General features: G+C 53.6%; 5 protein-coding genes and 4 long non-coding RNA genes across 26 annotated transcripts; 5 read left to right on the forward strand and 4 right to left on the reverse strand.

The window, feature by feature from the left end:
* The first annotated feature begins 8,262 nt into the window (after window positions 1-8,262).
* On the forward strand, window positions 8,263-13,449 carry LOC145529396 (uncharacterized). Its single transcript, XR_014071186.1, has 3 exons — window positions 8,263-10,600; window positions 12,110-12,274; window positions 13,230-13,449. It is a non-coding gene; the product is annotated as an uncharacterized LOC145529396 (long non-coding RNA).
* Window positions 13,450-14,403: 954 nt separating this feature from the next.
* On the forward strand, window positions 14,404-59,547 carry BEGAIN (brain enriched guanylate kinase associated). Of its 3 annotated transcripts, XM_081549707.1 has the most exons (8): window positions 14,404-14,524; window positions 32,328-32,356; window positions 47,668-47,757; window positions 51,527-51,688; window positions 53,525-53,591; window positions 54,045-54,152; window positions 56,456-56,539; window positions 57,437-59,547. In XM_081549707.1, the coding sequence occupies exons 1-8, from the start codon at window positions 14,483-14,485 to the stop codon at window positions 58,808-58,810; spliced, it is 1,956 nt and encodes a 651-aa protein (XP_081405833.1). In that variant the 5' UTR covers window positions 14,404-14,482; the 3' UTR covers window positions 58,811-59,547. The 3 variants fall into 3 exon arrangements, with proteins under 3 accessions (XP_081405833.1, XP_081405834.1, XP_081405835.1); XM_081549708.1 differs by lacking the exon at window positions 47,668-47,757; XM_081549709.1 differs by lacking the exons at window positions 14,404-14,524; window positions 32,328-32,356; window positions 47,668-47,757 and adding an exon at window positions 50,256-50,575.
* A 5,868-nt stretch (window positions 59,548-65,415) lies between these two features.
* On the reverse strand, window positions 65,416-203,227 carry WDR25 (WD repeat domain 25). Of its 11 annotated transcripts, XM_081549720.1 has the most exons (10): window positions 203,158-203,185; window positions 202,176-202,247; window positions 201,913-201,995; window positions 199,122-199,948; window positions 149,308-149,549; window positions 121,036-121,183; window positions 108,844-108,974; window positions 70,220-70,390; window positions 66,386-66,526; window positions 65,416-65,879 (listed from the first exon to the last, which is right to left on the reverse strand). In XM_081549720.1, the coding sequence occupies exons 5-10, from the start codon at window positions 149,365-149,367 to the stop codon at window positions 65,658-65,660; spliced, it is 873 nt and encodes a 290-aa protein (XP_081405846.1). In that variant the 5' UTR covers window positions 149,368-149,549; window positions 199,122-199,948; window positions 201,913-201,995; window positions 202,176-202,247; window positions 203,158-203,185; the 3' UTR covers window positions 65,416-65,657. The 11 variants fall into 11 exon arrangements, with proteins under 11 accessions (XP_081405846.1, XP_081405844.1, XP_081405840.1 ...); XM_081549718.1 differs by lacking the exon at window positions 149,308-149,549; XM_081549714.1 differs by lacking the exon at window positions 149,308-149,549 and having other exon boundaries at window positions 202,843-203,185.
* On the reverse strand, window positions 77,208-83,052 carry LOC145529405 (uncharacterized). Its single transcript, XR_014071189.1, has 2 exons — window positions 78,894-83,052; window positions 77,208-78,849 (listed from the first exon to the last, which is right to left on the reverse strand). It is a non-coding gene; the product is annotated as an uncharacterized LOC145529405 (long non-coding RNA).
* LOC145529403 (uncharacterized) lies at window positions 156,128-160,602 on the reverse strand. Its single transcript, XR_014071187.1, has 2 exons — window positions 156,966-160,602; window positions 156,128-156,883 (listed from the first exon to the last, which is right to left on the reverse strand). It is a non-coding gene; the product is annotated as an uncharacterized LOC145529403 (long non-coding RNA).
* LOC145529404 (uncharacterized) lies at window positions 181,029-183,098 on the forward strand. The gene is made up of 2 exons (XR_014071188.1): window positions 181,029-181,364; window positions 182,142-183,098. It is a non-coding gene; the product is annotated as an uncharacterized LOC145529404 (long non-coding RNA).
* Window positions 203,228-203,360: 133 nt separating the features above from the next.
* WARS1 (tryptophanyl-tRNA synthetase 1) lies at window positions 203,361-230,946 on the forward strand. 4 transcript variants are annotated; one of them, XM_081549725.1, is made up of 12 exons: window positions 203,361-203,500; window positions 204,425-204,539; window positions 209,273-209,447; window positions 214,821-215,034; window positions 215,487-215,595; window positions 221,609-221,728; window positions 222,584-222,766; window positions 223,563-223,663; window positions 225,529-225,641; window positions 225,808-225,981; window positions 228,466-228,606; window positions 229,695-230,946. In XM_081549725.1, the coding sequence occupies exons 3-12, from the start codon at window positions 209,334-209,336 to the stop codon at window positions 229,854-229,856; spliced, it is 1,431 nt and encodes a 476-aa protein (XP_081405851.1). In that variant the 5' UTR covers window positions 203,361-203,500; window positions 204,425-204,539; window positions 209,273-209,333; the 3' UTR covers window positions 229,857-230,946. The 4 variants fall into 4 exon arrangements, with proteins under 4 accessions (XP_081405851.1, XP_081405850.1, XP_081405848.1 ...); XM_081549724.1 differs by having other exon boundaries at window positions 203,361-203,409; XM_081549722.1 differs by lacking the exon at window positions 204,425-204,539 and having other exon boundaries at window positions 203,361-203,409; window positions 215,487-215,627; window positions 221,572-221,728.
* A 3,819-nt stretch (window positions 230,947-234,765) lies between these two features.
* Window positions 234,766-254,369, reverse strand: SLC25A47 (solute carrier family 25 member 47). 2 transcript variants are annotated; one of them, XM_081549730.1, is made up of 8 exons: window positions 253,874-254,369; window positions 242,966-243,096; window positions 241,297-241,431; window positions 239,006-239,049; window positions 238,617-238,688; window positions 237,778-237,960; window positions 235,920-236,253; window positions 234,766-235,583 (listed from the first exon to the last, which is right to left on the reverse strand). In XM_081549730.1, exons 3-8 carry the CDS (start codon window positions 241,322-241,324, stop codon window positions 235,303-235,305), a joined length of 942 nt encoding a protein of 313 aa, XP_081405856.1. In that variant the 5' UTR covers window positions 241,325-241,431; window positions 242,966-243,096; window positions 253,874-254,369; the 3' UTR covers window positions 234,766-235,302. The 2 variants fall into 2 exon arrangements, with proteins under 2 accessions (XP_081405856.1, XP_081405855.1); XM_081549729.1 differs by lacking the exon at window positions 253,874-254,369 and adding an exon at window positions 253,179-253,283.
* SLC25A29 (solute carrier family 25 member 29) lies at window positions 253,467-266,705 on the forward strand. Of its 2 annotated transcripts, XM_081549728.1 has the most exons (4): window positions 253,467-253,779; window positions 259,127-259,170; window positions 264,156-264,239; window positions 264,843-266,705. In XM_081549728.1, exons 1-4 carry the CDS (start codon window positions 253,746-253,748, stop codon window positions 265,575-265,577), a joined length of 897 nt encoding a protein of 298 aa, XP_081405854.1. In that variant the 5' UTR covers window positions 253,467-253,745; the 3' UTR covers window positions 265,578-266,705. The 2 variants fall into 2 exon arrangements, with proteins under 2 accessions (XP_081405854.1, XP_081405853.1); XM_081549727.1 differs by lacking the exons at window positions 253,467-253,779; window positions 259,127-259,170 and having other exon boundaries at window positions 262,867-264,239.
* The last annotated feature ends 8,070 nt before the right edge of the window (window positions 266,706-274,775 follow it).

Raw genomic sequence — 274,775 nt, forward strand, 5'->3', positions numbered from 1 at the left:
CCATGGTGTCGCATGCAGGACCATGGATCAAACCCTTGCTCACTGCCGTGGAGTTGCCGAGTCTTAAATACTGTACCACCAGGGAAGTCCCAGAAAAGAACTTCCTTAACCTGATAAAATGTATCTAAGAAAAACCTAATGGCTTAACACCAAGTTACATTTAATAGTGAAGAATTCAATGTTTGCCCGCAATACAGAGAACAAGGTAAGGGTGTTCACTCTTACCACTTCTATCCAGCACTGTAATGGAGGTCCTAGCTAGTATAGTAAGGCAAGAAAACAAAACAAGAATCGCACTGATTGTAAAGAAAGAAGTAAAACTATCTTTACACGCAGATGGCATAGTCACCTATGTAAAAATTTACAGGGAATTTATACACAAAAAAGATATTAGAACTAATCTGTGAGATTAGCAAGATGGCCAGATACAAAGCCAATTGTATATCTACATACAACAAACAACTGACTGGGAAAGATTTTTTAACCACAATAAATGTACATTATTTTTAAAAATTGATAATGTGAACTTTATCAAATATGAAAACATTACTCTTCAAAAGACAGTTTGAAGAAAGTTAAAAGCCAAGCAAAAGCCTGGTAAGGGGTATTTGTAAAAAGCCTGGTAAAGAGTATTTGTAAAACAGATCTCTGACAATGAACTCATGTTCAGAACATATAGAGAACACTTAGAACTGAATAATAATAACCCAAACAATCCAACTAAGAAATAAACAACTGAGCAGACACTTCACTAAAGTTGATTCTTAACATCATCAGTCATTGAAAAAATGAGAATTAAAAGCACAAACAACTCCTGCAGCTCAATATCAAAAAAACAACACAATTAAAAAATGGGCAGGAGACCTAAATAAAAAAGGTTTATCCAAAGAAGACATACAGATGGCCAACAAACACAAGAAAAGAACCTCAACATCGCTAATTATTGTTGCTGTTGTTCAGTCGCTAAGTTGTGTCTGACTCTTTGAGACCCCAGGAACTGCAGCATACCAGGCTTCCCTGTCCTCCGCCATCTTCTGGAGTTTCTTCAGACTCATGCCCATTGAGTTGGCGATGCCATTAACCATCTCATCCTCTGTTGTCCCCTTCTCCCCCTGCCCTCAATCTTTCCCCAAATCAGGTCTTTTCCAATGAATTGGCTCTTCACATTAGGTGGCCGAAGTATTGGAGCTTCAGCTTTACCACCAGTCCTTCCGATGAATATTCAGGACTGATTTCCCTTAGGATTGACTGATTTTAACTCCTTGCTGTCCAAGGGACTCTCAAAAGTCTTCTCCAACACCACAATTTGAAAGAATTAATTCTTCAGCACTCAGCCTTCTTTATGGTCCAACTCTCACATCTGTAGGTGACTACTGGAAAAACCATAGGCTTAATTACATGAAACTTTGTTGACAAAGTGATGTCTCTACTTTTTAATACACTGTCTAGGTTTATCATAACTTTTCCTCCAAGTAGCAGGCATCTTTTAAATCCATGGCTACAGTCACCATCTGCAGTGATTTTGGAGCCCAAGAAAATCTGTCACTGCTTTCACTTTTCCCCATCTATTTGCCATGAAGTGATGGGATCAGATGCCACGATCTTAGTTTTTTGAATGTTGAGTTTTAAGCCAGCTTTTTCACTCTCCTCTTTCACCTTTATCAAGAGGCTCTTTAGTTCCTCTTTGCTTTCTGCCATTAGGATGGTATCTGCATATCTGAGGTTGTTGATATTTCTCCTTGCAATCTTGATTCCAGCTTGTGCTTCATCCAGCCTGACATATTGCATGATGTACTCTGCATATAAGTTAAATAAGCAGGGTGACAATATACAGCCTTGACGTACTCCTTTCCCAATTTGCAACCAGTCCATTGTGCCATGTCTGGTTCTAACTGTTGCTTCTTGACCTGCAAACAGGTTTCTCAGGAGACAGGTAAGGTGGTCTGGTATTCCCATCTCCTTAAGAATTTTCCAGTTTGTTGTGATCCACACAGTCAAAGGCTTTCACATAGTAAATAAAGCAGAAGTAGATGTTTTTCTGGAATTCTCTTATTTTTCTATGTTCCAATGGATGTTGGCAATTGCTCTCTGGTTCCTCTGCCTTTTCTAAATCCAACTTGTACATCTGTAAGTTCTTGGTTCACTGTTGAAACCGAGCTTGAAGAATTTTGAGCGTTACCCTGCTAGAGTGTGAAACGAACACAACTGTACGCCAGTTTGAACATTCTTTGGCATCGCCCTTCTTTGGGATTGGAATGAAAACTGACCTTTTCTGGCCTTGTGGCCGCTGCTGAGTTTTCCATAGTTGCTGGCATATTGAGTACAGTGCTCTAACAGCATCATTTTTTAGGATTTGAAATAGTTCAGCTGGAATTCCATCACCTCCACTAGCTTCGTTCATAGTAGTGCTTCCAAAGGCGAGCTTGACTTCACACTCCAGGATGTCTGACTCTAGGTGAGTGACCGCACCATTGTGGCTATCTGGGTCATTAAGACCATTTTTTCATAGTTCTTTTGTGTATTCTTCCCACTTCTTCTTAGCCTCTTCTGTTAGGTCTTTGCCATTTCTGTTCTTTATTGTGCCCATCTTTGCATGAAATTCTTCCTTGGTATCTCCAGTTTTCTTGAAGAGATCTTTAGTCTTCCCCATCCTATTATTTTCCTCTATTTCTTTACATTGTTCTTCTGTGTATTCTTGCCACCTCTTCTTAATATCTTCTGCTTCTGTCAGGTCTTTGCTATTTCTGTCCTTTATTGTGCCCATCTGAAGAGATCGCTGGTCTTTCCCATTCTATTGTTTTCCTCTGTTTCTTTACATTGTTCACTTATGAAGGCTTTCTTATCTCTACCATGCTATTTTTTGAAACTCTGTATTCGTATAGGTATATCTTTCCCTTTCTTCTTTGCCTTTTGCTTCTCTTCTTTTCTCAGCTATTTGTAAGGTCTACCCAGACAACCTCTTTGCATTCTTGCACTTATCTTGGCGGGGGGGTGGGGGGATGGTTTTGGCCACTGCCTCCTCTACAATGTTGTGAACCTCCATCCATAGTTCTTCAGGCATCCTGTCTACAGACCTAATCACTTGAATCTATTCATCACTTCCACTGTATAATCATAAGGGATTTGGTTTAGGTCATACCTGAATGATCTAGTGGTTTTCCCTTTCTTCAATTTAAGCCTGAATTTTGCAATAAGGAGTTCATGATCTGAGTCACAGTCAGCTCCAGGTTTTTTTTTGCCTATTGTATAAAGCGTCTCCTTCTTTGGCTGCAAAGGATATAATCAATCTGATTTCGGTTTTGATCATCTGGTGATGTTCATGTGTAGAGTCATCTCTTGTGTTGTTGGAAGAGGGTGTTTGCTATGACCAGTTTGTTTTCTTGGTTAGCCTTTGCCCTGCTTCATTTTGTACTCCAAGGCCAAACTTGCCTGTTACTCCAGTATCTCTTGACTTTCTACTTTTGCATTCCATCCCCTATCATGAAAAGAGCATTCTTTTTTTGGTGTTAGTTCTAGAAGGTCTTGTAGGTCTGCATAGACCCAGTCAACTTCAGCTTCTTTGGCATTAGTGATTGGGGCATAGACTTGGATTACTGTGATGTTGAATGGTTTGCCTTAGAGATGAACCAAGGTCATTCTGTCATCTTTGAGAGTGCATCTGAGTACTGCATTTAGGCCTCTTGGTGACTTTGAGGGCTACTCCATTTCTTCTAAGGGATTCTTGCCCACAGCAGTAGATATAACGGTCATTTGAATTAAATTTGCCCATTACCATCCATTTTAATTCACTGATTCCTAAAATACCGATTTTCACTCTTGCCATCTCCTGCCTGACCATGTCTAATTTACCTTGATTCATGGACCTAACTTTCCAGGTTCCTATGCAATATTGTTCTTTATAGCATCAGACTTTACTCTCACCCCCAGACACATCCACAACTGGGCATCGTTTTCGCTTTGGCCCAGCCTCTTCCTTCTTTCTGGAGCTATTTCTCCGCTCTTCCCTGATAGCATATTGGACAGCTACCACCCTGGGGGGAGCACATCTTCCAGTATCATATCTTTTTGCCTTTTCATACTGTTCACGGGGTTCTCAAGACAAGAATACAGAAGTGGCTTGCCCTTCCCTTCTCCAGTGGACCACATTTTGTCAGAACTTTCCACCGTGACCCGTGCGGCTTGGGTGGTCCTGCACATCATGGCTCATTGCTTCCTTAAGTTACACAAAGCTGTCATCCATGTGATCACTTTGGTTAGCTTTCTGAGATGGCGGTTTTTGTTCTGGGGGCTGTGGGATGATAGTTCTCGCTTCTTCTGTCCGCCCTCTGATGGACGCGGATAAGAGGCTCGTGCGAGTTTCTCTTTTAGAGAAATGTACATTAAAACTACAGTGAGGTGTCACTTCACAAAAAAATCACCAAGAAATCTACAAACAATAGATGCTGGAGAGACTGTGGAGAAAAGGGCATCTTCTTGCACCGTTGGTGGGAATGTAAACTGATTCAGCCACGACGGAGAACAGCACGGAGGTTCCTTGAAAAATTAAAAATAGAGCTACCACTCATGGTTGCTGAGCCACTTCAGTCATGTCCAGCTCTTTGCAACCCTACGGACTGGGGCTCTCCAGGCTCCTCTGTCCATGGGATTCTCCAGGCAAGAATACTGGAGTGGGTTGCCATGCCCTCCTCCAGCGGATCTTCCTGACCCAGGGATTGAACCCACATCTCTTATGTGTCCTTCATTGGCAGACAGGTTCTTTACCACTAGCACCATCTGGGAAGCCCCTATATACCCAGATAAGGCCATAATTTCAAAAGCTACAGGCACCTCAACGTTTATTGCAGCACTATGTAGAATAGCCAGGACATGCAAGCAACCTAAATGTTCATTGACAGAGGAATGTATTAACAAAAAAAGATGTAGTACATATACAATGGAATATCACTCAGCCATAAAAAGGAACAAAATTGTGCCCTTTGCAGAGATGTGGATGGACCTAGAGAATGGCACATAGAGTGAAGTAAGTCAGAGGAAAACAAACATTGTTTATTAATGCATAAAGTGGAATCTAGAAAAATGGTACAGATGAACCTATTTGCAAAGCAGATATACAGACACAGATGTAGAGAACAAACATACGGACATCCAAGGGTGAATGAGTGGGGGATGAATTTGGAGACTGATATTGACATATATACACTACAATGTATAAAACAGATAACTGATGTGTACCTACTATGTAGCACAGGGAACTCTACTCAGAGCTCTGTAGTGACCTAACTGTTTTCAAAGTGGCTGCACGATTTTACATCCCCAGCAGCCGAAGGAAGGAAATCCAAAAAAGAGGGGATATCCTTGGAAGAAAAGCTATGACAAACCTAGACAGCATATAGAAAGCAGAGACATTACTCTGCTGACAAAGGTCCGTGTAGTCGAAGCTATGGCTTTTCCAGTAGTCATGTATGGATGTAAGAGTTGGACCATAAAGAAAGAGCGCAGAAGAATTGATGCTTTTGAACTGTGGTGTTGGAGAAGACTCTTGAGAGTCCCTTGGACTGCAAGGAGATCCAACCAGTCCATCCTAAAGGAGATCAGTCCGAGTGTTCATTGGAAGGACTGATGCTGAAGCTAAAACTCCAATACGTTGGCCACCTGATGCGAAGAGCTGACTCATTGGAGAAGACGCTGATGCTGGGAAAGATTGAAGGCAGGAGGAGAAGGGGATGACAGAGGATGAGATGGTTGGATGGCATCACCGACTCAATGGCCATGAGTTTGAGCAAGCTCCAGGAGTTGGTGATGGACAGGAAAGCCTGGAGTGCTGCAGCCCATGGGGTTGTAAAGACTCGGACACGACTGAACAACTGAACTGAACTGATAGCTGATTCACTCTGCTGTACAGCAGAAACTAACATAACATTGTAAAGCAATGATACTCCAACAAAAAAATTAAAAAAAAAAAAAAGCACAGTGAGATACCAGCACACACCCATTATGAATGGCTGAAATTTAAAAGACTGGCCTTACCCAACACTAGCAGGAATGTGGAGCAGCTGGATCTTTCCTATTCGTCTGCTGGGAATGTAAAATCATGCAGCCACTTTGAAAACAGTTTGGCAGCTTCTTAACAAGTTAGAGATACACCTACCATATGATCAAGCCATTCCACTCCGAGGTATTTGCCCAAGAGAAATTAAAGCAATATGTCCACACACACAAACTTGGACCCAAATATTCCTAGCAGCTTTGCTTTCATAGCCAAAAAGTAGAAAAACCCAAATGTCCATTAATTGGGAAATGGATAAACAAATGATAGCATATTCGTACAGTGGAATACAAATCAACAATAAAAAGAAATGAACTATTGATATACTCAACAGCATGGATGAATCTCAGAATCATTATGCTAAGTGGAAGGAGCCAGAATTGCCCCAGCCAGGAAAAAAGGGAAAGAAAGAGAATACGTACTGTAGGATTCTACTTATATAAAACTCCAGAAAGTGCAAGCTAATCTATAATGGTACAGAGCAGATCAGGGGTTGCATGGGGACAGGGGTGAAGTGATGGATGGCTTACAAAGAGGCAAGAGGAAATGCTTGCAGCTGATGGAAATGTTCACTATCGTGACTGTGGTGATGGCTTCCTGACATACATGTTGAAACTTACCAAATTGTGCTGTTTAAATGGGAGCAGATTATTGCAAGTCAACTGTACCTCAGTGAAGCTATAAGAAAACAACAACAAAATCCCTTTTAACAACTTCTTCCACTCAATTCCCCACACAATTCACCTGCCCATTCCAGCTCGAGGATGGCTGGAACATGCTGTCCTTCAACTGGGCCTGGACCGCCAATCCCTGGAGAAAGTTCTGTTCAGGGGTGGGGGGGGGTGGGGAGGGAGTCACGTGGTGGGAGGTACTGGCTGCAAGTACAGTCTCGAAATGAACACCCCCTGGGGACTGCGAACTGGGTCCCAGAGGCTGACCAGGGGCTGGGAACTGCCATCCAGTCCCTGCCATCTTGCTCAGCAATCCATCTTGCTCGGCAGTCTTCCATTTGTCTAAGCTCCTTGCTCCCGGACCTAATGTCCTGGGGAAGCTAAGCTCCCGCGGAGCCCCCTGGGCATCCCAGGGCCCTTCCCAGGGCATCCACAGACCTTGTTCCAAATCTGCCATCTTCGCAGCATCTTTGCAGAGAAGGGAACCCCCTTCCAGATGCAGAAACAAAAGCTAGAGCCACAAATGGCCTCTCCCAGGGTAAGACAAGGCCAAGCTGAGATCTGAACGAAGCCTGGCTGACTCCAGAGCCTGCACCCCCTCTGCCCTTGGGGGGTGGTGGTGCTCGTTTTGGCCAGAGAGACACTAGCAACGATGGGGTGGATATCCAGATGGTCTGAAAGCCGGACCTCATGTCTCAGGGGGAGGTTGCCCTGAGGAACAGCGGGATCCAAGACTGGGTCCCAGAAGAGCAGCTCCCCCAGGAGGAGCCCCCCAAATCCCTCAGGAGTGTGCTCAGCTCCTGGTAGAACCTCGAAACAGGCAAACCCGACCTCCCTCCTAGCCAGCAATGCTTCCTCAGTAAACCGCGGCCCCCTCCACTAAATTCCCTCTAGTCCCTAAGCCCCCACTACCTCCCAGTCTAAGTTTGGACTTGAACCATCCAAAGTTCTTTATCTGCCTGGGGAGATCAACTGATCCTGGTTGGCCCAGGATTGTCCCATTCTAGACTCGAAAGCCTGCTCAGCCCTGTACCAGATGGATCAGTCCCCATAGGCGTGTCCCAGTCTGCTCCAGTCACTGGCCGCTCTGGCCGGGGAGGAGCATGCTGGGCTCCTGGACCTCAGCTGTGGCCCCTCAGCCCCTGCCCTGACCCCTCAGATGGGAGGCATTGGTAGTGTCCTCCAGAAGTCTGAGCACCTGGACATGCACTCTCAGCCTGGCCCCTTGGAAACAGGGGCAGGCTCCATTGCTTTACCTCCTTCTGCTTGGCTGGTCCCATCTGGGGACAAGCGAGGCCACTGGCTAAGGCCATGCTAGGATGTTGTGGCAGTGGAACCCCAGTCCCTCACGTCCCCTGAGCACGCCTGCCCGATCCTCTGAGCCTCAGTTTCCCCTCTAAGCTGGGCTGACCCTCGCTTCCTTACAGGTCTGCCGGGGGCTCAGCGATCACGTGCGGCGGACGCACGTGGCCGCCCCACCGCGCTTTCCTTTGGGGCCCTCCTCTGTGATGTCAGTAGCCCCAAGAGAATCCACCGCCCGGAGAGGAGGTGGGGGGCATAGGGGCAGAGCCCAGAGAAAGACTAGAGAGGTTCAAGAAAGAAAGCTGGAGATGCTCAAGGGCCCGGAAGGGCTCCGGCCGCTGTGGGCGGGCTGCCTCCCTCCGCCTCCGGTCTCAGCCGGAGCGGCGGTCCCTGCCGCTGCCTGACTTTGAGGTTCGCGGCAGCCACTGTTCCGAGCAGCGTCTGGATCTCTTGCAGGCACAGAACCAGCTGGAACACAGAGGAATCAGAAGAAATAATTTTCCTGCCCAGTGGAGTGGGGAAAATTGGCGTCCGCCTCTGCCGCCCACTTTCACCAAGGGCAGCCCGCGCACGTTCCAGCACCCCGGCCTGCACGGCCTCCTCGCCGTCTGTGGGGCTCCGCGCCTGGCACAGAGGGATGTGCCCCACGATTGGGTGTTCCAGGCCTTTGACCCCAGGGCTGAGACTGCAAACTCCTCTGTCCCAGGACTCATGGGCACGGTTCCCATCCTCTAGGCGAGGAAATCTCAGAGAAGAGAATGTCTCCCAGTTAATCCCAGGCAGACAGGACCAGACCCACAATCTCTCGGTACCCAGGTTGGAGGTCTAAGCAGGAGACTTAGAGGTCACCCATACCTTGGCATCTGGACAGAGCTGGCCCCATGCAGACCCGGCCCAAAGCCGTGGCCCTACCCTCACCATCCCAGGGGTCAGAAGCACAAGGACCTTTATTTTATTGGAGTGGTAGCTTAGATGGTAAAGAATCCGCCTGCAGTGCAGGAGACCCAAGTTCGATCCCTGGGGTGGGAAGATCCCCTTGAGAAGGGAATGGCAACCCATTGCAGTATTCTTGCCTGGAGAACTCCACAGACAGAGGAGCCTGGTGGTCTACAGCCCACAGTGTCACAAAGAGTCGGAGACGACTGAGCGACTAACACTTTCACTTTTCACTTTTGCTTTTCTCCTGTTCTGAGCTGGGACCAGAGGAGAAGGAGCTGAGTGGGCATGGGGGTAGAAGGGGGCAGGGGGCCGTCTAGAAGGGACAGGAGGGAGCAGAAGAGCCTGCTGCATCTGTCAAGAGTGTAAGTCCCACTGGAGACTCCTTGGAAGGAAAGTTATGGCCAACCTAGACAGCATATTAAAAAGCAGAGACATTACTTTGCCAACAAAGGTCTGTCTAGTCAAGGCTATGGTTTTTCCAGTAGTCACGTATGGATGTTGAGAGTTGGACTATAAAAAAAGCTGAGCACCGAAGAATTGATGCTTTTGAATTGTGGTGTTGAAGAAGGCTCTTGAGAGTCCCTTGGACTGCAAGGGGATCCAACCAGTCCATCCTAAAGGAGATCAGTCGGAGTGTTCATTGGAAGGACTAATGTTGAAGCTGAAACTCCAATACTTTGGCCACCTGATGCGAAGAGCTGACTCATTTGAAAAGACCCTGATTCTGGGAAAGACTGAGGGCAGGAGGAGAAGGGGATGACAGAGGATGAGATGGTTGGATAGCATCACTGATTCAATGGACATGAGTTTGGGTAAACTCTGGGAGTTGGTGATGGACAGGAAGGCCTGGTGTGTTGCAGTCCATGCAGTGGCAAAGAGTCAGACACGACTGAGTGACTGAACTGAACTGAACTGAACTGGAGACTCAGGGAAGCCCACAGAAGGCCTTGAGTGGCAGATGGGACATGTTGGGCAGTAGGGAGCCATTGAAGCTTCTTGAACAATAGAGGAGCAGGGTGAGAAAGGAGTGGGGAAGCTATAGGGACTCTGTGGAAGGAGACGGGGGCTTCTGGGCTGGGAAGGGTGGGCGTGGGCATCGCCACAGATGCCTGCTCCAGGCATCTTCAGCGTCCACACTTTTGGGCCAGCACACCAACTCGGCACTGCCCTGCCCTCCCCATCAGCCATGCCATTCAGCGCAGTGCCAGACACGCACACCGGGAGTTGGCGCTCAGCCTGCAGGCAGCCAGGCCGGTGGCCGTCCCCGACCTCAGTCTCAGCTTCTTGGTCTGTTTCCACTTCCTAAGCCTCCACTTCCTCGCCCCAGCACCCAGGCGCCCATAGGACCCTCCGACGACAACCTGCTCAGTGAGCCCCAGGCTGCCGCTCTTTGGAAACCACACGTACCTCTGGGGGGGGTCACACCTCCTTCTGAGAGGAGGCAACTGCGGGAGCTAAGAGGGAGGGGTTTCCAGCGGGGCACGCCAGGGAGAGGCATCCCAGGAGAGGACGTCAGGTGTAAAGGCCCAGAAGCAGGAGGGTGTGGACGTTGACAGGGGGGCTTCAGCACAGGCCGGAGGACGTGGCAGGAGCGCGGGAACAACCCACCCCAGGAACCCAGGCCGGGCCCAGGACCAAGCAGGTGGGCTGCTAGCGAAGCCTGGGTCTCCAGGTGGGACCTGACCACAGCCGCCCCCGTGGGCAGGTGAGTCTGTCCTCACCAGCGCTGCACACCGAGGGGCCATTTCGTCCCAACGAGGCCACCTCAGCGCCATCCCCTGCCCTGTGATCCTCACCACGCCCAGGCCGGAGGATGGAGGGCCCAGAGACAGGCTCCCTGGCCTCCTGCAGGGCAGCCTGGGGCAGGAAACTGGGCACTGCCCTTCCCCAGGCGCTACACCTCGTCCAGAAGAAGGGGGAGCCAAGCGCCGACTAGCCAGAGCTGTCCCGGGGGGAAGAAATGACCCCGGTCCTCTGGTGCCTTGGAAGCCCCTTCTTCCAGTGAGGCGGCTCTCATTTCTTTTCTCGGCCTGACCTGACTTGTCTATTTAGGTGTGAGAAGTACGTGTCCAGTTTTGTTTTGATAAGGATTAGGTAGAAATGGTTTCCCCCCACCCTTACAGTTTTTGAGCCCACATCACGGCGCCCAGCCCCACGTGGTAGAAGAGGCTGCTGCCACCTCCCACAGAGATGGCCCAGGAACGGCCGCAGCCAGGAGAGAGGGGCAGAGCCAGAGGGAGTCCGGCCCGGGTGCTGGGGCCTGACCTGTGGGCCTGTGAGCTCCATGAGCCAGGACCACGGAGGAGGGTGGGCGTCAGGGTTCCCCCTGGAGTCTTTACTACATGGCGTTGACACCCCTATTTTTTTTAATGAATTGAGGAACATTTTGTTCTTTGGTTGCCCAGAAGTCTTGGGTTACCCCCCGAAGCAGATGCTGAATCCTTGACTCCCAGGAGAAACAAGTGAGGGATGGTGGGGGCAATGGAATAGGGAAGTGGTGACTTGGGGGGGAAAGGGGAGGGGTGGGGTGGGGGAGGGGGAGAGGGTGCTGGCTCTGCAGAGGGCAGCTCCACGGGATCCTGCAGGGCAGCCTGGAGGAGGCTACTTCACACACCTGTAGGGGCCTGGAGCAAACAAGCCTCTCGCAAGGTCCAGAGCTCGCATTCCTAGAACCTTCTCCATCCTAGCCTGAGTGGGGGAAGACAGGAAACACAGAAGGCTGGAATCGGACTGACCAGTGGTGGAGAGGGGCTGGACCTCCAGACCTGGGTGTCTACAGGACCCTCGCCCTCAATGACCCCTGACCCGCTGCCCTCCCCCGCCCACTCAGCCACCGCAACCAGAAGCCAGGCTTCACACCAGCCTCCTCCAACTCCCCCTCCCTCTATCCATCCTCCTTCATTTGCTCATTCTCCTCCCCACCCCCCCGCCCTCATCTCACCCCAGCTGGGACAATCAAGAGACGAGTCAATCAGGTAACAGCAGATACTCGCAAGAGCCATGAAGAAAATAAAACCAGGGCACGAGATTGAGAGATGGAGGGTGAGGACTGTGGTCAGGGTGGTCAACAGACACCCAAATGAGGGCAGGAGGCCAGGGGACCAGGGACCGACACAGCCCTGCCACTTTTATCTCTTCTTCCCATCTTCAGCTGAAACCTCACCTCCTCCAGGAAGTCTGCCTGAATGCCACTGAAGTTCCAGACTCTAGCTATGCCAGCTGAAGAGGCCTTTCCAGGCCAGCCCATTCTGTAAGCATCTTCAAGTTTGCACCATCTTGACCTTCTCAGCAGAGACGCTGAGAGACAGGTCCTAAGGTGAGACCTGGACAGGGAGGAACATCTGAGCAGAAGGACTAGGGTACTAAATCCCAGCTTAGCCCCTATTTGCTGAGTGGCCTTAGGTGAGGGACTTTGCCTCTCTGAGCCTCAGTTTTCCCATCTGCCAAAGAGGGCTAGCGCCACCTCCCTCACAAGGTCATTATGGGGGTCAGCTGAGACCACCACCCTGCCCCCACCCCAGCATGCTGGCTTTCTCCCTCCTTCCATCAGGAGAGGGGAGAAGAGAAGGCTTGCTGGGTGGGGAGTAGGTGCGCAGTGTGGGAGAAGGGCTCTCCCGGGGCCTTCCCAAGCAGGCCCCCAGCTCGTGTGCAAGCGGCCTGGGCCAGGCACGGGCACCCCCGCCCCCGCCCCCCCAGCCATCTGCAGCGTTGGCAGCAGCAGAGCCGGGGCTGACGGCAAATGTTCTTGCACCATCTGAGCAGGACCAGTGTCTGGGCAGGAACTGCGGGCAGAGCCCTACATGTACCCTCCACCCACCTTCCACCGTTACTGTTGCCCCCCTGGGACCTGGGGAGGGCAGGGACATTAGGGCTGGCAGGCGGGAGGTCGGCCCCCACTGAGGCTTGTGGGCTGCCCCCATCCCTCCGTGCGTGGCCTGAATGGGGTCAGAATCCTCAAGGGCAGGAGCAGAGGTCACAGAGCCTCCCAGCTCCGGAAGGAAAACCCAGGGCCCAGGTGAGCCAAAAACAGCCCTCCAGGGGCGATTTAAAGAGCCCACGCCCTCGGCAGCCGCTTCTCATTTTGTCCCCGTCGTCGTAGGCCCTGTAGGCTTGTCGCACTTCCTTTTCTCCATTTGTTCCTCAACAAGGTCCCCAGGGCCTAAGGCACGGGAGAGAGAGGACTTTGCCTCCACGCTAAATGGCTCGAATCAGTGGCTGGCTTAGTTTTGCTGTCTCTTCTTCATTGTTTTTCTCCCTTGCCTTGCCATCAGTGTCTCTTCACAGCTCTGTCCTGTAGCCTGAATGTAGAAACCTACTCCCCCAATTAAGTGAGTGAATAGAAACCGCAAAATTCACACACATGAAAGACAAGACGGATGGTGGTGGTGGCTGCACAGCAAAGTGGAAGTACTTAATGCCACCGAACTGTACACTTCAAAACAGCTGAAATGGTCAGTTTTGTGTTATATGTATTTTACAACGATTTTAAAAGTCTCTCTCTCTCTATATATATATATGAAGTATTCATAGGCAGCATCTTGCAATCTGCCATGTGCTTGGAAATTATATAAAGGTGGTGAACCAGGAGCCCATAGGTCTCAAGGGAGGGCAGGAGTCAAGTGCATGAGCTTTGGGACCTCTCTCTGCACCAGCCAGAATCCTTCTGGCCCCCTTGTGTTTTTTCTCCAGGGTTCCAGTGCTGGCTGCTGCAGGGCCGGCAGGGCTGGCAGACTTGTCCAGGTGCCGTGTGTAAGGCCCTCAGAACTGAGTCTGGTTTTTGAAGGGGCCCCAGCCTGGCCTGGACCATAGGGATGACCTTGCACCAATGCTTCAAGGGGGATGGGCCATGGTTCACTCTGTACCCTTTTTCAGGACTATGACAGGGCCAGTCTGGGGCTCTGGGGGGGCAGGGAGAAGGGTGCTCCAGCTGGAAGTTCCTGGGGTAACCCTGACCCCTCCAGAGGCCACCTCCTCTTCCAGATTGCTGGGGAAGGGGGTGACCCTCCGCCACCGCCTGGCTACCTTGGCACAGGTGTGCAGGGTCAAGCAGCACCATCCATTCTTTCCCTCAACGCTCTTCCTCATTCATTCGTTCCCCCGGCTCGCACCGCACTCCTTCATTCACCGGGCTCCACCATTCATGCTCCCGCGGGGCTCATTCATTCCCCGGCCGGCCGCCATCCCCTCCCCGGCTCCCGACTGCACGTGGCGCCCCGTGCCCCCAGGCCTGCCCCAGCGTCCCCCCCAGTGCGCCCCGCCTGGGCGCTGCGGGGGGAGCCGCGGAATCAGCCGCGGCTGCGCGCGGGGCCGGGGCTGGCGGGGAGCCGGGCTGGGGGCGGGGGGCGGGCGCTCCCTGCGGGAAGCCGGGCGGGGTTGGGGGGAGTCCCGGCCGCGCCGCGGCTCCGGGCGCGCTCGGCCTCGGAAGGGAGGGCGCGGGCCGGGGGCGGCGGCGGCGGCGGCGGCGGCGGGACCCGAGCGCGGCGGCGGCAGCGGCGCAAGCGAGCCGCGCGGCTGCCCCGGGGCCATGTGGACGGGCGGCAGGCGGCCGGGCCGGCTCCGCCGGGCGGTGAGTACCCGCGAGCCCGGAGGGCAGGGCGCGGGCGCGGGCGCGGAGGCGGGGCGGGCGCCACCCACGCGGCAGCGCGGTCTCGGCGGCGCCGCCGGCGGCCCGCGTGCCCCCTCCCGCGATGGGGGCGACTGTCCAGCCTCTGCTCCCCCGCCCGTGGCGCCCCCTCCGGTGCCGGTGCTCGGGGTGGGAGCGGGGGGCGGGGGGCCCGGCCGTGAACGCTTCGCCGGCCGCGGGGGGCACTCGCAGGGCGGGGCGGGGACTCGGCCTCGGCGCGCCGCCCTGCCCCCCGCGAGGCCGGCCCGAGCACCTGAGACCGAGTTGCGGGGGTCCTCGCCCCCCTAACACGTGCATCCCTGCGGTGGGAGGGAGGCTGGGGCGCCAGGGGGAGGGGAGCAGGGCGGGGCCTAGGCGATCTGGGACCTGCCGCTGTCCCGGGCTGGTGGCCGGCGTGCAGGCAGGCCCCCTCTTGCCGAGGGTTGGGGCTCAGTGAGCACCGCCCCCCCGACCCCGGGAAAGGTCGAGGAGCCAGAAGGAGGCTGGACCAGGGGCTAGTTCATTGAGCGATCGCAGTGCGTGGGCTTGCGCCGGCCTCGGACCCCCTAGGTCTCACTCTGCGCCTGCAGGGCAAGGGGCTCCCATTCCCCACAGTTAGAAGGGAGGAAACTGAGGCTCCGGAAGGGGAAGGCGCGCCCCGGGGCCGCTCCACCGAAGCGTCCACCCTCCCTGAACCCCAGCACTGTGGATGGGAATTGCTGCCCTAGCGTTTCCGCTTCCTGCCTGGTGTCGAGGTGTTTCCTTCTCGTCCTCAGTGTGGTTCCTTTGGGGCAGGAACAGCGTGGGCGACATCCTGGAGTCTCCTGGACCAGCCGGATGGGAGCAGAGTAGGGACCCAGGAGTGGGCCTGTGGTGGCTGAGTGCGCTGTGCCTGCAGAGGTGGAGCCCTGATGCCCAAGGTTAGCCACAGACCTGGGCTGTTTGCAGACTGGAAACTGACCAGGGGTCAAGGCCTCGGGGCTCCGGGCCAGCGGGACAGGGTCTCCATGTGCTTGGCTCCTGTGGAGGTCCCAGCGCCCTAGAGCTCTGAGGGGCCGTGGACAGGTCCTTGCCCTTCACTAGGCCCCTGTTCCCCTGCCCACTGCCTGCAGCGGAGTCCCTTCCACCCCCAGGGCCGGCGAGGACCGGGGAAGAAAGTCCGTCATACGCTGCTGTGCCATCCCGCCCAGTCCCGGTGGCATTGCCGGCTGGAGCAAGTGGCCGATAAGGGGCGGCTCCGCCTGGCATATGTGATGCACAGGGCTGCGAGGCAACAGCCTGGGCCCTGGCAGCATCCCCGAAAACCCTTGATTTTCCCGACTCTCTATACTATAATCAGGGCGGCACAGAAAAGCAGGCGCAGTGGCAGATGCGGTTGCCGAGCGCCGGCGCCGGGGCGAGAGGAGGCTGCCTGCGCTTTCGGAAGGATCCTGCCGAACTATTGTCTCATATTTATAGATTCCTGCGCTCCGTGTTCCTCTTATCCTCAGAATCTGGAGCTGTTGGCACCTGGGATGCTGGGTGGGCAGGGCAGGGGCTGCCTGGAGCCTCAGTGCTGTGGCTCTGGCTTTCCACTGGGCCAGGCGTGGAGAGTGGGTCATTTCCGGGTCAGAGAGTGGAAGCCAGGGAGAGCAGTCTGGCAGGAGATCTAGCCGCTCTCAGAGACCCTTGGGCACAGACTCTGGCCCCAAAGAGCTGCCATTTATCGAGCAGCTACTATGCGCCAGCCCTGATATAAGCACTTTCATGTCTCCATGGCAATGCTTTGAAGTAGCCCCCCATTCCCATGGGCACTTAAGGATGTTAAGAATGAATGAATGAGAGGAGAAAAGCCGTCCATGGGTGATTGAGGGCTTGGTTGGAGACCATCAGTGCATGCATGCATGCTCAGTCGCGTCCTACTCTCTGCGACCCCATGGACTGTAGCCCGCCAGCCTCCTCTGTCTATGGGATTCTCCAGTCAAGAATACTGGAGTGGGTTCCCATTTCCTTCACTAGGGGATCTTCCTGACCCAGGGATCAAACCCGGGCCTCCTGCATTGCAAGCAGATTCTTTACCGTCTGAGCCACCAGGGAAGCCCCTGGAGACCGTCCACATTTCTCAAGTCCTCAGAGGCTTGTGAAGCCCAGGGGCTGGGTGGGAGTTGAACAGGGGAGGGTGGAGAGGCATGAGAGGTGAAGGCCTGGAGGTGAGAGTGATCCCGGGTCTATAGCAGCCTGAAGCGCGGCTTCAGCCCCTGGCCAGAGATTGAGATCAGACTATGGCGGTGAGAGCAGTGAATCCTGACCACTAGACCAGTGGTCAGTGACAAAGCCCTTCGGCTTTGCAGAATAAAGAATTCCCACCAAGATGGAGAGTAGTGAAACAAGTAAAGTGCTTATTAGAAAAAAAGTACAGGACGTGTGGATAGACACAGGGGCAGACTCAGACCGTCTCAGAGTTGCACCCTCCTGGAAGTTTGACTTACTTTTATGGGGCATTTCGTCCAGTATCCCTCTGACCAGTCATTCTGATTTGCCCGATGCAGAGTCCATATTTGACGTGCCTCAGGATCCTCCCGTGTGTGCGCACTCATCTCTCAGCCAAGATGCATTCCACCACAAAGGCCTATGGGTAGTTGTCCTCAGTTAGCATCACTCCCCTTTTGACCTCCAAGCAGCCTTTCCGCGCATGTATGCTTGGGGAGGTCTCTTGACTTTGCGAATGAGAAATACATGGTCTGGGCAAGGCCTAGCTTCCCCTCTCAATTGTCCTGCTGTTGATATTTTAGAGTTTCGGTCCACAGAGAATGAATCTCCAGTCACCTTACCCTGTGGGCTGCGGTCCATCTACCTCCTGCCTCAAGAGGGGAGAGTGCAAGGATCAGAGGAGGCCCGGTCCAGCCGAAGTGTGGGGGTCAAGTGTGTGTGTCGGGGGAGGGTCTTCCCCTCATAGCAGGTAGAGGTCTCTGGGGACAAATCCAGGGGTGACCCCAGGCTCACCGGGTTGGCCTAGAATTGCCCCCAGGACCCCCCTCCTGGTTCCCCCTCCTGCCCCAGAGCAGGTCACTAGCCTGCTAGGAGGAGAGGCCTAGATGGGAGTCTGGAGTCTTGGGTTCTAGTTCCTCCTCTGCTGTGTTACCTTGAGCAAGACCCTGCCCTCTTTGGGGCTCAGTTTCTGAGGCACAACGCCTCTCTCAGTCAGAGGAGTGGCTTCCATGGCCCGAGAACAAGCCCTTGGTGATAGCCAGTGGCAGAAAGAGCTGACCAGAGCTGTCTCTGCTGGTTCAGTACCGCAGGAATGAAGGAGCAAGTAAGTGGATGAATTTTCCTTCCCCCTTCGCATACTCTCTCCATGTCCCCCACTCCGCCCCGTTCACTGGGACCACTTAGGTGAATCTGATACAAACCTCACCCTTCAAGATCTCACAGTCTGCCAGGAGACACAGACCTTGACTAGCATGATGGTGTTAGGAGGGTGATGGTGGCTTTCACGGACACCCAGCCAGGAAAGGGACCAAGCAGTGGCTCCAACCCCAACAGGCCGTGGATCTGGAAGCTCCCACTGCAGCCCCTGGGGGCTTCTTGGGGGTGGGCATCAGCTAGTGCCTAGCTCTGAGCCAAGCCACGGGACTGCAGCCATCTTTTCAACTAGCAGCCTTGAACCGAGTCAGGGATGGGGGTGGGCCAGACCTGGTCCTGCCTGGGGAAGACAGACACCAAAAGCTCCAGTCATGGTTCTGGTGGTCCATGCTGGGATTCCAGTGCATCCAGGTGGAGAAGCAACATGGGGTGGATTGCAGAGGCTGGGGGTGGATTGTAGGCGAATGGACATGGTGGGAGGCGTGTGGCAGAGCAGACCAGTGGATGGATGGATAGAAAGCTAGAGGGATAGATGCCTAGGAGGAGAGATTGATGGATCTAAGTGTTAAGAAAGGGATGGATGAGTAGATGAATGAATGAATTGATAAGGACGGGACTGGATGGATAGAAGATATCCATGGATGGATATAAGGGTAGATTGATAGAAGGATGGATTTCTCATTCATATGACAAGACTGATACATGTGTGAATGGAAGGCTCTAAAATGGATGGATAGATGTCAATGGACAAATGGGTAAAGAGCTGGATGGATACAGGAGTCCACGTCAGAATGGATGGATACAGGCATGAGAAAATGGATGGATGCTTAATGGGTTCAGTCAATGCATGGATGCCAGGGTGGATGGATGGGGACTTGAATAATGTCAATAAAATGATGGATGTAAGAACAGAGGAGTGGATGGATGGATACAGGAAGAGTGCATGGATAAGTGCTTGAGGACATATTAGTGATGCATGGATACAGGCATCGAAGGGTGGATCACTGCAGAAATGGACACATGTCGGCAGGTGGCTGCATCTGTGGATGGACGGATGGATGTGTGGATACAAGACACAAATGACAAGGATGGATGCATGGATGAATGGGTGGCGGGTGGCAGGTGCAGGCACGGAAGGACGCTCTGGTGTGCAAATGAGTGGGTACCTGCTAGCAGATGAGTGGTTACTGAGATGGGTGGGTGGAGCATTCAGGCTCTCGTTCCATGATCCCATAGGAGGGAGGCTGCAGGGCTGGAAGGAGGGCAGGTGGCCAGGAGGCCTCTCCTGTTAGGCTAGAAGACAGGTTCAGGGAGCCAGGAGACCGCGGTGTGGCCTCTCGTAAAGACAGGCAAGCAAGCAGGGACTCTTACAGGGAGCTCTGTGTCCCGGGAGACTTCCTGGAAGGTCTGGATGGCTCGAGTGCGTGCCCCTGAACTCTGAACTCGGCCCCAGTCCTTCTTCCTCATGGATGTGTGGATGCAAGGATGGATACATGGATGAATGGCTGGCAGTCGGCAGGTGCAGGCATGGAAGCTCACACTGGTGTGTGAAGATTGGTACATGCTAGCAGATGAAAGGTGTGAATGCACGCCCCAGGGCACGAATGCTGGGGCTGTGGCCACCCTCGAGGGTTCTCAGGCCAGCACAGAAACAGCCAGAAGCAGAAGCAGCATGGTGAAAAGCATGAGAATCCTCAGACCTGGAATGTCCTGTCTGTAAAGGAGGGGGCTGTAATAGAAACTTCCGCACTGGAATGAGGGAGGCTTGGAAGGCAACTGCACTCCTGTGGGTGTTGGCTACGGTTTCTGGCATGTGGCGGGCCATGGCTGTTTACCAGTCAGCCCGTGTCCTGCTCCAAGAGACGGTGTGGCACGTCCTGGCTTGGGGGTGGGGGTTGCCATGAGAGTTAGCAAGGTGATCTTTGGAGCCCTTAGTGAATGCTCAACCTGCCTCTCCCCACCCCCCACCCCCGCAGGGTCCCACCAGCGCCCTGGGGCCAGGTCTCACCGTTCCAGCTCAAGGAGGCAACCCGAATTTGGGTCCCTCCTCCCTCGGAGCTCACAGACCTTGGCCAGCTTCCCATCCTTGTGGGCAAGGTGGGGTTGGGTGGTGGAGGAGGGGCTGCGGGGGTCCCGGAGTGAAACAGGGTCTGAGGCCCCACCTCTGGGTCTGCCACGTCCGAGCCCCGTGACCTCAGAGAAGTCGCTCAGCCCCCGCAAGAGCCTGCTCCTTTAAACATGAGACTGAGTTTGCAGCCGTCCCACCTTGCTGGGTGAGGATTTGGGTGACGAGGTGGAGCTTGGCACACAGCAGGGGCTCAGGAAAGGGGGTGGGGCGGAGCAGATGAGTCAAAAGGCAGGGGTTGGAAGCCCTCTCAGGAGAGGCAGCCCAGGCCGCTGAGAGGTGAGCAGGCCTCGGCTGCAAGCCGCCGACAGCATCCTCTGGGGCCTCGGGCCCAGGCGGCTGAGAGCCAGTGGGTTGTTATGACAACAGGAACTTGTCTGATGCAGCCCGGCAACTCTAGGAGAGGCTCGGAGGACCGGCCGGCCAGGCCCCCGGAACATTCCTGCGACAGCATATAGCAGGGGGGTGGCCACCTGAGAGCCCCCGGGCTGAGGGGTCCTGGGGTCCCACGACATGCCAGGCTCCATGCCGAAGGCTCCCAGTAGGCCCTGCACACTCTCCTGCATCACTGATCAGGGCTGGGTGCTGCTCTGTCGGCATCTGGCGATCGGGAGAGGACGTGACTTGCCCAAGGTCAGCTGGGGTGTTGGAGGTGAACTTGACCTTGGATCTGCCAGCCTCCAAGTTTAGTTCACACTGGTCGTGGAGCAGGGCTGGATGACTGCTGCTGGGAGGGGGCTGTCCAAGTGTAAAGAGGTGGGCTTCAGAGGATAGCAGGAGTGAATGGGGACACTGTGGACTTCCCGAGAGCCTGAGGCCCCTGACTCCCATGTTCTTCTGCCCAGTGCCCAGCCAGAGGAAGTTCACACCAGGCCACAGATGCTTATGAACAGACAGTCTGAACCTGGGGTGGTGGTGGTGGTTGTTCAGTCGCTAAGTCCTGCCTGGACTCCATGCAACCCCATGGACGGCAGCACGCCAAGCTTCCCCTGTCCTTCGTTGTCTCCCAGAGTTTGCTGCGATTCATGTCCTTTGAGTCAGTGATGCTATCCAGCCATCTCATCCTCTGCCTCCCCACTCTCCTTTTGCCTTCAATCTTTCCCAGCATCAGGGTCTATTCCAGTGAGTCAGCTCTTCTCATCAAGTGGCCAGTGGATTGGAGCTTCAGCATCAGCAAAGGGGTGCATTCACTTATTCATTCATTTGAGAACTACTTGTTGAGTGCCTCCAGTGTGCTGGGCCCTGTGCGGAGAGCTGGGGTACAGTGGAGCTCGCCTTCTAGGGGGACACGTGATAAGCAGATTCTTGTGAACGTGTCAGTTACAGTTAGGGGTCATGATACGAGGCTGCTGTAGGGGTACCTGATCTGATCTGCAGGGTGGAAGGAGTAAGGTAGATGGGACCCTGAAAGGTAGATGGGAGTTAGGTGATGCCAAGGAGGCGGAGGGAGAGTGCTCCTGGCAGTGGGACCAGCAAGTGCAAAGGCCCTGAGACCAGCGAGGGCTTGGTACGTTCAGGAAGTAGATGGAAGTTCCTGGGGTGTTCTGTGGGTGAGGGTAGAGAAGACCCTGAGCCATCAGGGCCTTGCAGGGTGTATGAATGTGTGGCAATGTCTGGTTATCTGGTCTGTGAATTTCAAAGTTCACACTGGCTTGTTTGTGGAGTGGACCAAGCTGAGGTCAGTGGCCCCAGGGAGAGGTGATTGTAGGTGTCCAGATGAGACATGGTGGCACCTGGGACTGGCTAGGTGATGGTGAGGATGGAGGGAGGCAGCCAGGTCTGAGAGAGGCTGAACCGTCAGGGCCTGGTGGTTAGGGGTATGGTGCGGGGAAGGGGAGAGGGAGGGTGCAGGCAGCTTCCATCCCTGACCTGGGCAGCTGAGCTCATGAAGTTTTTCAGACATTCAGTCACAGGTGCTAGGAGACATTCAGAGAGGTGTCCAGCTGAACTCAGAAACGAAGGGGTCCCCAGCACTTGATGTGAGGCATCCAGTCTTTGCCAGGTGGGCAGAGGCCCCAGCTACACAGCCGCAGGCAGGCAGCACTAAAGACAGCCTAGGCCATCCTCCAAGCGGCACCAGAGACCAGGGCTGGGGATCATGGCCAAAGGCCTGGGACTGCCACCCGCTGGTGAGCCATCCTTTGACTCACGCAGCTGCATCCCAGGAAGGAGTCCTGCCTGGACCCCTGGCTTCCTGAGATGCATCAGTGAGTCTCCCTTCATACAAAAGAGCAAGTGCCCGGGACTGGCTCTGGCCCTTCTCTGGGGTAACCTCCCCCTTCCCACTCCCCATCTAACTACACTCTGGGCCCCCATCTGCCAAAAGCTCTTGCTCATAGCATTGTCAACCGTGATTCCTAACCTTATCCCCTGTGTATCAGTGAAGAATTGCAAACAGCTGCTAGTAACAGAGATTGGAAATAACTATGGCTTAAATAAGACAGGGATTATTTCTGACAAGTTAAAGAAGTGCCAGTGCCAGAGGCAGGTGGTCCAAGGCTGGTATGATGACTCAGTGGTCATCAGGAACCCAGGTTCTTCTGTCTTTCTGCTCCTCTAGCCTTTATATGTGGCTTCTGCCTCAAATTTGCCTCGTGGTGCAAAATAGCTGCAGTAGCTCCAACCATCACTTGCATGTTCCATATAAGAAGTAGAAGTGTTTGGGAGTGGGAGCAAAAAGGGCACAGGCAAGCTATCTGATCCCTTTTAAGGAGTAGTCATGCCCAGTAATTTCTGTTTATATCTCATTGGCTACCCCGGCTACAAAGGAGCCTGGGAAATCTTGTGTCCCAGAATAAAAGGAGGACTCTTAACTAATGAGAAGAGTGGGATAACAGTAGGGAGCCCGCAGTTTCTACCACACCCTCCTATTATGCCAGATGGAGGCAGTTCTAATTTCCCCTCCTTCAGGCCCCATGTTCACCCATGTCCCTGAGCCCAGCTCACACCTGGCAGAGATGAGGAGATATGGTGAGTGGCATGTGTAAGGCTTGCCCTCCGACACACAACGGGTGTTCATTCAGCGCAGGCTACCTCCCCAGGCAGACACAGAGCTCAGGACATGACCTTTGCTTCTCTAGCACTTTCTAAGCCCTGAAGCCCGGCTCCCATTTAGTAAGAATCAATTCAGGGGGCGGGAGGCCCCCTGCCACGTGCTGTCTGAATCGATGGGGGCGGGTGCTCAGCTGATCACTCTGGCCAGTGAGGGACCAGTGACCCTGCACGCCCCCCCCACCCCGCCCCACAGAGGGTGTAGGGCCCCCAGCCACGTGGGAAGAGGGAAGTGGGAGTCAGCGAGGTACTTGGAGAGGCTTGACCTTGGACTGACAGAGGAGGATGCTCTCGGGGGCCGGCTCCCAGGCACAGGGCCCAGACCCCGGGAGCCCCAGGCAGGATGGCCACAGCTCCCTCATGGAGCCCAGGGCCGAGGCCCCCAGGACGGAGGCCTGCAGAGAGGAACTTAGAAGCTGCAAACCGAGCCCCACCTCAGGTCGGAACTCCAAGGGCCCACCATCTCACCCCAGCTGGGCAGCACAGCCCAGCCAGGAGGCCACAAATGCCTCACCCGGCCCCCTGTCCACCACCGAGCCCCCGGGCATGGGCAGCAGGCCGGCCCCCGGCCCCCTGGCTTGGCTGGGCCGCCGACGGGAGGCCAGACTGCCCTTCTCCAGGTTCCTGGATGAGGTCGCCGTGCGGGTGCTAGACCCTGGGACGCTGGAGGCCTTTCGGGGGCCCAGGGGCCGCAGCCCGGAGCCCTCCCCTGGTGAGCAAGACCCAGGCCCAGCCCAGGAGCCCCTCGCAGGAGCTGCCGCCCCAGAGAAGATCGTGGCCCTAAGCCCCCAGCTCTCCTTGGAGAGCGCCCCGGAGGCTGCAAGCAGGGCCGGGCCGGGCCGGGCCATGGAGACCACTGGGCTTCGCGTGGGCAGCAGCAAGCGTGGAGGCCAGGCCGCCTCCCCCCGGAGGCCTCCAGGCCGGGTGAGTCTCAGCCCTCGCCCATCCCCCAGTGGGCAGCAGTGGGCAGCGGACAGAGGTCTGCTGGGCCCCTGCTCTGCTCTCTTCAGGGGCCATTTCCCCACAAGCTCTGGCTGACCCTTCTGAGTTCCCTCCTCACCCCCTTTCATAGTCACTGGAATGGCAAAGGCCCTAAGAACCCAAAGAATGGACCTCTAGGATGAAACCTCTGGCTTAAGGGCAGGAGGCTATTTCTGGAGTATGCATGAGCAGCCAACAAAGATATTCGTAGCAATAATATCACTCCCCTACTGACAGAGACCTTGCTGTTTTACCACAGGACTTCCTGTGATGTTTCCTTTGAGGTTTTGAACGTCAGTCGTGTCCATGTGAGGTAGGATGTCACGGCCCTGTCAGGCAGACAGGTGGGCCCAGGTCCTTCACAGCTGCCCATTTGGTGGAGTTGGAAACTGAGGTCCTGAGTTGCCCTAGGACCTCCTGGGGAGTCTGGACTTGGACTGAGGTGTTTGTATTTAAATAGCACATCAGCACGCTGTCCAGACACACACACACACACACACACTCTGGCTTCAGACAGATGGGCAGGAAGACTTGGTAAGACCTGCCCAGCTGTCCTGGGGGGGTTGGGTTGTGTGGTGCGTCAGGGTGGCAGGACCCCCACCTTGGGACTGACCTTCATCTCCCAAACCATCTGTGTCCCCTGGGACTGGGGCAGGTCCTATGGGCTGTTGAGGACATTGTCCCCCCCTGACAACTCCGGGCACAGGACCAAGCAGACCCGCCTGCTCCGGGCCTCAGTTTCCCCGGCCAAGGAAGGGCAGTAGTGGTCATGAGCTTTCTTTTGCCTTGTCCCTGGAAAGCATCCAGCAATCACCCAGGAAGCCTGGTGTCCCCAGCCTCCTCCACAAGGGCCTGGCGATCCAGGACACCCCTCTGCTCTAGGCTCTGCAGGGCTCTGCACACCCTGCCCCCTCACTCTGGGGACCACTAGGTCCCAGGGGAGCCCCATGATGCCCAGGCCTCTGGAAGATTCCATCTCAAGGCTCCTCGCATATGCCTCCCGGGGCTGCCAGGCCACATGGGGCCTTCGGGACCTGTCGGGACCCCGCAACAGGTGCTGGGCAGGCAGGGCTCTGTCCCGGGGCCCAGCCAGAATGTCCTTCCCAAGGAGCTGGTGTTGGTGCCTTGAAGAGGGAGGTGGGCGTCAGCCCCCCACCCCACCCCACCCTCATGTGTGGTCACCTGCAGCCTTGCATCACGTACTCCAAAGAGGCCAGTGAGAGAAATGCTAGGATCGGGCCCATTGCACAGACCAGGAGCTGAGGCTCAGTGGGCAGAGCTCGGCAGAGTCCTGGCTGGGCTGTGCACCGGCTCAGGGAGCCCGGACAAGCCGTGTTTCCCGGTGTCTCCAGGCTGTGTGTGTGGCGGGGATGGGAGGTGATGGGTGAAGGTGCCTGCACACAGCAGGAATCCCATCACCGGGATGATGAGAGCCATGCAGGTGATATGACGGCCCCTCCACCTGGCCTGGACAGGCTTGTGTCCCCGGAACAGTCCCCAGGGTGAAGCTGGAGCTTCGGGGAAGCAGGGCAGACCCTTGGCTTCCTGGCATGGGTCTGAAAGCCGTTTCTCAAGGTCATTGCCTGGAGTGACACCATAAACTCCTTTGGGGAGGAAGCAGCAAACCAGGCCAGGGTTGGGGGGAAGGGGCTTGGAGGTGGGGTGGACTCTAGTCCTGCCTCTGTCCAGTCTCACTGAAGAGTCATGGGGGACTCTGGTCTGACCCCTCACTGTCCAGCCTACGAGACACTACGGTAGAAGGTCTCCGGGACCCTGAACTGTCACCATCACAGACCTGGTACCGAGGCTCACTCGTACTAGAGTGTGAATGACTTGAGCCAGGGGTTTCCTGAGAACACAAGGGGCAGAAAAGAGCAGGAGGCACCGGCCAGTGGCCAGGAAGGAGAGGAGGGCTGGGGGCTCTGCAGCAGCCTTCGGGGCAGGATGGGGGCGGTGGTGACAAGACCCCAGAGGCCGGGCCTGGGAGTCTCCGGAGCTTCGTTTGGATCCTGTCTGAGAGGCTTCCCCCCATGGGACCTCAGGCAAGCCCCTCCACCCACTGGGCCCCAGGCTCCAGGTCGGTGCGGCCAGCCTAAGGTGTGATAGTGCTGCTCCCGGTAGAGGGGGGACCCCCAAGGTGCCTCTGGAGAGGGCACCTGCTTGCTTCCCTGCTCCTCAACTGCTGCCACGTGGGAATGTGGGCCGGAGTTGTCAGATCTTCCAAAATTTCAGTAGGAGCCAAAAATACGGATTTTAAAATGTAAACGCTCCCAATTTTTAAATGTTGGCTCAAATGTTTAAAAAAAAAAAATTAAAACCCTCTCGCAGGCCAAATACAACATGCTGGCAGGCCAGATTTAGCTCAGGAGGCCAGTTTGCAGCCACGGGCCTAGTCCATCTGCACTGGCGCATGGCTGGGAACCCAAGGCCTGCCCCGGCCACGCGGAGAAGCATGGGGTGTGGCCACGGGGGTGGGGGGGACAGGGCATGTCTCGGCCCTCAGCGAGCTCCTCCCGAATCGCCAAGGGGAAGGACGTTCTTGGCCTCACGTGGGGACAGCCCCAGGCCAAGGTTTGGGGTCAGGCCCCCAACCTGCTGAGGGACCTTGGGCCAGCACTCGCCCCTCCCCGTCCATCAGCGCTCAGCTTGGTGTTCCGACTAAGGTATCCGCTGTGTGCCCAGCACAGCGGGCCTCTCGACCTCCCTGGCCGCCCCTTCTCAGTCTCTTGGGCTGGCTCCTCCGCTCCCTGAACCCCCACCCGGCAGAGTCCCTCCTGTTCCCCATCTGGGCTGGCTCCCTGGGTGGTCTCATCCAGTGTCAGGGCTCAGGTGCTGTCTCTATGCGGACGACGTGCAGATTCACATCTCCTGGACCTCCTCTGAGCTCCAAACCCCTGTCTCCCACCCTCTCGCCCGTGTCCCCGCTGGGATGTCCGAACCTCCGCCCTGGGCCCCGTTCACCTGGACTGTGTGGGTGCCTCCAGCTAGACTCCCCGGGCAACGCACTCAAGCCTCAGGGCATCCTCCACGCCGCAGCCCGAGGGGCACTCCGCTGTTCAGCAGGGTGGGGGGTTTCCCACCCTCTCAGGATAGAAGCCAGAGTTCTGACGATGGCTCACGAGGCCCCCGACTCAATCTCTGCTCCCTGCTGGTGAATGGATGCGCCCCGAAGTCTGGGCAGGAGGGGCATGGCACAGTGCCCTGGGCAGCCTGCCTCCCATGGTGGGCATATCAGCGCCGTGAGGGCAGAGATGCTCCTCTGGTTTAGTTTGTTCTCAGCTGAGCCCCCTAGAACAGGGCCCAGAGGGAATGTTTGTTGAGTGAATGCAAGTGGACAAGGAGTGATGTAAAACCTTGTAGAAGAGGGTCCACCCTGAGTGATGGCATTAAAAGGCTGGCTCGGGAGCGGTGACAGCCCTTCGCCAGCCCTGCCCCCAAGACGGTCCCGTGCACTCACAGTGTCCTCTGAAGACTGTCCAGCCTCCCGAGATGAGGCATTGAGCTCAGAGAGGCTGAGGGTTTTTGCCCAAGGTCACATAGCTGCATGTGAGGCTCAAGACTCCATCAGCGGGAGGCGGGTGGCCGCTGGCTTGACCACAACTGGAATCTGGTCCTCCCCGCCATCTCTGCCCTCTGTAGTTTTGGGCTTGTTTCCTTCCCTTGAAGAAGGATGAGGGAGCAGGATACAGAAGAAACCAAGGGAGCTGGGGCTCAAAGTAGATCTCAGGAGGGCCCAGGGGACTGAGCACAGGCTGCATGGGTGGGCAGGGACTCGGCCAGGGCCACGGGGCAAGTCGGAGCGGAGACCCGAGCACCCAGCAGGCCCCTCCCTAACCTGGGACTCGCTTTCCTCGTCGCTGCAGTTTCAGGTATTACAGGACTAGGGGGTGGGGGGGGCAGTAATAGGACAGGGCCAGATGGTCCAGCAAGGAGTCACACATCCGCTCGTGGGGGCCGGGGCAGGACTGACCCCCCTCGGCAGAGGGCTTCCTTGGGCAGGGCTCTGTGTGGGTGCGTATATGTCGGGTCCCACGTGGGCTCAGGTACCCCCAGCGTGATGGTGAGCTTTAGGGGGGTCGGTGGGGGGCATGGGCCGGCATGGGAGTGAGACCGCGAGGGACCTTGAGAGCAGACCAGAGGCTGCTGGAGGCGGAGAGCAGATGCCACTGGCTGGGGATAAAGAGCAACTGCATTCATTCGGGCATCACCGCCATTCGGGCATCACCGCTTGCTCACTGGAGGCTGCTGTGCCGGCCCTTAGAGACAGAGATGCTGTGGCTGAACCAGAGGTGCCCCTGCTGTCAGGGGTGTTGCTTGGAGTTCAGGGCCAGGGGCAGGGCAAAGGGCCAAAGGAGTCCAAAGGGACAGGGTGTGATAAGAAACCCTTCGGTGGAGAGAGGAGCTCCTCTGGGTGGGTGGTCAGAGATCCAGGAGGGAAGAAGTGCAAAGGCCCTGAGGCAGGAGTGAGCTGGGTGAGTGTGGGGCCAGCATGGTGGCCAGTGTGTGCCAAGTGAAGGGCAGGGTGGGGGGAGGGTGTGGGCAGAGGGTTAAGGGGGGCCAGGTCTGTGTTTCCCAACCCCGGCTGAGGCCTGACTTGTGATCCCGAATTGCCGCCCTCTGTGGCCCTTTGGCTGTGCTGGCCACAGAGCGGGTAGCTCAAGGGTGGAAGGGGCTGTATCTGGCCCTCTGGAAGCTCAGAGTCTTGGGGAACACAGAAAGAAGGGAGGTGACGGGACCGTGGTGGTCAGCGAGTGGTCAGAATAGGGCTCAGGGTGTGGGAAGGCGAGCATGGGCAGAGACACGGGAGGAAGAGGTGGCAGGTGGACTGAGGCAGAGATGCGTGGTACTGTCCAGTTTAGCCAGCAAGGAGGGCGTGTGTGATGCTGGGAAATAAAGATGATGGCCACCGGGCTGGACCACCAGGAGGATGGGACCACCCAGAGGGGCTGGACCACCCAGAGGGACAAGAGGCTAGTTCAGGGTAGACAGTGATAACATCATAGGTCTGCTGCAGCAATAGGCACGGGGCTGTGAGTTTGAGGTGAGCCGGAGGGACGGCACCCGGGGCAGGGATGGACTGTCCCTCTGAGAGACCCAGAGTGCCCACCTGGGTTCCCACCTGTATCAGGAGACCACTGGGGGCCTCCCTTGCCTGTGGGTCCCTGGAGGGGCCCGATGGAGCCTTGAGGCTGTTTCCTGCCACCTCGGTTCACGCTGGGGACCATGGACAGCTCACAGCCCCTTCAGAGCCATGGTCCCCAGCACCCTGCCCCCTCCTGTAACAGAGGCACTGCTTCCAGCCTGAGACCCGGGCAGTGCCCCTTGGGTCTCCTCTGCCCAGCCCATCCGCAGCCCTCAGCTAACCACAGGGGACTCAGAGCCGGCCATTCGTGGTCCTGCTGGGGTTCCTCATCTCAGGAATACCCCCCAAGCCTCCTGGATATGAACTACCGAGTTAAGACTCGAACGCGGGGCTCTGGCCTCAACACCAAGACCACTGCCAAAGGCACAGTGCCTCCCCATGGGGCCAGCCGCACACAGCTATAACTGCTCTTGGTTCATCCTCCCAGAGCTTCGCACACAACTCCCGCCCCCTGGGTGAGGTGCTGGCTGGACACAGCCAGGACACAGCTGGCTGGGAAAGACATAGACCCTGCCCCAGGGAGCACACACCTGCTGTGGAGGCCAAACCCAACAACTCGGCTGGGTCTCCTCCATGGAGGGCTGCCTGGAGGAGGTGGTTTTTCAGGATGAGGACAGCAGTGACCACAAGGGCACTGGGTCTGGGGAGAAGGTGAGACTTGGTGGTAGGATCAGAGCGAGGCTTCAGGGTCTGGATCATTGGCGTGAAGGGAGAGGCTGCTAAGGTGTTGGGGCTGGACCCCCACCCTCCTTCCCTGTCAGCCTCTGCCCCACCCCCACCACCCACCCCCTGCCACCAGGGCAACTCAGCGTCCTCTCCTAGAGCCCCTTTGTGGGGGAGAAAATCCCAGACAGGTCTTTTAGACGAGCTGATACATTCAATATGAATAATAAATGCTAGATTTTTATAATTAAATTTTAATACATGCTTATTAATTTTAGACAAACTCGCTGGCAGGTCATTCACTGTGAGTGATTGAGGCATCCGGAGACATTTGAGGAGCGTCTCCAGCCTCTGGGTGGGAAAGGTCCCTGAGGCTTGGGGGCCAGTCCCGGCCGGGCTGAGCCTCTGGGCTCCGCTCTCCTCCTCTGTAAAATGGGAGAGACTACTTCCCAGAGGAAGAGCTGGCCAGCGCGATGATGAACACAGGGCTGCTGGGTGGTGGTGTCCTTGTGACCTCAGCCCTTCTGCTGTGGGTGGACTCCTGGGACGAGAGCCACGGTTTCATTTCTCAACCATTAGCCCCTGGAGGGCAGGGCTCACCTCATTTGCTGCCGCCTCCGAACCCCAAGAACCGAGTCCCGAGCTAATGAATGAGCGAGGCACCCGTGGGTGGATGATGGAACACTTGGACTTTTGGGGTTGGGGCTGACCCTGGCAACGCAGGGCTCCTCCCACCCTGCGTTGGCGGGGTGGAGGCCAGGCCTGCTGGGTGCTGGGGGTGCCCTGGTGAAGGGACAGGACTCCTGCCTGGAACTCAGAGCCAGAAGGGAAGAGGCAGGGAAAGACACGCCGCAGAGGAGTAGGATTCAAGCATGCCTCGTCCGTGTTTATTGAGCGCCTTCTGTATGCTGGGATCAAGTGTGCTGAGCGCGCTGATGGGAACCCGGGAAAGGTGGGCCTGGGTACATAGGGGGCGTCGGGGAGGTGTTGGCCAATCGGCCAGCTCCTTGTCTTGGGGGAGGAGGGTATATAGAGGGGTCTGGGCTCGTGGGCTCCGACAACTTTTAGAGCGTCGGGGACTGTGTCTGGCTGCCAATCCAGACGCCTCGGGGATCTTTTCGTCTGAAATCCCTTCCCGCACCCCAGCCCCTCCGCAGTCTGCGATGCAGAAGGGCAACAGAGCGCCTCGTCCTGCTCCCCCCGCCCCCAAACCTAGCTCGCAGGTGAGGAAACTGAGGCCAGGGGCATCTCGGGAGGGCCCGAGCGAGCACCCGGGGAATTGGTGACGGAGCCTGGCGGAGGGCCCCCGGCCGGGCCTTCCAGCTCGGCGCTGGCGGCCCGGACTGCGCCCTCGCCCTGCGGGGCGGTGGGGGAGGCGGCGTGGGGCCCGGACCGGAGCGGAGCGCGCTCCCGGCGGACGCGGCGGCGGCGCCCGGCGCGAGGGGCCGGGATGGGCAGTCATCAGTCTTCCCAGGTGTGTCGCGTGGTCCCTGGGCGCAGCCCCCCCGTCCCCCTTGAATCCCAGGCATGGTACAGGAAGACGGGGGAAAGCTCCCGGGAGCGGCCTCTCCCGGGCGACGGAGAGCCCTCCCCGCGCCCCCCGCTCCGCGCAGGAAGTGCGATCCTGCCCGGGCCGCTCGCGGTCCCAGTCTTTCGCTGGCGCCCGCAGGGTTAACAGCAGAGGGTGGGCCCCCCGCCCGGCCCGCAGAGGGGCTGTCCGGCGGCAAGGGGCTGGGCGGGGAGGGTCTCCAAGCCGCGCGCGGGCGGGTCTGCGCAAGCCCGGCAGGGAGCCCCGCTGGCGAACCTAGTGCGCAGGGGTTAATCCCTTGGGCCCTCGAGGGGCGAACCAGGCTCGGACCCCAGAAGCTGAGGGCAGAAGGGTCCCCGATTGAGAAGCCTGAGGTCCCGACTGCTAGCACCCTCGGTCCGCGAGCGTGTCAGGTTCTCCACTCCTGTACGGACCCCAACTGCCCGGTCTGAACATTCTCCGACTCGGAGATTCTGCAATTCCGGGCTTGGCTTCCTCCGGGAGGGAGCGTGGGGCTGTAAGGGTTAACGGGCGGGGTGGGGCGGGGTGGGGGTGTGTGCAGCGGGGGCCGCAGCCGCCGGAGAGTTAACGCAGTCGGGCCGGGTCCCTTCTTTTTCGGGCGGGCAAGACTGGGATCGCCTCCGGCAGTGCGGTCCCGAGTCCCCGGGCCAGCCCCTTCCTCTCCCCGGGGGGCGTAACTCGGTGCGCGGCGGCCCGGGCGGGCTCACCTGTTACTCGGCCGAGGACCCGCGCACCCCTTGAGTCCCCGGGACCGCGGCTGGTGAGTGTGGGCTGGGGGCGCGCGGGCCGGACTTCCCAACCACCAGGCGCGCCCGGGTGCCCCGCCGCTGTGCCCGCGGTGCCCAGCCCCGCCCGGCGCGGCCGCGGAGCGCACGACTCCTGCCTGCTGACCCTCTCGTTTGGTTTCTCACAGGCCTCTGCCGCAGACATGGAGAAACTCAGGTGAGTGGAGCGTCCTCCGTGCCGGGGCTCCCGGGGCCGGGGTCGGGGATGGGGGCGCTGGGGAGGGCGAGAGGAGAGGACTGTTGTGCCCGAGCGCATCTATGGCCCGCGGCCGCCCAGCGCGGCTGGCCCGGGCCGGTGTGCCTGAGTGTGGTGCGTGTGTGCGCGCGCGACTAGACAGCGGGGAGCCCCGCGCGGGGGTCCTCGGCGGGGCTGGGACCACTGCGGCTGTGGGTGGGGGCGCGCCACCAAGGGCCGGGCTGGCGCGCGCGCGCGCGAGCCTCCGCGATCCCCCAGGCCCTGCCCTGGACTCTGGATTGTCCCCCGGGACCCTTGGGGTCTCTGCTCTGCTGTTACGCACCCAGGCCCCTGCGCCGCCCCCCCCCCCTTCTCCCAGCTGACAGTTGCTTGGTTCTGAGCTTTTTAAGTTTACGCCTCATTGGGGCTGGGGGGTTGGGGGATGGAGTCCTCCTGGCTGGCCAGGCCGTCGCGTCTTGGAGCCATTTTGGGGGAATCCCGCGACGGCGTCTGGGGAGTGCTCCCCTCGGCCTCCCTCCAGGTGCTAAACTTTGAGCCTCGGTGGACTCCAACTGGGCGCCCTTCGAGGCAGGCCGAGGATCCGTCGATTTGAATATTCATAACTTCCCTCGAGCCCCCTGACCCCCACTTTGGGAATACCCCGAGTACCCCTGCGATCCCCCCACCTCCTGTTTTCCTTCCGAAGGCTGAGCCTAGACTTTGTGTGGGCAGGAGGCCCAGCTCTGGCTTCTGGGATTCAGGACAGTTTCCTGGGCTTGGGGGGTCTCTTGGCCTCCCCCCATCTCCTCTTCCCCTCTCCCAAGACCAGGATCAGCATCCTTGGGGAGGATGCTGGGTATCAGGTGCACCCATTTCCCAAGGGGCAGGGATCCCGCAGAGCCCAGCTTGTTCCAGGACAGGTCCCTGAGTCTCGGGGAGGGTCCTAGGACCTTCCCAAGTGACCCTCACTGCCATGGATGGGTCACTGGGGCATGCCCAGGTGGGAGCCTGGGGACAGGTGGGCTCACGTGTACTGGCCGCAGGCTGGACATGAGAGCAGGGCCATCTTCTGGCCACTGGGCTGGAGTGCAGCCCTCCCCTGTGGGTCCCCGAGGACCAGAACCCATCTGTCTGGGGCTGGAATGAGGGGTCCAGGCTCTTAGAGCTTAGGAGCTCAGATCCAAATGTCCCAAATGTCCATCAGCCAGGCCCGCCTTGTCATGGTCAAGGTCCAGGGGGAGCTGATGAGACCCAGAGAGAGGCAGCCCTGCCTCTGGCCATGTAGATGAGTTCAGATCTGAGCCCCCCAAGACCCTCCCTGATACTCCCATTGGCTATATCTCACCAGAACCCCCACTGGACTGGGCTCTCTGTGGAGGAGGGGTCCCTACTTAGCTGGGACTTGGGAAAGAGGGCACCATTCTTGGGGCACCTTGAGACCAGGGTTGGGGGGCCCTCTAAGGCCCTCTGTCTCGTTTCCTCTTTCTCCATGCCCAGCCAAGACTCTGGAGCACCTGTGCTCTGGGCAGTAGGGGCAGAGACATGGCCCCGCCTAGCTAGGAACACAGGCGGACAGGTCAGCCGGTGGGCAGACCCAGTGCCCCAGATGCTGAGGGCACAGAGCATCTCTTTGCTGGGTGGGCTGAGCGCTTCCCTGAGCCAAATCCAGAAGACTGGTGGCAGTGGCCAGGGCCCAGGCTTGTGCGCTGCACTCAGGCAGCGGAAGCAGAGCCCGGAAACTGGTGAGATTGGGGGGGGGGTCCCATGTGTTCAGGACCCAGTGTAGCCTCCCAGAATTGGGAGTCCTCCTGCCCTCTTCTCCCTCTCACCCCATGAGTGGTCTCAGAGCTCCCTCAAGGGCTTTTCCAGACTATTTCTTCCCAGCCAGAGCTGGGGCTGCCCCTGGAGTTTCTGCCCCACAATTAGTGTCAGGAGTCCGGGACCAAGAAGCCCCAAGGGATGTAGGGGAAGTTGGTCAGCATGGCCTCCTACGGTGTAGGTCACAGGCTGTGGAGTCCTCTGGCAAAGTCCTGACCCTCTCTGGGGCTCAGTTTCCTCATCTGTAAAGTGGGTATCCTAGCCACCCTACAAGGTGGGGTAGGGCAGTTGGGAGGATGACCCGAGCTATTGTGGGTGACAGACCCCACCTGGGAGCTGGCTCACAGCAGCGATCCAGGTAAATGTTCACTGTGGCACATCTGAGCTGTACAACTATGGGTTCCCAGGCAGGAGAAGATTCATGTATGGTCCAAGGGAACGGGTCCTGTGTGTCCAGAGTGATGACCCTGGGCTGGGATCCTTCCTCTTGTTCCTAGGCGCACATTACAGGCTGGGCCTAGGAATCTGAATTGAGCTCCAAGAGGGCAAGTCCTTCACCTCATCCAATGTTTGTCACACAACCACACGTACCCCAGGCCCCAGAACCACAGGGCTCATTGTCATCCTCAGGTACCCAGCTGGGGTGCCCCTGCACTCGCCCCTCTGCCTGAGTTCTCCTCCCCAGCACCCACCCCATACTGCACCCCCACTTCTGGGTCCCGAATGAGTTATCACCTTCATGCCTCTCTGCCTTTGCCCATGCTGTTCCCTCTGCTCAGAATGCCCTTCCACCCACCTTCTTGTCCATGTGGCAAACTAGTTACCCTCCTTGTCATCTTTTCTCAGTGGCTTTTGTGACTCTCTACTCCCTCACCCCCCAGGTGGGTTCACTCCCCTCTCTGTGATCCAGCTCCTGCCCTGGCCCTGAGACGGGCCAGCCCTCCAGAACAGGGACCCAAACCCATCCGCACATGCTCCCAGGGATCCCAGGTTGGAGACACTGGCTGGGAGAATCTGAGAGGACTTCCTGGAAGCAGGGACGCTGGAGCCAAGGCTTTAAAGAATGAATAGAAGTTTGCAAGGAGGACAGATAGGACGAACCTTCTAAGACGTGCGGGGTCATGGGGGCCTGAGGAAGCGAGGCTGTGTTCAGGGAGATCGGCGAAGTGTGGGGAGCGGAGGTCGGGAGGAGCAGGGTGTCCTCTGTCCTCCTCACCCCAGATAGAAGCCCCTGGAAGTCCGTTTGTCCAGCCCCAGGTCCAGCACCTCTGCTCTGGCCCGATGCATGCCCCCTGCCTGTCGCTCACTCAGCTATCCTGCTTCTGCTTGAAAAACTCTTCCGGTGACACTCAAATATTTGCAGATATTAGCAAGTGCCGACTGGCTCTCTGCATGCGAGCCGCTGCTGGGCTAATCCCCAAGTTAATCCCCTCCTCTGCCTTCCTCTGCACCGGTCAGCCCGCCTTGGCTCCTGCCACGGCCACTTTGCTGCGTGCCCTTTGGCAAGCCACTTCGTTTGCGTGAACCTCAGTCCCTTCTTATGTCACAGAGCGAAGTGGGTCCGTCGCCCCGCAAGGCACGCGGGACACAGAAGGGGCCCCGGAAACCCAACCGCAAACCTGTTCGAGTCTGCACCTCCCCCCCCCCACAACATAATTTTTCAAAGTTGTCAACTGTGATAGGCACCTAGAAAAAGTAATCATTCCCTGTGCAGGTTAGAGGTTAACTTTAAGACGACCACCACCCAGGTCAAGAAGTTGAGTGCCACCAGCCTCCCAGGGACCCCTCCCCCAACTTCCCGCAAGACCCTTCCCCCATCACAGCCCCCTCCACCTCCCCCGGAGGTCTCCAGGATCCTGGCTTTTGTGAGAAGCGGTTGCTTGGGGTTTTGTTGTTGCTGGGTTGTTTTTTTTCCCGATCTGGCCGCCCATGAGCATCCCTAACTGACTTGGTTTTTTTGTCTTGTCTGGTCTAGAACTTCACATACATGCTGTCTTTTAGCCTGTGCTTTTCAGGCTGGCTTTTTTTTTTTTTTTTTTAAACCCCCACCAAAACAACGATGTTTTGGAGAGGCGTCCTTAGCTGTGCCTGGAGCTGCCGATGGCCGGCTGTCTCGGGGAAAGGCGCGGCGGCGGCTTTGAGTGAAGTTGCTGCAATCTGTTTATTAGCTGATGGCTGTCCGGGCGCTTCCAGCCTGGACCGTAGCGAATGAAGCTGCTGTGACCGTGCCTGTCCGGGTTTGGGGGGTGTTTGGGGGCGCAGGCGTGCAGCCTCCCCCCAGAGGACCCGGGAGCCGCACTCCTGGGGCGCAGGAGGCGGTGCTGGGGTGAGGGGCGGCTCGCGCACGGCCAGCTTTCGGCGGGGAGGCCACACCCTCCCCGCGGCCCCGGGACTTCCTGCATCTCCGCATCCTCAGCGCACCGGGCACCCGGGTACCAGCCCCGGCTCACAGGCCGCAGGCGGAGCGACTGCTCCGGGCGCGGTAATTGCGCGGCCCTGGATGACAGCCGGCTGGGGCTTCCTCGTTGGTGACTTCTGCGTGTTTTTCCATCAAGTTGCCGTATTGATTTGGAGCTCTTCAAGAGAGCCCTCGCCGGTCACATGTGTGGCAGAGGCACCTCCCGCCGGCTGCTGGATTCTGGCTCTTTCAGTGGTCCTCTGATGAACAGAAGTTCTTAATTTTAATTCTGTTGAATTTCTCTCGAATCTTTTAGGCTTTTTACTTTCTGATGGAAGCTTTTTGTGCCTTGTTTAAGCAACCCTTTTGATGTCATGAACCTATTGAAAGTGGTTTTTGTGCATGGTTTTGAGGTGGGGCTCCTTTCTGTCGTTGACCGCCACTTCACCACCACCCCCCACCCTTGGTGTGTTTGGTTTTGTGTGTGTGTGTGTGTGTGTGTGTTTGCTTTTTCGTGTTTTGGGGGGTTTTGTGGGGTTTTTTGTTTCTTTGTTTTGTCATTAGGGGATTTGGGGGGAGTTGTGCTTTTTGTTTTGGAGGTTTTAAATTTTGAGTTTTTTTATTTTCTCGTTTTTTGGGTTTTAAATTTTTTTGGTTGGGGGTGTTTTGGGGTTCAAAAATTTTTTTTTCCTTTTTGGATTGTTTCCTGAGTTTTGTGGTTTTAAATTGGGGGGTTGGGTTTGTGGGGTTTCTTGTTTGTTTGTTTGGAGAATTTTTTGGTTTTTGGATTTTTGTTTAGGGGTTTAAATTTTGGGGGTTTGGGGATTTTGGCTTGTTTTTTTTTCTGAGTTTTACGGTTTTGTGGGTTTAAAATTTTCATTTTGAGGGTTTTTTTGGTTTTTGAGTTAAAAATTTTTTTGTTTTTTTAGCTTATGGCTTTTTTATTTTCTGGGTTTTGAGGGGTTTGTGTTTTTAATTTATTTTTTAGTTTTATGAGTTTTGTGTTTTGTGAGGCGGTTGCTTAGTTTTTAATTTTTTTTTTTGAGTGATTTCTTGTTCGGGTGGTTTTGTGCTTTTTTAAAATTTTTGTGGGAGTTTTTTGTTTGGGTTTTTTGTGTTTTGGGGGTTTGTTAATTTTTTGTTTTTTTCTTGTTGGGGGTTTTGTGGAGGTTTTTTTGGCTTGGGCTTTTTGTTTTGTTGTTTGATTTTGTGTGGGTTTGTTTTCTCTTTTTGCTTTTGTGGGGCTTGGTTTTTTGTTGTGTTTTGTTTTTTGACTTTTTTGTTTGGGGGGTTTGGTGTTTTTGTGTGGTCTTCTCTCACACCCAAATGTTCAGGCCCATACTCTTGATTCACTCGTATCACCAATATGTGTTGCAGCGCTGCCTCAGACGCCGCTCTCCATGCTGGAGACACTGTGCCAGGTGCCAGGCTGACGTCCTAGAGGTAGAGACAGACGGTTTTCAGGTCGCCTCACAGATGTCAGATCACACTGACCTCATCTCCAGAGACTCTCGCAGCCCACTCCCCCCTAGACAACAGGCCTCCCTGCTGCGCTTCAACTCCATCAGACAGACACCTGCCCCGGGGCCTTTGCACGTGCCTTTCCTTCTGGAATGTTCTTTCCCAGATATCCATGTGACTCCCTGCCTGCCCTCCTTTCACATCTTGCTCAAAAGTCATTCATGGTCAGGGGTCATGGTTGGGGGGGCTCCTGACCACTCGCTCCATTTACAGTTAGATCCCCTCCCCCGTCCTCCCTCTCCTTGCCTTCATTTCCATCTCCCTGGTCCCCACCTGACTCTCAATTTCTTTTACTTATTTATCTTGTCTATCATCTGTCTTTCCCTGAGAACAGCAGCTCACTGCTGATCCGCAGCACTTAGAGCTGTCACGTAGTAGGTGCTAAGTAATTTCTCTGAAATGAGACCCAAGGGTGGTGCACAGTGAGGAAGAGGGGTGGGGAACAGCTCCTCCCCACGCTTCATGATGCCCATGATGGGGGCTCTCCACTCTGCCCCCCAAAAAGGGAAGGGTTGGGGGACACTCGTGCCTCCCACCCTACTCCCAGGGGGGGTTTAATTATATTTTTAAAATATCACCCTGTGAGAGGTCCCCAGAGGTGTGAGAGCCTCCAGTGGAGGGGATTCGGCTTGGATGGAGGGAGATGCTTGGGTGGAGATGAGGAGGTGTGGGGGAGGGTGTTCCCGGCAGGGGTTCTGACCTGGGCAAAGGCCCACTGCAGGAGGGAACGCTCTTCCTCACGTGGCAGCTGAGTTCTGCCTTTCTCAGGCCCTCAGCATTCTGCCCCCTGCATCCTCCTCCAAGCCAAGAGGGAATATGGAGCTGAAGGGGTTTGGAGAAACGGAGGCCAGAAGCGGAAAGGGGCTTTTCCAGGCATCTGGGCCTCCAGAAACAGCTGGTCACTGCCCAGTGGAAGGCTTCTCGTGTTTGGGCCAAAACTTACAGCCCCCTGGCCATCCTCCATCGTCCCCTCCTGAGGGCCACGCAATCGCCTTCCTGAAGTCCGGAGCTGCGGATGCACCTCCAAGAACTCCAGGCCCCCATTAAACCCTCGGAAAACCAAAGCTCTTGTGTAGCACCCAGTGCCCTCTTCTGTGGCCACCTGACCCATCATGTGGCCCAGCTGCTCCTCCTGGCTCTGCCTCACTTCTAAACTTAACTCTGGGGGAGGAAGTCTTAGGGGCTAATTCTCACTAAACTGTGAATGACTACCTTGCTTCAGTTTCTGCCTCTGGGAGTCAGGGCATTATAAAGGGACCCACCACATGGACGGGGCTTCCCTGATAGCTCAGTTGGTAAAGAATCCTCCTGCAGTGCAAGAGGCGCTGGTTCGATTTCTGGGTTGGGAAGATCCCCTGGAGAAGAAAAAGGCTACTCACTTCAGTATTCTGCCCTGGAGAATTCCATGGACCGTACAGTCCATGGGGTCGCAAAGAGTCGGACATGACAGTGACTTTCATTTTCACTTTTCCACGTACTCTATTCTATCTTACCTTCTTCTGCTCTGCCCTTCAAAGTCTCCTGTCCCTACAGCCCATCTGAGTCTCCACTCCTCTGCAAAAGCTCCCTGATGAAGTATGTGGGTTAGTAAGAAGGTGAACTTACCTGGATTTGAATCCCATACCTGCCACTTACTGGTTGGGTAGACTTGGGCCAGTTTCTAAACACCTCTGCTTCTCAGTTTCTGCATCTATAAAACGTAGATCATAATAACAACACCTAACTTAGAAGGCTGTTTTGAGAATGAACTCGTGAACGTGGAGCCAGGCACATGGCTGGTACTATGTGGGCTGCTTCTGCCTGTTAACCTCCTGTCCCCTGCCCACCTCACATGGTCTCCTTTGTTCCCAGGCCCTGTTTCCCCAACCATCAGGCAGATGACAGTACTCCTATCATGAAAGAGAGGACCCGGCGAAATGGGGTGTCAGGGTGTGACCTGTAGACCTAGACGGAGTTAAGACTGCCAGAGCCTCTCAGAGTGGGGGCAGGGGGCCGGCTCTGCTGCGCTCCAGGAGGTACTTCCCCTGCACATCACCGGCCCCCGACGGTGACTGGATGTTTCAGAGTAAGGATGTGTCGTGGGCCTGTTTCCCAGCCTCTGCCTCACCACCCCCCACCCTGTTAACCACGGGCAGAAGACCAGCCCTGGCTGGCTGAGATCTCTGGGCCCCTCCGGCACTTTCTTACTGGATATTCCCAACAGCCTGAGAGCTGCCACACAGCCCACATCCCTGGCCAGGCCCTCTGAGTGTCTGGAGGCATTTCCATCAGGCGCCGGTGACGGGGGCAAGGCCTGGGGGGTCTCTCTTGAGCGATGGAGCTGAAGGTTCTGGAAACATCTGCCTGAGATCACTCAGTCACTCCCCCTATTCAATCATTCAGTCACCCAGTGAGACCTACTGCATGCCTTTGACGCTGAGTCCTCACCCATGGTTCTGGAAGGGACGGCAGGGGAGGCTGCCCATTGCACAGACGAAGGAATGGTGGCCTGGAAGGCCTTTCTCAAGGGCACCTGGTTAAAGAGCCTGGGAGCCAGGATAGAACACCCCCAGGGCAGCCCCTCCGAGTATCACCACTAGTCGCCCAGCGCTGGCCCTCTGGCCAGGACACAGCACCCCATCCCGCAGAGTGCCCTGTGATGAGGGCTGAGGGTCCCAGGACACCTGTTCCCACCCCACAAGCATCTCGTCCGTTCCCACCTGCCCGGTCTCCATCCTCCGCGTGTCAGGTGACCAAAGGATTGAGTAGGGGGTGATCTCAGGGGGGATGCTTCCAGAAGAAAGCGATGGTCACAAGTGTCCTTTTGGGTTTTGGTCACCAATGGGGAAACTGAGGCCCAGAAAAGCAGCCTCCTTCCTCAGCCTCCATGCCTTGCACCCACCTGCTGCTGCTGCGAACATCTTCCATCGTAACGCCAGTTCTTTTCTTCCAGACTGGGGTTTGGCCCCCAGGACTGTCTCCCGTGGGTGTGGAAAGGTGCGGGGTAGGTGGGGAGGTAAGAGCAGAGGGACCAGGGACCAAGGGCATCCCTGAGGGGCCTGGGGCCACGCAGGGGGCGCTGGGTGGGGGCAGGCTACCTTACACCCTGCGCTCTAGGGTCATCAGTGAGCCTCCCGCAGTCCTGATTACTTTTATGATCCCCAGAATTCCAGAAAACAGGCCCTCCTGCCGATCCAATTAATGCATGCCTGTGTCTGTTTGCAGGGGTGAGCCAGCTGGTGGGGTGGTCAAATTGGTGGAGCCAGCGTGGGTTCCGTGGGGCGCAGTAATGAACATGATCATCAAAGTGCCGAACGGCAGCCCCTTCTCACCTGGACTCCAGGGCCGCGTGGCAGGTGCTGGGAGGTTCATCTGGGAGCCCTGTGGGGAGCTGCTCACCCAACATGGGGTAGCCCACCCACCCATCCTCCCCACGGACACCCCCTGACACCAGCTCTGGGCAGAGAGCAGGTGTGGCCTTGGGGCAGGGGAGGGGCCCAGGGCCAAAGTGTGCACAGCCCCACCCTCTGGGCCCCCAGCCCACAGTCCCAAGAGAGTAGACGGTGCTGGGCTGGGTGCTGGGCAAGAGGGGCCAGGCAGGGGAGGGGGCCCCCCTCTCCTGAGGCAGCCTCCTTAGGACTCCCTGTTCCAGTCCATCTGCCAGAGGGACAGCCCCAGTCCGGGCCTGCCTCCCGTCCGTCCTTCTCCCCTGGGGCTCCCAGTGCCCCGAACGGTCAGGGAGCGGGGGTGGGATGCTTGGCCTGCGCTCAGAGCCAGGCGCTCGGGGCCTCCTGGCCGGCGGACCCAGGCCTGGGCTCAAGCCACACTCTCCTCCGGACACACCCTGGCCCTGCCAGGATCTCCTCACCCCTCGGCCTTTGCCCCACGCTGAGTCTCCCGAACAGATGGCCAGCCTGCTTCGTGATGGGGGCATGGATGACTTCTCCTGCCAGGGCTGGAGGCCTGCCTCCACAGGATCACCTCTGCCTTCGTCCTGGGGCTGCCGGATGAAGTACAGGATGCCCAATGAATTAAATCCATCTAAATACATTTCACTGGGCATCCTCTGCTTTATTGGGCTGCCCAATCTCAACAAACAGCTGGATGCTTGTTTAGCATAAGTATGTCCATGCCCTGTTCGGCACATTCTTAACACTAAATACTATTGTTGGCCCGAAATTCAGATTTGACCCTCTCACGATCATTTCGGGGGCGGCGGGGCGGGGGGATCAGCCCTTATGGAAATCAGAGAGCAACTCCTTTTGGCTGAGCCCGACAAAACCAAGCCAGACCCTTACAGCCCCAGACCTCAGAGGCGAGGAAAAGGCCAGAGCACTGGACACTGCCCAGGGGCATCTGGGTTGATCGGCAGGAAGCCTGCAGGCTGTGGACCCGGGGTGGGCGCCATCTCCCTTGGCCCCTCTGCAGGCTCATCTGTAAAACGCGTTCACTGTGTTTTCCATTCATTCAGTGAATGCTTATTGGGCCCTTCTGGTTGCCAGGCTCTGCTGCAGGGTCCGAGGACACAGCAGGGAATGAGGTGGACAGAAAGCCCTGTCCTGGCGGGGTGAGGCCATAGATGGACACAGGCCCAGCAGGAAAAGGGGGAGAGAGGGTGCAGCGAAATTCAGGAAAGTTGCATCTGAATGTTGAAGAAAGAGAGGAGCGGTCATGGGGCAGAGGGATCCAGGCAGAAGAACAGCAGGTGCAAAGGCCCCGGGGCAAGGCTGTGCTGCCTGTGGCTGGAAGGTGAGGTCCAGGGGGCGATAGGAAGGCCACCTGCCATCAGGTGACCAGAGTGAACACTTCAGGCTTGAGCCTAGTGATGTAGGGGCCGTGGAGGCAGGTTTTGAGCAGAGGGAGGGGGTGGATCCGACTTAGCCTTCCTCGGGGCCCCTCTGGCAAAGCAGGTGAGGACAGAAAGCCAGTTAGCAGGCTGTGCAGTAATCCCGTGAGAGAAGCTGGACCCAGGGTGGTGGGTGGGGCTGGAAGAGCCGGAGGATGTGTTTCGGAGGCAGGGCCGCAGGGGTTGCAGCTGGCCTGGGAGGACGGGAGAGAGACAGGATGCCTCCAGGTTTGGGGAGGGGCACTGGCCTAGCTGTGGAGGTGGGGAGAGAAAGCAGAGTCGGAAACAGAGAGCCCTGCAGGTCTGTGCCGCCTGCGAGCTACCCAAGCAGAGATGGAGGCCGCAGAGGGTATGCACGCCTAGAATCAGGGGGGAACAAAAATTTGGAGAGGGTCCTGCATGGAGTGATGGTATCTGTGGCAGGGGTCACTATGGGGGGAGTGTACCCAGAGAAGGAGGCAGGACCCCTGGGCCCTGCTGGCGTTAGGATGTCAGGGAGACGAGGACCGCCTGCAGAGGAGGCTGAGGAGGGCGGCCAGGTGAGGGTGGGGTTTGCAGGAGGAGAGCGGGGTCCACTGTGCCCGTGGGCACCAAGGGTTCAGGCCACGTGAGGACTGAGAAGGGATGGGCAGGAGCCGGTTCGGTGGCGTGGAGGGGATGAGAGCCAGGTCAGGCCCTGGTCCTAGTAGGCCAGGAGTGAGGACATACGACGTTTCTTGGAGCAGAGGATGAGGGCAGTACTGGAGGGTCAGCGGAGGGTTGTTCGCAATATGGAAGCGTACCTGCATGTCTGTGTGCCAGAGAAAACGAGCCAGAAGAGAGGGAGAAATGGGCGGTTTGGGAGCAAGGGGAGACGGGCTGGAGCTGTGCCTGGAGTGGGCGGAGGGGCTGCCTGGCGGGGTGTCTGTAGTAACAGGCAGGCAGATGCTGGGGGCGGGGGGGCCCTGGCGGCGGCATCTGCGGAAGTTCCCTTCTGCGGCTTCTCCGGTGTGGGGACGTTTCCTAGGCAGGTGAGGGAGGGAACCCAACAGAGGATGTGGTGGCTTGCCCAGCCCCATCTGGCGGCTCGGCCCCGGGGGACGTCTTGTGAATATGCGGGCACCCCTCACCCGGGCACTCCAGCTAGGGAGAGGCGGCCCCAACCAGAGTGAGATTAGGGAGGTCAGGGAGGGCTTCCTGGAGGAGGTAAATAGAATGAACCGAAGAGCAAGAAAAGGGGGTGTTCTGAGCAGGAGGGACAGCGTGTGCAAAGGCCCGGGGGTGACTCTGCAGCTGCTCTGTCCACCTGCCCAGGGGTGACACTGCTTGGCCTGGCCCCGAGCACCGCTGGGTCTGCCCGCCCACGGAGGGCTCCCAGGCCGGCCGCCTGATAAGATGCAGCGGAGGCGAGGTAAAAGGTCTCCCGCAGCGTCTCCGGGCAGGAGAGCAGTCATGTCACCGGCCCTGAGGACAGAAGCGGGAGGGTGCCCCTGGGTGAGGTAAAAGGTCTCCCGCGGCGTCTCCGGGCAGGAGAGCAGTCATGTCACCGGCCCTGAGGACAGAAGCGGGAGGGTGCCCCTGGGTGACCTCGGTTAGCGAAGCAGGAGAGGGTGGGGCCTGGGCAAGCGTAGAGTCCCTGCCCCCGTCCGCTCCTCCTGGATTGACCAGGGGGACCCCTCCTGTCTGGGGGCCCCAGGCCAGCTCTGTGACAGTCCCCTCCCCCTGCACGCACACAGACACACACACACACACACACGCACACACTCACATGTGCACACACACACACACGCAGGCTCCTATAGGACCAGGCGCCTTGGTGGCCGGATCCAGAGACCCCATCCCTGTGCCCGTGGCGTTGCTGGTGAGGTTGTGGCAGAGTCAGCCAAAGGGCTGCCCAGCGGGGGACGGGCGTGCCTGAGACACGGAGAGCTGCCAGCCAGTCCCTGTGCCTGTCAGCCTGAGTTACAGAGGGTCTGCTCCCAGGGGACCGTGAGACGCTGGGTGGGAGAGGGAGCCAGGTGGTCCTCACCAGCCCCGTGGGGGAGGAGAGAGGACTTGGGAGGCTTTTCCACGCCCCCCACCATTTACCCAGTCCCACTGTAGGCTCTGGGGATATACACGCCCCGGATTTTGCAGCCCCAGAGACGAGACTGGCGTCTCTCCTGCCGCTGTCTGCACAGCCTTTCAACAACAGGCACTGCCCGTCCGCGGCTCTGCCGAGACACAGCGCCGGGCACTGGGGCGAGGAGGTGTGGGAAGGACGCGGTCCCACGGGAGGGCGGGCCGGTCCCTGGGGCATCGTCCCCGCGGGAATGAGACCCAGTGGAGGAAAGCAGCCTGTCCCGGGAGCCAGGGCCTGAGTGGGGAGCCCAGAAACAGCCCAGTGGGAAGGTCCCTGACCCAGCAGACGGCAAGAACAGAGGCCCCAGGGTGGGAAGGAAGGGACCCAGGGGCACCCGGGCAAGGCACCCGGGGGTGGGGGCAATGCGGATCTGAGTGATGGACGGGACTGGGCGGCGGAATCTTGCCCGGAGGTGGGCGTGGTCTGGCTGGGTTTTGTGACCTGCCCTCCAGCCGATGGGGAAGACTGGCCTCGGGGCTGGCATGGAGCAGGACACCGATCACTGGGAGCTCAGCCCCATGACGCTCCCTGGGGGTCCGGCCAGGCTGGCAGGGGTGCCAGGGTACCCCCCCTGCCAGGCCCTGGGTGGGGAGGGGTTAACCTGGACTGAGGGAGCCAGTGCCATTCTGGCAGAGGGGCCGTGGGGACAAAGTCACCAAGATGAGAAGCCGCCTGCAGCCTGTGAAGAACGACAAGCAATTTGGTATCACTGGACCTTGACTGGGGGGGCCTTTGGGGGCACCTGGCTCCGTGTACCCACCAGCCAGCCAGCAAGCGGACATTCGTTCAGCCCCACCCTGCCCCATTCACCGCCCACCAGGGGCCCCCACGGCGCCTGTGTCCTTCCCGCCCTGTGCCCGGCACAAGCATCATGGGCATCGGAGTGGGGGGAATCTCATCCTCGCCCCGGACTTGCTGTGTGATCTGGGGAAACTTGCTTAACCTCTCTGAGCACCAGTCTTCTCATCTCTAGCAAGAGGTGCACCCGCATGGCAGAGGCTAGAGATGATGAGAATCGGGGTCAGAATGAGAGCAGTTGTCAGGGACATAGATGCCCTGTGTGTGGCCAGAGGCGAGGTCTGGCTGAGGTCACAGCCACACACACCCCATTCCCTGTGCTTCCAGGCAAGCCCCCCGCCCTCCTCCCCTGGGCCCCAGTCTCCCAGTCTCCCTTCTACTCCCCTGAGACCTCACTTGCCAGGGGTCTCTCTGCGGAAGGGCCTTCTGGGGTGGGGACTGGCAGGCGAGGGCTGGGCCGGAGACTCCCCCAGGAATCGCTGACCTCGGTCAAGCCACCGAGGGGAGACTGGGTCTCTGGCTGCTCCCACGGGAGCAGAACCGGCCCGTCCTGCCCCCACTGCCTGTTCACTCGACAGCTCTGGGGTCATTGCCCGAGAGTGGACCCCGGGCCTGGAATCCCAGAGTCCAGTTTTCAACTGGAGAGCAAGTACCTGCCCGCCCCCCAGCCCGCAGGAAAATCAGGGCCAAGGGCAGCCTGTTTCACAGAGGGTCACAGAAGCAGAGATAGAGCCCAGAGCTTCCCCAGCACCCCCACCCACCCCAGTCAGATCAACACTGGAAATCTTTTTGAGGGGGAGGGGCCAAATGTGATCCTTCATAAACTTTTTAAAACGTGTTCATCCTCACTGTAGGAAATACGATAAATCCAGCAAAGGATAAAGGGAAATGTTACACCCGCCCAGGATCCCACCACCTGGCCCAAGCGACATCGACATCCTTCCCTTGTCACCTTGTGTGGCTGTCTGTGTGCAGCTATTTTGTAAATGGGGTTCCGCGGCTCTTTCACACACACACTTGCCCACGTCTCCAAGCCTTGTTTGGACGCCCGACGTCCGGGGCAGCATCTTCCCATCAGAGTTCCACTCAGGCTCGGGGGGCCAGCACGGCCTCCCTGGAGAGACCGTGGCAAGGGCATGACCCAGTGGACTCGGGCCCAAGGCATCCCGTTGGCCCCCAGCAGGGCTGTGCCATGGAGCTGGGCTGGGTCGTCCTCCACCCTGCATCCCACCCACCCGCCTGGCCCAGACAGGCCACGGGCAGGGTTGGTGAGAAGGGGTCCCAGGAGGGCCCTGTCTTGAACCCTTAACATCCACTGGGTCCCACGGCCTCCAGAATACCCCGCTGATGTCCACACAGATGAGCCCATCACCACCTCCCAGCAGGTCGGGGGTCACCCTCCCTCCATCCTCCTCGCTTCTCAGGGTCTCTGACCAACGGGTACCACTAGGAAGAAGCAACAGCTGGACAGGAATCTGGAGCTGGTGGGAGCCTGCCCCCTGGGACTGCCCTCAGAGGATGAGATGGGGGTGCAGGCCTGGGGGTGGGGACCCCGCTGCTGGTGGATGCAGGGCCAGCGATGCATTCAGGCAACCGAGGCTGGCAGGCACCTACACCCTGGCGCGTGCACAAGCACCCTGCTGCTGTGTTGGTGACGAGGAGCTCTCCTGCCGGCGGGGGGCCGACCCCCCACATCTCTGTGACTGCGTGCCCACGGTGGGCCAGCGGACCCCCCAGTGCTGGTTCTGAGCAGCTCTGTGACTGCGTGCCCCTGGCGGGCCGACGGGCCCCCCGGTCCCCATTCTGAGCAGCTCTGTCCTCTTCGCCCACAGGCTGCGCAGCGCCTGGGTGCCCTCGTGCCTCGGGCAGTCCCGCAACCTGCAGGGCCGACGGGCCAGGTCCTCGCCCTCGCTCTGGGACAGGTAATACACCTGTTGTCTCCCCGCTTCCTCAGCCTCTGTCCCCAGACGTCCATCCGGCATCGGTATCAGCTCCCCCACCGAGAAGAGGCCCAGCCCCCTCAGCCCTGCTTCCCAGCCATCCTGTCTCGGAGGCCAGGCCCCGGTGCCCCCACAGCCCAGCCCAGGGCTCGGTCCGTGGGCTCCGGCCTCTGCTGAGTGGCCGGAGGGGCTCCTGGTGGGAGGCCGGCCGGGTTCCTCCAGGCCCCGCTCTGTGCCAAGCAGCTCATCTTTCTCCCCTGGGAGCTGGAAAAGCCTTTCAGGGACTTCTCATGGGCGAGGAGGGCAACCTGAAGCACCCACCCACCCACTCACACACACCAGATCGTGGTTTGAGTAGGGCTTCCCGAGCCCCCCCGAGTCGGGAGGGTGCCCCTGATTTGAGGGCGGGCACAAGGGGTTTCCATGCCCTCCCTTTGCATCTGTTAATGGGCCATTTCTAGACTCCAAGGCCCCCCGAGCCAACTCCATGCCCGGGGGAGGCAGAGGCCACGGTTCCTGCCCCCGGCATCGTCTCCCGGTGGTTCTGATCACGGGGGTGCAGGGACCACGGTGACAGCCCTGCTCCCCGAGAGTGGGCGCTCCAGGGTGCAGGTGCACACGTCCCCATTTTACAGACGCAGAGACTGAGACTGAGGTCAGGCAAGGCTCGGGCAAATGCCCCGGGATGGTGGTACCACCCAGATGACCGAAGACCCCCGGGTGCCCAGCCCAGGTGCTCCCTGGACCAGGAGGGGAGGGGACGTGTCCAAACCTCGAGTAGTTGATTGCCAGGACTTGGGGAGGGGGTGTGGAGGGTGACCACAGGCAAGAGGGGTCACCATGGCCTCTCGGGGTCTGACTGGAGACTGATGGGCAGCACAGGAGGCAGAGAGGGGTCAGCGTCGAGCGTGCTGGGTGAGGGGTGCCTGTGGGCCTTCTGGGAGGAGAGGCTGGTGGGCGGCCGGACTCGGGGTGAGTGTGGAACCCTAGAGAGAGGCGGGGCCTCCAGACGGAGGCCTGGGAGGGGTTCGTGTGGGGCTGGACACGGAGGACGTGTGGCCTGAGATGTGCAGGGAGGGGTGAGGGACAAACCAGGGCCCTGAGAACCAGCCTGGGCAGTGGAGCTGGAGGAAGGTGGCAGGCAGCTGAGGGGCCAGGGAGGCGCGTTCGGGGCTGGGGGGCAGGCATCTGCACCAGGAGGGGGTAGGGGCCAGGGGCTGGGGGCGCTGCCCGCCCAGGGTCAGATGGGCTCAGGGGTGGGTGGGTGTGAGGGGCTCAGGGAGGGTGGGAGCAGCGTTTGAGGGGTGGTGGGGACACAGCCGCCCGGCACACCTGGAGGAGCGTCCGGTGGCCACGGGTGGATGGAGGTGGAGGTGGGCTGCTCAATGGAGCCGGTTGCCTTGCGAGCAGCAGGTCACGCTGCCCCAGGGTGGGTCCTGGCTCCACGTGGAGCCCACCCCACTGCCCCATTGGGGCTTCTTCCTCCACTCGCCTTCTTGGGGAGCCCGGCCCCTTGCTCATTGTCTGTCTCCCCTCGAGACAATACGCTCTGAGGGCCAAGGACTGTGTTTACCACAGCCGTGAGGTGCAGGGTAAACGGGGGGCCACAGAGCAGGTGAGGAAAGAAGGAGGGGGCTCGGTGGACGTGTCGTAGGGGGACACGGCAGGGTCACATCAGGAGTGAACAGTCCTGGGACGGCAGGGCCCCAGCTGTGGCTGCGGGCGGGTGGCCAGGGCCGAGGAGGGAAGGGTGCTGGCTGAGAGGTGGAGGGTGGGTGCTCTCACTTCTTTCCGGGGGGTGTGGACCCCCTGTGACCGAGGGCTGCACCTGCAATCCTGCAGGCTGGCTGATTGCAGGGGCTGCTTCCCTGACCCCATGTGCTGCAGGGACCCTTGGGGTGGATGTAGGAGAGCCCTCAGGAAGTCCGGCAGCCCACTGGAGAGACAGGCCTGGGCCAAGGGGGAGCCTGGGATTGATAGCTGCAGGAAGCTCACAGTGAATCAGTCAGGTGTGCTGCCTGGAGGAGGCGGCAGGACCTGTGTGGGCAGCCATGGGCACTCTGCCACCGGGCTCCCTGCTTGCTTGTCACTTGGCATCTTCCTTGGGGACCAACTCTTGGGAGGACTCGGCCCCGCCCTTCTCTGAGGTTCTCAAAACATAGGCAACTCTTTATTTTTACTTATTTTGAAAAAATGTAGACCTGGGCAGGGGTCCAGGAATGCTTAAGGGAGGTTTGCTGGGTGTGTGCCTGTGGTCGCACGTGTGGTTTGTGTGATCAGGCTGGAGGCTGATGATCACTCTGCCCCAGGTGCTGGAGGAAGCCTCCTGCCCACCGGCAGCAAACCCACCAGAAGTTACCATCCAAGGGGCCTTGGCTCCAGATGGTCCCCTGAGAGGGGCTGTGCTTCTTCCAGCAAACCATGGGCATTTGGGCCCCTCCTCCCACCTGGGCGCCCCTCTGGAGCCAGGCCTTTGTGTCAGGGCAAGAGGGGGACAGTCACGAGTGCATGGGGAGGGGTGTGCAGGACTGGCAGGGACTGGCAGCCAGGTCTGTGTGACAGCAGGACCCCCGCCCACCCCATGACGCCATGGAGCTCTGGGCTTCGTTGTGACTGTAGCGCAGGGGCTGACGGGGCGCAGTTCAGGGGGTGACTGAACAAAGCGCACACCCCGGGCACCGAACGGCAGCTTGAATCTCAGCCCCACTCGTGGCTAACAGCCAGCAGAACTCCCCTGGTGCCCCCACCCACCGCGCAGCTGTCCCTTCCCTACAGAAACGAGCCCTCCCGGCTGCTGAAGGTGAGTCCGCCCCCCGTGGCCCGCTCTGCGCGCTCAGCCAGCCCAGGGAAGGGTGCCTCAGAGGGTCAGCACATGGTCAGCCGTGGTTAGGTGCTTTCTGGGGGCTGGGTGGCGGCCGACAGGAGGGTGTGGCCAGTAACACCTGCCCCTCCTGCCTCATGCCCCAGGGTAGCTCACGTGAATGGATGGCATGTGGCTCGGGGGGAGCCACCCTGTCTGTTTTTTCCTGAGCAAGGGGACTCAGTGGCCGGGGTCCCAGAGGAGCCCTCAGTCTGTGGGGGGAAATAGAGCCTAAGAGCCAGGCTTGCCTCGGAAGGCTTCCTGGAGGAAGGGAGACATGAGCAGGCCCGGGATTTTCTGAGTTTCTGAGGCTCCTTGCAGCTAGCTGGCCACTGTGGTGGATGCTGCCTGGGCACGGGGCCTCACACGGGGCCCCTCCTCTCCCTGGCCCAGAGGGCACGCAGCCTGCTGGGGCCACACAACCCGCTTGAGGAAGAGAGGCCTGCTCTAGGATGTAGCACTACTGCCTCTGGGCCTCACCGCCCGGGCCCCTTCTGTAAAGAAGCAAAACGGGGGCCCCTGTAAGTGGTGCGGGGTGAAGCTCGGCTCCCAGACCGAGGCAGGGTGCTGCTGCTGGGCGATCTTTAAACCAGGGTCCTTTCAGCCGCCCCCAAACACTCGCCCCAGTGCCAGACTGGCTCAGTGTCAGGGACTGTGACCCCCTCAGGGAGGGGCTGGGGAGGTGTGCGCGCTTGTGGGGTGTGTGTGTGTGTGTGTGCGCGTGTATGTGCCTATGGGGTGTGGTGTGTGTGTGTGCCTGCGCACGTGCAGTGTTTGTGTGCGGTGCGTGTGCGCGTGCACTGGTGCGGCCGGGCGCGCCCGGGGCGCACCCACGCGCGGCTCGAGCTCAGTGCCCGCGGCCTGGCCCGCCGCCGCCGCCTGTCGTTGCAGCTCGCTGCAGGAGCAGAAAGGCGAGCTGCGCAAGCGGCTGTCCTACACCACGCACCGGCTGGAGAAGCTGGAGAACGAGTTCGACTCCACCCGCCACTTCCTGGAGATCGAGCTGCGCCGCGCGCAGGAGGAGCTGGAGAAAGTCACCGAGAAGCTGCGCAGGTGAGGGGGCGGGGCCTGGACGGGGCGGAGGCCAGGAGGGGGCGGGGTCGAGGCGGGGCGGGGCCTTACGGGGCGGAGCTCTGGGGCGGGGCCTGGATTGGACGGGGCGGGGCCGGGGCCTCTCGGGCGGGCGGATAACCCCATTTGCACGCAAGGTCCGGAAGGCCAAGTGGCTCTTCCAGAGTCACATCTTGTACCAAGAGCTGCCAAACCAGGATCTGAACGTGCGTCTGGCCCCTGCGAGGTACAGGCGCTTCCCTGATACCTCTCGGTCCCCTGCTCATTCTTTCTGTCCTCTTTACGTGGTGGGGAGGCATGGTGACACAGAGCAGCCATCTCCAGACCCAGACTGGCCCACCAGGGCCCCAGCCACTGTCGCCTGGGTCTCTGATAGGAAAACGATGTCTAGCCCCGGACATGAACCAGCATTTAGAGACCGTTCCCTTCAGCGGCCTGGTGTGTGGGACCCTGAGCGATGACTCCCTTAAAAACAAAACTTCTGAAAACATTGTTCTGAACAGAACCCAACTGCCAATGCAAGAGACGTAAGAGACGTGGGTATGATCCCTTGGTCAGGAAGATCCCTGGAGAAGGGAATGGCAACCCACTGCAGTATTCTTGCCTGGAGAGTCTCATGGACAGAGGAGCCTGGCAGGCTGCAATACAAATGGTCGCACAGAGTCGGACACGACTGAAGTGACTTAGCACACAGCACACACATTTAATATGGATTTTTTCTTAAAAAATATTATACACTTTACAGCCTTCCTTTAGAAAGAATGTTTTTTATAAAACATGCAAACTTTGCTGTTGGCTTCAGTTCAGTTCAGTCGCTCAGTCGTGTCTGACTCTGCGACCCCATGGACTGCAACACGCCAGGCCTCCCTGTCCATCACCAACTCTTGGAGTTTACTCAACTCATGTCCATTGAGTCGGTGATGCCATCCAACCATCTCATCCTCTGTCATCCCCTTCTCCTCCCGCCTTCAATCTTTCCCAGCATCAGGGTCTTTTCAAATGAGTCAGTTCTTCGCATCAGGTGGCCAAAGGATTGGAGTTTCAGCTTGCTATTGGCTTGGTTTGTTTTAAACATTTATCAAGGATTTTGTGCTCAGTCATGTCTGACTCTTTGTGACCCTATAGACTGTAGCCCACCAGGCTCTTCTGTCCATGGGATTTTCCAGGCAAGAATACTGGAGTGGGTTGCCATTTCCTTCTCCAGGGGATCTTCCCGACCCAGGGATCTAACCCAAGATTCTATAGAACGCTGAATTTGCAGGGGAGCTCTTTGTCCCTTACTACTTAAGCATCTCTAGCCTCAGTTTCTCTATTGGTAAGACACAAGCACTAACACTACACACAGGCTGTCGAGAGGGTGGGCACTGCCCCTTCCACCATCACACCTCAGGGTGGCCATCGATTCCCACCCCTCACTTGCCTCCCCACCTCAGTCTCTTCCAGGAAAAACCATATCTTATTCACCATGTGTCTCCAGCAATCACCCCAGGGCTCGTGGCATAGTCTTAAGTCTGTTCCCTGCTAACCTGCTGTTGAACTGGGAACCCCTTAGGCAGACTTGTAAGAACTGTGTGTAAAATGTGAGTTAATTGGCTCTGAGCGAGTTCCCGAGAATCCTTTCTGAATTAGAAACTTTCCCTTCTCAGCAGTAGGGGTCCTGGGCCCTGGCAACCAGTTTGTTTAAATGAGATGTTTTCTAGCACAGGAACAATTAGACCAGAGGGGGACCTATGTTCATCCATCAGCTGGCCGTATGGCTGCAGGGGCCGTGGGAGGGTTAGGCCTGGCACGGCAGTGACCTCACGGCCTCTATTGCAGGATTCAGAGCAACTACATGGCGCTGCAAAGGATCAACCAGGAGCTGGAGGACAAGCTATTCCGCATGGTGAGGCCACGACCCCTGCCCCCATCCCAGCACGCCCAGCCCGGGGCCCCCAGCTCTGGAACCCTGGTAAAGATCAAGGGCCAGGCTGCCATGCCCTTGCCCATGGAGCTGGCCCAAAGGCCTCGTTTCCACCCTGCCCTCTCCTCGAGGGGCTGGGCCAGTCCCACTCATTTCCGCCCCGAATGGGAGGGTGCTGTCAAGTCCTCAGCTGTCACTGTCCCCACGTTACAGATGAGAAAGCGGAGGCTCAGGGAGGCAGTGACTTGCCCAGGGCCATTTGGCTCCTCACTGGCAGATCGGGATTGGAACCTGGGTCGCTCTGTGCTCTGACCCTTGCATTCCTTGGACTCCAAACTCCTCCTCACTTTCCGGGGAGGCCAGGAGGAAAACGGGGCTTGAGGCCCAGGCCTTGGCTGACCGCTGACCACCCCCTTGTCTGTCCCCCAACCTCAGGGCCAGCACTATGAGGAAGAGAAACGAGCTCTCAGCCATGAGATTGTCGCCCTCAACAGCCACCTGCTGGAGGCTAAGGTGACCATCGACAAGCTGTCGGAGGACAATGTGAGTGTAGGGCCGATCTGACCCCGCGCGGCAGCCCTAAGGGGCTGGCACAGGGCTCGGTGGAGAGATGAGTGGGGCAGGACCTCAACAAGCACGTGGGCGGTCAGGGAACAACAGGGGCTGCCTCTCACACCACGTCTGTGAGACCCTCCACTGGAAGGAGACAGGACTCAAGGTGGGGAACGTGAGGCCACCTTGGCCCAGTCAAAGCAGGGCTTCCCCGACCCCAAGGTTAGTGTGGGGCCACTCAGGACTCCTGCCTTTGGCCACTCCAACTGGGCATCAGAGCCCTGGGGCTGCCTGTGGGTCCTGATTTCCTGGGTCCCGTGAGAAGGGCGGCACCCGCCTCCACAGACCTCTGACCACTGAGCACACACTCGCTGATCAGCATCTGCTCTTCGAGGCTCTGAGAACAGAGGGTGAAGAGCACAGGCAGGCCAGTGCCCTGTGAACGTGGAGTTTACATCTGAGCGGGGAAGGTGGACAGAACCCAGGACAAATAGGTCAACTGTGTAGCAAGTTAGAAGTGCTAAATGCTGCAGAGAAAAATAAAGCAGGCCAGGGGGCTGGGAGCAGCCAATTGCAGGGTTGGGGAACCTCAGTCTGGTGCTTCTAGAAGGGGCTGCAGGAGCCGAGACCTGAAGGCCAGCAGGGAGCTGACGGCAAGGGAGGGCTCCCCTTCCAGGCAGAAAGCCACCGCAGCAGATGGGGCCTCTGAGTAGCTCGAAGACCAGCAAAGAGACCAGAGGGGGCTCTGGTGGGGCGGAGGGCCTGAAGGTCTGAGGTCAGGATAACAGGAGGTGGCATTTAGGCACCAGTAGGAATCTGGGTTTTATTCTGTGTGAAATGGGAGCCACTGAAGGTTCCTGAACAGGGGGTAGCCTGGCTGGACTTCCTCTTACGGGCTCCACGGCTGCTCTGCTGAGGACAGACCGTGGAGGATAAAGCTCTGAGTGGATGCTCGAGCAGGCAGCAGTCTGGGAGAAAGAGGACAGGGGTCTGCTGGGATGGCGGCTGGGGGGGTGGGGGGACTTGAGTTCTGGTTATGTTCTGAAGATGGAGGCAAACTGATTGGCCGAATAGGGATGTGGGGTGTCAGAGGACGACATGGGTCCAGTCTGATTGCATAGGTTTAAATCTGCAGGATGGGAGCCACCTGCTGTGCTCTGGGCTGGGGCCTGGGGGGTGGGGATAGGGGTAGGGGGGAGCGGGAGGGGGCGGCAGGTGCCCTGGCCAGCTAGGTGGAGGTCCCATGGGTAAGAGATGGCAGACCAGTGCATGCAAAGGAGAGGGGAGGCCCCGATGGGGCAGCGCTCCTCCATCTGTTCACGACTGAGTGGCAGGTCTGGGCTGGCCAGGCAGTGCCCGCAGCCCTCTGGTGCCAGCGGCGGCTGGTCTGGGCCTTACACAGGGCTCAGCTCCCAGCTCTCGGCCAACTTTGCCCTTCCGCGGATGCAATGAAGGAGCAGGGGACCTGGGTTCCCTCCACCGTGCTGGCCAGGTGGGGGACGCCAGAGTCTCTAGGACCGGGGTAGCAGGGCCTGGCAGGGGTGCCCACAGCTTCAGCAGCTCCCCCGAGCTGCAGGACACCTGGTTCTGGTTGAATTGAGACTGTGGGTGGATCTCAGGGCCAGGGTGCCCCCATCAGACCCCTGGCTGCAGAGGGTCCTTGAGCGGGGGCGGGAACCAAGGCCCAGCTGCAGGCACGTGCAACAGAAGTTTCCCAAAGGTAGAACCACGCGCCCTGGATTCCTCCTGTGTGCAGTTGTTTTCAGCTCAGGAGGCTGAGCCCGTCCCTGCCTGAACCTGGGGTCACACAGTCCCTCCACCCTCACTCACCCTGACCCTGGCCTGGCCCTGCAAGCCCCCTCCATTGCCAGGCTTCACCCTGAGACCTGGGGGCGGGGGGCAGAAGGTCCTCTCCTAATTGCTGGCTACTGCCAGCACTATCCACAGTTACCTTGGGAGGGACTCGGAGGCCAAGGGCAGGGAGACCGGGCTTGGTGTCCATGCCTGGGGGCCTCTGGGACTTTAGGGGCCACTGAGGGGCCTTCCTCCACTATGGCCCCTGCCTTTCGGGAGGTTCCCACCCGGGTCAGTGGCAGGACTGCCTGCCAGGGGACCCTTGACACACTGGGCTCCAGGTCGGGTCCCCGTCCTACAGGCGAGAGTGTGAGGCCCAGAGGGGGTCCGCGTGCTGCCCACCGCATGGCCGGCTCTGCAGGCCGGTTACCACGTCTGCCACTGGGACCTTGGCACAGGCCGAGCCTGCGCCCAGTCAAACGGCTTCTCTTGTCTCCTAGGAGCTTTATAGGAAGGACTGCAGTCTTGCGGCCCAGCTGCTGCAGTGCAGCCAGACCTACGGCAGGGGCCGCAAGATGGCTGAGGTAATGTGAGCCCCGCCCCGGCCAGGCCCGCCGCCACCACCGCCCCCATGACCACCGCGCTCCTTCCCAGCAGCTCCTGCTGCAGGAAGGCACCGGCTGAGCCCAGACCCTGTCCCCCCGGCCCCCTCGATATTGTCCAAGCCCCTCTGCATATGTGGTGGAGGGCCCGCCCCGCAGGTACCTCCCCACCAGCCTGGACGGCCTGCCCACTCTGCCCCAGTTCCCTCCGGGGGCTGCTCCCGGCAGGGTGACCCTGTGTGAGCCTCACAGAAACCCAGTGGTTTGGTTTGGGCACAATTCCTGCAGAGATAAGAAAGCTGGATTCACAAATGGGAACCACTCGGCCAGGGCCACAGGGCGAGCACCACTCGGATCCGGGGCTCCCATCCCAGCCAGGCTGTCCCTCCCCGTCCAGGCAGGCCCCCCACCCAGGCCTCATCCAGGTGCCCTCTCCCGGAGCCTGGGCCACCCCGAGACCCTCGCAAAACAGATCAAAAAGTAGTGGGCCGTCCCCCACCAAGCACCAGGCACTCACGTGGAAACCACCTGCGTGCCTGGGCCCTCCATCTTTGTTGCATCTGTTTCTGAGTCTGTCTGGTTTGAGCCAGGCTGTCACAGGACTGGGTGTCCCCTGGAGACTGTGGGGCTGGGACAAACGAGTCAGCCCCTCAGGGGGCAGCCTGAGTCAGACCCGGGGGTCCAGCCTCAGGGCTCTGCGGGGGCCCCATCGGCGTGACCCGGAGAGGTGACCGGGGCCATCCTGGGCCTTGCGGGATACAGCTCCGGCTGGTGGGATCAGAGAGGCCCCGGGAAGGTCCCCTGTCCATCAGCCTTGGCCGCCGGTCCTGGGCTGACCGTGACCCCCTCCCTCCTGCTCCTCGCATCGCCCCCCCCCAGCTGCCTGCGGAGTTCCAGGAGCGCATGAACCTGCACGTGGAGAAGCCAGGCTGCAGCCTGCCCGCCCCACTCTGCCGCCCGACCTACGCCGACAGCGTGCCCCCCTGCGTGCTCGCCAAGGTGCTGGAGAAGCCGGACCCCGGCAGCCTGTCCTCCCACCTATCGGAAGCCTCGGCCCAAGACCTGAGCTTCCCCGAGGGGCTGGAGAAGCCAGGGTCCCTGCCCCCCTACAAGGGGGACATCTACTGCAGCGACACGGCCCTCTACTGCCCTGAGGAGCGGCACCGAGACCGGCGCCCCAGCGTGGAGGGGCCCGGGTCCGACGTGGGCTTCCTGCAGGCCCAGAATTCCACCGATAGCACGGCCGAGGAGGAGGAGGAGGAGGAGGAGACCGAGGCCGGCGCGGCGGCCTACCCCGCGAGCTACCGCCACGAGGCCTTCGGCGGCTACGCGGCCTCACTGCCCACGTCCAGCTCCTACTCCAGCTTCAGCGCCACGTCCGAGGAGAAGGAGCACGCCCAGGCCAGCACGCTGACCGCCTCGCAGCAGGCCATCTACCTGAATAGCCGCGACGAGCTCTTCGGCCGCAAGCCGCCCGTGGCCTATGGGAGCAGCCCGCGCTACGCGGCCGCCGCGGCTGCAGTGGCCGCCCCAATGGAGGCCACGGTGGCTCCGGGGTTCCCCAGGACTGTGTCCCCATTCCCTGCTGAGCCCTTCCGCTTTCCGCTCTCCCCGGGCCCCCAGCCGGCCCTGATGCCCCCCAACCTGTGGAACCTGCGGGCCAAGCCGGGGTCTGCCCGGCTGGTCGCAGGGGCCGGGCGTGGCCAGTGGCGGCCGCTGAGTGTGGATGACATTGGCGCGTACCCCTTTCCGGCTGCGGCTGCGGCCGCTGCCCCCAGCCTCGCCTCGCCTGGCGGCTTCAACGACCGCTACTTTGGGGCCCGAGGCGGCCCGGGCGAGAACCCCGAGGGCCGTGCCAGCCCCCTCTATGCCAGCTACAAGGCCGATAGCTTCTCAGAGGGCGATGACCTCTCCCAGGGCCACCTGGTCGAGCCCCGCTACCTCCGGGCAGCCGGTGACCTGAGCCTTAGCCCTGGCCGCTCGGCCGACCCCCTGCCCAGCTACGCAGCCAGTGAGGGGGACCGGGAGCGGCTTGGGGTGCAGCTCCTCGGGGCGAGTGGCAGCCCTGAGCCCGAGCTCAGCCTCCGCAGCTCCAGGGACTCCCTGGAGCCCAGCTCCATGGAGGCCTCCCCGGAGATGCACCCCGGTGCCCGCCTCAGCCCCCAGCCTGCCTTCCCTCGGGCAGGCAGCTCGGGGCTCAGCCGCAAGGACAGCCTCACGAAAGCCCAGCTCTACGGAACCCTGCTCAACTGAGCGCCTGTGTGCAGGCCCCGCCACGGCCAGTCCCGCACACCGGGTCCCCAGGGGTGCTGCCTCGACTCCCCGACAACCCCACCCTCTCGGCCCTGCACACCAGGACCCCTCTCCACCTAACCCAGTCGAGCCCGAGAGGGGGACCCCAACCCGAGCGTCTTGTCCACCCCACACCACCACTGTGCAACGTTTTCTCACTCAGCAGCAGCCTTCCCCGACTGAAATGAGTATCCTCCTCCCTAGCCTCCCACCTCGCCCCCCGCTTTACCAAGTGCGACTATTCTTATAGAGCAAAGTGTCTTAACACATTCGGCCTCCAGCTCCCTGGATGGCAGCCCGGGCGTTTTCGGGCGAGGGCAGGTGGGGCCTGCCCCTGGGAAGGGAAGGGTGGAGACACCCCCACAAGCCAGTGATGAGGGGACCTGAAGCTGTGTCCACAGAGACGGGGACTGGAACGGGTGATGGGCTGTGAAACGCTTCTAGCTGTTCTTTCCGTGTGGCCGACGACCCCTCCCCCAGCTCTACTGTGGTCCTTAGTCCCATGTGTCCCAAGTGGGGCCGGTGCTCGTCCCCCCCCCAGCGTCCCGCTCCCCGGCACCACCTCGCGCTACCTCACACACAATGAGGCCCTCCGACCCCGGTTTCCGTGACTTGCTTCCGTGTTGTCGTCTGTGATGCATGCCCTGTCTCGGTACTGTATTTTGCGATCATTAAATAAAGACATGGGTGGAAAAGAACTTGCGTTTGGGTGGTTTCTTCTCCCCGCTGCCTTTTGATCTCGGGGCACGTGGCCCTGGGGGTCTCCCCTCCAGGAGAGGGGAGACCCTCTTTGCACAGCCTCCTGACACACCCCTCCTTCCCCCACCCTGGTGTCTCTGTCGCCCAGGTTTGAATTCTTCCACTGTCTCAACCTCTGCTGAAGGGTGCCGTTGCCCTCTTATACAATGTTCCTTAGAGACGTTGCTTCTGCCTCAAGATTCCTTAGGATTTCCTTTAGTTTGGCTCTGCTGGTGACAAACACTTCTGGCTTCCCTGCTCCTCCCCCCGAAGATGTCTCTACTTTGCCCCATTTCTGAAGGTTTGTCTTACCTGGGAGAATGTCAGCGGGGGTCTCTTGCCCTCGGCTCACAGAGATGTCCCCTGACTTCCTGCTGGGGTGGGATGTGCTGTCTGCCCCTCCGGGAGCTGCTCCTTTGGTGCTAGTCTGTCTTGTTCTCTTCAGCTGCAAGAGCCCTTCCCTCTGACTTTGGTTTCCTGCAGTTTCCCTGAGGTGTGTCTGGCTGTGGATTTATCACAGGAAGTCTTGTATCTGTGGACTGGTGTCTTTCATCAGTTCTGGGAAATCCTCAGCTACTTTTTAAAGTAACTCTCTGCCTTTCCCTCCTCCTGGGACTGCCATCAGCGCCTCCTACTGACCTCTGCCTCTGCATCCCTCCCTCGTTATGACCCACATCTTGGTGTCAACGTGCCCAGTCTGCATGCCTTCTAGGTCACCAATCCCCTTCTGCTGCATCCATTCAGCTGCCAATCACAGCCAAAGATTTCGGTTTTAGTTATTAATGGTTTCCATTTCTAGTTCTTTCTATCTGGTTATTTTCAAAACACTCTGTGCCACTTTCTAACGGCTTCCTATTCCCTAGAGATATTTCCACGCATGTCTTTTGTCTCCTTAAACAGAGTGGGCACGGCTGGTTCACAGCTGGGTCTGGCACGTCTGTCAAGTGGAGTCTATGGAGACCTGTTTCTCTTGGCTCCTGCTCATACTGCCTTGTCTCTTTGGGTGCCTGGTTATCCTTGAGCATGCTCATTGATGCCCTTGCGAAAGTACCTGTAAAATTTCCACAAGGCCTAGGATAGAGGCCGCTCCTCCAGGGCCTTTATGTCTGCTTCTTCTGGGGGCTGGGCAGTTCCCGCTGGGAAGGGACCACCTGGACCCAGGTGATGCCTGAAGTTGCCCGGCCCACCCAGCTTTGCATAACTCCAGGGTGCCTGCCCTTGACCCTGAGGAGCACCCCAGGAAGCAGCCTGCTGGGGGGAGAGGGCCTGTCAGGAGGCTCGAGAATCAGCTCCCCCGTCTGGGGCCCAGTTTCCCTGTGGACAGGTGGGGAAGTAACCCACACTGGCCTGGAGGGGCAACAGGAGGGTGGTGGGGAAAACAGACAACCTCCCGTGCCCAGCAGGCTCTAGCTCAGAGATGTTCCCAGAGGGGCCCTGAGCCTCGTCAGTCCCACGTGGGCTGTGCAACTGGACAGCAGGGCTGGCAACTCCAAGGGCTTTGCAGCCTGGGCCCAGAGGGTCCTCTCGGATTCAGGGTCCAGGCCCCCACATTGTCACCTCAGAGCCGGAGCACCCGTCCCCCAAATGGCCAACAGGCCTCACAGAGCTGTCCTGTCGTGGCCTCCAAAGCCAGCCACAGCTGGGTGGGCGGAGGGCCTTCCTTCCTCCCCCAGACACCCCTCTCGCTCCACGCCAGTACTACCTCACTCCCAACAGGACCCCAACTGGGTGCCCACCATCCGCCGACCCTCCCATCCATGTTTCTTCTCCACCCACGGTGGACAGCGCAGGGCTGTGTGACCTTGGGCAAGTCCCAGGCCCTCGGGGCCTGTGTCCGCTCTGGAGCCTGAGGACACTGACTTGTGAGATTCCCAGGGGCGCTCGAGACACTGGCTGTCCCAGGGCTTGGAGAGCCCCAGGCTGGGCTGGAGGCAGGTCCCGAGGGAGGGGACAAGCACAGGCTTCCCAAGCCTGTCCCTCTGCCCTCCAAGCATCGGTTTCCTCAACTAAACGGTGGGGCTCACGGCCACTTCACGGGGGCTGCGGGCGCCAGCCTCACTCAGAATCACGGCCACATCCGGCAGCACACACAGCCACACCTGCATCTCAAGATGAAACTGCTCTCCTCCCATGGCGGCTTCAGAGCTGTGTTCAGAGTTATGGGTGAGGCGAAGGTCAGTGCTCAGCCCCAGGAAGGTGCATGGAGGGGTACAACCCACACTCCTTTTACATTCCTGCTCCGTACTTTCTAATTTTAGCTCTCTTATTTCAAAATTGCAAATGGTGAACTCCCAGACACCTTGCGGAAGATCAGAATGAGTCTTGAATGCTCTTTGGAAGAAAGCATTTGGAGAAAGAAACAGATGAGGGCAGGAGAGCACCTGCCTTTCTTCCCAGTGAAATAACCTAACGAGGGGGCGGGGCTTGCAGGGCACAGAGTGGGGAAGGCAAGGCCACAGGGGCGCGGGCTAAGAGCCACGGTGGTTTCTGGTGACCCTGGATGTCCCTCTCGCAGGGGGGTCAGAGCTTTCACCAAGGTGTCCTCTTTGAGGACAGAAGTTTGGATGGTGTTTGCCCCAAGAGAACATGAGATGTAACGACCTACAAAGCCTTTTCCTTTGCGCTTCCTCCCTTGTTCACTGCAGCAGGCCGACTTCTGAGATGAGGAAACTGAGGTCCAGAGAAACAAAGTGCCCACAAAGGCCCCATGCAAGCAAGGGACGGGTCTGGGACCCACAGGTCGCAGCCAGCCGGGGTGTGGGCTCAGAATACGGGAGGGGTCGGGCAGCTCAGTGGACATGGAGGTCGGCCCCTGGTAAACGCCAGCACCCATGCCAAAGCCCATTGAGTACAGCCTGTAAATGATGCTCATTAAATACATGAGCGGTCATACTAACATGTCACAGCGGGGAAAGCAGTCAGCAAACCACGCAATGAAATTCTCACTCGGGACTCTCCACATCAAGGAAGGTAGGAAAATGCCCACTTCGGGCTGGGCTAGAAAGCAGACTCCAGGATCTGGGGCTGGATACAAGGAGGGGAGCAGGAGAGGTGGGCGAGAGGCACCTGGGAAGGCCAGGACCCCCACCCACAACCCCAGACAACTGCCGCCTGCCCTAGCAGCCTATGTCTGACTTCAATCACACATCGTCAGTCCATCCAACAAACACCGGCCGGGGGCCCATTCAGACCGGACCTGGGGGGATACCCCCTCATGAAAGAACTGTGGGGGTCCCGTCACTCTGCCCTCCAGCTGCATGGTGGCAGCTACGCCTCGTCAAGGACCCCTGGTCTGGGGCGGGAATGTGACACAAGCCAGCCAATCCGAGGCCTTCCCTGAGACTTATTGACTGAGAGTGGGGGCGGCAGCATTCCCTCACTGGCGGCTGAGGATGGAGCCCGATTCCGACCTGTGGCCTGAACTGGCTCAGCCCCTGCACCAGTGGCTCAGCTGCCACCGATACTAACGTTGTCACTAACACTGACCCCCCACTGCCGGCTCCTGGGGCGCCTGCTGCACACACGCCCTGCGTGAACCCCCACGAGCTGGGTACTGAGAGTTCTCCTTTACAGAAGGCACCCTGGTGCACAGGGCAGCTTGGCACTGGTGGCGACAGCACGACAACAGAAGGTGGGGATGGGGTTTAAACCCACGGCTGCTCGATTCTGAAGCCCGTGTCCTGTGGGCAGGTGACACCTGCAGTTATTCACGGAACGCCCCCCGTGTGCAGGGCCCTGCAACCCTGGGGAGCTTACACGGCACTGTGCACGTGTGCTGGGAGGGGCCAGGGCTCAGGGTACTGCTTACACATGGGGCCTTGAAATGGGGGAGGCGGTGCTGGGGGAAGAGGGGTCGGCAGGGGCGGCAGCAGGGACAATGGGAGGGCTTTGCAGGTCACAGAGCTGCCCACCCAGAGCAGAAGCAGCTACTCCAGGGCCTGAGGGGCGAGGCAGGAATGTCCACTGTCTGCCCAGGCTCTGAGTGGACGCACACCCAGCCTCCCTTCTGCTGAGGCCAGGACAGCCCCTCATGAGGCCTCCACCAGGGGCTGACCTGCAAGGGCTAGGGTGTGGTTATCTTTCTTTTCACCAAAGCAGCCCTTCTTGAGCCTAAAAAGAGAAGGTGATTCTACCCTGATTCCTACCACACCCAGCCCAGCGGCATATGGGGTCACTGAGGCCCTGCTGCATCCTGCCCTGGCTTGGGGAGTTCCCTCCCTTCACCCTCCAAGGGTCTCAGCCCCCCACCCACGCACTCCAGCCTCTCCAGCCCAGCTCGGGGACCCAGCATCCACCTGACACCGAGGCAGGCCAGGCTCCGTGCTAACTGTGGGGGGTGGAGGATGAGGGCCAGAAAAGGAGTCAGCCCTCGGGATTAATCCCGCTTCAGGGCCTTTGCACGGCCCTTCCCTCTGCTTGGGATGCCCTGCTTGTGGACCCCGAGATTCCAAGGGTCCAGAGGCAAAGTAAACACACTGAAATAAGTGCTTCTCCACCAGCCCCAGCTGTTGTTGTTCAGTCACTCAGTCGTGTCTGACTCTTTGCGACCCCATGGACTGCCGCACGCCAGGCTTCCCTGTCCATCACCAACTCCTGGAGCTTACTCAAACTCATGTCCATCGAGTCGGTGATGCCATCCAACCATCTCATCCTCTATTGTCCCCTTCTCCTCCTGCCTTCAACCTTTCCCAGCATCAGGGTCTTTTCCAATGAGTTGGCTCTTCACATCAGGTGGCCAAAGGATTGGAGCTTCAGCATCAGTCCTTCCAATGAATATTCAGGGTTGATTTCCTTTAGGATTGACTGGTTTGATCTTGCAATCCAAGGGACTCTCAAGAGTCTTCTCCAGCACAAGAGTTCGAAAGCATCAATTCTTTGGCACTCAGCCTTCTTTATGGTCCAGCTCCCACATGACTACTGGAAAAACCATAGCTTTGACTATATGGACCTTTGCTGGTAAAGTAATGTCACTGCTTTTTAATATGCTGTCTAGGTTGTTCATAGCTTTTCTTCCAAGGAGCAAGCATCTTTTAATTTCATGGCTGCTCCCAATCTGCCCAATCCCCATCCCCAGATGAGCTCCCAGGTGCTGATACCCGCCACACACTTGACCTTCCTGGACCTTCACAGCAAGCCTGCAGGCTGGGTTCTGACACCACTTTACAGAGAGGGCAACTGTGGCTCCGAGAGGAAATGTGACTTGGTCTCAGCTACACAGACAGCAGAGCCGGACCTGGAACACAGGTTCTGGAGAGGCCAGCTGGGCACCGCCTGCCTCTGTGACCTCCTCCTCAGGTCCTGCGTTTCCTCACTGATCCCCTGCCAGGACACCCTCCTCACAGGCTTCGTGGTCAGCCTCCTCCAGGGAGACTTCCAGGACTGCAGGGACGCGCCTGTCTAAATACGGGCACCTCTGGCCCCCACCCTCACCCATCAGGGGACCTTTGGGCTCCTGGGGTAACATCTCAATTGCGGTCCTGTGCGGGCTTAGGGCTCCTCGGCCTGTGGGGATCCTTGAGGGCTCCTTGCTTCTTCACGTCGCTCTGTCTCCCGAGGCAGATGCACTCCCTCAGGCAGAGGGTGAGGAGGAGTGCAGAGGGCCCTGGGCTCAGGCAAACCTGGGGACACCCCTAGCCATGCTCTGGAGGAGGGGGTTGCCCAGGCCTGAGCAGACCCTGTGAGACAGACGGGGGGCGGGCAGACCTAGGACCCGGCGTCCCACCTCTCCAACCCCCGCTTGCCCTTTGTCTCTGAGCTCCAGCGGGCCCGCAAGTAAGGAGGCAAGAGAAGCTGCTGATACGTGTTTGTCACTGAAATAACCTAAGAAATGGCAAAACACTCACGTTTATTGAGCATCACCAGCAACCCGCCAGGTGCTTTTGCTAACACGTAGTCCTTGGAACCCTGAGACACAAGGTTTTCATCCCCATTTTACAGATGAGGACACTGAGGCTCAGAGGATGGGGAAGCCGCATCCATCCGAGCCTGGCCCCGAAGCCAACCTCAGGCCCTCCTCATCGCACACACCCGCCCGCCCGGCCGGCAATGGGAAGCTTCCACGCTGCAAGGCTCAGTGCCAGATCTTGACGTCACCCTCCCAGGAGCAGGTGGCGAGCATGGAGGGCAGCACGGGGTGGAAGGTGGCGCCCACGCAGGCCTGAGTGTGCCCGTGCAGCGTGCGGGCGCGGCTGGCGGTGCGGAAGCTGTACACCAGGATCCGGCCATCAGCGCTGCCTGTCAGCAGCAGGTCGCCGTCCGGGGAGCACTCGCAGCCCACCGAGTAGCCCTCCACCTGCAGGGGGTGAGCGACTGGGTGAGAGGCCGCGGGGCTCAGCGGCCCCACGGCCCTTCCCACGGAGGGGCGGCCGGGGTCCAGAGCCAGCGGCTGAGCTCCTGCCGTGAGCCGGGGGTCCCTGTGCCCCGGCTGGTGTCACCAGGTGGCTCTCGTGGGTCCAGAGAGCACAGCTGTAGCTCAGGGACAGGTAGCGGGTCCCGGTGCCTGTGCCCTCGAGGCGGCCCGCAGGGAAAGGGGCCCATGGCCAGGCGCCCCCAGTCCCAGGTCAACATGAGCCTACAAATCAAGGCGACCGGCCCTGTCCAGCAGCTGGGGCCCAGGGAAGGGCCAGATGTGTCCCGGGGCCTTGAGTGGACATCAGGCCACATGGTATGGGGTCACCCAGGAAACAGAAATCACAGGTTGCCTGGACAGAGGGTCCGTGCTCTTGGGGACTGCAAGGCCCTTGCTGGCGTGGTTGTGGGACAACTTCCCACCCCGGGGGACAGGACGAGGCGGGGTACCTTGTGGCCTTCGTAGCGCCGCCTTCTGCTCATCCGATAGGGCCACACGGCGGAGAACAGGGCCATGTAGTTGCCGTTGGTCTGCGCCAGGAACACAGGCTCCCGTGGGTGCAAGGCGAGGCTGGGGCAGGTGTACCTCTCCTGAGAGACAGCAGGGCACAGAGAGGGTGGAGCAGGCTCCCTAACTGGCTCCTGCCTCTGACAGGCCCACCACCCACCCTCTGCTCATGGGGCCTCGAGCCCCCTGCCCAGACCTCAGCTCAGGGGTCTGTGAGCTTCCTGTTGCTGCTGTAACAAAATGCCTCCAATAAAAAGCAGCACACATTTATTATCTTATGCTTCTGGAGGTCGGAAGTCTGACACGGTCTCCCTGGGCTAAAATCAAGATGCCAGCAGGGCTCTGCTCTTTCTGGGGTCTCTGGGGGGAATCTGTTCCCTCGTCTTTCCCAGATTCTAGGGGTCCCTACACTCTTTGCCTCCTGGCCCTTGGGGTGGACTGAAAAATGTCCCCCCAAAGACTTCCATGTCCGAATTCCTGGGACCTGTGTCACCTTCTGTGTTTTTTAAAAAAGCAGGGGATCTTTGCAGTGATTAACTTAAGGATCTTGAGATGAGGAGGTCACCCTGTATTACTGCTCTAAATGCAATCACAAGCATCCATAGAAAAGGCAGGCAGAGTGAGACCAGACACACAGCGGAGGGGACGTGAAGACAGAGAGAGAGATCTGAGGATGCTGCTGTGCGGACTGGAGGGACGCAGCACAAGCCAAGAGTCACCAGCTGCCGCCAGAAGCTGAAAGGAGCAAAGGACAGATGACAGAGGCCCCACAAGCACCTTGATTTCAGCCCCAGGATACTTTTTACAAACTTCCAGCCTCCATCACTGAAAGGACACATTTCTATTGATTTAAGCCACTAGTTTTATGTTACTTTGTAATCTGTTACACAGCGACAGAAAACAAATCCACACGCCCATCTCCCCAACTGCACAGTGAGCCGTAGGGGAGCCCCAGCCCAGCCTAGGGTCCAGAGCCGCCAGAACACAGAGTGAGCAAGGAGGTGACTGGCCAAGTGCGGAGATAAACGCGTGCACACAGGGTTCCGAGCGGGAGAGATCTCGCTGCTTAATGGACTGAGTCACACAGAAACACCCCTAAAAGCTCCCTTCTGCACTGCACCTGTCCTTCTGTGTTCTAAGTGATGTCCTGAAGCCACAGCCTCTAAATGAGCCCAAATTCACAGGGCGACACTGGGAGTAGTTGGAACCGCAGACTAATGTGCTACTGGAGGCGCACGGCGACCTGATAATGAGCTCCCGGCGTGAGGCTCCAGGCGGAGCGCCTGCTCGCCTGCACGCAGGGCGAGGAGGTGTGACTCTCAGAGCGCTGGCAGCTCGGGCACACGGCACTTTCATCCACCTCACTTGCTTCCCTGGTCTCCGCATGGCTGGCGGAGGCAGGATGCCCCAGGGGCCAGACACACCCCTCTGGCCGCCTCCCAGGGCTTGCTTTCTCGGTGGGTTGAACTAGAACTCTGAAGTGAAGGTCTAGAGGCAGGTTTGTTCAGGGCCATTTAGAATCCTCTAAGAACAAGGGGACAAAAACGGGGAGAGGGAAATGGTGTATATGTACACTGGACACTGCTACTGCTGTGTGCCCCGTCGTGTCCGCCTCTGTGACCCCATGGACTGCACCCCGCCGGGCTCCCCTGTCCATGGAATTCTTCCAGGCAAGAATACCGGAGTGGGTTGCCATTTCCTACTCCAGTGTACACCTGATACATATTTTTAAATTCTGGGTGGCAGCATCAAAGAGATTAGCCATAGCTAACTTGAAACCTTAACAGATGATGGTGGTGGTGATGACAATGATGGTGATGATGGTGGTGATGGTGGTAGTGATGGTGGTGATGGTAAAAGAGGTGATGGTGATAAGGAGGGTGGTGATGATGACAATGATGACCATGGTGGTGATGTTGGTGATGGTAGTGATAGTGGTGATGGTGATGACAGCGGTGATGGTGATGGAGATGGTACAGAGGTGATGGTGATGATGATGATGGTGGGGATGGTACTGATGGTAGTGATGGTGATGGTGGGGACGGTGGGGATGGTGATGAGAGTGGAGATGGTGGATGGTGGTGATGATGGTGGTGATAGTGATGACGGTGGTGATGGTGGATGGTAGTGATGGTGGTGGTGGTGATTGTGGTGATGGTGATGATGGTGGTGATGGTGGTGGTGATGGTGGTGATGGTGGATGGTGGTGATGGTGGATGGTGGTGATGGTGGATGGTGGTGATGGTGGTGGTGGTGGTGGTGATGGTGGTGGTGGTGGTGGTGATGGTGGTGATGGTGGTGATGATGGTGGTGATGGTGGTGATGGTGGTGATGGTGGATGGTGGTGATGGTGGTGGTGGTGGTGGTGATGGTGGTGATGGTGGATGGTGGTGATGGTGGATGGTAGTGATGGTGGTGGTGGTGATGGTGATGGTGGTGATGGTGGTGGTGGTGGTGGTGATGGTGGTGATGATGGTGGTGGTGATGGTGGTGGTGATGGTGGATGGTGGTGATGATGGTGGATCGTTGGTGATGGTGGATGGTGGTGATGAGGGTGGTGATGGTTGGGATGATGGTGGTAATGACGATAATGATGATGGTGATGACAGTGATGGTGATGATGGTGGGGATGTGATAAGAGTGGAGATGGTGATGGTGGGGATGGTGGTGGTGATGATGGTGGTGATGATTGTGGTGGTGGTGGTGGTGATGGTGGTGATGGTGATGATGGCAGTGATGATGGTGGATGGTGGTGATGGTGGTGGTGATGGTGGTGGTGATGATGGTGATGGTGGATGGTGGTGATGATGGTGGATCGTGGTGATGGTGGATGGTGGTGATGAGGGTGGTGATGGTTGGGATGATGGTGGTGATGATGATAATGATGATGGTGATGACAGTGATGGTGATGATCGTGGGGATGTGATAAGAGTGGAGATGGTGATGGTGGTGGATGGTGGTCATGATGGTGGGGATGGTGGTCATGATGGTGGGGATGGTGGCAGTGATGGTGAATGGTGGTATTGATGGTGGTGATGGTGGATGGTGGTGAAGATGGTGGTGATGACGGTGGTGATGGTGGTGATGATAGTGATGATGGTGGTGATGGTGGCGGTGATGGTGATGATAGCTAATGCATTTATTGAGAACTCCCTGCACCTGGCACTGTGCTAGACTAAGTATTTACATCTTTTAATTCTCAAAACCACACTATGAGGCAAGAAATATTCTCATCCTCAATTTTCTAAGAGAAAAAAAATGAGAATCAAAGAGGCTAACTACTGGGCCTGGGCCCCTGCTTGTAGGTGGTGGATGCAGGAATTTAACACACACAGGAAGTCTATCTTCAGGGTCTGGGCTCCAACCCTTGAGTCACAGACCCTGCCCAAGCTACTGAGCAAGGGGCAAGGTGGACCCGCAGGCTGGATAGGGTGGTGGAGGGTTAGAGTACGGTTGTCTCAGGGTGTACAGCCACTTTCCTGTGGGCCTGAATGAGGCTGCCTCCCATACCCTCACCCCGTGGCATGGCTGTGCTGGGCAGAGAGCGAATGAGAGGACGCGAGGGAGTCGCCCCGACCCAGGAACCCGTGGGAGGCACTCAAGGCAGGCCTGGACCTGCATGTTGCCTCCCCCAACCCTACAGACTTCAGGCAGCCCTCTACCTCCAAAGCTCCTGCGGGCTGAACCACCTTCACAGGACGTGACCTGGGACCCCAGACAGCCTAGGGGCTACATGGATGCTCAACCCAAAAGCGATGCCCAACGGGGTTTCTCACGTGGAAGATCTGGTTGGAGATCTTGGCGGAGCTCTGGAAATCCCAGGCAATGATGGTGCGGTCGGCAGAGTCCCGGCTTGAAGCATCTGTGCTGCTCAGAAACTCGGAGCCTTCCCGGAGGAAGAGGATGTCCAGGGTCTGCTGGATGGTGGCCTTGTAGCTTCTCACCACCTGCAAGAGCGAGCACCTGTCACAGTGGGCCCCCCGGAATCCACGGGCAGGGTCGGGGTGGAGGCCAAGTGCGGGTGGGCTGCAGGGTCCGGGAGGGCAGTGCACGAAGATGCGCCCCCCTTCCAGGATGAGCAGCCCAAGCAAGGGGGTAGGGGCTACTGGAGGGAGACCTCCGGGGCCTCCCACCCCCCCAGGAAGCACACATCTGTCTCCCTCAGGCCCTGCTCCCTGACGCCCTCCACGGCCTTGCCTCTCCCCGTGGATGTCCTCCATGCCTGCGCCCCCCCCACATCCAGTGGCACGTGGGCCCAGGGAGGCAAGAAGATGCCCCCCAGCCTCATGACTGGTCCTCTAGGGAGCAGCGGGGGCCGATGAAGGAGAGCATAGAGAAGGGCCCACGCCTGGCCAAGGGCACGTAAGGGCACCATCATGTGATGCCCACCAATGCCTGGGCCATACTTTGTGCAAGGCTCTTGCTTCTGAAGAGTCTCATAATTCATAGCTTTCAAGGCCTCGGCCGGCAGCCCCTGGAGTGGTACCTGCAACGTGGGAGCCGGTAGTCTCCAGCTCATGGAGCCAGAATCACAGTATGGTAGCTAGCTTTAAAGACACGCTTTCTTTCTTACATCATTGCCAACATTCCACACTCTTCCATCTCTAAACTAATGCAATTTAGCATCAAGCCATTGTTCGGCTTTCTTCGGAGCGTTTTATCACGTGAACCTTCCCTTCTACAACAAATGAGCTGATTGGGGGCAGGGTGGGGGGGGTTCCCAGCACCGGGGTCAACAAGTACCTCCAAACTCCAGGATGACTTTAAATTGCAATGGTGAGCAACGAGCTGTGGGCACCACGCCGTGGGCCCACCTGCCGGGCCTGGCGGCCTGTTTACTAGCTCCCAGGGCGCCACCATGTGGCCACAGCACAAACACAGCTCTCCAGCACCTGGGCCACCGGTCGGGAAATGAGCTGTCTTGACACGTATTTCAAAAACTGAAATTTAAAATCTTGCCAATGTTGCAGACTTAGATATTGTAGCGTCCTCTTTCAAACATATGTAAGTCAAATTCACGTGAAATGCAGCACTCCATAAATCCAATTTAGACAGAGGGGTATTTTGAGACCCATTCTCCAGATGAGGAACACTGAGGCTCAGAGAGACGCAGGCCTTTGCTTAAGGCTGCAGGGCCAGGGCGTAGTGCTTCCCGGGGGTGGGGCCCCCATCCAGGCCTCCTGCTGGCCAAGTCCTGTCTTGGTAAATGTTGGGACAAATTCCTGGGGGAGGGTGGGCAACCAACAAGTGCCTTCTCTGAGTCTCTTCAGAAGAGCCCCCAGTGAGCGCAGTTTCCGGGTGGGCCCCCTGGAGCCTGAGGAGTGGTCCAGGAGCAGAAGAGAGAAGATGGCCATACAGGCCTCGGCGCCCAGGCCAGACTGTGCGGCTGCCCCCCTCCCTTCCTCTCTCCCTGCACCAGCATCCCGCAGGCCTGCCCTGCCCTCCCAGGCAGCCCGGAGTCTCCTGGAGTGTGAACTGGAAGGAATGCTCTGACCCCCAGCCAGGAGGGGCACAGCAGCTGTTTTGCGGACGGATGCTCTGGCCTGCCTATTTGGAGCCGGGGCAGCGGTCTAGGGCCTGTGAGCGGACAGGGCATGCGGCCGCAGTGCCCAACATCTCCCCCTATGAGGGCACGCTATCCCGACTCACCAAGCACAGCACCCTTCCAGGGCAGGCTTTGGAATCTGCTCTGGTGGGAAGAGAAGGGAGGGGCAGGAGCGAGGCCCGTCACCAGGGCTCCAGGCCCACGGCCCCGCCCAGCCACAGAGCCGTGCCTCTCCCCTCCTCCCCTCGCTTAAACCCCACTCCCCAGCAGCCGCCCCACGCCTCCACCCTGAGGCCACGTAGGGGCTGCACACCCTCCTGCCCCCTTTCCCAAAGCTCTCGCCATCGCCACATGCAGGTGAGGAGCAGGGGACTGAGGACGGCCGGGGCAGCAAGGGGAGAAGTTTGACCCAACTCGCACCCCTGGACGTGACCGGTGCACCAAGGCGCTTCTCCTCCCGGGTCGGGGGGACATGGCCCCCTAGAGCCCCACTGGCTCATGGAGAATGGCCGCCGGTGGGCACAACCGTGAGGCCCGTGGGCACCGGAGCCATCTCCAGCAGCGGCACCTCAGTCCCCAAAGACACTCAGGAAACGCGCTGACCCAGGAAAGGACAGGGGAAGAGGACCGCCCACGGGGCTCCAGCCGGGGCAGCCGGGAGCATCAGATAATTCACCTCCTGACAACGCGGGAGGAAGCTTCGCCCGGGGGGCGGCACGGAAGCCCAGAGGAGTGAAGTGCCGGAGTTCTCAGCCTGACCCTGGCAGAACTACCTGCATGCCCACCAACATGCCACCTGGCCTCCCCAAGACAAACTTTTCCAGGGGAATGAAAACCCTTGTTCTGTACACTTCCTGAGAATGGATGGAAATGGCCCAATTCATTAGGGCGTTGTAAAATCGAACGGCCGGGAAACTAGCCGTGTTATGGGCGATCCCTGCCAATAATGCTGCTGTAAGTGGAAGGCTGACCTTTGGAGTGATCGCCGCCGAACATGATTGACTTCCCTTCCCAACTGCTCCTGCCCTGGGAAAGAGCAGGGAAGTCATTTGTGCGTCTACTTGGTGGGTTTTATGGCGAACTTAATTACACCGACAGCTGGTGCGTCCCGTCCCAGGGGCATGGGACAGTGCTACACGGGCCTAACTAGCTGGATCCAGAGGGGAGCCCCGCGCAGACTCTTCTGGCCACTGGGCCTCCATCAGCAGACACTTGGAGACACTTGGCCAAGAGTCTACGGCTCTGGGAGAAAAGGAAGACGTGATCAAGACACATTCACTGCGATGAAAACCGCCTGATAACCCTTTAAAAAGTCTGCTTGACCCACCAGAAAATCCTGGGTAACTGGGCTGCTCTGGATTCATCTGAAGGCCCCTTCCAGGGGCCCCTGCCATGTCCGAGGTGCGTGGGGTTTGGGGGGTACAGGCCGAGGCTCCGGTCCGGCCCGCTGACTCACTGTGTGCCCAGGGCAGTCCTGCCCTCAGGAATGGTTTCGAATCATCACCACCCGTGGATTGGCCTGGACGACAAGCTTCTACTCAGCGCTGGATCCCGGAGAGAGGAAGGGCTGCGGAAGCCAGCTCCCCTCCTCCCACCCAGGCCCGAAGGGACAGCGAGGGAGCCGCTGCTCTGGGCCCCACAGGATGGCCGAGGCCACCTGCCCTCCCCACAGGATGCTGTGCTCCTGTTTGTCTGGTCACCCTTGGCCAGGGCTGGATCTGCCCAGTGTAGGCGGCAGTAAAGTGTGTTGAATGAAGGATAAGTGAGTGAGCAGCTACACAAATGGATGGATGAACAAAAGGACAACTTGAAAAGCAGCGACTTGTGGCCTCCAGGTGCCACGAGCATGCCGGCCCTTGGGCATCACGAAGTCCATCATGGGCCCCCCCCACAGCCCTCAACACGGAGACAAGGACACCTCACCCTCCAGGGATCTCTGAGGCCGTGGCAGGGGGGTGGGGTGGCACTCAGTGCACGCACGGCATCGCCAGACATCCGGAGGTGGGAGGGCCAAGCTCTCAGGCAGATGCCCGGGTATCTGAGCCTGATGGCCCATCTGGCTGCCTGGTCCAGGGCAGGCAGCTCACCTCTCCGTGCCTCAGTCTCCACACCCGCAAGGTGGAGCCAACAGCAGGACCTATGGCTCGGAAGTGAAGGACAGTGACAGGCCTGGCCAAGCCGCCGACACACAGCAGCTGATCATAATCCTCTTCCCAGGCCAGAGCTCGTCCCCGGGATGGGGCTGCGGGTCCTTGGACAAATCCCTCCTCCCCAAATTTCAGTTCCCTCCCCTTGAAAATAAACATATTGGTCTCTTCGGGTTCTACGATGAGACGAGTCTCTGCACAAAGGCATGTTGGAGAGTTGAGTACAGGGCCCCTTTCCGTGGCTTAAAATCACACAAGGGAAAGTAGCCGGTCACACAGGACAGTGTACACCAAAAGCGCTCTGCAGGTAACTTTTTTTAAAATCAGAAATTTCTATTAAAAAGAAATTAGACAAATATGAGAAGAGAGTATGATTAAATTTTTCTACAACCTGAGACTAGGGGAAACTTTCCTGGCTAGCGCCCCAAGGCCAGAGCACCAAGAGAAAAGATGGCAAATCTGAGTACATGAAAATAATAGTGGTAACAACAGTAAACATTACTGCACGGCGTAAGGAACAAGCAAATAATTAAGAGGAGTAAAAAAGACAGATGGGAAAGATGCTTGCGATTTACCAGTCTCGTTCTTGTTTAGTTGCTAAGTCGTGTCCAACTCCTTGCGACCCCACAGACTGTAGCCCGCCAGGCTCCTCTGTCCATGGGATTCTCTCGGCAGGAGTACCAGAGTGGGTTGCCATTTCCTCCTCCTGGAGATCTTCCTGACCCAGGAATAGAACCTGTGTCTCCTGCATTGCAGGCAGATTCCTAACCACTGAGCCACCTGGGAAGCCCCAATTTATAGGTCACTACCCCTAATAGCTCCTAATACACAGTTTCTAAAAATCGATGAAAAAAGACCAATAGCTCTACAGAAAGATGGGCAAGAGAAATGAACAGAGTTCGTATCAGAGGGAATGTAACTGGCCCTTCAATCCTGCTTATAAGAAATGAAATTTTAAAATTACATGGAGATGTCATCTCTTATCAAATTAGAAGATCCCAAGGTTTGACAATACACTCTGTTAGGTGGCTGTGGGGCATTAGTTACACTACACATTGCTGACAGAAATGTAAAATGGTCCTGTCCCTCCAGAGAGAATTTGGGCAATGCCAAACAAAATGGCATATGCCTTGTTACTCAGCGACACGTATACCCCAGCACCCCGACTTGTAGGAACTGACCCCAAAGTTACAGCAGCAAATCCCAGAAAACAGAAGCATGAGGCTGCTGAAACCAGCAACACTTGTGAAATTAAAAAAACAGAAATGACTCAAATGTACAAAACGTGCTAGTCACCCAGTCGCGTCAGACTCTCTGCGACCCCATGGACTCTGTTCATGGGATTCTTCAGGCAAGAATACTGGAGTGGGTTGCCATTTCCTTCTCCAGGGGACCTTCCCAACCCAGGGATTGAACCCACATCTCCTGCATTGCAGGCAGATTCTTTACCATCTGAGCCAAAGGTACAAAAACAGACCAGTTAAATAGATGTCAGTCCAGGCACGTTGTGGAATGCTACGTGCAGTGCAGAGAAAGAGGGTGAGGCCCGTGTCCCCGCCTGCTGTGGGCTGGCTTCCAGGAGACCCTGCTCAGTGCAAAGCCAAGGTAGAGAGACAGGGTGTAAAGGAAACACGAGAGGTTTGTATTTCTTCCACAAAAACAGTAGACAATAAACCAGAAACTAAGTAAATAAATCAGTCAGGCTGCCTCTGAAGGGGAGAGGACAGATTGGGGAATTCGGGGCTAGAGGTAGAACCCAGAGAATCTCTACAGAGGGGTAGACAGTAAATATATTAGGGTTTGGAAGCTACATTTAGGCACTGTTGCACACTCTGTGTGTGTGTGTGTGTGTGTGTGTGTGTGTGTGTGTGTGTGGTGTGTTACAGTCATTTAAAAATGACATTTAACTCAAGGACCACACAAAAACAGTATAGCCAAGATTGGGCCCATGGGCTGTAGTTATTCAATCCCTTCTCCAGAACCACGTCCATATTTTATAAAATTATACAACAAAATTAACTTAAAAGGCAGACTGTAAAATGTGAAAGCAAAATTAAGCAAATAAAATTAACCATCTTGAGCTGGTAGCTTAACCACACAAATAGGATTTATTTTAAAAGACATGGAAGCACAGTAGTTAAAGGTAGATCCTCTGCTGAATATACATTATAAACTGAAAAACAGTAATTTGATGGTAAATCTTAATTGGATATACTTTGCGAACAAAAAGAACTGTGAGAAATCTAACACTGTTTTCAGTCATTACATTGCTAGTGTCAATACATACTAAAAAAATTGAATTAAGGCAGAGAAAAATAAAATTTTTCAGATAAAAGAGATAAAAAATGTATAAAAACAAAGAAGTTAAAGAAAAGCTCCATAATGCTAAATCTGAATTGGACAAATCAGCATAAACAATAATATATTTTTTCTTAAAAAGAAAAACATTTCCTAGCTTTGTTCGAAGGAGCCAAGAAACAATGAGCAAACATCACACTCGGATTCTGGTCTCTAAACCCGATGAAACCCACAAGAGACACAGATGACAAAGCAAGGCGTCACACTAGTCATTACAGCTACACATAACCTCTGTTTAGGAAGGCAGAGGGAAGACTGGCCAAGGTCAGAAGAGACATGAAGGATACAGGAGCCCCACAGAATTTCTAGCAATGGAATACACAGTGTTTGGGGGAAAGGTGCATTAGACGGGGCTAACGTCAGATGAGACATTGCAAAAGAGAACATTACCGAGCTAGAAGACACAGCAATTGAAAATTTCAAAACATACTGGAAAGAAAAAAGACTGAATTTTTAAAATGAACAAAATCTAGTTTTAAACCAAAATGGAGCAAACCCACTACGGCCTCTCACTCTCTTTCATAAATTACAGCTGAAAACTATGGACGAAATCCAAGAAGCAACTACCTGAAGACTTTGCAAAGTAAACAACAGCTGTTAGGCTGAAGAGGGAATCTGAAATTTGAAGAAAGACCCGTACAACAGGTAAGGTTCCAGTCTTTGTTTGTTTTAGTTTTGGGGGAGGGGGGCATTGGGGGTTTGTTTGGGGTTTTCTTTTTCTTTTTTTTGGCGTTTTAACTCCTGATGTTGACCCACAGACAGACTGAATTAAGGAATTACATAGTAGACATGGACGCAAAAATTTTGAAATAAATCCATCATCTTGGCCAGAGGAATAAGAAAATGGGTCCTTGTAAGCCAGAGAATATGGGGGAAAGTTTTAAAATATCTCCCTGCTCTCCTAGCCCTCCCCTGATGCCAACTCCAACAGCTCTGACAGTGCAGGACAGATACCTAAAAACCAGAAGGGAAGAAACCTGAATAGAAGAACTAGGAGAAGAGGGAAAATTCATGTTATCTTTTCATCTATCTTCTCTGGCCAATTTGTGTTGAAAGGGATCCCACTTCAGACATAGTGTGACGAGGCAGCAGGCTAACATTCTCAAAGAACCCCATCTCTGGGCAGAAGAACCAGGAAAGGAAGTTCAGGAAGCCAGGCAGCATGGGAGAAATTCCAAAGAGGAGAAAGCTGAGAAAGGAATCCTCTGCTTCTGGATATATGAACTGACCACATGCCAGGACAATCCCTAAGTTACATGTGTGTGGAACACAACAAAAGAAGCACAGCTAAAGCTTTGAGAAGTGGCATAACATATTACTGCTGCCCCCGTCGGAAACTAACCCTTAAGTGGTTCAGCAGAACAAAGGTTTTGAATATGGAACTGAAAATAGAGTCACTGCCTACAGGAGAGAAGGGATTCACAATCTGAATCTAACAGGCTTGGTTGCCTATTAAGATAAACAAATCACTATTCTCCACAGGATTTTAACAAGACCAGGATCTTACAACATAATATTAAAAAATCACAACATATTCTGAATTTACTTGACATACAAAGAACCAGGAAAATGTAAACAGGACCCATAAGAAAAGAGACATGATATATGCCAACCCCAAAATGACCCAGATGTTTGACCCATATTATCAGATGCATTTAAACAGCTATTAAATAAAAATCCTCAAATAAACATCTATTAAATAATAATCCTCAAGATAAACATCCTTGAAATGAATGGACAGACGATCTCAACATAGAAATAGAAATACATATGCAGTACAGTGCACGCTCAGTTCTGTCTGACTCTTTGTGACCTCATGGACTGTAGCACAACAGGCTCCTCTGTCCATGGGCTTCTTCAGGCAAAAATACCAGAGTGGGTTGCCATATCCTCCTCCAGGGGATCTTCCCAATCCAGGGACTAAACCCAGATCTCCCATGACTCTTACACTGGCAGGTAGATTCTTTACCACTTGAGCCAATTTGGAAGCCCAGAAATTATATATATATATATACACACACACACACACACACACACATATCAATGAAAATTAAAGTGACTCAGTCATGTCTGACTCTTTGTGACCCCATGGACTATACAGTCCATGGGATTCTCCAGGCCAGAATACTGGAGTGGGTAGCCTTTCCCTTGTCCAGGGGATCTTCCCAACCCAGGGTTTGAACCCAGGTCTCTCGCATTGCAGGTGGATTCTTTATCAGCTGAGCCACAAGGGAAGCCCAAGAATCCTGGAGTGGGTAGCCTATCCCTTTTCCAGCGGATCTTCCAGACCCAGGAATCAAACTGGGGTCTCCTGCATTGCAGGCGGATTCTTTACCAACTGAGCTATGAGGGAAGCCTATACACACACACACACACACACACATATGCACCCACTTATACATACACACACACATATATACACTTTCTACCTTTAAGTAGAAATTTTAGAACAGAAAAAACATTTTAACAATGGGATGAGCACCATAACAAAACGGAAGTGACAAGAGAATTGGTGAACTTGGAAAAGGATCAACAGAAATATTTCGACCTTAAGAAAAACTGAGGACTTCCCCGGTGGAGCAGTGGATAAGTGTCTGCCTGCCAACACAAGGACACAGGCTCAATCCCTGGTCCAGGAAGATTCCAGTGCCACAGAGCAACTAAGCCCATGAGCCACAACTCCCAAGCCCGTGCTCTAGAGCCTGAGTGTTTTCACAACTACTCAAGTCCACGCTGCCAGAGCCTGCGCTCCACAAGAGAAGCTGCCACAAGAAGCCCAAGCACCTCAACGAAGAGAAGCCCCTGATCGCCGCAGCTAGAAAAGACCCACTCAAAGCAACAAAGACCTGGCACGGTTAATAAATAAACTAATTCATTAAAAGGAAAGAAAAGTTAAATCCTAATTTAAAAAGAAAAAATGAGTGAAGTCTTAGGAATTTGTGAGATAATATCAGAAATTAAATATTTTAGTCAATGGAGTTCCTAAAGGACAGGGATAAGAGAGTAGTGCCGAAAAGAAAAAATATTGATTGAGAAGTGTCCAAAATAAGCACACTGAATATTTACCAAAACAGACCATGTTATAGGACATCAAACAAGTTTCAATAAATTTAAAAGGATTCAAACATACAATGTATGGTTTGTGATCACAACAGAGTTAAATTAGAAATCACTAACAGTTTTATACATATATATATGGAAAATCCCCAAGTATTTGTAATCTAAATTCTCCTAAATAATCCCTGGAGCAAGAAGAAATATAAAATATAGTTAGAAAATATTTTTAACTGAATGAAAATGAAAAGCTCTATCAACAGTTGTGTAATGAAGCTGCAAAACCTAGAGGAAAACTAAAAGCACGGAACATCTACAGCAGAAAAGAATAAAAATCCCCAAAGAAAATAAACCTAAGTCTTAAGCAGGAAAGAAAAAAGCTTAAAAAGTAAATTGATCATTTCTTAAAATAAGAGAAATAGAGAAAAATCAGTGATACAAGAATGTATACTTAAAGATCAACAAAACTGATAAATCTCTATCCAGACGGATGAGAGGAGGAAGGGAGAAGACACAAATTAGCAGCGTCAGGGATGGGAGATGAGGCGACTTCACTACATATTATGTCGATAGTTTTAAAACAATTAAAATAGCATGGACAACTTTATAAAAAGATAACTTTTTATAGATAGTTATCTATCAAACTATATATCAAAACTTTATACCAAAAAGATAACTTTGATGAAATACATGCATTTTTTGAAGGACAGAAACTACCAAAGGCCACTGAAATAGAAAAAGAAAATTGGAAGAACCCTATATTTATTAAATAAATTTTATTTGAGGTTTCAAACCTTCCCACAAAGGGAACTTCAGGCCAAGCCAATTTCATCTCTAGTCAATCCTAGTAAACATTTATGGAAGAAACAATGTCAATTATACACAAACTCTTCCAGAAAACTGAAGAGAAAGGAACGCTTTCCAAGTTATCTTATGAGGACAGAATTACTCTGATACCAAAACTAGACAAAGATATTATAAGAAAAGCAAAGAATAGATCAATATCCCTCATGAATACAGATTTTAAAATTCTTACATGTTAGCTAGCAGAATCCCAAATTATGTAGAGAAGATAATACATCATAGTCAAGTGAGATTTACCCCAGGATTACAAGGTTGCTTTAATATTTGGAAATCTTTCAAGAAAATTCACCATATTAACACAATAAAAGAGAAAAACTACACTATCCCTTCAACAGATATGAGAAAGGCATTTGACAGAATCCAGTGGTAATTCATAATAAAAACTTTCAAGAAACTAGAAATAAAAGGGAACGTCCTCAAACTGATAGGAGCATCTACCAAAAAACTCCAACAAAAAACTACAGTTAACATCATACATAACTATGGAAAAGAATATTTTTCTTCTAAGATTGGAAATAAGGCAAGTATGTCTTTTTTCAACATTTCTAAGTCAACATTGTTCCAGAAGTTTGAGCCAGGGCAACAAGGTAACAGGTGGTGGCGGTTTAGTCACTAAGTCGTGTCCAACTCTTGTGACTCCGTGGACTGTAGCCCACCAGGCTTCTCCAGGCAAGCATACTGGAGTGGGTTGCCATTTCCTTCTCCAGGGGATCTTTCCCACTTAGGAACTGAACCTGGGTCTCCTGCCTTACAGGCAGATTCTTTACTGACTGAGCTACAAGGGAATCCAAGGTAACAGGAGGAAGGAGGAAAGAAGAAATTACATCTATATTAGGAAAGAAGCATTTAAGCTGCCTTTATTCACAGATGACATGATCGTCTTTGCAGAAATAGAATCTACAAAGAAAAGCAACTAGAACTAATACATGAGCTTAGTATAGTTGCAGAATCCAAGGTAAATATACAAATATCCACTATATTTTTATATTTTAACCATGGATAAGCAGAAATTGAAGATGAGAAATATTTCTTACAATAGCATAAAAATATATAAATACTTATGGATAAATCTAACAAAAAATGTGATTTAATTATATGGAAAAATATACAATGATTATGGATTATACAACGTTGTTAATAATTCAATGCTCCCTCAAATTGATCTGCAGCTTAAATGCAATATCATTCAAAGTTCAAGCAGGCTTTTTTTTTTAAGAAACTGACAAAGTGATTGTAAAATTGAAATGTAAATTCAAAGAAGCTAGAATAGTCAAAACAACTTTGAGAAAGAAAAAAAAATTGAGAGACTTACATTACCTGATTACAAGACTCATTGTAAGATTACAATAATGAGAACAATAGGGTGTTGGTGTAGAGACAAAGAAAACAATGGAATTGAAGAGAAGGTACAAAAAAGACCGACACATATTCAGTTATCTGATTTTCCACAAAGGCATAAAGTCACAGATACTGTTTTCAACAGATGTTGCAGCACTATTGAATATCTATTTGTAAAACCATTAACTTCCATCCATACCTTGTACTGTATACAAAAATTAATACAAAATGGACCACAGACTAATATAAAGCCCCAAACTATACAATTCCTGGAAGTAAACAGGAGCAAATCTTTGTGGCCTTAAGTTATACAATTTACTTACACTGACCACCAATAACAAATGTTGATAAACTGGACTTTACTAAAAAAATTTAATTTGCTCTTAAAAAACTGTTTTGAGAATGAAAATACAACCTGTAGACTATGAGGAAGTATCTACAAATCACACATGTGATAAGTGTTTTATGTTCTAAATATAAAGAACACTCAAAACTCAGCAATCTGATTTTTAAAATGAGCAAAACATCTGAACGGACCATCAGAAAAAAGAAACAGATGGTCAATAAGCTCATGAAAACACACTCAACACCATCAGTCATTAGGGAAATGTATGCTAAAACCACAATGAGATAACACATTATATACATTTCAGAAGGTCTAAAATTAGAAAGATTGACCATACCAAATGTTGGCTAAAATAGAGAACGATCGAACCCTCACACAATGTCAGTGGGAATGTAAGAGTGCAACCATTTGGAAAGCTGACAGTTTCTCTAAAAGTTAAACCTACACCAGACATGGCCCAGACATTCACCTCCCAGTTATTTATCCAACGCCTCAATCAGTTCAGGCCTCCATAATACAGTACCACAGACCTATACAACAGACATTTATTTTCCCACCGTTCCAGAGGCTGGAAGTCTGAGATCAAAGTGCCCACAGAATTGAGGCCAACTCTTTGGCTTGAAAATGGTGCTTTCTTTTGTGTCCGCACGTGGCCTTTTCTCTATGCAGCACACAGAGAAAGCTCTGGTTGACTTCCTCGTCTTAAAAGACACCAGTCTGCACTTCCCAGGTGGCACAGTGGATAAGAATACACCTGTCAATATAGGGGACATGGGTTCAATCGCTGGTCCAGGAACATTCCACATGCCATGGGGGAACTAAGGCCCGTGAGTCACAGCTCCTGAGCCCATATGCTGCAACTACTGAAGCCCATGTGCCTCAAACCTGTGCTCCACAGCAAGAGAAGCTTTTGCAATGAGAAGCCCACAAACTGCAACGAAGAGTAGACCGCCCCCCTTCACTGCAACTAGAGAAAGCCTGTGCATAGCAACAAAAGCCCAGCGCAACCAAAAAATAAATAAAAAGACACAGTCTCATTGGATTAGGGCCTCACTCTCAGTACCTCATTTATATGATCTAAATCAAACCCCTTATGATTATACATTGGAAGTGACAAATAGACTCACGGGATTAGATCTGCTAGAATGCCTGAAGGACTATGCCAAAGAATGTTCAAACTACTGCACAGTTGCACTCATTTCACATGTTAGCAAGGTAATCCTCAAAATACTTCAAGCTAGGCTTCAACAGTACATGAACTGAGAACTTCCACATACACAAGCTGGATTGAGAAAAGGCAGAGGAACCAGAGATCAAATTGCCAACGTCCATTGGATCACAGGAAAAGCAAGAAAATTTCATAAAAAACATTGACTGAACAACAACTTGGGTCCTCATTTAACCATAATTAGGTTGTTAAAGGCCCTGTTTCCAAATACAGTCACATTAGGGGTTGGGGCTTCAACCTATGGATTTGCAGGGGGTACAGGGAAACACAATTCAGTCCATAACATCTAAGGAAATGAAAACATGTATCCACATCAAGTCTTGTCACTCTACTTCATTTGAAGTAACTAAAAACTGGAAACAACCCAATGTCCATCAATTGGTAAGAAGGTACACTGTGCAATAGCCTTAAAATGGAATATTACTTAGCAACACAAAGGAATGAACTATTACTGATACACGGCAAAGTGGGCCCATCTCAAAATAATTACACTGAATGGGAAAAAAAAAGTCATGCAAAAAAGAGCTACCTGCCATGTGACCACACTTACACAGAAATTCTGGAAAATGGAAACTAACTTCTGATGACAGGGAACAAATCAGTGGAGGCATTAAGAAGGGGCATAGAAACCCTTGAAGGTTGTGGGTGTGTTACGGATCCTGGTGGTGGTTTCATGGGTGTATGTGTGTGTCACCGCTGTACACTTCAAACATGTGCTATTTATTATATGTCCATGATACTTCCATAAAGGCAATTTTTAAAGGGCTGACATGGGAAAAATGAAGGCAGAATAAAGACTTTTTTGATAAACAAAAACTGAGAGAATTCACAACCAGCCGATCTATACCACAAGAAATGTTAAAGGTAGTTCTTCAGACTGAAGGGTAATAATAGTAGATCGGTACTCAGATCAACAGGAAGAAATGAAGACACTAACAGCCAATTAAAAAATAAATTGAAAGAAATAATGATAAGAGCAATTTTATTTCAACAAATCTGACAACTTAGATGAAATGGACAAAATCTCTGAAAGAAAAAATTTACAAAAATGAAGAAGAAATAGAACACCTGAATAGCCAATATATATACTTTCTAAATTTACTTTTTATTTTATATTGGGATACAGTTGATGTACAATGTTATGTTAGCTTCAGGTACATGGCAAAGTGATTCAGTTATACATATACATATACCCACTCTTTTTCATAGAAAAAGCAAAAGAATTCCAGAAGGACATCTATTTCTGCTTCATTGACTATGGTAAAGTCTTTGACTGTGTGGGTCACAGCAAAGTGTGGAAAATTCTTAAACAGATAGGAATACCAGACCTGCCTCCTGAGAAATCTGTATGCAGGTCAAGAAGCAACAATTAGAACCAGACATGGAACAACAGACTGGTTCCAAATTGGGAAAGGAGTACGTCTAGTCTGTATATTGTCACTCTGCTTATTTAACTTCCATGCAGAGTCCACTACACAAAATGCCGGGCTGGATGAATCACAAGCTGGAATCAAGATTGTCAGGAGAACTATCAGCAACCTCAGATATGCAGATGATACCACCCTAATGGCAGAAAGTGAAGAGGAACTAAAGAGCCTCTTGATGAGAGTGAGAGAGGAGAGTGAAAAAGTTGGCTTAAAACTCAACATTCAGAAAACTAAGATCATGGCATCCAGTGCCATCACTTCATGGCAAATAGATGGGGAAACAATTAAAATAGTGACAGATCTTATTTTCTTGGGTTCCAAAAGTACTGCGGACGTGACTGCAGCCACGAAATTAAAAGATGCTTGCTCTTAGGAAGAAAAGCTATGACAAACCTAGATACTATATTAAAAAGCAGAGACATCACTTTGCCAACAAAGGTCTACATAGTCAAAGCTATGGTTTTTCCAGTAGTCATGAATGGACGTAAGAGTTGGACCATAAAGAAGGCCTGAGTGCCAAAGAATTGATGTTTTTGAACTGTGGTGTTGGAGAAGACTCCTGAGAGTCCCTCAGACTGCAAGGAGATCAAACCAGTCCAATCATAAAGGAAATCAGTCCTGAATATTCACTGGAAGGACTGATGCTGAAGCTGAAGCTCCAATACTTTGGCCACCTGATGTGAGGAGCTGATTCACTGGAAAAGGCTCTGATGCTGGAAAAGATTGAGGGCAGGAAGAGAAGGGGGCAGCAGAGGATGAGATGATTGGATGGTATCACCGACTCAGTGGACATGAGTTTGAGCAAACTCCGGGAGATGGTGAAGGACAGGGAAGCCTGACGTGCTGTAGTCCATGGGGTCGCAAAGAGTTGGATATGACTGAGCAAATGAAATGATCTGAACTAACTGATATACGAGAAACAAAACAACTGGAAAATAAAAATTTTGTTAAAACTCATTTGCAATAGTTTTCAAAACCATGAAATACTGAGAAATAAACGTAATGTAATATGTGCAACCTTTGAACACTGGAAACTACAAACCCTGCTGAGAGAAACTGAGGAAGATCTAAAGAAACAGAGAAACACAACGGTCACAAGTCAGAAGACTCAATGTCGTTAAGACGTCAATTCTCCTGAAAGCAATGTATATATTAAATATAATCCTAACCAAAATACCAGGAGGCACTTTTTTTGTAGAAAATGCCAAAGCGACTACAAAATTGAAATGGGACGATAAAATCCTAAAATAGCCAGAAAAATTTTGAAAAAGGAAAACAAGGTTGGAGGATTTGAAGTATCCAATTTCAAGAACCACTGTAAAGCCACAGTGAAGAGACTACTGTATAGGGAAAAGACAGCTATATTAATCAACGAACAAGACTGAGAACCCGGAAAGCGACCCATGCTTACATGGACAACTGATTTTCAAACAGAGGTCCAAAAGCAATCTAATGGGGAAAGGAATGTCTTTTCAACAAATGGTGCTAAAACAACTGAGCATATACTATGTGACAAAGCTAAACAAATCTTACCTCATACTAGACACAAAAATTGACTCAAAATGGATCCTAGACTTAAAAATACAAAGAAAAACTATGAAACTAAAAAAAAAACATAGGAGAAGGTCTGCGCAACCTTAGAGTGGGCAGAGATTTCTTCGCTAGAACACAAAAAAGCCATGGAATGGGAGAAAGCATACAAAGAACTCCGAGACCTTCATCATCATCATCATCATTATCACCTTAAATAGGCAAAAGACTTGAACTGACCTTCTGAGAAGAAGGTATTCAAATGGCCGACAAACCCATGAAAAGGCGAGCAGCGTCATTCGCCATCAGGAAAATGAAATGAAAGCCACAAACAGGTACCACTGACACACCCACTACAATGGCTAAAATGGACAAGACTGACCGTACCAAGGGTTGGTGAGAGTGTGGGGCAACTGAAACCTTCCTACACTGCTAATGGGAATGCAAAATGGTACAACCACTTGTGAAACAGGCTAGCAATTTATTATAAACGCAAACATATACATACGATACCACCTAACGGTTACACTCCCGGTTACATGAAAGAGAAGTGAAAATACATATCCATACAAAGACCTTTTCCCATGAGCAGTCACAGCAGCTTCATTTATATTAGTCATAACCCAAAACTGGAGACAACCCAAAATGTCCATCAACAGGTAAATGGATAAACAGACTGATATAGTCATACCCTGGAATACGACTCAGCAATAGAAAGGAATAATGATACATACAGCAATGTGGATGAATCCCAGACAATTATGCTAAAAGAAGCCAGGTACGAAAGAGTATCTACTGCATGATTCCATTTATACAGAAGTTAAAAAAAACACAAACTGCTCTTTAGTGACAGAAAATAGATCAGTAGCTACCAAAGGGCTGAAGCAGAGGAAGAGATTTACTGCAAAGGGGCGGGAGGGAACCCGTGAATGATGAAAATGCTCTGTATCTTGATTGCAGTGGTGGTTCTGCAAATGTATACACCTGTCAAAACTCATTGATTTGTGCACAATAATGGGTGGCAGTTAACTGTACTGAGTTATAATAAAGTTGATTTTTTTAAAAAAAGGTTCAGAAGCCTACTTAAAGGAGGCTCAACTCACCAAATACTGGGCAATTTGAGCACTGGAATAATAACAGCCACAACTGATTGAGACATATCAAATACATTATAAAGACAAAAATTCATAATGATACAAAAAAAAAGAAAAAGTCCATGAAAACCTAATTAGGTACTTTTAGAGATGCTAGGGAAGCAACTCATTATTCTGAAAACTTGTAAATAAAGGAAAAGACTCAAGCTTTTCTCTTGCCTTTTCTGTCCTTAGGGTAGCTAAGTCTGAAAGCAAAGCTTTCTCTATAGAAGTAGTCCGGTATTCTACAACCTCTAATGAATTCATAGATGTTAACAATGATCATTAGTAACTACTGAGATCGTTAGGTGAAAACCTGATGAGGATTTTATAAATGAGACGCCAGACAGACAACCCCTGAACTCCCTGATGAATCACATCATCATCAAAACTGGTTCAACCAGACGTTGGGGAAGTTTCCTCCTGATGGAAGAATGTACCATGACTTGTTCTTCAAAAAAACTGAGCCTGAATCTGATCAAATATTCTTGAAAAAAGGAAGAGGAAAAAAAAAAAATCCCTGAATCTTATCAAGCGTCTATCATAGGTATTACCTGGGAGCTTATTAGAAACGTATCTTCTCTGACCCCACTCCAGACCCACTGAGTCAGAATTAGAATCAGAGTAACAAGTTTTCCCAGTGATCTGTGTGCACATCGCAGCATGAGAAGCCCTGTCTAGCCTCGACTCCTGGTTTATAAGACACACAGGGAACAGAGGAACGCGCTAAATGACACCACGGGGGATGCAGCGAGGAAAATGAAGGGCAAGCAACCCAGGTATTCCCCAGGAAATAAATTACAAGAAAAACAAGGGAGGAAAGGAACCCAGAGACTGAACAAGACTTAAGAGATTCATCGACCAAATGTTTAGTCTCTCATTTCAGCAAGGCAACTGTTTTAAGAATGTTTAAAACCATGAGGCAATCAGGGCAACTTAAATATGGATTGAATATCTAATGATATTAAGGAACTATTGCTAAATTATTAGAAGAGACACTGGTATTATAGCAATCTTTTTCAGTCTTTATCTTTTAAAGAAGTAAGAGTGTGTACAAATGAAATACTGGGCTTCCCAGGGGGCACTAGCGGTAAAGAAGCTGCCTGCCAATGCAGGAGACACAAGAGATGCGGGTTTGATCCCTCGGTTGGGAGGAGGGCATGGAAATCCATTCCAGTATTCTTGTCTGAGGGATCCCATGGACAGGGGAGCCTGTCGGGCTACAGTCCATAGGGTGACAAAGAGTCGGACACGACTGAGCGACTTAGCACACCCGCACAAATGAAATACTAGTGTGTTTCTGGGATTCGCATCAAAATAATTCAGCAGTGGGGGCAGGGAGGGAGAGACTCCTGGGAAAATGAGTAGGATTAGAGCTAAAAGAAGCCTGGCCATATGTTTATAATTGTTTAAACTGTGTGCTGGAGGTTCATTAAACAGTTTCTCTACTTCGGTATATATTTAAATGCTTCAATAATAAAAAGTTGCCCTAAAGTGCTCTGTGGGGAGGAATGAGCTTCACAAATGTTAATTCTTCTCCTCCTCGTCAGTGGGGCCGGAAACAATAAACAGAGTGAGGACCAGAGGAAATCAAGCGGCAGGTACAGCACAGGCATAATTAAAGCAAAACTACAGCTACAGCAACATACATCCGTCTTGTCTCGTCCAGAGCGCAGTCCACCCTGCCAACGGGGCTCCAGTGGTCTTCAGAGGCCGGGCCAAGCCGCCGAGGCTGCAGGCAATGCTGTGCTGCATGAATGAGACTCTGGAGCTCTGTGATGATCCTACCTGGGTGCCAGTGGTTTCTATAGAAACCACCAGAGAGTGGTATTTCGGAGAGCACACAGCGTCTCCACGGGTCTCCACCAGCTTTGTTCACACTTACCCATCAGCATCTGAGATTCAGCCTATCAAAGCGGGCCTTGTGGCTCACTTTTTAAAATAGGTACAGCTCATTATAAGGCACCTGCTCTCAAACGTTTCCAAGGAAACAGAGGCCCCAAGACGCCCTTCTCTAAATTCATTAGCATTTAACAGCCCTTAATGAGGCTTAAAGATGGCGCGCTTTAATAACCATATGCTGGGGGAGGACACCTTTGCCTTTGGCATTTAGGTATAACTGATGAGCTGGCTCAGGCTCCCGGAGGACCAGCCTCTGCTCTGAGCCTTCCTTAAAGGCAGCGTCATGAGCACTGGGGGTGTGTGCGTGCCTGGGGAGGGCTCCTTGTCCCTAAAGCCTCCCTTGAGGTGCCCAACCCTGGGCCCCAACCTAGACATGGCCAGGGTGGCGGCCCTGCACTGACAGCCAGGCTAGTCTTGACTCCTGACCCTCCTCTACACACACACACACATCAACTTACACACTCACACACCCTGTGTGCACTTCAGTCACACAGACTACTCACCATTCCCTTATGTGTCAAGCTCTTTCACACCTCTGTGCCATGGTGCGTTCCTTATGCCTAGAATTCCTTACCTTGACTTGCCGCCTAGAAAACTCCTATGCATCCTTTAAAACCCTCTGCCAACCGAGTCTCCCAAAGTGCCAGGCAGACTCATCAGCTCCTTCCCCTGCGGGCCTTCCACCCTGCCCCCCACGACAGCTACCATCACTCTGCTCTCTAACTGTCCGATTCTGTCTCCGCCCCTTGGCTGTGAGCTCAGGGCTGGGCGCAGGGATGAGCCCCTTTCCCCTCTATCCCACAGCCACTTGCCACACGGCAGGTGTTTGATGAGTATTTGAAGGCTCCCTGATGAATGGATGTAGACTGAACAGCTCCAGGGCCCTGGGGAGTCAGTCAGCAGGGGGAGGGGGCAGCCCCTGTCTGGGGGGCTGCAGCTCCCCTTGGGGAGAGGGCGCTGACCCCTCACAGCATGTGGCCTCAGCCGAGCCTCCCTAGTGACGCGATGCAGAGAAGGGCTCTGCTCCGTGCAGACCTCATCTCAGAGTCCAGCCCCTGCCTGACAGATGGGGGGGACTGAGGCCCTGAGGACAGGGTGCTGAATGTGGGGCTCACCAGGGCCACTCAGGCCCTTCCCAAGGAGGTGAGGTGGGGAAGTAGAGGAGGAGACTGTCCCTTGGACGACTTGGAGAGGAGGAAGTCACCACCCGTTGGGGGGCGCGTGGGATGGCAAGGGCCCCCCACCTCTCCCTCTCCATGCCCCCTGAAATTGTCTGGGGCTCACGCCGGAGGCTAGGCTCCTCTACTGCCTCCAAGCGGGAGCAGGATCTGCCTCCTGGGGACTGCCTTCCTCGGTGGGACGCCCACAGTGGGGCCTGAGATGGTGGGTGGAGGGTGGGGTGCTGGTTACTGGGGCAGGTCATGAGCCTCGGGCCTGATGGAGAGGGGGATGAAGGGACCCTGGAGAGAAGCAGCCAAGTGTGTCTCACGCTTCAGGAGCTCCAGGGAACCCAGGAAACCCCCCCACCCCTGGCCTCTCCTGGGTCGAGCCTCTGCGGCCACCTTCCTCTGTATCCCGGGTGGGTCACCGGCCAGTCTCCCGGGAATCACAGGACGGGCAACAGCTCCTGGGTGCCTGGGGCTGGGTTCCCACCGAGGCACCTCCTAAGGTCACACTCTCCTCTCGTCCCTCCATTCCAAGCCTCCATACTCACTAGGCAATAATTAATTCATTTCTCTCTTTTAAAATTAATCAAAGACACAGGGGAATGTATATCTGAGCCTCTGATCAGCCCGAGAGGACCCCTGTTATCGCACCGGGTTAGAACATCTTCAACTGAAAGCAGGCACTTGACATTTTGGTCAGGCGTGCTGCCTGGCTGGGGGGAAAGCATGACCTCCACCAAGCTTCTAGCCAAACTGAAGGCAGCTGGTGAATGCCGATCACCACAGGCTCGTGGAAAGCGCGGCCCTGCAGTGACCGTCTGAGAAGCCCCGGATGGCAGGGAGCATTAACTGAACACCTACTGTGTGCGTGCACCTTGCCAGGTGCTTCCCCTGTGACCCTGCTCCATCCTCACGACCGCCCTGGGGGTAGGGATCACCAGCCCCGCTGTGCAGACGAGGACACCAAGCCCAGAGACGTCACGGGCCGGCCTGTGATCACACCGCTGGGTGGAGGCAAAGTCAACACGGCTGACACCAGAGCCCCCCACTCCACCCCATTGCACCCCACAGGCTGCCCAGCCAGGAGCAGAGAGTAGCTGCTCAATTAACGCCAGCTGAATCTGAGCCAGATCTGAACATGACCCACAGAGAGGCCGGCACGTTGGAGACGACTGTGAAATTTTAAATTACAGCTGCAGAACGCGAGGGAGAGGAAGAAAAGCAGAAATAGACAATTACACATGTATCCACGTCGCTGATCCTCTCAAGTGAAAAATTGGTTTTCCACACTGTACAATGGAGGCATGAATGAAGAGCAGGTTCTAACAATGCAGCCGCCCCCAAGGCGGCCCGGCTCAGCGGTGCCCGCACCCCTCTGCTGTTCCCAGCATGCACGCCTCTCTTCCAGATGTCTCGGACCCTCTGGAGGCCATGGGGACAGCATGCAGAGGCTCAGGCCTGCCCTGGGCAGGAGAGACAGAGAGTGTGGGGCTGTCCTGCCTGGGCCCGAGAGGAGGAAACCAGAGCACAATGGCCTTTGCCCCCTGAGACCTAGTCCATGGCCAGGACTCGGGCCCTGGAAGGAAGCAGGCCCCCAGTTAGGCAGTCCCCTCTCACCCTGCCTCTCCCCAGCCTCCAGCCCATCCCTCTGAACCAGACTTTCCCCGAGGGTGGTGAGTGTTCATACTTCTCTCCTATGCACAGAACAAGCCAGCTAACCCACCAGCCCTGTTCTTACGGTACACACTAGTCATCCCTTCTGGAAGGAAGTGGCCAGTGGAGTCCAGAACCTAAAACCACACACACCCTTAGATCAAGTCTGCATCTGGGGGCACTCCCCTGGTGCTCCAGGGGTTAAGAATCTGCCTTCCAATGTAAAGTGGTACAGCCACTATGGAGAATGGTATGGAAGGTCCTCCAAAAACTAAAAACAGAGCTACCATGTGTGCATGCTCAGTTACTTGAGTCATGTTTGACTCTGCAACCCCATGGACTGTAGCTCGCCAGGCTCCTCTGTCCATGGGATTCTCCAGGCAAGAATACTAGAGTGGATTGCCATGCCCCGCTCCAGGGGATATTCCCGACCCAGGGATCGAACCCAGGTCTCCTGCCTTGCAGGTGGATTCTTGACCACTGAGCCAGTGGGGAAGCCCAGAGCACCATATGACTCTGCAATCCCACTCTCAGGCATATACCCAGAAAAAAATGTGATCTGAGAGGATACATGTACCCCAACGCTCACTGCAGCACTGTTTACAACAGCCTAGACATGGAAGCAGCCTAAATGTCCATTGACAGAGGAATGGATAAAGAAGATGTGGGGGGGAGGGTATGTTTATATATATATATATATGTATATATATAATGGAATATTATTACTCAGTCATTAAAGAGAATGAAGTCATGCCTTTTGCAGCAACATGGATGGACCTAGAGATTATCATACTGAGTGAAATCAGATGAAGAAGGACAAATATCATATGACATCCCTTATATGTAGACTCTTTAAAAAAAAAAATGATACAAGTGAACTTACTTACAAAGCAGAAAGAGACTCACAGACTTAGAAAATGAACTTACCATTGCTGGGGGAAAGGGATAGTTAGGGACTTTGGGAAGGTCATGTACACACTGTTACATTTAAAATGGATAACCAACAAAGACCTATTGTATAGCACATGGAATTCTGCTCAACAGTTACGTGCCAGCCTGGATAGGAGTGGGGTTTAGGGGAGAATAGATACATGTATATGTATGGCTGAGTCCCTTCACTGTTCACCTGAAATTACCACAACATGGTTAACCAGGTATATCCCAACACAAAATAAAAGGTTTAAAGAGAAAAAAATAAAAGGAATCCTCCTTCCAGTGCAGAGGATGCAGGTTCAATTCCTGGTCAGGGAAGTAAGATCCCACATGACACGGGACAGCTAAGCCCGTGCACTCTGCAACTCGTGTGCCAAAACTAGAGAGCCCACAACTAAGACCCGTCACAGCCAAATAAATAAATTAAAAATTTTAAAAGTGTGCATCTGGGAATTTATATACAGAGATGTTTACATCAGTGTTGTAATAATGGAAACAAAGGGAATATGATAAATACTCAATAATTAGAGGACCTGTTAAATCCATTATAGAATGTTGCATAACTATTAAAAAATGACATCACCCCAAAACTTTTTAACCATACAGAAACACTAATATATTAAGTAGGGGGAAATCATTTAAAGATGTAAATATATGCATTAAAAAACTGGAAGAGGGACTTCCCTTGTGGTCCAGTGACTAAGACACTGCACTCCCAACGCAGGGGACCAGGGTTCAATCCTTGATCAGGGAACTAGATCCCACATGCTGCAACTAAAGAACCTGCACGTCACGGTGAAGATCAAAGATCCCGCAAGCTCCAACTAAGAGCTGGTGTAGTGAAATAAATAAATATTCAAAAAAAAAAAAAAACTGGAAGGAAGGAGCCCAACTGTCAACGGTGGTTCTGGCTGTGTTAAACTGAATGGTTATCTTCCTCATTACAGTTTGCTATTTTCCAAGGAGGCCGCAAAGAGCGCAGATTACTTCTGTAATGAGAAGGAATGTCCAGAGCACAGCCTCCCTTTCTGCTCTCATGTCACAGGCGCCCCGTGTCTCCAGGTCCCCGACGCCCTTTTCTGTCTCCACCGATGCACGCTGCTGGCATCCTGAGTCCCCACCCCCAGCAGCTCAGCCCTGGACCCAGCTCTCCACCCAGGTCTCCAGCTGCTCCTTTGCAAGCTCCTCTTCCTCTATCCTCTTTGGAAAATAATGTGCCTACTCTTTTATTCTTAGGAGTAAATCCCACGCACAGCAGACAAGTCAGTCTGGGAAGGTGTGAAGTCCCCCGGGCGTGTGAGGTGGTGGCTGTGGGGAGGGCTTGGGGCAAGCTGGGCACTCAGAGGCACGGCGGTGATCAAGGCAGAGCTGCGGAGCTGTTTTCACCAGGAAGGCAGGCCTGGACCTGCCCTCAGGGGCGGTGTAGGGTCGGGAAGGGCTCTGAGCTCAGAGGTACTTGGGTTTGGATTTACGTTTCCCAAAGATAACCTTGAGGTGTGGAAGACAGAAGGGGTGGACGGTGGGCAGCACTGGGGTCCCCGGGGGAGAGAGTGAGGGGCAGACCTGGTGAGGATGGAGAGAGGGTGGATATAGCAGACGGAAGGGGAAGGGATGGGGCCACAGCTGGCCCTCCTGGGCCTTGGTTCATATCAGGAAAAGACCCTCCTTCCGGTGAAATCATCCCCGATAAGGACAGGGCTTGGCCAGCAGAACACTGGCTGGATTCCAGCACTCAGCCACCCCTTGACCACGTGCTTGTGTGCAGCAGACAACCTGCATGACCTCATGTGTCAGCCCCAGAAAAGGGAAGCACAGGGTATGGTGGGGGGTGGGGGGTGGGGGTGAGGGGATGGCAGTCCTAAAGCTGCCACTGAGGTTTCCCACTTGGTCCAGCAACTCGGTGGATTAATGATGCCAAGTGCAGGCGTGAGGCTTTTCCTGTAGCTTCTTTAAATGCAGAAAACTAGGAAGATGGCCTACACATGATAGGTGCTTGGCAAATGTTCAGTGAATAAATGAATGAAACAAGCCAGATAACCAGACCTCTCTTTTAAAAAAAAAAAAAATGTAAGTGATAGGTTATAATTAAAAACTGAGAAATCTGTGTGATGTAAAAAGGACGTGCAGGGGGTGAGGAGAGACGTCCACCGTCATCTCCTCCCTGAGTCCACGGGATGAGTGGACCGCTCAGCGCAGTCTAATTACGGGAGGCCCCGTGCTACTTCCTCCCTCACAGTCCACCACCTTTCTCAGCTGGCGCGCTGGATCCACAGACAGACACCAGGCAGGCTTTTTGTCAGAGTCGGCAGGGAAGGCTGTGGCCGCCAGCAGAGTGGGCCCACCGCTGGGCTGCAGAGAACACCCACGTGCTGAGAACAGCACTGTGGTCAACACAGCCCTTGGGGCATGAATTTGGATTGCGTAAACTTAAGTCAGAGAATCTCTGTAGAGTTGGGCTGCAGATTCATGAAGGTGGGTACAATCATTTATTTGATAAACACGGAGCCACTGACCACATGCCAGCAAAACAGGGTCTGGGGACACAATGCCGGGTTGCACGAGCCCCTCAGGTCCCCCAGCCCTCACATTCCAGTGGAGCGGGAAGCTGACACTTGCCAAGGAGCTACAAGCCACAACGAGGGAGGGAAGGGAGCAGTGGGGCTTGAGGAAAAGGCCCTGGAAAGGAGACAGCCATGGACACCTGCAGGACCAGAGGCATCAGGCCAACAGAAGAGGGGAAATCCAAGGCCAGGAGAAAAATATCCACCTGGGGCCACGTGGGATCCAGTAAACCCACCAGAACCTCTCGCCCCACTGATTACAACTAAAACTCTGTGGAAAATGCAAAAAAGCAACTTCCCAAGGACTCTGAACGTAAACATAAGCAAATAGACCCCAGAGAGAGGGCGAAACCTGGAGAAATGACCAGCACAAAGGTGAGAAGCTATTTTCTTTTCCGGTTCTTTTTTTTTTTTCCTTCTTACTTTCTCTAATAGCTTTGACCTGCAAGCAGGCCCTCAGTGGAGCTCTGGTGGCAGCTTCAAAATACACAAGTGAAAAAGGACAGGACTGAAAAGAGAAACACACGAGCCCAAGATTGTAGTTGGCAACTTCAACACCCCTCTCCCAATAACTGAAAGAACAAGTAGACAGAAAAATCAGCCAGGATCTAGAAGAACTAACTGAACAACTCTTTCGTCTAACTTGATCAAACTGTCATTAACAGAACACCCCACCCAATAGCAGCAAAACACACATTCTTGCCAAGAGCGTATGGGATAGTCAATGAAACAAAACATAGAAGTATTCTGGGACATAAAAGTGTTGAAATCATACAAAGTGTGTTTTCTGAGCATAACAGAATCAGTAAACAAAGAAGCTAGTAACAGAAAGATAATGGGAAAATCCCCACATATTTAGAAGCTAAGTTCTGTTGTTGTTGTTTAGTTGCTAACTCATGTCCAACTCTTTGCAACTGCATGGACTGCAGCCCACCAGGCTCTTTTGTCCATGGGATTTCCCAGGCAAGAAAACTGAGTAGGTTGCCATTTCCTTCTCCAGAGGATCTTCCTGACCCAGGAAGCAAATCCGTGTCTCCTGCGTTGGTAGGCAAATTCTTTACCTCTGAGCCACCACGGAAGCCCAGAAGCTAAGTAATAAGTTCTAAATATCCCATCTGTCAGAGAGGAGGTTAAAAATAAGATTAGATAATATTTTTTAATTGCATGAGAATTTAAATACTGCACATCAAGATATGTGGGGTGCTCTTAGAGGGAAATGTATAGCATTAAAATGCTTATGTTAAAAAGAATTTTGAATCAATAATCTAAATTGCTGCCTTAAGAAATAAGAAGAGGAAGAGCAAATTAAACCCAAAGCAAGTAGAAGAAAATAAATCTCTAACCACACTAAGAAAAAAAAAAGACATAAATATCTGTATCAGGAATGAAAAAGACAGAACCTAAAGACATCAAAAAGGATAACAAAGAAATATTATGAACAAGTTGGGGCTTCCCTGGTGGCTCAGACAGTAAAGAGTCTGCCTGCAATGCAGGAGACCCAGGTTTGATCCCTGGGTCAGGAAGATCACCTGGAGAAGGGGGTGGCTGCCCACTCCAGTATTCTTGCCTGGAGAATTCCATGGACAGAGGAGCCTGGCGGGCTACAGTCCATGGGGTTGCAAATAGTCAGACACAACTGAGCCACGAACACTTTCACTTCATGAAAAAGTTTATGTACATACATTTGATAACGCAGATGAAAACAAACCAATTCTTTGAGAAACACAAACTACCAAAGCTCATTCATGAAGAAATACAGTCTGCCCAGACCTATATCAAACCTGAAGGAGAGGATTTCCCTGGTGGTCCAGTGGTAAGACTCTGAGCTCCCAATGCAGGGGGCCCAGGTTCAATCCCTGTTCAGGGAACTAGATCCCACATGCCACAACTAAGAGTTTGTGTGCAGCAACGAAATATCTCGCGTGCCACAACGAAGACCTGGCATAGATAGATGGACAGACTTTCAGGAGTCCACAATGAGATACCACTTCACACCCACTGGGATGGAGATAAGCAAAAAGCCTGATAACAAGTGAGGTGAGGACAGGAAAACTCAGAACCTTCCTACACTGCTGGTAGGAATGAAAAATAGTGCAAACACTTTGGAAGACAGACTGGCAGTTCCTCAAACTGTATGATTCTGTTTATATAAAATGTCCAGAATAGGCGATCTACAGAGACATCTGGAGAAAACACTTGAGAGTCCCCTGGACAGCAAGGAGATCCAACCAGTCCATCCTAAAGGAAATCAACCCTGAATATTCATTGGAAAGACTGATGCTGAAGCTGAAGCTCCAATACTTTGGCCACCTGATGTGAAGAACTGACTCATTGGAAAAGACCCTGATGCTGGGAAAGATTGAGGGCAGAAGGAGAAGGGGATGACAGAGGATGAGATGGTTGGATGGCATCACCGACTCGATGCACATGAGTTTGAGCAAGCTCTGGGAGATGGTGAAGGACAGGAGAGCCTGGCATGCTGCAGTCCATGGGGTCACAAAGAGTCAAACATGACTTAGCGACTGAACAACAAATAGAGACAGAAGGTAGACCGATGGTTGCCGGAGGAGTTGGGGTGACTTCTAAAGGGCACAGGGTTTCTTTTTGAGGTGATGAAAATGTTCTAAGTTGACTGTAGTGATGGTTGCGTAACTCTCTAAATATACTAAAAACAAATGAATCACATGCTATACATGAAGGCATTGATGATCTGTGAATTTCATCTCAACAAAGCCACTACCAAAAAATCTTAATAAGTATTTAAAGTACATTAAGACAAAGAGTAACTAAGGCATCAAACCCACAATTTTTTGGACACTATTAGTTACGGCAAACTAAAATAAGTGTTAAGTAAAACAAAAACTGTGAATCAATTTCATATACATATTAAATTTTTTAAAATCTCAAGGAGGGAAAAATATCTCAAGTAGAGATGTTCAGTGTATGTAACACACCTTATTTTAGTAGCAAAATGAATTGCAAAGGACATATACATTTATTTATATAATCATTACAAATTTCGTGGAAATATTAAATTTTTTAAAATCTCAAGGACAGGTGTTCAGGGTATGCAACACAGCTTATTTTAGTGGCAAAATGAACTACAAAGGACACATACATTAACACTCTGTAAATACTGTATTTCTATAGTCACTACAGGTCCATTCAGAACCTGCTTTCTATTTTCTGATAGCCCTACTGCAGCGTTAACAGCCCAAGTGCTCACGCAGGGACAGGGCCCTCCCGAGCGGCACGTTCTCCTGTGGTCACACACTGAGCTCCCAGTGGCAGGTCCCATTTCAGGTTTTTAACCAGAGTCTGCTTGGCACCCCAAGGAAAGTGCTGCCAAGCGAAGGTGAAGAGAAGGACCGGGCTGGGGGCAGTCTCTGAGATTCCGGACCCCAGGAACCCTTTCTCCAGCTTTGCCCAAGATTTTTGACAACCCAGGAGACACAGGGGAACTCCCCAGCCGCTTGTGAAGGCAGCCGGTAAGGCCCACAGATCCACCAAACACCAAAGAAATGTCCCTCCTCGGGTCCTTCTTTCAGATCGTGAGCTCCTGGCCCTGGGACAACGCCTGGTGTCCAGCAGGGGCTCACTTACTGAAGTGTGTCCTCCTCCTGCTGTAGGGAGAGGGAGAATTCAGAATAAGAGCCGGGTGCAGATCCAAGTCCGCAGTGGCTGCAGACTCCTGCCCTGAAAGCTAGACCTTCCAGGACTGGTTTCCTCATCCACACATGGGGCAGAGGGGCTGCCTGCACCGAGATGCTGGGCTCGTGACTTCTGACCTGAGGCCGCAAGGCCCTGCACTCTCCACTTCACAGCTGGGTCCTCTGACACCAGGCACCGAGCTGCACTCGGCAGGGCTGAGAGGGCATCTGAACTCAAGGACTGCCCTGTGTAGGCTTCCCTAGGACCAAAGTGCCCAGCTCTCACTGCCAAAGCTTTACTTACACCCAAGACTGACGCTTCATTCATGCCCTCCTCCTGTGAACAGGAGGACCTTCCCCGGGTGTGGGAGTCCAGGCTCTGGGTCAAGGTCCTACCCCCACCGGCCCTATGCTGGCACCTCTGTGAACCTTAGGCTCCCTGCCAGGGGGATGGGGTGACAACAGTGCCTGGCACACCTCCCAGGATTGCTGTGTTGCTATGGATGACACAAGGGGAGGGCCCATCACAGAGCCTGCCAGGCAGTGACTGCCCAGTCCACATCACTGCGTGTTGGGGCTGGGAGGCTGCAGGGCTGAGAGCTCCCCACTGCCACTGGACAGATGGGACCGTGGGAGCCCGGAGGCTGCAGGTCGCAGGACCTGGCCCCAGCCGCGCAGAGCCGTGACTACCTTCCCTCAGCACCAGGCTGTCCATGCCCCCTCCCCACCTCTACCTCCTCCCTTATCTCCTGCTTTCATCTGCATAAAAAAGTTTGGTCTGAGGCAAAACTTACTCAGAACTGCACAAATACAAAGAATCCAAATAAAAAGCCTTTTTAATATAAAAAGCCGATGAAAGAGACAAATAGAGAGTAATCAAAACCTCATTAGGGCAAATAAGCAACCAGCCTGCAACACCGCAAAAACGGATGGTGCCCAGAACCTAGAGCCGAGGGCACTGCGTCTCCCAGGCAGCTGCCCTTGTGGGAGCCAACACTCCAGGACGCCCTCACCGGCCCAGCAGATACCCTGCACACCATTCGGGGTTCGGGATTCTCACTGATGCACCCAAACCCTGGCCCCCGGGACGGTGGTTCACCACTCCAGCTCTGCATTCGAACCACCTGCAAAGTTTTCAAAATGCTGGGTACAGGGACCGCCTGCGAGGAGGTGGGTCTCCTCTCCGGGTCTGGGTGCTCTGACCGCCGCACCAGGGCAGCCAGTCAGACCAGCAGCAACTGGCTGAGTGACCAGCCGCTTCATCCCCCCACGCTGTCCAGGGCATGACGCCCATGGTGGGCAGCTGAGAAGAGCGTGTTAAGAGACGCCGGCTCAACTACCGATTCAACTGGGAAGGCTCATCACATGGGATTTTTTTTTTTCAATTGGTCTTGATTTAGGCCGTTAGTCATTTCTGCGCCAGTTCCATCCCATCCGCCCAGCACTCGGCCAGGCGCTGGGAATGCAGCAGAAGTGAGCAAAGTCCTGCCCCGAGGGAGTCTACGCTCTGCAGGGCGAGTGCAGCGGAGTGAGAGGCTCTGACGAGGGGCAGAGATGAGATTCCAGGTGGGTGAGAAGGACGATCCAGAACATCGCCCCACCTGCCCCCCGCACGGTCACCTGCATGAGGACACACACCTCCAGTGGGTCTGGGACAAAACTCCAGAAGGAGGTCAAGACACCAATTCAAGATCTACAAGTCAAGACGGCCCTTTACAAACTTAAAAAGAAGGAAAGGAAAGGGGCTTTCCCGGTGGTTCAGTGGTTAAGATACAAGGGACACTGGTTTGATCCCTGGTCTGGGAAGATGCCACGTTGTCAAAGGACAACTAAACCCCAGCGCCACAACTACTGAAGCCCATGTGCCCCGGGGCCTGTGCTCCGCAACAGGAGGAGCCGCCACAAAGAGAGGCCCGCAGGCCACAGCTAGAGAGGAGCCCCCAGCCAGAGAAAGCCCGAGAGCACAGCAATGAAGCCCGAGAACCAGAGAAAGCCTGAGCATAGCAACGAAGACCCAGCAAAGCTGAAAATAAAGTTGTATTTTTAAAAATATTTTTAAAAAAAGAAAGACAACCTGTAGAACAAGCATGGAAGACTGACGATTCAGGTCAAACCAACACTAGAGCAAAACTGTGTGGGCCTGTCGGAGCGGATCTCGTCCTGAGAATTACCCGAGCAGGTGCGGTCGGTGTTTTTGAGGCCCAGTGGGGGCCTGAGTGCAGCTGAGACTCCTTCTTGGGCACAAAGTCCAACGATGCATCAAAGTCAGCTCAGCCCCAGCCCGCCCGGGGTTGGCCCTGCTTGCGGAAGGGAAGAGAACTGGGGCAGAGGCCGGGCTCCCAGTTCCGGGAGCCACGTGTCCTAGATTCTCCAGGCCTGCTCTAGTTTGCAGCGCTACGTCCTGTTCGGCTGAGAGGTAATTTGCTGAGGTTGGAGTTCCATAATTCACTCTTGTAAAAAGGATGATTCACTAAATCAGTTCAGTTCAGTCGCTCAGTCGTGTCGGACTCCCTGCGACCCCATGGACTGCAGCACCCCAGGCTTCCCTGTCCATCACAAACTCCCAGAGCATGCTCAAACTCATGTCCATCGAGTTGGTGATGCCATCCAACCATCTCTTCCTCTGTCGTCCCCTTCTCCTCCTGCCTTCAATCCTTCCCAGCATCAGGGTCTTTTCCAATGAGTCAGTTCTCCACATCAGGTGGCCAAAGGATTGGAGTTTCAGTTTCAGCATCAGTCCTTCCAATTCAGGACTGATTTCCTTTAGGATTGACCGGTTTGATCTTTCGAACTGTGGTGTTGGAGAAGACTCTTGAGAGGCCCTTGGACTGCAAGGAGATTCACTAAATAGGCAATATGATTTTTAAGCCTCAGGAGGAGTTTTCTTACAACTTTAATTCCTGATACAAGGGATTACCTATGCCAACTTTTGGCTCAAACTATAGAGTCATCAGACAGCAGACTTTCAAGTAACTACCTTGGAGCATTTCCCACAGTGCTGGTGGGCCCCGTGGGTCTGGAATTCTCAGGCTCCCGTTCCCTGCTGGGCAAAGAGCCAGGGCCCTGCAAGGCTGGAAACTCCGGCATCTAGCAGACCATGGGGCCCACGAGAGCTTGGACTTGGCCGAGAACTGCAGCACCTAGGACCACTGCACCAGGCCTTACCTGGCCCAGAATCTCCATCTGCTCTTCTGGAATGATCAGTTACAGCTGAATGGCAGCTAGCCTTTATTTCCCATTTGCGGGAGGACCCATTCCCTCTGCAGAGATCCCAGGGAGGTCACTGCCCCCGAGTGGTGGGCCGGCGGGTGTTCCTGCAGGGCTCCATTGGGGTGCGAGGGGCAGCGGACCCCAGGTTACCCCCTGAGCACCTGCCACACTCCTGGTACAGTGGGAGATGCCGGGGTGCAGCCATGACTCGACTCAGCCCCCCTCACAGGCAGTTGTAAATGAACACCCGTCAGGTGACGACATTCACAGTCTAGTTATCACTGAGAAAGGTCACGGTGGTAAGGGTCAGTCAAGGATGAAGACCGAGGATGCTCACACAAGAGAAGCATGGGACCTGTTTGGAGGCCCTTTGAGCCCTGGCTTCTCCAAGAGTGGTCCGTGGGTCATCTGCCTCTGCCTCTCCTGGAAACTTGCTGAAACGCAGGATCTCGTCTGCAATGGACTGAATGCTCGTGCCCCTCAAAACTCTATGTTTTGAAGCCCTGATCCCCAATATTTTCCCATAGTCATATACAGATGCGAAAGTTCGACCACAAAGAAGGCTGAGAGCCAAAGAACTAATGCTTTCGAATTGTGGTGCTGCATAAGACTCTTGAGAGTCCTTTGGACAGCAAAGAGATCAAACCAGTCAATCCTAAAGGAAATCAATCCTGAATATTCACTGGAAGGACTGATGGTGAAGATGAAGTTCTAATACTTTGGCCACCCGATGTGAAGAGCCAACTATTGGAAAAGACCCTGATGCTGGGAAAGATTGAGGGCAAGAGGAGAAGGGGATGGCAGAGGACAATGTGGTCGATGGCATCACCGACTCAGTGGACTTGAGTTTGAGCAAACTCTGGGACATAGTGATGGACAGGGAAGCCTGGAGTGCGGCAGCCCATAGGGTCGCAAAGTGTCGGACACGACTGAGCGACTGAAACACCATCAAACAACAGCAGTCCCCAACGTGATGATTTCTGGAGGTGAGGCCTTTGTGAGGTAATTAGGTTTGGATAAAGTCGTAAGGGTGGACGGCCCATGGTGGGAATGATGGCCTTAAAAAGGGGTAAAGAGATCAGAGGTTGCTCGCTCTCCATCATGTGTGAACACAGCAAAACGACAGCTGTCTACCAGCCTGGAGGAGACCTCTCACCAGAACGCGACCACACTGACACCCTGATCTTAGAGTCCAGCCTCCGGAACCGTGAGAAATAAGCATCTGCTGTCTAAGCCCACGGGCTGCAGCGTTTTGTTCCAGCAGTCTGAGCTGACTAAGACGTCATTCTGCGGAAACAGAGTCCGCATCCTAACGAGAGCCCCAGGTGCTCTCCTACGTAGAGGAGGGTTGAGAGGCCTGCTGCAGAGATGACCTCCTGCTGCCCTTTCCTGCACCACTGGGGAAGCCCGATGGAGGGAGGCTTTCGCCTAGAGATTCGCGTACATTTAGCCAGCTAAGCAAGTGGGAGAGGGAGGCTGGAAGCCCAGGTCTCCTGGAGCTCACACCAATAAGCAGTGGCAGCCCATCGGGGCTCAGACCCCCACGGTAACACGAAGGTCAGGCCACAGACATCTTGGGTTCCAGACCACACCCACATTTCAGCAGACTGTCAGGAGACAAAAAGTATCAGAAAATCCCATGCCAGCAGCATGGAGCCAGCGCCAGTAAGCAGGCTCAGAGGGCTAGTGCGCAACACAGCCTGCCGACCGGCCGGAAATGAAGTCAGGCACTTTGCAGAGATGAGGGATGTGCTCTGATCATCAAACCTGAGTGGAGAGAGATCAGCCGAGAAGAGAAAGAGGAGCCAAATCGCCCATTTGCTGTAATGAATTGGGCTGGACCGGAGAAGCCCAGAATCCTGACATTGATCATGCAGCTTAGCTTAAGGAATCATAAAAGTCTATGGCTGGAAAGCAGCTTTAATGTCATCTGTTCCAACCGCTCCTCGGGCCCAGCAGGAGGCTGTCTGGCCCTGCTGTCCTGCTCCAGTGGTGGGAACAGCTGTGGCCTTAGACACCTACCCCTCACCTTCAAAATGCGGACTTGCTTTGATCCAGCAATCTGAATTCTGGGGCCCAAGCTGCAGGAAATAAACTGCAAGTGTGGAAAACTCTAGACACACAAACGTGCCTGACAGTAGAATGTATAATAAAGCAGACTGGGGTGGTTTACCTGGAGATGATAACAAGGGAGAGAAACGACCCGCAAACCCCTGACTGAGGCATGGTTCTCTGGAAACAACGTTCCGTGCGCACACAATTTTCACAGGGTGTCCAAGAAAGGGTGAGGCACGGTGGCCCCCATCTGGTCAGCCAGGTCAGGGGGATCAGCCCTGACCAGATGTGGAGTGACACACGCGACAGCCAGACCCATCTTGGCAGGGGTCAGCCAAATCATAACTATGTTGGCCCTATGGATCATGCAATCTTTGGTTCAACAACTCAACTCTTACTGCTGTGGTGTGAAAACAGCTGTAGCTGCTATGCAAATGAATGACCAGAACTGTGTTCCAATAAAACTTTATTTACAAACACAGGCGGCATGCCAGACTTAGCCCTAAGCTTCAGCTGGTCGACCCCTCATCGCCACCTTTATATCTACTAGCTTTAAATGGCAAATCGAAGAAAAGCAAATGTCCTACAAACCAACCTCAGAAAATGGTTTAATAAGCTGAACCACTTGAAATGGACTCATTTGATCCATATTTATTGAGTGCCTGCCGTGTCAGACACACATTCTGAGTTCCAAGGATGAGGCAAGGAGCAAACTAGCCAGGCGTGCGGTGTCTGAGGATGTACTGAAAATCTACAAGAATTCATCTCACTGTAAGGAAAACGCTTAGAATGCTGTGTGAAATGTGTGAAGCGAGATACAAAACTGTATAAGAATAAGGCCAATCAACATTTTAAGAAACACACAGTGGAAAAGAATAGTGAAATAAAAAAACAGGCACATATCACGAATGTTCACCTTCAAGCTGGCTCAGCCACCCATTCTATTTCTAGTTTCTAATTTTTTTCATATAAAATCACATATTATAATGAAATAATTAAATCCTTCCCATTGTCCTTTTCATATTTATTTATTTGGCTACATCAGATCTTAGTTGACGGCACGTGGACTATTTAGTTGTGGCATGTGGGATCTAATTCCTTGACCAGGGATGGAACCCGGGGCCCCAGCATTGGGAGCATCAGGGAAGTCCCCTTCCCATTATTTTTAAAAGAGGAAATCTGTCATGATTTTAAGGTAAAGTCCGCGTCCCTCCTGCAGTTTTCATGGCGGCCCCTGAAGGCAATAAGAGCCACACTGCTCAGCCCTAGGTGTCTGCATGCTCGCCAGGCAGGGCTGGAGAGTTCAGCACCCTGGACAGAGCCCCGTGCCCCGTGGGCGCGCGGCAGGACTGCGGGGAGTCACCTTAAGTGGGCACCCTTGCCTCTCCTCTCTGGCCCCCCTGCTGGATCCACAGGAAGCACTTGGGCCACACCTCTCAGAGGAAACATTCATTGAAGCGGGAGAGACAGCAGTCCCCTGAGTCTGGCTGGTGCAAATGGAACGAGCCCTGTGACCCAGCAAGGACAGGCAGTTGGATTGCTGGTAAAAAGGAAGCAAAAACAAACATTGCGCGGATCCCGTTACCCACGTTATTAGCTTGGGAGAGGACTGGCAAACATGCCAATACCAGTCACAGCAACATCTGCTCCTAATTGCTTCTCCCCTAGCGTTCTCAGAGCACATCAGCTGGCGTCTGCCCTGGGAGAAAATCCGATAATTTTAACAAAGTCTTAAATCAGATGGCGTCCTTGATGAGTAATTTCTTACGTGGTTGGTCTTCGAAGCTAAAAACCGTAAGCACACCTCCAGGGGACGTGGCCATCAGCAGGGGCTGGGTGACCAGGAGGCCCTGCTTCAAACGGCAGGACTAAGAGTTTCCAGCTCCAACAGCACTTCCCAGTGTTTTCTTTCCTTCATCATGTATTTATAGCCCAAATATGAGTGTTCCAGTGCTTTTATAAGTCCACGTGTCCACTTCTGTATGCGTAGCTTTTCTCTCTTTTCCAAATATTTTTGTTTAAAAAAAAATAGTCTCTTTGTAAAAGAAAAAATGTGTTTTTTCCTTTAAAAAAAGAGTACATCTCTCTCTGTCTAATACTCCACTCCCCCCACCACCACCACCCCCCCCCCCCCGCGCCCTGCCCCACCCCCGTGTGAGGCACAATCCTTTAAGTAAGATACATATGGATGGAACATCCTGTCCTCTTTAAGGAAACTGTTTCTGGTTTTAGGTTCTCCTCAAAACACCAGCATCCCCCTTCCACAGCCTGGTGGAAGAGCACCATCCTGCAGCGGCTGGGCCGAAGCACCAGCCTGCCTTCTGAATCCAGCACTGGAGACCTCACCCTGCCACCTTCCATCCCAGCCGTTTGGAAAAGTCTCTGCTCAGTGCAGACCTGTGGGGGCCTCTGCACCTGCCAGGACGGGGACCCCTTTAGGCAGCAGCTTTGGTACTGCAGGTGCAGTGGGCTAGAGCCCTTCAGCACAGGACCACCGACTCCCCTGGATCCCAGCTGGAGGATGACAGTCTCTGACATTCCGCACCATCTTCGTTTAAGGTCAAGATCGATGCAGGTTTCATCATGAATGACCCTGTAGCATTTGAGAGATTGGGTGCCTCCTTCAGACCAGGGGCGTTGCTTCTTAGGGCTTGAAAACAGACATCCTGAAACCACTGGCTCCCCAGAGGCAGTAAGACTCAGGTTCTTCCTCACTGCCCCTCCCCGAATCCTTCCTCAGTCTTGATCCCAGCCTCCCTGCTCACAAACCTCCCATGACTCCCCACTGCTGATCCAAATCCAGACGCACAGCATTAAAAGTCTCTCTGCCCGCCTGTCCCACTGCCTGGGGCCCATTCCCAGCCAAGTCGAGCAGGTCACTGGCCCCGTCCGCACCTTGTATCCCCCACAGTCTGCGTGGTCGCCCTCCACCTCCACCTGCTCATTCAGTCAACCGAGACCTGCTGAGTGCTTTCCACGTGCCAGGCACTGGTCCAGAAGCTAAAGTCAGCAGCAAACAAAACAGACAAAAACCCCTGCTCTGGAAGAGCTTACATTCGAAGGGAGGGAGACAGACAAAATAGACACGTATAGCCATAGTGCGCTGGATGATGATAAAGGATATAAAGAGAAATGAGGTGCAGGGGGCACTAGTGAACGCCAGGGCTGGCCAGCACCTGGTCCAGGAAGGCCGTCCTGCAGAGGCGGCATTTAAGCAGGACCCTGGAGGAGGGAGGGTGGGAACCTCTCCATAGAAAACCGCGAGGGGCGCACTGCAGGCAGAAAGAGCAAACGTGCAAAGGCCCTAGGCAGGAATGTGGGACCAGAGCTGCAGAGGAGGGGCTGAGGGGAGATTAACAGGCCTGTGGGCCACTGCAGGGACACAGCTTTTACTGCGAGTGAGACCTGCGCCTGGACGGTGCTGACTGGAAGAGGGACACATCCCACTTTCGCTGTCACGGGCCACCCTGGCTACTGTGTTGAGAACAAACTGTAAGGAGCTGGGGCTGGGGCCGGGGCTGGTGTGGGTGGGTTGGTGTTGCCAGGAAGACATTTATAAGAGAGGAAAGTGCTGCCATTACCCAAGCGGGAGACAAGGGCGGCTTAAAGCCAGAGTTACAAATGGATCTGCTGATGGTTCGGGTGTCAGGGGATGAGAGCAGGAGCAGAGAGCATGATGATTCTGATGGGTTTGGCCTGAGCAACCGGAAGGATGGAGATGCCATGTCTTAAGTGAGGGAAGCAACGGGAGCAGCAGGTTGTGGTAAAGGATGGGACTGAACAATCGCTTCTCTGTGGGACTGATGGGGACTAGCCTTTAAGCCCCGAAAGCAACACAGTCTCCTCTGTGAAGCCGTCCTTGTGTTGAGCTGAAAGCTCACCCTCTCTGAATGCTGGTCCCGCCCCAAGCCCCCTCCCCTCCCGCACACACATACACACACACACACACGTGCACACACAAAGAGCACTCCTCCGCACCACTGATTTGTATCCACATATTACTCCCTAGAGTAATCCGAGGCTGATTCACTTTTTAACATCCGGAAGCATCTGCACACAGTAGGTGCTCCACAAATATTTTTAGCAACATGCTTGCAGAGAACTGCACCTATGATGCTTTAATATCTGACTCAAGACTGTTCTTTCAAAACATCTAAAAATTATGCTTCGCACTGATTAAATATTAAGTGGTAATTATTCCATCTTGAGGGTCCTATATATAGATGCTGACCCGCCCCCAATCATTCAAATTGTCAAGGAAGCTCTCCTGGAAAGGCCAAGTGAGGAAGGTGGGTGTTACCTTGTTGGTCCTTATGTCCCAAGCTTTCATTTCAGAGCTGAAGCCACCACATACGAAAACACTGTGGTCTCTCGGATGGAACTTCAAGGTAGTGACCCTAAAGTCACTTTGCCCACTGAATAGCTGGGTTCCTACGACACACAGAGAGAAGAGAGTGTTAGAAAATACTCAGACCACAAACTCAATATCTTAAAACTAAGATGCCACCTGGTATGGAGCCACAGAACACAGCCACCTGGGCCCAGGCGGCCAGTGGAGAATTTCTGGAAACACAGCAAGGGTAGCATCTGCCCACACTCTCAGGCTACCTGAGATCCTCTATTAGTTCACCCCACCCCAACCCCACCTGCTGGGATAAGCAATGTGCCTGAATCTGTGAACACCACCTTTTAGGTGCTCAGTAAACACCACGCACACCAACCCAGTTGAAGCACGTGACAACCCTAAACCCACTTTGCAGTTGAAGAAACCAAGCCTCAGGAAGACTGAATAACAGCTCCAAAGCTACGCAATTAATACCATCGATTATTCATCTGGCAGTCTAAAAACCAAGAGGAAGATGCCCCAAAGTGATTCTTTTTAGGATCAGCATCTTACAATCACACCCTTACGGCTTGCAACAGGATGCGGTGGGTAGGGTTTGCTGTAGAGTGTGGCAGGTGGGGTGCCATCAGACCCTGAGTGATCAATGAGAGTGTGACATCACAGCAACTCAGGCCACAGGTTGGAGGAAAGGGGTGTGGACCACCTTTTCTATCTGCCATGATACTGCTATCAAGCGCTCCCAGGCATTGCGCAAATGTCTGCCTGTATGCACGTAACTCTGCTGTGGAAAATATCTTCTTTATCACCAAGATCTCTTAGAAGTAAGCCATAAAAATGCCAGAATTGTCGATCATTTAGAACGGGTCAGACTTGGGGCGCGTGGGCAACAGAACTTTTGCGCTGACCCCAGGTGTGTTGGCCTCCAAAGCCTGCGTGCCTTCCTCTACCCAGTGCCGCAGCCCAGGAGGGGCATCCTTGGCTGCCTTTGGCCCTCGGAAACCCTTCCCTGGACTGAGGTGGTGGGCAGTTAGGGAGCTAAGAAGCCGGAAGCCAGTGCACTGCCAAGACCTCAAGCATCGTCTCCTCTTACAGGAACCCAGGAAGTGCGCTGGGTCCATGGATTCAGAAAGCACTTCCGGAAGGTTGCCTAGCTTTGCGTTCAGGACCACACTTAATTAAATGCTCTACCAGCTCACCAGGTGAGGAGATGAAAGTCATCAACTGGTGCTCTTGGGAGTTACAGCAGAAGTCTTGATGAATCCAATTTGCCTAGATTCTTGGTCTCCAAACTTGTCTGACAGCATAGGAGACACTTAGGCATATAATGCCAACACGGGTATATTTATTTAATAAATAAGTGACACAATGTGCTACTGTACCAATGTATTATGAATATAAAAACAATTACCAAAAAAAAAAAGATTTGAGACAAGGATAAAAGGATAAAATAAGCAATATTTTAAAACACACTTTAATATGCCATTTGCTAAGAGTACCAACAAACCCCTTGGAAATTATTAAACCAGATGAGTTATGATATTTTTAGTAGGAGCAGCAGGACTAAACTTACTTCCATTTTTGTAACGTAGGGACCTTTCATTGACTCGGGGACTTGACAGTAGCTCAGTTACAGCCTCAGTTGAGACACCGAAGTCTGTCTGAGCCCAAAAGCCTCCTTCCAGAGATTCGAGGACCCAGAATGGAAGACATTTACCACTGGCAACAGGAGAGACATTTCCCACTTTCTTCTACCACTGATGCAAAGGATTTTGTGAACATTTTGCTAATAAAGCTGCATTTCCCCTAATGCCAAATAATGGCTCCTGCAACTAATCTTTAACAACCCAATTCACAATCCACTGAAATTTTCATTTACAGGATTCTAGAGCAGATTAGAAAAACACTGTTCCTGGGTTAAGAGTGCAAAAATCAAAGTTTTTAATAGGTGATACATTCACATCATTTGGGGCAACAAAAATTACAGAATAATACAATTAAAAACATCTGTTTTCAAAGTGTCCTCTCCATGGTACAAATTTCTTGGAAAGAGGCTACTCTCTTGTTCTTTGTTAAAGTATCACCTTTACCTTGATGGATGATTAAGCATGTTGATTTTTTTTTCGAATATCTTCTAAGGGCCTAATATCTTCGAATATCTTCTAAGGACAAGTTGGCAATCACTTGTCATCAGAGGAAATTTTGGAAACACTTGACTTTTTGTAAATGAAGACTCTATGCCTCCTTAAGCTCAATAAGCCCCTCCACTATTTTGCTACAAAATGTGATGCACAAAGATTTCCATGGTCGTCGTGTGTCATCACGACATGCTGTCAAGAGCTGGCCAGTTGGGATTGTACTGCTGATTATGGTGAAGGGACTATAAACAGCAGCCTCGCTGTCCAACCCAAGGACAGCAGTTAAGGCAAATACGGTTCTCTGCCTGGTGCCACGCTGAAAAGCCATTTACAACTGGGACTATAAATAGCACTGTGGCAAGAAAGACAATGCTGGATACTTGTTCTTGAGTTACAGGAATATTAAAGGACTGACATGAACAAAGATGGGAAGACGTGATTCACCAAAGGAAATGCGTTGTTTGAGGGGTAGTAAGATAACTTCTTAAATTACACTAATATTGCTGTCATAATACTGCTTTTGTAATAAATAACTCTCCTACAAAGGATCGGGAAGATGAGCAGGCTCTGGGTGCTGTGTCCCTTTCATTAGCTCAAAAGACAAGCAACTCTCTCAAGTTAACCAAAGAATTGCTTCCCGGGGAATCAATCTCATTGGAAACCTGGTACTTCTTGTTGTTACTCTTTCTTTTCCTTTCCTGAAACCTGTCTGGAACCCAAACTCTTCCTCGCCTTTCTGCTACAGTTGGTGGTCAGAAATCAAGCATGGGACTCCCCTGGTAGTCCGGGGACAAAGACTTCACATCCCCACTGCAGGCGGCCCGGGTTTGATCCCACATTCTGCACACAAAGAATTGGCATGCCACAAGTCAAGATCCCGCATGCCACAACTAAGAGCCTGTGCAGCCAAGTAAACAAATATTTAAAAAGAAGATGAAAGAAAGAAACCCAGCATTTAACAGCCCAGTTAGCAGGCTCCCCTCCCAGGAAGGATGAACAGAGGCTGCCCGCCAGTGTGCCCCAGGAATGGGCTTTGTGCCTTCAGCGCTGGCCTCAGGAGCCTCGCTCCAGCCAAGGGGCTGGGGGACTCGGGGGGAAGGCAATCATCACGTTCCCTTGACGGAAAAGGAGCGGACAGGTGCCGCTGCAGCCCCCACAGCGTGAGAAGGCCCCAGCAGGCCACAAGTCTCCTCTTCAGACAGAAACAACTGCGCCTAATGCCGACTTCTTGCTCATTTGCAATTCACTGCCAACCCTTAAGTCCAAAAGGAAAAACAAACTATCTGCCTGGAGGAAAAAAAAAAAATCCTCCCTGTTTCTTGGACCATATCATATAACCATATGCTTATTTCAGGAAAGGCAGTGAATTAGCCATGGTTTTTCAAAAAGTGTAGTGATGCGGTAGTGCCAGCAATGGGGGGGGGCGGAGAAGAGGAGAGGAAAAGTGAGAGTCAAGTTGCTAAAAGATAATGACTGAACATTTTTGCTGAAAAAAAATGTATGTCTGACTATGTTATTCATCCTCCATCCCCTAAAGAGACTGAGAGAGACTCTATGTCTTTTAAGCACTAAAATTTTCCAGTTAGAAGATAAGCCATAATTTGTATCTTTTTTTCCTACTTTTACTTGTGATAACTCAGCCTCCGCTGTATTTTCTGTGTTAAAGGGACCAAAACTAAAAAATGTTTCCATTTTTTAATAAGCTTACAGATCCCTAATTTTCGGGACACACATCCTAAGGAGGTCTGGGCTGAGACTGTAACTCAGGGATCAGGACCCCAGCGACCTGTGCAAAGCGAGAGGTGATACCGCGGGGGGGTTGAGGGTCACACAGACCCGGTCTCATTCCAGCTCTGTCACTTTCAGGGGAGCGACCCTGGTCAGGCCCCTTCTCCGCGGGGTCGCACGCCCTCAACCACGCACGTCTGTTGGGAGGGCAGGAAGCAGCGTGGTGTGGAGAGGATTCTAGAAGGCCCAGCAGACAGCAAACAACAAAGGGAAACTCTTACGGTTTGAAGACAACTAAGCCTCAAATTATTGAATTCATCCTTAGCTAAACTGAAAGCTAAAACCAAGGGATATGAGTTTTCAACAGCAGGAGACTTGAGAGATTATCGACTTAAGTTTTTGTTCTGAGGCTCTGAGAATATGATGCCCCGGGCTGGCCTTTATATTTTGTTAAAGAGATATGGATAAGGCTGGCAAACATTTATCAGACACTGTCTTGAAGGTGATAGCCACGATAGAAGCCGAGGTCCTCGCCTGTCACGTGTGCTCCTGCTCTGAAACTTCTCCGAAACGGAGCTGCATGGTTATCACATCCCCTCCCGGGCCGTGAGACTCTGAGCATGGGTTGCATATAACCTCTAACCGTGAGACTCATCCAGCTTGTTTACATGTTTGTTATGGAAAATTCCACTTACTCGCTGTATGCTGCTTATAAGAAACTGAGTTTTAAAATATTTAATCCACTAACACTGACGTTATTGATCTTGTTCTAATGAACTCGACCAGTATAAGCACTGTTCAGACCCTCTTGGAGTTAGGAAAAATCACTTCTTTTCCTTCATGAATCGATAATGATACAAATAAACTATAAATCGCCGTTAAAGCAAAAACATGTTGAAAACAGAATGCAGAAATGCAATTTGTTCTCTCGACACTTCTTTTGCCGCCAGTGCGCCGTCACCAATATTGCTGTGACAAAGCAGCTGGTAACGCTGGCCGGGGTCCTCCTCAGGGAGGCCCCCCTCTTTCTCAGACAGAGACGCTGAGCTCCCCAAGGTGACCACTCGCGCGACTGGGCAACACTGTCTGTCCACCCTAACGCCTCCCATGTGGGGCTCTTTTGTCATGAGGGCTCCAGGGCCCTGAGGGGCCTCTCCAGCCCCTCAGTAGGTCTGCACCCCAGCCCAGGTCCTGGCACGTAACAAATCAGGTGAAACCCAAGTCTGGGTCCCCAAGAGACTGCAGGAAAGTTCAGGCTCTCCTCTCAGGGGAGAGGGCCCCTGCTTGGCGCGTGCACGGGTCCTGCCACGACTCTGCATGGACCTGTTTCACAGTGGGGTATACCGAGGACAGAGAGGGGACGCCACACGAATCGGTCACATTGGGATAGAGGCTGGGCCCAAGTGACCCCGGGGTCCGGCCGGCTGCACCCCGCCTTGCCTGCCCACGGGCGCGCCGTGACCTTTCCTTCTCCTGGGCTCTGCGTGCACATCATGGGCTGGGGAGCAGGCCGAGGAGACATTGACAAGGGATTGGCTGTGGCTGCCGGCTGCTGGTGATGGAGCTTGTGTTCCCAGGCAGGCGGCATATGACTCATTCCGCTAAAATCAATATCGTTAACACTCATCCTCTGGGAAGTATTCAGCCAGCTGTAAATTTAACCATCCTGACTCGAAGTTAACGAGAACAGGAGCTTGCTAACTTTCAGATCAAACTCTGCGGATCAGGAACAAGGGCTGCCTTGGCACGCCAGGCTGAGTCCTGGGGAGGGCCCGGGCCAGAGTCAGACAGGCTTGCGTCTGCACGCTCTCCCCACGGAGAAGCTGGCAGCCCCTGGATCAGCTGGCAATCCTCTCAGACCTGCGGGCTCCCGGTACATGGAATCAGGATAACAGATCTGACCTTCAGAGGCTGTCTGAGCATTAGAAACAATGCAGGTAAGACAGAGAGCCCCAGACAAATGACAGGCCTGCAGGTAGGAGCTGCAGCAGCAGTTGTAGTAGTAACAGAAGAAATGGCAGTAGTTGTAGAAAATTTCTTTTACATCAAGTTTGGCCACTGCATTTAATTAACTGGACAGGGCTGAATTTTCCAAACTTTCTTTTTTTAAACAAGTAGTTCTCCACTCGCAAAAAGGGTCCATCCCAAAGGTATAACTTAAGTTGGTTTTCTCGGACTTGGAGGTCACTGCCGGGACATGAACAGGCCGTGACCGTGTTAGGCTCCAGGATCAGTCAACGAAGGTGGTCCTACCTGCGAAGGGAGCCAAACTGCAGTGCAACTGCAATTAAACACACACAGAGATAAAGCCACCACAGCTGTGCAATAATGGTAATGAATGAAATAGTACCGTTGATTAAAAACCACCTTTGATTTATCCAAAGGGCTGGCATGAGCTTAACTAGCGGATGACAAGACGGACGTCTGTCGAGGTGGGGAGGGGCCTCAGAGGCACATTTCAAGTGTGAGATACGGGGCTGGTGGGGCTACTCAAGCTTGGTAGCATCCGATTTCATATATATCCCCAGCTAGGTTCAGCTTCTTGCCCCAAAGCTGTGTGGAAAGAGGAGGAGAAATCAAGGTTGGGACTGGAGGGAGATACTCCTGAGAGCGGAAGAGTGTGGGTGGGAATGGGGACAGGTGCCTGGATCGAGAGGGCACAGCCTCTGTGTCTGGATCTAGGGCCAAAGGAGTGATGACACAGAACGTGCCCGCACCCTCGGGAGCGCCATATCCATGCCCACTGGCAGCAGGCCTTCCTGTTCTACAAGGGCGCGGTGGGGGGAACGCTTAACCAGGGCCCTCGGAGATATTCCAGAAAACAGTCGAGGTGCTGAAAAGCCCAGAACTAGAGACGCCCAGGCCCCTCGGGGCAGCACTGCTCTGCAGGCTGTGGCCCAACAAGGAGCCTCCCCTTGGACCCCTTCTGCAGAGCCGAGCAAGTCCCTGACACTCTTCTTGGGCCTTTTATTTGGAGGCTTCTCACCCCTTCCTCTGCCAAGTGTTCTAAAATCATCAGGGCAAACATTTCTCCTGCCGGGATAGTGGCTGTCAATAGCTGGAGAAGCATCGTGCAGCCAGTCACTTCATCAGAGGGATGAGTCCGGATCAGTCTGGCCGCGGCTCCTTCCCAGAGGCCCCAAGTTATCCTCCACTCAGCAGATGGGGAGCTGGCTGCCCGGGAGGGGGCCAAGCAGGCTCTCCTGGACTCAGTTTACACAAACTGTTGGCCCGCAGCCCAGAAACAGATGTGGTAAGGATACCCACTCCTGCCCTTCAAGAGCCAAAGCCTCTGCCAGTCTCACGGGCTGGAGCTGAACCCCAGTTCTGTCACTGCAGATCACCAAACACGCCAGGCCTCGGTGTCTGAGTCAATGAAATGGGGATAAAAATATCTCACAGATTGGTTAGCATGGAGACTAAATACATAATAAACAGAGAGCCTAATATCCACTTATTCATTTCAGCTTGATACAGGCCAGACAGGGTACCGGGAACCAGGGCTAGAGGGCCCACAGCCTGGCCCACCATGAGCACCCGGCCACTTTGTCATTCCCTTTTTCCACGTTTCTGTGATGGAGGCCCTAATCATGATGCAAAAACAAGGGAGGCACCAGAAGACACTTCCTGGAAAACAAGAGCAATGATTATTGGTGGGGCCAGTCCCGGTCGGCCACTTGTGCCCATATACCCATGCCAGGGGACGCAGCAATCCTGGAGCAGGAGGAGCCAGGCAGGGGCTGGGGACAGCAAGGCTGTCCTTGTGGGCAGTGCCCACTATGGGCAGTGGGGTCTGAGCGAAGAGGACACCCACCCCAAAAAAGGGCAGGTGCCAACCCATGACAAGCAGGAAGCTGCTACCCCCCACCAGGCCATTCTGTCATAGAGAAGGAAAAGATGGAGGAGCAGCTGGGAGACCCTGAAAGGTGGTCTTCCCGCCCGTCTGCCCCCAGACTCACACGTGGGATCAAGAGCCATGCTAGGGAGCTGGCTCGGGGCCTTTTTGGAGGCTCTCGGAACTGAGCCACCAAAGCTGCCCCGTTCAGAGAGATCGTCCAGTAGCTGGGTCCGGATGCTCAGAGGAACAAAGCCATCATTTCCCACCTTCTGCCAGGCCTTGGAAGGCAGGGATGGGGGGGGACAGAAGCTGCTTTGCTCAGTGCCCTCCATGCAGCAGGCACTCTGTACACATGATCACAGCTGTGCCCCTCAACAAGCCCACCCGCTGGGCACTGCTACCCGGTTCACAGATGCAGAAAGACAGCTCAAGGACCCTCCCCCAAGGACACCCAGCTTGCACCCCATCCAAGCTCCTTTGGTCCCACCATGCTGCCTCCAGTATCCAAGACCCAAGACCAGGTGGCACTGCCCGGATGCCCCGGAGGGGCTGGTCACACGTCGGGAGAGCTGAGCGGGCACCAGAAGGAGAACAAGGGACCCTGACCACCCAGCGCTCTGAGGGCTCCAGGGAAAGGACCACCTCCTTTGCAGCCAACAAATGCACACCAAGTCCAAGGCCTCACCAGCCAGGCTGGGGGGCTGGAATCTGCAAGAAACCAGCACCACTTAGAACTGAACAAGCACAAGCTCACTGGGGGCTCCCAAGGAGACAGCCTTGGCATGCCGGACACTGACTCATAAAGCGGGTGACACTTGTGCCCTGGCGGGGTCGACCAGCGCTCCCCAAGGCCACCTCAGCCAAATGCACCAAGACGTTTTGTTGGGAAGATTACAGACTGAAATGAGAGCACCAAAAATAATTAATCTGTGAGCAGATTTTATTTAAGTGTTGATTCATGGTTGTTCTATAAGCCAACAGACCGTCAGAACTATAAATTAACGAGATAAAATGTGGCTGGCCCTCCATATTTCAGGCCGGGTATTGACGTTTTAGAATCCACAGATTTTTAACTGTATTGATTGAGGACACCAGGATAAATGGCCTTGGCGCCAAATTCCCATTAGCAACAATGGGCACCGAGTGACTAATTCCCAGAGCGCAGTGGTGAGAACGCCCTGTGTCGCCTTCTCCTGGCAGGGAGTTCTAATTAGATTGAAATGAAAAAGCCAAATCACCAAGGGCAGATCAAGTGAAAAGGAAGATCAGACTTAGTGACGAGAAAGGACAAGAGAAGTCAAATGAGGTCGCAAGCCACGGGGACCACACACAGATAGCGTCCCCACACGAGCTGGGCCAGGGCACGTGGAGCCCCCAGCCCGCCCCGCGGCCCCCGTGAACCTGTCTGGCAAGGGCCAGCCTCATCTGGGCCTCGTCCACACATCCGCTGAGCAGCTGCTCCAGCCAGCCCTGGCCAGGCGACGGAGACCCAGAGACCACCAGGACAGGCCCTCCATCTCAGGGAGCTCCCACTCTAACCAGGGGGGTGGACCCAGAAACCCAACAACCCCTCAGTAGGAAAGGCCCTGTCCAGGGGCTAGAGGGCTTCCCCAAGGGCAAGGCCAAACCCCTGGCCCCTACCTGTCCCCCTCAAGGAACAGAGCACGTACATCCTGCTCACCAAAGCGGCCCCGGCATCAGGTTCTGTATACAGCTGGTGCTCAATAAGTAACAGCTAAATGAATGAAAGGGGGCCTTCAACAGGCGAATCAGGTGGTGAGCCCATTCCCAGCAGAGAAGTGCAGAGGAAAGTGCCCCCTCACCACCCCGAGTGGACGGCGAAGCCTGGGGGCGGTGGGGCCAGACCTCCCCTGTCCCACCCAACACACCACAGCTGGGGGAGCAGACCGTGTTCCCTCCAGCAGGTTCCACCACAGACTGGGTGGGGCAGGCACATTCCCCTCCTGTGGCTCCCACCCCGCCTCGGGTCACATCCACCCGAGGGTCACATCCACCCGCGGAGGCCACCAGAGAGACCTGCCTGGAGGGCAAGTCGAACCATGACTCCCTCCTGCTCCAAACTCAGCAACAGCCCCCTACTGCCACCTGCTGTGGCAGCCCCTAACTCGGCAGGCGGGAGGACTCCCGAAGGCCTGAACACGTCCAAACCCCCAACACTCGCTCACACACACACTCACACCCAGAGACCATGGCAGGGCCTGTTTAACATCTGTTGATTGAGGAGATAGATCATGACAAAGGGCCACCAGGAATCCACTAATGTTATCAAACCAAATTGTATTTGATTAACCCGACAGCATCACCTGCATGTGAAACTCATCCCATCTCCACTCTTGGGCGGGCGACGCAGGTACCCGTGGGTGCTCAGTGACACTGGTCTGGGGAGCAGCGTGTGGGGAAGACATGCCCCACGGGCTAGGAAGCGTGTGGAGCCGGAGCTCCCGTTCCCTGCACCCCCAGACTCACCTCCCCCAGTTCCCTGCACCCCACACTGCCACACTCACCGCGTGGTTCACGCTCCTATGATGGGTCCATCCTCATTCCATCTGCTGAGAACCCATTTCCCTCCCCCTCCTCACCAGCCCCCCTCTATCCTTATTCTCTGTCCCCCCCTTTTCCTGCGTCAGCTTGGGCCCTACTTCCTCCAGGAAGACTTTCTTGATCTTCCAGGCTACATGTGCTTGCAGCTCCTACGTCTCAGCCCTTCACTGTTCTCTGGGACTCTCTGCACATCTGTCTCCCCCAGCAGATGGAAGCTTCTCCAAGGTGGATCCTGGGGCTTGATCGCCTGTGTCTCCAACACCGAGCGTGGCTTCCTGGACCCACGGGCAGCACAGTGTAGCAGTCAGGCCACCCACCAGCCTCAGAGCCTGGCAGACCTGTGACCATCCTGGCTCGGCCACTGCCCGGCTGTGCCTCTGGGCCTGCGTGACAAAGGGGACTCTGGGGGCGCCAGTCTCAAGGGGTGAGTGGGGCCTCACCCCGAATGGAAGGCTACAGAAGACCCTACACATAGTAGGAGTAGGTACTTGGTGACGGTACCTCCTGCTGTTGTTGACTCAACGGTCACCATCACCCAGTGGCACCAAACCCCCGGAGCCACAGCTCCCTCTCAGCCCGGACGGGCTGCCAGGAAGGTCATGGTCTGAGGAGCGCACACACCCAGCACAGTGGAATGGGCACGGAGTCTGCAGTTGCACAGGTGTGGCTCCAAACCCCACCTTCCATGCACCACTGGAGGCCCCAAGCCAGTCCCTCACCCCTCTTAGCCTCAGCTTCATCACCTGGGAAGTAGGGAAAATGGTGGTTGGCAGGGTCGACGTGTCATTGCAAGGCCTGAAACACTGCACCCGCCGCCCTCACGGCCGTCAGCCTGCTCACCACCCCTACCAACCGACAGCCCATGGGGCTCGGTCAGAGGCGCTGCAAGGCACCCACAAGGCCACCCCTGAGCGACCCAGCGGGAAACGAGGACACTCGGGGTGAGGAACAAACCGGCTGTATCTGAGCCGTGGGGCAGAGCGAGGGCCCAGGCTCTGGGGGTGCTCACCCCGTTTGCTGGGCTCTGGGAGAGGCCCAGGCCCCCAGCGCCTCCCCAGCTGGGCCAGGCAGGCAGGAATGTCCCGGGGGCCAGTGTGAACCCAGGCCTCCCCTCCTGGCCCTAGCAGCGGTACCCAGCAGAAAGTGAGCCAGGAGGAAGCCAGGGAGGCACCAAGGGCAGCTAGTCTGGGGTCAGGGGGCAAGGCTGGAAGCCAGCTCCGTCCTCACTGGAGAACCACAGCCAGGCCCGTGGCGCTCACAGCACCTGCCGCACAGGAAAGCCGGGGAGTGGAAAAGTCCTGTCGCTGACTTCTCTCTCTTTCTCGCCCTGCTTGTCAAGCGCCCCCTGAAGACCCAGCCAGCACGAATCCGTCTCACCCAGAGGCCTGTGCGGGGCGGGCATGAAAGCAGAACTAACTTGCAGACTTCCCTTATGAGCTGGAATCGTTCCTTACAGCCTTTCAACGGTAATGAATTGACAGGAATTCTAAACTGATTCCAACCAAAGGACACTGTGATAAAGCTAAATCTATTTCAGTACAAATTGCATGTCAGAAGTTGATTAAAAAGCCACCTCTTTACCCAGCCCCACAGTTTGGGGCCGAGACAACCTTGGGGCTCTGCCCTCCGGGCAAGTTGGCCGAGGCCCACCGTGAACGCTCCGTGGAGAGGCTCCGTTTCTGCCAAATGGCCTGGTAACACACTCATCGAGCTGTCTCCCCTGATCCCAGGTGCCCCAGCCTTGAAAATGTCTGCAGCTTGTGGCCGCAGGATTCCCTCCCCCGGCCCCAGCCTGACCGGGAGAAGACCCCCCAGAGAGAACGATGGCTCAGCTGCCAGCTCGGAGGAGCGGGGGCCTCGGGGGAAGGATACAGTGAAACACACCTGTTTCAAGGTCTGTGAGGTGCAGGGCGAAGTCGAAACCACCGCTGAGGATGCGCCGGCCGCAGGGGGACCACCGGGTGGCCCGCACCGCCTCGCTGTGGAGGGAGTAGGTCTGCAAACAGCTTCCCGAGTCCACGGCGTTCCACACCTATGAGGCAAACACAGCGCCAGATGTCATGAACGGGACCCCGACCTTAGGGGCTCAGCTGGGCCCCTCCGCACGGGGAAAACGCTCCCGCAGTGGACCTAGACTCCCAATATCTGACCATACAAACAGTATCTAGATGTGAAATCCTCTTGGTGGAAATATAATAAGGCCTTGGGACTGGCAAGTCATGAGGGAGCCTTTCCCAAAATTTTTTCTGGGGTTAACGGAACCCCCAAGAAAACAGCCTGTCCTGTGTCCTGCCACGCATCTGCCCAGCCCTTCACACCTGCTTCACACCTGCTCGCCACCAAAACATTCCAGCCCAGTCTTGCCTGTACCTCTGACATCTGTCCTCTGAGACAGGGCTTTCTGAGCCCCGCAGTGGACAACACGGCAGCAGGCCAGGCCACCTGCATAGGTCCCACTTTAACACTAAGATTCAAACTAGAGACTGCCACACCGATGTCTGCAACCAGGCCAGAGCAGACACCTGCCCGAGGGGCACGCTGTCCTTTTTTCTGGGAGAGAAGGTACCATCCCTCACTGGCCCCCTGCTCTCCGTGGAGAGTGATGCTCATGGCAGAAAGCCCTGTGTACACTTAATGACCTCTGAAATGTGTTTTTAAGCCCTCAAGTACAGAATTGAACATTCCGAGAGCAGGGACCATTCGGGCGTGAAAGAGCTGCATTTGGCTTCCCACCAGCTCTTGCAGCAAACTCTGCCAACCACCATGAGCCCCCGGGGAAAGGCTGGCAAGCAAGGAGCCTGAGCGGGCTAGCCCTAGGCCTGACACAGGGAGGTGCTCAACAGTACAAGTGTCCCCCTCTCTGGTGTCACCCCAGGAAGAAGGGGACACTCTCATCAACCCTCCGAGTTGGGTCAGAGGAGTGAACACAAGAGCCGGAAGGCACCTGCTATGCCTCCCATGTGACACTGCTGCTCACAGGTCATGTGACTTGGCCGAGAAGCTTGGCCTTTCCCGGCCTCAGTCTCCACCTCCACATAATAGAGGTAAGCAGGGCCCCACCCCCGGGAAGCAGCGGTGGGGAATGAGAGAGGGCTGGGCATGCCGCACTGTGCCTGGCACCCAGCAGGAGCTGCGGTGCTGGAGGCTGTGCTTTCTTGAGGCGTGTAGAGCATGTGGTTTTTAACAGCAGGATTCCCTGACCCTCTCTTATTTCCTTAATAAGAGTAAACCCAAAGCATGCCCACACGCATCCACAAACTGGATGTGAGCAATAACCTCCCTTTTCAAGATGAGAAAATTCACCCTGTCACATCCTGAAGGTTCTCAAAATGCATAGGATCAGAGTTCTGAAAGTGTTATTTCCTGGGCATATGTAAATGTCTAAGATTAAGAAAACAAGAGGTCAAGAGTGGCCTTCAAAGGATGTTACAAGAGCTCAGTTCCTTTCTTCCTTGTGAGGGGTCAACAGCTGGGGTTTCAGACTGAAAAGCAAAAACTAGCAGCATTTACATTTAGAAATATGAACAGAAATAACAGAGGAGGCAGCCAGAAGACTTCAAAGTGAAGCGGGAATTCATGGTGGAAAGGCAGAGCACAGAAAACTGCTGTTTTTTCAAAACTATGTACAAGTATGACTTGAATAGAAAAAATAAAATTAATCAACTAGATCTACAGGATTATAATCTGGAATACATAAGACAATACATACTGCCGCATATATACAGTATGATGTCATCTAAGCTTTAAAAGCACATAAAAACACCACCTCACATCCATTAGAATGGCTTCTATAATTTAAAAAAAAAAAAAGGAGAAGAAGATAAGTGTTGGCAAAGATGTGGAGAAATCAGAACCTTTGTACACTGTTGGTGGAAATGCAAAATGGTCCAGCCACTAGAGGAAAAAATATAGCAAGACCTCAAAAAATTAAACATAGAATTATAATATGAACCAGCAATTCCACTTGTGTATATATATGCTCAAAAACGTAAAACCACAGTCTCAAAGACATATCTGTGCCCCAGTGTTCATAGCTGTTGACGGGTGGGGCTGTGTTCCCTCCCTGTAGTTTGGCCTGAGGCCAAACTATGGTAGGGGTAATGGCGGTGATGGTGACCGCCTTCAAAAGGGCTTACGCCAGGACTGTTGTATTCAGTGCCCCTGACTGTCGACTCACCTGTCCGCCGGAGGCTCCTGGGCCCTCACAGGCAGGTCTGGCTCAGTCTCTGGGGGGTCCCTGCTCCTCTCTCCTGGGTCCTGGTGCACACAAGGTTTTGTTTGTGCCCTCCAAGAGGCTGTTTCCCCAGCCCTGTGGAAGTTCTGTAATCAAATCCCATTGGCCTCCAAAGTCAAATTCCCTGCGGATCCTCAGTCCCTTTGCCAGATCCCTATATTGGGAAATCTCTTGTGGGCCCTAGAACTTTCACAACAGTGACAAAAATCACTGCAGATGGTGACTGCAGCCATGAAGTTAAAAGACGCTTGCTCCTTGGAAGAAAAACTATGACCAACCTAGACAGCACATTAAAAAGCAGAGACATGACTTTACCAACAAAAGTCCAAGTAGTCGAAGCTGTGGTTTTTCTAGTAGTCATGAATGAATGTGAGAGTTGGACCATAAAGAAAACTGAGTGCCGAAGAATTGATGCTTTTGAACTGTGGTGTTGGAGAAGACTCTTGAGAGTCCCTTGGACTGCAAGGAGATCCAACCATCCTAAAGGAAATCAGTCCTGGGTATTCATTGGAAGGACTGATACTGAAGCTGAAACTCCAATCCTTTGGCCACCTGATGCAAGAAGTGACTCATTTGAAAAGACTCTGATGCTGGGAAAGATTGAAGCCAGGAGGAGAAGGGGACGACAGAGGATGAGACAGTTGGATGGCATCACCGACTCGATGGACAGGAGGTTGAGCAGGTTCCAGGAGTTGGTGATGGACAGGGAAGCCTGGCGTGCTGCAGTCCATGGGGTCGTGCTGCAGTCCATGGGGTCGTGCTGCAGTCCATGGGGTCGTGCTGCAGTCCATGGGGTCGTGCTGCAGTCCATGGGGTTGTGCTGCAGTCCGTGGGGTCACAGAGAGCTGGACACGACTGAGCGACTGAACTGAACTGGACTGAATGTTCATAGCTGCGTTCATTATTCACAACAGTCAAAAGATGGAAGCAACCCAAGTGTCCATTGATATATATCACATACATGTACATATACACAGTGGAATATTACTGTCTTAAGAAAAATGAAATTCTGACACGTCCCACCATGCGGATAAACCCTGAAGACCTCATGCTGAGTGAAGTGAGCCAGTCACAAAGAGTATAATCTCATATACAAGAGGTTCCTAGAGCAGTCAAAATCACAGTAGAAAGTAGAACGGCGGTTACCAGGGACTGCCGGGAGGGGGACATGGAGACCATGTTAATGGGGACAGAGTTTCAATTTTGCAAGACGAAGAGTTGTGCAAAGATGCATGGTGGTGACAGTTGTACAACAATGTGAATGTACTTAGATTTGTCATTGTCTAGTCACTAAGTGGTGTCCAACTCTTTTATGACCCCATGGACTGTATAGCCCAACAGGTTCCTCTGTCCACAGGATTTCCCAGGCAAAAATACTGGAGTGGGTAGCCACTTCCTCCCCCGGGGGAATCTTCCTGACCCAGGGATCAAACCTGTGTCCTCTGCATTTGGAGTGTGAAGTCTTGGCCACTGGACCACTAGGGAAGCTACCTTAATGCCACTGAATCTACACTTAAAAATGGCTACATCGGTAAATCCTATGTGTATTTCATCACAATTTTAAAAACACACAGGAGGGACTTCCCTGGTGGTCCAGAGGCTAAGGCCCCACACTCCCAATGCAGAGGACCTAGGTTTTGATCCCCGAGCAGGGAACTAGATCCCACATGCCTCAACTAAGACCCAGCACAACCAAATAAATAAATTAAAAGTATTTTTAAATGTTTAAAATAAATAAAAACTTACATGAAGCAAAACTCTATCATGTTTATTTGCACACTTGTAATAAGACTATAAAAATGTTCATGGAAGGCCTTTTCTGGTGGTCCAGTGGTTGAGATTCTGTGTTTCCACTGCAGAAGGCATAGGTTGGATCCCTGTTCAGGGGGGAAGATCCCACAGGCCTCTCAACCAAAAAATAAATTCAAAAAGAAAATACACATGGAGAGGGTGGTTGCTTCTAGGAATGGAGGGCGAGGGGCAGGGCTGGGGAAAGGGAGCTGTGAATACTACCCTGTATTTCCCCTAAAGAGAGGCAGAGAGAGGGTCAGAAAATGAATGCGCTCTATAGCAAATGTGCCCCAATACTCCCATCTATTAAATGCATTCATTTACTTATTCATTCAACAAACATCTCCTGAGTACCAGACATTGGAGCAGGGGCGGGGGGGGGGGGGGGAGGGAGAGGGTAGATGGGAATCCTAATCAAAGAAAGAAGAGACTCTGAACCCTGTGACACCAAGGCCAAATCAGAGACCAGAGAGGTCTGATTTCTCGGCCACCGCCTCCTGAACCAGTCGTGGAAACATGTTTCAGGAAATCCATCAATCCCTAAATTGCCCAACAACTCCCCTCCGAAGTGAAAAATGCGTACTTGGCTCTCCTGGTTGTGATATATACACAACGATAGCATCAGGATCAATGCAGACCAGTCAGCCGCTTCTCCAAGTACCCAGGGTGAAGGAGAGAAGAATCTTTGCTAATCGCTCTCCCTAATTGAATTTAATGTTCACTGTCAAGTTTTAAAGATTAATTCCCAAACACCGCAGCAGCCTGACGTGTATACCTTTTTTCAATTAAGTAATTAGAGATCCCAATTTACCTCCGTGGAATTAAGAAGTTAAGTCTTCTGTCAAATGTGCTAAGATGACTTGATATATTAACTGGAGACATTCTATGAGTCCAACGAAAATCAGATTTAGAAAGAGCATGACAAAGGAAGTGTGGGGTTGTAGCTTGCTCATCCCACATTTCCTGAGGTTTCCGTGTCCTGGTTCCTGAGACGTGGCCCCACCAGGAGCTCCCCCTAGTCTCTCAAAACCTATTGCTTCAGCCACAGGTCATGTTCTTGCGGTCTGTCTGCCTGCCTTTTGTTTTTTGTTATAAAACAAATACAATCTCCATTAAAACTACCCAAATTCTACAAAAGTACTGAAAGGAAAACCCCATAGGAATCAATAATAGGACTGCTGTTTCTCTGATGACACTGGAAATAGTTGTGTTCTGTGAAATTTTTTTTCAAAAAAAAAAAAAGAGAGAGGAAACACAAAGAAAAAATAAGAGTCTGCCATCATCCCACCACCTGGAGACAACAGTTTCAGACTTCTGGGTGAATCTTTGTTCGGCCTGGTCCTGCCAGCTCCTGCCTCGTGGCTCTTCCTAGTTTTAAGCCCCAGCTCCTGGCCTCCTGTCCACCCTTGACAGCCCTTGCTGCCCCAGGATATCATTCTAGAGGCCACTGTCAGGCTTGCACTGCTTAGCAAAATCCTGTGCAGTTAGTGCCCAAGCCTTCACCATGCCATTTACCTGCAAAAGCTTTGGGAATTCTTCAGAGTGAGTGTGTTCAAGGGCTGGAATTGTGCTGAATCCACCAACTAACTTGGGGAGATGTCTTAACAACACTGAGTCTTCTGATACATGAACAGAATATATGGCTCCTTTTATTCAGGTCTTTAATTTCTCTTGTTGTTTAGTCACTAAGTCATGTCCGACTCTCGCAACCCAGTGGACTGCAGCCCACCAGGCTCCTTTGTCCATGGTATTCTCCAGGCAAAAATACTGGAGTGGGTTGCCATTTCCTTCTCCAGGGAATTTTCCTAACCTAGGAATCATCTAAGCAATGGTTTATAGTTTTCTGATGAAAAAAATCTTAGACATCTTTGGCAAATTTATTCCTGTTAATTTCATGTTTGGATGACATTATAAACGGTATTTAAAATGTTTTCATTTCAGGTTCTTCTTTTCTAATATGCAGAAATACAATTAATTTTTGTATATTGACCTTGAATTCTTCAAAATTGCTAAACTATTAGTCCTAGAAGCTTTTTCTGTACACTCAGTAGAGTTTTCTACATAAGCAATCATGTATATGAACAAAAACAATTCACTTCTTCTTTTCCAATCCAGATATCTTTTATTTCTTTTTCTTGCCTTATTGCACAGGTTATAATCTCCAGAACAATGCTGAATAGATGTGGCATGAGTGAACACCCCTGTCTTATTCCTGACACTATGGGGAAAGCAATCACTCTTTATAGTTAAATAAGATGTTAGAGGTAGGGGTGGGAATGGGTGGGAGGTGGGAAGGAGATTCAAGAGGGAGGAGGATATATGTACACCTATGGTTAACTCACGTTGACATATGATAGAAATAAAACCAATATTGTAAAGCAATCATCATTCAATTAAAAATAAAAACAATTAAAAAAGAAAACAACAAAAAAAGATGCTAGAGGTAACGTTTTCATAAATGTGCCTTAACAATTTGAAAAAATTATCTTCTATTTCTAGTTTGCTAAAAGTGAAGGGATGTATGTAGGATTGATTTGCTCAATTTTATTTAAAATTTTTACATCCATGTTCATGAGAGATATTAGTTTATCACTTTCTTCTCTTGGTTTGGTACCAGCCTCACAGAACAAGTTGGAAAATGTTTCCTCTTCTTTGATTTCCCGGAAGAGTCTGAGTAGAATAGTGTGTTAATTTTCTAGGGCTGCTGTAACAAAGTACCACAAACTGGGTGGTAGATAGATAGATATGTACTGTCTCACAGTTCTGGAAGCCAAAAGCCTGAAATCAGGGCAGGCCTGGTTGCTCCTGGGGGCCATGAGGCAAGGATCTGTTCCAGACCTCTCTTCTTGACTTGCAGATGGCTGTCTCCGTGTTCATATGGTATTCTCCTTCTATGCCTGTCTCCAAATATTCCCCTTTAATGAAGACGCAAGTCATACTGGGTTAGGGTCCATTCTGAAGATTTCATTTTAACTTGATTATCTCTGTAAAAATTCTATCTCTAAATAATGACATATTCTGAGCCACTGGGGGGTTAAGACTTCAAAATACAAATTTTGAGAGAGACACAATTCAACGTATAACAAATTGGTACTATTTCTTCCTTAAATATTTGGTAAAATTCACTAGTAAAGTTTTGGGGCATGGAGTTTTCTTTATGGGAAGGGTTTTAAATATGAATTCAATTTCTTTAATAGAGACAAGGCTTTGGGAGTTATCTAATTTTGTGGGTGAGCTTTAAGTGTCTGAGTCTCTTAAGGGATTTATCCAGGTCATCTAAGTTGTAGAATTCCTTGCCAGAAAGTTGATCATAACATTACCTTTGTTGTTCTGGTTTAGTTGCTAAGTCATGTCTGACTCTTGCAACACCATGGACTATAGCCCACCAGGCTCCTCTGTCCATGGGATTTCCCAGACAAGAATATTGGAGTGGGCTGCTATGTCCTTTTTCAGGGGATCTTCTTGACCCAGGGATCAAACCCATGTCTCCTGCATTGACAGGTGGATTCTTTACCACTGAGCCACCAGAGAAGCCCAACATCACCTTAGTACTCTCTTGATATCTTTAGAATTTGTAATTAAGTCACTTCTCTCATTCCTAATATTGATAATTTGTATCTTTTTTATTCCTGATGAGTGGTTAAAGTTTTATCACTTTCATTGTTTGCAAGGAACCAGTTTTTTATTTCACTGACTTTACTGTTTATCTGTGTTCTATTTCAATTATTTCTGCTCTATCTTTATCTCCTTTCTTTTGCTTATTTTAGGTTGAATTTTCTTCTGTATGTCTTAAAGTGAGAGCTAAGACCATTGATTTGAAATTTTCTTCTTTATTAATACAGGCATTAATGCTATAAATTACCATCTGAGAACTGCTCTAGCTACAGTCCACAAAATTTTATATGTTGGGTTTTCATTTGCATTTGGTTAAAAATGTTTTCTAATATTCCTATCAGTTTCTCCCGGGACTCAGAAATTATTTACAAATGTGCTGTTTAGTTTCCAAATATTTGGAATATCTGTTATTGGTTTTGATTTAATCCTATCATCATTAGAGAATATACTCTGAATAATTTCAATCCTTTTAAATTTACTGAGCCTTGTTTTATGGCCTATAATATGGTCTATCTTGGTAAACATTCCATGTACACTTGAAAAGAATGTGTATTCTGCTGTTACATGGAGTATTCTATCAATGTCAATTAGGCCAAGTTGAGTGATAGTGTTGTTCAAGTTTTCTATAACTTTACTGATTTTCTACCTACTTTATCTATTGATTATTGAGAAAAGGGTGTTGAAAGCTCCAACTATAATTATGGATATGATTAACTCTTCATGCAGTTCTATCAGTTTTGCTTCATGAATTTTAAAACTCTTATTAGGTGTATACATATTTATGCCCCTACTGTTTATGTACCTAATGTTAAGTACCTCATGTTACATCCTTTGATGAACTGAACCCTTTATCATTATAAGATGAGATTCACTGAGGTTTTGGTCACATGGATTTCTAATTTCTCATCAAATTTGGAAAACTTTTAGCCATTATTTCTTTAAATAATGTGTCCTGCTCTCCCTTCTTCTGAAGACTCTGATCTCATGTATACTGGGTAAGCGTGAAGTTGTCTCACAGCTCGCTGGTGCTCTGCTTATTTTTCTCCTGAACTTCTTACTATCTGTGTTGCACTTTAGATAATTTCTGGTCTTCAAATTTGCTAACCTTTTATTTTACAGTTTATGATTTGCAAATAATTACATCTAGTGTATTTTTCATCCAAAACACTTTTCACCTCTAGAGTTTGATTTGGATTTTTCTTCTATCTTCCTTAACATGCTTGAGCTTTTCTCTACTTCTTTGCATATATGAGGCATGTTTATAAAAGTTGGTGCAACATTCTTATTTACTATTTGCATCATCTGTGCCATTTATGGGTGTGTTTCTATTTTTCATTTTTCTTCTCATCATGGTTCAGATTTTTCTACTTCTTTTACATGTCTTGTAATCTTTGTTCAGAAGCAAGACACCATGAATTTTACTTTAGTGGATTTTTTTTTTTATTCCTATAATACTCTTAAGGTTTGTTCTGGGACACAATTAGATTACTTGGGAAATGTTCACTTCTTGCCAAGATAGTCTCTAAGCTTTGATAGGAGGAACCACAGCAGCATTTATTTAGGGCTGTTTTACTTCACTCCTGAGGCAATACCCTTGTGAATTACAAGCATTTCCCACTCTGGCTTATGGGAATATGAAATATTCATGGTCCTATGAGCTCTGGGGATTGTTCACATTATTCCTTTCAAGTGGCTCTTTCCTCACCTTGGGGAGCTTCCTCATACACATGTGCTGATCAGTATTTCACTGAAGATGTTGAGGGAAGCTCCTACAGATCTCTGGAGCATACCCCCCCCCGCCCCCGGGCAGCACTCTAATGCCTGATTCTCTATTTTGAAAACTCCAGCTGCCGTGACGTTCCTGGCTTCCAGCTCTGCCTCCTCAACCCAGGAAGATCACTGGGACCCGTCTGGGTGTCTCCTCCCTGCGCTATAGTCTGGAAACTCTCACCTGGCAGTAACTGGCAACAACCTCAGGGGCCATTTTGTGTTTTCTCTCTCAGGGGTCACTGTCTACACTACCTGGTGTCTGAAAATCACTGTTCCCTTACATTTTCTCTGTTTTTTTAATTGTTTAAGGTTGAAGCATAAATCTGGCCCCGTATTACTCCATCTTTGCCAAAAGCGTAAGTTCTCATAAGTTATTTAGAAGTGTGTGATTTAATTGTCAAACGTTTGTGGAGTTATTTTTTTTTTCAGTCATTATTATTAATAATTTAATTCTATTGTGATCAGAGACTAGGCTGTCTATTATTTAAACCCTTTTAAATGTATTGAGATTTAAGTCTTTATTGAAATAATTTTTTACAATATTACTTCTGTTTTATGTTTTGTTTTCTTGGCTGACAGGCGTATGGGATCTTCGCTCCCTCCAGGGACTGAAGCCACGTCCCCTGCACGGGAAGGTGAAGTCTTAACACTGGACTACCGAAGAAGTCTCCTGACAATCTCCTTTAACTGTAGTGTTTAATCGATATACATATAATGTACTTGTTAATATGAGCAGATTTACATCTATCACTCTGCTCTTTTTTTTTTTCTTCTGTTTTCACCTGTGCTTTATTCCTCTTTTCCTCCTTTGTGGTCTTCTTTTGGGAGAACTGACTATTTTTAGAATTCCATTTCATCTACTGGCTTTTTTAGCTATGCCTCAACATTTTTTTAAGTGTTTGCTCTAAGGATTACAATATACATGCTTAATATTTTAAAGTCATCTTAGAGTTAAACTGTACCAGTTTATATAAAATATAAGAAGCTTGCAACCATAAATATCTTTTCTCCAACCCCTATCCTTTATGCTATAGCTGTCATATGTATTACACCCACACGTTATAAACCCCACTATGTAATGTGATAATGCTTGCTTTAAATAGTCATGTGTATTTTTTTAATGTAAGAGGAAAACATAGTCTTTCATATCTTCCCACATATTCACCATTTACAGCCTCTTCAATTCTTCATAAAGATATGAGTTTCTATCTGGTATCATATTTCTCTGTCCTAAAGAACTTCCTTAACATTTCTGTAGTGCACACCTGCTCAACAAATTCTCACCTACTTTTCATTCATCTGAAAATGTCTTTATTTCAACTTCAGTCTTAAAGGATACAGAATCATGAGTTGAAATGTTTTTAATGGCACTCTAAAGGTGCCATGCCACTGTCTCTGAACTCTACTGTTTCTGATAAGAAGTCAGTATATATATTTATATCATTATTCCTTTCCACATGACATTCGTTTTTCTCTGGCTACTTTTAAGATTTTCCTCTTTATCTTTGGTTTTCAGAAGCTTAACTATGCTAGGTCATGGTGTGCTTTCCTTTACATTTGTCCTGTTTGGGATCTGCAGGGTTTGGCTTTCTTTTTCTTTTGAATCTGGAAATGTACATATTTTCACCAAATTTGGTGAGGTTTTAGGCATTATTTCTTTGAATAGCTTTTTCTTCCCCTCTCTCTCTCATCTTCGACTCCAATTAGGAAGCAACAGTTAGAACCACACACAGAACAATGAACTGGTTTCAAATTGGGAAAGGAGTACATCAAGGCTGTATATCATCACCCTGCTTATTTAACTTAAATGCAGACTACATCATTCAAAATGCTGGGCTGGATGAATCACAAGCTGGAATCAAGATTTCCAGGAGAAATATCAACAACCTCAGATATGCAGATGATACCACTCTAATGACAGAAAGCAAAGAGGAACCAAAGAGCCTCTTGATAAAGGTGAAAGAGGAGAGTGAAAAAAACTGGCTTAAAACTCAACATTCAAAAAAACAAAGATCATGGCATCTGGTCCCATCACTGCATGACAAACCAGTGGAGAAAAGGTGGAAACGGTGACAGATTTTATTTTCTTGGGCTCCAAAATCACCATGGACAGTGACTGAAGGTATGAAATTAAAAGATGCTCGCTCCTTGGAAGAAAAGCTATGACAAACCTAGACAATATACTAAAAAGCAGAAACATCACTTTGCCAACAAAGGTCCGTATAGCCAAAGCTATGATTTTTCCAGTAGTCATGTATGGATGTGAGAGTTGGACTACAAAGAAGGCTGAGCACTAGAAGAATTGATGCTTTAGAACTGTGGTGCTGGAGAAGACTCTTGAGAGTCCCTTGAATAGCAAGGAGATTAAACCAGTCAATTCTAAAGGAAATCAACCCTGAATATTCACTGAAAGAACTGAAGCTTAAGCTGAAGCTCCAATACTTTGGCCACCTGATGCAAAGAGCAGACTCGTTAGAAAAGACCCTGATGCTGAGAAAGATTGAGGGCAGGAGGAGAAGGAGGTGACGGAGGATGAAATGATTGGATGGCATCACTGACTCAATGGACATGAGTTTGAGCAAAGTCCGGGAGATAGTGAAGGACAGTGAAGGGAAGCCTGGAATGCTACAGTCACAAAAAGTTGGACAAGACTTAGCAACTGAACAACAACAATGTATATACTAATACTATTACATATTACACATATACTATTATATATTACACAAATATCTCTGGCTATTGTCCAGAGGTCCCTGAATATCTGTTCTTTTTTTCCTCTATTCTTTTTCTCTGCTTTCAGGTTGAATAATTTCTATTACTCTATTTCCAAATTCACAGGCTCTTTCTTCCGCCCTCTCCATTCTGCAATAGAGTCCAAAGCACAGACTCAGACACTACGATATTTTTCAGTTCTAGACTTTTTTTCCCCTTATAAGTTTCTATTTCTGTACAGAGATTTCCTAGCTTTTTATTCATTGTGACTATATTTTCCTTTGTGTCTCTGAGCATTGTCGTAACTGTTTTAAAACAATGGTCTGCTAATTTCAACATCAGAATTATCTTGGAGAGAAACCCTTTCTCTTGAATATAGGTCCCCTTTTCCTATTTCCTACTATATTGAGTACTTTGGAGTGAAATACGAGATATTATTGGGCTTCTCTGGTGGCTCAGACAGTGAACAATCTGCCTGCAATTCAGGAGACCTGGGTCGGGAAGATCCCCTGGAGAAAGGGATGGCAACCCACTCCAGTATTCTTGCCTGGAGAATTCCATGAATAGAGGAGCCTAGTGGGCTACAGTCCATAGGGTCACAAAGAGTCAAACATGGCTGAGTAACTAACACATACTAGATATTATTAACACAAAATTGACATTGTATAAACTCTGGATTCTGTTATGTTTCTCTGAAGAACATCAACTTTTTTTTTAAACAGGGAGCTAACTTGCCTCTATTCAAATTTCAAACTCTGTCTCCTCTGTTGTGTGCAGCAGTAGAAATTTCTATTCAGTTCTCTTAGTATGAGCTGAGCTTCTTGGAATCTGCCCCATTTGTGGATTCAGGAGTCATCAGAGATTTAGGTAGAGTCTATACACAGAACTTGTGGCTTCCCCTCTCTGACCCCTTCCTTTCTGAGATTTCCCTCCTCACTCTTTAGCTGCTCTGGTTGCCCCAAATTATGTCCTCTGGCTCTTCAAGTCAGTAACACTGCAGGTTTTCTATCTGAATTTTTAGCTGCTATGCCTGGTACAGACTGGAGCCTACTCTCATGCAGAAAAACATAAAAGCAGGAAATTCACCCAGTTCCATTTTCCTCTTCTAAGGGAAGGCTCCCTTCTACGTCTGCTTGCTTTTTGTTGCTCTCCAATACCTTTAGGTGGTTTGTTGTGTTTTTGTTCAGTTTATAATTGTCAGCTGCGGGAAAGTTAGTCTGATGGGAACTGCTGCTTAGCTACTCGATGTCAAATCTAATATTCAATTTTAAGCATCTGGTTTGTAGTAATAGAGAGTAATATCCCACCCTCTCTTCCCCTCCACCCTCATACCCGACATATACATACTTCTTTGTCCCAGTACTTCAGTCAAAATCTCCCTACATCCTGAAACCTGGTAAGAGTATTTAGAATAGTGAGGGGATTGGACCATTTGTCCTGTGGGTGAGCCACTATGTCATGGAGATGACAAAGCAGGCCAGTGTGATGTACAAACTGATGTCATCTATTGCAGGCATGAAAGAGGAGCCAGGAATGATTTGAGGAGATAGCCCCAGCCACACAGATCTCCCTACCGTGTCAGCTTCAGAAAACTTGTAGAGAGCCTGAGAAGCCTGCAGGGTTCCTACCATATGCAATAGAGGAGTCTGAACCAATTTCAGTGCAATCTCTAAGAGCAGGATAACTCGGCTGCTATCTGTATTACAAGGGGTTCACATCTGCAGAAATAGTGAGAGCTAAGGCAGCATCTTCATCTTACACCATCCTTCTAAGTACTTCCTAAAATGTTTTCTGTACCAAATGATGCAAGTCCCCTCAAAGTAAAGGTTGAGGAGAGACTTGACCAAAATCTGTAAGTACATGAGCATTCATTATACAGAGAATTCCAAGAAATTACGCTCTCTATTCAATAAGGTCAGAACAAAGGGAAGGAGCTTTAAATGTCAACAGAAGATGTAAAAGGGCAAAAAAGAGTATTCTTTGGGTAAAAAGGATTAAGAGCAAGACATCTCACAGAGGTTGCTGAGGGATGCGCCGAGAGCTGGAGATGGAGACTCTGGAGGTCATCAGTGCCACCCTCCTTGCAGAGTGGGGATGAGTCCTCGGCGGCCTGCAGGGTCCCCAGCAGGGGGTGCAGCCTGTCCAACAGTGGGGATGCAGGCTCTAGGAGGTGCCAGAGCCCCTTCTGAGAGCACTGCAATCTTGGACATTATTCTGAGACAAAACACCACCTCACCTCCCACCTCCAGGTAACAGTAATCACGCATTCAGCAGTCACTAAAAAAAAAAATGCTTCAAGACAAAAATTAACTCAATCCTTACCACTAAGTATGAGGTAGGTATTATCATAAACATCATCTGACAGATGACAAACCTGAAGCACAGGGAGGTTATCTAATCCGGTCACAGGGTGAGAGGTGGAACAGGGAACCAGACACAAGCAGACTGACTGCAGAGCCTTCAGGTCCAACCACCAATGCTCATCCACCTCTCACCTACAACATGCTCCCATCCATGGCTCCTAACCCTGCTCTCTGGACTAACATAACACAAGGCCAGACTGACGCCTCTTCCCACCGACAGCCCTTTAGGGATGGATGGATGGATGAGGGACAGATGCACAGATGAATGGAAGAATGGCCATCCTGAGTTTTAGTTATCTATAGGACCAATGCTGAAGCTGAAGCTCCAATCCTTTGGCCACCTGATGCAAAGAGTCGACTCACTGGAAAAGACCCTGATGCTGGGAATGATTGAGGGCAGGAGAAGGGAGCGACAGAGGATGAGATGGTTGGATGGCATCACCGACCCAATGGACATGAGTTTGAGCAGGCTCTGAGAGATGGTGAAAGACAGGGGAGCCTGGCATGCTGCAGTTCATGGGGTCACAGAGTCAGACACGACTTAGTGACTGAACAGAATAGCTTTGACAAGCAGACCTCACTTCTGTGATGTTACACAATTTATTGTTAAACTGTGGAACAGAAGAATGCTAAACTTAATGCCCTTTGATCATGAGAAACCTCTCCCAACTCTAGGAGGAAATCATTAACTCTTTGAGTTGGGTGCTATTTTTCAACAAGTCATGGTCATCCAGTTGGACTGTATCACGTGGCAGACATCCCCCCACCACCACCACTCTCTCCATGCTCACAAAACAAGCCGGAGATTCTCTGCCACCAGGAGGACCTGGGGTTCCTGCTCTTCTGCAAAACAAGGATGAGATGGAATCACCAAGGTTCTAAAGGCCTGCGCCCTGGGAGTGAGAGGTGCCTTTCCAAATCAAGACACACTCTGGCTCTAGCTTCAGTACAAACAGACCCTGTGAGTCTAAGAATCAGAAAAGAGTGAATGGTTTTTGGGGAATGAATGCTGGCTCCCGGCAAGCACACAGCTGCCTTTTAGTCCTTCAGCGCCGTGGTTTCTACTGGCTGCCCGGGGTCCGTTCACCCACTTCCTTGGAGAACCGTCTGTGCCCCACGCAGTCAGTGTGTTACACGGGGCACTGGCTCAGAGCTCCTATGAAGGACACGTCACCCAGGCCTGGCCAACCCGAGGCCATGAGGCGCCAGCCAGGGTCTGCAGCAGGCAGGAGAGCGGAAGAGGCACTTCCTCACCAGCCGGGCTGCAAAGCAGATTAATGAGAGAATGGCGGGGAGCCGGAGCTGAAAGGGGGTCACCACAGGGGCAGCCAAGAGGGACAGAAGGTGGGACCAGACACAGGGACATCTGACCCCAAGGACAGCCACAGCTGAAGCTGCACAGTCCTCGGCCTTTTCACCCCTAGAACCAATAGGTTCACTTTTTTGCTTTAAGTTACTAGGAACTGAGTATTCTGTCACTTGCAACCAAGAGTTCTCACACAAACCCCTTGTAGATTTTTCCAGAAGTCAACGTTAATTTTGTTGATAGCTAGCTTCTAACACCACCTGTTTTCTCTCCTGGAAAGCCCATCTGGTCTCTTCAACTTCCCCCCCCCCGCCTTTACAGCTTCTAGGCACCAACGCAGCCCACCAGCAGGTGGAATGCTCTAGGTCTCAGTGCTGGAACTCAAGTAAACACTGCCAGGAGTGCTTTCAGTCCAGCCCCCCGGAGGGGACCAGGGAGAGCACTCGGGGACCTTTCCAGGCTGAGGGTCACATCTGCCCTTGAGCCGCAGGGCGCTCACCTCCTTGCTGCCCACCCTGAATGCAGATCATCAAAGGGGGTTTCACCCTGCTCCCTCATCTTTTTATCCTAAGAAGTACTCTCTCAAAAACTGGAGGGGGGAAGTGGAGGGTATGACTTTGTTCAGCTCAGTCGCCCAGTCGTGTCCGACTCTTTGCGACCCCATGAACCTCAGCGCGCCAGGGTTCCCTCTCCATTACCAACTCCTGGAGCTTGCCCAAACTCATGTCCATTAGTAACGCCATCCAACCATCTCGTCCTCTTTCATCCCCTTCTCCTCCTGCCTTTAATCTTTCTGACCTGGTTAGAAGGAGTCATGACATTATATTTTAATTTCTGTGCCTCACATTCCACATTATGGTATCACGTGATCCTCACCCAGACCCATGAGGTCAGCGGTCTCGCCATTTCACAGGTCTGCAAACATAGCCTTGGAAAGATTGGGAAAGTCTCAGTCATTCATCGGGTTTATTCAACAGATATTTACTCAGGGTCCACTATGTGCCAAGGACATTGCTCACTGCCTGAATCTCTGGGGAGCAAAAGAGCTCACAAGAGTCTGATGGAAGAGAAAGATATTAAACCAACATACAAACAGGTAGTACAAGTGAAGACACCATGAGAGGAAAGAGCTGGCATCCGTGAAATAATTGGAGCAGGTGAATGGGGCTTCCCTGGTGGTCCAGTGGTTAAGAATCCACCTTGCAATGCAGGGGACCCAGGTTCGATCCCCGGCCCAGGAAGATCCCACATGCCGCGGGGCAACTAAGCCTGCATGCCACAAGTACTGAAGCCCGTGCACCCTAGAGCCTGGGCACTGCAATGAACAGAAGCCCTCGCTCGCCGCAGCTAGAGAAAGCCCATGCCCGGCAACAAAGACCCAGCATGGCTAAAAGTTAAATAAACAAATTTAGATAAATAAATAAAAGAGGTGAAGCTTAATTTTGACTGGGGAGGTGGGCAGGCTTCTGAGCAAGGCAGGAAGCAGGAGGCAGGAGGTCGGGGAAGAGCCAGCCTAAAGGGGACCAGGAGCCCGTGAGGATGGATGCAAGACAGGAGTGGGAAAAACAGACCAGAGAACTTCAGAACTGTCTCCCTCCATGAAAGATGGACGCAGCTGCGGCGCAGCTGAAAGGGTTAAACACAGGACAGCAAAGCAATAATCAGATTTTCCTTCTGGAAGAATACTCGTGCTAAGGCACAGGAGGCCAGGATACTGCGGGGAGACGGGTGAGTGGAGTGGGCTGGGGCCAAGGACACACTGGACATCATATAGGAGAGGGGTCGCCAGGGCCTGGGCGGAGATCTGAGCGGCTGTGAGGAAAGCAGCTGGGGTGCTGCAGGCAGAGAGGGAACCACCGGAGGAGCAGTGGGGAGGACAGAGTGACGGCAGGGTCAGGGAGGGGGACATCGCCACCTGAGCGGGCGTGAGGGGCTGGCTCACCCCTGGGCTGGGCCGGGGCGCCCCCGGCAGTCACTGAGAGGGGCCCCCGAGAGTGCGGCCTGACTCAGCTCCAACCGAACCCTCCTGCGGCCCCAGCCTGGGGGCCTCTGTGTCCTGGGCTGTCACACACACACTCCTGTCCCTGCGGAGCGCCTCCTGACCGCCAGCTCAGAGACCCAGCTGAGATGACTCCCCCGACCCGACAGCCAGCCAGGGCATGTCCCCACGACAGGGGCAAACACTCTAGGAAAGTGAGGGTCACTTGGGTCCTGCTGCCATGGCAACCGCCACAGGCCAGCGCCATGCTGTCTCAACTCCCCAAAAAGGCCTTCCAAGGCAGTCATGTGGGCGGCTCCGTCAGGCCCACGCTGCCCACCAAAGCCACAGTTCTCGCCAGCCCTCCCTGAGCAGGATGGTTGTTTTTGTTAAGATTTCTCAAAAGAATGCAGGCCCCTGACCCTAGAACTCATCCAGAAAGCCAGCAAGAAGGTACACCCGGTGCCTTCTGGCCGTAAGGCCTTATCTGGCTGTGGGCTCCTGCCAGATACACTCGGACTCAGTGGGGTTTGTAAATGGACCCCCGTCTAGCGGGGAAGCCTTCGGTTGACCTGAGAAACCCACACTCACCCGCCAGCCTCACCTCCCACCACCACCTCACCTACACATGACCTTCCATCGAGGCTTCCCAAAGCTCTTTGCCACTTGTGGCTTTATACACGCCCCCTACTCCTTCTACTTGAAGTGAATTCCTCCCTCTCCACCGACTGGCCCCCACATTTCCTTCCGGTCTCAGCTTAGATGCCCCTTCCTCCAGGAAGCCCTCCTGACTACTAGGAGTAAAATCCCAGCAGATGTTCCCATCATGTTCCATGCTTCCCCTCTGGGAGGGCTGTAGACACCTTGCGCCATTGATTGCCATCCAACTTCCTCTTTCCCGAAGACAAGAGCAGTCGGCATGGCCATGACAGAGTGGTCAGTGGTGGAATCGTGCGGCCAGATGGACTGCACTGCTTTCCCATTTTCAGTCGTTACTCCTTTCCGCTGTTATTTACCTCATTTTGTAGACTTTGATAGACACACACATGCACTTGTATAGTAACCCCCACAAGAGCTACAATTTCTTTAGACCCCCACGGGCCCCACACTGCCAGGTGCTGAGTCGGATGATAGAATCTCCACAGCAATCCCTGAGGTGGACGTAACTGGACCACTTTACAGATGAAGAGACTGAGGTTCTAGGTATGAAGAGAGTGGCCCGAGGTTATATTAATACAGTGCACAAGTGATAGTCCCAGAGTCAAAATCCATGTGCTTCTCTCTGGGGCGCTCCTTCCCTGGGTGCCAGGTGTTACCACCCGGGGCAGCGGACAGTGGGTGAGGGACTGAAAAAGAACAGAAGGGGATGCTGGATCCGGTCCTTGCCCTCAGATGGAGGAGCCGCTGTGAACCTGCAGGCAGCATCTGCGCCGTCTTTTTCTCCGTGTACGTGGTTTCTCCCGAGATCCTACTGAATATATAATTTGGCATCCCGCTTTCCTCACTTAACATTTTCCAATGTTCTTAAAAACTTCATTTTCAAAAGTGCAGTTACTCATCAATTCCAGAAGAGCCGAGCATGGATGTGGCAGGGGCCTTGAACTTGACCATTTTCCCCTGGTGCCGATAGCTATATGCACACAGCAAGAGGATTTAACAGCCTGATTCAGCACGGTGGGAAGGAGTAAATTGCTTGAGTCTGGGAAATACATTACCTCAATCTCGCAAATGGTTTTTGAAAATCATTAGGCCACAGAAATGTCATTCTGCAGGCCCAGCTTCCTCCGCCTCCCCCACCTGCCTGGCTACGCCCCATGGCACCGCATCAGGCATCAACAAACTCAGAGCGCTCGGACCTGGAGGCGGGGAGGGGTGGTAGGCTGAGCCCCTGGACCCAGACACCCCCAAATCCCTCCTGAAAGACAAAGAGAAAGTTTTGATCTGTTCAACTCACAGACACCCGACAGGGAACAGCTCTCATCTCCCCCTGGAGGCTCACAGGCCCACCGGCAGCAGAAACTCCTGCCCTGCTGCCCAGTACTGCTGCTCACTGCCCAGAAATGACCTTTGTGATATCTCCAGGTTGGTGCAGAAATCAAACCGTAGTAGATTTATGGGTCTCCAGTCCATTTCTCAGAAACAACTCCTAAGTCTACTTACTTCTAAAAGGGCCAGCTAAGGACCAACTAACCAGTTCCTGGTAGCTTTCAGTTAACTCAAACCCTCAGCGCCCGGAGCTCTTGTCCAGGCCTGGGGTTCCTGGGGGTTGAATATTCATCACTCCCTAACAAACTGCACCTGGAATGTATTGTGCTAAGTCGTTCAGTCGCGTCTGATTCTCTTCGACCCTATGGACTGTAGCCCGCCAAGGCTCCTCTGTCCATGGGATTCTCCAGGCAGGAATTCTGGAGCAGGTAGCCATTCCCTCCTCCAGGGGATCTTCCCCACCCAGGGATCGAAGCCTAGTCTGCTGCATCTCCTTCACTGGCAGGCAGGTTCTTTACTACTAGCACCACCAGCAGCTTTCAGTTAACTCAAGCCCTCCGCGCCCGAGCTCATGCCCAGGCCTGGGGTTCTTGGAGGCTGAAAATTCATCACTCCCTAACAAACTGTACCTGGAATGCATTAGGTGGTATTATAAGTGGAGCCCCCCAAATTTTTCTAATAGTTTTGAATTAGTCTATATAATTACATTACTTCAATGAGCGCAAAATTATTTTACTTATAAAAGTTTAACTAGTGATTCTAAAGGATTGAGAAGAGTTATATAATCGGATAATAATGATAAGTCTGCAGCACTTAAGTCAATGATTTTTGTGGTCACACAGCCTGTAATTTACAGAAGCTGCCTGGCTGTGAGTTTAGCAGCCAGAAATCCCTTTACCTGTACTTGTGCTGACAGCAACAAGGACTCATACATCAGAGAACAGCAGTTCCCCCAAGAGCCAGGTGTGATCAGCAATGCCTGTACCGATTACAGAAGGCCCATTTGACTATTAGTCAATCTGTCTCTCCCACACTCTTGCTCACAAGCTTCCGGATATGGCACGTGGCTTCCAGCTTTTTTTAAAGAGGAAAGCAGCTCAACTGCTGCTGAGCTTTCAAGCTGTTCTTTTATTGCGGTGTGTGGTCTTCCCAGGTGGCGAAGTGGTAGAGAATCTGCCTGCCAATGCAGGAGCTTCAAGAGACTCAGGTTCGATCCCTGGGTCAGGAAGATCCCCTGGAGTAGGAAAGAGCAACTCGCTCTAGTATACGTGCCTGGAGAATCCCATGGGCAGAGGAGCCTGGCTGGCTATAGTCCACTGGGTCGCAAAGAGTCGGACACAACTGAGCAACTGAGCAAACAACAGTGCGCTCTGTACTGTGTGTTATAATCTATATACATCTTTACTGATGCTGATCATCCACATCGGCAGGGTACCATTTGTGAAGACCCCCAGGGACCCCAGGAGCAGGCGTACATGCCAACCCGCTTCCACTCTGGGCTCTGATTGGGCCTCCGGCTGCTCCTTCCCACCCCACCAGCCCGAAGGTGGCCCAGGGCGGAAAGACCAGAGGGGCCCAGTGCCAGAGATGGGCCACACGCAGGGGTTAACCAAGGGCTCCAAATCCTCGTGGTTGAGCCTCCTTTTTCTTGGCCGGGATGGCCAACCTACAGTTCTTCCCCCCAAGGCAGGTTTTCCACCCAGGCGGCCTGCCACCAAGTCGGAAGCGCAGGACTCTACACCCCGAGGTGAGAGGGCCGCTCGCCAGCACCGCCTCCCAACACTCAGGTTAGGATGGAACATGATGTCTTTCTTGCCCGGACCCTCCTGCCCAGATGCTCCAAGACTGGCTCCGAGCCCACTCCTTCCCAGACAGAAGTCAGGAGCTCAACAAGGCAACCTGGGGACTGGAGAACAAAGGTGGAGGGGAGGTTCCTGATAATCTGAAAACGAGAAGCCTGCTACCCAGCAGGCCTCCCTTTCAGCTCTGGCAACCAGGGAAGCTTCAGCATGTTCTGCCACCCCCGCCCCTGCCCCCGAGCCACAGCGCTGCTAAGCTTTCCTTTCATCCTGACGACGGTAAGCCTCAAGATCCTCTTGTCACGGTCTAAGTTTTTAAGATAAACTAGTTTAAAACCTCTTCTGGAAGTGGTCGTGGCATAAATTATAAATAAAGACCAACAAAGTGAAAGCTCAGAGGCTCAATCTTATTACCACCTTGAAGGCGCTTGGTGTCATTTTTCTTCCAGTAAACATGTAAATCTGGTGTCCAAAACAATACAAGTTGCCTTATTCCGTGGCTTATTTGCATGATTTTTAATGCAAACAATAATAAAGTGTAACTGAATCCTCTCATCCTAAATTCATCTAGACGTCACTGCAGAGAATGCATTCACGCGTTCCCATGTTCACCAGGGAGCCGTGGGCCGGGGCTCTGAGTCCTGGGGGGTCTGAGAGAAGGCAGGCGGCCTGGGGGACACAGGGTGAAAGCTACAGTGGCGTGAAGGCACAATTCCAAGGGGAACTTCGGACACCCCAGACCCTAACCCAGCGGTGCCCTTCCATCAGCGTGGCCTGAGCAGGCAACCCCACCTCTGGGCCGCCAATTCCACAGCTAGTAAATGGGGGCAGCCCCCTCGCTTCCCAGACTGCAGGGAGGCTCAAAGAGAATTACGGTAACGAAGTAGAAGGCACAGAGGAAGGCGCCACCGGCCAGCCGTCTGTTCTCTTTCTCCCCCTTTACCGCCTGCCACCAAAATGTCCTAGTGTTGGAGCAAACAGGGCTTCAGACTCTAAAAAAAGTTAAGGCACAGTGTGAGTGCTTCCCTCCGGTAAGCCGGCCAGGCCAGACGTCTCGGCCGCGCACGTGAGGGCACCGAGTGTCTGCCTTAGCTCAGTCCTGGAGGCCCAGTACCAAAGCCCCAGCCCAGGACCCAAGCAGACACGATGGACGCGTCCAGAGACGCACAGATGGGTCCAGAGGTCTGGTGGGCCCTGGGGTCTGTGTGCAGAGAACGAGGCCTGGGCCACGCGTGTCCGAGCAAACGCAGCTGCCCTGAGACCGCCGTCTTGGCTTCAGTAGCTGCCCTGGCCTCGGCCTCAGCTGGCGACGAGACCTGTCCTAAGCCAGGCAGGGCTGGGCCGGGCCCGGGACAGAGGGGAGCCCAGACCAGACAGAGCCTCACACACCTGGGCTCCACCTTGCACCACGGGCTTTAGAGTGACGGGCCCAGAGTGGTTCCCTGAGGCGGCTTTCCTGACCCACAACCAAATGGGACGGGCTGTGCTTGCAAGCACGCCTCTCTGCGCCTCCACCGCTACTTTCGAAGTCGACACATAGCCAGCAGCCTCTGGTGGGGCATCAGCCCCCTCCTGCCTGGCTCTCCTTTCCTTTTCACGGGTGCAGCCTCAGCACTTGGCCAGGGTGCGAGCTTCTCAGGCCCACCCCAGGTCTTCGTGGGGGCAGTCCCTTGTGGGACTGAGACCAGTGCTGGGGCCCAAGAACCAGACAGGGGCTTGGTGGGGGGTGCTAGACCCAGTGGCGGACCAGGGGTGGGGGCGGGGGGGGGGCGCGGTGCCTGGCCCTCCCTTCGGCTGCCTGGGCGGACTTTGCTCTGTCCTTCCTTTCTGGGATCTGCGGGACGGAGCAGCAGGACCTCCCCTCCTCAGGGTGGCCAGGAGGATGAATTGAGAATGTGCAGGAGGAGCACCTAGCCCAGCACCGGGCAATAAACGACAGCCATGATTATGACTCATGATCCCATCACTCAGCGCGCATTCCTCAACGCCTCCCAAATGCACGCACTTCACATCAGCCCCGAGCGCTCCCAATTAATGAAAGAACAAATTAAACTGTCATTACTTTGGTTTAATTCTGTAATTAAGGAACTTCAGGAAGCGACAGGCTCTAAATAATGCATGCTTTTATCAAAAAAAAAAAGAAAGAAAAAATGTTGAGTTCTGGGCAAAGAGGAAAAAAAGGGGGGGGTAGCTTCGAGAAAAAGGAGAAGAGATCCAAGGCAGGAGCAATGATATGCATCCCCAAAGATCGGAGGGAACAATCAAGTGACAGCTGAAGGACTTAATTTGTTTTTGAATTAAGGCTTCAGCTATCACCGAACACAGGAAAATAGACGGCCCCCACCCCGGGCTCCCGCCCCACATCTGCCATCCACAGAAATGGTGTCGGGAGTAATTCAGTTGGTGGCTTTTCCAGTTGATGAGGCAGAGCACGGCACTCGTTCTGACATCTGCTTGTGTGTCTTTCCTTCTTATGTCAGTTCGGGGGAGGGGGGAAGAGAAATAAAGAAAGGGAAAGTGTGTAGCACATGAATTTGGCTAAATGCGTGTCTCTCATCCAGCAGATCATGTGGCTGCCGCATGTTACAGACCTAACGAGGTTGCCCGGGCAGGGGTGGGTTCCTGAGTCAGAAGGACGGGATTCCAACCCAGCTCCGCCTGGCCCTGCCACCCACCCCCCAACCCCGCCTCCGAGCGAGCGAGTGCCTGTGGGCTGACAGCAGGGCTGAGTTAGGAACCGGCCGCCAGGCCTGCAACTTCAAATTAAATAACTTATTGAGATGTTTGCTTCTTGTTAGGCATTAATGTTTTCATAAATCTCGTACGCGGGGTAATTGCAGCATCCTGGTTCTCTGAATCACATAAAGAAATGGCTTTCAGACATGGCTCCCATTTAGGCTACTATTAGCTGCAGAACCCAAAGGATGAAATGTTATTAAATATAACTTTTTTTTCCCCTGCAGTATCGCCAAGTTCCAAGAACAGCTTGGAGGTTTCCCTGAAAAGGTTGGCAAACGTGCTTAGTACACAGAATAGCAGCTGCTTTACAAACTGCATACTTTTATTAAATTATTGCCCCTGCAACATCCTGCCAGCCGCAGGATTAAAAGGGAGAAGAGATTAAACTGATGGGAAAGGCTCCCAAGCAACAGGTCTAAGTCACAAGGGGTAAATCTCCTTCTAAGTCTGTGCTATGGGGGCAGCAATGGCGGGGGGGCAGGTGGTGGTTCAGTTGGGGTTGGTGGGGGGGCCAATATACAAAACTTTAATGACATGGACTCACTATTTCAAGGCTGAAATGGCAATTATCTACATTGCTAGACATGTCATAATTTTCTTTTCTTTCCTTCTTTCCCCACCACGTACCCACCGGGGCACACTGGATCTCACAGAATGCCTGGAACACAGTGCGTCGTGCTAAGCCACTCAGTCGTATCTGACTATGCGACCCTATGACTGTAGCCCACCAGGCTCCTCTGTCCGTGGGATTCTCCAGGCAAGAATACTGGAGTGGGTTGCATGCCCTCCTCCAGGGGATCTTCCCATCCCAGAGATCAAATCCACGTTTCTTATGTCTCCTGCATTGGCAGGTGAGTTATTTACCACTGGGGCTTCCCTGGTGGCTCAGACAGTAAAGAATCTGTCTGCAATGTGGGAGACCCGGGTTCAATCCTTAGGTTGAAAAGATCCCCTGGAGAAGGGAATGGCTACTCACTCCAGTATTCTTGCCTGGAGAATCCCGGAGAGAGGAGCCTGTCGGGCTACGGTCCATGGGGTCTCAAAGAGTCGGACACAACTGAGCAACTAACACTTTGACTTCTTCACCACCTGGAAAGCCCATGTGGCTCAGACGGAATGCAGTAAGTGCCTACTAAATACTGCTCAGTAACTGAGTGAACCTGTGTACCCCCGGCAGAGAGCTGGCCACAAGGCAGGTGCTCCGGAAACGTCCGATGCATCGCTCCACTCAGGGGCACTGTGACTGTCCTATTCTTGCCGTGATGGGGCCACTTCCTAACCCCCTCACTACAAGCTCGCTCCTATTAGAGGAGGCCCATGCCCCCTCCCAGCCCCTGCACGGCCGCGTATGACCCTGCACAGCTGCCTGACCCTCTCAAGAGGAGGCTTCTCTGCTCTAAGATGGAAGCCAGGGTGGGGGCTTCTGCCCAGTGCTTGGCACCGTCAATGGGCGACTCTGCACCCCCACAAGCCCCGCCCCTCCACCGTCAGTAACCCCGCTGGATGCCCGCTGCCTGGTGCCCTGCCCAGGACCAGTGGGTCGAGAGCTTTACTCTCAGTGCTACTTCATTGTCACGGCAGCCTTGATGGATGTGAGACCACGACGACTGCTTCTGCTTTGCAGATGAGGGAACTGAGCACGGAGGGCTTCAGGGACTTCGGTGGCAGGCGAGGCAGCAGCGAGCCCATGTTGGTCTCCACTGAGCCCCCAGCCTGTCTGTAGGGCCGCACCAAGGCCCCCCCGGGGATGCCCCTGTACGCCATTCACTGCCCCCTCCAACTCACCCCCTTCCATGCACCCTCACACTGCTTCCACCTCCGCCTGGAAGGCCCCCGAGGTGAGCTCTGCCTGGTGAGGGGACGCCCTCCCTTTGGGACCCTGTGCGTCAGCCCTGTGCTGCCGTCCCTCCTCCCCCAGCCGTGAGGGCAGCCCCAGTCCCGCTCCCAGCACCTGGGCCACACATTGCTCCAGTGGACGTCTACCCGTCCCCCTCTGCAGGGACCGCTCCTTCGAGGGGAGGGCCCCCAACCTGCCGCTCTATACACCTCGGGACCCGCCGCGTGGCAGGGGCCCAGCTAACGCCTGACGCTCAATGAACAGAGCACCTTCTGAGTGTCTATCGTGACGCCAGTGCCAGAACATTCTGAGAACCTGAGCCAGGAAGCAGAGCCTGGGCTCCCGGGCTTGGTTTCAAGACCAACTCAGGCAGAGCTCAGTGTGCCTTGCTTGACGGAATCGATGAGCAGGAAGTAAACACTAGGCTGCTCACTGCCTCCAATGTGGAAGCCTCACTAGGAAGGCCAGGGACTGGGCACTTTGACACAAATTCAGCGGCGGCATCTTTAATCATTTCAGGGTTAATAAAAAAAATGTCAATTACATTTGTCATCATGGCCACCCTGGGGGAACAATCCAGGCGCAGACAATCTCTGGTCAAATGACAGCCTGGTCTGTTTGTCACATGTCCCTCCAGCTGCCTCACTGACGAATTAATCGAGTTGGTTACCTCCCTCCTGGCCTGTCCCTTCGTAAATAATCAGTGGTAATATGGATCTTCCAAATAATCTGACCTGAGAATCGCTGCTCCAGCTCACCCAAAATAAGAAAAGAGAACAGAAACAAGGAATGAGCCCCTAAATACCCCAGAGGGTGGAGGCCGCCTGGAAAGGCAGGCAGGTTGCAGCCCCAGGCACACAAGCTTCTCTCGCCTTGACCAGCCAGGGCCCGTCCTTCCATCCCTGTGTCCTTCAGTGCCCAGTGTGTTCCCCTGCCCCCAAGAGCTTACCCTGTCTCACACTGGCCAGTCTCCATGGTCCCCATGACCTTACGAGGGGTCCCGTCCTAGCCCCCTTTTATAAGCCAGCAAACGGCAGCTGAGAGGAGACTGAGCAGCAGGCGCCGGCGGGGCTCAAACCCAGGTGTCTGGCAGCAGCCCGCTGCCCGTGGCCGAGGGGCTCCTGAGTGCGGCTGCCTGTCTGCATTTTTGAGAGCAGCTATTTTGCAATCAAGGAATTCCTGCACAAATTGCCAGGTGCAAACGCATCCAAGAGGAAAACGCTCCCCTGGTATAACTGACACTTAACACACAAAGATAGGAATGAAGTCAGGTTGAAATGGAATAAGGAAAACATTGCTTTCTATCCCAGGACTACACCAAATGTTCTGAAACCATTAAATTTGCCTAAATTAAGCGTTCTATCTTTATCAGAGAATGACTTGAAGATGACTGTTCAGGGACTGCTACGCACATTTGTTTTTAAACAATGGATCCTCTCCTTGATGTAAACCTGGCCACGGGCCAAAAGTCGGGGGTCCTTGTTCCCCCAACCCCGACCAGAAATGGGGCTTGGACGAACCTCTCGGCCTCACCCCCACCCCCAGCACAGAATATGCTGTGCTGGTTCTGTTCCCAGCCCCAGCAACGTACTTCACAAAGGAGAGGCATTTCTGTCACCAGAATCTCAGACATTCAAGACTGCTTTTATTTGCAGAGAAAACATGAGGAGTATGAAGAATATATACAGCTATTTCCTGAATTCACTTTAAAGCTGTCGCAACTCAAAGGGTTAAGCTGAGCCGGAGGGGGGCAGGGGATGCTCCTTGGAGACCACTGCTAATTTCTCTAACTCACTGTCATGTAAAATGCATCCCCCGCCCCCACGCAGCAATCAGGGGCTTCCCAACTGCCCTTCCGGAGAGTTCTGTCTCCAGTGAGACATCCAGATGACACTTTCTCGACAGCCCAACAGTCATTAGGTTTGCAAGTTAACTTCCATGAGACAGGCGAAGGCTCTTATTTTGATGGCTTCCCTCCATTTGGGCAATTTTATCCCCTTCATAAACACTAATGGCTCTTGAATACCTGCTGTGGGTGTGGTGTGCTGTGCCAGGCTGAACTGCACAATGCCACACAAAACGCCATCACATGAGTCACCTGTCTCCACTGGCAGTCAGCTCCATGACGCACAGGAGCCCGGGGGCTGAGGCAACTTCTCAGCTTCTCGGCCGTGGCAACGAGCAGGTCTCCAGAGGGCCGGGCGCCTCAATGCAGGGCCGGCGGCGTCACAGACAGTGCCAGGTGCCTCCTACGTGGCATAGGTAACGCTACAAAAAAAAAATAAAAACCCAGGAAGTTTCACGATGCCCACTCACTCACCGGTAGGAAGAGTGATGGTCAGAGAGGAGACCTGGCTCGGGCTCGGGCTCCAAGTAAGAAAGTGCCCAGGACCCTGAAGACCAGCCCCACCTCCGCACCGCCCCCCCCTCCCCCGGCTCACAGGAAGGTGCCTCAGTCACCAAGGGCCGGGCCACTTCCACAGGCACATGGTCAGCCATGTACCACCAGAAATGCAGACACTCCTCCCCACCCCACCCCCACCCCCCTACACACACACATCAGGAGTTAGTAGAAAGAATGATGGCCTTGGACCCACAGGACTCCAAGTTCAAACCCTGGCTCCGTCTCTCACCAGCTCTGTGACCAGGCTCAGCTCGTCCTGTTTCCAGCCTTAGTTCCCTCAGATGTAAAGGGAAATGCAACAAACTTGAACTTCAAGGGGTGGTTAAGAAGATTAAATGAGATTAAAGGAGATAACATATGCAAAGCCACTCAACCTGTCTCTTCTTCCTAATCAGCTCTGCCTGCAATCAGCTGGGGAGGAAAGAGCATGAGCCTCAGCCCTAATTCCAACTCCCACCTCTCAGATTGACCCGCTGGATGCCCTGAGCTCAGGGCGGTACCTCACTGGGCCTCCCTGGGCTGGCTGGCTCCCACCATTCAGGCGGCGCACGGGTTAAGGAGACTGTGTCTGGCAGGGAGTGGGCGCTCAATAAAAGCTCATTCAATTCAATTTGACTTAATTAAAAAACCCTACTCATAGCCTCGAGAATGGCAGGAGCGCAGAGGGCTAAAACTACAAACTCAAATCCATTTGAAGCCCATAAATTTTATATCCTGCCGATGAATGCATTTTCTTATTAAGCAACAATATTATAAACCGCTTCTGAATTCCTGGCAATGTTTAAGAGTCATATCTTCTTCGGGCTAAAAGCGGTTGTCAAATCACAAAGAACTTGAAGGAGTTCTAAAAGAACTGATGAAAAGGAATAACTGAAACCAAGTTTACTGAACAAATCAAATTATTTCACTGCTGTGCCTGACTTTGCAAAGCTTCTCCAAATTACACTTCATTATGAGACTCAGAAATTAGACACCAGTAACAAAATGAGAAAGCCAGAACACATAAATATTTACATAATCGTCAGAATAATATTCTTCTCCTGTGCAAATCCACCTACTACTTTGTTTATTCTTATTAACTCAAGTTTAGAAATGGGACAATCGCGTGAAACAGGGCCCTGGGGATTTCTCTCTGTGATTTAAACCACTTCTTTTTTTCCTTTTGAGAAAACAATGGTGCATCAGGAGAAAAGAGAAAGAGAAGGCGAGGGAGGGTGGGGTGGCCGCTCCCTGGAAGCCCCCTGGAGCTTCAGCAGTTGGCTTGGGACTCGGAGCAGCTCTGCAGACGTACACACTGACGACGACGGCACCTCTCTTCTCCCACCGAGGGAGGGGTTAACACACCAGGGCTGTGGGCAACCACGCAGAGGGGACAACGGGCTAGCAGGGGGCAGCAGACAATTGCTTTGGGGTGAAACGGTAACAGGGATCGCAATCAGGATAGTAGCAACTAATGACTGCACGACCGTGCTGGGCAGGACACACAGCATCCCACATCCCTACAAGAGCTCTCTGCGAATGGGGACACACTCTCCCAACTTGGAGATAAGGGAACCCAGGTGCCAGAGCCAGCAGCCGCCTCATTCAAGCCCACGCAGCCTGCGAGTGCCAGAGCCAGGGTACCGGCCCAGCTCTGGGTGGCTTTTCCTAGCGCACGAGTACCACGTACTGGGTGCTGACACCACAGGTGCAGCAAACCCACAACTGGCGCCAGATGTTTCCAGGGAGGTGGGCCCTGCAGAAGCCAAGGAGAAAGTGGGGCTGAGACCGGACGGCGGTAGAAACGGAGGTGACCCACTCTCTGCAGCCGGGTGCTGTGCCAGGAGCAGGGCCAACCACTGCGCTAGTCCTGGACAGGGTCCCGGATTGAGTTTCACCTCCTCCTTTCTTACCGTGGTTGTCAGCCTGCAGCCATATGAACCAAGCCTTCATTCATTCATTCATTTGTTCAGTGAGCAGGCGCTGGGCCCCTGCTCCGGCTCCTGCCCATGCCAAGCACTGGGGGAGACCCAAATGGCTGAGGCCCAGCCCAGCCCTAAAGGGCCTTCTGTGCTTCACCAGGCAAGACTCGAACTGTTGTGTCACATTTTCCAAAACAGAAAAGCAGAACAGATGCTTCAGCATATGGGGTGGCACAGGGACAACCGAAAGCAGAGCACCCAGGCAAGCCGATGCCCTCCGGGGCCAGTGTCCCGGCTCCAGGGTGGGTGTGCACCCTCCACAGCCGCAGGGGCTGGGACCAGGACTTCCTCTTCTGCACAGGTGATTCCTGGTCAGACACTTGTAAGTGGGAAACAACCCCAGGAGCAAGCCAACCACGTGGCAAAGTGAAACCCCGGGGCGTAGGGGACCGATGTTCCCTTCTCCTCTCTGTCTCTGAGACAGTGGACACCCAACACAGAGGCTGCCCAGTGGGCCTAGAGGGGAGCTCAGGCCACAGTTCAAGGCCACACTGCCGCATGGTGCCCATCGTCAGGCAGGGAAGTTAGGATAACAAAAGTATCAGTTGTCAAATCCATGGAGACACCATTAAGATGCCATTAAAACACCATTAAAACATGTAAGCTCAGTGTAAAACTATTTCATTGCAAATTATACTGCTGTAAAATAAAAAAAGGAAATGGATTCCAAAAAGCATTAGAGTAACATTAAAGCAAACAGAACCCCTCTCTCAAGTGCAAGAGAGGTCTAAGTAAGAAAAGCACGCAGTCCATGGTGGAAAGCTGAGCCCAGACTCGGCAATAAGCCCTGCGTTCCAGCCGAGCCTCAGTCTCCAACTCGCTGTGTGACCCTTCACGAGCATTTCACCTCTCTGAGCCCCAAGATCCCGTATGGAAAACATGCTACATTGATGAGAGGGTTAAAAAGGATGAGAGGAGAGACAGAAAGTTACGTGCTCAGACATTCCACATCTCAAGCACACGCAGCCAGCCAGGAGAAGAGTCGGGAAGTGTGACACCCAAATCTGGGCTCTGAGCATCTGCACTCATCTGAGAAGAGCTCACCCTGGGGCCGGTGGTACAGAGAAGCCACCTGAGCCCCGGGAGACGCAAGATCTACGCACCATGAGCTCCATCCACCGCCACAGTCCCCCTCCTCCAGGCCCTCCTTCAGCTGAAGGCTCACAAGCGTCTCTCAATTCTCCCTGGAAGTCCAGCCACCAAATCTCAGTCAAGAGCCTCTAGGGGTGACCCAGGGCCCCATGTTCTTCCTTGAGGGGCTGGGAGCTCCCATCTGAACTGGAAGCCTCTGGATGAGGTCTGGGCAATGCACCCCTGTTCACTGCATTAACTTCACTGCCCAGCCAGTGAGCAAATGCATCAATGAACTCCCAGCTCCTCGTCCCATGTGGCGGGGGCAGGTGGGGTCACAAGGGTCACCTCTGGACCAAAGTCCCACTCTGGATTAGAGAGCAACTCTTTCACAAGCCTCCAAACTATTTTGATTACATATCACTATTACTTCAATTTAAAAAAAATTTTTTTTTGAGCACACAACTTTGAGTACATAAATACTATTCTACCCATACATTAGACACATTATAAAACATACACAAACAGAAATTTCAGAAGGATAACGTGAAAAGTAGCTGTAAGTGGAAGATCCAACAATTTCTCCTGGGTTACCCCTCCCTGCTCCAGGATCTTTTTACGTGGCACCCAGGGATGTGGCTTCCTGGGTGGCTCAGTGGTAAACAATCTGCCTGCAATGCAGGAGCCACAGGAGACACAGGTTTGATCCCTGGGTCAGGAAGATCCCCTGGAGACGGGAATGACCACTCACTCCAGTATTCCTACCTGGAGAATCCCATGGACAGAGGACCCTGGCGGGCTATAGATCATGGGGTCACAAGAGTCGGCTACGACTGAGCAACTGAGCCTGCACACCCGCAGTGAGACTGGTTACCTGCAGGGCAGGGCTGGGAAGAGGGTAGCTGGGATGTGGAAATGGTGTTGGGGGTGGGGAGATGTTTCTCTGAACAGAACTTTTCTGTATAGATCTGACTTTTGTACACACGTTAGTGGTTTATATCGAAGGAAAGAGGGAAGGAAGGGGGGGCGGGGAAGAAGGGAAAGTAGAACACAAAGAAAAACAAGTGCACCGAATGGTATTTCAAACAAACAACAAAATCACACTTGAAAGGGACAGTGAAAAAGAACTTAGCTCAAGGAACATCTCAATGTTTGGACAATATGCCCTCAGGCTATAGGCAAAAAAAAAAAAAGAACTCTAATAATGAATTCTAATTAGTAGGGTTTTTGGTTTTTTTTTTTTACAGAGGCTAAAATTCTGAAATGATGTTTTGACATTCTAGAACTGAGCAAGTAAATAAATATGTTGTGAAAATAGGAGCCAAGTTTCACATTACTGGAGAAGGGAGATGCAAATACGGAAATGGAAAAGGACAGAAAGAACTTCACAATACTGGGTGGGATTTAGAGAAATCCACGTGAACTGGTGGGTTTAACAGTATATATGGGTATATATGGGTATATGCATGTGTAAATCTACTGATCTGTCTTCTGAGAATCACTGACAGCCCAGCATTAGTGAGCACACTTAAAACCCAAATGTTGGCTTCTAAACACCTTTCTCTTTCTCCACTGAAAGACGGCAGAGGTCCTTAGAGATCCTTTGTAAACAGCTCCTTGGAGACAGGGCAAAGATAGAGCAAGTTGAGCCTGGGATATGTTGCTGTGCCAAAAAGTAAGCAGGTATTCAAAGAATGGTGGAGACATCTCAAATGGACACGGGAGCCAGCTCGAAGGCGCTTCCACCGATCAAATGATTAAAACAGATTAGAATTTATTAAACTAAGAGTCCATGAATCCACACTGATATAAAATAAACAGACTTATGGGCAGGGCTCTTTATAGTAGGAGGAAATGATAAGATCAGAAATCACCATTTTCCAACCATCATCATAGGAAATGATAATCGGAGGAAACACCAGTTCAGTTCAGTTCAGTCGCTCCGTCGTGTCCAGCTTTTTGAGACCCCATGGACTGCAGCACGCCAGGCTTCCCTGTCCATCATCAATTCCCAGACCTTGCTCAAACTCATGTCCATTGAGTTGGTGATACCATCCAACCATCTCATCCTCTATCAAAGGAAACATCAATGGACATTAAAACTGGTGGACAGAAGTTTGAGGAACAACAGGCTATCTGCATAGTCTCAAAGTGTCTCTCTACACGATACTTTTGCATGACAAAAGGTAAAATCATAACTATGCTGGAAGAACCTGGCAGACATCTCCCTAACCAAACCATCAAAGTCAGGATCTCCAACAACAGGACTAATTGACAGCGTGTGCCTCCCGATGTGGGGCGCCAAGAAGGACACAACAGCAGCCCTGGGACATTCCTGCCACAAAGTCCTCAGCCTGAGTCTAACCATGAGGAAGCACCAGACAAACCCAAAATGCAGGGCAGTCTACAAAATACACGGCTTGTACTCTTCAAATATGTGAATGTCATGACATACAGGAATTGTTCTAAACTAAAGGGGACTAGAGAGACATAACAATGAAGGTTAACACATGATCTTGAAGTTTCTTTTGCTAGAAAAGACATAGGACACTGTTGAAAAAAATCTCCACAGGGTATATGATAGGAGATTAGATAATAATGTTGTTTCGATATTATTTTCTTGATTTTGATAAACGCACTGCGGTTATGGGAGAGAATTTGTTGTTTTTAAGAAATCTACATTGAAGTATTTAAGGGGAAAGGACCATCGGTCTGTAACTTACTCTTAAGTGGTTCAGGAAAAAACATACCTAAGGATATATGTAAGAATGTATATACATGTTGTTGCTGTTGTTGTTTAGTCACCAAGTCGTATCTGACTCTCTTTTGACCCCATGGATCATAGTCTGCCAGGCTCCTTTGTACATGGGATTTCCCAGGCAAGAATACTGGAGTGGGTTGCCATTTCCTTCTCCAGGGGATCTTCCCGACCCAGGGATCGAACCCTCATCTCCTGCATTGGCAGGCGGATTCTCTACAGCTTCTTTACAGGGAAGCCCACTATGCATATACATCTATATATCCAGAGAGAAATAGAGAGACTATAAAACGGTACTAACATTTGGGGAATTGGGGTAAAGGGTATCTGGAAATTCCTTGTACTACTCTCACAACTTTTCTGTGAGGCTGAAATTACGTCAAAACTTTTAAAAAAGGAAGAAGAAAGGAGAAACTACTTTTTTTTCTTTTGTAGGCTGGTAAAATTTGGTGGAATTATTTGCAAGGTCTCTTGGCAGGCTACGCTTGGGGGAGACTTTGGCATTGTGACAGTATGCTTTCTGAAAATAACGAATGAGAAGGGTCGACTCTTACAAGTGGGGTAATATCCACTTATTACATCTTCTTTACAGTTGGTGTTTCTAAAGATACTTTCCTTTTCATTTCCTCCCTTTCTTTCCTTTCTTTTCAAATTGCTACCTCTGGCAGGCATCCTCACCTGAGTGAGATGAGAATAAAACACTGAATTCTCCTCAGCTCTCCCATTTCGAACACTGTCATAATTCACGACTCACGGATGCTGAAATTGAGATGCACATGGGGTAACAGATCTACCGCACAGAATAAACTCAAGAGAAGAGAAGCGCTCATCCTAGAGGGAGAGTCACAGATGAGGTTCTAAACAGAAATATGCTTTCTCCGGGCCAAATAGCTCTCCAGCTGTCAGAGGCTCTCACATCATCCTCAAAATTAATTCAGCTCTCACGGATGTTTTTTTCCCCCAATACATAAAGAGGGAGACTTTAATAAATAATCCTTTAACTGCTTTTATCAAATGCGTATTACTTTTAATTCGTATTAAACAAAACCAAACGAAAAACCAATTTCTTTCAGTTAACTAGGGAATTGAAGTACCTTGCCAGGCAGTTATATGATTCCAGAAAAAAAAATCCTTTAGAAAATATAATTAAGTCTAAATGTTCTAAAGCCACTAGTCTTACCAAAAGTTGTTTTATAAGCTGAAGCTCCAAGGATACAGATACCCAAATCAATCCCCGTCAATATTTTAATGTCATGCATTAATTAGCCACGCTAATAAAAGAAGAATGCACCTCAGAATGAATGGCAGGAGCCAAAGGCAGTAACAGGTCAACAAGCTGAGTGAAATGGCCTTGATTTAAGCCTGTGAGGCTGGTTAATGTGTCCTTCCATCGACTCACTCACTCACTCTGGAAACCCCAGCCGTGGAGACCCAAAGCAGGCCAGAAGGGAGGCCAGCGGTTTGCTCCTGCAGGCTGACGCCTGGGGCACTGGAAACCCCAGCCGTGGAGACCCAAAGCAGGCCAGAAGGGAGGCCAGCGGTTTGCTCCTGCAGGCTGACGCCTGGGGCACTTCGGAGCGGGCATCTCCTAGGCTCATCCCCACCTGCCAGAAAGGGGCCTGCCAGGTAGGGGGCCCGAGGAGCAAGCCCAATCTGTGCAAATCCACACAGCCTTGTCCTCCCGGGACGCCCCTCCCCGAGCTCAGCAGGGCCCAGCCTCCCGCACTGGCTCACCTACACAGGTCACCGGTCCCCTCGGCACCTCTGCGTCCTCACCTACCAGCGGGGACAGCAGCCGTCCAGGCTCGGCGGAGGCTGCCAGTGCAGGCAGCATTACGTGGGTCCTAAGGACCCCACAACCCTTTCAATTAAGTCAACGTCCTTTCAGGGAGCAACTACTTGTGCCAGACGCTGTATATGCTGGTCATGAAACTCAAACTCCTTGCGCTCCTGAAGCTAATTACTCAAAAATAAGGTATTATGATTAGCAAAGACACTAAGAATTTGGGTTTCACAATACGTGGCCCCATTAGCATCCTCCTCCCACCTTGGCCAAATCTGGCAACTCTTCCCCTTCTCCGAGAGGGTCAGGACGTCAGAGACGGGATCTGGAGGTGGCTCAGGTGAAAGGGCGGAGGTGGCCCTCCCCTCCCGCCTCACCCCTGACACTGGCCGATGGTCACGACGTGCCCTCCTGCGAACACACACCACTCCCCGGGGCCTCATGGTCTTCAGGGTTTGGCAAGACCCTGTGGGCCCAATTCCGTCTCACCTAAGACCTTCCAGATTCAAAGGCAGTGAGCGTTCACCGAGCATCCCCCACCGTGTGTCAGGCAATGTGCTGTGCTAGACTGAACTGCATCCCCCAGATTCATATGTCAAAGCCTCAATCCCCAGGGTGGCTGTCTTTGGAGACAGGGCTTCTAAGGACGTCAACAAGATTAAGTGAGGTCAGGGATGTCCCTGGCTGTCCAGTAGTTAAAACTCTGAGGCCCCAGTGCAGGGAGCACAGGTTCGATCCCTGGCAGGGGAATTAAGATCCCGCATGCTGCATTGCATGGCCAAAAATAAAGGTTACATGGGGTCCGAACAGTGGGGCATTCGTGTCCTCGTAAAAGACACGAGAGAGCTTGCTTGCGCTCTTTCCACGCAGCGGAAACAGCCATGTGAGGATACAGCAGGAAGGCAGCCGCCCACGTCCCAAGGAAAAACCCTCCCCAGACAATGACCCTCAGCACCTTGACCTTGGACTTCTAGTCCCCGAAACAGTGAGAAAACAAACGTCTGTTGTGTGAGCCTCCCAGTCCACGGTATTCTGTCACCGCAGGCCGAGCAGACTAAGACGTGGCATTTCACATACATCACTGGGTTGAATCCTTCATTTTCTGAGGCTCCAAAAAGCTGGGTATGTAGGACTGTGAAAGCCTCCCCCAGGCCACTGGGGCCTTGTTTATAAAAGGCATCTTGACAGATAAACAGTGGATTCTCCTGCAAGAGGACAGGCTTGTATCTGAACCCCTCGAACCCCTGAGACCCTGGGGGATGGCTCCATCTCTTTCCTTCCACTCTGGGTCCCGCTCACCCGCTGGTAGGTCGGTCTCCTGTGAGTGATGGGAGCATGCAAGCCCCTTTTCCCTCTGCTGTGCTACCCTGCCCCACACCTCCCTGGTCCCCAAGGAGAGCAGGAGCTGGTGACAAGCTAACGGTCAGAATTCTAGAAGGTGGGCGGACCACATCTGGGAGAACAGAGGGTGTTCAGCAGCAGCAGGAGGTGGGGACAGCTCTGCTCTGCAGCCCAGATCAAAGCCTGAGGACAAAAAATACAAAGCGCCAAATAGAAAAACAAAATGTCCTAAAGTTTTACAAATGAGTACCTGCGGCTTGGTAAGAAGTTTCCAGTGACAGCATCACTCACTGATTCAATAATGCAGGATCTGAAATGACTTAGGTGGAAGTGAAGCTGACACGCTCTGGAAAACTCTATTAGATGACTCAGAGTGGCCCGGGGGATAGCAATGACTCGGGTGCCAGAGACGCAAGAGAAAGCTCGATAATACTGCTTCGTGAAAGGTGAGAAGAGAAACAAACCAATATCATGAAATTAATACATATGAGATTTTAAATATAAATGTGCAGCTACATTAAACTTACAAAGTAGAATAAAAACTAAGGTGCAGTACTTTTGAAAGGGGTGTCAGATTAAAAAAACAACAACACATGTACATGCACTGAATTAAAGAGGAAGTGAGGGGGCTACTCCTGGGGTCCGTGCTGCACAGGAAGCAGACACAGGGAGGGGTCTGCCTACCGGGAAGGGCACAGGACCCAGCGCTCAGAGTCAGAGGGCAGGCATCGCCCTCTCCGCGGGTGAGGGGATGGAGCCCAGAGGGGCCGGTGAGGACTCCACGCTGGCCACCCCCCAACCACGCCGGAGCCTAGTAGTCCCGGCCTTTTGCCCCTGGACCCTACTGCCCAGGCCACCCTTGCCATCTGTCTGGGGGGAGGTCTAGCTGGCATCCAGGGTCCCACAGCACAACCTCCAATCTCATGCCAGGGGCACACATTAGGGGTTTCCTCGGGAGAGAGAAGTGGCCTTGGAGGCACTCCCCAGGGAACCAGGCTGGGGAAGGAACGGGAGATGCCTCCCACCCAGGTGGGGGTGGTCAGCAGTGTCCCCACAAGCGCCAGCTGGCCATCGGGGCAAGGAAGCCCACTTCCACCCACAGGTCCCACCTTGCTGCCTGCTCAGCCCCCTCTCCTCCAGGGAAAAGCAGCAGGAAGGAGCCCTGGACCCAGAGTTGGGAGGCCAGGGCCACAGCCCCTGCACGCTGGCCTCAGGGCCCCGCCAGGAGGCAGGGAAAGGAGGCTGGTCCGAGCTACCTCACAGCAGCCCCGCCCGCCCGCCCACCCGGCGTTCTTGCCAGGAGTCACTTTTCTCCCCAGTGGCCGCAGCCCCGACACCCCTGAACTTGTCCTCAGAAACAGGCTATTTTTCCCTCGGTGGTGAAGGATGTCAAGTGATAGGCCCGGTTTAATAAAGGAAGTGATGACTGGGACCCGGTGTGCATCCTTCACCCTCACGCCACCTCCGGCTCCTGCCTCGTGACCCCCGCGAGCACGCTGACAGCTGCCAGCCGTCACCCAGGGCACCGGGCATCGCTCCTCAACACTGACAAAGCGCCGTGGATGCCACCGCGAGCCGGACCCACCCCCCTGCCCCGCAGTTAGCGAAGGGGACGCCCTCCGGGAGGTGACAGACAAGGGCGGTGAGGAAGGAGATTCGGGGGGTGTGAGGACACCCAGTGGGGGGGGCACGCCCCACCCAGTAGGAAGCGGGTGGGTGGACCCTGGGGAAAAGACGAGCGGGAATTACTGTGTGAGGCCGTGCAGGGGAAGAGGGAGGCTCAGGAGGCCCCGGGGGCACCGGCAGCAAGCGGGACTCCCTTCGGAAGACAGACGGGAGCCCCTGCAGGGTTTGAAGCGAGACTCAAGTCATCGAGGGCCTGGGAGCCCCTCTGTCCACACGTTCAGTGGCTGCAGTGGAGAAACAGGGCCCAGCTGGCAGGGGAGGCTACTCTGGTGGCAGGGCACACCCCCTGCTCTGCCTGTGCGACTGCCCAGCCCCATGTCTGGCACCCAGAAGGTCCCAGGAACTGGAAAGATGCTGTGAGTGTGGACGACAGACAGGGTGGACCAGGCTGCCCCCCAGATGGCTGGGGCTCAGGCAATCATGCTCTAGGATGGGTTTGGGGGCACATCCTAGTGTGCGGGATGTGCACACTAGGGAGGTTGCACACTTAGGGAGGTTGTGGGATGAGAACCACTAGGAAACTCACTATGATATCACCTCCTAATCCCGAGCAGAGTCCATGCACGGTGCTTGACAAACGCTGCCTGGGTCTACGCTGGTGCCTGAGGACTTTATTGGCTTCTGACAGCTCCACACACCCGTCTGAAATATCGCGCCAGAGCACCATTGTCTAAGATTCATGCTTTCTTCAGAGAACTTAGAGCACAAATTTATAACTTGTTGTCAAACAGATGCCCACTGTTCTCTGGAAGGGCAATCCCATTTGGGAAAAATAGCCAATAACTCTTCCGAGTTGGAAGACCATTCTCGAGTTGATTTCCCCAAGCACGGGAAGAAGAAAGGCAAAGCAAAATGTAATTGCAGAAACAATAACCCTATAGACATAACCCAATATCTTCCCCACACTGACTTTTCAATAATTTTGTGATGGATTCTCCCAGAAAGCTTAATTTGTACTTTTAACCACAAGAGTTAGTGGGCCAGAAAAAATTAATTCCCAGCATTGGCTCACGGAGAGAGAAATAAAGGCCTGTCTATTAATTTTTTAAACCACCCCATGCGAAGCCCCGGAACGCGTACACGAGGTGACACCGTGCGGAGAATAACTGGGCACTGCTTCGTGCTGATACCGATCCACTTCGGGGTGGAAATGTCAGCCCAGGCCCTGGGCAGGCTTGAGGTCAAACCCTGGCCCCATTCAACAGCCCTGGGCCCATGTTGAGGATGCCTTCCCCCAGGCTGCACACCGGGCCCAAAAGGAAGCTGAAATTGTTTTAATTCTGCCCCAAGCTCACTACCGGCAAGAGCTTTAGTAAACAGTCGGCACATTTCAGCGGGGGAACACTGTTAGATTAACAAAGACCCCTGAAATGAAGCCTGTCATTTTCGAGAAGTCTTTTTAAAACAAAAATCTGCCAAGGCCTTCATACAGCGTGCCGAGCGCACGTCAACACGGACGATCTCAGCGTCGCCGGCTTGACAGCACGTCCTAACGGGTTTCACCGAGGCGAGCCGGGCTGCCAGGGACGATTACCGTGAAATACACGAGTCGAGTTTCAGCTAGGGTATCCTTCCCCCATCAAGCCTCGAATCATCAACGTGAGGGGACAGAGAGGGCGGGGAGTTCTGGAATCTAGCGAATGTGAGTCCAAATCCTGCTCTCCCCGATTTCAGCTGTGCACCCTCCGGCAACACGAGTATATCTGCCCAACCACCAAGCAGGGAGTGGGGGTCATTCCCTGGGGGGCACAAGTGGGAGGGGCAGGTGTGGGGGGCGAGGTGGTGCCTCGCTTGGCCTCAGTTTCCCCACCAGCCTGAGGGCATGAGTCAACTCTTGCTCTGCGTGACTGCGAGGTGCCTGGCAGAGCCTGGTCCCTCACAGGTGCAGTCCAGATGGTGACAATGTCAGCTGCTGCTGGAGGGGACCTGGGATCAGCCCCACCCTAATCTCAGGGACTAGGGAACGAGACCCCACCCCTAATCTCACAGACTAGGGAACTGAGACCCCACCCCTAATCTCAGGGACTAGGGAACAAGACCCCACCCCGAATCTCAGGGACAAGGGAACTGAGACCCCACCCCTAATCTCAGGGACTAGGGAATAAGACCCCACCCCTAATCTCACAGACTAGGGAACGAGACCCCACCCCTAATCTCACAGACTAGGGAACTGAGACCCCACCCCTAATCTCAGGGACTAGGGAACGAGACCCCACCCCTAATCTCACAGACTAGGGAACGAGACCCCACCCCGAATCTCAGGGACTAGGGAACAAGACCCCACCCCTAATCTCAGGGACTAGGGAACAAGACCCCACCCCTAATCTTAGGGACTAGGGAACTGAGATCCAACCCCTAATCTCACGGACTAGGGAACCGAGACCCAACCCCTAATCTCACAGACTAGGGAACCGAGACCCAACCCCTAATCTCACAGACTAGGGAATGAGATCCCAGGTGGGAAGGGCTATCCCAGAACCGGGGTTCCAGGCTCCTGGGTGCAGGATGGGGGTGGGGGGGAAGGGGCGCCTTCGAGACCCACAGGAGGTTGGGACCCTTGGCAAAGCATAGGCAGGTCTCAACTGAGTCATCAGATAAGGAAGCCCCGGCATCAGTGGTAGGTCCCCAACAACAAAGGACACACCCCGCTAACACTCCTTAAGCAAATGAGGTCTTGGTGTAATTAGGATTGCAGGCACCCGCCCGTATTTGCTTCGGCAAGATGCAAACTGTTAGGCTGTGAACAAACTTGTCACAGAAACGGAGCTAAGGCCCTGCCCTTGTTAGACTCTCGCCAGCACCTAGAATGTGGCGTGAAAACTCCACGGGCTCTGAAACTCAGCTCCCCAGAAGTAGGGTGGTCGTGGGAGTGCCCGGGCCTGGGGGCCCCCACCCCACCAGCCTAGGAGGCCTTGCCAAATAGCCTAGGATGACCCCACTGGGTCCACAAAGGTGCGAATGAGCCACTCCAAAGCCTTCTTTCCCCTGAAAAAAACAGATAATGGATTCTTCATCTACACACACACACATACACACACACACTTGGTTGGTACAGGGCAAGCCCGGGGAGACCGGCATTGACAGTCCAGGCTAACCACCCTGTTCTGGGAAGTGACACTCGTCAGTGACCTCCCCAGGACCAGCGTGGCGCCGGGCCAGGACAGGGGCCCCCTGGCACTTCCTGTGGTGACCCGAGCCCCCGATGCAGGGTCTGGATGGCAAGGCACCAGTGACGTGTAAGGACACGCTGCGGGCGCCCCGTCTAGAAGCTTCGGGCAGTGGCACGTGCGGTCCAGCAGGGGCCCTGGTGTGGATGCAGAGGCTGCGTCTGCAGAGGACCTGAGCAGCTCTCGGCGCACAGGCAAGGTCTCGTGTCTGGCACAGAGGCTCTGGTTCTGAACACAGATAAAAAGCAGCAGAACACCCCTCAGGACAGAGGCAGGGAAGATCGTGTTCTCTGGCAAGCCAAGGACAGAGTGTTCAGCCGGAACCTGATCAAATTAAAAAGTAGCCAAAAGTTCGCTTTTCAAGGAGGGCTTATGAATTCATTTTAAAACCTGTGATTCAGACGTGGTTGTTTTTCCAGACGTTCTTGAGAGAAGTCAGTAGGTTGGATTGATCATTACAATAATCGAGCATTCGGAATTACTTGCTTCAGTGAGTAGTTGCTGAATGCTCCCAGGTGTCAGGCTTTCTGGAGGTGATGGATGCCTTCTGCAACCGCACAGAGCCGTTAAGCAAGGTGTGATTTGAGGGATGGGGTGCCAGGCAGCCTGGGGAGGACCCCAACCCAGCCCGGGGGTCCCGGTAAGCCTCCTAACCCGGGGCCTGCCAATTCCGACAGCGCCCAGTCCCAGGAGGCCTTCTCCCCGGAAGCTTCCTACACATGCTGTTCTAGCAGGAGACGAGGGTGGGGGGGAAACGGTACCAGAAGTAATTAAATGACCGAGGAGACAGCAAGACTCGAAGACAGACACGTATTGGCATCATTTCTTATTACTATTATTGTGATAACACATAGCAAGAACAGGACTCCCAGACAAGGAGAAAGCAAGCTTCGGGGCATTTTTAAATTGGGCAAATTATAGAGAGGTGAGAGATTAAATGAAAATCCATCACATTACAAATACAGCCTGCAGTTACTGAAATCATATTTTTTTCATAAGTGAGTCATACCAATAATAACTCCAAGGTCTTCATAATAGTTTGCAATAAACTCTGTGGGATACTCACCACTTCCCTTTTGAAAAATTGACATCACAAGCCAAAAAAAATAGCACTTTGACGTTTCTGTCTTCTTTAGGGCAACCAGCTGGGAGAGGGAATACGACACTTCCCAGGGGGCAGCGTGGGGCTCGGCCTCACCCCTGGACAGGCACATTAAAACAACCAGATCCTACTTCACACCTACCAGAGGGGCAAAAATCAAAATCCCCAGCATCAAGGGTTAGAGAGGGTGTGAAGAAACGGAATTCTCAAACACTGTGGTGGCGTCAGGAGAACAAACACCCGGGACAGCAGTCCGGCAACATCGGGGTGGCTTAAAGCGCACGCACGCCAAGGCGCGTCAGTCCACCGCCGGGGACCAAGAACCTCTCCCAGGTGTGCACAGGAAGAACAGCTAAGGCTGTTGGTTTTAAAACAGCTCTAAACACTGGGACATTTGTCCCATTAAAAGTGAAAGTGTTAGTTGCTCAGTCGTGTCTGACTCTTTGCAACCCCACGGACTGTAGCCTGTCAGGCTCCCCTGTCCCTGGGATTCTCCAGGCCAGAACACTGGAGTGGGTGGCCACTCCCTTCACCAGGCGATCTTCTCAACCCAGGGATTGAACCCGGGTCTCCTACATTGCACCAGCTTCCCTGCTGGCTCAGATGGTAGAGTGTGCCCGCGGTGTGGGAGACCCGTATTCGATTCCTGGGTCGGGAAGATCTCCCGGAGAAGGAAATGGCAAACCACTCCAGTGTTCTTGCCTGGGAAATCCCGTGGACGGAGGAGCCTGGTGGGCTACAGCCCATGGGGTCCAAAAGAGTCGGACACGACTGAGCGACTTCACTTTCACCTTCTTTCACTCCTGCATTGCTGGCAGATTCTCCACCATCTGAGCTACCTGGGAAGCCCCATTAAGGAGGTAGCCTAATCCCCCTGAACAGGAGCCAGTCCTGGTGTCTTGCTTCTGGTGAACAGAAGGCAGTAAACAGCAGGCAGCAAACTCTGACTTCCGAGGCAAAGTCATGAAAGCCACCCGGTTCTGGCCTGGCTCTTTCACGCACAGAACCAGACGCCATGTTGCGAGGAAGCTGAGCCCGCCTGGGGCGGTCACGCGTGGTGCCCCAGGGGACGGTACAGTCAGGGGCCACCAGGGCAGCCAGGGGTCACCCTCGGTCGCACGAGTGAACAGCCCTCAGATGGCGTCACCTCATACGACGCCCGGCAGAGAGAGGAGCTCTCCCCAGTGAGTCTGGCCCAAAGTGCAGATTCATAAGTAAAATGAATGTTACTGTTTTAAGGCTACTAAGTTTGGAGGTGCTCTGTTACACAGGAGTGGATGACGGAAACAGGTTCACTGAAATACTGTTTGCCGAGAGATAAAAAGTGAAAACCTTCCATGAGTAGGGAAAATGAAAAAACAAACTCTAGTTTATTTCATCTGGTGGAATACTACACAGCAGTTAAAAGTGAATAATCTCGAAAAACACACAGATGTGCGTGTGTATGGAAAAATTGCAAAAACATAATGTTTAATGCTTCACAAATTACAAAAGGATAGAGTGTGGTCATATTTCTCTAAATCTTTAAAGCACGAAGCCGATATTACATACTGCTTATGGATAAGCACATGTAGAAAGATTCAAAAGCAAATTCACCAACCTCAGGAGAGGGAGGCAGGGCTTTGGCTATGTCAGTAATATTTGCTGTTGTTGTTTAGTTGCTCATTTGTGTCTGACTCTTCGCTGTAGCCCGCCAGGTTCCTCTGTCCATGGGATTCTCCAGGCAAGAATACTGGAATGGTTGCCATTTCCTTCTCCCGGGGATCTTCCTGACCCAGGGATTGAACCTATGCCTCTTGCATTGGCAGACAGATTCTTTATCGCTGAGCCACAGTAGTAATAATTTACTCTTTACAAAATAAAAAACGGGACCCAACACAAACACGGCAAAATGTCAGTAACAGTTAAACCTGGTGGGGGCGGGGCCCGTGGGGGTCTTTCATCATCTTTAATTTCTGGAGGACGGAGAGGGTCACAAACTGCTTGTTTCTACCCTTGGCCTGGTTCACTCGGTGATACCAGGGTGATAGCCTCTCTGCCTGATTCCTCCCCTCTCCCGGGAGCTCCCTGAGGCAAGGCCTGTGCTCGTGATCACCCACTGCACACAGCGGGTGCTCGACAGACTCCCCTTTGCCAGATCAACCGGAGGAACCGACAGGCCCCGGGAGGGGTGCGGCCCACCGCTGGTGCTCGGGAGCCAAGCAGAGAGCAAAGGAGACCTGCTCCCCCAAGGGACCCGGCAGGCCTCGAGACACCGGATGCAAGACTAGCCCGCCAAAAAGGAAGACGAGCCCCTTCCCAGGCCTGAGGCGCACGGCACCCCCTCCTCCGCCTGGACGCTGTGAAGATTTCAGCTGTGGCCAAACGGTATGTCACCAACACAGGCAGCTGCAAAGGCAAGATGTGCAGGAAAAAGCAGCAAATATCTCATTATAGTAACAGCCCAAATGCAGGAGACGGTCTGTCTGAGGAGCAGAAGCGGGCAGAAATCAAAGACTCCTCCAGTGGAAGTGGCAGGCAAGGCTGCAGCCAGGCCGGCAGGAAGCTGCCATGTGGGAAAACCGAGTGGAGGACGAGGGACGGGGGTGTGGACGGAGGCCCGGCCACCGAGGACCGCGGCCAGAAGAGAACAGGGGGCGTCTCCAAGGAACCAGCCGTGGACCCCCCCTCGAACGTCCTGTCCCGAGTCACACATCTTCACCAGGGGGCTTCCTGTGACTTGCAGTCCAGGGCACTCCTGATTGACACGGTGCGAATTCCACGTAAGGGGATGGCTGGTCATCTTTATTTTCCTTTTCCTCCCTTTTCCTATTTTCCAAATTTTCCAATTTCCAGAAGGAAATTGGCTCAGATGGTAAAGAATCTGCCTGCAATGCAGGAGACCCAGGTTCGATCCCTGGGTCGGGAAGATCCCCTGGAGAAGGGACTGGCAACCCACTTCAGGATGTTTGTCTGGAGAATCCCACGGACAGAGGAGCCTGGTGGGCTATAGTTCATGGGGTTGCAAAGAGTCGGACACAACTGAGCGACTAACACACACACACACACATTACCATCGTAGGAAAATGTTTATGTTTTTCTTTAAGCTGAGCTGAGTCTTGGCTAGTAATTCCAGCCCTAGGAATCAAGCCTAAGAAAATAACAACACAGAAGCTAAATATTATGTACATAAAGATGATCATTGCAGCCGTGCCTATAAAACAACAATAAAAAACCTGCTGGAACAAACCTCAATGTTCAGCAATAGGGACACAATCTAGTAAATTGTGGTGCAACCACATGAAAGAAGATGACTATTTTGAAGGCTATAAAAATAGGGAGAGACATTAAGCTTTAGGAACAGGATCCAAAATGATGTATGAATAATGTCTACAGAACTGTAGCAAAATCTGTTCACAGGGGAAAGGGAAAACACAAAACCCAGGTTATTTGCTGTGGGCAGTGACGGCCAAGCCAGCAGGAGGAGGTGAGAAGAAGGGGAATGGCCAGGGCCTGAGGCTGTAAGCGGGGTGCAGGGGGGCAGAGGCGGGCTGTGGAGGCAGCAACAGTCGGCAGCCCCGGCCACCAGGGGCCGTCAGAGGTCCAGGCGACACAGCCAGGTGAGGGAGGCTCTTGTGGGACTTGGTGGGTGCTGCCCCCCTGCCCAGGGACATCCTCATGGAACCCCAGGGCACAGGGCCACCTGATACGAAGAGCCCAGGAGGAAGTTCAGGGCGAGGGCTCGTGTACTCGAAATTCCTCAGCAAAGAAAGCTTCCTCCTAACTTCAGACGTGCACACTCCCTGAGAACTGGGTGTAGGAAGAATTTCTGAGTGTTGACCTCCCTGGCTCCAGACACAAGGCCTCGTCCGCAGACGTGACCCGCCGGTGTTTGCTTTGGCATGCCAAGTTAGATGGGGGGGCTCCACCTCCTTACCTGAGATCTCCTCCAACTACTAAAAAAAAAAAAAACCACTCTGGACGTCAGGGTCTGAAATGACATGCTCACAATTATAATTATTATATTCATGTGGATGACTGTAAAACTCCACCTCAGCTTGCTAAATGAAAACACCAGGCTGCCAAACCTTTTCGAAGAAATTAAACTGTTAATGTGTTAAAGACTATTACAGCCCCAAAGACATTACCATAGAATCTTCCCCCCCATTTCAACAAGGCAAGATGCTGGACTATATTGGGAACCTCTGTGAATTGCCTAATTATAGTTAATAAGGTCATCATCTTCCCATGAAATAGCCTTTTCTGTTTTCCAACAGAGCTTTCGACAATTCTAAAAACTGTTTCATTTGACGGCTCCCTGAGAAGGCGATCACATTACGGGGCAGACAGCGGGGCCGGGGCGAGGCAGGCGAGAGGTGAGGCCCCGGGAAGTCAGAGAGGGCGCCCCCATGGAGAGGGGAACACAGCTGTCCTGGAGCTCGGCCTTTCAGGCCCGATGTCCCACATGAGAAACAGGGGCGAGGGGACGGCATGCCCCTGAGCTGTGGGCGTGGGGACCACTCCCTGGCCTGCCCTGCCATCGTGGGCAATGTGGTGACCCCAGGGCTGTCCAGGAATCCGCCGCCCGCCTCAGCTCTTGCCTGCCCTTGACGCTGGTGGCTCAGACGACGGCACCGCTGCTCAAAGCTGTCCTTTTTAATAGATGCAGGGAAGTGGGAAAGTGAATGCAGAGCTGTCACCATGTGCATAATGTGCAAACTCACAGGCAGTGAGGAGGCCAGTAATGACCTTCGTGCCAACCTAAAAGTACATGCGCGGAGTTTAAGTGTCCGGGCCCGGTGTGGGAGAAGGTCACCGTGACAGAGATGACGGAAGGTGGACGGCAGGGGCCAGGAACAGCTCAGGGTCACTCCTGCGGCGGCCCGGGGGATGTCAGGAGGAAAAAGCAACGGCGGCTCGCTCTCTGCCGCCCAGACAGACCGGGCAGCCTCAAGGTAAGGCTCGCGCTCCCGCCTGGCCCGGCAGGGCGGCCGGCGCGAGGCTCGGTCTCCAGCGCCCCTGTCGGCGAGCCGAGGGATTGCACAGCGCTCCCCGCGGCGGGAGGGACACGCTCACCGCCGCCCGCGGAGGGGGCTGGGCCAGGGCTCGGCCTGCAGCAGCCGCCGCACCGGAGCCGCTCATCCGGGTGGGTAGGAAAGAGCCTGGCTCCAAATCTGGCTCCATCTCTACCTTCGCAGGCCTGAGGTCCTCTGCCTCCCCAGCTCGCTGGGTGATGGGAGACTGAGGACTCTGAAGCCACCAGGGTGCTAAGTGTTCTGCTAAGGCGCTCCTGGCTCGGCTGGTGTGGGCATGGGCCGGGCCCGGGAGATGCCCACAGGTACCCAGTCTCACCCCTGCTCAACACAGTCGGTTTCCTACAGAGCTGGACACACAATGACCATACAACCCAGGGGTTCCACCCCTAGATATTTATTTAAGAGATATGAGAACAAATCACCACACAGGAATGTTCATAAAAGTACTATATCTTAACCGCTCCAGGCTGGAAACAAACCAAATGTCCCTCAACAGAAGAACAAGATAAGGACACTGTGGCGTGTTCATATCTTGGAATACTACTCAGCAATAAAAAGGAAGGTGCTACTGACAACACACAGCAACATGGATGAACTTCAAAAACATGATGTTGAGAGAAGCCAGACACAGAGATTAACATGCTGCGTAATTCCATTTACGAGAAATTCTAGAACAGGCAAAACTTATCTATAATGACCAAGCATATCAGTGGTTGCCTGGGGCTGGGTTGGAAGGAAAAGGTGGACTGATAAAGGACACTAGAAACTTTCTGGGTGGTGGAAACCTTCTGCATCTTGATGGTGGGGGAGGGTGGTTGATTTGAGGCACAAACTTGTCAAAACTCACCCAACAGCACACTTAAAATGGGTGTGCTTCACTACATGTAAATTGCACCTTAATAAAATGAATTCCATTTTTTCTTTCAACTTAAAACCTTTGAACTTCATTACAAATAAAATCCTAAGGCCCCATCAGGTCCTTGGAGGCCCCTCATAATCTGGTCCCTGCCTAAATCGCCAGCCTCAACTCAAGCCATTCTCCCCTCTGCTAACATTCCAGATCTAAGGCAAAGCAGCGGGAGCTCGCTCATTTTCCCAGTGAGAAGAGTAGAAACAAAACTAAAAGGTTAGAGGTCATCTTGAATGTATAGACTTGTAGAGATATTGGGGAAATAATCAAATATCTGTATTTATCTTTAACTTAACACAAATGCATATTTAGAAATACTGTATTCTTCCACTGCCTTTCCCTCTCCCGAGCATCCTTAAGATCAGTGGCTTCACCACGACAGAGAGAGAGACATTCTACACGCGTCCAAGCAGAGCCCAGTGGTTACTAAGCACCGAGGACAGGGAACGGCCTTGAGCGTTTGTATCAAACATCTCACTTAACTTCACGAAACCACCAGAGAGGTAAGTACCACTACAGTTCCCCAACTCTGCACCAAAGCACCTTTGGGCACCTCACAGCGGTGTCAAGAGAGATTTTAACTTTCTAAAGGAAACACAGTACTATCTTTTGACACCACGCAGACTGCAAGCTGAGATAGATAACCATTTCAATGTTAGATCACTCTGCATGTTCTATATTCCACGATGTCATATCTAGGTAAAGCTGGGTTTTCAGGGCTGCTGTGGCGAAAAGCAAGTATCACATGAAGATTTGGAGAAGGAAATGGCAACCCACTCCAGTATTCTTGCCTGGAAAAATCCCATGGACAGAGGAGCTTGGCAGACTACAGTCCATGGGGTTGCGAAGAGTCCGACGCAAGTTAGCAACTGAGCACGCACATGAAGTTCAATGTGAAACAGGAAATGAGGATGGCAGCGCCCGACCTGCCTCTGACAAGCTGGAGAACTTGCGCGTGCCCGACAGGTGCCAAGCTGTTAGGATACACACACTAAGTTGTTTGGCCCAAACTCCTTAGTAAATAGGACCACTGAGGGGCTTCTCTGGCCTGGAGAAACACGAGAGGTGTTACTGTTGACACTACCGTTGTCATAAGCTGAGACCCTCTGTACCATTTTCTCTATTTTACAGGGGAAGAAACTGAGGCATCAAGCAACTGCTCACCCAGCATCACAGAGCTGTGAGGCTGGGGCTCAAGACCAGCATAAAGCAACATGGCCTTCATAAATGCATCAAGTGCTAATTGACTTGCCAGGGACTGTGTGTGTGTGATGGGCAGAAGGCTAAATCAAATTACATGTAGACAAAATATCAGAAGATCTGCTTACACTCTGTGCTCCAAAATTAAGAGTGTTCTATCATTTAAGATACCTGACAGACTCGACTGTAATCAAAACACCCGTTTCTCTGAGGACAACCTGGGGCCCAGCCCAGCCTCTCGTTCCCCTTATCGCCCCATCAACAGCCCCCCCAAGCCCAGCCCTCCGTGCCTACAGCCTGCTCTGCGCCTCCATCCTCAGTCCCAGGTCCTTCCCTCACATTTCCAATGTCAGCCTGCTCACTGTCTTTTCATGGGTTCTCCCCTCGTTGTTGTTCAGTCTCTCGGTCCTGTCCGACTCTTTGTGACCCCGTGGACTGCAGCCCGCCAGGCTTCCCTGCCCTTCACCATCTCCCCGAGTTTGCTCAAACTCATGTCCATCGAGTCAGTGATGCCATCCAACCAACCCATCCTCTGTCATCCCCTTCTCCTCCTGCCCTCAATCTTTCCCAGCATCAGGGTCTTTTCCAATGAGTTGGCTCTTTGCATCAGGTGGCCAAAGGATTGGAGCTTCAGCTTCAGCATCAGTCCTTCCAAAAAATATTCAGGACTGATTTCCTTTAGGACTGACTGGTTGGATCTCCTTGCTATTCAAGGGACTCTCGAGAGTCTTCTCCAGCACCACAGTTTGAAAGCATCAATTCTTCAGCACACAGCCTTCTCTATGGTCCAGCTCTCACATCCGTACATGACTACTCCCGTACCCACAGGCCATTTTTCTCTATTTCCCAGTAAATAGCACTTCACTGTGTATAATGACCTTGTTAATGAATGAATGTATTAGACTGTGAGCTAGGCAGGGCAGCCCTGGCATGAGGTCCCGAGGCCAGGGGTTAGTTCTCCCACGTGTGATGGAAGCGGCCCTTTTCCTGATCTCAGTGGCTGCCATCCTCAGAATCCTCAGAAAAACAGAGCTTTAGCTCTCTCATTCTGGAAGCCCAGAAGGGCTCCGGCCCGGAGTCTTCTTATTTTGAAACACTTCTTTTCTAAAATGGTAAACTTTTTTTCAGCTACTTGTAAACAATTAAAATCGAAAGCGATCCATGGGGAGATGGAAGGGGGGGGTGGGTAATTATTATCAACAAAACCAATGAGAGGGAACAAATGTATTGGGCCAAAAATCTAATAAAATAAGTGGGAGAATTCTGGCACGGCTCTGCAGGAAGCAAATTACTCTTCGGCTTCTTCACAGACAAATACAGGGGAGAGGCAATTTATTAACTTGCGCCATGTTGGCCTCAACATTAACCTGTATCCCTAAAGTACTTAACTCTTACCCGGGAAACGGCTTCCTTCACTTGCATTAGGACACGCAGGGCCAATGTAGGCTTGCTATTCACAGCTTCAAATTCAATTTAAAGGGATCCCTGTTCCAATTTCCTGTAGAAAGTTACTCCGTGTTCTAATACATCAGTGTCAGGAAACACGGCCTTTACTTAATTTCTTCTCATTATTCATACAACCAGGGATCACCCAGAGCAATTTCTCCTCCTTTGTGTGCCTAACGGCAATGATGGGGCTTTTACTTTTCATCTTTTCAAGCGCCAGCTGCTCCGAGGTCTCCCCTTCCTTCCAAAGGGACCCTTGCTCTGCCTCCTGGGTTGGGGGCGGTCCTCTGCGTAGCGACAGAGCTTATGACAACGACATTCAAGGCTGCCAATGTCTGTGATTCACATTCTAAAAGGCAGTGTGGAGTCACAAAGCATGGAGACGAGCCCCAAGCCACCATGTCACCTTAGGCCAGACACATCTCCCGCTGGGCTCAGACTCCGTGCTCATGAAATGACAGGCTGGAGGACCTGGATCACTGAATCCCAAGCCTGATAAGTCACGGAGCCACTTGCTCCAAGGCAGCCATGTGAGGAAGCCCCGTCATGAGACAGATAATGCAGAGCTACGGGGGGTGGGGTGGGGGAGGGTGCTGGAGCCCCCCAGCTCACCCTCCCTGGAGGGAGCCCCCGAAAATTTCCACGAAGCCCCTTGGAGCTCCCCCTATCCTTAGCCAAAGCACAGGTTGCAAACCAACGATCTGCGTTATCTCTACAGGCCCCTCTAAGAAAATAAGTCCAGTGCTCTGAATTTCCTTCACACAAGCAAAACACTCTTAATAAGACTGTAATGGAAAAATAATTCATGCATTTTATTTCCATTTATTTCCTATTTAATGCATTTATGTATTTTCCACGGTAAGCATACATTATTTTAATAATCAGAAGAAAACAAACATTATTAAAAAGACAATAATTCACATGGCCTTAAAAAAAAAAGCAAAAGAAAACACGCAAAGCACAGAGGAGACAAGCTGGGAAGGTTCTGTACTCTTCCGGCGTCATCTGCCAGCGTTAACGGCTAATTGCTCTCGTCCCTTCAGAGCAGCAAAATACCACGGCGTCTAGAAAGGTCTGATGAGTCACCCAGCAGCTCTGCGGCTCTGCTGCGTCACTGAGCCCTGTGCAGGCTGCGTAAACACTCATCACCCCGGGTGCCTTCGGCTTCAGAGGCTGGGGGCGGGGGGCGAGGTGGGGCACCGGAAGGAACAGATCCGGCACTGGGGGTGGGGGCTCTGTGGAATCTTCCAGAGGGATCTTGACCTTCCCAACCTCGGATCTCTTCACCCCTAACAGCCACCACACAGGGCCAGGCAATACTGGAACTCAATATACGTACAAGCGGGTTTTCAGTAAATGCAGGCATTTTTAAGCCCCTAAATTTTAATTACATTTATACTGAATTCTTGGGAGTCTACAATAAAGGAATGGGCAAAGCCATCTGAGGTCGGGGCTGATACGACCCTTCCCCATCTGTTCCATCTTAATGGTCTAACTGATCACAGGAGTCTCGGAAGGGGTCACTGCAGGGGGGCTTCACTCAACTCCATACGCACCAGTAAACAAACTCTCCAAGGTTCCCAGTTCTTACATGAAAAACTCAGGATCCTCCCATATTCCCCACAAAGCTCCATTCCCCTGTCCACAGCTCGCCGCCCCAGGCCCCTCCTCGCCACCTGCTGTGTGGGTACCTCTGCCCTGTACCCCAGGGTCCTCAGCCTGCTCTGCCTCTCTCCCACCCTAAGCACCTCCCGACCCCCAGGACCAGCCCGAGTGTCCCCTCCACCCCCATCAGGACTGGCCCTCTTCCTCACTGCTCCCAACACCTGGTTTACACCAGCCAAGGGCCCCTCCTACAGCCCACCTTATGAGAAGTGGCTGGACACTGGCCAGACACCATGAGCCCTCAGGGGAGGGGCTGGCCACATCTCTGTCCCCACTCCAGTCTCTGGCACCCAGACTCAGTCCAGCAACACTGGCCATCGGGGCCTGTTTGGGCACCAAACTGTGAGACTGTGGTCCTCACTCTTAGCAATTTTCTGCTTTAGGGGACAGCTGCCTCCAAAACCTCTAGGAAGAACACAGCGAAGCTTCTAGCGTACATGTGGCCTCAAAGGTTTCTCTGATTTGCATGTAATAAGCAGCCACCAGCAGCAGCTGCCCTGGGAATACACTGGCTTCCAACAGGGGCCCCCGGAAAAAGGAACCGGGGAGCTGAGAGGCAGCCACCGCCCCTGCCCACCGCCACTGCCCAGGAGGCCAGCCTTGCTGCTCTGGGCCAGGCTGACTTTCCAACCCCATCTCACCTGACTTAGGAAGATGAACAGGGCTTTGAATTAAAAGCTCTTCCTCACTGCCCCCTGGACCAGGAGAGGTATGTGGGCCTGAGAGTAAACAGGAGGGGAGGGGTATTCATATCAAAGGAGAACAATTACCCCCAAAAACGTGAACACATCAATAAGGATCTGAAAGCGACTTCTCAGGAATACAGGACACAATGCAAATTAAACGTCTGAGCACTGCGTATACATCATTGCCTAACCTCTCAGACACTCTTTGGTTAGTATTAAGATGTTAACTGCAGGCTCAGCCCAGCATCGATCTTTCCCTGCGAGGACTTCTGAAAACTTCGTCCTCTGCGCTTAACTCACTCCACTCCCAAATGCTGCCATCGTCTTCCTGAGTCCACACGGCGCACGCCCTGGGGCTCCCCTAACAAGCTGGGCCCGTGGTGCCATCAACATCTCAAGGTTTGAGGAGGAGCGAGCATGTGTGTGATGCCACGCACTGAGCCAGGAACGTGGTGGGGTCTCAGCAAATGGACTTGTCCTCCCACCAGAAGTCAATCTCCCCTCGAGCTCTGGTGGTACGAGACGCAGGCCACGGTCAAGTCCACACCAGCGTGGCCCCCAGGGCCCCAAGACACCTTCTCAGGCGAGCCAGAAACCAGGCCAACGGGAATTAACTTCATGCTTCCCTAGGTCCGTCATCCACTCTATTCCCCGGAAGCTGCCAACCAAGCACACTGGAATATTGATCGCTGCAATCATCTCGACGCGAGTCTGAGGGCCGAGCACTTTATGTGTTTCAATTAGAAGGGGAGGCTGGCCATGCTAATTCCACTTCATTCCAGCCAGCTTCACTCTGGGCAACAAATGGGCTCCTAAAAAGTTGAGTTAATCAGCAATCTATTAATGGAATCACACCTCCACATTGATTTTACATTATCATTGCAGAATGGGGCATATTCATTCTCCGCCCTGGATTTTAAGCACAGGGAAGAAACCAGGAGTTACCATGGCTGTGCCAAGCTCCGGGTATCACTCACAACTGCCATCGCGCTGAGTGTGCAAAAGTGTGCAGGTGGAGTGACACGGGAGAGAGGCCAACGACCTTCCCGAGGCCCCGGGGAGAGAGAACACAGCTCAAGAACAGCTCGGCCAGCTTCTTCCAGGAGCCCCACCGGTCCCAACAATTCTGAAGCCTTTGCCTCCGATTCACTCCCTCAATATCTGGCCATACGTGCTCTGGTTGGAAAGGTAGCTGGGTCCTTCTAACGCGACTGAGCCCACGTTAGTCTGCTTCTGCAGTCAGGCTGGGTGCACCCCAGGATTTAGAAATGAATGAGGGTGGCTCCCCCCGCCCAGGACAGGGGACCTGGAACCACAGTGGCCAAGAGGAGACCTGTTTTGTTCTGTACATCCTTTGTCTGAGTTGATTTCTTTTAATTGCCTGTTTTTTTTTTCAACTTACTTAAACTAAAAAAAAAAATACAAATAAAAAACAGCTCACCCATTTCTTTTAAATGTTACACCAAACTCATGTATTGGGTTGGACAAAAAGTTTTTCAGGTTTTTCCATACCATCTTACGGAAAAGCCAAGCAAAACCTTTTGGCCAAATCAACATTTCTACTCTTTTTCTTTTTTTTTTAACATTTCTACTCTTAAAAATAAGTTTTTTTTAATGAAATGAGTGAAAATGGTTTCTTCCTCCTGAGGAGGCTTATAATCATACAAGGGAGATAAGATTCAATCCACAGGAGAAATTGTCATTCACCCCAACAACCATCTTTTGGGCCCTTGTGCTATGGAGGCCCTGAGCTCTGCAAGAAAGGCTGCAGATGTGGTGACACTCGGCTGTCAGTTCCTCGGAGAACGAAGGACCCCCTCCACGCTGCTGCCCCGATTCCAGTACCCTGGCATTTGACTGCATGGGGGGGCGGTGGTTAGCAACTTCCCTGCTCGCCCAGTGACTTCCTCGGGAGGTCACGTGGAGAGAAAACCTACTGGATCGGGAAAGCGCATTTCAGCAACTCTGCCGGAAGAGCTGGGGTGGCACCTGTAATCCTCTCATTATCTCATTTAGCCGAAGTTAGTCTGCAGATCACAACACCACTCAGCTTAAAAAAGGCCTTGGAGAGCCGCTGAAGCCTCCCGTTTTCCCAACGAGAAACCAAAGCCAGAGCTGGCCTGACGTGCTCAGGGTCCCAATCAGTACACGCTGACCCACAAGTGGGCCCCCGGCCCCCGACAGCTGGCTCACTGCTCTCCGCCCCCACGGCTCACCTGTCTTGTCCCCGTCCACAGTGATAACTGCACAGAGAAATGAGTCACTCACTCGCCCAGATCATGCCTGTAGGAGCACAGTGTTGTTTTCTTAGGAAAAAAGTAATAACAAAGAAAAGGTGAGGGGCGGGGGAGTGTCTTAAATAAAAGCTGTCCTTGCTGATGTGATGGATGGAAAGCTTTTCAGTGTGAGATGGAATGGTGGGTGATTATACCAAGGTAATAGTGCCTGTCACATGTCAGGAGAGCAGATGTCACTATCTTTTGACAGAGGGCACTTGGGAAGAAGAAGTTACAAAGAGAAAGCTTTCCTCCCTTTACTTTCTGGGGGGCAGAAGAATAAATCACCTGAATCGTCAAGACCTGTTCAGGGCAGCACGTGTGTAACGGGCAGAGGTTCCTAAGCCCCCGTGCCACCGCAGGCATGCACCGCAGCAGCAGGAAGCACTGGGCTGTAATTCTGTTTGTTTGGCTGTGCCAGGTCTCAGTTTCGGCACACAGATTCTTTAGTGGCGGCGATGTGAACTCCTGGCCGCACCACGTAGGATCTAATTCCCTGACCAGGGACTGAACCCAGGCCCTCTGCAGTGGGAGCGTGGAATCTTTGCCACTGGACCACGAGGGAGCTCCCAGTAATCAGCGGGTTTTAAAAGCCTCACACGCTCGAGCACAAGTCCCATCCAACACTTACTACTCTTTCACCAGCACCAACTAATGCCAGTCAGACCCCAGGAAGGTGCACCAAGGAGACTGTACTACGTGTCTGTACTAACATGACACCCCAAATTCCAAGGGGAGAATGGCAGGTGCCTGAATACAGAGGATGCGCTGAACTGGGAGGGCAGAAGGCATCTCGGGAAGGAGAAGAGAGCCTGGGGAGTGAGTTACAAATGAGTCACCGTCCCCTGCTCCCTGTCCTCTCCTGTGCCCTCCGACTCCTCTCTACGAACCCGTTTTTCTTTTAGAGTCAGAAACAAAGTGAAAAGCTAGAGAAACAAACTTGTAAATGAACAAAAAAATGTAGTTTTGGCACAGCATGCGGGGTCTCCCTTCCTCGACCGGGGATGGAACCCGCGCCCCCTACAGTGCAAGCGTGGGGTCCTGACCACTGAACTGCCAGGGAAGTGCCCCCAGTTGCGTGTGTGTTTGTTTGAATGGGCAACAAGAGCCTACTGGTCCAAAGTGATGAGGAGGAAGGAATGATCGATTCTGGCAGCGGGGGAGGGAAGGCCATTCAGCAGAGAGGGAACTTGGGGCAGCCCAGGAGGGCAAGGACCTGCCCCGTAGGGATCTGGGGGGCGTGGGGACGTGGCTTGGGGCCACCTCTTCCAGGGCTATGGGGAGCTGGCGCAGAGAAGGCTAAGACACTGCAGGAAGGAGAGGGGTCTTGCCCCCATGACACTTAGGGCTCACATACAGGACTGGATTGAGACCCCCAAAGCAACGAGAGAAAGCAATAAGCAAGGGTTGTTTAGTTAAGCAGTACAAGAGGGGGGGGATCCACGTGGGCCACCGAGGAAGCCGCGTAGATACTCGGAGGAGCAGGGGCTGCGGCCGGGAGGGAGGGGGACCCTCCCCCGCCCCGGGAACAGGAGCAGCCGCTGACGCGCCCCGGAGGCCCAGAGGAAATATTATTGCAAGACAAAAACTGAATTATGAAATCCGCAAGCAATAATTAGTTTAAATTACTACTTCTACTTGAATAATTAAACACGCTTATTTTCACTCACTGATGTTTTATTCATTACCATACATCTTTCCTGAAAGTTGTTTTTAACGCGAATATTCTTTTATTTGCAAAGATCCCACAGAGATTTACTATGCTAATTTCAAACCTTTCTTCTAAAATAAAAACAACAATAACAAAAACACTCCAGATTACCATCCATTAGCGACTGCTGTGTGGGGTACATTATCAACTTAAGTCATAGCAACTGGCTGCAAGTCCTGTGGGCTGTTGTAAAGTTATTCACACACCAAAGCTTCTTTCCTTTAAAATTCACAGCTAAAAAGACGATATTTAAATAAGCTCGAAATGACTATGAAAATAAAAAGGCCCAAGTGCAGCAAGACCATTTAGGCACCAACAGGAAGCGCCTTTTGCTTTTTATCACACCCTCTATTAATGAAAATGATTTTGCATTTCCACAAATAATGTTTGGATTTTATAAGTCTTATTTTTACACCCCGGAGCTAAGATACCCATAAGCACAGTAATAAAGGCTTAAGGTTTTTTATTAAGCAAAGTTACCTTTGGGAATAAGTACTAACTTAAATGTAATCCATGAACGAAGTCTCCCCTGCTGGGCTATTAGCTGGTATTGGCTGGATGGCAAAACTCCAAGTCCGAGCTAATGCCAACAAGCTGGGCCTAAGTCAGACCCTGAAAAAATGGAAAGGAGCGACAGTGCCATCACTATAAAAACCAGCTCCACGAAGTCCTTGGGGTGGGTGGCGGGGGACCACGAACCCTACTTAATGTACAGGCATGCAGGCTACCCCACAGAACTGATGACAGCTGGACCCACTGGACTGCTAAGACAAATACCAGGGTATGTGACCCTGCAGTGAGGCGTGTGTGTGTACACGAGTGCACACACACGCACACACACACACACACACGCCACCCCACAGGACTGACAACAGCCAGACCCACTGGACTGCTATGACAAATATCAGGGCATGTGACTGCAGTAAAGTGTGTGCGTGTGTGCACGTGCACACACGCACACACACACACACTCTGTTGTTCAAGCACGGGCTTCTCTAGGGGACCAGCACCTGTCCTGGAATTGGCTGGTCCTCCATGAACATTTGTCAAGTGAAACTAAGTATCAGATTTTTTTTTTTTAAGGCCCCAACTATATTTCTCTTTCTCCCAACCTCCTGGAAGAGCAGTCAGCCATCCAGGCCAGGAATGTAACCAGTGTGGCACACCCGCTTCCCACGGGGAACGTAAAAGTCACCCTGGGAACCTGGCCGCCCCCCTCGCCTTTCTTTCCCCTGTGATTTCCCCCGTTAAGTAAATTCGGCCAAGGATTTTTCACACGGGTTGCAACTAGTCTTCTGGAGCCATGGGAAAGTGGATTACTCAGATTTAGAAGTTGCCATATCAAAAATGACCATCTACTGAACAGATTTATGAGCCGTGGCACTAACTTGGCCTTTGGAAAATGAAGGGGCTCCGGAGGCCACAAGCTGGGGGCTCAGCTGATTCTAGAACTCAACATTATCTGCGTCATCATCGTTAGACGCATCCGGATGGCAGAACAGAGCTTCTGCTGGGGCTCCTGTTTCCGTGGCAACAACTTCACTGGCCTGTCACAGAAAGGAGGCAGAAACTGGAGGGGGGAGAGGCCGGAGGAAGCGGGGGGCAGGGGGTGTAGAGAGGAGGAAAAGCTAGGAAGAGGGCAGGCAAGGACGGGACGTGGCGGAAGGCAGGGGAAAAGTACAGAAGGAGAGGAGAAAGGATGGGGAGAGGAGGGGCGGGAAGAGGAGAAGCGGGACGTCCGTCCGTCAGGCCAGACCACCACAGGTGTGCTTCCATCTGCGTGCAAAGAGCCTCCTAGCTCCACTTGTTAAACGCAGCACATTTCAACTCCCGGGTGCTGCCTCAAGACACACTCAATTATCTGATAAACCCCAGGAAAGCCGTGCAGGAACGTAAATGTGGTGAGAGGTCTGACTCCAAACTCAGTAATGTCAACATCCGCCCAGAGGACTGGCTGGGTTAAATCCAGAAGGGAAAAAAGGGAAGAGAAAAGCAAAGGCCCGGGAGACCTGTTATCACTAACCTGCAACCATTAGGACGCGGCCCCACTGGCGCCTGATAAAGCGAGCGCATTTGCAGAGCCTTATTAACAGGCAAACCTGCTGGTCCTGCTCGTGGCTGCACAAGGAGACAGGTCTTGGAAACCAAAACGTGTCCAGCCAGAGCCTGGCTGTAAGGGCCCTGACATGGGACGCCAGCCAGGGCCTGGAGGTCATCGGGGTTGGAGGGGGGCGGTCCTCAGTGGCCAGGACAAGATTCAGTCCACTCCCTGTCCCCCCCAGCACCTCTATGCCTCCTCCCAAAACAAAAACAATAATTAACAAATAAAAATTAAAAGCTCTAAATGCAACCTGCAATCCTGGGTTGGATCCTAAAATAGAGAAGGACATTAGGGGGAAAACTGGTGAAATCTGAACAAAGTCTACAGTTTAGCGAATGGAGTTACACCGATGTTAACATGTTGGTTTTGGCAAACGCGTCAGGGTTGTATAAGATGCCGGGGAAGCCTGCAGACGGGCACCTCGGAACTCTCTGAATTACATGGCACGACTCTTTCATAAGTCTAAAGTTATTTTTTAAAGTTTTAAAAGAAGAACAACAAGGGCTGTTTTAAAGTAAGATTCCTGTTTTTCTAACAGTGATTTATCTTTTTCATATAAAACCAATGCCCCTGATAGAGTTTAACTATCATAAAGTTTTACTGGAAGTCTGGCTGAAACATTACGGTGAAAGCTGGGCTCCTGCAACAAAAGTGAATTATTCAGCTCGGAATGCGTTAGCAGTGCCGCTGTGCTTTGGAGCTGGGATGCAGGGAGAGACGTGCCCCATGCACCTAGGAGCAAGAGCTCTGAGGAAAGCCTTGCAAGAACCTGCCTTTACAGCCTCTTCACACGCCACACTCCTGACTTCCTGCCTCCCAGGTCTTCTCCAGAGAGCCTCGCTCCCCGGCTCTCTGGGTCCAACCCACCAGTCCTGCTGACAGCCCTGCAGTCTGCACACTTGTCCACGCTTTCCAGCCTTCACAAGGTCTATTCCCTCTGCCCCAATGCACTTCCACCTCTTTGCTGCGGAACGACTTCTGTGCATCCTCTAAGACCCCACGTGACTCTCACAGAAACGGCACCCCCTCCAGGGCTAGCCTGTGTGCCCAGGGGCACCTTCTCCTCCACCCACTGGAGCAGTTATGATGGGATGGAAGGATATGTCCACCTGCTTCTTTTTCCCAAAGAGACTGAGCGTCTTTCAAGGAAGGGTGAGATGCTGAATTCAGCCCTGTATCCACGCTCACCCCCAGCACCCAAGTCTTGCAACAGATGCTCAATGAATGAAAGACTTGGGAGTCAAGAATGAGGGCAACTCTTTTAAAAGAGAAAATACCAGTATACAACCTTCCATCTTCTGTTAAAGGGTCAAAAGGATTCTATTCGTGAGACGCAAAAGCAGCAAGCCCTTTTAAGAGAAACAGGTTTTGTTACAGAATGACAGGTCCATTTCCACAGACAACACGAGCCCTGCGAGTATCCTCCTCCAACCAGGAAGCTGAAAAGCTTTTCAAAGGTTTCGGTTTCCTTGACAACAGCATTGCTGGAGACAAGCAGGGAAATAATTAAAAAGTATGTTCTCTTCGCTTCGAACTCCTTGAGTGTTTATAAGCAATAATGAACAAGCCGGTCTCAGTGTCCACGGCGTCAGTACGGACAGAGCCGGGGGCACTGGGGGGCACCCCATCCTGCCACCCCCGCCGGTGGGGCCTCCTCTGAACCCAGGTGAGGCCCTGCCTAGGACCACACTTATCCCCAGGAATCACAGCCCACACAGGTCAGATTTGCGACCACTGTGCTCACCGAGTGTCAGGTCTCAGGCCGCGCACTGAGACCTCACAACAGTCCGCTGAGTCTTAGCGCCACTTGGCAGGAGGCTAACTGAGGTGCAGAAAAGTGAGGGGCAGCCCAGGCAGTCAGCCCAGGGGCCCTGGGAGAGCATATCAGCTCCTCAGACTGATCCTACACGACTGCCCCAGGCCTCCACTCTGACCCTCGGATCTCACCACGGGGCAGCCAAGGCCCTGGGGGAAAACGCCTGCCCTGGCACTGCCAGCCCCCAGCCCACATCCCCACGTGGGGCCGCTCACCATGGCGATAGGCTCGGGCAGCAAAACTGGGCAGCCAGCGCCCCCGCCCTGCGGCCGCGAGGACACGCAGAGCCCGGCCGGCCCCGCGGCGGCGCTCGGCCCTGAGCTTGATTTATGAGCCTCCTCTTCCTTCCAGGGTGGCCTTTCACAGTCTGTTCTGTCTTAACAGCCTCACTGTGTGCGTATCTTTTATTGTAAGCCTCCTCAAATCTTTTCTGGATTTATGATTGATAAATAAATAACAAATAAACAAATGCACAGGCTGTGAACACCGGCCTGGGCGCGGAAACGCAAACACCCTGACGGACAGACAGCGACCCTTGCTCTGACTTAGTCTCCCGCTCCACTCTGGTCTTTGAAGCCCCTTCCAAGCCCGGCCGCCTCCCCCGGGGCGCTTCCTGCACAGATCAGAGGTGCGGAGGCCACCGAGGTGTGTGGACAAGACCACCCCCGAGAGTCTCCGTGCCCCCCAGGTCCAAGGGGCCCGCAAGGGTGTGGGGCTTAGTAGGTGCTATTCATTCATTCCATGTGTTTTTAAAGCACCTACTATGTGTTCAACCCTCTTCCCAAAGGGGAGCTACAACAAAGGAAGAACATAAATTCCCTGCCATTATGGAATTTACATCAGAGTCTTCTCATTTCACAGAGGAACTAGTTTAAGGCTCATAAAGAGGGCTTCCTTGGTGGTCCAGTGGTTAAGACTCTGTGCTTCCAATGTAGGGGGCAGAGGTTCAATCCCTGGTTGGGGAAGTTCCACATGCCACAGGATGTGGCCCAAGAACAAAACCAAACCAAACCAAAGACTCACAAAGATTAAGGGCCTTGCTCCCCCTCCCCACCCTGCCACCTACCCCCCACCCCACCCCACTCCCCGCCACACACACACACACACACACACACACGACTACTTTCTGGAGTTCCAGAGCAAGAAGGGGACAGGGAACACCCCCAGAATGCAGAAGCAGAAGGAAGGGAGCTCAGATACCAGCCCTGTGCTGAGGAGCCACACATCTTTCAGCGCCCCTCTCTGCTCCTCAGTTTTTTCATCTGTAAACTGGGCATAAAGATGGTGTTACCAACGGTGCCAGCAGACATCAGGGAGTGCCTGCTATATGCTCTCAAAGAGTTTTCCATGAGTTTTCTTGTTTTATCGTCAGACAACTGAGATGGATGCTATGGTTATCCTGCTTTACTGATGGAGAAGCTGGGGTCCCAAGAGTTATATAACTTACCCAAAGTCACAAAGAAAGCACGGGGGCTGGGGTGGACACCCCCTACCCCCACTGCAGTGGGACCAGAGCTTACTGATTGCCCTATGACCCAGCTGGATGTCATTAAGATGCAAAAGCCCAGTGCAGGGCAGACCCAGCCAGCCTCTTGCCACTGACTGTCCAGGCCTAAAGCTTACAAGAGACCCCCCCAAGCTACCCTCCCTAGGCCTCAACAATGCCCAGACCCATCCTCCCCACCCACCCCCCCCAGCCTGGCACAGCACCCATCACACCCTTGTCATCCATCCTCTGAGACCTCGCTTCAGCGTGTCCTTCCCTGAAGCCTGGCTGGTCCTCTGCCCCTGACCCCAACAGAGCCACCCCAACTCCCCAACACAAGTGGGCCCTGGAGGGCCCATCACACCATCAGTCTGTTTGGACACCTGTCCCCCAGAAGCCTTCTTGCCAGCAAGGGTGTCTGGTCCCCTCTGAGCCTGTAGAGAGACAGCGTTCAGTCGAGGGCTGAAAAGACACCCAGCCAAAGAAGGCACTGAGGGAAGCAGGCCTCGGAGGGGCCACTCATGGACTCTGACACCCAGGCGCCCTCTGGGGCCCTCGCTGCTCACACCGCAGACAGGGCCCCAAACAGGGCCTGAGAAACCCCCTAGCCACGCAGCAGCGAGTCCAGAAGGCCTGGCTCGCGGGCCGCGCCGCCCCCGGGTCGACACCCCAACTACGAGCGGCCGACCTCACGCTGCTGAGCCGGAAAATAGGCAGGCACGTCCCAGGCGGCCCAGGTGCCCGGAGCGGCCTGCTGGCGTCAGTGGGCGCACGCCGGATTATTTGTTCAGCGAATCAAGGCAACCGGAGGCAAATTGGATTGCAAGCCTCCCGTGCTTAGGAACGCGGCTTAGAAGGCAATTACAGAATAAACCCGGGCTTGGAGTTCTTGATAATACCTTCTATTTGTAAGGGTTTAGAGTTTACAAAGTGGTTTCACACGTCTAACCTCATCTGATCCTTACAGGGCTCTGAGGTAACTATTTCACAGATGAGAACACGAAAGCCCCAACAAGTCCGGGGAGGACACGCTGCCTCGTTCGGAACCGGCCCGGGGGCCAGGGGCGCCGGAGATCGGGACCAGGCCGGGGGCTGGCCACGGGCAGTGCGGGCTCCGGCCTGCCCCGAACCCTCCCAACCTCAGCGCGCCCAGAGGAAGCCGCTCCCGTGGCGACCAGCTCCGAGTGCTGGAAGGTTCTTCCTCACTTCTGCCAAGGGCTCCTGCCACGCCCCCGAGCAGACATCGCCTTCCTCTCCGCGCCGCCGCGGCCCCTGCCAGCGCCGGAGGGCAGCCCCGCGCATCCCGCCTGGCCCCCTCCACCCGGCTCGGAGCATCGGGACGTTTCAGAACACATTTGAAATGAGAGCCAAAGAACAGGAAAAGAGATGGGGGACGAAAACAAACAACTTTTCTACCCGAAGGTGACAATGAAAATGAGTTTTAATTTGTGTTTTTGTATCTTTCAAAATAACACTTCAACTAGTTCAGAAAAGACCACTTCTGTTTATAAAAGCTCTTGAGTTTTCCCTCCGGTTGCCAGGACTTGTGTAAATACACTGCGAGCAGGGAGAGAAAAATTGCTACTTGGGAAACTTTTAATGCTAGCATGTATGCGAATCAGAATCCTAGACTCAGCAGGTTAAAAATGTTCTCAAAGCAATTTCGGTGTTAGTCTAAATAATTATAGATCACATTCACTTAGATAAGGGCCTTTGCCCCCTCGGGGCTCCAAAGGAAAATTCTAGGCATGATAGTTAAGCAAAATAGTTAGTTATTACCAAGGCTTTGTAGTGGCAGTGCAAATTGGTATAATCCTTTTGGAAAGCAATCTGACAGGAGATGTATCCGGACCCATGGAAATGTACAACCCTTTGACCCAGCAGTCCCATTTATGGGAATCAATCCGAAAGAAATAATCCGACAGAAAAGGTTCCATGCATGAAGATAACCACTTCAGCATTAGCTATAATAGCAAAAATTAGCAACCACCTAAGTGTCCGAGGACAGCTAAGTAAATTACAGTTAATCAACTCGATAGAGCATCACGGAACCCACGGAAATTGACGGCCCTCCAAAGACGCCGAGGCGGTCGGTGGCCCTGCAGCAGGAGAGGCTGGGAGAGAATGTTAAGTGGGAAAGCCGGCTGCAGAACCGTGTGTGCGCCCTGTGAAACACACAGGCCCATGTCGGCCACAAGTTGACAGGAAGGTGTTAAAAGGATAATCATACTCTTAGTGTAGGTTGGCATTGGGAAATTTTTCCCCATCATCCTGTAATGCTGTCGCATCATCTTCGTAAAGGGCAGAAGAGAGGGGCGAGGAGAAGGAGGAAGGGAACCGAGAGAGGCTGGGACCCTGAAGGGTGGTGTTGGGGTCACACAGTTTGGAAAGCCGACCAAGCAGTGTGGAGGCAGTGCCGGAGCCTGGGCTGACCTGCACGCAGACATCTGAGCTGGGAGGCAACCCTGTCTTTAACAATACGGACAGGCTCCCCTGATGAAATTATAGATGTGAATGAAATGGCGGCTCTCAAACCCTTTGGTCCCTTTGACGCTCTCTAAAGTCAGAGACCTTTGGGGTCGCAAAGAGTTGGACATGACCGAGCGACTGAACTGAACTGAAAGTCAGGGAAGGCTCCAAAGAGCTGCTGTTTACATGGGGTTTACCCCTCCACATTTAGCATATTAAAAATTATAACAAGGACATAGAAAAATACTTATTAATTTATGTAAAAGTAACAATAATAAAGCTGTTACATGTTACCATAGATAACATATTTCTTATGAAAAATAACTGTCTTCCAAGATAAAAAATAAATGAGTGAGCGAGCACTGTTTACATTTTTGCTATCTCGTTAATGGCTGGCTTAATACAAGACAGCTGCATTCTCATAACTGCTTCTGTATTTAATCAATTGCAACAGCACACACACCATAGCCTCTGGAAAACTCCACGTACACTCATGGGAGAACGGGAGTGAAAAGGCAAGGAACTTCTAGGTGTTATTATGAAAATAATTTTCACCCTGTAGACCCCATGAGAGGGTCTCAAGGACCCCCAAGGGTTTGCAGACACACTAAACACCACTGCGATAAACGAGACTATTAAAAACTGCTGCTATAATGGGGGGTGGGGGGATTTTAAATTATACGTACAGTTGGAATTCAACAGGGTTGAATTTTTTTTTCTTTGAAGAGTAGATGGAAATAGACTAAAAAGTCTGCAGTCATTGCTTCTGGGTAGAAAGACAATGGGAAATTTTTTTCTTTATGCCTTCCTGGTTTGTTTGTTTTCCCATAGTGTGTGCGTATTTCTTTTATGGTCAAAAACAACATTTCTTTTTTGAGGAATGGTTTGGGTGGCTGTGGCGTATCCATGCCCTGCGCAATCAGCCAATGGGAAGAAGGTCGTTTTAAACCGTCGGTGGCAGGCGTCCGCACGGGGTGCAGCGCCTCCTTGCGAGCCATCGATCTGTGGCACCCAGCACACATCCATCACCCGCGCCGCCTGCCCAGGGCCTGCGGGGAGCCGGGGAGAGATGATGAGAACTGAAACTGGCTCCCGCTAATCACTGCAAGATGAAGGCTAAAGATAGGTGACTGTTCATCAGCACCTGGGATGGGGGGACGACATGCTCCAAGGCCAGGGGACAATTACAAAGGGAGAGGCCCACAGACTGGACCGCAAAATAATGTTAGGTCCAGGACCAAAAGCAAAAAAATAAGATAATGAGATACTAAAGTCAAATGACACACAGTGGGAGGGTGAGGTGGGGGCAGGTTATGATGATGGGTCAATATTGTTAGCATGTAAATTGCTCAGGTAACAGAAATGCCAAGACTCCAGGAGATTAATGGGCGAGAACCACAAACAACTTATTCACCATTCACGAGATGCCAGGCTCAGTTCGAAAAGAGCCGCCCATAAACAAACTCATTTGGTTCTCAAACAAGACACCCCTCACTTAGCCAACGTTGTCATCATTTCAGTGCTGTTGAGGGTGAAGAGACGCAATCACGTCTACACAGGAAATGGTGGCGTGTGCCACGAGCTGAAGGCTACGGAGCCCCTGAAAAGGACGTGGACCTGGGCGCTGAGAGGGAGAGACGTGCAGGGCACACGGGCAAGGAGGCCAGCTGGAGGACGGCCCCAGGAGTGAAGCGTGCCTGCTAGACAGAGGCCCCGGCCTTCGCTCCAGCCAGGAAGCTGGGGCTGAGTGCATCCCAGGGGGTGGAAGGTTCCTTACCAGGCCAAGAGAAAATCATCGGAGATGTGGGCATTTGGGGGTCTAGCCTACCTCATCATTCTATAACATCCTCACCGTCACACACACACACACAGTCACATCAGCTTTTTCAGGATCTCCTTCCTGAATCAGAATGAATAGCAGAATATTTCTAACGTGAGTCATAGACACCAAAACAATAAGACAGACGGGGCTGGAGAGAGACAGGAACGTTTTGGGCAAACTTTCAAAGAACTCAGCCAGGAAAAGACCTTATCAGTAGGCAATGAAAATAATCTACTGTAAACAGTGTTAGAAAGGAATATTCAGAAAAGGAAAAACAACTCTTGGAATGTAAGAAGAGGATGGAAGGGAACCCTTCTCTGAATACATGTAGGAAAAGCTTAAGCATAGGACAGCAGAAATAACAAAATCATGGGCAGGTGGGGGCCGGTGGGTAAGGATTGAAAAGATAAAAGTGGAGGAGATTCTCCCCAGAAAAAACAAAACAGGAAGGCAAAGCAATAGAAAACTAGATACGGAAAATTAGAAGCTCAATCCAGGGACACCCGGATAATCCAATTAATCAGAGTCCCAGAGTCAGAGCCCTTGACAGGCAACAACCCCGAGGGCTCTCGATATCTCTGTGCGGCCCTTGTTCCCTGGTAGACGCCGAGGTCCGCACGTCTCGTTCCTCGGGAGGGAGGCCGGCCCTGGATCGGCTCCAGGAGCCCTGGCCAAGCGGAGCTAACGGGCTCCGTGTCACTCTGGGTCAGGGCATCTTGGGCAGGGGGCAGAGGGGGAGGTAGCTGAGGCATGCCTGCTCTCTCTTATCTTGTAAAGAAACTTCGGGAAGCTGGCCAAAGGGAAGCCATGTGAAGGAAAGCTTGCAGGGGCGCTGGGCTGACCCGGCTGGCCTCGGTCCAGGGCTCTGGTCCCCGCATCCTGCCCCGCTCCCCCAGTTCCCGGGGTCTTTGCTAGGGCCGCATCCGTCTTTCTGGGAGAGGCGCCAGACTGCAGACGGCAGAAGCAGGGGTGCAGGGGGAGGACTGATTGGAGATTGGAGTGACTTACCCACTCCTTCTTTTCAGGGACAAAAATACTAGCGACTGGGAGAGGAAATGACCTCCATGGAATTTTTAATTGCTGGTTACAAAAATAAAGTACCTAGGGGTATGATTAAAATCGGTTGACGCACGTGGGAAAAAGGCTGGACACACTACCGGCAGAACGTTCGCAGTCACTATGTCTGAGCGGAGGGTCTATGGTTACCTCTTACATTTCTGTCTTTTTCTTTTTTTTCTAAAGGAGAAGGACAGTGCCATCCCTGGGCATGAGCCAGGAGCCTTTAAGAGTCTTCTGGGTCCAAGTTTTAAAAGCAGCAAGAAATAATTTGCTAGGCTCAACTCCTAAGTGTGCCAATTTTACGATCTGCCTTTTTCAATTACATTAAAAGCATTTTCCCCAATTGCTCTATTCTTCCCTTAATGACGCGGGTCGGGCCTGGATGAGGCTGCTTCCCCGAGGACAGAGGCTGCCCCTCCACACGGCTGTTTTCTGTCAGCATCCGGCACCAGGCACACTGAGCTGTTTAAGTCTAAACCGAATGAAGTTCTCAAAGAGCAGAAAGCACAGCTTGGGTTCTGCCACAGTTTTCTTTCTTAATCCTCTTTCAACCCAGGGTTTTTTTCCTGTGAGGCACAAGCGTACAGGGCCCTTCTGGCAAGCACAGGAGAAGTGGGAAATGTCTCATTTGTTGGCCTCAGAAACGTCGCAGCTTTCATATGGGGGAGAGGAGTGTCAAAACTTCACTTCCCACGAGGAGAGGGTTCCAGCCCGGAATCACAGCTCTTCCTGGAGGCTCGGGAGCCCTGCTGTCTCGACCAGCCTGAAGCCCTCACTCCCCACCCTGGTATAACTGAGATGGTGGTGAACTTTCCCTGGAAGGAGAACACTCCAAGGATGGGAACAGAGAGGCACAGACACAGGGTGCAGAGAGGGAGGTGGTTGAACGCTTCCTACACCTGACCCCCCTGTGTGCCCCCGGGCAAGTGTCCTCCCCTCTCTGGGCTTCTGCCAAGTGCAGATGGAACAGATGATCTCTGCGTGCACAAGCGCACACACGCACACACACACCACTCATTCTCTCCTGGCCTCCACCGAATTACCCGTGATGCGCTGTTAACCATTCAGTCCCCGAACACCAAACACCCGCCGCCGCCGCAGCCCAGCCTTCCTCCCCAGCTGTGCGGCTCTCGTTTCCAATAGATTGGCCTCGTGCTCGGAATAAATTGCCAATCATCTACATAATGCTCCGCGACTCCTCACTCTACACGTCAAATCATTTCTCAATCTCATTTTGTAAAATCCATCAAGAATAATTCTTTCAAAACTGAAATAAAAACCCTCACTCTGGCACTTGAATCCATAAATTCCTTGTCTTTGAATCTGAGATATATTACTTCCTACAAAGCACATCTAAGACACCTTAATATAATCAGATACGCTAACAATGATAAATCAACGGGGTCCTGTAATACATAAAAATGCAAATCCAAGCCCCCGTGGAAATCACCTCATCTCCTCACACCCCTTTTATGGGAACCACAAGGCTCTGAGGCTGGACAGTGCTGGGGGACGACCCGGGAGACGGGGCCTGCTTCTCCGTCCTTTATTCTCGGGGCAGAGCAGCAGAGTGGGTTCTCTGGCTCCGTTTGCTTGGGCTCTGGAGCCTGACGGCCAGCTGTGTGAGCATGGACAAACCCCTTAACCCTCTGGGCCTCAACTTCCTCACCCGTGAAATGGGAAGAAGAACAGCGCTGGCCCCATACACCTGCTGTGAACACGAGATGGAGGCTCTAGGGCTGTGCCTAGCGGGGGGTGGGCACCCTGGGATGGTCGACTCTCCCCTCCCTCTCATCGGTGCCACAGGCAGGGGTCCGTGGGCCACCTTGCGGCACGCCTGCCCGGCCCTCACTCTTCTGGGTTTCCTCGGGTATGATGAGGACACTGTCCCCCGACTCCTGCCCCATCGGAGGCTCAGACACAAAACCGCTCCGTGGACTGGCAGACGCAGCTGGGCCTGTTCTCACCCACGACACTTGGATGTCAGCAGTCTGGAGACAGGGGGCCAGCCCTCCAGTAGGAACTTCCAAATGCACGGTGCATGAAAAGGGAGCAGCTGAGTGGCTGGGTACAGACAATCTCAAAAGCTTTTTAAATTTTAAAAGTATCTACCTCGGGAACAGTAACATCGAAACTCTTGAAAAATACATTATCGATAGACACACTGGGAAAAGATTCTCAAGAATGAGAGAGCTGCATCCAGTCGGAGGATTGTGGGTGACTCGTCTCTCCTCCAGTTGTTTTTTAATTAACAGATCCGGGGGCAGGGAAGTCGGGAGCCTGTTTCTTCAGCCCTGCCCGCTGCTAGGCACTGGGCTGCATCTTCTCATTCCTTTTCCAACAGCAACCACCCTAACAGGTAGCCATTATCCCCATTTTACCAGTGAGAAAAACAGGGGATCGGAGAGGCTACGTGATTTTCCCCAAGTCAGACAGCTATCAGGCAGTGGGAACTCAGGAGTCTCCTGTAACAAAGGCACAGACAGAGGCTGGCCCACCTAACCCGGTTCTACTCAGCAACACAAACAGGGCTGTAGCTGCAGACTGGGTGCAAGTCAAAGCCCAGCTTTACTGCATTAAGGCAGCAATAAAACCCACACTGACGCAGAACGTTCACTGCAGTACTGTTTGAAAAACAAAAGCAGGAAACGACAGGATACAACATGGAAATGACCAAACAAAGTTCGGAATCTGAAGACGGTCAGAAAAAACATGTTTGGGGAAAGTTTCTAATGAGGTATAAAAATGCCCCGACGTAAAAGATGGGGGAAGGGGCGGGGGGGACGCAGGCTCCAAACTGCACAGACGTGCTCTGCAGCACCAGCCGGATGCTATAAACAGTAAACACCGAGGGATGCGCTGGCCCTGACCGGGGAGGGCCCTGCGCTAATGAGCTGCTGGCTCGGGGAGAGGACTGTCAGTGATCTGTTTTCGCCTTCCCTCTTTCTGCTTTCTGCATTTCAAAGTCGGTCCCAGGCAGCAAGAAACATGCCCGGATGCCTCTGGGGGTCTTCCCAGTGTCTGGCAGAGGGCTCCACGAGGGGGGCTGCCAATCAGGGCTGCCCACGTTTGGTCAAAAGCACAACACGTTTGTACTTTTCCCTTCAAAAAAGGACCTCAAAGTCTGAATTCTCCCTTAACATGCAGTGGGTATTCAAGCTTGTTGAGCCAAACGAGGACACAGGGAAGTGAAAAGAACGTACAGGAGGGTATTCGTGCTGGGACTACAACCACGGAGAACAGAGGCGCGGGGGCCGGAGGGGCGGGCAGGAAACAGAGCATCGGTGCCGAATTACGCGTCACTGTTTTGTTTTACCTAATTTCTCTAGCTGTGAATTTTTCAAAACTAATATAAGCATATTTTACAGCTCACAGAACATTCAGAACAGATTAAAATAAGTATCTTTCTATCGTAATGTGCCCAATTGAAATTTATGAATTCCGAGGCTACGTCTTTAAGGAGATGAAGGAACTGGCACTCCACGTTCTTTAGATTAATCAGATGGATTGTGTTGTGTTTTTTCCTCCTGATCAGAAAATAAATCGTATTTCAGTAAATGTTACCTTGAATCAAGGATTCTTCCACATTCTAGAAGCTTGGGGGAGGACTCACCCTGTCTTACTGTGCCCCCTAGTGGCAAAGAGCATGTGTGCACTTTAAAGACACTTCTCTCCCCATAAGGCTGGAAGGAAAATCCAAAGAACGTTTTCAATCTTTTTTGATCACTTAACAGGTACAAACCTAGTGCCAGGTGCTATGGAGAACGTAAAAACGGATTTCACACAGTTCCCCTGCTCAATAAGCTTAAAAATCTACACGGCGTGGCAGGCACAGTTCCATGGCCGTGCCGCTGCAATGAGATACTGTGGCATGGTGGGGAAGGGAGAGAATTCTCGGGGAGAGCAAGAATGAGCCCACAGTGAGGCCCGCCAAGAGCCAGGAGTCACACCAGGTAATTCAGGATCAACGTCACTTATTTTTTCATGAAAACCCAGCAGGTTATGCATCCTTGGGTCCACTTTACATATAGAGCTTGATGCTCAGAGAAGGTGAGTCACTTGCCTGAGATCACACAGCCAGTCAGCAGCAGAGGGATGGTCCGAATCCAAGTCCTGTGACCCCAGCCCTCCTGACCGGGGAGGGACAAGAAGGCACTCTGGCAAACTTTACCCAGAAAAGATGGGCGGGGGGAGACTTCCCTGGTGGCCAATGGTTAAGACTCTGGGCTTCCACTGCCAGGAGGCATGGATCAGGGGACACAGATTAGGTCCTGGCCAGGGACCTAAGATCCGGCATGCTGCGAGACACAGCCAAAGCAAAAGGTGGGGAGGCACTCTCAAAAGGGAGCACAGGTAGGGGCTGGTTCCTGAGTCACGTCCACCTCTTTGAGCTCCTTCCCTGCTCACCCACCATCGGAGCCCCACCTGCACACCCCCCTCCACTCCAGACTCCGCGCCCACACGCCTCCCATGCACCCCTCGATCTCATACCAGACCACAGGGACCCCCACGTTGCACACCTGCTGACACCAGGGAGGGAAAAGAACACCATCCTGCCAGGACTGCCCGCTGCCACACACACACCCCTGGGGGCCCAGCATGACCAGTCTCAGCCAGGACGGCCCCCGGCCCCCAGCTGCTCCCCACCCACCTTCCATTCTGGCTCCTCCAGCCCTGCCACATTGTCTTCACACCAAACACTTGCTTAACATCAATTTGCCAAGTGACTCCGTCACTGAAAACTGCCAGACATCACAAAGCAGAGAGGACCCTGGACCCTTGGCCTCTAACGCTTATAAACGCCCTGATTTTCAAGACACCACAGTAAGAAGGTCAGGAGACGTGGGCCCCCGCGGCCACAACAGCAGCCACACTGCCCCTGGGGCCAACTCCATTGCTACCCCACCGTTAGAGATGGATGGCGCAGTGGACGGGGCTCCTGGCCGCAAGCAAGTGGCCCGAGACCATGCCATTGCCTGCAGCACACAACACCCTCCCCGGGACGGGACTGACAGGCAGCTTCGCAGCCAGCCTGGCAGCCAGGGAGGGGGTCTCGGAGAACTGCCCCCAGCAGGTGGCTTTTCCAGGAACACAGTCCCTCTGCCTGCCGGCCTCCCAAGGTGGACCAACTGCGCCCCCGTGTGGTCATGCGGTGTCACTGCCAGCTGGCTGCTCCCAGGTCCCCTCCGCCCGGCCTCCCTGACACCCAGCACAGGGCGCCCTCACCTACTCCACTGACACCCGCTACACGACACAACCACGGCCCAAGTCAGTGGCTTCACTAAGACGCCCTCTGTTCCAAAACTCGTGGGATGGCCCTACTTAGGAAATCTAAACTTCCTGGGCAAAAGAGACCAGGGCAGAGGCCACGGAGCGCGCCACCGAGGCCAGATGCAGACCAGTCCCCTCAGGGCTCCAGGCCTGCCCCTCATCACAGGAGACGTGACTCCGAGGGCAAGCGGGCGGCAGACACCCACCAGGACACACCTACCACCACCACACCTCTCCACCCAGCTCTGCCAACAGCCCAGCCCGCCAGGAAGCCTGCCGCCTGGAGCCTGGGCTCCCGACGTCTGACAGTCTGGTCCCTCCCTCCAGGGTCCTAGAAAGCAGCTGCCCACGGCCGTCAGGTGGCCCACCTGGAACCATGCCACCCTCCACAAAACACCGCACCCACCCAGGGTGCCCAGCATTAAACTGGGAGCTTTAGACAGAGCTCTGGGAGTCTGTCCTAACTGAGAAGCCTCAGCCATAGGTCTCATGAGTTTGTCTTGTCAAGAGGAAAGAGGCTCAGAGAGGTCAAGTGCCTTGCCCAAGATCACGAAGCTGCTGGTGATGGAGCCGGCACCAAGCCCAGTTCAGCTCAGTTCAGTCACTCAGTCGTGTCCGACTCCTTGCGACCCCATGGACTGCAGCGCCCCAGGCTCCCCTGTCCATCACCAATTCGCAGAGCTTGCTCGAATTCATGTCCATTGAGTCGGTGATGCCATCTAACCATCTCCTCCTCTGTCGTCCCCTTCTCCTCCCGCCTTCAATCTTTCCCAACATCAGGGTCTTTTCCAACGAGTCAGGTCTTCACCGAGCCCAGATCATTCTAAGTAACTCCAGGGGCCAGCCCACCAGGGACACTGCCCACCAAGAACCCTCCAGGGAGGCTCCTGACCAAAGCGACAGGCCCCCACAGTCCCCTAGAGCCACAGGCTCTCCCTGGAGGGAGGCCAGAGAAGCCCCAAGCCTTGTGGTAGTGGGGGGGGTGTCCAGGGCACACCAGGGACGCCAGGACCTCCTGAGTCGACCACAGGGCCCCAACCTCTCGGAGAAAGCACCAAAGATGTGTGTGCCAACCCCAGGGCTGCAGACAGGACATGACACTGTCCCCACAGAACTCCATCAGCCTCGCAGACGTGAACACAGGCACGTTGTTTCGGGACTCAAACACGCCACCTCAAGTGACACTCGCCGATGGAGCTCCTTGCCAAGACTTTACTGCACTTGGACTTCCTGTCTCGGCTTATGAAAATGCCTCCTATGCGAAAAGCTCAAAACAAAACTTGCAAATACAATGTTCTGGGCAGGAGGGCTCCAGAGCCGTGAGGACAATGGGGGAGATGGGGAGCCGATGTCTACTGAGCACCTGTGGGGCTCCTGCTCTGTGCCAGGGGCTTTTTGCAAGTGGGTTCTCACGTGATCTCGTGGCCCACGTACTGAGCACAGTCAGGCCCTCACAGGTGAGACTCTGGGACTTAGAGCGGGCGGCCGGGCCGCTGACCAACTCCTCCACAACCATGATCCACAACTCCAAAGCCACCTTTTTCCCAGGCAGCTTTTGTTCAGCTCATGTGTATTTGGCACCTACTGTGTACTGAGACATTACTTTGCCGACAAAGGTCCATCTAGTCAAAGCTATGGTTTTTCCTGTAGTCATGTATGGATGTGAGAGTTGGACTACAAAGAAAGCTGAGCGCAGAAGAATTGATGCTTTTGAACTGTGGTGTTGGAGAAGACTCTTGAGAGTCCCTTGGACTGCAAGGAGATCCAATCAGTGGATCCTAAAGGAAATCAGTTCTGAATATTCTTTGGAAGGATTGATGCTGAAGCTCCAATACTTTGCCCACCTGATGCAAAGAACTGACTCACTGGAAAAGACCCTGATGCTGAGAAAGACTGAAGGCGGGAGGAGAAGGGGACGACAGAGGAGGAGATGCTTGGATGGCATCACTGACTCGATGCACATGAGTTTGAGCAAGCTCCAGGAGTTGGTGATGGACAGAGAAGCCTGGCGGGCTGCAGTCCATGGGGTCCCAAAGAGTCGGACACGACTGAGCGACTGAACTGAACTGAACGAATGTACTGTGCTGTGCTTCCCAGGTGGCCGCAGTGGTAAAGAACCCTCCTGCCAATGCAGGAGATACAGAGACGTGGGTTCAATCTCTGGGCTGGGAAGATCCCTTGGAGAAGGAACTGGCAACCCACTCTAGTATTCTCGCCTGGAGAATCCCACGGACAGAGGAGCCTGGCGGGCTACAGTCCATGGGGTGGCAAAGAGGTGGACACGACTGCAGCGACTTAGCACACACGTACATGTGCTGTGCTTTGCTAGGCGCTGAGGGGAGTGATGAGCTGCAGGCGTGTGCAGCTCCATTAAACAGACCTGCACCTTTAAAAACCCCACTGAGAGGAAAGATCTCCCGGGCTCCCCTGGGGAGGGGGACAGACGGAGGACAGTCAGAGGGACCGGAGGCAGCTTCCTGGCAGGCGTGACACACCTGTCACACTACCTACCTGTGCACATGGCCACCGCTTACTGTAAGTCTGCCCTACGTCAGCAGCTTTCCATATATACGTGTATAATTTTATTTACTTGCTTACTTGTTTTTGGCCGTGCTGGGCCTTCGCCGCTGCGCGCGGGCTTTCTCTAGCTGCGGGCTCCTCGCTGCAGGGGCTCCTCTCGTGGCAGAGCACAGGCTCGGCAACTCTAGTGCACGGGCTTCGTTGCCAGGTAGCATCTGGGATCTTCCCAGACCAGGGATTGAACCCGCGTCTCCTGCACTGGCTGGCTACCAGGGGAGCCCAGGAGCTTTTTTTTTTTTTTTAATGGCGCTTTTAAAATAAATAAATAACAACCCAAAGAGTTTCTGGGTAAACCAGAACTCCCCAGCAGGGCACCCGAGGCCCTCCCTGGTGTGACGCTGCCTTCTTTCCCAGCGCCTCCCCGCCCCCGCGGGCCCCTTATGCCTCCCCTGCTTAGAGCCAAGAACGCCTTCCGCCTGCCACCCGACGGCCCACCGCTCCCTCTGGGAAGCCTTCGCCAAGCCCTCCCTGCTCTGCCCCCGCTTTGGGTGCCCACAGTTGTGTAATCCCCTGGGGCCCCGTGCTCACAGCCCCGACCCAGGCTTGTGAGCACCTCTCCGCTTCTCTGCGGCCCCTACCCCCATGTACCAGCCCGGAAGCCAGGGTCAGGTCGAAGGGCCTTCACACCCCCTGCACCCAGCACAGCGCCGGGCACGGAGCTACCACCGCTCCACCCTCAGCGGGGATCACAGAGGATGGCCCCGAGTCCCCGGGATCCGGGCCTGCTCTCCTCCCTTCTCACTCAGCAACCTCCCCCTCCCAGGGTGGGAGAGTATCTACACGTTCTCGGTGGCCCCCAAGAGGATGACCCACGTGGGGTCTGGACTAGGGTCCTCCGGTGGCCTGGGCAAGGCAGCCTCGGAGGGGCTGCAGGGGGCAGAACAGACCAGCCATCCAAGCAGGCAACTGAGAGCCCTCTCCCAAGGGCAACAAAGAGAATCCCAGGACTTCCTAGAAAGAAACATCCGGCCTGCAACCGGGCCGACCTCACCGTCAGGAAGAATGAAACGTCCCAGCGGCTCACCCCTAAGAGCCGCATCATTCAAGGCCTCACCTTGAAGGTTTTATCCATAGACGTCGACAGAAGCATGTGGCTCCTGGCAGACACCGGACACCACTGGACGCTGTTGACAGGGCCCTGGTGGCCCCGCAGGTGGAAGAGCACCTTCTTGGGAATCTTGGTTTCCTTATACTGACTGTCCAGATATGGCTGGATAAACTCGGACGCTTCGGGGGCCACACAGAGAGGGGCCGGGACACGGCCCGCGCGGGGACCCTGGGCCTCCGCGTCCTTACCCCGGTCTGTTTCTGTGCTGAGCGCCTGCAGTGGCCTTAGTCTCTTCGGGGTATAAGGTACGACACAGTCCTCACACCGCTTCCTCTGCAAGGGGCTGCCGCCTTTCCTTGGGCCTTCGGACCCTGTTCGGGCACCGACAGAGGGCTTGGGGGAGCCGGAAGGTTCCCAGCAGACCCTCACCTGCTTTGAGCGGCCCGCGGGGGCGTGGCTGGTCCACAGGGAGGGGCGAGCCGGCGGGCTGGCGGGGAGGGCGGCCTTGGGCTCCGGCCTGGGCCACCGCAGTCTCTGGCTGGGGCAGGACCCCGGGTCACTGCTCCAGAGCCGAGCCAGCGGGAGACGACACCCGGTGGGGTCATCACGGGAGCCGAGCTCTGGGGGCGGCGCCCGCCCGCCGGTCGTGTCCAGGACTCTGGATCCAAAGTCCTGCCCGGGAGGTCTGACCACAGCCGAAGTGTCTTCCATCTGGCCAGCAGGATGGGAACCGCCCGCAGGCTCGGTCTCAGCCTCTGAGTCCGAGTCCTCGTAGGCCACCAACGAAGCCATTAAAGACACAGTTTCACGTTGTCCTTCAAAGGCAAACGTCCCTAAGGCCAAACAAAGTCAAGTGTCAGAAGATGTGCGTGGCAGAACGCTTCCTACCATATGTGGTTAAAAGCAAATGTGCCACCGAGCAAATCCAAGACTGAAATACCCCTAAGAGTAAACACATTAAACATGAGGCCTTACGGGGAGAGAGGCCCCGGAGGGAGGGGACACAGGTATCCCTGCAGCTGATTCGCTGCTGTTTGGCAGAAACCAACACAACACTGCAGGGAAATTATCCTTCGAGTAAAAATAAATTAATTTTTTTTTAAAATGAGGCCTTGGGACTTCCCTGGTGGCCCAGTGGTTAAGAATCTGTCTTCCAGGGCAGGGGACACGGGTTCGATCCCTGGTCGGGGAACTAAGATGCCAAATGCCACGGGGCAACTAAGCCCACTTGCTGAAAATGGAGAGACCTGCCCCACAAGCCACAACTAGAGAAGCCTGCACCCTGCAAGACCCAGGGGCCACAGTCAAGACCCAGCGCAGCCAAAAACAAAACAGACAGACAGACAAAAAACGAGACTTCGTCTATGCACCAAGTATAATTAGTTAGAAGATACAATTTTTTTTAAATGAAGACTATGGAATATCTGGGAATAAATCTAACAACAAAAATAGTAAGACCTACACAAAGAAAACTAAAAATTCACTGAAAGACATAAAGGAGGACCTGACTAAATGGACACAGGATGCCTGGACAGAAAGACTCATGGTTTTAAGGAGGCCTTTTGGAAGATCCATTTGAGGAGGATCTACTACAAATTTAAACAGATAGTTTTTAACTGCAACAACCCCCGTTAGAACTCTATCCTACACAAACACTAGCACATATTTGCAAAGATAGGTATACAGAGGGCCTGCAGCGCTGTTTATAAGTAACAAAACTCATCAACGTGAATGAAGTTAATTCTGAACGTGCTGAAACAGAAAGATGACCAGGACCCGCCATGTGGCAAAAGCATGCCACCCTCACCCCTGTTCTCCCCCTGTGCTCCAGGCCTTCCTTCTATTCTCTCCGCCTAGAATGTTCTTCCCCAGACATCCCATCTCAACTATAAGCCAGTGTAGAGAGACAGACACAGGGCCGAGGTACTTGAGGCATCGGTACCCCCCCATTCCCAGGGTGCGATCTAAATCCGCCTGTTTCACTCCAAACACACAAACTCACACAACAGTCTATTTTCCCTTTCCTAAAAACTTCTCCTGTGATTCTGAACCATCACAAGGAATTTCTACAAAGAAGCACCTCCTTCTGGAATTCAATGCTGTGCAGTTAACACGAAGCACAGAGTCAAGAGGAAAACAAGGGTGCTGCACACGTCCAGGACAGCAGAGGGCGTGGTGGAGCGGTCCCGAAAGCTCCGGCGACGGGCAACTTCCGAGAAAGCCCCAGTGCCCTACCTTAATAAACCATCCTGAGCTCTTCTTCCCACATGTGGGGTCAGGTGAGACCTGAAGATTCCCTGGGGGGTCCTCGGTTACACCATTCCAGACAGCCTGTCTATCACCCACGTCCTCCCCTGGACGGTGGGTTTCATGTCCCCTGGAATCAACCATCCCCACCTTTCCCGTTAACGGGTACCATCTGCCTGAAGGGCTTCGCCGCCAAACAAGTTTCATCATCATCCAAAAAATGATCTGTGGTCTGCCTCCTCCAATAATCCAACCTCATCTGCTGCCCAATCCGGGCAGGTAACACCTACACACAGAGCCACTGTCTAAATAAAACTTCCAACCTGAGCCAGCCCATCTCAAATGGAGCTAATATAATACAACGGACTAATTATAAACTAATGGGACAGTTGCATTGTGAAGGTTTTGGCATTACCCTAACGACTCAGTCCGGTCCTAAAACCTAATCAGACATCTCATCTGTCTCAGTTCCTATGCACAGCCCAACTCACCACAGTATCCCATGCCATCCCACCACAGGGAACCCACCAGGTTCCCACCACAACGGTACCTGTTCTCAGTCTTTAGGATAGACTCCTACCCACCCAGCTGTCCAGTCACAGGAGAGGCAGGTGGCCAGACTAAAGATGAGGTCTGTGGGAAAAGATCAGAGAGTAGAGGCCATGAGGCCCACTTCCTACGAGGCAGGGTAGCAAGGACTGAATGAATGCAGGCCCGTGGACGTTGGGGCTTCCTGTCTGCTTCATGTATATTTCATTCCGTCCTTCAACAAATACCAACAGCGCAGGCGCTACTAGCCAAGCCCCAGCTCACCGTGCTCAGATGCCAGTGCAGACAGACAGACCAGAACCAAGTGAAACAGAGCACGTCCGGAGATAAGAAATCCTAAGGAGAAAGGCAGAAGAGAAAAGAAAAGGAGGCGTGATGGTGGGCTTGGGATTGCAGCTTCACTGCAATTGGGAGGCGGGGGCAGGCCTCAAGCAGAAAACGATAATCTGAAGGTGAGGAAGCAGAGGTGATAAGAAACACCAAAGATGGAACCAACAAAACCGATCAAAATGGGGTGGGAGAGAAGGAGGCAAGGATGAGTCAAGGAAAAGAGGCAAAAACGGAGAACAAAATAAACTCCAGAGAAAACTGTTTGCTGCCTTTTATGTGTCTAAGGCAAAGGAGGGGGAAAGGAAGGGTTTCTTTGTTTTTTGTTTTTTGTTTTATGGAAATGAAGGAGCCATTAAACCATTAAACAGCCAGAAGAAAAAGTCAGGTCTTTGGAAAAATAAGGCTACAAAAGGGGGGAGTGCCATGGACAGTCATCAACATGTCAGCTCCACCGAAACATAGGACTTTCTGTGTTTTATTCACTGTTTAAATCACCAGCATCTAGAAATATTTGTGAAATACAACCCGGTGGGAGGAGGGACACGGAGAACATAAAAGGAATAGTATGTTGTCATTCAGCAAATATTTCCTGATTACCTACTCTGTGCCAAGTCTTATGTTAGGTCTTATGGACTGAGATGAAACACAAAACACAGATCCTGCGCCGGAGGCTAAGACTGATGAAGGCCCCTAACAAGACACGACCAGGGATGGGTTTTGCAGAATGAATAGGAGTTAGCCGGGCTGTCCAGAGCGAGAGGCGAGGATCATCAGGAGTGAGCAGTGAGGACCGTCCAGGGCACTGCGCGCTCGGAAGGAACCGAAGATACAGGGAGACAGATCCACGCGAAGGGGCGGGCAGCGCTCCGGCCGCCGCCAGATCGCAGTCCCCTCCCGCCCCCGGCCCGCCGCTCACCACACGCACCGGAAGCTCTCGGTCCTCCGGGGGGCCGTCCGGCCTGCGCCCTGAAACTCAGGAGCGTTCCGCCGGTGCCGGAACCGCCAGCCAATCAGCGGCAGTCTCCGTCCGGCACCCCGCCCCCCCCGCGCGAACACCCAATGAAGGCGCAGCTTAGCCGGAAGTTGTTCCAGCCGGAAGGCGTTTCCACGGACGCCTAAGAGGCCACCCGTGGCTGAGCCGGCAGCGCTGACGGGCCCGGCTGGGCCGGTAAGTGAGGGGATGAAGGAAGCGTGGGGGAGGCCGGGGCGGAGCCCAGTGACCCGGCCCTCCCGGAGCCGCTTGCACGCCAGGCCCTGAGGTATTCTCAGAGCCCGGCTCTCTGCTCGCCGGCTTCTGGCCCTTCGCCCCCTTTTCCCGACCCTGCCCTGCCGCGCACTCGCGCCGGCGCCGGCCCTTCAAGTCTCCCTCCTGTCTCCTTTCCCCAAAGGATGAGGCCGCCTCTTTTAACAAGTGTCGGCCGTGTGACAGGGGCTTTGCCTGTGGTATCGCCCATAGTCGCCGCCTCGGTGAAGTAGTGTGTTTAGTCACTTTAGTCATGTCCGACTCTTTGCGAACCCACGGACTGGAGCCCAGCGGGCTCCTCTGTCCATGGAACTCTCCGGGCAAGGATACTGGAGTGGGTTGCCCTGCCCTCCTCCAACGGTGAGGTTGGGAGGCTGCTTTTTCGCCCGTTTCACAAGTGAAGAAACGGAGGGTGAAGCAGAGAGGTGATGTGATTTGCGCGAGGTCTCGTAACAAGGAAACGCCCAAACTGGAATTGAAAACCTAGGTCTCATCCCAGGCGGTCTTTCCACTGTCCTGCGCCGCTTCTGTGAGCAGCGGCGGCAGCGAGGAATTTGCCATCTGCTTTGCCACCCCGCCTTCCCCCGCTGCCACTGCATAACAGACACAGTTCCTCACACTGATGCTGAGAACAGGGAACAAACAGGGCGAGGAGGTTATGGGAAGGCCAGCCTGCAGTGTAGGGTGGCTGATGCAATGACCAGTTAACAGCTTGGTTCTCAAGGGAGCTTCCCTGGTCCCCACCCGTGCACCCGCCACCCCCCCACCCCCCGCGTCCGTCCTTCTCGAATAGGACAACCCCATCCAAGAGGTTGGTCGTGCGGTTCAAGTGTTTCTGAGAAACTGGGTGGTTTACAAGAAACTCCTACATGCAAGCGGTAGAGGGTGGGGCAAACAAGAAGCCACAAAGGGAGAGAAAAAAGAGTGTTTTTTTGAAAAGGAAACTGAAAGAAAAAGGGCAAGACTATTTAAGAGCTGGAGCTGCACCGGGCAGTCGCAGCTCCTCAGCTCCCGGGCGTGACCAGTGGCCACCTCCGCAGTGTCTCCTGTACCTGGTACGTATTGCCATCTTTTGCTAGGCTTAGAGTTTATTGAGTATTGTTACCAACTTTTTCCCAAAGTGCTGGAAACCCTGGCTTCGGGGATGGGGAGTAGTCTTAGGACCACAGCATTGTGCATTTCATTTCATCTGTTGACCCAAAGCCCTGGTGACTCACAGCTTCTGTAAGGAATAGAGATCCTGGACGAGCCACTGCCTATGTGGAGTCATAGCTTGACTTTCAGCACTTTGATGTTGGCTGTCCTGTTTCTCATTGATGAGGTCTCTTTAAGTAGTCCATTTCCATCCACAGTATCTTGCCTTGAACTCCTAAGTAGCTTATGCCTGGCTTCATATAGGTTAATGTCCTCTTTGCCTTTTAAGATAATGTTCATCTTATCATTTAGAGGAGAAAGTAAGCTTTCCTCTCAGTATTTAAAAGACAGGGGAGTTCAAACCTTCAAATGCAAGGTTTGAAGCATTAAAGGACTAACTGCTGGAAAAAATCATTTTCTTGTCCTCTGGAAACTTGACAGTCCAAGGCCGTTGTCATCCACACTCAGGTGCCAGGATGTGGTGGGTGATACCCCACCTCGGTAATATTCCAGGCACCCGGAAACCCCCTGCTCTTCTCAGCTGCTCCAGGGCTGGCTGTCGTACACGATGCCACCCTCCCCACAAACTGCAGAATCAGTGTATTCCGATCTAATCTGTGAGATGACTTCAGAGGGGCCCAATGAAGTATCATGTTGTAGTTCTGTAGTTCCTCTTTCCATTCCTCATCCCCAAACTGTCCCCGGTTTCTTCAGGGCCTCTTGTGCTTCTCAGGAACAGTGGAACCTTTCAAAATGAGCTCAAGGTTCAACTTCCTTAAAAAGAGGGAGGAGGAGTGTCATTTTCCTCTAAACTGTCTTGCTCTGCTGTGGAGTAGGCAGTTCTCTTCTGCTCACTCCCAGCCCTTTTTCTAGAGGAGGTCATACATTACCTCACAGATGATAGCTTCATACCTTTGCTTTAGATTGTAGTATTTGTGAAATAGATAAGGCACTTTCCCTTAACAAAGACTCAGAGCCCTGTTTGCAGTTTACATTGTAAACACAGGACAATGGTCCTTAGCCTTTGGGTGTCTTGGGCCCCTTTGAGAAAGTAGCAGAATGTGGTTATTCTACTTCGAACCACATGTCTGTGTGTAGGCAGATTGTTCACGTCATTTCAGAGGTTCTGAACTCTGGGTTAAAAACCTCTGAAGTCAAGTTAAATTCTAAAAGTTATTTAACAAAGAAATAAAGGAGAAAATTGACTAGATGGGAAGGAAAACCGAGAATATATGCCCATAAGTGGGCTAAATGGATGGATGCCTGAAATGAGGGCAGTGGTACTTTCATTCTCTTTATCTCTGATTACTCCTGAAGTCCTGTACTCATTCAGGAAGTTGCATCAGATACACACACACGAGGTTTATAGTGTGGCTGATTCTCATGCAGTGAGTGTATGCCTCGTGATCCTGAGAGCAGGGAGAATGCACCTGCTGTTTCCTCAGTCTGGTTTCTTACTTAAATGGGATTCTGATATTTAAAGGTACACGTTTTCCCTACAACAGGGGTCCTGAATTCAGGCTCAGTTCGTCTAGCTGATCCTCTGCAGTTGTCTGCTCCGTGGCAGGGGGGTATTGGCCGACCCGTGCTCACTGAGTCATTCTACCTGGAACTTTCCCTAGGAATTTAGTAGGGTAATTTTAATCTATGCTTGATTTTGGTCCTGCTCACAGACTTCAAAACCCACCAGTGTCCTTTCATGCATAACACCACATATTTAGAAGGACAGGGGGAAACCAAAGGGAATTCTGAAAAGAATGACCAGGATAGTGGGCAGATGTTCGCAATAGTTGAGGAAACCAGACGTGGGGTAAAACTAAGGCTCTGTGCACTGTCGGGACTTTTTAAGAGGCCTTCTGAAGTCCAGATTGGGGAAATCTACCTTAAACTGGAATAAGTGCTTGCAGAGATATTCTAAGAGGATATAAACCAGAGGGGGAAAAATTGAACTAGTTGATTTATGAGATTTATTCAGTAACCTGTACTCATAAATCATCAGTTTGTTTGATATGCTGCTCTGTACCAGATACTAGAAGCACATGAAAGAGTAAAACCCAGTGCTTGCATTCTCTATGGGGTGGGTTTTCATAAATTCCTACATGCAGTGTGAATGCTCTAATAACCTCACTAATGAGTCTCAGGGATCGCCAAGGACGGAGCAGCCAACTTGGCCCCGCAGGCGCAGGGGCCAGGAAGGGCTGCAAAGAGGAGCCAAGGTTTGAATTAGTAAGACAGCAGGCAGAGGAGGGCGGGAAACACTCTAGGCAGGGGAGGCAGTAGAATTTGAGAGAGCACGACATGGTCGAGGGGGCTTTGGCATCAGATCCTGGCTCAGCTGCACTGGCATGGAGCCTCAGAGGGTGGTTCTCACTTGCCTGAGCCATCTGCCTCCAGTCACTAATGCAGAGCTGATTCTGTGCCACCCAGATTTGCAGCTTGGGAGAATTGGGGATCCTGTGCAAAGCATCTGGACGTGATGTTTGATCATTTGTGCCTTGAAGTCACTTTGATTGTTCTTTGATATGGGCCTGAGAGTTTATCCTCTCCAGCGCTTGTCAGAAGGTTCTTGCACATTCTTTCTCTTTCTTACAGGCCTCCCTTTCCGGGAGCTGAGGCAGTTCTGGAAAGGAGAGAAACTGGCTGCTACCCCACGCTGGTTTCAGTAGAATAGTTCCATTGACTTTAAAGACTGGTTTAAATTTTACATATTTTTAAACAGACGCTTAACAAATGGATGAGTAAAAATAAATTATCCCTTCAGATTCGTGTGTTTTGTTCATAGAGTTCCTAGAAAGAAATTTCCAATGAGTAAAGAAACAAAATTACCCTTCATTAACCCTCTGCTCTGCGGCTGGTGCTGTGCTAGGCTCTTCACTTACCCATGTTACCCCACTTAATCCATGACCAGCCCTGCAAGTCAGTGTCATTATTGTTATTCGCATTTCACAGTTGAGAGACTGAGGCTCATGACAGTTAAGTACCCCACGGGATAATGTTGGAGAGTGTAGGCTCTAGGGTCACACTGCCCGAGTCTGTGTCCCATCTCGACTGCCTACTTACTGTGTTGTCTTGGGCAAGTGTTTTAGCCTCTCAGTTTACTCATCTGCACAACGGAGACAACAGATCTGTCCCATAGGATTGCTGTAGGCCTCAGTGAATTGGTATGTATCAGTGTTATATAAGGTCCTTACAAGGGCTTCCCGTGTGGCTCAGCTGGTAAAGAATCCGCCCACAACGCGGGAGACCTGGGTTCGATCCCTGGTTTGGGAAGATCCCCTGGAGAAGGGAAAGGCTACCCACTGTAGTATTCTGGCCTGGAGAATTCCTTGGACTGTATAGTCCATGGTGTCACAAAGAGTTGGACACGACTGAGTGACTTTCAGCTTCACTTCTCACTAGAAGAAGCCCAGAGACAGGACTTCAGTTCCGGAAGCTAGCTGCTCTGGCATAGCCCTCTTGTCACTGACACCCTCCTTGTTGCAGGTGCATCAGTAGGTTACAGATGGGGCTGGGGCTCAGCCCATCTCTGGAGTCCTGGCATGTAACACTTGCAGTGGGCTTGTGCCTTGCTTTACAGTCTGTAAAATGCCACCATGTCATTTTTTTCTCATTTCTTCTCATAACAGCCCTTGAGGTAAGTGATAGACATTTCCGAGGGTTCTGCTTTATAGGTGAGGAAGCTGACACTCAGAAAAGGGAAGTAACCCACCCAAGAGGGGCTGATCCTGGCCAGCCTTAGCCCCAAGGCACCTGCCTTTGCCCCACCTTTTCCAGGGTTAGCAATAAATAATGACTAATAGGAGGTACAAGGACACCTTCTTCAAAGGTTTGCAGTTAATTAAGGCAGCGTGTGGAGTGAACAGGCTGTATGTGGTTCTTGCCTCACTTGCAAACCAGAAGGGATAAGACCCTGCCTCCTCCCAGGCTTCCCTTCTCCTGAGAACAGAACAGCTGGCTAGCAAAGGAAGCTGTTTGCTCAGTAATATGTTGGTTATGACTGCAAACGCCTAGGAATTTATCCCCTAGAGCAATTAAGATAAAGAGTAAATGCAGTTTACCAAGTGTTTCTAGCCATGGTGGACTTAGGTTTACTAAAGCACTTTGGTATCTGCTCCATGACTGTCCTGGGCACTAGGTGAGGCACACGGACACCTCAGCACATGCTCAGTTGTCCTTGGTTGTAAAAGTGAAGTTGCTCAGTCGTGTCCGACTCTGCGACCCTATGGACTGTAGCCTACTAGGCTCCTCAGTCCATGGAATTTTTCAGGCAAGAGTACTGGAGTGGATTGCCATTTCCTTCTCCAGGGGATCTTCCCAACCCAGGGACTGAACCCAGGTCTCCCGCATTGCAGGGAGACGCTTTACTGTCTGAGCCACTAGGGAAGTCCTTGGTTGGGAGGGGTCTTTCTTTGCCCTCCCTAAGCTTATAAATCACAGCAGTTCTTTTCTACCCCACCATTAACATTTGTTCTTCCTCTTTTCTCCTATTTCCTGGCTCCATATTTCTGTTTATATTTTTATTAATGTCATATTATCTATGCCCTTTATCACAACTCATCTCCAACCTTTTTGGAAAGAAGAGCCAGATAACGGTAAAGGGAAAACAGTTGACATGGTTTGTTCATCTCCTTCTGTCCCTCTTCTCTGCCCACAGTCTTGTCTGGACCACCAAGCAAATCTGCCAGCACCCCAACCAGCTGTGAACGTCCCGGAACATGGCAGACATGCCCAACGGCGAGCAGGGCTGTGGGTCTCCCCTGGAGCTGTTCCACAGCATCGCTGCTCAGGGGGAGCTGGTGAGGGGCCTCAAAGCCAGAAACGCGGCCAAGGTAGGTCCTTTCGCCAGTCCTCCACACCTATGTCCCAGCCAGTCTGTAGGACAATGTCACCTGTTTCTGTTCCCTCGTCACCTGAGATATTTTGGCTCTCGTGTTAAACGTATTTTCTCCTTACTCAGCATCGATGCCTGTGGTCTGAAGGGGAGCCCCTGGGAAGCCCAGCCACTGTCCACCCTTCCTCTCCATGAGTCCTGCTCCCAGAAGCAACCACTTTCAATTCTGTTAGCCAGTTCTTTTGATATGCAACGCCCACATCTCTCAGAATCACACATCGTTTTGCTCCTTATGGGTGTTCAGGTTTCGGGCCTCCGCTCTGGAAGACAAGGAACCAGCCCTCTCGTCAGCACTTCCCATCCTCCAGTCCCCATGTAAACACCGGTGACAGCTAACCTCCCTGAGAACAGCACACGTGCTTCTCCTTTCCTGCCCAGCTTTTGTTTTTTCCAGGGTTGATATGTTGTTTTAATTGCTCCTTGCTTGGTTTTTCTCTGTTTTGGCCATGCCTTGCTCCCCGTGGGATCTCAGTTCCCCCACCAGGGACTGAACCTAGACCATGGCAGGGGAAACCCAGAGTCCTTACCATTAGGCCATCTGGGACCTCCCCTGCTTAGCTGTTCTGTGTGCGGACGCTCGTGGACCTCCAGGCGCTCCCCCAGTTGGCTGAACCCCTCTCGAGCCACATCAGGCCACCGATCAGGTCCATCCTCTCGAGCACTCTCTCCCGGGACGCCCTGCCCTCTTCTGTCCTGGTGGTGACCCGCCTCCCACACAGCCCATCTCAGGAGCTGCCCTCCCTGTCCGTGCAAGCCTTCCACGCACTCTCTCTTTGGGGTCCCTGTTCCTGACCCCGTGTCTCACTCCTCCTTACTTTATTTTGGCAGAGCAAATCCTCCAGTGGTTTCTGCAAAAATTAGTGCTAAGGAAGTGTTTTTTGAGCTCTTGCCTGGTCTGCAAGCATTTTACTTCATATTTGGCTGATAGCTAGGCTCGGTAGAGAATTCTCAGGAGGACATGACTTCCCTCAGAATTCTGAAGCTGTTGCTGCATCCTGCCGGCTCCCAGGGCTGCTGTGGAGAAGCCAGTGCCGCTCCTTTGTCCTCTCCTGGGTGTTCAGGACCTCTCCAGCTCTGAAACACCCTGTGTTGGGTGCTCAGGACTCCTTTCAAACTAGAAGTACATGTCCTTTAATTCTCAAATTTATCATAGTTCTTTGATTTATTCTGGGGTGGTTTTTTATTTTTCTGTTTGTGTATTTTCTTTTTAGTTCAAAGACTGTGTCCTCTGAATTTCTTAGTTTTTGACTTATTTTCCTTTTATTTTTATTTTTTTCTTCTTTAGTTATGTTTCCTCAACTTCTAACCCCGCTATTGTTTTTCACTCAGTCTGTCATTTTCGATTTCCAAGAGCTCATTTGCTCTCCAAATGTTCCTTTCCTCGTGGCTCTCTGTTCTTATTTCACAGGTGCACTGGCCTTCTGTCTCTGAGCTCTTGGTGACAGTTTTCCTGACGTTATCTACCCCTCTTATACACCCGGTTTCCTCCAGCTTAGCTTTTTGTTCCTTCTGCCTTCTGTAGAGACACCATTGTCAGGTGTGCGCTCACGCTTTGGAGGGCGCACTCAGAGCTGAGAGGAGCTTAGGGTGTAGCTCTCCCTCCCTGGACGGCGCCCACAGCACCCTTTTGCCTCGGGAGGTCTCCAGTGTCAGACCTTTAGAGCTGCTCTCTGAGGCCGGTAGAGTCCCCAGAGAGGGCTCCTCCGGTTCACTGTCCAGAGGGCCCTGGTGTGGCCGCCCACGTTGTGAGCTGAGTGGGGCTGAGGATCTGGCCTTGTGGTCCTTCACTGAAGCCCCTGGTCTAAGTGGGCTGCCCCCCACCTCTCTCCCTCAGTGTGCAGAGCACTTCCAGCGGGGACACTTGACTCTCCTTGTGGAGACACTGAACCTCTGGGTGGGGCAGGGGGCGTGCACCGGCTGGGGGTGGGGCTAGGGTAGAGATCTCAGTAGCTGCTTCTTAGACTTTCAGCTAGTGCTCCTGATCTTAGAGCCCACTCTTACCCTCACTTGTGTTAGTATCTAGGGCCGCTGGTGCCCGAGCCTCTCTGGGATCCCAAGCAATACAAGTCCAGTCGCCGCCCAGACTCCCCCGTAGTCTCAGCATTTGTTGTTCTCCTGTTTTCACGCAGGCTCCAGTCATGCCTCTGCTTTCCGGCTTCTGAAGCTTGTTCCTGTCACCCTCTCCTTGTTTCCTTGGTCCCTGTGGGTTATGCCTTTTTTAAAGATCTCTCTGTAGCTGCTGCGTTGGGTTTCAAAAGCATAACCCAGTCAGTCTGCATCTATAACCAGCACTTCCTCTCACTCTGGGTCACCCAGCTTCTTCAGCTCCACAGCTTCCTCATCCATCACTTCTAACCCCTGTTGTCGGCTTTTCAAAAATCTCTTTCTAGGTTCTCACCAGATGGTGTCAACCATCTCACACTCATTTCAGTAGTTTACTTTGACTCTTGGGACCCTAAATAATCCATTACATTTTAAAAGAAATAAATAGTGATGTCCAGAAAAGGAGTTGATTTTTCACAGAAAGTGGAGAAGGCAATGGCAACCCACTCCAGTACTCTTGCCTGGAAAATCCCATGGATGGAGGAGTCTGGTAGGCTGCAGTCCGTGGAGTGACTTCACTTTCGCTTTTCACTTTCATGCACTGGAGAAGGAAATGGCAACCCACTCCAGTGTTCTTGCCTGGAGAATCCCAGGGATGGGGGAGCCTGGTGGGCTGCCATCTGTGGGGTCGCACAGAGTCGGACACGACTGAAGCGAGTTAGCAGCACCAGCAGCATTCACAGAAAGAGATTTACACAGCAGGTAGGGCTCAATAGATAAGGCTGAATTATTTTGTTTTTTTTTTTAATCTTTAAACCTACAATAAATAAAGGACTCATATTAGTCATTTACTCTATAAACCCATTTTAGGAACCTAACAATGATACTTTTGTCATTTAGCATTAAATTTGAATAACATTAATGAATGCTTTTAGTTAGTAGTTCTTAGTGACCCCAGTCATGTTTGGCATTTTAGCAAACAAACAATACTTGATGCAGTTTAGAATAAGTCTTCGAGCACAGTCTTTGACTAATGCTGAGTCAGATGGCACTCAACAAGAGAGAGCGGAGGTTGCAGATGGAACCAGAGTTAAATGAGGTAAATTTGTATCAGTGTATTATTCTAGAAGCACCTGATGTTTTAGAAATTCACTTTAAGCAAAATAGATGAGCCGTTCGGGCCCGGCTGGTCCAGGGAGGGTGCCTTGGGCTCTTCCTCCGCAGTCTCTGCACCGTCCAGGACGTGGTCCTCAGTGTTCTTTCTGCTCCGTGTACCGAGAGAGGAACACCCATGGCTTTCAGAAGTAGTAGCTCAGTAGACGTTCTCCTGGAGGACAGGTCGGAATCTGGGGGCTCTGACGGGAAAACAGTTTGAGCAGGATTCGAGAGATGACACTGGATCATGGGGCTGAAAACAGGGAACAGAGCCTTTTTTCTTTTCCTTTCAGTTTAAATAAACTTTTAAAATTGGAATACACCGTTCGTTCAGAGAAATATGGAGATCACAAACAGACAGCTCACTGAATTTTCCCAACATGACCAAACCTGTGTAACCAGCATTCTAATGGAGAAACAGCCCAGAAACCATCTCAGACCCCTCTGCTCCTCGCCTCTTCCCTCCTGAGAGAGGCCTCTCCTTGAACGGAGAATTCCTGCGCAGGAACTGTCTATAATCACCCACAGTGTATATAGAGTCTTCCGTGTCTGGGTTTTTTCAGAATATCAAGTTTTTAAATCTGTTTCAACGTCCAGGTCCGTGTTAGATTGAGAACAGGAAAACAGACAAGGGATCCTGCTTGTCTCTTCGGTCCCATTCCGGATGACAGTCCTTGAGTTGGGACTCTGGTCCCAACTTAGATGTTTGACTCTCACAGAGCCACCTCGTTGGAAGCTGGGTTAGGCCAGAGAGAGTGTGAACTGTCACACCGCTGGTGACTAAAGGGTGGTGGCAGCAGGGCACTGCAGAGCAGGGTACTTCTTCCACAGATAATAGATCACAGAGCAATAGATCGTGCTCTCAAAGCCTGTATTCTGCTCCAAGCGCTCAGCCTAGGCAACGCCAAACGAGGGGAGGAGAACATGCCTGCCTGTCTAAGGTGGGCCAGCACCCAGACTCTTGCATGAGCTACATCCGTGGGGCTACTGATTGCACACTCTGACTCATTTAAATGATGAATTCCAGATGGTTTCAGAGTTTGAAACACAAACCTGCATCTGAAATCACCCCACAGTAACAGCCCCCTGTGGCCCAGATGTACCTGATGGAGGGGCTCTCTGGATGCAGTCTGGGGCTGCGTTGTTCCTCCATTGGGAAGCCCAGCTTATAGCACGTTATGTATAAAGTCTAAATGGAAGTGTTTGTATTTCCCTTGGCAAGCAAATTGGACTGTGTATATTCTTTGTTTGCGATCAAATCCAGCAAGGCCAATTATGGGAGTGGAGCTTTAGGGCATAGCGTGACTAATCTGCTTAATTAGGTTTGCTCTTTTAAATGCCGGGCTTCCAGGGGTAGCTAGTGTGGGCTCCTGCAAGAAGAAATCTTTAATAGGTTTACAGCGTACCCACAGATACACTTTATGTTTGTTTGTTTGTTTTCTTATACTCATTTTAAAACACTAAATATGCAAACGCTTTGGACAGCTGGATAAGACTCCAAAATGCTGTGGTATAACTGTTTCCCAGTGAATCCCCCCTTATTTTCTGAAAGTCTGTATTTTTTCCTTGCCCTTATCTGTTTTCATGATGCCCATTTGAGTTGCTGTTACTATCCAGTGGCATTGTTGTTGAAGTTTCTATAAATATTCATCTCAACCTGTGTGGATTGTAAAAACAAGTTCCAGTGCAGAACTCACTATAATTGATTAATGGAGCTTGTCACATATGTTCACTGGCATCAGTAAAGTTTAAATAATATTTAGCCATTAACTCTGTCATAAACAAATTGTGCAGATTGTGTCGCTACACACAGCCTGTAGTGTTTGTGGTAGGAATCCATGACACTTGACCGCCAGATCAAAATAAAATATGTTCAGGCCCATGACTTGCTGTGTGTTCATGGGCAAGCTCCTTCACATCTCTGAGTCTCAGACTCTTCAACCAGAAAAGGCCAGTGACAACACTGCCGTCCTCGTAGAATTATTGTAAGAGTAAATGAAATAACACGTGTGAAAGCATTTAGCACACCACCTGCCACCCGGTAGCAGCAACGTTCAGCAAATGCTAGTGGTTGTTAATATTTTCCACCTTCACCCTTAATTCCTTTGTACAGGATGAAATTGATTCTGCAGTGAAGATGTTATTATCCTTAAAAACGAGCTACAAAGCTGCCACGGGGGAGGATTACAACATGGACTGTCCTCCAAGGGACCCAGCATCTGGGAGTGGTGAGGGCCTGGATGCCACCGAAGCAGACGAGGACTTTGTGGACCCCTGGACAGTACAGACAAGCAGTGCCAAGGGCATCGACTACGACAAACTCATTGGTACATTTATGGGAAGAACCTCAACTTTTAGAAGTGATGTTATTGATGTTTTCTAATTTGAATTAATCATAAATCCAGTCATACTTTAATGCCAAGGGAAAAAAGATCCTTAAATCTTTTGGTGGTCCATTATATTCCCAGAGGTTTGTGTGTGTGTAGGAGGCAAGGCGGGGGCGGGGCGGGTTATCTAGAGTTCCTCGCAAGGCTGCATTCTGGATCTGTTTCCCATCGGAATCCAATCCCAGACCAGAGAGTCTTGAGCTCTGCATTTATTTTCTGTTCTGCTGGCCAGGACCTCTGCTCTGGACTGATGGAAGGGACTAGAGCCAGCAGCCCACAGAGGCCTGGGTCTGCTGAGACGGCATGTGATCGTGAGGCTTTCCCTCTCGTCTCTGCAGCGTCCCGAAGCCTCCTCCCACCACCTAAGTTCGGCATCTCTTCTTTTCTTCCAGTTCGATTCGGAAGCAGTAAAATTGACAAGGAGCTGATAAACCGAATAGAGAGAGCCACAGGCCAGAGACCACACCGCTTCCTGCGCAGGGGAATCTTCTTCTCACACAGGTCAGGGGCTTCTCACTGCAGGACCTACCCCCGTCCTTTTCCCTTAGGAAGGAAGCGATCAGGACGCTGGGCCCTCAAACCGCCAGGCCCTCGGGGGACCTGACTGCCAGTTGGCAGAAGGCCAGTCCCGCCTCCTGTCCTGCCAGTGACTGGCTATGGGATCACATCTGTCCCTTCACCTCTGGCCCTTAGTTTATTCATTTGTAAACTGCCCATCTCACAAGGTGGAGGTCAAGTACACAGCAGATGAGATTCATGCCAGATTATGTGCTATAAACCATAGCATGTCACAAAACAAAAGAGATTAATGTGTCCAGGTTCAGCATTTCCCATGAGATAAGCAGGAGACTTCCTGAAGTTACATACGTCTTCCTCCTATTGTACTGGCCTGCTCATAACTCATGTCCAGAGAGAAACTAGTAAAGCGAACAGGGCACAGAGTATCCCTACCTGAGACCATAAATTCCACGCGGATAACGTCAGAGAATGGGCAGGTTCGGAGCCAGCTCCTGCCTCTCCCACCCCACACATCGCCTCTGATTGGGTTCGAGGGATCTTGGAGCTTATAGTCCGAGGCAGGGTTGTTCTGTTCTGCCCACACCAGGGTTACAGAGAGCACACACAGGACAGACCTTGGCCCTCTGCCGAACATTTGATTTTATTTTTTTAATTTGGAGGATAATTGCTTTACAATGTTTTGTTGGTTTCCGTGGTGCTAGTGCTAAAGAACCTGCCTGCCATTGCAGGAGATATAAGAGACACAAGTTCGGTTTCTGGGTCGGAAAGATCCCCTGGATGAGGAAATGGCAACCCACTGCAGTATTCTTATCTGGAGAATCCCATGGACGGAGCCAGGCAGGCTACAGTCCGTGGAGTCACAAAGAGTTGGACTCGACTGAAGCGGCTTAGCACCCATACAACACTGTGACCCAGCCACGAGCATACATGTGTCCCCTCCTGAACGTCCCTCCCATCCCGCCCCTCTAGGTCATCACAAAGCACCAGGTTGAGCTCCCCGTGTTATACAGCACACCCAACACTTTAAATTCTACATGGAGAGAACTCGAAGCCCCCGACTCAGCCCTCTTTCTGGGCAGAATACAATCACAGTTTTTTCCTTAATTGAGATTTAACTCACATGACATAGAATTCACCTTTACAAAGGACATAGTTCAGTGGGGGTTTTTGGTCTATTCACAAGGTTGTGCAAACATCGCCACTGTCCGGTTCCTTACATTTTCATCACCCCAGAAAGTAGCCCTCTACTCATTAGCAGTCACTTCCCATTCCTCCCACCACCTCCCCACCCGTCACCCGCACCACTGGCAACCAGTAATCTACTTTCCATGTCTGTGGATTTGCCTGTGATACAGCATATGTCATACTTCATTCCTTTTTATGCCTGAAAACTACTGAATGGATGTACCCCCATTTGACCGCTGACGGGCATTTGGGGGGTTTTCCCTTTGAGGTTAGCAGTAGTGCTGCTCTGGGTGTTTGTGTATAGGGTCTAATTTCCCTTGAGTGTGTCCCCAAGAGTGGAATTGCTGGGTCCTAAGGTGACCATTTAACATTTTTTTGGAATTGCCAAACTGTTTTCCACAGCGACTACATCATTTTGCATTCCCACCAGCAAAGTGCAAACAAGGGTTCCAATTTCTCCACATCCTTGCTAATATTTGTTGGTATTTTCCAGTTTGTGTTTTTCTGTAACCATGCTAGTAAGCGTGAGGTGGTATTTCATTATGGTTTTGATTTGTGTTTCCATAATGACTAATGATCTTGAGCATCTTTTCATGTGCTTACTGGCTATTTTTATGTATTCTTCAGAGAAATGTCTCTTCTGATCCTTGCCAACTTTTTAATTGGGTTATTTATCTTTTTATTGGATTATGGTAGTTCTTTATATACTCTGGATACTAGTTTCTTATCAAATAGTTGATTTGCAAATATCAGCTCTTTATTTACAGTGTCCTTAGAAGCATTTAGAAGCTTTTAATTTTGATGAACTCCAGTTTGGTTTGATTTGGTTTGGTTTCGGTTGCTTGGTGTCATAGCTAAGAAACTGTTGCCTAATTCAAGGTCGTGAACATATCCAGGTGTGTTTTCTTCTAAGAGTGGTATTATTTTAGCTCTTACACTTGGGTCTGTGATCCATGTTGAGTTAATTTTTGTATGTGTATGAGGGAGGATCCAGCTTCCTTCTTTCGTATGTGAATATCCAGTTGTCCCAGCCCCACTTTTTGGAAATTGTTGTTGAATTTTCTTGACACCCTTGTTGAAAATCAATTGAAAATATATTTAAGGATTTATTAAATATACTACATAGTCTTGATGACTGTAGCTTTGTAGTGAATTTTGACACTGGAAAACGTGAGTCCTCCAACTTTGTTTTCAAGATTATTTTGGCTGTTCTAGGTCCCTTGCGTTTCCAGGTGGATTTTAGAATCAGCTTCCTAATTTCTGTGCAAAGACAGCAGCCAGGGTGTTGATAGAGATTGCACTGCATGTGTAGGTCAGTTTGGAGAGAGATGCATTCTAAGATGGCATCTAAGATGGAATACTGAGCTTCCAGTCTGTGCACAGAGAACGTCTTTCCCCTCATCACTTCGGTTTCTTCATGCAGTTTTTATAGTTTTCAGTGTACAAGCCTTGCACTTCTTTTGTTAGGTTTATTCCTTAGGTTTTGTTCTTTCCGGTGCTCTTGAAAAGAGCATTTTCTGAATTTCCTTTCTGGACATTTCACTGCTGTTTCTGAAGGGGAAGTGTACCCCTGCGTGTCTCCTCTAGCTTAGCCTCACTGCAACTCTGCTTCACTGCTGACACCGAAGAGGTAGGGTTTTCACACATCGGGGGGTTGGTTTTCACCCATCGGGGTTTCTGCAGCATTAGCTGGGTCTCTTACAGTTTAAATCGACTCTGACACTGTCGACCTGGAGATAGTGTCCAGTCCAGTCCCACAGGTTAAGGGCTCAGTCCCACACGCCTGCCCCCCCCAGCCCCCTACTTCAGACACAAACCAGAGTCCAGGTTCTTACCTATGCCTTAAATCCCACAACTGATCTGGAATTAATTTGCTCAAGCATCTCATATAAGTCAGGAAAACATTTTACTCACTAGATGGCCAGTTTATTGTAAAGGGTGTAAGTTTGGAGCAGCCAGATTGGAGGAGGCGTCGGGGCGTGCGCTCAGAGCTTCCCCCCCCCCACCCCAGGCACCACGCCCCCTCTGTCTCCATGTGCTCACCAACCCAGAAACTCTCTGACACTGTCCTTTGGGTTTTTATAGAGCCTTCATTACATAGATTATTTGTATCACTGGCCATTGGTGGTTAAACTCAATATCCAGCCCCTCATCCCTCCCCAGAAAGTGGGGCAGGGGTTGGGAGCTGAAAGTTCCAACCCTGTAATCAGAGTTGGTTCCCCGGCAACCAGCCCCCTTCCTTAGCATATCCAGGGACTTTCCCAAAGTCACTTAAATAACAGAAACTTTGATGTAATTGAAAGGGGAACTTTTTATGTGCATAACGCTCTATCATTCTTATCGCTTAGGAAATCCCCACAATGGTTTAAGGAACTCTGTGCCTGATAAAGGATAGAACAAAGGCCAAATATATGATGTTTCTTATTATCAACCACTATATTGCACTACTATAGAAATACAACTGATTTTTGTTTGATCCTACATCCTGCAACTTTGCTGAGTTCATTTATTCTTATTTAAAAAAAAAAATTCAAAAATATAAATTTGAAGATTTAATTGTATAAGGGACATTGGTCTGTAGTTTTCTTTTGATGTCTTTGCTTTGGGTATCAAAATAATACTGGCTTCATAGAATGTGTTGAGAAGTATTCCCTCTCTCATTTTTTTGGAAGTTTGTGAAAGATTGTTGTTAATTCTCTTGAAAATTTGATAGAATCCTCTAGTGAAGCCATCTGACCTTAGGCTTTTCTCTTTGAGACTTTTTTTTATTACTGGTTCAATTTCTTTGCTTGTCTAGATCTGTTCAGATTTTCTGTTTCTTCTTGAGTCAGTTTTGGTGGTTTGTTCTCCAGGAATTTTGTCTGGTTCAGCAAAGTCATCTCACATACTGACATGCAATTCATATTATTCACTTATAATCCTTTTTATTCTTGTAAGTTGCTGTTTGTTGTTCAATCACTAAGTCCACTCTGCGACCCCATGGACTGCAGCGCACCAGGCTCCCCTGTCCTTCCCCACGTCCCGGAGTTTGCTCAGACTCATGTCTATTAAGTCAATGATTCCATCCAACCATCTCATCTTCTGTCGCCCCCTTCTCCTCCTGCCCTCAATCTTTCCCAGCATCAGGGTCTTTTCCAATGAGTTGGCACTTCGCATCAGGTGGCCAAAGTATTGGAACTTCAGCATCAGTCCTTCCAGTGAATGTTCAAGGTTGGACTAGTTTGATCTCCTAGCTGTCCAAAGGGCTCTCAAGAGTCTTCTCCAGTGCCACCATTTGAAAGTATCAATTTTTCCACACTCGGCCTTCTTTATGGTCCAACACTCACACCTGTACATGACTAATGGAAAAACCATAGCTTTGATTATGCAGACCTTTGTCAGCAAAGTGATGTCTCTGCTTTTTAATACGCTGTATAGGTTTGTCATATTTTTTCTTCCAAGGAGCATCTTTTAATTTCATGGCTATAGTCAACTGTCCTCAGTTATTTTGGAGCCCAAGAAAATAAAATCTGTCACTATTTCCATTTTTTTGTCCATCTGTTTGCCATGAAGTGATGAGACCGGATGCCATGGTCTTCATTTTTTGAATGTTGAGTTTTAAGCCAGCTTAAAAACTCTCCTCCTTAGGGACTTGATGAGATCTGCTGCAGCACCAGGCACATGACTAGACTCCCTCGGAGCTGAGAGGTCCCTGCTGGGATCTGCCTTCACAAAACTGAGCTCAGTGTGGGGGCCTAGTCAGTGCCCTGCCCTCGGGACAGCACCTCTAGTGCTCAGAGACTTCCTGCAAAACTATCCACAGCAGCTCGCGTGACAGCCACGCTCTTTTTTTTCTTCCACACGCCGATAAAAGTTTGATTTGTTATTTGTGAGAATCAAAAAAGGACTCTTTTTCTTCCAAACTCAACCATTTTCATCTTTCCTTATTTCAGAAACAGTGTGTCACCATTCCTTGGGGGAAAATTAAAGCAAAGTACAAAATCCAGAATAGCCCTAATCCTGTCAGCCCACAGATAAGCACTGCTAACCCCTGGTCAGGAGTAGAAGGAGAAGTCACTTTCAGAAGACTCTTGTCTGGGTTCTTGTACCCCACCTCTGGGAAAGGGAGCCATGCCTCTTTTATTTGGCACACTTCAACGATACAGACTCCCAAACACCACCCCAGACCCGCTGGATCAGAGTCTGGGAAGGCAGGGCGCAGGCAGGTGTGATACAGAGACTGCCGGGCAGGTGATTCTGATGCAGTGCCAGGCAGGAGGCCCCTTCGTATGCGCCCCGCCCTTGGGAGGGTGGGTGATTGCACGATAACTCCCCAGATAGAGACCCCTGGTCCCAGTATGGCTGACGGAGCCCAAAACAGATCTCCAGCCGGGGACATCCCCCCCACCCCTCGCCAAGTCTGGACTGTGGGGAGACCTGCGATTGCCCCCTCCTGAGCCAGCAGATCTGGGGCTGTGTGGTTCTCAACAAGGACTGGGTGGTGTCGGCCTGTCACTCCCAGGAAAGCATGTGAAGCAGACAGTACGTCAACATCGAAATTTGGAAGAATTCTGTAAGAGGTCCAGTGGCTGCCCAACCATACCCAACTTATAAACATGTTGTTCCCAACCTGCACAGCTTATACTTTTACAGCAGGCACAGGAGGAACTGTTCAGAAGCAGTTTCCTGTCGTCCTTACAATAGGAACAGCAAGGATAACAAGCTCTAGTGACTGGATTGTCTTGTCTCGTTTTCATTCCCAGTTGAGCATTCACACCCTGACTCTTCTCTCAGAACACCTCACTGTTTTCTTGTCCCCTCTGTCCTTTAGAGACATGCATCAGGTTCTGGATGCCTATGAAAACAAGAAGCCATTCTATCTGTACACGGGCAGGGGCCCCTCTTCCGAAGCCATGCACGTGGGCCACCTCATCCCATTCATCTTCACCAAGTGAGTATTGCAGCGTGGGACTGTGCTCACCCATGTCAGTGAGTTTTGAAACATGGAGAGAACAAACCAGCAACATATCTGCCAATTATAGGCAATAAATGTATTATTAGTACTATTATCCCCCCCGCAAAAAGGGAAAAGAAATCTTAATCACAAACTTTGTGTAGAGCTGAGGAGATAGTACCAGATCACGTCTGCCTGATCGGCCAAGGTCTCGGCTAACTGACGCCCTCGTAGCTTCTCCCCACGCTGTCCCTAGGATCACGTTAGCAGGATTGGGTGGTGGGGAGAGCACTGTCCTCCTGTCCCTGTCCGGGTGACCGTAGAAGAGTTACCTCTTTGGGCCTTAGTTTCCACGTCTTCCAGAGGGAGTGACAGCGCCCTCCTCCTCCCGTCCCTGCAAGACTTCGGAGTAGAGTGTGCAGAGCGGCCAGCTCGGAGCCGACACACATCGCCCTCCGGGCTAATCAGTGGTGGTAGCCTGCAATGCGGGAGACCTGGGTTCGATCCCTGGGTTGGGAAGATCCCCTGGAGGAGGGCATGGCAACCACTCCGGTATTCTTCCCTGGAGAATCCCGTGGACAGAGGAGCCTGGCGGGCTGCAGTCCATGGGGTCACAAACTGAGCAACTTAAGCACACACACGGCACAGCTCTTGTTAACAGAGAATTACACGGAGTCAAGTTCAATGTGTTCCTGTTTACAGGAGCCAAGTTCACAGTGTGGTCAGAGGGTGCGATTTCGTGGGCAGGGGGGTTTTGACATACACTGTTAGTAGGATCTGTGATCTCAGAGGCGCAGCGGTGTTTCTCTGCAGAGAAATAAGGTGCGGGCCTCCCTCCCCCGTGTCTCCCAGGTGGCTGCAGGATGTGTTCAACGTGCCCTTGGTCATCCAGATGACTGACGACGAGAAGTACCTGTGGAAGGACCTGACCCTGGATCAGGCCTATGGCTACGCCGTGGAGAATGCCAAGGATATTATCGCCTGCGGCTTTGACATCAACAAGACTTTCATCTTCTCTGACCTTGACTACATGGGGTAAGTGTGGAACGCCCAGCTGCGTTTAAATGAGTGAACGCAGGTTGTAGGCAGGCCATCGCGGCCAGGACTGCTTCGGAAACATCAGAAGCATCTTGAGGTCTGGAAGGTGTTTTCTTCCTTTATTGAATGTTGTGGTCTGGTTCCCTGTTTTTTTGACAGTTAAGACTTCCATCCTCAGCTTGTGGGGAGGGCAGTGATGGCCAGATGCAGGCAGGAGCAGCTCACAGAGACAAACCCTCCTGCCGGGGCCCATCAGTTTCTACCCAGATACTCCTTCAAATACCCTTGAATGATGAGAAGGTTAATCTGCGTTTAACTCCACACTGGCGTGGTTTCCCCACATCCTCAGATTCAGCCAGCCAAGCCAGTGTAGCACTGCAGTACTGAAAAGGACCCTGTGTCGTGGACCCGTGTTGTTCCGGGGTCAGCAGTAATCTCCCACGACAAAGCATACAGTCCGTCCCAGCAGATAAACTGCACTGGGGCCCCCAAACCTCAAGCCCCGCATGCTCAGCCGAGATCCCGGCAGAGCTGACACACCTCCTGTGAGCCCCTGCGTCTGAATCAGCTGTGCGCCTGCCTCCTATGTTGCTCAGCCTCTAGCTAACTTCCTTCCACAGGCAGGAGTGTGTCCGCCTCGCCTGCCACGGGCCTCTCTGCCCCCAGGGGGCATCAGAGCACCTTCCTCCCCAGCTGACCCGGTCCGCATGTGGCCGGCCAGCCTGTGCTGTCTGCTGCTTTGCCCTCAGTGGCCACTACCCTCCAGTCCTGGGTTTGACTCTGACCTTCACAGGATGAGCCCAGGCTTCTACAAGAACGTGGTGAAGATCCAGAAGCATGTCACCTTCAACCAAGTGAAAGGCATTTTCGGCTTCACTGACAGCGACTGCATTGGTAAGGCACCACTGCCCACAGTGCCCACTGTCCCCTCTGAAAGGAGCCGAGCGCAAAAGGAGGGGGTGGCCGTACCGGGTACCTGTGCGGGGCCGAACTATCTCTGGGTGGTAGTGTTTGCAGTTTGTCTCTTTAAAAAGGTGGGTTTTCACTGAATGTAAAGAGCTGGTGTGGTGCATTTGGCCCCTTTTGTGGGCCACGTGGAGTATCCCCTCAGGTCACACTCTGTCCCTCTCCTGCCTTGTCCATTTTAAGGTTTAGAAGGGAAGGAAGGCTATGGGTGACTTTGATCCTCCACCTGTTCCTGGGAACCCCGTCCATATGGGAGGCCTTGGTGGGGCCTGGGTTGCAGGAGGGCTGCTCTGTGGCTGGAACCAGCCATCTTTGTCTTCCTGGACCTCAGCTCCCCACCTCCGGGAGGAGCCACCTGCCCACCTGCCTGCCTTGCTCTTCTGCCAGGCTCAGTCCCCGGCAGACAGGTCCCTCTGCACATGCTGACCTCCCTTTCCTGTGTTTCTGCATCCCTTTCAGATGCAGTGACCATCTCTTCTTACAGACCCTTAGCTCCTTGAGCTAAGAATTAATCCTGATACTACCACCTGGGTCTCCTGACCCCTCCCTTTATTTTAGGTGCCCAGCCCCTGGTCCAGTAGCTGCCAGCGTAGAGCTCCCAGGATGTACCTGTGGGCGCCTGTACCAGGCGTGCCCCACTGGGAGGGGGCACATTGCAGGGCCCAGTTGGGGGGCCTGTCGGAAGAGAAACGCCACAGAGGCCCTGCTGGGAGGCTTTTCACAGGAGCAGAACTCTTTGATGCCTCAGTCAGATTCATTCCTGACACTTGGGGCATAAACCGTGTGCTTTTGAAATGGTTTTGGGGGAGTTTTGTTTGTACTTTTTTCTACTTTGAAACAGTGTTTTAATCCTGGGAATTCAGGCAGCAAATGGGGAGAAGTCTCTGAAGCTGCCCTGAGCCAGTGCGGAGATAGGGCTGTGGCAAGTAGCTGCACATTCTGTGCTGCCAAGACCCGGGTGTGAGTCCAGGCTCAGCCTCTCAAAGCTGCGCCCTGCTCTGGGAACCCGGCAGTGATCCGAGCTGGTGTCCACGTGCATAAAATGGGGATGCGGCGACACTTCCTCTGTAGAGTCTTGGGGTGTGGACGGGAGGCCCCGAGCCAGAGCCCAGGATGCCCAGTGATGTCAAGGAGACACTGGTGCCAACGGATCCGCCACGTGGACCCCCCAGAGACAGGCAGGAACCCAGAAATGAGCTGTGTCTTTCCGCAGAGGGGAGAAATCAGCCGCCAGAAACGGGCGTCACAGAGATAGGACTCCAGGGCTGGACCCACTCCAGGCCGTCCCAGAAACGTCCTGGCCTGGCCTGCCTCCACTTGTCAAAGGTCACACTAAGATCCATGCCCTTTGACCACAGAATTCTGCTTCCGCAGGTCTGAGCAAATATAATAGCAGTGTTAACAGCAGCAGCATCCAAAACATTAAGAACAGTTTTACGTCCCAAAATGTCATAATTTATAATAATTGAAACTGAGGAACAACCTGGACACCCAGTGGGTAGAGCATGGCTGAGTTTCAAGATAGAGCGTGGGTAAGCGTTACAAAGTGGAAGCTGTGAAGAACAGACCAGAGGAGAAGCTCACTGAAATGGAGGGGAAATGGATGAAAAGACACATACTAGGACTGCAGATTTTTCTTCCCTCCTTCCAGTAATACTTCTCTGTAGGTTTCAGATTTTCTTTAACGAGCGTTACTTTTCCAGTGGGGAGAAAAGCCCATTTTTGTTCATCCCTTCTACAGTTCCAGACAGGAACCAGTCTCGGGTATAAAAATGTTTTGTCCTCCCTCCCAGGGAAGATCAGTTTTCCTGCCATCCAGGCCGCTCCCTCCTTCAGCAACTCATTCCCTCAGATCTTCCGAGACCGGACGGATGTCCAGTGCCTCATCCCGTGCGCCATCGACCAGGTCAGGAGGCAGAGCCGGGGTTCCGTCAGCCCGGGTGTTAACAGGGGTCTTCACCCGCTTCAGGGGTGGGAAGGAGGGTCTGAGGGTGTTGCGGGGCAGAGTTACTCGGGAGGTGCCCACCGGCTGATGGCAGCCCTCATCTTCCCCTGCCCCTCCCTCCTCACAGGACCCATACTTCAGGATGACCAGGGACGTGGCCCCCAGGATCGGCTACCCCAAGCCAGCCCTCTTGCACTCGACCTTCTTCCCTGCCCTGCAGGGGGCCCAGACCAAGATGAGCGCCAGCGACCCCAACTCCTCCATCTTCCTCACGGACACGGCCAAGCAGATCAAGACCAAGGTGAGCACGGCCCAGGCCTCAGGGAGACTCACGCCCTGCCGCTCTGTCCTTTGGCCACCACTGGTGCCCTGAATCCCAGGGTCCGGCAGCCCGCCCCGTTCCCAGACACGAAGTGAACGTGTTTGTGTCTTTTCATGTAGGCAAAACTTCGGAATTCATTTTCTTTTTTTCCTTCTCTGATTTCCTCACCAACATTGTTCAGAAAGCAAAATCGTGGCACTTCAGTTACAGCTGAACGCCCGTTGTGTTCCGGGAGCTGGACCATGCGCACCCTGTGCTTCGGGTTTTATTCCCACTGGTGTGTCCCTTTAAGATGAGAGGGACGAGGTCCAGCGCGGATGACCAGCTCCACCCAGTTTCCCCCAGAAAGCGAAAGGTGCCCTCCAGCCCACGCACCGTGTTACGGGTTACGCACTGGGGTGTAGGGGCGGCTTTTCTCCAGGGCGTTCCCGCTGAGACTCAGTGTTGACAAGTGTCCTTCCACAGCCAGTCGGGTCCTGGCCAGCAGTGCTGCTCCCAACCCGCATGCAGCAGGAGCTCAGTAAATATTTTTCAAGTCACCAGAGAAACGAGAAATGGGAATTCGTTTGAGCTGCCTTACTTTTCAGGTCCACACTTGGGTTGCTTGGTTCTGAGCTGCCAGTGTGTGTACGGGCCCCTCACTGTTGCACAAAGCTGTGGACATTCTATTTGGAACTGTGTGTGTGTTTGCAGTCTGGAAATTAACAACAGGAGTGACAGAAACTATATCTGGGGCGTGTAATTCGACCATGAGTCAGTCCAGGCCCCCGCCCCTCTTGGAAAGCCCCACTTTCTGGTTGACAATGGGGAACCCTTGGTATCAGAACAGTCTTCCAGGAAGTGGCAGCCTCCAGCTTTCCCAGCCTCAGTTGGAGGCTGGTGTAAACAGAGCTTTTTCTTTCTCTTTCACTTCTGGCTAAAAATTCCAGAGCCTGGAATGCAGAAGACAGGGAGGGACACTCCTCTTCCCTCCTGCAGAGAAGTCATTTTGTTTCATTTCTGAGAAGTTGTTATAAAAGAAGTCTTTTGTGGCTCTGGGACACTTTTCACTCAGGGACCAGCAGAGACCCAAGGGTCAGGAAGCACCCTGGCTTGCCAGGGTCACAAGCACCCTGGGGGCCGTGACAGGGTCAGGCCAGGCCCTTGTTCCCAACCCCCAAGCCCCCCTTCAACTCCCGAAGCAGAATCTTCAGCCCAGAGAGGGGGCATCTGCTCCAGCCCCCTCCCAGGAAGTAAGAGTAGAGTGCTAGGAACATTGCGGCCTGGCTGCGTGGTCACCTGCCACACGCTCACCTGTGTGAGCTCATGGAGTCCTCACACCCTCCTGGGCAAGGAGATAGGCCCAGAGGGTCTGGCAGCTTCTCTGCGTTCACACAGCCGGGTCGCAGAGGGCTAGTCGTAACCCGGGTCGGCCCGCGGCCTGGAGTCAGGGCCCTGCCGCTTACCTGCTATTGGTAAGGGACCACGGTCGTCAGGTATCACTCTCCCGCGGGAGCTGCTCTACAGAACTGCAGACTAGAGGCAAGGCTTACATGAGATCACATTTACAAGTGGTTACTGCCTGTAGAGTGCGGCCCAGATTTGAAAGTTCAGTTCCGACGTGGATCACTGAGTAGCTTGGGCCTTGTCAGAGCTTCCAGTGTTTCTCAGAGCCGCTTAGCGCCCCCACCAGAAAGGCCTCGCCCACCAGCCTCTGCCCCCACATCCTCCTGGGCGATCCGGTTAGGAATCTGCTTGGAGTCCTTCTGAGAGGCTTACCAGACGTCTCCTTGAGACCGCTGACTCGACGCAATCTTCTCCCGCGAGAAAATATGTTTGTACATGGAAGGTTTCTCAGACACTCGCTAAAAGAACGGTGAAGGAACTTGGTCTCCACCTTTGGGCTTTTCTTCTCTCTGCTCTTGACCCTGACTTCTCTAAGGTTATCTTCAATCCTACAAGCCATTTTGTTAGTTTCTGAACCTGTCTGTCTTTAACTTCTGGAAGTGCCTGGTTCAGGTGGGCGCTGCCTGCAGGCCCTGCCCACCTCACGCTCCACCTCATGCTCACCCAGGCCCAGGCCCCACACGGGCCTTGCCTCCCTGGGGCTGTCGCGTGCCTCCCGGCCTGTCCCCAGGTACAGGCGGGGGCTCCGTTCCCCTGCCCTGTGCCGTCAGTGGCCCTGCCGCGGCCGTCCCTTTTCACTCTGAGGATGGCCGTGACTGTCCTCTGGGTGAGCCTGCGGACAGGTGAGGACATTTGCCCAAGTGTCAGCTCAGGCAGTGCCACGGTTTTCCCGATTCTGTTCTGTCTCTGGGAGTCGGGGGAGGGGTCAAAGTTCACCTGCCCTCTGGAGCCCCCTTCTCTGCAGTGAGCTCCGCAGTGGCCTGTCCCCAGGCTCCGCGGGAAGGGGCAGTTTGCGGGCTCCCCTCATCACACAGGGCAGCCGCCTGGCGAGCACCTGTGCGCCCTCTCATGGTGCAGGTCAACAAGCACGCCTTCTCCGGAGGCAGGGACACTGTTGAGGAGCACCGGCAGTTTGGGGGCAACTGTGACGTGGACGTGTCCTTCATGTACCTGACCTTTTTCCTGGAGGACGACGACAGGCTGGAGCAGATCAGGAGGGTAAGGCAGGGCTGTGCCCGTGCGGGACCTGGAAGGCCTGGCGGCCAACGTTCCCAGGGCCTGGGTCCAAGGGGCCGGCGCTCAGCTGATGTCAGAGCTGAGTAGGTTGGTCATGTTCATGACCACGTGCCTGGAAACCTCGTGAACGGATGGTTCCCAAAAGAGAAAATACAAACTAATAGTAGCCACACTGGAAGGTTTAATCCTACTGGTCATCAGAGAAGTAGAAGTTAAAACGAGACCCCATCGGTGCTGACACAGCCTCCGTACCGGATCAGCGGGTTTGTGCTGTGTTTACAGTGATTACAATTCCGGGGCTCAGTGAGCCAGAGAGCCCGGGGAGCATTCATAGCCTCTGCCTCTGCCTCAGGATTTCCAGTCCTTGGCATCTTTTCCAAGAAACTAATCCTGAATAAGAAAGAGCTCTATATGCAAATACGTTGAAATGGTGATAGGAAAAAGTTCAGAACAGACTACAGCAGAGGAAGCCTTAACGAAGAATCGTCAGGAGGGATTCTTAGGCAGGTGTGATGCTTTGATCACGCAGGAGGATCAGCCAACGCTAGTGGCAGAAGGACCCCAAATTGGCGTGCAATGAGATCCATGATGTCTAAATACACTGCAGAGAAAAAAATCTGACAGCATGCCAGGATGTTGGCAGTGGGTTCAACCTCTAGGCCCTGAATTTGCAGGGGATTTTTTTCCTTTCATTTGCTGCTTTTTGTCAGCTTTGGGTACTTTGTTAAGTTTGTTCAACCAGTACATGTTACTATCACAATCAGAAAATGAAAACAGATTCAGCAAAGATTTTAGAGATGCCACTAAGGTTGAAGGGTGCAGCTGTGGGTTCGGGTCTTCGAGTCCCCTGACCTGGCAGGCAGGTGGGGTGGCTGGCCCTGTGGTTCCCCTCATGTGTCAGCTGAGTCACAGCTGCCGCAGAGCCCAGAGGCGTTTTCAGAAAAGGGTGGTTTAAGGCCCTTGTGTTTCTGGGTGGCCAATGTGCCAGGCTCTGCGTGGGTGGTGTCGAGGGAGGGAGGCGCCCGGGCGTGCGCAGCTGTCTCTCATGTGGCCTGTCTCCTCCCGCCCAGGACTACACGAGCGGGGCCATGCTCACTGGCGAGCTCAAGAAGGAGCTCATCGAAGTCCTGCAGCCCTTAATCGCCGAGCACCAGGCCCGGCGCAAGGAGGTCACGGATGAGATCGTGAAAGAGTTCATGACCCCCCGGAAGCTGTCCTACGACTTTCAGTAATGCTCACTTCCTCTGTGGTTACTCAGAGATGTAATTTACCCGTAATCCCAGCTCAGTCGAATCAGCACTCCCCTTAGGCTCTCTCAAATGGTAATTACTGGCCCAGATCTGTAAGTTCTGTGTTTGTCTCAACGCTGCTTCTTCCCCTGAATGTCATTCCGTCTCCTGTGGGTGATTGGGTGCCGGGTAATATTGTGTGGTCACACAAGTCCAGCTGGAGTTCCTCCCACAAAGCAGCCCCTTGGGCTGGATGTCCACTGACCAGCCTGTTCTAGTCCACAGGACGACTCCCTGTTTGAACGCATCCTGCGTCCAAACACGTTCTTTCATTTGCTCTATAAAAGAATATATAGTCTATGTATACATCATGGAATCAACATGGTGTTGCCATAAAATTTTTTTTTAAGTGCTTTGAAACATTAACATACAGAAGCTTAATGGGCACAAGAGTCATTTCAGCCCATGCCCCTTCCCACCTCAGTATTGACAAGGAAGTGCTGGCCAAAGCTTTGCTAAACTTTTAATGCCGAGATCTCCCAGCTTAAAAGCTGCTTTCAGCGTTTCTGAGTTTGGCCAGAGTTGGCCAATTTTTACTAAATTGAGTCTTTGTGGGTGAAACTTCCCAGTTTACTTACTAAACTCCAGGCCATGCACGTACTGTACTCCAGAAGTGACACTCCTTTCCCTGAGCGAACTAACACTCTATCCACTGAGTAATCCTAGACACTCCATCCTGAGAACCAATGACTGCTCTAGTCTGACCGAGCCCGAGCTGAGGCCAATCTGTTGCCTTTGCAGATCCTTTTGTTTTGACACCTGACTGGCGTGGAGTTCTGTCTGCACAGAGCACGCCCTGCCTGTGTCCGCAGACGGGCGGACGTAGCTAGATAGCCCCCAGAGCCCTCGAGGCTTCGGCCGTGTGTCCGTGGGAGGCCTGCTTGATCGAGCACCCTGTGTAGTTTTGGAAAAGCGAAGATCTATCTCAGGGAAAGCCCTTGGTCCAAGTATCTGTCCTTTCTGGAGGCACAGGGTCCATTCCTGGGCACCCTACTCTGGTCTCTCTCATGACAATAAACTTCCTCTGGTCCTATCTGTGTCGCTGTGCTGTCTGGGGTTTGAGGAGCGAGCAGAGGCCTCAGTCCGACCCAGGGCCGTGCCGTGCCTGCCCCTCTGTGGATGTCCTTGAGCCCGCAGGGGTCACCCTGCACACGTGCGGGATGGGATCACAGCCCTGGGAGCCGCCATGGCACGGAGGCGGAGGCTCCGGGAATGAGCCGGACGTGGCCCATCCGCCTTCCTAGCCCTCAGCCCTGCGTGGCGCTGGCTCCCACACTCACTGGATGTTCCCAACAGCCGGTGGAGAACACAAACAGGTGTCCACGTTTTGTGGTCGAGGGAGGTAGCCGTGGGGGTGGTCAGAAAGGTGCTGTGTAGACAGTGGCCCCAGGCCATTCACAGGGGTCCCAGAGCAAGGGCCCGGCCAGAGGGGGATGAGCCCTGGGCTTGCGCTGCCCGCCCACCTCGTACTGCAGGCGGTAAGACTGACGCCCAGGAGAGGGCACAGCGGCTCGTCTGAGGCCGTCTAGTGAGGTCGTGTCAGACGGGCCTGCCCTGTCTCGTGCTGTCCCCTGACGCGGGCCGTCCTGCAGGAGGGCCCTGAGGTTCCCACCCAGGCAGTGCCAGGGTCGGAAGCGCGTCCCATCTCCTCGCCCAGCCTCCGCTCCCTCCGGACTGGCTGTGGCCCGTGGAGGTGAGCCCCCAGCAGAGGGCGGGGCGGTGCGGCCGGGCAGCTGAGGTGACTTCTCTGCTCCCCTGTGCCCGCGTCTCCGGAGGGACCACAGCCAAGTCCCCGGGCTGGCGGAGCCCTGGGGCGGGGTGAGCGTTGTCCTGGGGTCTCAGAGGGCAGGGCTGTGGCCCCACAGCAGCCAATGACTTTGGGTGGGGCAGGGACCTCACCCCCACCCCCTGGTATAACAGAAGCAATGACAGACACCTCATGTTTGGGTCAGCTGGGCCTTGGGTCAGAGGTCAATGCCCAAAGTCATCGCTGGTAAGGGCCACAGACGCTCCCACCTCCCACGTTTTGCTAAAAAACAGAGGATTCTTACAGATCCCGAGAGAAGCCCTGAATCGGGATGGGCAGGTGTGCAGCCCAGCGCTGTCTGAGGGGTGAGGTGGGATTCAGTCCCCAGCCGCCATGACTGTTAGTGTCCGCCTCTCAGACCTCACTGCACCTCAGGGGTGCCCGGTCTGGTGGGCCCAGTGGAGCTGGGTCTGGGGGACAGCGGGGAGCCCCCTCAGTGGAGAGCTGGGCTGGGCCCAACCAGGCTCAGCCCCGCGTCCCCACGTCTCCTGCGTCGGCAGGTGGGCTCTCTACCACTTCGCCACCTGGGAGGTGCCCTGTTGCCTTGGCCGGCCCTTCTCCCCGCCCTTCATTTCCACGCTCCACAGGGCCTTTCCTCTCCACGACGGTGGCTGAACGAGGTGGCTGGAACGAGGCAGAGCTGCTCCCCAGCACGGCAGGGCCGGTGCTCAGAGACCAGGGGTCCCCGCCCTCCCCTGGAGGCAGGGGTAACCCCATTTCCAAGGCCCAAGCACCTGGGCAGGCTAGCAGCGTTCTTGTCAGAGAAAGGACACAGAGTTCGACAGCTATTGAAACCTTTTGTTAGCTGATCCCCTTCTGCCAGCGCCTGGCCAGGACATCCCAGCATCTTTACCAGCTTGCCAGTGAACTCCCAGGAATGCTCTGCGGGCCTTTGTTCACTCATGCATTCGTGCATTCCACACACACACGAGCACCGGCTGTATGCCACACACACACACACACACCCCTGAGCGCCGGCTCTATCACACATACCCGAGCACTGGCTGTATGCCACACACACACACACACACACACACTCACACACCCCTGAGCACCAGCTGTATGCTACACACACTCACACACCCCTGAGCACCAGCTGTATGACACACACACCTGAGCACCAGCTGTATGCTACACACACACACTCACACACCCCCGAGCACTGGCTGTATCACACACACACACCCAAGCACCGGCTCTATCACACACACACACACACACACACACCCCTGAGCACCGGCTCTATCACACACACCCGAGCACTGGCCGTATGCCACACACACACACACACTCACACACCCCTGAGCACCAGCTGTATGACACACACACCTGAGCACCAGCTGTATGCTACACACACACACTCACCCCTGAGCACCGGCTCTATCACACACATACACATCCCCGAGCACTGGCTGTATCACACACACACACACACACACACACACACACACACACACACACACACACACCCCTGAGCGCCGGCTCTATCACACACATACACATCCCCGAGCACTGGCTGTATGCCACACACACACACTCACACACACACCCCTGAGCGCCGGCTCTATCACACACATACACATCCCCGAGCACTGGCTGTATGCCACACACACACACTCACACACACACCCCTGAGCGCCGGCTCTATCACACACACACACATCCCCGAGCACTGGCTGTATGCCACACACACACACTCACACACACACCCCTGAGCGCCGGCTCTATCACACACATACACATCCCCGAGCACTGGCTGTATGCCACACACACACACTCACACACACACCCCTGAGCGCCGGCTCTATCACACACACACACATCCCCGAGCACTGGCTGTATGCCACACACACACACTCACACACACACCCCTGAGCGCCGGCTCTATCACACACATACACATCCCCGAGCACTGGCTGTATCACACACACACACTCACACACACACCCCTGAGCACTGGCTCTATCACACACACACACACACACACACACACACCCCTGAGCACCGGCTCCATCACACACACATACCCCCGAGTACCGGCTATATGACCCACACACACACACTCCCGAGCACCAGCTCTACACACACACACACACCCGAGCACCGGCTGTATCACACACACACACACACACCCGAGCACTGGCTGTATGCCAGGCTCTGACCTGGGTATAATCCAAACTGAACGTACGCTGCCCATAAGCAGCTTGCAGTCTCAGGGTTGGGGCAGGAGATGGGTAAGTGACCAGACCACGAGCGGGGGACCCAGGGGAGCAGAGCAGGAGAGACCTTCCAGCAGCCGAGGGCAGGCAGGGAGAGCTTCCTGGAGGAAGTGCCATCTGGGATGTGCGGGCAGCCAGGCAGAGAAGGGGAGGGGGCGCTCCCATAGAGAGCACAGGTGGTAAGCAAATGTTTCAGTCTTGGGACAGGAGAGGCCAGAGGAGGGTCCACCCACGTTTTCTGGGAACAGGAAAGAGTTTTCAGTTCAGCCAGAACCCTGGATGTCCTTCAGTCCAAGGTCATGGTCAAGGCTGGTGTCCAAGGGAGGAAGTGTCCAGGCAGGGGTTGCCTGGCTTTACCAGAGGGCTGCTACAGTGGGCACCCGGTGGTTCATGCTGGACCATCCCTGGAAGCCACGTGGTGCCCAAGAGAGGGCTGGGATCTCAGAAGTACAGGTGTGAGGTGCCCCATGCTCCCGGCCGTGTGGCCTTGGGCAGGCCCGGCTCCCCCTCTGAGCCGTTGTGATGACCAGTGTGCAGACCCAGTGGCACTGAGGATACACGGACCACCCCTCCTGCAGGCCCGGGGCTTGACTCAGGAAGGGGGTGAGTTTGGGACAGGGTGGGGGGTGAGGAGAGCAGACCTCGTGCTGCGGCAGGCTCCTCGCACAGGCCGGGGGTTGGGGGGAGCTGGGCTGGGCCTCCGTGCGCCGTCTGCCTGGTGGGCGCCCCGGCCACTCAGGTGGCAAGGGGCTTGGCCTCTGAGGACCAGCTGAAGAGGCAGAAACCCAGTCACCAGCCGCACGGACCACAGAGCAAGACGCCTGAGCAGCCTGAGAAAAACGTTTTATTAGCAACAGCTCCCCGCTGAGTCCTGGCTCTGCGGGCAGAGCGGGGGGGACCAGGCTTCACACCAAGCTCCCGGGGCTGCCCGGTTCTGGGACCGAGCAGGCGGGCGCCTGACGGCCGTGCCCAGGTCCCAAGCCTGAAGAGCGGCCCGCACCGCAGGGAGAGCTGACTGAGGAGGGGTGGGGTGTAGAAGGGGGTGTCAGGCAGACACAGGGGTGCCCTGAAGACAGGCAGGCGGGGAAGGCTGAAAGGGAAGCCAGGGACGGACCCACTGACCAAATGCACAGACGGCCCTGGGCCAACACATCCTCATCCCTGGGCCCACCCTCTCCTCCCTGGCTCTGACCCTCAGGTCAACCAGTCCATTGCCAGGCGGGGAGGCTCTGGCAGTGCTGAGGGGTAGTAGCCCCCTGGGTCCAGACCCTTGCACTCCCCTCCGCCTCCTCTAGCTCCTTGCGGCCCCCCTGGGAGCTCTTGGCAGGTTGGCCCCGCCCCCGGGGTGGGTGGGGGACACCAGCTATGTGAGCAGGCCCCGTGTGAGCCTCAGCACGGCCTCGTAGGCCACGAACACCACCATGTTGACAGGGAAGGCACGACAGCAGTTGAGCAACAGCCCCTTGAAGAGCACGCGTGGCCCCTCCTCCCGAACGCTGGTCACCACGCAGTGCAGGAGGCCCCGGTAGCGCTGCTGGCCCCGGCCGTCTGCCTGCAGGCGCGCCTTGATCACGTCCATGGGAGTGGCCACGGCCCAGGCCAGCGTCCCGGCACACCCACCCGCCACCAGCACACCCGAGACATCTGCGGGGAGAGCGCATGCGTGCCTCAGTTAGAAGCCGCACCGGGGAGACGGCAGGGGGCGCGGGAACCCAGGCCAGGGCCTCCTGGCCGTGAGGGTGCCCTGGGCTCTCGCCACCCATGTGACCTGTCCACCGCCACCCAGAGCAGGCCTGTCCTGACTCGTGTTGGGGTCCACAAGCATCTCACCTGGGGGCCACGAGCATCCCCACCTAGGGGCCCTGGGGGCCAGTGCAGCCTCAACCTGTCTCCTCTCGAGGCCACAACGCTGGCTGAGCTGACCACCCCCCTGCACACACCCCCACCCCGCACCATCCCGGACCCCAGGCCCCCGCTCACCTGGCCGGCTGCGGCCAGCGGGAGTCAGCCACTCACAGAGAATGGCGTACGAGAGGAAGTAGGTGGCAAAGGAGTGCCCGTCCCGGAAGAGCAGGGCTGAGCTGCCCTTGTAGAGGCCGCACAGCCCCTCCTCCCGGGCCACCGTGGCCAGGCAGTGCAGCGGCCCGTGGTACTTGGGCCCGGGCGGCGGACCCGCGGCGGGCACGGGACAGGTGGGGGGCCCAGCCAAGGGCACCGAGGGCCCCGAGGCTGAGGGCCGCCGCCGCTGCTGCTGTGCCTGCGTCTGCGTCTGCAGGCGGACCTTGGCCACCTCGGTGGGCGAGGTCAGGAACACCTGGGGGAGTGGGGCACGGTGAGGAGGCAGTGCCGCCCACGAGCCCTGCCCCGGGGCTCCCTTACCTTCCGCGGCCCACAGTGCCCTCCAGGGGAGCGTGAGCCCCGGGAAGCTCTAGGCTTGCCCACGGGCCACGGTGGGGCGGGTTCAAAGCCAGCTCTGCCCACCCAGCCGGAGCCAGCCCTTCCTTCAGCTGCACATCCCCTGCTGGCAGAGCACCCGATACACAGTAGGTGTCGGGTCAGTGTGACTCCAGTTCATGAAAGTGCTCGGTCTCATCATTCATCTGTTCATGACTGCTGCTGCTAAAGCACTGTGGGCTGTCGGTTGTGTCCGACTCTGTAAGACCCCACGGACTGTCGCCCACCAGGCTCCTCTGTCCATGGGATTCTCCAGGCAAGAATACTGGGGTGGGTTGCCATTTCCTCCTCCAGGGGATCTTCCTGACCCAGGGATTGACGTATTAATGTGTTATTTAACTAACGCATCAATTAACTCTTGATGAAAGTGAAAGAGGAGAGTGAAAAAGTTGGCTTAAAGCTCAACGTTCAGAAAACTAAGATCATGGCACCCGGTCCCATCACTTCATGGCAGATAGATGGGCAAACAGTGGAAACAGTGTCAGACTTTATTTTTCTGGGCTCCAAAATCACTGCAGATGGTGATTGCAGCCATGAAATTAAAAGATGCTTACTCCTTGGAAGGAAAGTTATGACCAACTTAGCATATTAAAAAGCAGAGACATTACTTTGCCAACAAAGGTCCATCTAGTCAAGGCTATGGTTTTTCCAGTGGTTATGTATGGATGTGAGAGTTGGACGGTGAAGAAAGCTGAGCACCGAAGAATTGATGCTTTTGAACTGTGGTGTTGGAGAAGACTCTTGAGAGTCCCTCGGACTGCAAGATTCAACCAGTCCATCCTAAAGGAGATCAGTCCTGGGTGTTCATTGGAAGGACTGATGTTGAAGCTGAAACTCCAATACTTTGGCCACCTAATGCGAAGAACTGACTCATTTGAAAAGACCGTGATGCTGGGAAAGATTGAGGGCAGGAGGAGAAGGGGACGACAGAGGATGAGATGGTTGGATGGCATCACCGACTCAATGGGCATGGGTTTGGGTGGACTCCGGGAGTTGGTGATGGACAGGGAGGCCTGGCGTGCTGCGGTTCATGGGGTCGCAAAGAGTCGGACACAACTGAGTGACTGGACTGAACTGAACTGAAGAGTAATACAACACAATGTGAGCATTGACAACACTAACATGTTAATACCATGGCATCATTTTACTCATACTACTGGCTGCCATCTCGTGAGTGCTCCTACTGGTTAGCCCCCCAGGCTGGGGGCTTCACATGTGTGACCTCAGCACGCCTCTTATAGATGAAGAGACAGAAGCTCAGGGAGGCCCCCTAGCCTGCCCCCGGTTACCAAGTCAGCTGCGTCCTCAGCTACAGTCCGCCAGCCTCCATCCACCTCTCCCCCCAACTGGGGTCCCCCAACCCCCTCACCCTGCCCCTACTCACGCGGACGAGGCCAGAGGCAAACCCCGAGAGCGTGATGTCGGTCTTGGCGGGCTTGGCGTCGGCGCTGCCGTAACGGAACCGGCAGATGTGTGCGAGGCAGTGGCGGTAGGTGCCGAAGGACACGGATGAGACCAGGGACACGGTGCACACGGGCAGCGAGAGGCCCCTGTAGAAGCCCCGCACCTGGCGGCAGGTGCAGAGGACCCGAGGCCCGAGTCAGGCCGGAGGCCCGGCCAGCAGTGGGGGCAGGAGGTACAGCTGCCCTTGGGGCCCCTGGACCAAGGAGCGGCTCTCACCTCTCACCCCCCCGTAGTGGGACCTCAGCAAGGCAGCCTCAGTTTCCTCAGCTGTAAAGTGGGGATTGTAACACCCCGGAGGCCAGGCCCGCCCTGGGGCTGCTGTGACGATAGTGGTGCTGGACTAGCAGCTTGGCCACTGCTATTTCTCTTTCGCTCCCCTCAGGCCTGCACCAGTTCCCAAGTTCACTTTGACAAGTGTCCCTGAGACCCCTCCTCCAGATGGGCCTCTGAGCTGGACCCCTGGTGACTCCACCCAGCAGTCTTTGAGGGGTGCCCCGCCTGGTGAGTCCTCCTCTGACCTTTGAAGTCCCAGATGCCCCCTCCAGACCCTCTCCTGGAGGCAGGACCTCACTCTGAGCGCCTCCTATGTGCCAGAACCACAACTCTCGTCCTCAGAGGAATTCGGGGGGCTGGTACAGCTATTCGCGTTTGGAAGGTGTGAGAACTGAGGCTCGGAAAGGAGCTCAGGATTGCCAGGCTGGCTGGTGAGTGGCGGCCCCAGAGTCCACCCCCTGCCCATGACCCTGGCCCCGGGCCTACCCGCTCTCGGTGATACGTGTCCCGGACGCAGGCCCAGATGCCCGTGTACTTGGGCTCCGTCTGGATCCTGACCTGTGGGAGAAGTGGGCTTCAGGAAGGGGTGGCTCCAGGCCTGGGGCGAGGTCAGCAGGCCCCGGGGGAGGGCAAGAGCCAATCCCTGATGGTCGCAGCCATGCTGTGGGCAGGGCAGTGACAATACCCCCCTTTAAGGTGAGCGACCTGAGTCTCAGCAGGGAGAAGGGGGCACTGATGGCCCTAAGTACCCAAGGGGAGGGTGGAGAGAGACGGGGTCTGACCAGCAGGCTAGAAAGTCCTTCAGGCCATAGATGGGAACCTAAGCCCAGGCAGGGACCTTGGGGTGGGTGGCAGGGGCCTGGCAATGACCGTACCTTCACCGTGTCCAGGGGGTAGCCCACAGCAACACCGCAGACACCTGTCAGAAAACCAGGGGAGCTGGTGAGGAGAGCAGGAGACTGAGCCATCTCAGCGAAGGAGAGGGACCCTGACCATGCTCCCACTGAGAGAGACCCCACAGGCTCTTCTTGTCCACACCATGTCTCAACAGTGGGGGAGAGCAACCCCCATTTTACAGATGAGGAAACTGAGGCTCAGAGAGGTAACATGATGTCAGCCAGGCTGCCGGTGGTCTCTCCTTCTGAGTCTTGGCCCACTGGACCCTCCTTCTGAGAGGCAAAGGTGCTCCACAGCCTCCCCTCCGGCGTCACATTTCAGAAGAATTGGTCTGTTTGCTGGGCCCTGTCTCCTAGTTCATGCTCAAGCCTCAGTCTGTGAAGGGTCTGTCTGCAAGCCAGGAGGCCGTTGCACCTCATAGCTGCGGGGGGTGACGGAGCGGGCACAGCCCAGGCAGAGGCTGCAGGGGGAGAAAGCCCAGGTCACCAGGCCTCTGAGAGGGATTGCTGGAAGCACAAGTTTGCATGAGACGGAGTAGAACTCGAGGCTTCCTGGACCAGGGCTCTCTGCCTCCTGCCAAGAGGACAGGTGCCACCTTCTTTCCCTTTCTCCTTTCCTAACACCGGGTTCTCAAGGTCCAAGCCCCTGGCACTGCCACACAGAAGACAGAGAGTGGGCAGGTCCCTGGGCTTTCATCCTGGGAAGGGGGGGTTCTCGGTGAAGGCTACCTGAAAACAGTAAGTCATGTGGGGGCTGTGCCCTATTTATAATGTATCCCAGGACTCAGTAAATATGTGTGAATGAAATAATAAAGTGAATGAATGAATGAGTGAAGGAACAAAAAGAATTAAGCCAAAAAATGACTCACTGACTTGAGGAGAATTACCTTCCTCGACCCTTACATATGGGCTTCCCAGGTGGCTCAGTGGTAAAGAACCCGCCTGCCATGCAGGAGACATGGCAGGAGCCACGTGTTCAACCCCTGCATTGGAAAGATCCTGTGGGGAGGAGGAAATGGCAACCCACGCCAGCATTCTTGCCTAGGAAATCCCATGGACAGAGGAGCCTGGCAGGCAACAGTCCATGGGGTTGCAAAAAGTCGGACACGACTGAACGACTAAGAATGCACGCAGGCACAACCCTTACATATACCACACCAAACTCCTATTCATCCATCAAAACCCTGCCACACCATCACCTCCTCTCTGGAGCCTTCCCTGACCCCCATAATCTGGGCTGCCCCTGTGCCAGAAAACACATTGGTCACATGGCTGTCACAGGGCTTTGCTACTATCCAGAACTCGAGTTCCTCAAGGAAAAGGCCCAGGTCTGAATCCCTATGTCGCAGAAAGCAGGAACCCTTTCCACCCAGGCCTTCCCGGGGCTCTGGCAGGAAGATGTGGGACTCGGGAGCCCTTCCTGCTGTGAGATCCCGGGCAGGTCAAGCCCCAGCTCCTTAGGGGGCTGACGTCCAGGGAAGCAGTTGGCCTCAGGCCCGGCCCCCAGCGAGGACCTCAGACAGCCCACTGGTAAGGACGGGGCCCAGGTCATTCCCGTCCTCAGCACTGCCCACCTCTTCTGAAGAGAACACCCCATGCTATTCCTAGAAGTATTGATGAGCAGCCCCTGCTGTTTCACAAGAGGACAGAGGTCAAGGGCGCCTCACCCAAAATAGCCTGTGCGAGCTGAGCTGGGAGGATCACAGCCCGTTCCTGGATCCGGCTTTCACAACAGCCTTCTCTCCAGAAGTGAGAACAGGCTGGGGGCCCAGCCAGGTGGGGATGGGCCCACGGGTGCACACAGCCAGGGAGCCAAGGGGGTGCCAGGCTCATCCGGGACCCTCCCCCACCATGCCTCTGCCCTCACAGTCAGACCTGTGGGTCCCCACCGTCCACCCTCTCCTGGAGCCTCTCGTCCCGTCCTTCTCCATGCGTATGACTCCCAGCCTCCCCCTGGCCAGGTGGAGAGACCACCCACCCTCTGCACCCCCACCCCTGCCCCCGCCCAGCCTCCAGGCTGAGCCCTCCAGGCTGGGACAGAGTCACCCCCACCCAGCTCCTCCTGGGCTCTGGGCTGTCTGCCTTGTGATCTCCGGGGAAAACTCCTCTCTCCTCCCAGCACCCATGGCCCCCCGCCAGGCACCGGCCACTTCCTGGAGGCCTCAAACCTCACTGCTGCCCCGGAGAGAGCGCCCCCTTTCAGCCCCCCTCCACCCCGGTTCCTCCAGGAGCAACAGCCCCCTCTGAGGCCCCACGGTGCCCACTCTTACCTCCGATGGCTCCAGCAACAAAATCCATGGACAGCTTGGGTGTCGGGGAAGGCACAGGGGTCAGGCTGCCTGAGAGGTCGGTCTGGGGCCACCACCAGGGTGGCTTCCGAAGCTCCCCGCAGGCTCCTTGCAGACCTTAAATACCCGCGGTGGGGGCGGGGACAGGAAGTTGGAGACTGCTGACCAGTGGCCCCAGAGGCAGAGGCCGTGCTGGGCAGCAGGCAGGTCAGTGCCCACCTGGATTCCCTCCCACCTACCCCAAAGGACCCTTGTCCCAGTGCCCTCGGGATCCAGGTGTCGGGAAGTGTGTGAGAGGCCACGGGTGACGTCAGATTCAGAAAGCAGGATCACCGCGCCCACCAGCTGCAGGCCTGGGCTTCAGACCACCCCCTGGGGAGGCTGTGACGCCCCCCCATCTCTCCAAACCCAAGCTCAACCCTTATCCATCCCTGGGCTTCCCTGACTCCCCTGGAGTTGCTCCTGTCTGCGTAACCGTCAATGCTCCCTCACTTATTCATTCAACAAACACTCTCGGAGTTGAGGCTGCGCTTAGGCAGCCCAGTCCCATCCCCAGGGAGCTCCAGCTAGCAGGGAAGGAGTGGGGGCAACGGGCCACCAATGACAAAGCCTCAGGGAGGCTGGCCAGGGCCTCCTGTGAGCAGCCCAGACACAGGCCAAGGTCCCCTCCACATCCTTCACACCACCCTGGGCCCGACTCCCCTTGCTGCTTCTATATCCATCTCCGTGTGCCCAGGGTTCCAGCCAGATCCAACTCTGAGTCCCCAGCACCCAGCATGGACCCAGCTCTGAGCAGGGCTCGCTGAGCAAGGGGACCAGGGGCCAGGGCTCCCGACCTGGCCTTTAACCAAATCAGGGTGCTCCTAAAGGGGAAGCCACTCCGATAAGAGGCTGATTCCATCTGCTGGTCACTGGGAACCACATAAAGGATGGTGACCTCTCCCTGGCCATGCCCCTCACTTTAGTTATCCAAGCCCTTCTTCTTCACCATCTCAGGGCGTCCTTGTCACAGACCCAGGAGGAGGCAGGGCTGATGGTCCCATTTTACAGATGGAGCCACTGAGGCCCAGAAAAAGGATTCATCCAGGGCCAAGCAGGCAGCAGGGCCAGATTTGATCACCGGATACCTACCCAACCAGCCCCTCTCTGATGCCGCGGGCCAGGCCCTGAGGCCTATGAGCCCTGCCCTCAAGACTCTCACCGCCCATGTGACACAGGAACGCAGCCCTTCATGGACACTGAAGTTCAGGGAGGCTGTGCACTTGCCCAGGGTCACACATGGTGCGTGTTCTGCCAACCAAGAAGCTGGCAGGACTGGGAGAGGTGTTGACACGGCAGCCCTGGGGCAGGGGCCACGTGTCCACCTATTTCCTGTCCCCTGACCGGTGGACTGCAGGCTGACCTTGACCAGCCTCGCACTGACAGAGGGGGAGACCCGCCTCCTGCCCAGGTGTCTGTGGGGCGCGTGGGGGACACAGGCTGGCAGCTGCCACAACAGAGGACAAAGGGCAAGAGGCAGGCGGTCCAAGGCCAGTCCTGAGGCCCACCTTGACATTTAGAGAGATGCAGCCCAGCATCCAGTTAGGAGCCAGGCTGCCGGCCCTCAGATTCTAGCCCCGAGACCTTGGACGGGCCCTTGACTTCTCTGTACCTCCGTCTCAGCCTCCACGAGAGGAGTCCGGCGCCCGCGTCACATCGGGGGCCACTCGGGGCACGCTCCGGGTGTGTCCCTGTGGGAGTGGCTGGCCGAACATGCAGGCTGCATTAGTAGGAACGCAGGTTCTGGAAGGAGGGAGGGGAGAGGCCGGTTCTGAGCAGACCACATCCAGCTGGGACACTACACTACGGAGGCCAGTCCTTCAGACGGTGAGGGAGCTTGAGGCACACGGTCTAACTGAAGAAACAGGGAGCGATTGAGTTCCATGCTTCCTGCAGTGTTGGCCCTGGACACCTGAGCTGGAGCTCAGGAACCGCCATGGATGCCTTTCTCCCTGCACCCCGCATCCTGTGAGGAACCCAGTCCTGAGGGCAGCCCCTCGACATTCATGTTCAGATTCACTCCCTCTACCCATCTGCACAGCCCCAGCTTGGTCTCCCAACAGCCCACCTTGCCCATGCCCCCCACCCACGCCCCCACCCATGTCCCCCACAACCATCCCCACAACCATCCCCACAACCATCCCCCAACCATGCCCCACCCATACCTCCCACCCATGCAACAAACACTTCGTGCCTACTGCATGCCACATCCTAGGCACCAGGCCACTTCAATAAACACAGCAGTTAAACACAGCAGTAAACACAGGCAATAGTCCCTTCCCTGTGGATCTTATGATCCAGGGGAGGAGACAGACAATCAACACAAAAAATAATCTAAATAATGAGTCTGCCAGAGAGCAGTCTGTGCCAATGAGAGTCAGAGCAGGGAGGGTTGGGATCGGGGGTGTGAGGGCAGCCCTAGGTGGCATGAGACAAGCGTGTTTTCTCGATCACTGTCGCCAAGTTTCACACACCCTTTGCCTCCTGAACAAACATGCCCAAACTACCCTTCGCCGCAGCAGAAACAGAAAACATGCCACCTCACTGTTGAGGCTGCTCTGTGCAGGTCTGAACACGTCCCCAGCCAGCTCTGAGCTGCTGGCAGGTAGGGCCAGGCTGGATCTGTCTCTGAGCCCACAACACCTGGCCCATGGTGGGCATCCTGGGGAGAGTGGCTGAATAAATGCGTGAAAAAAATGAGTCAGTGAGTGGATGGGTGGATGGACGGACAGATGGTCAGAAGGACTGACAGACGGAAGGACAGACGGATGGAAACGTGGGTGGATGGGTGGATGGGTAGATAGATGGTGGATGATGGTTGGATAGACAGATGGATGAACCCAGGGCAGAGTCATCTGCGCCACCTGACCCAGGACACGGCAAGGAAGCCCCTTGGTAGCAGGTGGGCAGGGGTTTGGGCTCAGGAGGGGTTGTGGCTCTTCCCCGACATTGTTTGGGGGAGACAACTGGCCGTCTCAGCCTGGATTTGGCTCCTGGCTCCACCCCTCCCAGCTGTGTGACCTTGGGCCAGTGGTGCGACCTTTCTGAGTCTTGTGTGCATGGCTGGAGTCAGAGACCAGGGCACTCGCTGGGGCCACCCCGTAGGGTCACTGTTACGAGCAGCAAGCTCAGCTGTCTGCTTCCTCCTCCAACAGCAGAGCCTCGCTCACCCCGCGTGGCCCCAGGAGGCCCAAGGGAGGAATTCCGAGCGGTCCTGTAGGGGGAGACAGACACACGGCACAGACACCAGGACCCCCAGGACAAGGGGTGCAGGCCTCACCGGACATGGTGGGGGGCTGCAGGCCAAGATGCCACGGAGGAACCTGATATCCTAAAAGGCGTGCTTACACTTTATAACAAGAGGGATAACTTCAAGTTTTTAACAAGACATCCAGACCAAAGAGACGCAGCCGGCATGGAGGCAAAGGCCCCGCCTCCCGGCAGGACACAGACAGACACATCTTTTTTCGCTATTTTGTGACTTGCTGCCTTTCCTTCTCAGCTCATCCGGGACGCCATGCACCTGGGGACTCACTCCTTCTGCGCGTCCACAGAGCCCGTGAGGTGGACCAGGAGGCTGTGCCAGGCTGCCTGGGAGCGTGGCCCTCACCCTGAGGGTCTCTCTGTGAGGTCCCCCGGGGCCTCAGTGTCCTTGTCTGTAAAAGGGCAGCTCTGTTGCCGTCTACTCGGAAGGCTCTGGGAGGACTAAGGGTCAGCCAGCCCTAGACTCCTGGAGCCAAACCTGTGGCTCTTGAGTATCAGCGTTATGGGATTTCCCTGGAGGCCCAGGGGTTAAGACTCCCTATGCAGGGGAGCACAGGTTCGATCCCTGCTTGGGAAACGAACATCCCACAAGCCACATGGTGCAACCGAAATAAAGGAATAAATATCACTGTTACGATGTAACTTGTGGGTGATGTGAGGACAGGCAAGTGGAATACGCCTGTACATTACAGAAAGTGCTCCAGGAATTAAGCTTCGGCGCCTTTGTGTTTCAATGAGTACGTTCTCAGAGGGGCGTTCGCTGGGTCAAACACCCCTGAACAATTTACATTTATTTATTTCTTTTCGGCTGGGCTGGGTCTTTGCTGTTGAGCCCGGGCTTTCTCTAGCTCTGGCCTAGACGGGGCTACTCTCTCTGTGGTGTGAAGCCTTCCCATTGCGGTGGCTCCCCTTGTTGCAGGGCACCGGCTCCAGGGGCACCGGCTCCGCAGGCGTGGCCCACGGGCTTACTGCCCCGCGGCCTGCGGGGTCTTCCTGGACCGGGAACCTAACTCGTGTCCCCTGCACTGGCAGGCGGATTCTTAACTGCTAGGCCACCAGAGAAATCCACCTGAACTATTTTTACCTATCATGCACTTTGCCATCTTGGCAGGATTTGGAGGGGCAGGGCTAGGGGCAGTGGGACTTCCAGGCAATGAGTCCAGAGTGGGCGCTGGGACACTGGGCCAGCTCCAGAGGTGGGTATTTCCAGAAAATGGGGCTCTTTGGCAAGACCTGGATGAGTTCAGGAGACTCTGGAGGCTTCCTGGCTCACTCTGTGACCCTCTAAGCCTCCGTTTCGCCATCTGTAAAATGGGACGGGAGACAAGTTTGTACGCTCAGGGGCTTGGCGCCTGCCATACTCTGCCTGCATCCCATGACGCCCCGCTGGGTGCTGCAGACCACACAGCCACAGGCAGGAGCTGAGGCTGCACCCACCTTCGGGTGGGGGAGCATCTCTAGGGTGCGACTGGTTTGCAGGGGAGGGGGTGGATGACCCCCTACCTGAGACCTCCCAGACACCCTGGCCTCCCTCTGACATCCTGATGGGTTAGAGCCCTGGCTCCTAGGGTCTCAGGACCGCAAAGCATACGACAGGGCGTCCCCAGCCTGTGCCTCCACTGGGGCAACAGGGCCAACAGGAAGGGCTGCCCTCAGCTCCCCCACTCCCACGCCCCGCAGCAGCAGTGTCTTCATATCTGAGCTCAGCACAGAGCTCCAGGCCCCTGGAGCCATCCCCGTGTTACAGACGAGGACACTGCGGGCCAGAGAGCAACAGTGACAATTAGGGGAAGACCTGGAATTTGAGCCCAGCGCTGCCACGGGTGGCACTGATTAACGTGACCCCGTGACTCAGTTTTCCTATCTGAGAACAGGGACGACAGCCACCTGAGGCAGAGCTAACACAGGTAAGGACTTTGAAGGCTCCCCGGCACTGGTCAGCAGACGGAGCAGAAGTGACCCTTGGAGTGTCAGCCAGCAGCCGCAGGCCTGGGCCAGCGGTCAGGTGCCTCCAGTCCTGCTGTTTTCCCACCCACTCCCTGGCCCATCTCTTCAGTTCCCAAATGCCCAAGCCGTAACCTAAGCCCTTCCGGTCACTTCGTGCAGCCCCTCCTGCTTTTCAGCCCCCTGTGACCCCTTCAGCAGATGCACAGGAGGCATCCCTGGGGCCCACTGGCTGGGAGGTTCTCTCCAGGATCAGGTAACCTCTGACACCATGAGATCCAAGGCCCCGGAGGACGGAATTGAGGAATGAGGCTCTCGTCAAGGCAAGGCCTGAGGCCTATCAGATCTGCTGATCTGGGAAGGGAAGCTATTGACAGCTGTCAATAACTCATTCCTTCATTCCAGGGCACACCTTCTTGTGCAAATCCCATGCTGGGTGCGGGGATCCAAAAATGACTCAGAGGCTTGCCCGGCCTCCCTGCAGCCCTGGCCTGGCTGGGGAGTACATTCCTTCTCTGGTACTGCCCAAGAAATTATCCCCATGCAGAGAAGCATCTTCTGACACCAAACACTCATCGTCTCACAAGTTCTGAGGGTCAGGAGTCAGGACGAGCTTAGACGCGTGGCTCTGGCTAAGGGTCTCTCATGCTGTGGCCACCCGAAGCCATCTGCGGAGCTGGAGGAACGCCCCCTCCAGAGTGACGCACTCACAGGGCTGTTGGCCGGAGACCTCAGTTCCTGGCCTCATGGAGCTCCCCACAGGACTGCCCGCGTGTCCTCACAAGGGGCCCAACGTCCCCCGCAGTCGGGGGTCCCAGAGAGAGCAAGGGGGAGGCCGCAGGGCAGTTGTGCAGCCATGGTGCTCCTGAAGGGGGAGACCCCAGTCACAGGCAGAACTGGAGCGCTGTTGGGGGGTGAGGGGGCGTCCCCAGCATGGCTGAGACCGGCGGGCAGGCAGCGCCAGGCAAGGCTGAGAAGTAGGTTGTCGGGACTGGGGGAGGCGCCTGGAACACCCCAGCTGAGTATGTGGACACGGCTCATTGGTGCGGGCATGGCACGTCCAGTGGAATGTCCAGCAGAAGCGGTGGGCCTGGTGGGGCAGAGGCTGGGGAAGGATGGGAGGCTGGGACAAAGTGTCACGGAGAAGGAGCTGTCCGAGCGAGCTGGGAAGCCAAGACAGGCACTTCTTTTTTTATTTTTATTTTTTTTGCTACACTGTGCAGCATGCGGAATCTTAGTTCCCTGACCAGGGATGGAACCTGGCACACTTTAACAGGAAGTGCCTGAGGGCAGGCTCACCAGGGACCACCCCTCGACACACACAAACCCACTCCCAGGGACAACAGATGCTCAAAGGGGTGACAGAGGCCTGCCTGTGACCCTCTCTTAGGACAGCAAGGCCCCGAAAGGGGTTCATCTGGGAGGTAAGCCTGCCCCCCACCTCCGCCGGGGGCATGGCACAGGAGCCCGGAGTCAGGCACCCAAGGGGGCCAAGGACAGGGCTGTGGTGGGGGCTCCAGGGGGCAGAGCCGGAAGGAACAGGGTAGGCGGCAGAGGGGAGATAGTGGCATGGGCAGAGGGGTCTGTGGCCCCTGCTGGGCCGCCTGGGTGGGTGACTGCCCGAGGCTGGGCCGTCAGGACTGAGGAAGCCACAGGAGGAAGGAGGGACACAGCTAGGGAAAGCCCGTCCCACCAGAGAGGTTCTGGAAAGGGAAGCTCGGGCTTGGGTTCCGAGAACCGCGGCGGGCTCCTGGGTTCCAGGAGGCCCTTCTCTCAGCCCTTTCTCTGTCCCCTCCAGCGCTCCCCAGCCCCAGGGCACCCGCCTGCCATCCCAACACACATTCCCTGCCCAGGGCATCACCCCGCCCACTCCCGCCCCACTGCCAACTCCACCCACACCACCTCACCCTGCCGCCCCAACCCCAGCCCGGGCAGGGGCACACTGCCCTCCTCTGGCCACTGCCCTGTGTGCCCGCTCACGCTGCCCGACAGCCCCAGACCATCTGCTGGTCCAGCCATCCCCCCACCATGACAGTGGGCGCCCCCAAAGGGCACTGCCCCAGGCCTGCTGGCCCCTTCGCTGACCCAGGGGCCTGGCTCCACGAGGCCTGTGGGCAGCAAGCACATCCCGTGTCCGCGCTTGGCTGAGCCCCTCTGTCCTGACCCATTGTCCCAACCCCAGCTGGGGTCCACCGCTGTGGCCTTCGGTGTCTGGGGCACCCCCGGGCAGATCTCTTTAACTCTATTTTTACACCAGAAGCACTGGCCGTGTCTATTTATATCACTCCCCTTCTTGAGTTTCTGGTCATCTCTCAATCTGGCCAGAGCCTCCCTCGCTTCGGCCTCTCGGTCCACTCCCTCCACGGCCAAGTGGGTGCCAAGCGAGCAGAGACCACAGCTGCCCTGGGGACTCGGCCCTGGGGACCACGGTGACTGTGTCCAACTGAACGAAGATGCCAGGAAACCGCACGGCGTGGTGCCACTTTCAGGATGATGAAACTCAACTGAGAGACATGAACTCTGCAAAATCCACCCAACAGAACGCTGAGCATCGCTGACTCGGGAAGGGCCACCAGGACAGGGACTGGCTGTCCCCAAGGGGTCCCAGGCCCTCCCCTCTTTGAGGCACAGAGCCGACTCACTCACTGGGGAGGCTGAGTCAGTCCTGGAGTGGGCTGGACCTGAGGCCAGAGGGACATCCAGATGGAAGACGTTTATCCTCCGGGAGAAAGACCCGTGGGGCAGAGCCAGCTCATCAGCACCCCGTGCTGGGTCCAGGTAGACCCCAGGCACAAAGCCACCCCCACCCCACCGTGTTCACTGCTGGGTCTTCTACACAGCCAGGAGGGGTGCAAGTGGAGACTGGAAAGCAAAACTGAGCCAGAGATCCCCAAACTTGTCCTGGGAGACAGTCTCCATCCCTGAAGAGGCCGGTTTCAACGCAGGTTTTACCCTCACCTGCTCCTTGGCTCTGAGGCCAAGGTGGGGCCTTGAAATCTGTACTTTTAGCTGTCTCCCTGGGAGACTCCAATCCCAGAGGCCTGGGGGGACCTGTGGCCACAGGGCAGGACAGTCCAGAGCCCAGGCCTTCTCACCCCCTGCTGTGTGCCAGGCCCTGTTTAGTGTTACTTAAAGATGATAAGGTCTCCGCCCTGGTGGAGCGAACATTCTAGAGGAAGAGAGGTGTTAAACATTTACAGGAACATGCAAAGTCATTCTAGGAGCTGGGGCAGAACAGGGCGTGAGGTGGGGTGGGGAGCTCCGCAGCCAACCCCCTTTTGAGGAGCTGAGAGTTGAGCGGGGACTTGAGCCCTGGAGAGGACTGTACCAGGATGGGAGGAGGTGCACCCACCTCGGGGACACAGCCAGAGCAAAGGCCCTGGGGAGGGAATGAGCTTGCAGTTGTGAGGGTATGGCCAGGTACCTTGGGCTCTGAGCCTGGGTTTCATTCCAAGTGGGGGTTGTGGGAGGCATTTGACAGCCCCACTCTCCCCACCAGTCTGTGCCCAGGAGTTTTGGAACCTGTTCCAGTGGCTCCCATCCTAAAACTACACCTGCCGCGGCTGCCAGCCTCGCCCTGCACACCCTCCAGCTGAGCCCAACTCCCCTGTGGGCGGAGCCCAACACAGCCAGTGCCTCAGCCCACCCCCTACCCCACAGCCTCGCTCCCCACCCAACCCCAGGGGCCGAATAGCCTCCCACCATTGAATTCAACAGATTCCAGGGTGAGAACAGTAGCGACTTTTTTTTAAAACCTGCTGCTGTTTCTAATTTTCCCACACCCAACCTGTCTTGGGTCAGGAATTACAAATGCCCTGCAAAACAAAATCTCTGCCACACACTCTCAGTGACCTGGCCTGACCCCTGGTACCCCATGGCACGTTTCCCCTCCTTGCTGTCCCCTACTGCTTTGGCCTTGGGCCCCTCCCACCTCTTAAAGCCTGGGGTCTGAGCCCCCCTGCAAGGCGGCCTCCCCTGGGAGATGGGGAGGGTCCTGGGGCCCCGTGGAATGTGAGAAGTTTGCAAAAGCACATACTGTGCTGTAATCTTCTCAGGAAATGAAGCAGAACAGATATGGACCCCAGCGGCTGATGTAATGACGCAGGCCCATCACCTACAAACTCATTTCCTTGGCTAAGGCGTCTTCACTTCTTTCAGGTCTCCCTGCCAGCTGCGTGGGAGGCCCTGGAGGCCAGGGAGGTGGGTCTGCCCTATGCCCACTCCCGGTGCAGAGTACCACCCAAGTGAATGATTCTCAGGCAGCAGGAATCACTTTTTTAAATGCATGATTCTTTTTTTAAAAAAGTTACTTGGCCATGTCAGGTCCTAGTTGCGACTCTCGGGATCTTTCTTTGAGGCACACAGGCTCTCTAGTTGCGCCGCGCCAACTTGCTTGCCCTGTGGCGTGTGGGATCTTAGTTCCCCCATCAGGGATCGAACCTGCGTCCCCTGGGTCGCAAGGTGGATTCCTAACCACTGGAACCACCAAGGAAATCCTTGCATGATTCTTTAGGGAGGGACTGCTTTCAGGGTGGTCTCGTGGTTTAGTAAGCCAGCAGTACACCCCAGTGACCCCAGCCCCTAGCAGTGCCTGCCTTCGCCCCTTCCTCACTGCCTCCCCAAACGCTGTTTCCAGCAGACTCTGGGATGAACAGAGACCTGCCCTTGGGGTGCTCCCAGTTGGAGGTCGACCCCCAGCACCCACTGTGGGCACATCTGCCCCAGAGCCCACCCCTCTACTGATCACTTGTTAGACCTCTGTCCCCAAAGCCAACAAGCCTCAGCCTGAACACTGGCTCCCCCACTCCAGCCCCTCTCCAAGTCCTCCCTGCAGGGCGCCGCCTGCCTGACCTGTAGGATCCAGGATCCATCCCACTGCTACCTCTGTGGCTCCCCCACCTGGATGCCTGCAGGGTCTGCCCAAACGCAGCTTTCCCCAAGGAGCTTTCTGAAGCTCAAATATTGAGTGCTTATTGCGTACCAGGCCGCTGGGCAGGCCCAAGGACAGGAGTCAGGGCTCATGCAAGCTGCCCCAAGCACGACATTAACTTAAAGGCACTTGTGTTCTCTTTGTCTCCTTATCAATCGTTCCATAATAATTTGCTGACTTACTGCCCTGTTAAGGTTCTTGACTCTCCTCTCAAAGGTTGTTGACTCTCCTCCAAAAACAGATACGGAGGCTGCAGGCATCTTGCTTTGCCCCTTGAGCCCTCAGCAACCCAGGGACCCCCTGTTCCTAGAGGTGAGTCACCCGGATGTAGGTTGTCCAGTTTAAAATCCATGACCTCAAGGCCTCTGGCCAACTCCCACCTGGGTTTTGGGTCTGGGCTTCTCCTAGGTTCCACACACTTTCCTGGCTCATGAGTCTTGTCAGAAGCTGGTGATATTCAAACCCAGGCCTCCAGACCCCCAGTTCAGGGCCCACCAGCCATCACAAGCACTGGACTAGGAGTCAGCAGACCTGGGTTTGGGTCTCAGATCAATGGATGTTCTCTTTCGATTCTAAGAATAAACGGAAACTATGCAGAATCATTGGATTTAGAGGGGCCTCTGATCACCACGATAGTTACTTAATGCACCCGACAGGTATCCCCTAGTAACAAGTATATATAATCTTTAAAACCTGTCCGTGAGGTGTATATCCATGGTAACCTCCTTGACGATTTCAGAAATAGTAACGTGCAAATAAAAGAACTGTGTGAAGTGCAACCCGGAAACACCGGACTGGGTGTCCTGATCGCAAGAGCGTGAAGGAAGTTGGGCGAAGGCCTGAAGTTGTCATCTGACTCACGGTGAGGGAGAAAGCCCCTGGCCAAGCCGAGTCCCAGCCGAACAGTCCGAACTTCACGAGGTGCTGGAGAAGGGCAAGGGGGAGTCTGACCCGGACGCTCCCCAGGCAGGGGTCCCTGGCAGCGGCCAATCCCAGGGATGGGGGAAAGCGGACGCGGAGCAGAGTCGGATTCAACTCTTACTCAACCCACCCCACCTCCCGCCGCCCAGCTACCTGCGTAGACCGGATCCCAGCGCCCTCCCACTTGGCCTTCTCACATTCCCTCCCCTTCGCCAGGCGGTCCAGGCCCCGAGGCCTTCCAGAGCCGCGGCTCCGTGACCGCCCCCTCTGGCCACACCGCGCCCGATCTGGCCTCTCTCGCCTCGCGGCTCCAGGACGAGTCCAGGAACCTCCCCTCCGCACAGCTTTCCGCGGCTCCCCCAAGTTTGCACCCCGAGGTCCTGGCCACGCCCTTCGCCCCTTGCGCGGCGAGCCAGGAGGCCAGGAGCCTCAGGCCCACCGGCCGGAGGGCGCACAGACGGGGGGAGGCGGGGGGGCGAAGACTCCCCCGAAGGGGCGTTCCGCCGCTAGAGGAGTGTTACAATTAGTGTTCCAGCCTGCAGGCTTTGGAGGGTCCCGGCGCTCCACCTCCGTTAACCGCGGCGCGTCCCCATTATGCAAGCAAGGACCCTGAGCTTGGGCGGTGGAGTTGGGATCTGAACCCAGGCCCCAAGTATCCCAGGCCCCCGGTCCAGAGCGAGGGCACGCCACCCCCAGCCCCGCTGATCCGCGTCGCGCACGCCAGGAAGTTCCCCGGCCGCGCCGGCCCGGGGCTCCCCGGACGCACCGGCCACACCGTCCCGCCGCGGCGGCGCACGCCTGGCTTCCTCTCCGCCGGGGGCGGCGCGGGCGGGCGCACGAAGCGCATTCTTTGTCTGCAGCGCCTCCGCGCCTCCCCCGCCCGCCTGCCGGCTACGTGGCCCCGCCCCGCCCGCTCCCCAGGTCCGCCCAGGTCCGCCCGGCCAATGAAGCGCCGCGGCGGCGCGCGGGTCCCGGGGCGTTGTCCGCGCCTCTCTCGCCCATTGGCTGAGCTCTGAGCCCCGCCTGAGCCCCGGCCGGCTGGCCGGAGGGGCGGGACGCGCGGCCCGAGGTGAGGGACCACGGGCCGCGCACGAAAGATCGCAAAGGCCGGCGAGCCGGCCAACGAGGGACAAGCGCCCGGCAAGGAGTCGCGCGCTGAGCCGTCGCCGCCGCTGCCACCAGACCCCAGCCTGCGCGGGGCTCCGTGCCAGAAGGCGGCGGCCAGGCCGAGTTCCAGGCCAGCAAAGCAGGGAGGGTCCCCGACGGCGACCAGCCCGGCCAGGAGCCAGCGAAGGAGGACCCGGAGGAAGGCGGCTTTACCGGGGACCCGGCAATGGCGCTCGACTTTCTGGCTGGATGCGCTGGGGGTAAGGAAGCGGGCGGGTCCTGCCCAGGCGCGCGCGGGGGCCGGGGACGCCCGGTGCCCAGGGGCTAGGCGTCCGGCCTGGGAGGCCAGCTCACCTGCGACCTCTCGGCCTCGTGGCTTGCCCTGTGGCTGAGATTTCCTCCTCTGTAAGATGAGTTAGCTGTGCTCCTGTTTCACGGGATTCTTGTGGGCGTGAATTGACGTCAGGCCCGGAGGGCCCCTAGGGCGCTGTCCACCAAGGCAACTGTCTTTTAAGTCTTTCGTAGCACGTTCGGACGAGCGATCTGGGGCTCGGGGACATTACCATGGCTGCCAGGGGATCACCAGAAGGATGCCCCACCACCCTCCTCGCCGAGGCCAGCGGACGGCGAGGCTCCGAGCCCATCTCCCTCACGCCGTCCTCCAGCCTGCGCCGACCCGGAGCAGGGTCCCCTCTCTGGGCCCAAGAAGTTGGAAACTGCCTCTACCCCGTCTTCCGCAGTCGTGTGGGTGGGCTGGGGCCGGGGGCCACCGGACGACGCCCTAGTGAGATGGTCTAAAAGGCGTGGGCCTGACCCCAGGCGCCTAGTCACGCCTTGGCGCCCCGCCCCCTTCCTGCGCGGTTCTGGGGAACAGACTCCGGGGGCAGGGGGCGGGGCTGGGGGGGCGCCGTGAAAGTGAAAGTCGCTTAATCGTGTCCGACTCTTGGCAACCTCATGGCCTATACAGTCCATGGAATTCTCCCGACCAGAATACTGGAGTGGGTAGCCATTCCCTTCTCCATGGGATCTTCCCAACCCAGGGATCGAACCCAGGTCTCCCACATTGCAGGCAGATTCTTTACCAGCTGAGCCACCAGGGAAGCCCATGGGAGGGGGAAGAGTAGGCCTGAATCATCGCAGGATCTAGGCCTTGGGCTCACACGTGCATGTCCCCGGTGTGGGGCACCTTCCCCGAGGTCGGGCTGCCCTGCAGCGCTGAGGCCCTGTGTCGCCCCAGTGGACCTTGAGTCCGCCGTCTGTCTGGGCTGGCTGTGGCCTGACCGTGGGCCTCGGGCTCTGGCACTTCCCTCTTTGGCCTTTAGTGTCTCTGTTTTTCCTTGTAGAGTTAATTTATTCAACAGGTATTCATTGGGAGCCAGATTTAGCTGTCAGGGACTCAGCAAGTTGACAGAAGTGCCAGAGGACGGGCTGAGTGTCCCCAGGCCCTGCCCAGACTCTGACACTGGGCGCTTGTAAGCCTCCAGCAGGTCACCTGCCCCTTGGTGACTCTAACAAAGCTCTCAGCTACCTGCCAGCTGGCGGCTCCCTGGAGGAAGAGGAGTGTCGAGAGTAGCCTTAGGCACATAAACCTGCGTGGTGCTAGCTTCCTTAGAGGAGGCGGCTGATGCAGAAGGGAGTGTGCTGGGAAGTGACCCAATAGGTTACCCAATCAGGCCTCCAGGCCCCAGAGGTTTCCATCACGTTTCTTCCAAGCCCAGGTGCCAGAGGTGACAGGAGGGGCCAACTTCCATGGACCAAGCTGTCAGTTTCCCCCTGTCCACTCCACTCTCTGCTGTTCCCACCCACCCCTCCAGGGACCTCCTCTCGTGTCCTGCCACCAGGCTGCTGGCTCTACCCCACTCCCCGTGGGGGCTCAGTCCCAGGGCCAAGGCCCCTTTCTAGCTTCTTGAGGAGTGTGGGTTCTTCCCCCAGAGAAGCAGGATCCCTTCTGTAGTCACACAGGTGTGCTGGGAGCCGCGGGGTTTGGGGCCGGAACACTCTTGGTAAAGTCAGACCCATCCCTCCAGACACACACGGTAAAGTCACCCTGGGCTCTTGCTCACCGGGGCCCCTGCCCCATCCTTACCACGCCCACCTGGGAGAGATCCTGGTCGGGCCCTGGGTTGGTTAGCGGAAGGTACTCCACGGCCCCTAGACCTGTGGTCCTACCTGGGTCCAGGTGGACGCCTGGGGCTGGCGGTGCCTGTGCTTCCCCCGTGGTGTGAGCGGAGGTGGGCAAGGGTAGAAGGGACCCTCTCTCCTGGTATTACTTGACCCAGGAGAAACCTAGGCCCCGAGAATTGCAAGGGGGCTGCCAGGCTCGTCCCTTCCACCAGCCTCAAGGCGCTAGGGGCAGTGACCTGACTGTGCCAGGCTCAGCTTTCAGAGCAGAGGGGCCGCCCAGGAACCATGTCTGGGTGGCACCCCTAGCCTGGGCCCCAGAGGTTGCCTGGTTTCCTTGGGTTTGAGCTCCTCACCGGCTGGAGGCTCAGGACAGGTGCAGGCTGTGTTTCTGCCCCTGGAGGATGGCTGTTTATTCAGCATCCTGGGAGGTAGGAGGGTAGATCCCTTCTGATTGGCTGCGTGTGAACCACGTGTCCAACCTCGCTCTGGGAGGCGGGGTGGGGCCTTGATTGACAGCATCCCTGAGGCCTTGCGGGGGGGCTGGGTAGAAGGGTCCCAGCACCCACTTCTACTCCCCCAAGAACTAGAATTTCAAATTCAGAAAATTCAAAACATGAAATGAAAACGGGGGTGGGTCTCAAATGATCAAAATAAAGTGTGTCTTGAAGATCAGAAACAAAGGTGGAAGAGCTGAGGGAACAGACAGGCTTGGGGCGCCATTTCGCCCACCTGTGAATGTTAGGGGTTCCAGAAGGAGAAAAAGGTCTGAAGGTGATGAGTATGATGAATAAATAATAGTGGAAATTTTCTCTGATGAGTCTGCTGAGTGAAAGGCAGAGTTCTTTAAAGAAAAAAAGACACACCTTTGGTATCTCCTGGTGATATTCCCAAATTCTACAGATAAAAATCTCAGCTGCTTTCTGATAGAATAAATAAATTATTGACAAAAGTGAACAGGCTGCCCGCGGATTTCTTGTCTGTGGTGCTGTAAACAAGATTGGTGGCCGTGGCCAGACTTAATGGCCTGGGCCTAGTGCTCCCCAGAGCTCAGGACTGTCTTCCCTGACGGCATTAAAGAAACGGGTTTTGCAGATGAGCAGGAGTTCAGATGTGTTACATCTGAGGGTCGTAATAAGAGAGGCTTCAGCGATGAGAGTAGAGACCCCAAGATGGAGCATCCCTGAGTCTTGTGGGTTTGGAAGGTGAAGGTCAGTGGAAGATGGGCAGTGTGGGAATGTGCTTGGGGGTAAGGTGGGGCAGTAGGGGGCAGAGGAAGCCTCCTCTCACCCCATGGCGGGGCGGTGATAGTTCTTAACCCTGTTTCTACATGTGGGTTCCCTGATAACTCAGTTGGTAAAGAACCCGCCTGCAATGCAGGAGACCCTGGTTAAATTCCTGGGTCAGGAAGATCTGCTGGAGAAGGGATAGGCTACCCACTCCAGTATTCTTGGGCTTCCCTGGTGGCTCAGCTGGTAAAGAATCCACCTGCAATGCGAGAGACTTAGTTTGATCCCTGGGTTGGGAAGATCCCCTGGAGAAGGGAAAGGCTACTCACTCCAGTATTCTGGCCTGGAGAATTCCATGGACCGTATAGTCCATGGGGTCACAAAGATTTGGACATGACTGAGCGACTTTCACTTTTAAGGTCTGAAGCATTAAACAAGGTGAAGAGGACATTATGTAAGGATTAAAAATACAATATGTGAAGAAGCATAATAACTCCTATTGACTTGTAGACATCCACTAACGCCGTAACCAGCTCTGATGGGGAGCAGGAGAGATGAGTGGTTAAGAAGGAGGGCTCCAGGCCCAGAAGGTTTGGGTCCAGATCTTGGCTCCACCACTTACTGTGTGGTGTGGACATATACGACTTATCTATGTCTCAGTTTCCTCATCTGTAAAATGGGCTAATGGTCCTTTATATACATAAGTGGGAGAGTTGGTACACATACAAAGCTAAGAATGGTAACCAGCAGGTAGAAACGTGACTGTGACTCAATGAATATTAGCCTGTTTAATTGCTGTATTATACATTGAAATATAGCAATAAATACAGTAATAAATCACCAGTGCAATGGACATGAACTCAGGCAAACTTCGGGAGATGGTGAGGGACAGGGAAGCCTGGCATGTTGCAGTCCATGGGGTCACAAAGAGTCGGACACGACTGGGCGACTGAACAACAACATAGCGATAAAAAAAGCAGTGCAAGACGTACACACGTGGATTTCCAGGGAGGACAGCACGGGAGTCAGTGGGGCAGTTATCTGACCTCTCTGAGCCTCACTCTCCTTCCGTGAAGCGCAGTAACAAGACTGCCTGATTCACAGGGATGTTTGTAACCTACACAGCACATAGGACTCTGACAGGTGCTTGTGAGCCATTCGGGCTGGGGGTTGAGGGGGGCGGCTTGTCCTTTTTTGGGAGGGTGGATCTTTACAGGTTCTAGACTGATACATAACCAAGCACGAACACAGAGTCATGGGCTGTCACCCTGGGCACAACGTGGCTCCCATGCAGGGCAGGGGAGTGGTCAGCCAGCAGCTGTGATGCCGCATGTCCGGGTCAGCTCTCCGGGACCGGAGGCAGCCCTGGGGAAGGCTGACTCTCAATCCTGTACAAGTGCAGAGAGTGAGGCTCAGAGGCTGAGTCTTTTGTGAGCTCAGCCAGCTGGTAAATGACAGAGGGAAAATTCAAACCTGGGTGAGGGGCTAGCCCCAAGTCCAGAACCCCTGGAGCCCCCAACCATGCCAGACATTTGGAGTAATGGGAGCATCTGAGAAATGGCATCGACAGCCTCCCAGGGGGCACCTTCTCTTTTTTTTAGCTTTTTATTTTATATTAGAGTATAGCTGATTAACAGTGTTGTGGTAGTATCACATGGACAGCGAAGGGACTCAGCCATACATATCCATGTATCCATTCTCCCCCCCAAACCCCCCTCCCATCCAGGCTGCCACATAACATTGAGCAAACAAAGGTCCGTGTTCTCTACAGGTGGTCCTTCTGATTATCCATTTTAAATACAGCAGTGTGTGTACATGTCCATCCCAAACTCCCTAACCATCCCTTCCCCTCACCCTTCCCTCTAGCAACCACAAATGTGTTCTCTGTGAGTCTGTTTTGTAAGTGAGTTTATTTGTATCATTTCTTTTTAGATTCCACGTACAGGGGGTGTCATACAGTGTTTCTCCTTCTCTGTCTGACTTACTTCACTCAGTATGACACTCTCTAGGTCCATCCATGTTGCTGCACCAAGGGGCACCTTCTGAGGTCACCTACAATGGGCAGCCAGGCAAGGAGAGAGTCACCAGGTTTGAGTCAGACAGATCCTGCCTTAACCTGGAGACGGCCGCCCTCCCCTTGCCCCACCCAAAGGATCAAGGGGCTCCCGGGATGTGCCAGGCACATCCTTGCTAGACCTGTGCCCCACACGGCGGTTTCTGGGGTGTCTGGGTCACGGGCTGTCCTTTCTCCCCGCAGGTGTGGCAGGCGTGCTGGTTGGACACCCGTTTGACACGGTCAAGGTGAGTCTCATCGCCGCTTTATCCTCAGGCTGTGGTGGAGGCGCAGACATTGGAGGAGGCCTGCAGGGTCGGGGCGGTGGGATACCCCTTTCTGGTGACCATCTCAGGAGCCCCCCCAAGGTCCTCCCACAGGTCAGAAGATAGAATCAGACTTCTCCCTGATGCCCAGGCGAGCAGCGAGCGGCCTGTCCAGCGGGCTGGCCCGGCCTTTCCTCCCGGTCTGTTCCTCCATCTCCCAGATGGGGCTGAATTTGGAGGTCCATCCTGATGCTTGGCCACCTGGGACGGAGGGACCACCCAGAGCCGGGGGCATCCACCCTGTCCTCACCCAGAACTCCTCCAGACTGCTTCCTGCAGGAAAGGATTCAGAGAGAATTACAGAGAAATCACACGTCAGCCTTCCCCGTGACCACGATCCCCCCAGAGTGGTGGGCATCACAGCTGACACACTGCCCAGGCATTTCCCGGGGGGCTGCAGAGTTCGGCCCCGGGGAGGCACCCCACTTCCCCCTCCACGAGCCCACTCCTCGGCACGGGGCCGGGTCCCGGGTTCTCCGATGCCTCAATGGAAACCCAAGAGAGTCCACATTCCCAGTTGGAAACTCCCAAATGAGATCTGCCCTCTGTTGTTGGGGGTTTGTCCTTAAACTAGCTAAGTCAGGCCCTTTCCTTGCGGGCTTCCCTGGGAGCCCGGTGAACTGCAAGCAGTGGCACTAGGCCAGACCCTGTAACCTGCTGAACCCTGAACTTGGCTCCTCTTCCCTCAGGGGCGAGGGTAGAGCAAAGACAAGGATGTCACCCGTAGGCAGGTTTGAGAGACCCCTGTCTCCTCCTTTTCCAGGAACCAGGTGTCCCTGGGCCGAGAACAGGTCCTGTGAAGTAGGGCTGCACTTCCTCCAGCACAGGCGTGAGGGCCCTGCCCCAAGCACTGTGCTCCGACCTTAGAAAGGTCTGTCCCGGGAACTCCCTGGCGGCCCAGTGGTTAGGACACGGCTGTGGGCTGGGGCCCCATCCCTGGTCGGGGAACTAAGATCCCCCAAGCCACTCCAAAAACAAACGAAAACAGGTCTCTCCCTGGGCCTTGCACAGCTAGCTCCAGGCCCCCTGGCAGCCCATCTGCTGGTCACTTTACCTCCGGGCCAACTGTTCTGACCTGCGCAGTGAGGGGCTGGTGAGATTTCCCAAAGCCTTTGGGCCCGGCGCTCAGCAGTGTGGTTTGTGCTGGATTGAATCGTTAGTTCCGAAGGGCATGGGATTCCTTCCACCCCTGAAGGCAAAGCCAGGCTTTCTTACCACACAGCGGCCCCCGAGTCCCTCCAGGGCTGGCCACCCCTCTGCCCAGCTGACCACCCCACAGCGCCTACCCAAGGGCCAGAGCAGCCCAGGATAGCCCTGCAGGGTCCACATTACGCTATGTTTCTGGCCCGTGGTCCTGTGCTGTGCATGCCTTTCAAAGCTGCATCTAGCCAAGAAGTGTCCCTGATTCACTTCCTCTGCCCAGCTCTGCAGAGGCCTCTCTAAGCTGGGACTCGGCCAGGGCTTCTTCAGGCGCCTCCTTGGGCTCCCCCCCCACCCCCGCCCCAGGTCAGTCCCTCCAGGCTGGGGAGCACTTTGTTCTGGTGCCCCCAGCTCCCTCTGAGCTCCTGAGCCACGGCCAGCGCCCCAGGGGTAGCCTGAGCTCAGGAACCTCTCCACCCCTGGGTTCCTGCCCTGCCCCACCTTACCTGGCACCTGGAGGTGGTCTTTGAGGAAATCCACTTGTAACTGGTTTTGTTTTTGCCACTGCGGCCCACCAGCATCACCTCTGCGCAAACCTATCTTAAAAAGCCAAGCCTTTTATTCTGAAGGGGAAAAAAAACTCCACCCCTAGCAAGTCTCCACTATCACTCAACCTCATGACCCTTCTTGTCCGACACCCCCTATGCGCTCAGACACTGTGACCTTGTGCTGACTGTAGGTAGAGAAGCTCAGCTCCTTTGGTTTAATTCAATGCCAATGCCTTTTTTTTTTCCCCTGGCTGTTTTGCATTATACAAGTTAAGCATTCTTGGGACTTCCCTGGTGGTCCAGCGGCTAAGCTTCTAATGCAAGGGGCCTGGGTTTGCTCCCTGGTCAGGGAACTAGATTCCACATTGCCACAACTAAGACCTGGCACAGCCAAATAAATAAATATTAAAAATAATAAGCATTCTCAAAGAAAATTGAAAAACGCTGTTTTTTTTAATGTGTTTTAATTAAAACACATACATACACACTTTTTTTGGTTAGCTTTCTATTACAAAAGTAATGTACGGTGTAAAAGAATGTTCTCCATAACAGACACATAAGAACAACAACAACAAAAAAACTGTCCTTTATGTAACCTTTCTTCCAACCCTTGTTAATGATTTCTACCAGAAAACAGACATGCACACAGGCCCATATATATTCCTGACTTTTGGCAAAAGTGGGATTTACCCCCCAGCTCCGCAGTGGTCTTTTTCATTGAAGTGTTTCACATTGAGACCCACGCTCACTGCTGAAGTACACACCTGGGAGGCCTCCCCCCCACGAAACCCCCCTTCCTCCTAACACCTCCGCCCTCCCCTCTTCCAGGCGGCCAGCACCCTAACTTCTCATCCATGGTCCCGTTTTCCCTCTTTATAAACCTCATGAACTTGGACCTGGGCTTCCAAATGCATGAGGGGACATCCAGGTTGCAGTTCCATCCACACCATCTTGTGACCGTGACCTTGGCAGTGTGTCCCTCTGGGTCTTTGGAACTGAAATTTGAGTCCAAAAACGTGGTTTACCTCTGTGGCGCCCAGAACCGCAGCCACTGCGCTTGGACACGCCACCTTCACACGCGTTTCTGTGGGCAGGCCGTCTTCTGTCCTGTGGATGTCACTGGACGTGACACACACCAGGGACGTGTCTGAGCCCTCTCTCACCAGGGAGCAGCCGGGCCCGGGCGGGGGAGGGGGCGGGGAGACCAGGGGCTGGCCTCGGGAGTCCCGGGCCTGGATGTGATGTTGAAATTTTGTGTTGCTTTAACTGCCTTTACTTTCTGAGCTAGGGGCTGTCTCCATCCATAGCAAAATGTAACTTTGTTGTAGATGAGCGTAAGCCTCATCCCGGAGAGCGCTAGTAAGTACAGACCAGGTGAACACAACGCTTCTCTTCTCTGTCCAAACCAGACCCCGGGCCTGGACCCCACCCCACCACCCCCTACCCCACCAGACTTCCCTCCCAAACTGGCAGGGGCAGGGAGGGTATGAGATCAGCTTGCGCCCAAGCACAGGTCCCGGGGTGGGGACCCTGGGGGCTGGTTGAGAAAAAGTAGCCCTGTCTGGATCAGGGGTTCTTTATGCGGGGTCTCCCAGCCCTGGAGGGAAGCTGGGAGCCTCCTGGGGTTGGTGTGTAAATGACCAACTTTTCCAGGGGTGGGTCTTTCAATCCTCCAGTGAGATCCTGCTACCCCCAAATGTTAAAAACCTCAACTCCAGATTCTATACAACTCGGGCCACATTTTACCCCAGACCTGGTTCCCCCAGACTCCCAGAAGGCGGGTGCCCATCCCAGCCCTGGGGGTCAGACACAAAGGGGACCAGCCCCTGTGGCCTCTTGTGGGACCTGAGCTGGCCCGAGCCTGGGTGTGAAACCATGTCCAGCCTGCCAAGATGGCACTGGGGTGTCTGAAAGTCTGACCCACGGAGGGCAGGGCACAGCTCCGTTTCACATCATCTCTGCTGACACGGCCTGCTTGGTGCCAGTGTCAGGGGCCACAGGAGGAAAAGCCAGTCCTCCAGAGACCCCCCGACGGCAAGGGGGAAGTGGGAAACCTCCTATCACAGAAGCAACCTGAGGCAGAGCTCATGGTGTTAAGATGCCCTCAGTGTTCTTGAGTGGTTGTGCTTTTCTCCTCCGAGCTGGCAGCCAGGGTGGGGAGGGGTGCTGGGGTGTTCAACGGCTGCTCAGAGTGGTGGTCGCCAGCGTTGAGGTCCCCGTGTGCAGACATGAGATTTCTTTTTTGCTCACAACACATTTTTTTCTGTAAGTGCATTCTCCAGCACCCTCAACCCCACCCTGGTCCCAACCAACACAGCCACTCATGTCCCTGGAGAGGAGAGCCTTGACTGAGTTGCAGGATCTCTCTGAGCCTCAGCCTTCCCATCTTTGAAACAGGACTGACCCCGACCCCACCTTGGCAAGTGATTATGACAGAGCCCCTCTCCACTGCCACGCATGGAGAGGCACTCACGTCACGGCCAGGGCCGTAGCAGTGATCGTGTCTGAGTCAGAGCTGAGACCAGCTCACCCGCCTCCCCCAGACACAGGAAGAAAAATGCTCCCTCTCTGCCCCTGAGGGATGAGTATCAAGGACTGAGATAAGCTCTCTGTGGACAAAGAGTGCTTTCACAGCGAGGCTCTGGCCCGCTGGGGTCTGAGGGACCCCGAGCCCCGGAGCTGCTGACGTGGTCCCAAGGAGGCAGCCAGCGGCTCTCCAGTCGCCGCTTTACTAACTCATGACCACTGTCCTCCCCAGGGGCCATGGGCACAAACCAAGCAGAAGGCCCGCAAGGCCCAAGGCTCCTAACTGATAGCACCCCGTGGGCATTCCCAGCCCCAATGTGGAGAGCGCATGGTGGGGTGTTAAGACTGGACACCTTGCTTCCGGGATGGTGGGAGGTCTCGGGAGATGCCTTAGGCCCACTGTCAAGTACCTCTTGTGGAGATAGTGAACAAGGGTTTTTGGGACCCCCACCCCTCTGCAGCTGGCTGTCTCCGTGACTGTTTGTCCACGGACAGCCCTCCCTGAAAATGGCACAGACACCCAGCCCTGCTCCCTGGAATTCCAAAAGCCACAGAAAGCTCCTTGGCTCCCTCGTGGGTCCAGCCTCAGGTCTCCTGGAGAGAGCCTCCCCAGGGGTCCTGCGTGCCAGCCCGAGAGAGCTGGGCACTCTGACTCCATGTGGCCACCTTACTTACACTGGGCCCTCCTTCCAGGTGCGGCTTCAAGTCCAGAGTGTGGAGAAGCCCCAATACCGAGGGACCTTGCACTGCTTCCAGGCCATCATCAAGCAGGAGAGCGTGAGTGCCTGGGGCCCATGGGGTTGGGGTGGGGAGCCAGCCTCAGCATCGCCTCTACAGTGCTGCGGGCCCTGGACCACAGGGGCTTCCCTGGTGGCTCAGCTGGTAAAGAATCTGCCCGCAATGCGGAAGACCTAGGTTCAATCCCTGGGTTGGGAAGATCCCCTGGAGAAGGGAAAGGCTACCCACTCTAGTATTCCAGCCTGGAAAATTCCATGGACTCGACAGTCCATGGGGTCGCAAAGAGTGGGACACGCCTGAGCCACTTTCACTTTCTTCCACTGGACTACAGAGCCCGGACAGGAGGTGGTGCCAGGGCACCCGCCTCTTGTGATGCTGCGGCTCCTGGACCACAGAGCAGGGAGAGGAGGCGGTGGGCAGCTCCAGGGCACATCCAGGCTTTAGAAATCGGAGGGCGGTTGTGCCGGGGCCTCTCAGATTGAGATCTTGGGTTCTGATAAAATTATGCTTGATCCTCTGTAACAGCTAAGGTGGGCCCGGGCAGCCGCCACCTGCATGGAGGGTCCCCCGGGGAGGTGGGCTTGGGCAACTCAATAGACTCCAAGCGGGAGCGCACCTGACACCTCTCCGTGCGCCCCGCAGGTGCTGGGCCTGTACCGAGGCCTGGGGTCGCCGCTCCTGGGGCTGACCTTCATCAACGCGCTGGTGTTCGGTGTGCAGGGCAACACCCTGCGGGCGCTGGGCCGGGACTCGCCGCTGAACCAGTTCCTGGCGGGCGCGGCGGCCGGCGCCATCCAGTGCATCATCTGCTGCCCCATGGAGCTGGCCAAGACGCGGCTGCAGCTGCAGGAGGCGGGCCCGGCGCGCACCTACCGCGGGCCCCTGGACTGCCTGGCGCAGATCTACCGGCAGGAGGGCCTGCGCGGCGTCAACCGGGGCATGGTGTCCACGCTGCTGCGCGAGACGCCCAGCTTCGGCGTCTACTTCCTCACCTACGACGTGCTGACGCGTGCGCTGGGCTGCGAGCCGGGTGACCGCCTGCTGGTGCCCAAGCTGCTGCTGGCGGGCGGCACGTCGGGCATCGCGTCCTGGCTCTCCACCTACCCCGTGGACGTGGTCAAGTCGCGGCTGCAGGCCGACGGGCTGCAGGGTGCGCCGCGCTACCGGGGCATCACCGACTGCGTGCAGCAGAGCTACCGCGCCGAGGGCTGGCGCGTCTTCACGCGGGGGCTGGCCTCCACGCTGCTGCGCGCCTTCCCGGTCAACGCCGCCACCTTCGCCACCGTCACCGTGGTGCTCAGCTACGCGCGCGGCGAGGAGGCCCGGCTCGAGGGCGACGCCGGGTCCGCCGCCCTGGCCCAGCCCTCCAGCCTGTGATGCCCCCTGCCCCACCTTCCCCGGGGCTGCTTTTCCAAAACACAGCCCAGACTCTTCCAAAACTGTAAATGGGTCCCCCGCCAACCGCCCTGCCCTAGACGACTGAGACCCCGTGGACTGTGGGCTCTGTCAGACCTGGGTTGAATTCCTCTCCTCAGCTGGGTGGGCCTTGGCCGCAGTATTTGACCTCCTTGGTTTTTCTCCGCTGCGAAATAGGGAGCATATTCCCCATGTTGCACTGTCAGGAAGCTCAGAGATGCTGCCTGTGGGGCACCTACCCTGGCACTGTTACTGGCTTCTGGAGTCTTCCGGAAACCCAGCCAACACTCCAACCCTTCCCTGGGATCCCGGCCACACCTCCAGGGGGGTCTCTGAAGACCCACCGATGGGCTTGCCAGTGACTCATTAACTCTGAAATCCTCCGCCTGGCAGAGCTCCGGGGACACTTCTAGGCCACCTGTCCGGTCTGTGTTAGGAACAGAGGGGCAGCTCGGGCACCTTCTGGAGTCTCAGAACCAAACCCTCTGCCAGCACATCCCAGCTTCCCCAAGTTGCAAGGCTGGGAATACCCCTACTCCCACCACTCCCACTGGACGGTAACCTGGGGACCACTAAGAAGCCATGGAACCTTCTGGAAGTTTCCACATTGCTTAGGAGCTGGGGTGGGGGAGCAGGCAGAGGATCCCTGTGGGATCCCCAAGCCCTGGGAAATGGTGTCTTTCCCAGGCAGTCAGTCTCAATGCCTGTGTTCCCGTGAGTCCCAGGCAGGGCCTGTGAGTGGGCACAGGTCTGACCAGTTTGGGCCCCTCCAGGCCAAAGGGCATCTGCGCCCACGCGACCGGGGCCGTCACTAGAAGCCGGCCGGTGGTGTGAGCTCCGGCAGCCCGGACACAGCTGGCACATCGTGGCCGTGAGACTGGACAGGGAGGCGAGTGCTTTTGCACAAGTTGGAGGTGACCATGGCCTCCATGGTGACTGGAGGTGACTGGCCCTACTCCCGGGAGGCGGGCTGTGCTCAAGGAAGCCAGGATGACCCTCCCCCCAATCCCTCCACCCTGCCCCCCACGTGGCATCATTGTTGTACAGAAACCTCTGAGGGAATAAAGTGCTCTTTGTTTTTTTAAGAAAGTAGGGTTTCATTTGTGTATCACAGAGAAAGAGGGTTCACCCCCACCCCCTCACTGGAGTCAGAGGGGCCAGCTTAGTGGTTGGCCTAACCCGGGCCAGCAACAGGGCACCTCCAGACCCTCAGTTTCCTCATCTACAAAATGGGGCTAATGGAGGTGTGAGGGGCGGACTGAGCAGAGCTCACAAAAGTACTGGGTGCAGCTTCAGCACCCAGCGAGTGTGTCTCCATGTCTGTTGTGACCCAGTGGGAGCGTGGGCAGGGCAGGCGCTGTGTGCCCTGAGCTCCCTGGAAGGACTGAGGTGAGAGGACTCCGGGGGCCCTAGCTGAGGCCAGAATCCAGAGGAGAGAAGGGCAGAGCGGAGCTCTGCGGGGAGGATGGACTGGTCCTTCTGAGCTTGACCTAGACCAACCTAAGGATCCCTGAGGGCTTCCTGAAGGAGGCCTGGCGTGCTGGAGGGGTGTCTTCCTGTCCGCTCACCCCCACTTCTGCTCAGCCTCCAGGAGTCAATGTGGGCCACCCAGGGTCTCCACAGCTTCGAGCCTGGAGACTCCTTTCAATCACTGAGCCAAAACCCTCTGCCCCCCGGCAGAGGAGAGAAGAGAGCAGAGGAGAGAAGAGAAGAGAGCGGGAGAGAGAGGCCCAGCTTCCCCCCAGGAGGGCTCCGGGGCTCCTCTGCCCTTACACCCCGCCGAATCCCTGGTACCAGCCTGTGATGTCAGGCTTGTTTGCAGTTTCCAAGGACAGGAGGGCGGGGAGGAGCTGGCTGGTGACCCCAGGCCGGGTGTCCTCAGACAGGTTAACCCAGGAGGGCCCCCCACGCCCCAGTCCTAGGCAGTGGCTCCTTCCCCAGTGAAGGCTCCTTCCCCCAGCTTCGTATTTCTCTTTCCTCTGAAAGAAACCAGGCAGATGGTAAACCCAGAGTCCCTGCTCCCACCCTTACTGCCGATGGTCAGACACCAAGTCAGGCGAGAGGAGGGGTTAGGCGAGGTGTCGGTTTACACGGATCTTTTGACATTTTGTTTTCTCCCTGATCTGAATTTTATTTATTTCTTCATTAACGTAGTAAAAAGTAAAAAATGCAAATGGAACCCAGGCTGTGCAGTGAGGAGGAAGACCTGGCTCCTGCCTCTTCCTGGCCGTGCGCCCCTCCCGGGGCGTCTCAGGCGAGTCCCAGCACGCGGGAACATCCTCTCTCCCTGGGCAAAGCCTGGCCCAGGTCCTGACCGTTCAGTTCTTTGCTGTCTTCAGTTGGCAGTTATCTTGGAGACTGGAGATCGTAGCAGTTTCCAGGACTGCCGTAACAACGGCCCACAGAGCGTGTGGCTAAAACAACAGACACTTATTCTCTTAGCTTCTGGAGGCCAGAAGTGTGAAATTCAGGTGTCAGCAGTGTTGGTTGCTTCTGGAGGGCCCGAGCAGGAATCTCTCCCAGCCTCTTCCAGCACCTGGTGGCCGGCAGTCCTGGGCTTGTTGCTGCAGTCTCCGCCTCCATTCTCAAGTCACCTTTTCCCCTGTGGGTCTCTTGTCTTTTTTGTTGCTTTTTTACCCGCACCACTTGACTTGCAGAATCTTAGTTCCCTGACAAGGATTGAACCTGGGCCCCCCAGCAGTGAAAGCCTGGAATCTTAACCACTGGACTTCCAGGGTCCCTGTCCTCTTTTCAGGAGGACACCAGGCATTGGCTTAAGGACCCACCAACTCCAGGATGACCTAAGTAATAACACCTGCAAAGACCATTGTCAAATAAGGTCACAGTCAGAGGCACCGGGGGTGAGGAGCTCACTGTGTCTTCTCTGGGGACACAATTCAACCCACAACAGACATCTTTCCTCATCAGTGTTGCAACTGGCCACGTTTTTGTTAACAGCTGCATGGCATTTCATCCAGCGATGGTTCCTAATGTTATTCTTCCAGCTACAGCAAAGGTCCATCTACTCAAAGCTATGGTTTTTCCAGTGGTCATGTGTGGATGTGAGAGTTGGACTATAAAGAAAGCTGAGCGCCGAAGAATTGATGCTTTGAACTGTGGTGTTGGAGAAGACTCTTGAGAGTCCCTTGGACTGCAAGGAGATCCAACCAGTCCATCCTAAAGGAGATCAGTCCTGGGTGTTCATTGGAAGGACTGATGTTGAAGCTGAAACTCCAATACTTGGGCCACCTGATGCGAAGAGCTGACTCATTGGAAAAGACCCTGATGCTGGGAAAGATTGAGGGCAGGAGGAGAAGGGGACGACAGAGGATGAGATGGTTGGATGGCATCACTGACTCGATGGACATGGGTTTGGGTGGACTCCGGGAGGTGGTGATGGACAGGGAGGCCTGGCGTACTGCCGTCCACGGAGTCGCAAAGAGTCGGATATGACCGAGGGACTGAACTGAACTGACTCTTGGGACAGTAACTAGGAGGAAGCAGTGGAACAGTCTTGGAGGAAGAGCAGCCGCTGCCCAGGCCTCCGAGGAGACAATGAGGCTGGAGCTGAGCGGACAGAACTGCAGCCTGGGGAGGGTGGACCTCCGCGCCAAAGGACAGCTTGAGGCCGGGAAGGGAGGCGCCAGCGGCCAGCGGGCAGCAAGGCGACAGAGGAAGCCCCCATGCATTTAAGCGAAAGCTCTAGTTGACCCGCCAAACTGTTCCTGGAATTCTGCAGCCGGGGAAGCTGGAGGCCAGTGGTGGAGAAGCGCCCCTCGCCCCCCACCTCGACCCCCCTGGACCTGCGCAGTCACACCTCTTCACTCCCATCTCCTTTTCTGTCCCTTTGGACCCCAGGCGCACAGAGTGAACACAGCGTGCTCCTCCTCAAGACGCTCTCCTCACTGGCCCCCCTTTAATCGTCTCTGGGGAAGACCGAGGGCAGGAGGAGAAGGGGGCGACAGAGGATGAGATGGTTGGATGGCATTACTGACTCCATGGACGTGAATTTGAGCAAGCTCCGGGAGATAGCGCAGGACAGAGAGGCCTGGCATGCTGCAGTCCATGGGGTGGCAAAGCGTCAGACATGACTGAGCGACTGAACAACATCGGCAAAAGCCCCTCGTCCCACACAGAGCTAGCTGGGGCCCTCACGGCCTTCGTGGGCGGTGGGTTCTTGTGACCGCAGGGACAATAGGTCAGCCGTCAGCACACACAGCCCCTTTAATGCTCCCAACAGCTCTTGGAAATTGGCACTGGTGCCCTCATTTTGCAACAGAGGACACCATATAGGGGGCCTGTCTAGGGTCACGAGACCAGGGGATGCTGGGGCCGGAGCCCCAAGGCCCTACAGGTCCATAGCCCTCACTGCGCCCCTACCCCGGTCCGGGCCGACCGGCCTCCATCCACCAGCAGGAGCTTCACAGGAGGCCAGGAGCCAGGGCTGTGCCCTGGCCTCTGATGGCCGACTCCCCGGTTCTGTGGCTGGAGTGGAGTTCAAGCCACAGAGGCGCCCCGGACAGGGCCAGTTCCACTCTGTGTCAGCCTTGGTCTCAAGTTCTGTCCTCCAGGGGCGCCCAGGCCTTGACCTTCTGATACCCAGACCCCTGGTCCCAGTGTCCACCGTGATCAGGGCACACCGCTGAAGGCCACTTGGAACTGAGCCTATGCAGACCCTCGCTCAGCCCCTGGAACTACCGTCTCCCCACTCCCCCCCCCACACACACATGTACACACCCAGAACTTACAGGTTGGATTTTCCAGATGAGTCAGGGGTGAAGGAAGGCAAGGATGCAAGAGAGAGTGAAGCCCAGACATGGGGTTGAGAGGCCAGTGGTGATGGGTGATCTGGGAGCCTGCAGGCTGAGGAAGAGTGACCAGCACAGAGCAGGATCCCCAGGGGCAGCCTGGAGGGGGCAGGTGTCCGTGAAGACAAAGCAGTTTGGGGGCAGCCACGGGCAGGGGCGGGGTCATCAGGAGGAAGCAGCCAAGGGACAGGCCTGCCAGATGACCACGGACAGACCATCCCCGGGCAGACGCTGAGGTCACCGGGGCTGGTGGGAGCAGGGGACCCAGCGCTGAGTCAGGTGACTTCCGCAGAGTGGGGCTCGGAAAGAGATGAGCAGCCCACCCCCTGGCCTGGGGGGCCCTGTGCCCCCTTCGCTGAAGCCTCCACCTCTCCCACCCCCCCAGTACTAGGTCCTGACCTCAGCCAGGGTGATGAGGCTTCGTGGGGCCACTGCTCCCCCTGCTGCACTCTCCACGGGCAGGTGTCCCCCCTCCCCGACCTGGGGGCAGCCCCAAGCCTTGATCAGATGGCCCTTCCTGCATGCCTATGCTCCCCTCCAACCCAGGCCGCCCTACATGGGGCATCCTTCTGGGGACAGTCCAGCAGTCCCAGCCCCACCCCAACTCCCCTTTGCCCACCCCCCACCACCCCGCCCGTTGGCAAGTGTCTCTTCCTCCTAAATTCTCTGAGATTGACTTCTGGCCCCCAGCCGCCCCTCCTCCTGGCGGAGAGGTCCCCCATCTTCCGCTGAGGAAAACAAGGCTCCCAGGGCCAAGGTCATGTGCCCTTCGGTTAGGCAGAATGCCCAGGTCTGTGCAACCAGGCTGCCCTACCCCCGCGCAGGGCTGGGGTCCTCCTGCAGGCCGGGGGCTCAGCCGCAGGCGGGACCGCTGGAGAATGGGTGAGCACCCAAATCCCTCACCCCAGGCCTCGTGGGGCCCGCGGGCCGGCCCAGGAGGGTCCGCGCCTGTGCTGATGTGGAGGGGCCCTAACTTGCCCTGCCATGTTCGGTTCCGGAAACCATCCTGCGTTTCAGGGATCCCAGCACCCCAACGCTGCGCATCCATGCGCACCCGGCCCCGCCTGACGCGACCCCAGCCCCGCCCTGCTTCCTGGAGTGAGTAGTGCACAGTGCCCCCCACCCCCCCACCGCCCACGGCTGGGATGCTGCCAGGCGGAGACGCAGAGCTGAGCGAAGCCTGCGTGGGGCGTAGGCCCAGAGCCGAACTCTGCCAGGACAGAGCCAGGAGGTGCGAGGAGTTAGCGGGCAGAGCTGCAGGCAGAGCTGCAGACGGGCTCTGGCCACCAGCTCCTGGGAGGCTCTAGCGGGAGGTGACGGAAGCGGCAGGGCTGGACCAGGTGGCACGCTCTTCCTCGGGGGCCTGCTCTGAGGCTGCGCTCTCTCCCAGCTCCTTCCTCTTTTTTTCACAGCACTTCCCAGATCTCTCTTCTCTCTCCTGCCCTCTGCTCTACCAGATGTAATCCAAGTCCCGTTACTGCCCTCCCATCAGCACCTGACACATCACCGGTGTTGTGTCTGTCTGAGTGAGTAACCCTGACAGTTCGACAGGGAAGCTTTGGAAATGAGAAACTCCAAGACGGAGGGGAGGAGAGGGTGGAAAAGTAGGTCGAGGCTGGGGCTTAGGATTTTATCGGATTGGGTAGGAACAGGGAGCCACAGTAGCTTCTGGTGCAGTGGCAACCCTCACGCTGAAGACTGGCATAGTTACTGATGGCAGGCCAGAGAGGAGCGGCCGGAGCCAGACCTAGGATCTGAAACCGCTGGCAGTGAGCCAGACCCAAGACCAGGAGATGTTCTGGGAGCCAGGAGGCCGTGGCATCCCACTGCAGACAGGGACCAGGGATTCTTTGAAAGAGGGGTGGAGATGAACTGTGGCAAGCAGAGTGCAGTGGAAGTCAGGTAGGCTGAGTCACTGACATTGCCAATGACCCTCATCCATGGCACGAGTGATCTACGGAATTCCTCCAAGGGCAGTCTGGAGGAATTAACTGAAAAGGTGTTCAGTGCAGGGTGTGGTCCTGGGCCCAGCTCTCAGTGTTATTACAGCCGGGTGGAGGTATGGGCCTGAGCAAAGGAGGGACGCCTGTCTATTATCTGGGGGGACCACAGGAAGCAACTCCAAAGCCCCAGCAACCCCAGGTCCTTCCCACCTCAAACCCGAGGATGCACACACTTTCACTATGGCTGCTCCTCGATACAGCTGGACCTCAGACCTTCCCTCGGTAGTTCTGGGCCTCATGTGGGCCTGGACTTGCCCTCTCCAAAGAGGAGGCAAAGTCATGTGAATTAAGGAGTAATAATAAAACCCGATCTGCAGTCCAGCAGTCACCAGGAACCTAGGGGAGGGCTGAGTATTTTGTTCCCCTGCCCCCAAATCCTATCTAGCTTTCAGTATGTTTACCAAGCTTTAGAGTCTTTCCCAGTTAGGCATACATTTTTTTTTTTTGGGGGGCAGGGAGCTTCCACAATTAATACTGAGGGTCATGGGTATAACTGCACGAGAATTTCATTTGGTTGTGCTTTCTAAAAAGTGAGTGAGGGGGCTTCCCTGGTGGCCCAGTGGTTAAGACGGGAGCTTACGGCCACTTGTACCGTGTAATGAAACTCAGCAACAAGCAGCTTACAGGTCCAGTAACAAACAAGAACCACAGGCATTAAAAAGCTTAACAACATTATGCATTTATTATATTTTAAAGAGCCATGTTACACATGCTTGGTGCTTCAAACTGAGTTATCATTAAATGTTTTTCGGATGCAAAGCCATCTGATGCTTGATGCGGATGCCTTAAATACTATAATATTTCTGCATCTATGACCTATGAGCTAAGGAAAAACCAAGGACAATTCCAGAAATGGCAAACAACATTTAAAACGATGTACATGAGACGCAATGCCAAGTCCTTGAGCCAGGGCCCACAGAAGTTACCGGAAAGTGAATAAAAACAGAATTGTTTTATGAAGATAGCTTGCCCCATCACCATCTGTAGATAACATAGCCTCATACCAGTTAAGGATGTTGTAGAAAAAAGCTGCTTGGTAACTGATGCCCTTTCCACCTCCATACTGGATGCAGACCGTGAGCAAGCCCCCAGATAGCGCAGCAACCGGCCCCTTCCTGTGACATCCCAGTGTTCCTTCTTACGGTGTCTGAAGGTCTTTAATGAATGAAAAGCAATCAATCTCATCAAACTTGACATTCTGTGGAAAATCAATCATCTTGCTTTAGATGGATGTGATGCCACCATGCTCACCTCCCCTGCAGACTCCCCGAATGTAGGCTAAAGACATGAGTGAGGGCTGGGGTGACCAGTCTGGGGAGTTTGATTTGCCTCCTGACCTAACGCCCATGTTCTACTCCCTTCCGGTTTTCATAAGGAGGGGGGCGGATGTATCCCCGGTATGCTGCCCGCCCGTCCCATCAGGTCTCCGTCCAGTCCCAGCTCCAGCAAACATCCTCTCCGACAAGGCACTCTGCACTCGGGGGGAAGACGCCCACTCACGAAGGGCCCACCCTCTCCTGCCTGCTGCCTAGGCTCTTAAGGACCCCACACTGACTCGGCCTTCAGGCAACCCAGGAACCCAAGCACAGTCCGCATGGTCCAGGCAGTTAACAATCAAGGCGCATCAAGGTCGGGAAGCTGGGCTGCAGGAGACCTAGCTAAGCCATGCAGTCGAATGCTTCTGCGCAGGCGCGAGGGTTCCCGCTGGCACATTCTGGAAAGCGGAAGAGCAGACCGCGGAGCGCGTGAGGAAGCACAGCTCGGGGGGGGTCGGGCCTCCTCCGTGACCTCCTGGGGTCAAAGGAAGGCAGCCCCACGGCCCTGAGCTCTGACAGGTGCCGCAGCGGCACCGAGGCCCAGGGGAGCCAGGACAAAGGGCTCCGCGGTCCGGTCTGACAGGCACGGGGGAGGCTAGGCGAAGGCCGTCTGGTGACAGCCGCGCGCGGCGGGTAGAAGCCTCACGGGCACCGCACGGGCATCCGGCGGCCGCTGGGGAACCGTTTTCGGCTCTCATCACTGCTCTGACCTCTGGGATCCTTGTTTCTGCTGGTGGTCAGATGTCAAGATGGAACTGAGGACTAATAATGTGGCCTTGCTAAGCATGCTGACCAGAATCAGAAGAATCAAGACACAGGAAGCGATCCACGTTCTCTGCCTGTAGCTGTCCTGGGGTGGATTACCAGGTTTCCAACTCACAATCGGAGAGGGCCAGGTCCTCTGTGTCGCAGACACACGTCCCGAGGTGAAGGTACAGTAGCTAAGTCTGGCTAAGAAGTGCGGGCGGCAGTAAACCGTACTGACAGCGCTTCAACAGCCTCGGTCTCTCGAGGCCTCTTGCTGAATGAAGG

Source organism: Giraffa tippelskirchi, chromosome 12 (assembly GCF_054371585.1).
Source record: "Giraffa tippelskirchi isolate mGirTip1 chromosome 12, T2T-mGirTip1v1.2.pri, whole genome shotgun sequence".
Classification (NCBI taxonomy): Eukaryota; Metazoa; Chordata; class Mammalia; order Artiodactyla; family Giraffidae; genus Giraffa; species Giraffa tippelskirchi.

Bases quoted from the DNA above. Each gene is read 5' to 3' on its own strand.
- SLC25A29 (XM_081549727.1), top strand. From the start codon at position 263,970: ATGGCACAGACACCCAGCCCTGCTCCCTGGAATTCCAAAAGCCACAGA. The intron at 264,240-264,842 runs GTGAGTGCCTGG...TGCGCCCCGCAG, and splicing joins CCATCATCAAGCAGGAGAGC to GTGCTGGGCCTGTACCGAGG.
- WARS1 (XM_081549722.1), top strand. From the start codon at position 209,334: ATGGCAGACATGCCCAACGGCGAGCAGGGCTGTGGGTCTCCCCTGGAG. The intron at 223,664-225,528 runs GTAAGGCACCAC...CCTCCCTCCCAG, and splicing joins CACTGACAGCGACTGCATTG to GGAAGATCAGTTTTCCTGCC. The intron at 225,642-225,807 runs GTCAGGAGGCAG...CCCTCCTCACAG, and splicing joins TCCCGTGCGCCATCGACCAG to GACCCATACTTCAGGATGAC.
- BEGAIN (XM_081549707.1), top strand. From the start codon at position 14,483: ATGTGGACGGGCGGCAGGCGGCCGGGCCGGCTCCGCCGGGCG. The intron at 47,758-51,526 runs GTAATACACCTG...CTGTCGTTGCAG, and splicing joins TCGCCCTCGCTCTGGGACAG to CTCGCTGCAGGAGCAGAAAG. The intron at 56,540-57,436 runs GTAATGTGAGCC...GCCCCCCCCCAG, and splicing joins GGGGCCGCAAGATGGCTGAG to CTGCCTGCGGAGTTCCAGGA.
- WDR25 (XM_081549710.1), bottom strand. From the start codon at position 199,907: ATGGCTTCGTTGGTGGCCTACGAGGACTCGGACTCAGAGGCTGAGACC. The intron at 121,184-199,121 runs GTGAGGCCTTGA...TTTGCCTCATAG, and splicing joins CTATGGATAAAACCTTCAAG to GTGTGGAACGCCGTGGACTC. The intron at 108,975-121,035 runs GTGTGTTTCACT...TGTGTGTCGTAG, and splicing joins CCTCACAGACCTTGAAACAG to GAACCCAGCTATTCAGTGGG.
- SLC25A47 (XM_081549730.1), bottom strand. From the start codon at position 241,324: ATGGATTTTGTTGCTGGAGCCATCGGAG. The intron at 236,254-237,777 runs GTGAGTAGGGGC...CCACTCCCCCAG, and splicing joins TTGCCTCTGGCCTCGTCCGC to GTGTTCCTGACCTCGCCCAC. The intron at 235,584-235,919 runs GTGAGCGGGGGC...CTCTCCCCGCAG, and splicing joins CGCTGGCCGCAGCCGGCCAG to ATGTCTCGGGTGTGCTGGTG.